Source organism: Fundulus heteroclitus, chromosome 8, assembly GCF_011125445.2.
Source record: "Fundulus heteroclitus isolate FHET01 chromosome 8, MU-UCD_Fhet_4.1, whole genome shotgun sequence".
NCBI classification, from domain to species: Eukaryota; Metazoa; Chordata; class Actinopteri; order Cyprinodontiformes; family Fundulidae; genus Fundulus; species Fundulus heteroclitus.
The window spans coordinates 14,363,652-14,652,009 of NC_046368.1; the positions used below are offsets into that span (position 1 = coordinate 14,363,652).

General features: G+C 38.2%; 5 protein-coding genes across 8 annotated transcripts in view; 3 read left to right on the top strand and 2 right to left on the bottom strand.

Moving 5' to 3' along the window:
- Positions 1–4,320, bottom strand: part of LOC118563924 (actin-related protein 2/3 complex subunit 3-A) — a 5,583-nt gene extending 1,263 nt beyond the window's left edge. The window contains exons 1-6 of the mRNA XM_036140158.1: positions 4,176–4,320; positions 3,715–3,814; positions 3,270–3,346; positions 835–903; positions 517–643; positions 259–353 (exon numbers count right to left, since the gene is read on the bottom strand). Of these exons, the coding sequence (XP_035996051.1) occupies positions 259–353; positions 517–643; positions 835–903; positions 3,270–3,346; positions 3,715–3,814; positions 4,176–4,181 (474 nt within the window). The 5' untranslated portion in view covers positions 4,182–4,320. The remainder of the gene's footprint in view (positions 1–258; positions 354–516; positions 644–834; positions 904–3,269; positions 3,347–3,714; positions 3,815–4,175) is intronic.
- A 265-nt stretch (positions 4,321–4,585) lies between these two features.
- gpn3 (GPN-loop GTPase 3) lies at positions 4,586–11,428 on the bottom strand. The gene is made up of 9 exons (XM_036140159.1): positions 11,247–11,428; positions 10,995–11,103; positions 7,467–7,634; positions 5,875–5,999; positions 5,568–5,683; positions 5,252–5,348; positions 5,049–5,177; positions 4,738–4,828; positions 4,586–4,700 (listed from the first exon to the last, which is right to left on the bottom strand). The coding sequence occupies exons 1-8, from the start codon at positions 11,292–11,294 to the stop codon at positions 4,763–4,765; spliced, it is 858 nt and encodes a 285-aa protein (XP_035996052.1). The 5' UTR covers positions 11,295–11,428; the 3' UTR covers positions 4,586–4,700; positions 4,738–4,762.
- A 1,261-nt stretch (positions 11,429–12,689) lies between these two features.
- rnf170 (ring finger protein 170) lies at positions 12,690–20,492 on the top strand. The gene is made up of 7 exons (XM_021312954.2): positions 12,690–12,896; positions 13,523–13,686; positions 14,189–14,264; positions 14,669–14,783; positions 14,952–15,025; positions 15,311–15,442; positions 19,268–20,492. The coding sequence occupies exons 2-7, from the start codon at positions 13,547–13,549 to the stop codon at positions 19,535–19,537; spliced, it is 807 nt and encodes a 268-aa protein (XP_021168629.1). The 5' UTR covers positions 12,690–12,896; positions 13,523–13,546; the 3' UTR covers positions 19,538–20,492.
- Positions 20,493–22,759: 2,267 nt separating this feature from the next.
- hook3 (hook microtubule-tethering protein 3) lies at positions 22,760–52,238 on the top strand. 4 transcript variants are annotated; one of them, XM_036140160.1, is made up of 26 exons: positions 22,760–22,929; positions 32,792–32,877; positions 32,994–33,066; positions 33,273–33,323; positions 33,420–33,552; positions 33,639–33,706; positions 33,819–33,884; positions 35,055–35,138; positions 35,681–35,743; positions 37,879–38,042; positions 38,133–38,273; positions 39,185–39,272; positions 39,419–39,532; positions 39,657–39,767; positions 39,881–39,965; positions 40,079–40,148; positions 42,623–42,763; positions 42,997–43,084; positions 43,349–43,383; positions 43,514–43,596; positions 43,957–44,057; positions 44,168–44,272; positions 44,377–44,448; positions 46,811–46,947; positions 47,102–47,110; positions 49,095–52,238. In XM_036140160.1, the coding sequence occupies exons 1-26, from the start codon at positions 22,873–22,875 to the stop codon at positions 49,108–49,110; spliced, it is 2,241 nt and encodes a 746-aa protein (XP_035996053.1). In that variant the 5' UTR covers positions 22,760–22,872; the 3' UTR covers positions 49,111–52,238. The 4 variants fall into 4 exon arrangements, with proteins under 4 accessions (XP_035996053.1, XP_035996054.1, XP_035996055.1 ...); XM_036140161.1 differs by lacking the exon at positions 47,102–47,110; XM_036140162.1 differs by lacking the exon at positions 35,681–35,743 and having other exon boundaries at positions 22,761–22,929.
- A 20,088-nt stretch (positions 52,239–72,326) lies between these two features.
- trabd2a (TraB domain containing 2A) lies at positions 72,327–148,388 on the top strand. Its single transcript, XM_012869457.3, has 7 exons — positions 72,327–73,083; positions 74,355–74,915; positions 113,964–114,110; positions 114,491–114,665; positions 139,145–139,235; positions 143,124–143,393; positions 146,991–148,388. The coding sequence occupies exons 1-7, from the start codon at positions 72,979–72,981 to the stop codon at positions 147,193–147,195; spliced, it is 1,554 nt and encodes a 517-aa protein (XP_012724911.1). The 5' UTR covers positions 72,327–72,978; the 3' UTR covers positions 147,196–148,388.
- The last annotated feature ends 139,970 nt before the right edge of the window (positions 148,389–288,358 follow it).

Genomic DNA, 288,358 nt, shown 5'->3' on the forward strand with positions numbered 1-288,358 from the left:
CATTTTGGGAAATCTTTCCTACCTGAACCCATCTCTGCAAACAACGTACTATACGACATGAATGACTAGCTCAGTATTGTGAAAAATCAGAAAAAATGTTGATGGGTCACAATAGGCACCAACACGTCTTTCTTAGGCATTTAAAGAATTAAAGTATTTTCACAACCACTGCAGCAAAACGATGGAGGCTCATTTTTAATAAGTTAACTTTTGATACCAGAAAGGAGACTTAAAATAAAGCCAAATTATAAGACTTACCTTGCTGGGTTTGTCTGTTTGCGGGTCAAACACACGATCACATAGCCTTAAACCAGTCTCCTGGCGAAGCTGCTGCAGGTACGACCTCATAGTCTCTGAGAAAGAAAAACAAATATGATTTACTTACAGTTTTTTGGCTGTGTTGCACAGGAACAGCTCAACAAATCAAGACGTATGTTGCTTTATTCTGCAGCAAGAATTGGGCCGGGCATTTTCTCTGCAACTTTTTTTTTCTCAACACAATCTTTTTTGTCTCACCGTCCTCTTGCTTGTTTGCGGGCTTGGCATACATAGCATTAAGAGGGAAGCCAGGTTCTCCAGGAATGGGAAAGTTTGTGATGCCCAGAGTGTACATCTCCTTCTCTCCTTGGCTCCTGGAGCTGCACTGCAAAGATTCACACAAAATCCCAAAACGGATCATTTTTAAAAGGTCAAACGTGTTTCAATCAGCCGCTTCTTCTTCAAAGCATGCAAAAAATAAATACAAAGGCTTGTCAGCTTTAACAGAAGCATTAACTGCTGCTATATATTTAAAAAACATGTACCAACTGTTCATGCCGCACAGTAAAAATTTACCTTCTGTAGCTTTTTCAGGCATTCAGAAATGTAGAGTGTAACATAGATCAGTGTCCTGTCAGCCTCGTTCTGAAAAACACATTTAGATCATTGAATTAACATTAAAAAACAATTATGTAGAGCTGCACAATATATGGGTTTGCTACTGCAGTGTGCACAATACCGCAGCTGCCAGGGAGTGCTTGGATGCAGGTTGAAATATTTCAGATGTCATCCACTTAAACTGCTTACCAATAATATATTTGGTCAGTTGGAAAGACTTTCAGTGTCTTTTATGCAAACAGCGGACATAATCTTTAGGCTGAGATGCTCCAGCTCAAGAAGAGTAATTTGAATTTGGTGGTTATGGAAAATAAGGAGTGAGGGAAATATCTGTAAATTGCATGCTGTATTAATGCCCCAATTTTTAACAATTACAATACATATTTTTTCTAATATCATGCAGACCTGCTACTTTCTATGCAGTATACATCCCTTTGATTTTTATTTATTTAGCCTGAAGATCACAGAAAAGGAACAACCCAGACCAAACAACAGAACACTGGTCACATCAAGGAGAGGACGGCAGCTCTAGCGGAGAACCATCAGACCTCTGAGATGACTGCTGGCGGTGTTAGTGAGCAGAAGGTTTATCATGTTAGAAAATGTGTAATTTTACAGAGCTTTTTAACTTTTTATGTGTCCTCAGATTGCATTATTAAAAATCAATCACCACTCTCTAAACGTTCTTCACTGAAATGACTGCAGGAATAAAACAGGATGTGAGAAAACTAAATTTAGACAGGCATACACTTTGAGTTGCATGACGGGCAAGTGCCTCTGAGTAGGGTTTTGACAGCGATGTTACTGTAGTGGAGTTAAATCCTAGGGCGGTACGATTTTGCCAAAAAACAAAATGGTGATATGTTTCACCCATTATTGCGATTTAATTTTGAATTTTCTCTGCATTAAGCACAAGCAACAAAACTGCCTTTAGAAAAAGATGTTTGTAAACAAGGACTATTTAAAACAAGAAATGTAACTTATTTATTAATCAGAATGTTTTCAAGAGAATAGCTTTGCGAGTTAGACATCAATCCTTGTTGAACAAAGTACAACCAGCAAACAAGTCTATGTATTAAACTGTTGGACGTGCACTTAATGCTATGTTGAGATTCCTGAGATTTTCTGGTAAAAACAGTATGATTATATAAACTCTAAAACAAATAATAAAATTAGATTATCTCACTGCTGCAACTCTCTTCCCTTCCATGTGGAGGCAAACCCACTGTAAACATTATACCGACACCTATAGAACATTTCTGATCTATTAATTGTTACATAACCAGAAGTTGCAGACCTCTGCTATTTGGAAATTTTGTCTTTTAAAATTGCGATTATATTGCAAATGGGATTAATTATACAACGCTACTAAACCCTTATAAATAAATTACGGATTGATGATATTTAGATTAGTAAGACTTGCAGAGCCATTACATTAATCACTAACATAAAGTAGGCTATTCCAGTGACAGCTGTTTGAAACCAACATGCTGGTGCACAACCTGTATGTCAAAGTAACCATGCTGGTCAGAAGTGGAGCAAAACCTATAATGTCTAAATGCTGGCAGATATATATTTTTAATCACGAGGGGGTTTTCCCAGCATGTTGAAATACATGCAGACTGCACTCGCCACAGATCGGCTTTTATTCCACAGTCGAGTGTTAGTTTGTCAAATCTCCAATATGCTGCACTCAGAAAATATTTCTCCCAATTTCCTCTTCCTCACTGGACAAACTAGCACATCACTGTTCACCTAATGAACCCAACTATGAGCTGGAGACACTACCATTACTGATTTCTTCCAGAGTGGCCATTGTGTTATTCACTGACCTCTTAGGTTACCATTCTGTATTTAACGTCTGTCTTTGGAATCTTTCAGTTTCTTTATTGGCCGTCTTATACTCCTTTTTTAAATTCTTGACTTCAGATATGGCAATGATTACAACTAATGTGGGAAACAAGCACAAACACAACTAAAAAGGCAAAGTTGCAAAAACTATATATGCCTTTAAAAATCCAGGGGGACTGAACGGTGTGTGTTGTTAAGAGGGTGAAAGGTATGAGACGAGGCAAGACGGGGCATGTGGAGAAGTTTGAATTACACAGCTGCTACACGAAACAGAGATTACAGAAGCATAGGCTTATTTATTTATATGCATCATTATTCAACTTTACTTGGTTACACAAATAAATTACACAATACATTTAAAGCTTTTTTGGGATATAGATATATTTTTGTCTTTTTTTCTTAAGTGCCTAAACGGACTGTGCGTAGCTGAAGGGGAACACCAAACGTTAATCAGCATTACAGTAAGAGGATCGAATGGTTTAAAAAAAGAAATGGAAAGAAAAATCACATTTTGAAATCCTTTTATTATCTTGATCTCTTACCTTGATTTCATAATTCTTAAAGAAAACATTGGCCTTGAAGTAGTAGATTGCTTCATCGATGATGTCAGAATCTCCACCTGAAATAATAATAAAAATAAATACATGTGTTTTGAGTGAAGGACATAGCATCCCATTTCTTATCATACACCTCTCAGTTGTTTTGGTGCTGATCACTATCGACTTTTTTAATCTGAGCCATTAGAAAATGAGTTAATGCACACAAGGATTTGTCAACTGTACAATTATGAGATGTAAAAATCAAAAATCAGAATGCAGAAGTTAGAGGAAAGGTGCCTCTTAGGTTTGCACTCGTCAGACCATATAAGGAAGTGAAGCGCAGTCAGGAATCAGGAACTCAATGCATGCAACAACAAGGCACATCTCTGCAGAAAGCCCAAGACTAAGCAGATAGGTTTAAAACAACTAAGGATGAAGGATCCCTTACCATCTCCTCTTGCTGGTCCTTTGAACTGTGTTTTGATGGGGAGCAGGGCCATGTTCCCCACCAGCCTGGTTTCAGGGACCATCAAGCTTGAGTGATAAGCCTGGGGGGAAAAAAACGAGAACTCCTGTCAACTGACTGTGTGTATCAGGTACATTTGGTTATTTACAGCCACCCCGAAGAAACGCGGACTTTATCCGGGGTAAAAAAGAAAACATGATTCAAAACTCGAGTTATATAAAGTGAAACAACATAGCTAAATTGGTGCACTTTCGCAAGTAAAACACCAGCAAATATGAACCAAATGCTAACGTAGCTAGCCTCCTGAGCTAGAGATTCGTCTCCAGAGCTAACGTTACCCGGAAGGTTGTCTTACCGTCTGGTTGCGCATTTCTAAAGATGTTTAACTCCTCTCCATCAGCTAAAAGCTCACACTTCTCATTTATCGCACAGAATATACTCACCGGCATGTTGAATGAAACATATAAGTCCAACTGCTCAGCTGTAAAAAATGTACAGGCACCCAGGAGCCGCTGCTTCCGCTTGTCCCACCCTTCAGCATTACAGGAAGTGGCCACGTGTCATGTGGCGTTGCAGCCACGTGGGGGCGCGCGCACGGCTCTTTCCTCCCCCGATATATATATATATATATATATATATATATATATATATATATATATATATATATATATATATATATATATATATATATATATATATATATATATAAATTAATAAATAAATAACAGGCGAGTTGTCCATTTTATCTAACGTTTTATTTAAAAAATATAGTTCAATAATAAATCTTTCAAATACCAAAGCTTTACACTTGTACAACACTCTAAAATAATACAACATCATCTGGAGTTTTTTATAAATTGTATAAGTTATATAAAAAGGAAAAAGAAATCTTTTATACAAGTCCAGTCAGTTTTTCAACAAATATTCATACAATTATATCCAACATGGCCTGCGTGCACAAAACACTTGTTTATCTTCAAACTCCACTTGTTTATCTTCAAACTCCACCACTCCACGGTCCTATTAATCCTCAGCTGCTGACTTTGTCTTGAAATATTTCATCATAATTTAGGTTGGACTGCTCTTCATCAACCTCCTGTCAATAGGGAAAACATAAAAGTATGAATTATGACACGCACGCACACACCCACACATTATATATATATATATATATATATATATATATATATATATATATATATATATATATATATATATATATATATATATATATATATATATATATATATATATATATATATATAATGACTGCTTTTTTGCTTTTTCATTTAAGTGCCCATGTTTTGTTATTTTACCTTAGGTTCCTTAACCTCCAGGTCTTCTCCATACTGTATGGAGAAGTCGATGTGCTGCAGGACTATATTAATTCCCTCCTCATCTGTGCGGTCAAAAGGCAGGAATCTTACCATGCTGTAGTCATCTATCTGGAGACAAAAACAGTTCCTTTTAGCATAAGCAGCAATAATCTCATTAAACACACAACTAAGACCAGACTTACCAAACCACAAATTGCTTTGGTTAGCTTCTTGAACTTTTTGCTTCTGAAAGTCCCAGAGTTATCTTCCATCATGGAGTACATGTCTGGGTCCAAGTACCTTGTAAACATATAAAGAATGGGATTTTAACACTTGTTTTGAAGAGAACGATAACCGAGGTCCATAACTATCAAGAAACAGAACAGGCAACGTACAGTTGAACTCTGACAGATGAAAAACATCCTCACTGAAGTTGACAAGTAGACCTTTGCTACAAGTATTTGATTGAAACGTAACATTCCCATATATGAGTTTGTGTTTTATTCATAAATAACTTACTTTTCAATTTCCTTCTTGGCTTTTGGCCCAAGCAGATCCATTTTGGTCATGATGTTTACTTGAGGAATTTCTAATGACACCATGGCACTCAGTGCAGCCATAACCCCGGAGATGAACTACAGTTCAAACAAGGGAAACATCCGTGTGAATCAGACAAAGCAGGTGAATTTGAATAGCACCTTGAATAATTCAAAGTGCTTCAGAGGAAAATAAAGTAACGTGTAAAAAAAATTGCATTTAAATAATTTAAAAACACATAGCTCCAACAGAAAAGAAGAGGAAAAAAAAACAACTGAGAGAAAGTTACCTTAAAAGATTCGACCATAAACTGGGAGTCTACTAAAAAGACCCCGCAAACCCGAAACTCCCACTGCTGGAGCTGCTCCACCAGCTGCCTCATCACAGGGAGGTGTGTGTAAAGTTCAATCTGACCTGTTAATGTGGGAAAACAGCCCAATCAGTCATGAAAACTAACACTTTCCCATTAACAAGATCTAAGGTGCACACACCCTTACTAAAACAGCAGATTCTTATCATATAAAACCAGTAAAACTTTAATGTGACCTATACCCTGTGCAATTCAACTGAAACATTAATTGATATAAAAGTAAATGTAAAAGATCTTAAAAAATTGAGCTGCACAAGTTTGAGCATTCTAAAGATAATACTTGGTGGAAGCACCTTTAGTTTCAGTCTTTGGTAGCGTGCCACATTTTGACTTGTTAAAACTTCCCAACTCTTACCTTGAAACCATTCTCCAAATCTCTTAGACTGTCAGGATATCTTTGTTCCACAGTCCGGTGACCACAAAGATTTGTCCATCAGATTTAGTACAGCAATATGACTAAATGTGTGGCACTAGCACTTTCTATTAACAGTTAGACAAGAAATGGTCAGAATGAAATGCTGCAAAGATCCTAAGGTTGGGAACTGAATCCCTGATGGCTGCGATTAGGACCAGCGACCTCCGAATATGGGGTGCCCTCTCAATCACTCCACCCCACAACTTTCATTTCCTTCTGGTGAAGCCTTTTTTGTTGATTTGGATGCATGCTTGGGCTCATTGTAATGAATAAAAAGAAACATTTCTCTTTACCTTCAGCATTCTGACATACAAAAGGCTTATCAATCACTGCTGACCGGTATAAGGAACTGTTCATAATTTCATTCATCTTAACAACAAAAAAAAAAAGCTACCACTGAGGAAAATAATCCCAGAGCACGATGCTGCAACCACCATGTTTTACGCTGCATACTTTTGCGCTAAGCATAGGTTTTAGGATTATGACCCAATAGTTCAAGCTTGATCTCAGCAGACCTTAACATATTCTCCAACAAGGTATGGGGAGATTTTAGCCACATCTGGATGTTTTCTTTAAAAGAAAAGGATTCCGTCTTGCAACCTTACTGCTGACATATGGAGGACAGAGGAGATTGCTGTCACTCCTGCAACACAAGAAGTACTTGTAAGAAATTCCAGCAGCTCCTTCATTGTTACTGTTGGTGTCTTGGAAGCTTCCCTGACCGGTTTCCATCTTGTCTGTCCATTTCCCACTATGATTGAAGGCAGGTGTCAACCCAAGAAAACTGAACATTTAAATGGAATCAAAAGCTGTTTAAACAACATACTACTTTAAAAGGTATGTACATGTGCTACGATTTCAGTAGACATTTTATTTTTTTATAGTTTTCTTCCTAACAGGTTTGTGTGTGTTTCAGTTTAATTGTACAGGGTATGTGACACGATAAAGGTGGGATATTTTCTAAATGGTTCATCACGGTGTCATAGCTTTCATTACATAAATCTAGCATGACAGTTAAAATTGGTTATTTGAACACACTCCAAACTGATAAAGTTCCGGGATTCATTAAACCCCGACTCCCCAGCAGAACATGTACCTGGACAATCGAACAATACGTAGTCATCTTCTACGTGGCCCAGGCTCTCCGCCAGCCAGTCGAAGTTGTTGGCAAAGTACTCCATGCAGAAGACCAGGCCTCCGTTTGGGCCAAACCTCAGAGAGTCATCCTCCATCACGTCATCCACCTGGATGAGTTCACGGATGTCTGAGAAAACACACACACAATACGGCTTACAGGTCCGTCCGTCCGTCCGTCCGTCCGCCCGCCCGTCCGTCCGTCTTACAGGTGTTACCGGCTTACAGGTGTTAAATGCATTAACAATTACCAGAGAGATCTATTTTTTTTTGATAGATAATACTTTGAGGACACCTTCTACAAATCAAAGCACTATTGTATTTACTAATCAAATTAACTGCCTCCAAAGTAGTTATTTAAACAGTCTATTTGAATGTTTTAGAGTTCTCATACATACTTCATTTAATCTTTTTAATACTTTCAGAAACTAGAATGTTTTACATTTTCAGTCTATTTTGTTATACTATGAGAAAAGGATCGCTTTAATCAGGTAACAACATCGAGTCAGTGAAAGTCGTGGGATATTGATCTGGTCAGTAGTACACGGGGTTGTTAGCTGTCCTGGTGTTCATGAAATTAACAACAGGCACAGTGAAGGACAATCAGAAGACGCTAAACCCATGAAGGGGTTTGCAGCTGGAGTCCACTGACATTTTTGTTCCCTGCTCATTTTTTTGACTGCTTTTCAGTAGTTTTGCGTGAAGCCATACCTGGACCCTACAGACGTTTCCCAGGCATGGCAGATCAATACGTGCTATTGACAGAAGGTTTACTGTGTCCCAGCAGTCTCATGAAGGAGACTCCAGGAGACAGGCAATTACTTTAGCAGAGCTGGACAGGGCCTTTTGAGGTCCTTTAAAATATGAGCAGTATCTGTTTTGTGCTAGAGCCCTACAAAGTGACGTCTGGTGGGCCACTAGCATGAATGTCTCTGACCAAACCATTAGGAACAGACTCCCTGAGGGGGGCCTCATGGTCCCATGTACTCTGGAAGGCCCTGTGCTCCGTGGAGCTGGACTGGCGTTTGCCAGAGAACACTGGAATCGGCAGGTTCTCCACTGGCGCCCTGTTCCTCTCCCGGGTGAGAGCAGATTCACTCTGAGTTCATGTGACAGGCATGAAGGGGTCTGGAGAAGCTGCGGCGCACGTTATGCTGCCTGCAGCGTTGTTCAGCAAGATTGATTTAGTGGTGGGTCAGTGTTGGTCTGGGGAGGCGTATCCATTGAGGAGCACAGACCTGTACAGGGTAAACAATGGCACCAGGGCTCACGATTCAATTCGATTCAACATCCATTCGACTTTGTAAAGTGCCTTGAGACGAAACGTGATGTGAAATGGCGCTATTTGAATAAGTTTCATAAACTTATGTGGCATCCTTTTGTTCCTAACACATTAGGATTCATCCAGCACGGGGCCAGTTCTACAGTTCTGCTGGGGTAAGAAGAAGCATTGCCCCCCCCCCCCCCCCACCCCCCAAACTAAGCCCTAACCCCTCAAACAGATCAGCTGGAAAAAATAACAGCTTTGTTATCTCTGCATGGGTCACTACGTCCGTGTATTCCGTTATTTACATGTGGTAACATGTTTTTCCGAGCCGTCTTTAAACGCACCATTAACAAAGTCTCAACTCCCCTAACACTGACGGGAGACGTGCCGCTGAGCAGCCCTTCAGGATGTTGAGCAAACCAGCCAGAGCCAGCCAAGGGCAGAAAACCTTAACGCCCCAAATAAAACATGTAAGTTGAGTAATGGTTTTGCATGCATGATGTAGATTTTAGCTAAAGGATGACTCTTTAATACATGTCAGTATATCACGTTAAGCTAGTTAACAAGATTCCTATTGTTACCTGTGTTGCATCCCTTGCTAGTTAGTTCATAGTGAGAATAAACAGACTCATGTTTAATTTCTGTATAGAACTTGCGCTCACTGTGGCTTTCCACATATTTAAAATAAATCCTTATTGCCACAATAGAAAGAGCAGAAGCCCGCAGCAGTAGACAATGATGCTGGGTGTTCACAGGTAGGGAGAGATTACTACTTGCTGAGTGAAAGATATCTGTCTTTAAGGAGAAACCAAGCAGTTATCAGGAGAGGGTTTTCACAGATATTTCAGAGTAACTCTCATTCACACTCTAAAATATTTTCAATCTGTATTGTAGTAGTTAGGACTGGGTAAAAGGCCACGTGTCAGGGCAGGGACCAGGCAGCAGCACTGGTTGTCAGGGAGAGCCTGCAGACAGTGACAGAGCAGGGGATGGATCTTTATTTGATTTATTTATATTTTCAGATTTTTATTTCATTATTTGCATTCTTAAAGGAAGCAGGAATACGTCATGCCACTCTTCTTTATCTTGATTAATCTGTTACATTTGACGAAAATGTGGATTTTAGTATTGCATCACTTTCAACGTTCATGCCAATAAATGATGTGGCTCATAACCCTGCTACCTTGTCACTCCCGTTTTATATCGTCTGATATCTAATAATTTTCTTACAGGGGTGGGTTTTTTTTACTGCTTGTCACCTCAAGCAGAATTCGGCAGCTAAAGCTTTAGATTTTGTTAATTTAAAGAGCTCAAGCTATTATGACGGTCCTGTGCTGAGGCTGTTGTTGATAATGTGGTTCCTTAGCCGTTAAGGAGAGGTACGATTCAAAGCATCCTAATCAACGTTTTTTTGTGACAATTCATGTTGCGAGATACTTCATAACAACAAAAAGACACGCAAGTACAGCATCTATTTGTCCTGTCAACCTTGTGATGCTTTCCTGTTTTTTTTTTCATCTCTCAAAGGTTCTGCCCTGCAGTGCTTAACACAGACTTTCACACTAGAGACCCATGTGAAAAACCCCAGTGACACACTCTAGTTCTGTAGGCTGATTTGACGATAAACAACGGTTTTAAACTTTTTTTTAATTTTTTTTTTACTTTCCACTCTGATCTCAGTTACTTTTAAAGAGCTCTTTGTGTTTCTGCATCAACCTTTTCCCCTCAGAGACCCTAAGAGCTATACCAGCAGGAGTGTTGGCTCCAGATGGGACACCCAAGTTGGCCAGGGGTAGATCTCTTGGATGTTGGACACAGCTTACTCTATTTTTACGCACAAATCACCAACTAAATAAATTTGCTGGAGCCTAACGTGATCACATAATAACATAATGATAACGCCTCTGCGTGCCACCTCATATACGTATGTGTGCCTAGATCCGGCCCTCACTGTAGTCAGGATGGATGAATTGCTGTTTTACTCTTTTATGAAATCAATCTTCAGTGGTAATATTGTAGATGTTATAGTGTACTAATACTTAATATACTGAAATACACGAGCTTTAATGGAGCTTATGTAAAAAAAAAAAAAAATCTCCTGTACCTTTCGCCTTTAAGTTTCAATACACATCAAAGAAAAATAAATGAATTATAGGCAGTGGTATTTCTCTAATTTAATTCTTATATTTCCACAGTCGGACATTCATCCAAAGTATAACTTGCCTGCCATCACGGGGTAACTAAAATACTCAGCAGCTGGGTCCAGGTTGACCACCTGAACTGAGCGGTTTAAGGACTCTGCATGTTGAACCATGGTGGAGCAGTAGGTACTCTGAGGGGGGAAAGAAAAGCACAGAAAATGCAGCAATAAATTTGACTTTGTGTGGAAGACAGGACAGCCTCATGCCGTTGCATCAACACGTTAGCCGTTAGCATAGCAAAGCGTCTGTCTCAGCACATCATCGTGTTAGTTACCTTGCCACTTCCAGCTGGACCCATAACTAACTGCGCATATCGAGGCATATTCTACCTCTGGTACAATGTGCCCGTCTTAGTAAAGTTCGCCCTGTCTGCTTATCCACGTTAGCTCGCTTACTACACCTTGGGTACAAACACGGTAACTACGTCTACCTCTTCGTTCGAGAACACCACGCTATAGGCACCGCTACTGCCATCTAGCGACAAGACTCGGAATTACAACTCTCACGACCTCTAATCCTAACAAGTAAAATTGTGCCGATATTTCCGAGGGTCAGTTTTATTTTTGTTAATGATTACGTGAATTTATTTTTTTAAATGGGTGATTTAAATGTTTCCCCTCTTTATTGTTTTCGAAACTGGAAGTATGAAAATTTAAAGAAGTACATGCCCGGTTTGAGTTGTACATATACGTAGTTTGAGATGTATTTGTTAAGTGTCTTGAATTGTATTTATTCATTTATTTTCCTTTTTGCCTATTCCGTGAGCAGCCCCGGACTGCAGACCGCAATGCATCACCTTTGGCCAGCTTTTTTATTTTATTTTTTATTTGAATGAGGGTTTTTTTCCCAGACAGACCAACTAATCCCACCAACTAAAAAAAAAAACTGATCGACAAAATTACGAGAAAATCACAATCAACACATGCATATTCACTGGTATGATCACTAACGCCACCTCACATATCTATATATGAACTTGAATATAAATAGAAACTACTAATAAAAACAAAAAAACTAAATCCATGAATTTGTAACTAATATATATATATATATATATATATATATATATATATATATACCCCTCCCCGATATGAAGAGACACATAAGTATAAATGTTGGATGGTGACACACCAACGGTGACTAAATGCACCAACAGCGGACTATTCCACTGTCCCTTCTGTACTTACAAGGCTGCAGAACCAATGATTGACAACCATATGAAAGACCATTCCTCAGTAAAATGAGTCTGTACATTTAGTTCAGGCCCATTATAAAAGCTTTTTATTTGTGGTTGCAACCTCCTTCGTTATTCAGTTTCAAATTTGTTCCAAGTGTTTTGTTCCAAGTTATGTAGCATCATCAATCTTTAAAAAGTAGATTTAGTACTTTTATTTACTTACGCTTACTCTTTGTTCAGACACATTGCTGAAAGCCTGTCCGATGAATATGCATGTGTTGATAGTGATTTTCTTGTCATTTTGTTGATCACTTTTTTTTGTTGTTGTTGGTGGAATTAGTTGGTCTGTCTAAAAAAAAAATCATCCAAATAAAAAATAAAAAAAGCTGGCCATAGGTGATGCGTTGCTGCTTGTGAATGTGCTGATGAATGGCATCCGCCACCAGATGGCGCCCGAAATGGAGTCAAGCGGGGATTCCGCTTCGCGATCTGAGTTGAAGCGTTAGCTCTCACTCCGGGACACTAGGTGGCGGCAGTGCGTCCTAGCAGAAAGAGGTGAACAAGGAGAAGGAGGAAGTAGAGACTGAGGAAGAAAACAAGCTGCTTTCATCGTGCAACACAGCAGCTGTTTGTGCAACGATGACTGATGTGATCTCACTCTCTAATATCAAATAAGCTTTTACCGGAGATAGTAAAATGTCTAGACGGGATGATCGGAGTTGACGGGTGAAGGTGAACTTCTTATGTGTAGGTACCCTGCACTGGTAAATTTAGCGTGTCATTTATATTGTAATGTTTTTAAGTTGTGCTGCTGCACTAAAACGGCGTAATTATTTGCCTCCTTTGCAGCTACTGTGTAGGAGCGGCCTTGGTTTGGTAAAAGTTCAGCTCCCTGATAAAACACACGCCCATTTTCTCCGTCCTTGGTGTTTAAACACCTCTTTTCAAAGCGAAACGTAATAGCGCTGGTGTGTTCACAGGTGTTAAACCGCCCCTCACTAACGAGCCGAGCTCATTTGGTTTTTAAATCTATTAAACCAGAATATCCTAACAGTGACGCAACCAAGCCCACCAAAATGCAACATAACGAATTAACTCTCGTTTTAGTTTTCAGACAGCTTGTTTATGCAGTGAAACGTTACCATTGTTTCTTTTTTGGGTGGCAATAAGATAATTTAATAAAAACATGTTTAGAATAAAACGCTAATGTTGCTTGTTTTTCCAATTTTTACTGTTCATTGTGAATATAGAGCTTGTCAGGTTTACAAAAAAAAAAACGTTCTGCTTATTACTAATGTTTTTTTTTCTAAATTAAAGGTCAAAGAAAGCTAAAGATGCTAACCTAACTTATGTCTTCTCTTTTTGTTTTTAAGAGTTGCAGGCTATGAGTGTGGATAATGGAGTCTGGTCAAGGTGGGGAATTGGACTACCTGATCCAAGATGAGGACACCATCATAGAGGGCGTTAGCAACCAGGTCTTGTTAGTTGTGGTCGTCAGTTTCACCTTCCTTGCTGGCATCCTCACTTTGCTCTGCAGGTAAACCACTAACTAGTTAAGAACAGATATTGAAGACTTTGTTTTTTGGAAAATTGTTTATTAACCTAAATGATTGATAAATCATTAAATCTCTGAAAATATAGCAATATATTCCTTCTTCTTGCCTATTCACATTTCAGAAAATTCTCTAAAACCCATAGAAAGATGCCTTGCAAACCAATTGTAAACGCAAAGATCACATGTGCAATCTCATCCCTGCAGTCATGAAAATCACCCAGACCTGATGGTCTTCCAACTGTGTTCTATTTGATCTATTCACAAAGCCCAAGCTCTCAACCTGTTGGTTCAATGCAGTACTAACCAGTTGCCACACTGAAAATCTCTCATGTTGACCCAATAACGATGTATTTATTAAAATTTTCTATAGTATTTGAAGTGACTTTTTAAACCATTTTCAAAAGAAATATTTAATCATCCTGTGATATGTGTTTTCAGAGTCTCTATTCTTGTGTTATCAAGCAACTTCTTTTGTCCTTTACAGACACGAAGAGCAAAATATTCATCCTGAGAACCAGGAACATGTCCGAGCGGTCCGACAACAGCTCCAAACTGAGCAGGTAAGAAGGGAAACCCAGCTCATTTACTTCTAACTGAATTCATCTGGCAACTACAAACTAAACAAATACCATAAACAGGAACAAAGACTTGAAAAATCTGTTTGATTGCTTTACAATGATTCCGACAGATCAGAAATCTTTAATCTGAATATTTTAAACAAGTGTATAGCATAGCTTTTTGTAATTATTCTTGATGATTTTGCCTGGAAGAAGGAGAAGACAAGGTTTTCAGGGTTGATCAACCATATTTAAATTTTATTTGAGTGAAAAACTAACAGTTTACAGGTATAGCCTTTTTGGACTACCATGGTTACTATTATTTTGATACTATATTTGTCTTAAGTACAAGTGAATAAATTATTGTTGAAATTTTACATTTGTAATTGTATTTTCCCCCCCTTTAGGATGAAAATCCACAGGCAGAGGCTAGGCAGCAGTATTACACAGACATGTCTTGTCCGGTGTGTTTGCAACAGGCTGCCCTGCCCGTGGAGACCAACTGTGGACATCTTTTCTGTGGTAATTATGTGCAGTGTTTTTTTTAAATACATTTATTTCTTACTTGCATAATTAGCACAGTCAGAAACAGAGTAAATATTGTCATGGATGTCGTTTTTTAACATTTATACAACATCAATGTTCTCATTAACGCTGTTTAAAAAACAATTCTGCTTTACGTTTGCATAGGCTCCTGCATTATAGCTTACTGGAGGTACGGCACCTGGCTGGGTGCCATCCACTGCCCAATCTGCAGACAAATGGTAATTATTACCATGTCATGTTATAATCCTGTCATTGTTATCATGTTCTAATTCCTAACAGTGGAATTAACAGTGATATATCTCTTATGACACCAAGCTTTGCCTCACAACCACTCTTTGTAATTATATAAATAAAAAAGATGATCATGTGTCAGAGTATTGAATCACCTGCTGAAAACCCCTGAACTACTAATTATAAGAGATCTGTTATACTCGATCAGCCATTTGTCTAATGCCAGTGATACCTATTTTATCTATCTACTTTTTTTTTTCTTTTTTTTCTAGGTAACACTGCTGTTCCCATTATTTCACGAGCACACTGCTCCTCAAAGGGTTCAGGATGGCGAGGCAGAACCTCAACTTATTTTACAAGACATCAATGATTACAACCGTAGATTTTCTGGCCAGCCAAGATCCGTGAGTTCTTCTTTTTTCTTCTAAGATCTTTGTTCTTTTTTTTTTTTTACTTGGGCTGAATTTGTCCTGAGCAAAACGAATGTTCTTGTCATTTAAATGTAAATATCCTTTCAGATGTTTAGTCTTATTTATGTCGTGATATGACAAGATTTTTATTTTTTATTTTATTTAAACCTATTTTGTCAGTACTAAAATAGGATTATATTATTTTTCCTCGAAATGTTTTCACACCATTTGTTTGAAACTACTACTGATCTGTGCATAGCTCTGCAGTTTAGAGTAGCGTACAGTGCTGGTCATATTTATTTGCACACATGTGTAACTCTAAAATAAATCCATTCTTTATTGGAGTAGCATAATCTGACACGGAAACATGAAAAAAAATCCAACCTTTAATTTGAGTTACATAATAATTTTATTTTTTTACAAAAAAAAAACGAAGTCATGTTAATAAATAATTAACAAAATCACAACAGGCACTATTAGTACCTCTAACAATATACAACTTTATTAACTTTATAGAGTTCACATCACTGGTAGATTTAGGATTAAAGTAATCTTTAATTTTTCAACATGTTTCTTCTGAATGGAAGAATTATCAACAATTTGTAGGTTTAGCAAGAGTCCAAACTTGATTCTGACTGAGAATCTGTAGAGGGAGCTAAAGATTAGGATGATAACAAGGAAACTTTACAACTTTAGAGACTTTAAACCCAAAGATAAATAGTCCAAAATCGTGTCAAAACATGCACAAAGCTTGTCAGCAATAATAAAATGCATGGTTACTGAAATTCTAGGGTTGTCGAGTAGAAGATGATTAATTTTCAAGCTGCCATTTTTAATTTAGTTTAAATAAAAATAAACACATTTTCCCCCCAAAACTGATACTATTTATGTATGATTATCTTCAAAGAGATGTTAGTTTCATTTCCTGGCAGTACCAAACAACTTGGTTGAGTTATAATTTAAAATCTCTTATCTTTCAGAGGTACACATAGTTTAGTGATTATTTGTACAAAAATTTTAGTTTAATTTATCCTTTACGTTTTGTGGTTGATCAGTGTTATGTAGTAGTTAATTGCTTTCTTTTTCTCTGGTATAAATATGACATGGAACAGAGGTGCACTTAGGCCTGTCACGATAATCAATAAATCAATTAATCGCACGATACATAAAAACTATCTGCGTCATTTAATTTATCGTCTATATCGTCTCTGCCTGTGTTTTTCTGTTTCTATTGATGACGCTGGATGAAAAGGCTTAACTCCGGTGCTATCCACTGACCCCTCCCCTTCCTAATTTTTTTTAGGAAGGGAAAAATGAGGAGGGAGGAGGAGTGGACTATCGCATCAGGTAGTCAGTCAAAGAATCCTTTGATGGCAAACTTGGCCAAAAAAATACATGTGTATTTGTGCAACAAGCACCAGTTCAGAGAGAATGTTTGGTACAGCTGGACACATTGCTACTCTTGCTCGGAATCTGTCTGACTAAAGTAGTTACAGATCTGCTTAAAGATTGTTGAGGCATCTAGTCTTATTTAAGAATCTGCTTTTGTTACTTTGCATTTTTTTTTATAAAATGGCAGTTTTGCCTATCTTTTTTAAAATCTAATGATATACAGACTTCATTATCTGTACTCTTTTGGTTGAATGTAGTTTTTATTTCCACCATGGTTTTATCTTGTGTTTAGTTTTTATTCAAGTGTATTTTTAGTTAACAGAGACTAAGAGTCCATTTGATTTTTATTTCTCGTTTTATTTTGTTAACCAGTTCCAGTGTAAAGTGTGTTTATCTTTGGCAGGAAATCGCAAACATTATTAAGTAATTTCCATTAAATCAGTGCAAAAAGGTCTTCAAACAATATTACCGTTTATCGCAATAAGTTTTGAGACAATTAATCATTCAGAAAAATTTGTTATCGTGACAGGCCTAGACTATGTTTAGCCACTGGCCAGTAGGCTGGAGAAAGACCCTTATTTCTTTATCCTTCATGCACAGCGAGCAGGTTGGTAGAGAGGATGAAAGAAAATCTCCAAAAGTCGAGCCATAATCTGCCGTTATCAAACAGCATCTACATGCCAGCCATGTGCTTGTTGTGTGCGGAAAAGCACCACATATCCACTGTTAAGTATTATAAAGGATCTGTGATGCTGTGGGCCAAATGACTTAGAAACCTTTTAGGAGTGCATAGCATTTCAAACTCCTTAAAATATTACATTTTAAATAAAACTCCACTAAGCAACTGCAAATGGGTAATAACGCTGATTTATTTATTTTTTTAACCATGATATCGATCTAAAACATACAGGCAAATCCACTCAAAGATATTTCACCAGATAGAAACTTTGCCTCTACCAGTGAACATCTCATTCTACTGACCTAAATCATGCTGGAAACCTGTGGGTTGAGATGAGGAGAAGACAATGTAAGGGGGGGACCAAAGACTCTGGACAATGTAGAGAGATTGTTTGAAAATGAATGGTCAAAGATCCCTCAGTCTTTATTAGGGCTGGGCAATAAATTGGTTTAATTAATTTGCAATTTATTTAAGGGACAAGCGTGTAAGCAATTTGGCTTTAGCAAAAACATCAAGTACTGCTTTTATAAATACATATTCTGGCAAAGTCTAATAACCTCACATAAAAAATGAAAGCATTCTCATAACTTAGAATTAGTAGTTTATAAAGACATAGGTGTCAGTGTACCCACTGGGAGGCGCCATGTTGCGTTGCTATTTCTTATTTCAGAAGCCGAAAGGAGACAAACTGTCAGCCTTACGGTGTTCCCTATCCATCTTCTATATGAAGACGTGCTGTCAGTGGAGGAGTATAAAACAAGTGAAGGAGGCTGTAGCTCATTCTTTTCTGTTGAAATGGACGACCATCCATACTCTTTGCCCAGCGTGAGGGAAGAGAAAGTAACCAAGAAAAAAGATTCTGTATTGATGTAGCTATTATTACAAGGTGGAGTGGAGATAACTCTGAGGGAGCATTGTTTTGTTCGTCTCTCTGTTCCTGACGTCAGAGAGAGAGACGTCTCATTGGGCTGATTGAGCTTCCATGAAGAGAATAGCATTAAATGCTGAATATATGTTTTGGAAAATACATTGCCAAAATATTGTAAAGAAGAGTTTTTGTTTTGTTTTTTTACCATAAAATGAGATGCTTTAATTCATTAATTTCTTTTAAGTTAGCTTGATGTTACACAAGTTAAGTGAAGTCTGTTCTTAGCTCTTGGTGTTATACCACTTGCAGCAAACATTTAGTTGTTTTACAAGCATGTTTCACAGCTTATATTTAGATGCACTTTGAATTCAGGTCAACTCCCAGATGAAATGCTTGAAATGAAAGCACGTTTTAAAAATAATTTAGTTTCTTTTTAAAGTTTAATTTCTGTTAGTAAAAAGTACAATATTTGTACTTGTATGTAGATATGTACCCAGAGCCGCCCGTGAAACTGGACACTGTCTCTCTCCTCCGTTCAGGACTTAAAAGCTTCTGCGTTACATTAACGCACAGTTTACTGAGTGTATATAGCTTCTGTGTATATATATATACACATTTTTTTTTTTTGTCTGCACCATCAACACCAAGTCAAATTTCTTGTAAGTGCAAACCTATTTGGCAATAAACTTGATTCTGACTTATATTAATGGTTGGGTTTGTTAAAATTATTTTAATGTGGGTTTACAAAACTAAGAGGAATCTATCTCGGGGCTGTTTTACTTCCCTCGAAGGAAGCCATGAAATGTGTCCAGCCCTGCATTTAGAGGAGACCTTTAAATAATTTTAGACCACTTCTCTGTTTTGTCTGTCTGCAACTCAGCTTATGGACAGGCTGCGCGACGTCCCCACCCTGCTCCGCCATGCCTTCAGGGAGATGTTTTCCGTGGGCGGACTCTTCTGGATGTTCCGGATTCGAATTCTTCTCTGTGTCATCGGTGCCCTCACCTACCTGGCCTCGCCGCTCGACATTCTCCCCGAAGCTCTTTTTGGACTTCTGGGCTTCATGGATGACTTCTTCGTGATCCTCCTCCTGTTTGTATACATCTCGATCATGTACAGAGAAGTGGTCACACAGCGACTGAACGGCTAGGCCCTGAAACGGACATAGGGTGCTTTGGGAAAAGAGAATTAAATTTATGAAGTGGAGGTGTAAAAAAAAAAAAACTGAATTTAAGGGTATAAGGAGTTTGTTAATGAGGTTGGGTTTTCTCAGAGGGCTTTAATTAAATGGATCATGAGTTTCTCACTGGAAAGAGGCGAGCAATGCATTTTGAATGTTGACTTTTGTTATCAAAATTCCCCGTTAAAATTCATAAGTTGAATGAGTTCAGGTAAGCAAGAGTTAAGAATGAATCAAAGTGTTTAAACAAAGTACTGCTTCCAGACCTGCCCATTTTTGACAGTGCCATTCTGTAATGTGAATAACTGCATAATATGACAACTGTGCAATATATAACGACCTCTTGAAAATCTTGTATTTATGGGTTTAAAGGTAACATTTCCATCTGGGGTTTCAGTGTAAAAGAACTATAAAAGAGTACCTGTTTGAGCTTGTTTGTCATTACGTTGACCTGTAACTATGCATATTTTATGATGACTTGAAAAGCAGAGCTTGCTAAACAGGTTTGGAACAAAATATCTGAATCATTTATTTATGCCACAGTTTAAATTGAGTGATCAAATCTTGCTTCCTGCATGCATCCCGAAAATGCTTACCTAACCATTTTTTTTTAATAAGCCATTTTGAAAATATAAATGGGTAATCCTGGATAATTTTGAATGTAAATCCTCTGGAAATGAATGTGAAGTCACTTTTGTTAAGTTTACAAAAAATATTCTATTGCAAAAAGGTTCTTTGAGCTAGAAAATCTGATCTTAAATTCTTCAATTTGTGTCCTTTTGTATTGTGCTGTATTTAATTGTTGAAACTGGCTTGTACAATGCAGATCTCTTTTTGAGTAGGTTTTGTAAGAGGGGGAAATAACACTGTCTTATATGGTTATTTTTGACAGAAAACAAAGATCTATAATTATGTCTTCATTCAATCCTGTTTGCTTTTTTTTTTTTTTTACCCTAGTCTTTCACTTTTTGCTTTCAAATCCATATTTTGGGCCAGGTTTTGCTTGCATCATCTATTTTAATCCACACAGCTAAAGTTTATTTTTCTTTAGTGCAAATACAGTACAAGCCACATTGTGAAGAGGTGCAAAATGTTTTAAAATTTTATTTTTAATACTATGATAATCTCAAGCAATTTTTCAAAAATATCAACTTTACATTTAGGTACATTTCAAGAAAGGATTGCTTTTAACCAAATCACAGTTGGCACAATTATTGGTAGCCCTGCTATCAATACTTTGCACAATCTACCTTTGCCATTGGGACATTAACTCCTATAACATGGCACAAAGTTTTTATAGCCCCACCTGTTTACATTTGTAATTGTAGGACAGAAAAGGCTTTTTTTCTCTCTTTTTTGCAGCATCTTTATATCTTTCCAGTTGGATGCCACCTTTTGCAGCTGTTCTCTTAACAGTGAGCTTTGAACATTTTTACTTGTTTTCCATCTCCAATGGTGGCAAAACGAATGTGTCATCGTCCTGCCTAATGGCCAGTGGCTAAGAGGAATCAAGGACAACTGTCTCTTCTCACATTTAGAACCCAGAAATATTTTTGGATTATGGACACTATGATCAACCTAAACAAATAAATTCAATGAAGGTGTTTCACATGCCAAAATGTGCCACACCTATTGACTTGCAGCTTATCTACCATGCCTCAAAGGCGCTTGAGCAACTTCCACCTCCTTTTCAGTAGTGAGCCCACAGCTAAGGTCTACAATTTCAAGCATGTGAATTGAAATTGAAAAAGTCTGATGCTGTTTTTTTTTTTATGCCAAATGCAAATTGTCTTTATTAAAACATATTAACTTATGTATTTTGATAGCCATCTAAACCTTTATCTTTTTGACTACACACCATTTCATATCTACAGTACCACTTTCTCAAAATTATGATTTTTCCTTTACAGGAAAGTCTTTAAATCCGTTTAAATGGTTTATACTTAGAAGAATCCAGTGTTCTGTCATGTAGGATGCTCGTTTTGGTGTGTCACTGCTCATCCTGACATTATGGTGATTGGATGTGAGCAGCACCGAACCAGCGGGCCTTTACCAATCTTGCCTCATGAGTGATCAGATGAAATGACTTAAATCAAACCATGGATTAGTTTAATGCTCACTACAATCAACACAAAAGTATATACCCATTAAAAAATTCCAAATATTACATTGCAACTACAATCAAAAATTGATGCATAACTGGGATTTTGAAATAAGATTAAAAAAATCTTAAAACATTGGTGTCTTTGTATTCAGCCTCATTTACTGTGTGACACAGTCAAATATGCTGATGATACCAAAGTTGTAGTTCTGATTTCTGATAATGAATTGGCCTAAAAAGAGGAGGTCCAACACTTGGCACTATGGTGTTGGACAAATAACGTGGACCATCTTCAACATCTTGAAGACAATAGAAGTAATTCTGGACTTCAGGAAATCCAAGTACACGGCACACATTCCCCTTGGTATAAGGTCAAGAGAGTCGAGAACTACAAGTTCCTGGCTCTCCCAACTGCTCCTCCCCTGCAGCACACACATCCTTACACTAGGCAGACAAAGCCCAACCAAGGCTTTAAACCTCCTCACTGCTACTCATTAACTTCTACAGGTTAGAGATATAGAGCCTAGTATAAAACAGCATTTTCTAGAGTCAGAAATGTACAATCAAATCTTGGCAATACTTTAAAAAAATATGTAAATATAGGCTCTCTATCCAAACTATTTTAATTTCAAATATCGCGGGATTTTGAATTGGAAAAAAAATATTACTTATAATAAAAGATAGTTCTGCAAAATACTGACTCAGGGGGGCTTGATACAAATGCGCTGCACAGTCGTCACATTTTTATTTTGAAAAGCGAAATAAACTGCAAAGTATACTTTTTATTCCACTTCACAAATATGCATGCCTTTGTCTTGTTCTAGTATAAAAAAAATCCTCGTAATATTACCGTTTGTGGTGGTAAAATGTGATGCTTTTCGGTCGAGTAGTAAAAAGAGCAGAGGAAATTACTGTATATGATCAAACCAATGCACACATTATTATTAGTAGTGATTTTTGTTTAAGAGTCTGGCATACATTTTATACACGCTCCTGTAATAGAGGCAGTAAAATAGACATTTCTGCAGAATCTCCCCGCCCACGCCGGCTCCGACAGGCGCCGGCTTGGGCAAAGCAGCGAACCCGATCGCTGGCCGACGAGACACCCAAAGAGCAACGCAGAGATCTCGGGAGTGTATGAAGCTGGCCGTTAAGTTCGGGCTCCCTTCGCCACGCAGAGTCAGCCAGCCTACGTGAACGAACCATGAGTACATCAGAGTGCTTGGATCGAATGGAGCTCTGTGAAAGTCTCTTGACATGGGTAAGTAATTAAATTACATGTTTGTTTGTTTTTTTTGTAGTGACAGACAGCTCTCCGGCGCCGGGGCGATGCTAGCTAGCTAGCTAGCATAGGAAAAAAAAAGCTAACGGTAGCTCCTGAAGCTAACAGAGGAAACGTTAGCTGGCCACAGGAAAATGACACTTTGGTTACGTATGCAGGCCAGCTGTTTGCTGTGTTTAGCCACCATCTGCAGTCGTGTGATACCAGTACGGACCCAGTGAGCTGTTATCTGACGTCAGCTCAACTTTCTGGTCCAAAACCCCAGCTGGGTGTCGAACAGAAGCGGCAGAAGAGTATAAACGTTATGAACGGGTGTAATCTAACGTTTCTTTGGTGAAGAACACCCACCACCCGGATCGTTAAACGTGTCTGCTTTCAGTCTGAATTCCTGTCATTGTTGTCCAGCGTAGCATGATGCTCACTGGTCCTTCCTCATTCCTTTTACTGACCCAGCTGTCACATTCACGTCCACTTCCCGAGCATAAATTTGTACCCCCTAAAAAAAAAAAAAAAGATCTAGCCCAACCTGGAAGCATAAATCTAAGCTACAGGGTTGAAAGGCTGTCAGACCCCAGAGTCACGTGGTTTGCCCAGTCGTTCGTGTTTACATTGTTGGAAAATAAGCTCCCTGCTTCCTCTGCTGTCAAAGATGTACTTTTTCTGATAAGAGATTTGTACGTTAGAAATTCGCTGTTTATTCTTCCGCGTTCGATTGATTAATCTGAAAAAAAAAAAAAAAAAAAACAACAACAAAGGAGCGTCGTTCCAAAAACATAGTAATTGCTGTGGTAACATGTTTCTGCATTACAGAATCGCTGTTTAATCAGTCAGATATCCCAATTACCCAGTTACCCCTGGTCATCCACGTTGGTTATCAGTTGGTAAAACACTGATATTGTAAAAAGTATGATTTATTTCCACCGTTCACTAAAACAAACACTAAACCAAATCTCAGTCTGTAAGCGCAACAAACAACAGCATCGACTTCTTTCCCCTGATTGTTTTTTTTCTTTTAAGAGATGGCCTCTATAGGATTAGGCTTCTCCTGGCTGATGCCTTTGTCTCAGAGTTCTGATTTCACAATTGTGTTTTTGACCGATTCCATAAAGGACAAATGGAAAAGAAAAAAAAAACGTGATTTTATAATTTCTTTGGTGGGGTTAGTGGTTTAGACTTCCACAAAAAAAGGACGAAACTGCAAGGTTATTCACATTTATGCTTTAAAATGTATCGCCCTAACCTTTTATCTGAGTTTTGATAAACTCTAAATGGCGCATTTAATAAATAGGAAAAAGAAAAGTCCTTAAACTTCACCGCTGGAACTGCTAACGATTTTATGGGCCGGATGAATGCGAACTGACTGACTCTGATCTCTTGATTGATTGACTGGTGCGTATGTTTTTGAAAACTATTAAACCTCTATAACACAGAACCTGCAGCCCTTTTTTTTTATTTACATATAAAACAAAATTAGCACGCGTAAGATTTAAGCTCAACCACCCAGAGCTGAAATAACACCATATACCGGCATTGACCAGCAAAAGGCTGATCGGTGCACCTGTTCTTCACATATAGAAATATGTGCACAGAAAAGGCTTTATCTAACTTAGAATCTTAAATGTTTTTGATTTATTTTGACAACGCAGATTATGGACTGTCAGCGATGTCTTGTTGTGAAAACCTGGCCTAAGGAGCATGTTGTCACACAAACTACCTGCATACCGTGCGCCAGTCGTGGCTAACAAAGACAGGCATGTGGCACTGATTGAACAGCTGGATGCATTCTTGCTGCGTTGAATCCGCATTCCTCGGCGCCGTCTTACGCGTCATGCTGTCTGCACACAAGCTGGGATAGCATCAGTTTCTGATAGGTCAGCTGGGAATTAAAAACAAAAGTCTGTGAATGAATTTGCCCAGAAAAGGGTAGGCTTCGAATCAGTTTAGAGACGACTTTAAAAACAAGATATGGGGCAACAAAATGCATACATGTGGAGTATGTTTAGATCCAACTTACACCACTTGACTCATGATGATAAAATGCGCATGAAGATGGCATTTGTTGGTCCCTGGTGTTAAACCTGTCATTTCAGATTCCCTCCAGCTCAGTCAGCAACAGCTATAAGTAAATGTGTTGTCCTGACCCCACCCCTCTGTTAAATCCTAAATCCCATTGCTTAATTTATCTGCAGCCATTTTTAAAAGCAAACTCCATGTCTGTCAGTTCTGGAGTTTGGGGCTTTTTATTAATTTTTTGTCTGCTCATTAGCAAGATTCTAAGATTGTCAGAATCTAACCTCAAGGGCACAAACCCTTGAGCAGATTTCCCTGTGTCAGCATTTATTGTAACAAAACACAAAAGTTTGTGAAAGGTACAGAATGCCAATGAAACTATAGAGTTGTTAATTTTTTCTGCAGTGATCCACACCGTGTCTGCGAGAGAGCGGTTGCTGTAAAACAGGTTTCCTATTTTAAAACCTAATGCTTATGAAACTGGTCTTTTAATCTGTCTTCAGCATCTTAAGATAGCTATTAGCATGATTAGCGCTGTAGCATTACTTGCTGTAAACACCAGCCTCTGTATCTAAAAAAAAAAAAAAATGCCGACCTCAACCTTAACGCTGAGATTCAATATAAAAAAATAAAAAAAAATGCTGAGATTCACTGAATTCTGTCAGCATTTCCCAAACCTTCCCATGACACACAGAGGGAACGCTTCGTCGGATGAAACCACAATTTTGACGTATAACGTTCAGACGTCATGCTAGATGCTCAGTCGCCAGTTGGTTCAAACATCCATAAAAGTCTTAACGTTTTTTGTTTTTTTTCCCCCCTCACCAAAGTGCCAAATGGTGACGGAGCGAGTTGTTCAGCGCCCCGCCAGAGTCTCGGTTTTCGCTTTCATATTGTGGATAGGGCTGGACGATATAGAAAGAAAGCATATCGATAAATTAAAAATCATATTGATCGATATCGATAATTATCAACAAATTCAAAACAAATATTTTAAGTGCAGCCCAGGGCATTTTATGCTGTTGTTTAGCGGCTTATTTTTAGATACAGAACACACACACACACTGAATTCAAACTCAACCCTTTATTCAACCATTTTTTTTTTTACCAAAACTGCAAGTTTTTTAAAAAAGAAAAAAAAAAAGAACGCGTGCTCTCTGAACCCTTTGACCTACCGACCCGGAGCTTGGCGACTGCGCATTCCTGGGTCTGTGTTTGTGATTGGTTTTGATGATGTAATGACTGTAATATTAAACTACATGGCTAGAATGCAAAAGAAAGGAAAACTGTTTTACTTTTTCATCAATATACGTCTATAGATCGATATATATTGTTATTGAATTATTATCCAGTCCTAATCGTGGATTTTAGTTTCTGACCTGCTGGTCAAACCTAAAAGCAATGCCCAATTCTGGTCACTAGTACTCTTTTCTTGTTGCTTCTCTAAAAAAAAGATCTTGGTTCTTAACAAAATTAGTAAAAGCCTAGAATTTAACGGGTGTACTTTTTTTCAACCACAATGGCCATGTTCCATAAGAACTTACATAGTTGTGAGAGGACTATTTGAAGCAGTCTGGCACTTTTATTATCTTATACATTATTTTAATTAATCACACAATCAAACTGCATGGTTAAACATCTCCCAGATGTTCAGGCAGTGTGTATTGCTGTGATTATGAGGAACGCCTCTGATTGCTGCCACAGTCAGTGCTTTAAGTGAGCCGGCACGGAGCAGTACGCAGTACCGGCTCTTCTAAAGTTTACCCCGCAACGTAACGGGGCTTTTATTATAGCGTACGCTGCGTACCGGGACTTCAGTTTACAGCTTGTAGCCTATTTGTTGATTTAAAAAAAAAAATAAAAAAAATCGCCTCATAAGGAACCCATTGCCTTGATGCCCAACACTTGCTGTAGATTCCAGTGGATGTAGGCGCTTCGCATGAGAGAGGAAAAGCGGAGGAAAATGATCACGGCTGTGATGTTTACTGGCTCCAATAAATTCAAAGAGGACCTGAGCTGGAGCAGAGCTGAACGAAAACCGAACAGTCCTTCACTGCACAAGAGAACGGAGGTCGGACTCCGCTGGCATTAGCACATCCAACAGGGAGCCTGCTGCTGGAAACACCTCGATAAGATCAGGGGCTGTGCTAGCCCTTTGGGGGCCCTGAGCACAAATGCTGTGTGGTCTCTCCCACCCCACGTGGAAATTAACAATAATGCAGGACTTGTCAGTGTGTTTCACTTTATTTCCAAAATAACTTGTGTCGAGCTAATAGCAGCTAGCGCGTTAGCTTATTTACACCGGGAGGATTTCTCCCAGGCGGGAACTTCAACAACGTTCTCTAACAACGCTTAGCCTGACGAGGAAAACTGCTGTTAAGAGTGACTCGCTGTTGAATTTGTACAGATATAACCGGCTGAACGTGGGATCGACTCTCTCATCTTTATTGCTTTTGCATTTATCATTTTTCATGTTTTTAATTTCTTCAAAGAAGTTTAGTTGCTTTAGTGAAAAACTGCACAAGAAATGAAGCTTTGCTACTTTTATGTCCACAACAGTAAAAAAGAGAAAAAAAAAATAGTTATTTTTGCAGGGTTTTTCCAACATTCCCATTGCCGACATTTTTTTCCGTTCATCAACTCATGACTTTATTAAAGTATCAGCTGGAGGTTTGGTACCTTTTCTTCACTACTCAGTTACATATTGGGCTCATGGGGGAGAGACTGGAGAGATCTCCATCTTTTTCTTGAGCAAATTATTTAATATTACATGTTTAAAACATTTTTCTTTTAAATATGTAGTTGTTGTATTATTATTATTATTATTATTATTATTATTATTTTATTTTATTATTATTATTATTATTATTATTTTATTATTATTATTATATTATTATTATTATTATATTATTATTATTATAACTATTCATTTTTAAAAGGTGGAGTAGCAGCACTAGTCATAGTTACTTGACCTGCAGCCTCTGCAGCCATTGTTTTAATTCTAGCTGGGCGTGGCTCTTTTCCCAGCTTGAACGTCTCATTTTCCCAGCTGTTTCCAAAGATTTATAGGTGTGGATTTCCTCTTTGACCTCAGTCAACCCTTTTTTCTGTCCCTTTTGCAGTGGTTCAATTTGAACGTCTGTAGTTTTTTTTTATTTTGTTGCCCTTTTGAATACTGCTATTGCTTTAGAGAAGCTTAACATTTTACTGAAGTGTTTGCTGTTCAGCGGCCCTTTGTAAATCCGCTGTATTTGGCACTGCTTTTTTTTTTTTCTGCTGGTATTAGCTGTGGAGGATAATTTCCATTGTGAATTAGGTAATGTAATTAAAGCTTCTTCTAACATTTCATATGTGCCCTTTTTACCCTGCAGTTCTGGCCAGTCCGCACAAAAGCTGTAATCTGAAACAAGTGTGGATGTGGCAAAACCTGAGCCTCTGGACGGCTCGCATTACATGATGGTTAGCTTCCAGCTTAACCGAATTGATTCGGCATCACTGTTTATGCTAGTTTCAGTGTAGCTTTATGTCTCCAAGAGGCAACTTAATGCACAGCTGACAGTAATGCAGAGGCATAAATAACAAGCAAAAATACACGTCTTAAACTCAGTAAACTTGTTTAAAGTTATTCAGTAATGTCAACCACTTGAGAGTCGATATGAATCACTTCTGACTAGAGCTGGACTATTAATCACATTTGCAATATAATCACAATTTTAATGGATCAGAAACGTCCTTTAGGTGTCTGTAATGTGTTTAAAGTGGGTTTGCCTCCACATGGAAGAGAGTTGCAGCAGTAAGATAATCTAATTTTATTATTTGTTTTAGAGTTTATATAATCATATGTTTTTGCCAGAAACTTTCAGGAATCTCACCATAGCATTAAGCACTGGTGAAACTGTTTGTTCGTTGGTTGCTCTTTATGTTCAACAAGGGTTGATGTCCAACTCAACAAGATATTCTCTTGAATTGTAATATTCTGATCAATAAATACATTTCTTGTTTTCAATAGTCTTTGTTTACAAACATTTCTATCTACAGGCCAATTTTTGTTGCATGTGGTTAAAGCAGAGAAAAGTCAGAATTAAATCCCAATTATGTTTGAAATATAACACAATTTAGATTTTTGGTAATATTGTACAGCCCTCCCACTTCTGACTGTAGAGAGAACGCTGTAAAGCGATGAGGCCCAATGCACAGATGCACCGTGGGTAAAGCCAGCCTCCTGCATCCCACGGATATTCCTCCCTCCTAAATCCTTTAACTGGTCATAGACAAGTTTTGTAATTTCAAACTGGAGTCACGCTCACAACCACTAGTTATAATCGTTGCTCCTTTAGTGCAACAATTCAAGCTTCAATGACTGGAAAGGGGGTGAATTTTGTGCGTCTTGGACCTGAGGTGGCTGCTAGTTTAGAGTCGACGGTGACGGCGTTTAGCCCTGCAACAGGAGATGTCCCTACGTTTTGCCGCTGGGTCTTTGTAAGATTGTATGTCAAACACTATCAGCTTATTTCTTTTGTTCAGCTTTTTTTTTTTTTTTCAACCCTTTTGTTTGCCTTCATGCTATCTGTGTGTTCAGTGCTGGTTCGTCCCGCATTTTTCTTTCCTTCCTCATCTTTCCTGCAGAAGGAAATGATGGGGACCAAATGTGGCGGCTGGGATCCATCGGCACATTTAGAACAATGGTTCTCCGTGGCGTGGGTTTGCTGCTGTGCTTCACTTCTCTGCCCTGAATGGGTATTGGATTCATGCGTATTGTTCAGGGATGCACCGTTTCATGCTATTTATCAGCTGTCCCCTCAATCAGTAATGTCTCTTGTTTCCTAATAGCTCCTCAAACAGGAAGTAGTACACACATTGAAGAAGATAACAATGCGCCAAAGGAATAGTTGGTGCCTTGATGGGAAACCAGGAATAATGTTTTCATCATATTTTACACTAGTTCATAGTACCTGGGCTTTACTAGTTATTACATTTTAACAGCAGTAAATAGTAGGGCTGGACTACATAGAAAAAAAAGTAGATTGATAAAATAGAAATCATATTGATCGATATCAACAAATAATTCAAAACATATATTTTAAGTGCAGCCCTGTTGCTGTTGCTTAACAACTTTTTTTAGATACAGAACACACGAATACTGAATTCAAACTTAATCCTTAATTCAACCAACTTTTTACCAAAACTACAAGTTTTTAAAAAAAGAACGCACGCTCTTTAAAAGTGATGGAGCTTAGTTCCTGGGTGTGTGGTGGGAGGATGTAGTGACTGAAATATTAACTTACATGATTGGCTAGAATGTAAAAGGAAGAAAAACTGTTATCAACCTTTTTTTTTTTTTCTATCATCAATGTGCATCTATTGAGCGATATATATTGTTAGTGAATTATTGTCAAGCCCTAGTGGATAATAATTTTCACTGTCAACTTGTCTGGGTATTAACACCGGTATGATACTTTAGCTCAGTCTGACCCTTTCTTTGGCATCTCATTTAATGGCTTTAACTCATAGGAAATGCATGATGGGATATTTTTGCCGTTTTGTTGCCAGTAATTGGCTCATGCCTATTTGGAGATTTGCTAAATTTCCTCATCAAGCACACTGATGTGGGACGGGTGGTGCTAGAAAATTTGAAGTTGCGTCAAACGCTAAAAAGGCACATTCACTGAGATAAAGGCTGAAGTTGAAAAATTAGAGTGAAATAAAAACACAAAAACAAGGGGCTGCCAGGGTGCATGATCTTCTGAGAGCCGCTCCAACCTCATCTTTCTCTCCTGCTGTTTGAATTCAAACATTCCTGCAACAAGTGTCCCTCCCGCTTTGGCACACGGTCTGCTGGCATCTAGACCAGAGAATATAATATCCGTTTGAGCTGCATACCTCCTGCCTGCACCGCACTAGTTAGAGAGCTCTGCAGCTATGGGGGAAAAATATCACATGGCAAGTGAGGAAGCGTGGAAATAAGAAAAGGATCTGAATATTATTGAGGTGATGAAACGGGAAGTAAGTGGCGAGGACAAGCAAAGTGGGCCTGGACAGTGAGTGTAGACACTCACTGGTTAAATAATCGTGTCCACTGGAAAATAAACATCGGGTTTAATTAGCTCTTTCTGCCACTAGAACACATCTCTGCTTTACATTTTCTGATGATTAATATTTTTCACCCGTTCCCCTGCCTCTGTTAGGAGCTTAAAACTCAGGGTCAGACCACAGATATCGTTCTGAAAATATATGAAAGCGATTCCCGGACAAATCTGCAGTAACACCGTCTGACCTGTAAACTCTCGGTTTGTTAAAGGCTACAAGCTCGCCGTGCGTTTGAAGTGTTTCTCTGCAGTATAATGAGCAGTCAAGTGTGTCATCCCGTGTAGATGGAAGATAAAAAAGGCTACCATAAACATGTACATACACAACAATTCCTCTATTACAGTATTTTCCGCACAATAGGGCAGACTCAATTATAAGGCACACTGTCAATGAATGGTCTGTTTTCAAACTTTTTTCATGTATAAAGCATGCCAGATTATAAGGCGCTTTAAAGAACCAAAACAGTGAAACTTAATTAAACACATTCACTATAACCCTCAGCATTGTTCAAAAACTAATGAGCATATTCACAATAACTCCAAAACTGTTGCAACACGTAAAGTACAGCACAATTTTAGCTCATTGCTCATCCACAAATCCCTCAAATTCTTCATCTTCAGTTTAACAGTTGGGCGATTATAGCAAGGCATGTTTATTTATAGAGCTCTTTTAAGTAGCAAGACGATTCAAAGTGCTGTACGTGAACAAAAAAAAAATATTAGACAAGAAAAACAAAGGAATAAGCTTAGTTAATCCTTGACTAGAGTTCTTTCATAGATTAACAAATGTGCTGAAATCTAATTTCTATTAATAAGAAATAAGATAAGTCTGTTATTGGGGATTTCTGATCCAAAGTAATTTCGTCCAACCTTTCCAAGGCTACAAATAGACTAACTTCTTTTGTTTTATTGTTTCACTGGAACGAGCCTCATCACTAAAGATTCAAAGCTTCATTTTTTTCTATTCATGCATTCTTCAAAGCTACAGCTTAAGGTCTCTGATCTGAGCTTTCTAAACCACAGCTAAAATGGGAGAATTGTTTCTATTCAAAATAAAGTTTCACTGGAATGAGCTTCATCACTGAAACTTCTAAGGTTAATTATTTATATTCATAAAGCTACAGCTTGAGGTGTCTGATCTGACCTTTCTGACACCACAGCTAAAACAGCAGCAGAGTAAGGGTAAAAAGCACAGTAGAGCCATGAAAATTTACACTCGATGGTCGCAATAAAGTCATTTTAACCATCGCGCGGAGGAAAACTTTATACATTGAGTATAATCGATACATCGGCCACCCCTACAGTGTATTACTCCGCGATGCGCCTGACTACGGTAGCCATAATGCTGCAAGTTGTGCGGCTTTGTAGTTTACCAAAGCCTTACTAAAACATTTTGACAGAGCGCTGTGTACCGCACAAAATCACTTCGAGGTCAGTAAGCACAACCCAAATGAATCCATATGTAAGGCGCTACGGGTTTATAAGGAGCGTTTTTTTTTTTTTGTTTGTTTTAGAAAATTAAAGGCATTAAAGTGCAGCTTATAGTCTGGAAAATACGGTAACCATTATTTTGTTGACTTTATTCTAAAAAAGAACCCATATTTCATTCACTTTTCAGTTTACGTATCGCAAAGATATGCCAATTTGACCACATTCCACTTTGTTAAACAGTAACTTTAGTTAATCTGTTACTATCTTACCCTAAACGTGTGTTTGCCTGTTTTTTTTTTTTTTTTTTAACACAGATCCAAACATTTGGAGTGGAAGCACCGTGCAAGACGGTGGAAGATATGACCAGTGGTGTCGTAATGGCTCAAGTCCTGCAGAAAATGTAAGCTTTTAAACTCTGACTTAATTGCGTTGTTTATTAGTGTTTGTTTATCTAGAGAAAAGTTTTCTTTTTTTTCTTTTTCTTTTTTTACACAATATTTTCTCTGACCCTTATAGAGATGCATCATATTTCAATGATGCTTGGAGTAGCAGAATCAAGCCAGAGGCCGGGGACAACTGGAGGTTAAAGGTAAGCATCATCCTTTTTCTCAACAATAAACTTGTGGAATTGTATATTAATGAAACTGATATTAAGTAATAAACATGTAAACATAAATTTGTACTGTTCATTACTTAACTGCTATGTGCTTAAAACTGCGTTAACTATAAACAGCTGCTACCGTGTCCTTAATTGTTTGATGAAGAAATTAACCCAAGATCTTGTTTTTTTTGCAGGTCAGCAATCTAAAGAAAATCCTGAAAGGGATACTGGACTATTACCAGGAAGTAAGATAACTTAAAACCTGTGATGGTTTTAGGGTAGATTATGTCAAGTTTAGGTGATCTTGTTTAAGTTAAAAGGAGATACTTTTTGTTTTCCAGGTCTTAGGTCAACAAATCAATGATTTCACACTACCCGATGTAAACTTGATAGGAGAACACTCTGACGCGGCAGAACTTGGGAGAATGTTACAACTCATACTGGGCTGTGCTGTCAACTGCGAGCAGAAACAAGGTGCCTATTACACCCAGTGATTACAAGGCTCTTATATTTGCTCCAGTAGGTCTGATTGATTTTTTTTCCTTTTTTGCATCATATAGAATACATCCAGACCATAATGGTGATGGAGGAATCCGTGCAGCATGTTGTCATGACCGCCATCCAGGAGGTAGAAATTAGTTCCATCCGAGTCCAATCGGATGTTTATATTGTTTTGACTCATCCCTTGTGCTTTGGGTTTTTAATTTCTTGGAAATCTTTTTTTTTTTTTTTTTCTGCAGCTGATGAGTAAAGAGACTGCAGTCGCCCCAGGAGGAAATGACTCGTATGTAGATCTAGACAGAGAGGTATATAAACTTTATGTATTTCTGTTGACCCCGTTTTCCCATTCATAATTGGTTCTGCCACTCTGACACATTTACATTCCTATATATTCAGGAGAATATATGCATAAAAAAAAAAGACGATGCATGTGTGAGAATATATAGTTAAAAACAGATATTTACTTATTGTTAATAAAAAGACACAACCATTTCTTCTCACAGTTTGACATTAAATACAACTAAGCTTTTCCTGTTGTAGGTCTGTTGGTATAAAAAAAATGAAAAAGTAATTCTATTTCGTAAAAGCCGGTAGAATGAGAGATCATTTCTATGGGACTGAGAGCAGCAGTATGCTTGTGTATTTGGGAGTCTCATTTGTTCTTTTCTCATTCAGCCTGTGATAAAACACGCCCGCAACATGATGCTTCCACCCCCATTCTGCACAGTTGGGATGCTGTTCACTTTTGTCCTCCAAGAATAACTGTAATCTGATCTTTTCTGAACTCTTTAAATGCAAACTTCAAAATTTCAAGCAATAAATAATAATATTAAAAAAATTATTCTGGCCATCAGCAAATATAAATACTCGTGGCTACCCTATCAGACCTAAACCAGAAAAGGTTTTGTCTGATTTAATGCCAGTGAGGGGGAAATATGTTTGTTGTCTCTTTCATACAGTGTATGTAAATATCTGCTATAGACTGCTGTCAGGGGACAACTTAAAAAGTCAAGATGTTTATTAAAATAAATTTTGAACTTCTGAACATTTTAAGTATGTTGGTGAAGATTCTCAGTCATCCAGGTCATGGTCATTCCAAAAAAAAAAAGTAAAAAACAAAGCCACTGGACTTGTTTTCCGTAGTTGAAGACGTTTCGCTTCCTCTCCAGGAATCTTTCTTAATTCAAAAAAGTCTGGAGTAATGTGCAGTACCAAGCTTTATACTGCTGCCCAACAAAGACCTTGTAATGGCTTAGAAGACATGCAAATTCAACCAAAATTGCCCATTACTAAGGGGTGGACCTGTTTGTTGTTCTGCATGACGAATCTGGGGACAAATATGGATTTTATGTTCCTGACAAAGCCTTTTGTTTTTTTTAAACAGCAGAATTTATAACCGATTGTTTGAAAGGAATTCCATAGCAAATAAACTTGTGATTTTAATTATTATTATTTATTTTTTTCCCTGTTCCCAGCTGAAGAAGACGATCGAGGAGCTGAGCGATGCTTTGTCAACCAAGGAAGAGATTGCCCAGAGGTGTCGTGAGCTTGACTTGCAGGTCAGTTTAATGAAATAATAATAATATTAATGATAATGCATTTATATAACTTACTGTAACAAGAACCTAATGACTGTATCAGACAGTAGCGCTGAAATACCCATGCAAAAACAGTAAAGTTTAACAGTTTTGAATTGTAATACAGATGAATTAATCATTGAACTGTAGGTTTTATGAAACATTCAACACTGGGAGATAGTTTCTTGTGTTTTTCTTATATACTTTCTAAATGATTTAATATCTACTGATTTAGTTATACTTCTTACTTTAATATTATTAGGTTGCACTTTAGAAATAAGCTCTCTTTTTCTGTATCAGTACTTTTAATCTAATGCCTTTTTTAAAGATTGTACATTGTTTTTGATGGGGTGCGCCCTCAAAGAAAATTCATGCAGATTTTTTTTTGTTCTGCCCAAATGTTTGTTTGATCAGCGAAACGTAAAAAAGCGGTTATAGATCTAAAGTTTTACTTGTTCTTCTGTGTCTCCAAGTAGTTTCCTATTTCTTTCCTGTCTGTTTCAACACTGTGCCTTGTTTTAAAGGCCCTCCATGCCCAAGAGGAGCGTGATAGACTGAGGTTAGACTTAAATGAGCTAGAAGAGAGGGTAAATCCAAACTTCATTTTCTCTCGTCTCTACCTTCCATCCACAATGAGTGCCGTGTCAAGTAGCCCTGCGTTGTTTTCAGCCTGCTTGCACCAGTTTTTCCTTCTCCAAACCGTGTGAGCATGTGCATACGTGTACACGTTTGTGCACAAACGTCTGTGCGCACAATTACACGTGGTGCTTTTGGAGCACACCAGCTAAAGCTGCAGTTTTGTCTGAGTGTGGTAGATGGTGTCCTGCACTGAAAATCCTGAGCCTATCTCACCTGTTTTATGCTTTCCAGTAGTTGCTGTAGATGGTAAGGGAAAGGGGTTAAAATTAAATAAAACTCACTGCTTCGAAAGACTGTTAAATGCACAATTCAAGTTATACATATCTTGTGGAGATCTTATTACCCCCTGTAAAAATAAAAGATTTACAGCAACACCTTGTTTTTTGCCTTAAAGTTGTCTGTCTTTTTTTTGTCTGGGGAAAAAAAAACATTCCCCTACTAAAGAGCTATGAATGATTTTAAATAAGTATGTAGGTAAATGGACAGAATTACAATGCTAATTTCAAATTGGACAAGAAATAAACCCATTAGAATAAACAACTGAATTAATTAGTTTGCCACCTACAATCCCTAGAAATCATAAACAGATTACAGGTGCATCTGAATATATAAAAATATCATGAAAAGATTTTTCTCTTTTTTTACTAATTTAAAACAAGAAGTGAAGATGCACTTCTGGTCTTTAAACCAGGTATGGAACTATTGGCGGTGTGAGCAAGTATCGTCGGAAAATGGAATAAGCATTTGTGTAAACGTTGTCAGCCTAGCTGGTAGATGTCTGCCCTGACTTTGTACTTGATAAAACAGGCCGGACCAGAAGATGACATGGCTCCCAAATCACCGGCAGTCATACTTCCCTCTGGACTCAAAGCCAATTTGGTTTAAGGCCTCTTGACTCTCAGTGACCTTGATTCAAATAAACATTAATTTGATCTAAAAGGATGACTTTGAACCACAGAATAACTATTCAGCTCCGTATCTCCTAACGCAGTTAAATGCTTCTTATGTTTAAGTACTGGATATGTCTGTGTGCGGTGAGTCTTCAAGCCCTGACTTTAGTTGCAAATAAAGCCTTTTGATGCTCTGCTTCATACTTCATAGACTGCAAGACTGCTATTGGTCCTGCTGCTTGTGTGCCTTTCTTTCAACCACTCCTTTTCCTTCCACTAAACTTTCTAGTAATATACTTGGATACAGCACCTAGGTTATCAGCAATGGCCTTTTGGTGCTTATCATCCTTGTGAAGGGTGTTGAGTATAGTCTGCACGACAATTGTCAGATCGCCATAGCCAACCATACCAAAAATATAACATTTCTGTATTAAAATGTTCTTTTATTAGTCAAATAGTTTTATTGAACATTTCTGAGAAGCTAAAATATTTAACATAGACACCATGCCAAATTATTATTGTATCCAGATACAGCAATTGAGTTTCAATACTTTTCAGAGTATCAATATTTTTGACAACCCTAATTAGCCACATTCACACCCTGACGGTGGTGAGCTACATCAGTAGCCACAGCTGCCCTGGGGTGGACGGACAGAAGCCAGGCTGCCATACATCTGCACCGCTGGGCCCTGCGGACTTGTTCCTTGCAAGTTCAAAGAACTCAGGGAGGAGAAATCATTAAAAAAAAAAAGTGCATGATAGGTAATATGATAGAACATCTCCTTTGGACATGCTATAATATTTCTTAAAAAACACACAGGTTCTTGCTTTTGTTGCAGTATTTGTTTCATTTGGCAGTTGGAAAAGGACCACAGCCAGCTTTTGCTTTGCTTCGTTTGGAGTTTGATTCCTTGGCTATCAAACTGACAAAGAAACATGAACCCATAAACAACCCTCCCGCTGTGTTGGAATTTGTTGATTTGCCTCATTGACGTGTGTTTGATGTGTACTTACTGGAGTGCAATTGTAAATGCAGTGAAATTAAAGCGTAACGGATACATTAAGTAACTCAAAACTTAAACTTTCTTTTTACTTCATTCTTCTGTTCACCTCTCTGGATTCCTTGCTGTTTCCTCCTTTGATCCCACGCCTCCTGTCCTTGGCCTGCTTCGTCAACACGTTCACCGTCCCAGGTAGCAGCTCTGCAAGAGGAGAAGAGCAGTCTGTTGGCAGAAAACCAGGTCCTCATGGAGAGACTCAACCAGTCGGACTCCATTGAAGACATAAACAGCCCCGCTGGACGAAGACATCTCCAGTTGCAGACACAGCTGGAACAGCTACAGGAGGAAACCTTCAGGTGGGCACTGGGAACACGCTCACTATAACCAGTTGAAGCGACTGAAGTTGATATCCTTTCTTCCAATGTGTTGGTTTTTATATCTGTTAGGCTGGAGGCGGCAAAAGACGACTACCGGATCCGCTGCGAGGAGCTTGAGAAAGAGCTCCTGGATGTAAAGTCCCAGAATGAAGAACTCACAGCTCTGGCAGATGAAGCCCAGTCTCTCAAGGATGAGATGGATGTCCTCAGGTAGGACTGGGAACCACTCATATGTTAGCATACTGAAGTTACCTCAGTGAAACAAACATGTCTTGTAGAAAATAAAGAGAATTTCACCTAAAGGAAAAGTGCATTTGTCAGAAATGACATTGCAATCTTTTTTACTTAAATAGATAAAGGTATCCCCCACCCCTTACTCTCATCCCACTAAATACAATTTAGGACAACAAACCGCCCTCATGTCACCTAATCATTGAATCTGATTTCACCTGTCTGTAATTGAATCTAGCCAACACTGTGCATCGCCCTGAAAACGCCGTCCTCACAATGACACACTGGGGTAGCAGCATCATGTTGGGGGAGTGCTGTTACTTTAAAGAGACACACTGCAAAAACAGACCTAAAAATAAGTAAAATGTTCTTAAAATTTGTGTTTTTGACCTAGATTTGAGTAGTTAAATAAGATGATCTGCCAATGGAATGAGTATTTTGACCCCTAAAATAAGATAATTTGACATCCTGCACTTGAAGTAAGATGATGGAGATGAGTTGTTCCTATTTTAAGTGCAAAAATCTTATTCCATTGGCAGATCATCTTATTTACCTGCTCAAATCAAGGACAGATACACTCATTTTAAGAAAATATTACTTATTTTTAGTTCTGTTTTTGCAGTGCAAGGGATGTGGGCCAGAGCTGACTCAGTGATTTCCGAAGAAAGATCATTTGTAAAATGTCAAAATGAATTGAAAACCACTTCCATCTCATGTGCACTGCTTTGCGTTGGTCTGTCCCATGAAACCCCAGTAAAATCCGGTAATGTTTGTGGTTCTAAAGAGGCAAAATGTCCAACATGTGGCAAAATGTGGAAAAAAGTTCAAGGAGTATAAAGACTTTGAGGCACTGTACCCACACAGCTTAGGACTTCCGGTTTTCTTCTCAGACACTCATCTGACAAGGTGTCCAAACTGGAGGGCACGGTGGAACACTACAAGAAGAAACTGGAAGACATGGGGCTGCTCAGGAGACAGGTACGTCTTTTATGATGGGCTCTTCTTGACCATTTGCCAACTTGCAACTGCATCGCTCAGATTTCTTTTGTCACCCCTTTGTCGGCCTAAAACATGACCTGCGAGAGAGAGATTACAAATTTAGCTAATATTGCTCTGTGTTCCAGATTAAGCTTCTGGAGGAGAAGCACACCGTGTTAATGCAGACCAATGTCAGCCTGGAGGAAGAGCTTCGAAAGGCCAATGCTACCAAGGGCCAGCTGGAGACCTACAAGAGACAGGTACTTTATCAGCAGAGGTGTCGTTGAGGCGGTGCGGTCAAACGCTCTTGCATTTGCAGTCACATTGGCGTTAGTACATGCTTTGAGAGGGAACAGTTTTTTTTTGTTTTTTTTCTCCGCTCAGGTTGTTGAACTTCAGAACAGGCTCTCAGAAGAGTCTAAAAAGGCCGACAAGATGGAGTTTGAGTACAAACGAGTCAAAGAGAAAGTGGACTCTCTACAGAAAGAAAAAGACGTATGTCATTTCTATTAGATCTAGTGGAAAATGAATGCCCTCCAAAATCTAATTTCTACTTGATGCAATAATGTGTCCCCTCTTGGCACGTCTTTAACTCTGCCCCTTAACAGCGCATGAGAACAGAGAGAGATTCGCTGAAGGAAACTATCGAGGAACTCCACTGCGTCCAGGCCCAAGAGGGACAGCTTACATCAAGTAAAGAAAAACCTTAGGAACAAAATATGATCCCCAAATTAGATATTTTCTAAGAAAACACAATTATTCTAGGATTGGATTTCATGGTTAACTGCTATTGTCCGTTTGGCCAGGTTTGTTCCCACTAGGGGGCAGCGAAGGCTCAGATTCGCTGGCTGCTGAGATCACCACTCCAGAAATTCGGTAAGTAAATTTGACTTTTTGATTCCACATTTTATTGTTTGTTTTTTTTTGTGCAGCGGTCCCGGGTCACTCTGTATTGGATTATCTCTAGAAGATTGGATTAAAGGTTTACTTCAGCTGCTACTCCTGTGGGATGTTTTCTGTCGGGAGTCGAGTGTTGTCTGATCCAACTAGTTTTGGGCCTGCAGATATCAAATATTTTAGCAGCTGAGCTCTCTATCTAATAATCCCGGGATCAATGGAATAATCGGATATATGTCATGCCCCTAGATAATCGAAGCCTTTTTGACTGCTATTTCAAAAATCTTCCCTTGACAGCAGTGCAGTTTGAAAGCAGCTGAGCTCACCTATCCTAATATGGAAATCCACAAACTTACTATTGCTTTATAAAAACCAGTTGGCATTTTTAAAACAGCCTGAAAATTTGTGATTTAAAGTTATTCAGAGCCATAGGGCAGTTCAGTCTGTGGGTCCTCATTTGACATTTGTTTCACATCTGTGCTCCAGTTTGTCCATGATGAATCAGGATGCTGCGATGCCTGTTGCTCCACTAATAGAAAGCTATTATTTGTTAGTAAAGCCATTTCAAGAGATAGAAATCCAGCAGCGTTTACGCTTGGCTAATTTGTTCACTGCAGAGCATGTTTGCTTGTTGGATACAGTCCTTAATTTGAGTCATTCTAGTTGTTTTCCTCCAATTTTACTCTCTTTATCATCAGTCTTTCTCCATCACAACCGGTGTAAACAGAAACATGTGTGATCCCATTAACTGTTTACTGTGAAGCACATGATCGCATCTCTGAAGAGCACATGGAATACATGGCTTTTGAGTCCAAGATTTAGTCTCAAGCATTTTTGCGCAGGTCATTTGACGAATCCTTTCAGTCCTGACTTGAATCCTGAATTTAGTTCTTTTTACCCTGTTTTAAATTTGCCACCTGCCCCCTTTAAGTTTTCTGCTTGTCCCCGATGATGCATACAGAACCCTATTAGCCAACTATTGGGGCCAATATATCTTTGAGTAACATTACCAGTTTATACATGACATTTATTATAGAAATTTAAAAACTATTAAATTGAATCATTAAAATTTTAGTCCTTTAAAAGGGTTTAATAGGCCAATACTTCCTATAGAAGGTCTTAAATTACCTTTAGTTGGGTCTTGAATTTGTGCATTAGTTTATGCCTTGCTTTATTTTCATTGGTTATTCTATTTGCTGCTCTTCTGTCTGAGAAGTTATGCCTTATTAGACTCCTGGACCAAATGTCCGAAGCGCCTCAGCTATTCTGACTCGTCAGAGCGGTTCTGGCTGCAAAAACAAGACTTAATTATTTGTCAGGCTTAGTTAATCATAATGTTATGATTGCTTAACAGCATCATCCACAGTACTGTTAGTGTTTCACTTTATTCTCAGCTGCTTCTCAACAGGCTTTTTCTTCTGTTACGGTTGTTCGTTTTGGTTTAATGAGATATTTCTCTTTATAGCCTTGTGTAACACCTGCATACAAGTTGCATCAGCTTGATAACAGCTTTCCAAGGGAGGCACTTACTATGCCTGGATTTGTTTTCCTTAGTTTTTAGAGCACTTATGAACCTAAAACAATTAGCCATTGTGCAGAAAATCCTGAAATTATAATCTTTTGAAAAGCGGCTTTTGCGAGAAAAGAGCTTAACCCAAATTCAGGCGACTCTAGCAATTAGACAAAGCCTAATGAAAAGAGAATTCCCTGAGGTAAAATGTCCCGTCTTGGAAGCTTTTGAAATGGAAGAAAGATGCTTCAGTACAGATGTTTCTAGTACCTGGATTGAGCTGTTTAGTTTGTTGAGAATTAATTCAAATGTCTGAATCCTAGGTGTCATACATGTGTTGTTGTTTTTTTATATCAGAGTTAAAAACTTTGTTTTAACAAAGCATTATATAAGAGATGCACTGATCAGAAATGTGTGGTCCATTTCAAATCAGTTTTTTATAAAGCTTTGACTTGCAAATACCAATTTTACTTGATTCAGGTTTTTCTTTAAAGATCTATGAAATGGGAAGTTTTAAGAACAGCTTTCTAAATGTTTTTCAGTATCCTTGCCACGGACTGTCATGAATATTTTAGGAGCAGAGGTGAAGTCATGCTGTTTGGATGAAAGGGCATTTATGTTTTACATTCTTAAGCGTCTTATGTTAGCGGTTTTCACTGTAAACAACAGTTTCCTTGTTTATTCTCTGGTGAATAAAACCCCATCATCCAATACATCACATCAGAGTTAGAGACTAAAAGCTTAAGAAGATTAAGCAGAATAACTTTGCTTTAATACATTCTTCCTTCCCGTTATCTGCTCCAAGTCTCATCCTCACACTGCATGGATAATACATCAACAGGCCCTCATATGTTGTAGAAAATAACTAGCCTGAGTTAGCATTGGATTTTTAATGATAATTCTGGTTCAGACCTAACTGGTCCTTGACGGCGTCTTTCCACAGAGAACATCTGATCCGTCTTCAACATGAAAACAAAATGCTGAAACTGGCCCAGGAGGGATCTGACAATGAGAAGATCGCTCTGCTCCAGAGTCTGCTAGAAGATGCCAACAGAAGGAAAAGTGAACTGGAGACAGAGAACAGGTCGGCACAGAACACGACTAGAACTGACCAGAAAGGATCATTTGTTTCCCGAGGTTTTTAAGTTTGTTTAAATTCCCACTGAGTAATGTAAAAAATGAGTTCTGTTAGTCCAGTGAATAAGGCCAGTGTGTTAATTGGCTTGTGTTGATGCTTTGTGTACTTAGTTCTCAGTTTTCTCCTTTCAGTGTTTAAAACGGCGTTGCCAAATGGGTTTTACATTTGTCCTTATTTAGACTGATCAATCAGCGATTGATGGAGGAGCAGAGCCAGGTAGAAGAGCTCCAAAAGACTGTCCAGGAACAGGGTTCAAAAGCAGATGATGTGAGTCAGCAGAATGTTCTCATGTTCATTTAGATTTTTGAAAATGTATTTAATTGGGATCTTGGTGTTGGATGCCAAATTAAGGTGATCTTTTCAAAATTATTAAACAAGTAATGATACATCCAACCTAAAGCTTGACAGATAATTATATTAGGAAATACCATATATGGTATTACACTCGTTGGATGTTAGCCTAAATGTATGTATTTATTTATTTAATTTTGTTTATGTTGTAAAACGTTTTTTCATCTGTTTCCATTTCAGTCATCAGTTCTGAAGAAGAAATATGATGAACACGTGTAAGTTACATTTTAGTAAAACTGAGTCATGTATAACTCAGTTTGTTTCTAAGGACTTTTGCAATGTACCCTGTCTGACTTAATTTGGCCAAAATCTCACTTTTTATTAATCCTTTTGTTGTCGCTTTAGGGAGAAATTACAAGAACTGAACAATGAGTTGCTGAAGAAGAACGCCCTCATCGATGAAATGGAGCCAAAATACAACGCCAGCTGTGAGTTTTGACTTGGTGCTGAATGTCTGAAGCTTTGTTTTCACTTTCATTTCCCTGCCAAGGCAAAAACTGTGGAGGAGAAATGGCTTCACTGCCGTTTGTCAGCAGAAATACAAAAAAAAACAAAAACCCACAAAGCTGAATCTTTGGAAAACTGTAGCATTTGCAGAAACAAAAACTTTTGATCTGCTTACCAGATTGGGATCTTTTTCATTCACAAAAACCCAAATTACAACACCGGCCTTGGTGGTTGATGTGGTTTCCAGCTGCTCATTCTGACATCTTTATGCACTTATGTAGAGTTGTATTATTTTATATAGGGTATAAGTGGGAAACTTGAAGGTATTGTTTTCATATTAGCCCAACGGGTGGACGATCTTGAAGAGGCGCTGAAGAAAAAGGACGAAGAGATGAAACAGATGGAGGAGAGATACAAGAAATATCTGGAAAAAGCAAAGAGCGTGAGTGAAGATTCAGTTTAAAAAAAAATCCTTGTAACTCTACATTCACACACAGCAGGTGTCGGTGGTTATAAGCAACCTGACACGGGATCCGAATCCTTTCTTTGCAGGTTATTCGGACGCTGGACCCGAAGCAGAACCAGGGATCCGGTCCAGAGGTTCAGGCTCTCAAAAACCAGCTGCAGGAGAAGGAGAGAATGCTGCACTCCCTGGAGGTAAATGAGCTTTTAGTTTAGGGTTAAAGTTGTGTATTCATTCAATTATTGAGACCTGGATCATGAATTTTTTATTTACTTATTTTTTTGCTTCCTTCAAACAGAAAGAAATGGACAAGACAAAAGTCCAGCGAGATCACGAGGAGAAACTGATTGTTTCAGCCTGGTACAACATGGTAAGAATTGCCTGTACACCCTCCCAAAAAAACATAATTTTTTTGTTTTTTAACAGCTCAAGCAGCTGTCCAGAGCAAATCCATTTAAATTTTACAAACCAAACTGAAGGGAATCATTCTTTATATGTGGTGTTATTGTGACACGGTCCTTAATTTTATTGTTTCAATTTTTAATAATAATAATAATAAAAAAAATACTTGTAAAATAACAGTAGGGGGCAGCAGAACTGTTCTTTAGAAACCAGAGAAACAGGTGAGTGAGAGAAGTAGGGACTTTGCTGCAATGGTTTGAGAGCATATGCCTCTTACGGCAGCAATCCTATCTGTACTTCAGGTGTTGCTTTAATAATACGTTGTTAATTAACCCCGTTATTGCGTTTGTACCAAATATCCTTTTCTTGTTTGTTGATTAGTTTTCAATCCTATCTGTACTTCAGGTGTTGCTTTAATAATACGTTGTTAATTAACCCCGTTATTGTGTTTGTACCAAATATCCTTTTCTTGTTTGTTGATTAGTTTTCACTCCTAAGCATAGCACGGTGCCTTTCCCCACCATGTCATGTTACTACCATGAACTTTGATGTATTTTATTGGGATTTTACACAGCAAAAAGGGAACTAGAATTGAGTAACATTTTCTTGAAATGAGTGTGCTTTCCCTTGATTTGAGCTGGTAAATAGGATGATCTGCCTAAGATATTTGCACTTAAAATGGGAATAATTAATCTCTATCATGTTATTTCAAGTGCACTGTATCTAATTATCTAATTTTAAGGGTAGAAATACTCATTCCATCGGCAGATCATCTTTTTTACCTACCTAAATCAAGGACAAATACACTCATTTCAAGAAAATTGTACGTACTTTTAGTTCCCTTTTTGCAGTGTATACACCTGTGCCTATTCTACTTTGTCAAATACCTCAAGCTCAGACCGCTTGATTGAGGAGTATTCTGCAAACATCAATTTTTAAGTCTCGTCACAGATTCCTAATTGACGTGAAGCCAACAGTAAGATCGCTCCACCCACACAGAAGCGTACTCACGACAATAAATATGTTTTAATGGCGTTAATGATGAAGCTCACTAGGTCTCTATTACGGCAGAAATGACGGACAATTTTCTTTCAAATGAGTTCAAAGTAAACACGAACAAAACATCATTAAAGTCCATGTTTAAATAGCCAACTTAAAATCTATATTAGTAACTTAAGACAGTTACTGCAGACTGCAGTAGATGCTTTCGTGCTGCAAGAATTTACAATAAAATTCTATATTGGAAGTGCAAGTATTACTTTACACCACCTATTAAATGCTTTGTAAATCAGAGTCCTGCTAACTGATCATAGCTGACAAAGACCCAGCTTCTGCAACCTGAAGTTGAAACATACATATATCCAAAACACATAAAACAGCCAAACTAGCGTCAAGCATCAGCCAATAATTTTACCATCAAGCATACAATGTAAATCTGAACAAAAATGTAGCTGCCTTCGTACAGACGGACCTGCGGTAATTCCTGTTGATCGCTGTTGTGTTCAGCTGCTCATGAGGTCAGCTGCATAGGCCTTTATTCCTTTCACAGAACCTAAAAGGAGTATAGAAAAATGTAAAAGAAGGATAAACACCCTCTTAGCGTTCGGGATAACGGAAGCCTGAATTTTACTTTCCCAACTGACAACGTTGAAGAATTTTCACCAATGATTTTTTTTTTTAACGAAACCCTTCTGACCGCAGTGCATTCGTAATTTAAAATCCCAGATGAAGGGTCTGCAGCTCCCACAGGTAAGGGGCATTTCACCTTGAGACAAATTACGATCGCTGGTTGGTCAGTTGGTGACGAGGCCTCCAAGGTGGATTAACAGGCGACGTCACATCAATTGGGTTACCGGCAGAACGTTGACTGGACCATTATAAGTAGTTATGATTCGTTGATAGAAAGTATTCCACTGTCGTTCTGACTGTATGTTTAGTGTCCTTGACTCACGTTTTTCAGCTTTGAACAGATTTTCTTCCACGATTGCCTTGAATGTCCCTTCACCTCTAAGTGGCTGACCTGTCTGTTCCCACAGCACGAGGCTGCCCACCATGTTTTTTAAACTATTCAAAGCATTTTCTTAAACATCTTTGCCGTGTCCCATATATGGAAACTCTAAATGTGACTTTTTTCAATGGCGTTAATTTCAACAGCGGTTTTCTTATTGCCACATAAAATCCCAACAAAATACATGGAAAGTTTTATTTGTTACATTATAAAATGTGTACAACCTAGAGGTGAACGAATGTTTTTGCATAGCACAGTGTGCTCTCCCTGCTTGAAAGCATCACTAAGTCCATTAACCTTCCTCCTCCTTCTGTTTTTCCAGGGCATGACTATGCAGAAGAAGGCGGCTGAAGAGCGACTTGCCAACTCCGGCTCTGGCCAGTCCTTCCTGGCTCGACAGAGACAAGCCACCAGCACACGGCGCTCCTACCCGGGCCATATCCAGCCAGCTACCGCAAGGTAGATGGCCCCAGGGCACTAAAACGTAGCTCCTTTTGAAAATCTGAACTTGCTTTTACCTGGCAAGCCAGTTTTGAGGCACAACATTTTTTCCTTTATTACTAATGGATTCTGCCTTTTGATTTTCTGTTTTTTTTTTTTTCTTCTCAATCAGATCCATGAGGTAAAGATTCAGGGCAAGGAGCCCCCAAATCTTGCACCGTTTTTTTTTTTTTTTTTCTTTTTTTCTTCTTCCTGCCAAATCTTATTTTAACCTTGACTTCCATCCAGTGATGCAAGACTAATACCGTATTCGAACCCCAGCATATTTCTTTTGATATTTACCAAATCACTCCCAGCGCCCTTCCATCTGACCTCTTGCTGAACTTGTTCTGTGCGACAAACTTTGCCACTCAGCTAATCCAGACCCAAACGCTCAGAAGACTTGCGTCTTTTTAAAAAGTTACTGTCATTTTTGACAAGAAGAACAGTTCTACTTTTTCATGCAGTATTTACGCACATCTCTACCTGTGACATTCGCTTTTGACAGGAGAATGACTGTCCTGCGTAATGTTTGAATTCTAACGGCGTAGCTTTCAGGAACTGGAAGCCAGGTCTAATGTTTGAATTGTATTTAATCTACCTTTTTTGAATTAGTCTTAAATATTTTTTTTTTTGCATTGATTCATAGGAAGATGCATTTCATCAGTTTGATATTTTTTTCCTTGTAAATGTCTGAATAACGTAAATGAGTGATTTTTAGAATAACTAAATTAGAGTTGGGAAAAGTAAAGCAATAATTGTGAAAAGGAAAAACTTCAACGGGTCTTGAAGTCGTTTCAGAAGGTGCAATCTATAACTAGCTACAGTGCTGGTCAGAGGTTTTATCATCAACAGGAATATTCGTTTTTGGTTTTTAATAATGCATTTAAATGTTGTTTTTTCTGTGGAATCATAAAGTAAACGGCTTAAGGGGTTTATTTTTAAACAAGTACATTTGTTGAATATGAATTAATCCTATTCATATTGGGTCAAAATTATTCATAAAGGCTCAAATATTTACATACACCCCTGCTAATACGTGGTTGCACATCAAATCCCTAATTTGGATCATTGTCCTGCTGGAACACCCAGTTGTGTTCAAGTTTAAACCATTTAGCTGCTGTTTCTGGATTTAGGAGGTAGTCGGGTTTTTTTTTCTTATTCTATCAGCTCCAAGGAAGGCACCAGTACCACTGCGAACAAAGCAGCCCCTTAGCATAGCACTACCACCACTACGCACAAGTTGGGAAGAATTCATGCGCAAAGCTATGAAGACTGTACTAAGTCACCTCTTGTTATTATTTTCTAAAAGCTCAAACTTTGTCTTTTGTGGCCATTAAATATCTTTCCAGAAGGTATTTGGCTTGTCAATGTGGGCAGATGTAAACTTCAGCCAAGTCTGAAGGTGTCATTGTAGGAGATGACACCTTTTAAGGACAATTATACATTTATTTGGGATACTATTGCTGAAAATTACAATTACAATAACAACAAAATTTCAAACTTTCAGCCATTTCAGCTGCTAAAGATATAAATCACGTGTGCCGTGACCGCTAAGCTGTCTTTTGCAGTTGCAATATAAAACACACTGATGGATATTATTGTAATTCCTTGTCTCTCACCATCCCAGTGACAACTCCATTTAAACTTCTGACCTGCACTGTAGATTGTTAAATGCGTGTTTATAATTTAGGTTCGTTTTAGTAAACGGCAGGAAAGCTTTACCAGCATGTTCTGGGCTCTGTTGGACGGCGTTTGTGTGCCGTAGTGTTTGACTGTCTCTCTCGGTAACTAACCATTTCGCAGGCCTTTCCTCCAAGACGCAGATCCACGAACTTTTAGCCACCATGTGACCGAAGACAAAAAGCTTAGCGGTATTCAGAGTTGCACATGGAAGCTGGCCTACTTTACCACTTTAGAAAATTAGATGCCGCCTCAGCAGGAGGAGTTACACACACATTTTGGCATCAGTCTGCTTATTAAGCCCGGTTTCACTCTCAGTTTAACGCATGCATTTCATGAAAGATCTATTAACTTGGGTTTTCATTTTGTCTGACACATTGCTTCTTTTTATGCTAACCAGCTCTCCCGTTTGACCACAACATCTCTCTCTCCTCCTCCCACAGCAATATCACTGCATGACTGGTACGCCAGTGAGCTGCTCCTAGCCTTGTGCGGCGTGGCCTTGTCCCCCCCCCGTGGCCCGTTTTCACCCTGGGCCAGGCTGGGCTGAGGCACCCGATGCATGAACCTGCCTGCATACTGTTTGCATGACCTCTGTTGTACTGTCAAGCCTGCAAAATAACCGGCCCCTCTGTCAGCCGCAGCAGCATGAGCACTAACAACTCTACTGCACTGTCATGCATCATAACCTCCAGGCAAGACTGGCGAGGGATTCGGGATTCCGAAAAGAAAAATTCTCCTTGCTCCTGTTGATTCGCCTTTCCACCTTTTTATAGTGATGCTCTGACATTACTGTCTCCATCTTCCCTCCTTCATACCTTCCAATCCCGCTGTCGCCCCTAATGGACACGCCCACTCATGCTTTCACATTAAACAAGTCGGTCACGATGCAGCGTGTGTTACAAACATCCCTGAAGGGATCCGAGTACAGAAGTGTTTCCTGCCGATCAAGCTGTCAGTCCACCAAGCCCTCTCTGCAGTATTTGGGAAGATCTCGTCTTTGGCTGGCTCCGTCAAGATGCCTCAATGACATATTTCCATAGATAGTTTCAGTTTACATGACTTGGAGGCGTAATGTATCATTTAAGAGGTATAGCCTGCAAACCGGTCTGACTTAGGAATGCGTCGTTTCCCCTTTAAACTGTTACATTAGATGTTAGACCTCTTATTTGTTGAATTGGATCCAAAAGGTTTTTAAAATTGTATTTAAATCCAAGTGTTGATCGCAGCAGTTTTTGGACAAAACAAAAAGATACGGGGCGTTACTCTGTTGCCTTGTTTTTATGAGCTGAGGATGGTAAACTATGTGTATTGTATTAATAGTCTTGTTACAGATGTGCTTTTATTTGCGTTAAAAGCCCTCATTAAGCCTACTCTCTTTCGAGCCCTTCTATATTAGGAAAGTTTTAAGCTTAAATTATTTTTCCAGTGTAGACCACATTTTTTTATAGAAGATTGTAATTATCATTTGCCTTTTGGCAACACCAAAAAGCTTCTGTTCCCTTTTTTTTATGAAATCATTCAGAATTGCGGATTACAGTATTAGATTAAAAGGTGTGCGTTTGCTTTGGCAGGCCAATGTGCAGTCCATTTGCTTTAGGCCGACACGTCTAATCAGTGAAAGGATGTAGAAAAGGGAAAAATAGGTTGCATTATTAAAACTTCCTTTAAGGAAAACTCAAAACCAATGAGAGTAGAAGTCAGTTTTTTCAGTATTATCACAGAGCTAGAAGAGTTACAGTATCAACATAGGTTGGCATTATTTGATCGTGGATTAAGATGCAGTCTGTCCACTTTTTTAGGTAAAATCTGATGCTTCTGTCAGTTGTATAGTTTTTCCCAGTTTAGTTAGGCTTTACTTAAATTTTATCTTCCAGAGTTTATTTGGAAATCTATGGACAAGAACTTGTCCAGAATCTGAGACTGTTGCGTTTTTTTTTCTTCCGAAGTTCTGAAACCTAAAAGTGAGAGATGGTTGAATCCTCCAATTGAGTGCCTTTTGTTTATATTATCAAAAAGCTTTTATATTTGAATTGAAAAAGTCATGAAATTTTAATATTTAAGGCACTAAAACTCGGTTTGGCTATAACTTTGACACAATAACTTAACTGTAAGGTTGTCTTAATGAGAGCTTTTCTCCCCAACTGTTTCTGTTTTACTCATATTTCTTCTGTTGTGTAATCTTAGTTTAATCCATACCATTGCATTTGATCCTATTTGCTTATTTATTTATTCTTCTTTTTTTGGCTTGTACAGCAGTGTTAACATTTTTAGTAGTATTATATAACCATTTATATTGTTACAATAGATGTAATTAAGATCAAAATACTGTTAAATAACTTATGCAACAAAAGGAGAAGGTTTCTAGTATTAAAGCATTTGTCTCCATATATAATCTAGGAGTGAAAGTTACGGTTTCTGTACCAACAGTGTTTACAGGGGGGAAAAAAAAGTTCCTTTTTAAAAAGAAAAAAAAACACTGTGCAAATAAATTTGCATTTGTATTTGAGTATGATGGTTTTTCTCTTGAACAAAAACATTTTAATTCACTCATCGGTATGATTTGCAGCAGGACTTTAGACATTTATTGAAGATGCACGTGAGATTACTCTGATGTGATGATAGCAGGGCAAATGGTAATCTAATAAAACTGTTTTCCCAAAACTGGGTGTTGACATAACATTTACAGACATAGATGACTCTCGAGATTCCAAATTTTTTTTTTTTTTTTTTTCAATGTGAAATATTTTTGTAAATTGTGCGACGTTAAACGTTTTGTACTGCAATCAATGCGACCCGGACCTCTCCTGACCGTCCGTCCTCAGAACCTGGTTTGTATATAATGGAACCCATCCGCATTGTGGTTGAAATTTCTTTCAGGGATTTGGGCAAACCTGTAATCTTATGAATACTTGTCTGAAGAGGGAGAGAAAAAAAAAAAGCAGGCTGTCTTGTTTCCTCCGTTCATCCTCATCAAACCACCCACTGTAATTTTGTCTTTGCATATCGCCAATCCAGGTGGTGCCAGTTTGTTTTCCTTTTCAATGCAAGTTTCTTGGCAATAAAGAAGGAAAAAATAAAAACATGTCTTGCCGCCGAAACTGTTACTTTAAATCTCACTTCAATGTTTAAGCACATATATTTTATATAACCATGCAGGAACCCCTTGAAAGCTGTCATGTCTGTATATTTTTACACGCCTAAGTTAAAATAAAAGCCTAGTATTCCCGAGAGTTTTTAACTTGGCTGGTAATATTACTGAGGCTCTGTCAAAATGTACAGTATTAGGAAGATGGAAACGAGCAACAAGAGGCCTTGTCTGGTTATTGTCCAACGAATTGCAAAGTAGCAACTAATGTCCTATTTGCCAATATTTTATATGGCTTGTATAGAAAGACAAATTGTATATAACATTTGTGGTGGTGTCATAGGGCCGTGTGAATATTTACAATTGACCAAATAAAATAACATGTCTAGTTAGGTGAATTTCATCTCATTTCGTCCAACAATGGACCCTGATGATGAAAAGTTTCTTCCGACATGAAACCTAGAAACCACGTTTGTAAATAAAGCTTGTATAAAACATGCTGTGTTGTCCCGGTCTTTATGATTGTTCTGAGTTTTTCCAAAAAAAAAAAAAAAAAGTGACCCAAACCCTTGAATTTAGCATCTTTTGGCGGTTCAATATTTTTATTTTCAATTTTTTAAGACACACAACCATGAGGTCCGTTAAACTAACGAGCTGTGTTCTTATACTGTGAGGAAGCTGGAGTGACCACCTGGAAGGAACCCACACATGCACAGGGAGAACATGCAAGCTCCATGCAGGAAGACCCCAGGCTGGGATTTGAACCCAGGGCGTTCTTGTAGCAACAGTGCTACCATCTGTGCAGTTACGTAGAATTTAATTTAACCCACTATAACCAAAATGTGTAAGTGCACCCATCTGCAGATTGGTTAGAGTGGAACTGGTCCAAGACTACCTTCTGTGGAAAGGGTGCAAAAGCTTACCTACGGCTTTAGATCTAAGTGACATTTTTCAAGGAAGACACCAGCGTACTTTCAATTGAAATGGAGACTACACAAAGTTAATGCAATAAAAGGTGTTAATGGCAGCTAAATATAGAAACACTATGTTAGGACCATTGTCCACAGAAAGATGGAATAAGCAACTGCACAATAGTAGCAATGGCATTTTTCCTGTAAATAAAGGTAAACACAGCCTCGCTGAGTCAGGTTGTATTTCATATGACAACTAAAATGCTCCACACATTTGATAGCAGCACTACCTACGTCAATAACCCCTTTTGGGCAATGGACACAGCTAAACAGAAGCAGACGGACAAGTTCTTGTCAAAAGTAGGAAGGGATTACAGTTCAGAGTAGCAATGAGCTCCATCAGTGACCCCCTTCAGGAACGGGACACAGCAAAACAAGGTAGTGGTCAAGGAGTGCTTTCATTGGAATAGAGACAACTGTAGATGCATCTGGTCAGGAGTACTTTTTTTATTTAAAGAAAACAAAAACATGTTAAGCAATAATTCATGCATAACCTTGGAACTAAAAACCCACAGTCATTGTGCTCTGTTGGGAACACATGGCAACAATTTTGATTCTTTAATTTTACATGGAGCTTGTTTTGTTTTTGTTTATTGCTTGATTTTTTTGTAGCTTTTATATGTAAGAAGAACATTTTTTATTTCTATTTTGAGAAAAGCACAATGTTCATCAAAATACAAATATCGGCAGTACTACTTGCTAAATGGACCTCAGGTCTGATTAGCGCATGAAAGGATTGTATTTACAATAAACACCCATTAGATAAAAAAAAAAATTTAAATACATCTTGGGTTTTGTTAAAAAAAAAACAAAAACAATAGATTGAGGCAGATGGTGTTAAAACTCATTACTTACATTTCCCAGTTCAGAATTATATGCGGGCTGTACAGAGTTATGTTTGCCCTACTTTGCTACCCTTACATTCCATTTCTAATCTTACAAATAACTCAGCTGTCTGTTATGTTCTACTCTGTAAGCAATGGAAAATACCTGTTTAGTTCAGACTTTCAGTATCTGCTCCTCTTCTCTGCTGACACAAACTGGGCTCAGCCTGGGAAACGAAGCCCGGATGCCCCTGGAGGCTGCGGACACCGGAACTTCCCTGTATCGGTGTCTTATTCTCCATTCCTTAGAGCTCCCGTCTCTGTCTCACTCTAACCTCAGCCTCTGGGTGCTTCCTGACACAAGTCCCAGCAGAGGTCCAGAGTCAATAGAAATACACTTCTCTGGTTACCCCCTAACTTTCTGTCCTTGACAGTGAAAAGAGGAGAACTGATGGTTACACTTCAATGTGGTAATATCAAATTCCGTTTCAGGATCAAATAAATACTTTTATTTCTGGTTAGGGCCCAAAAAACACTGAAGTAGAGGTGATCCTGTTTTCTGGAACTATAATTTGTTTTCAATAATATTGTTAATATTGCTATCATACAGTACTGAACAAAAGTCCAAAGTTATACCTCATTGTTTCCAAAGAGACACACATTCGTTGTATCTTTTAAAGTACTCCAGGTTAAGTCGTATTTTAAGAGATGTTTACTGTTTTTGCCACCAATTTTAAGTCCAGGTTTGTTTTTTTTCTCGCTCAAAATTGTTTGTGGGGTAGCCACTCGACGTGCGACTCATTCTAGTATAAAAAGCCTCAAGAGATTAACCAATGCGTCAAAACATAACAGGAAACCAATTTTAAATTGGATCTTTTCAACATTAGTTAACTTTAGCCCATCACAAAGACAACTTCTTCCAATTTCTGTCACTGAGCCTACAACAAAAACATAACACATAAGACATAACACAGACTGACATGGTAGTATTTTAGCGGCAAAAGTTTATTTCCCAAGAATTTATTAGCTAAACACTTGCGCATGTAGCACTGTAAAAAGGTTTTTGCTTCCTTATGGATCTCTTTTGTTAATTTTTTCTGTCTTACTTAAATGTTTTAGATTGTCAAAAAAATATAAATAAGTACAACATGCTGCATTTATTAGTTATTTTATTAGGGCGAAAAGTTATCCAAACCAAACAGACCTTATGTGAAAAAGTAATCTCCACTTCTGAAAAATATGAATTGACTGTGTTTAACTGAATTTTTTTTTTTTTTGGAAATATGAGTTCAGTTCCATTAGCTACACACAGGCTGGATTACTGACAGACCTGTAGGATCAGGACATAACCTAAATAGAACCTGTCACACAACATGAAGTAGGCTAAAAGATCTCAGAAAGCAATACCGCGTCGCCTGATCTAAAGACATTTTCAAACAGGAAAAACTAAACTCTTGACATTGAAACGCACAGAGGGGATTACAAACAATTTTAAAGCTTTGGGTTCCAATGAATTGCAGTGAGAGCCATTAACTACAAATTGACAAAACACCAAAGACTAGTAAACCTTCCCAGGGGAGACTGGCCAACCAAAATCCCTCTGCATTAACAACTCAACCCTGGGATGACAAAAGAGCCCAGGAAAGCATCTACAGCAGTGCAGGCATCACTTGGCTCCGTTAGGTTCAGAGTTCCAGAATTCATGAATTTTCTGTTTGTTTCTGATAGGAAATGAAACAGACATTTCATTTCATAAAACAAAGGAGGCTCAATTTTGAAAAGCAAAGGTATTCATTTTCATTTTATTTCAAAAAGAAATTCAAATAGTGCTGAAAATGTATATTCTAAATGATCAGTGGAAAACTTCTTTATTGGCAATATAGTAATTAAACCCTTCTAATAATTGTTGACCAACTTTTTCAATATTTCCACTGGTATTTTGTCCTTTTGTCTTTGGTGATAAGCTGTTTGTATTTGAGGCTGGAAGACCTCCTTGCCATCACCCTAATCTTTAGCTCCCTCCACAGATTCCTTTTTTAGAATAAAGGAGGGACTCTGATTGGGCCAATTCAAAATATTCACATCTTTTCCACCCAAACAGAACATGATGGTATAATTAGTAGATTGAGTTCCATTAAACTCCTTAAATCTACCAGTGGTGTGAATAATTTTGGGATTCGCCGTATCTTCCACAAAGGAAACCCTATTATAGAACGAGCTCCAATTGGATTCCTCTAGACAGAATTACATAGAAAGTTCCAGAAATTTGTTTGAATTCTCTTTGTCAGGTGGGCGTTTGCTTTAATCTTTTTACTACATGATAATTTCAGCTCTTACCTTAAAAATGAAAAACAATGTGAGCATTCTGAAGTCTTTTTTTAAAAGAAGAAACATTGCTCTTAATATTATTATACATAGAACATTGTCTTGAATACACAAATAAAAGAAAATAAAACTCATCGATCCCAGATGTGTTCTGCTTTTTTCTTCTATTTTGTCTTACTTTTTCCTCAGGATTGAAGTAATCATGGAAACTTTCCACTGAGAGGAACATCAGACCAGACCAGTGCCAGAGTTGTCATTTCTCTAATGAAAGAGCCTTTTATTTCTTTACTGCTAAGTGTTTGGCGGACAATTTGGACTTTATGACACTTTCAATTTACATTTCAAGTAAAGGTGGAGGGTTTCTGATGTCGGGTAGCATAAAGCCCTTATTGATGTGCTCACTCAAACAAACGGATGAGCTGGTGTTTTGATAGAGGCCTCAACCTGACCTACGACTCCAACGTGTTCCCGAACACTGAAAACATTAACGGACACCTTCGGACTCGCATGGTGTTCCCCGTGAGCAGGAGGCACAACCTCTCTGATTTTACATGATTCTTTCTGGCATGAATTCAAGTCCGAATTACACTTGGAAAACAGATATTCGGGGACACAATTAGAGATTTTTTTTAAAAATGTGGCTGTAGAGTGGATCTAGATTACGTGGACCCCAGCTGAGCAAGTAGAGAAAGGTAGGGCAGATAGAGAGCTTCTGTGTTTAAGAGTTTAATATAAAACACAAGTTGGGATTTCCTAAAGTAGAAAGCTTTTATTTTCCGTACAGAGTTATTTGGCTTCTTGTTGGACTTTGCACGTCTCTGGTTTCATGTTAACATGTTAAGCTCCAAAAAATGTCCCTCCCAACCCTCTCAGGTTTTAGCAGTTTTGCTTGGTAGATCAAATATTTCACTGAGTCTTCTGTGTAAAGCCTCTCCACTGGATTGAAGACACAATTTTTTGTCGCCTGAAAACAGAATGTTGCTCAAGCTACAACCAGCAAGTAATTTAAGAATAACAGTGAGTTTGCAACGGCACAGGATTCCCAACCCAACTGAAAACCTAACATAGACAGGGATTTGCTTTCCAAACAGACTTAGAAGCTGCACTCATGTGAAAAAAGTAGGACACCCTGTGACAGCTTGTGTGCCGTTTTTAACATATATGGATATATAATGATATGTATGAGCAGTTTCAATAATTTCTAAGAAATTGGGTGGGGGCGGTCAATGCTGATATATATTTAAGCAGATATAACTGAACATCAAGGCTCTCTCTCTTCCTCATTTGACCTTTTCCTGCATCGTGAGTAGTACTATTTCTCCGGCTTGTTTAGATTAAATATGTTAAAGTGTAGTTTCTGCCTCAAGAGTAATTTCTTGCTAAAGAAGTAATTAATAAAAGAAGACCACTTCTCCAGGGTAAAGGACTGGAAGGACAGAGGGTTGGTAATCTTTAAATTTTTTTGCTTTTATTTCGGAACGCTGACTTCTCCTACTGTTACGCTGTTTACTCAGGTTAACTCGAATCCCAGCTCCCGTTTTTTGATTTCCGAGGCAAATGGAAAGCAATATTAGTCTACAAGTTTCTGCTGTGCCAGGATGGAACACAGCAGAAAAAAGAGCCAGGAGTGATTGACGACTGGAGGAGCAACAACTACTGGAGGAAGCTTTTGGTGAATGAAAAGAGGTGAGCTCAGTGGGCTAAATCCTCTTGAGGTGCCTTGATATATGGACAAGCCCATCAACATATATCTGAAATCGCAGGGCGCATGCTCAATGTGCTCTCAATAGACAGCTGTGGGACACAAATACTACAGCCTCAAGCTTGGATTGTCCAATCAAAATACTGGAATTGCCCACGTCACGTTTACGGTTTGTCGGATAATGTGCAACCATCAAGTGTTGGTTGTCCTTGCTGACTTAGTGAAGTATCGATGTGAATCATTACTGTTCAATAAATGAACAATATAAGCGAGCCTTTATTTGTAATTCTATGTATAAAAATGTAATTACATTTAGCTGTTATAAAATGCCATTTTTAGTGGATTTATGCTAACGTAAGTTTAATTTATAAATTATCAATAAAAATAGATGCTGCTATTAGTTGAGTTTTTGTGCTCCATTTAACTTATTATGCCAGAGATGCCACTGGGAACAGCTAAATTAAATGATTACCTGACATGGTATTTTTTATTATCCTAGTTTTTGATTATGTTCAATGTGTTTTTTGTGTTAATATCATTGAACATAATCAAAAACTAGGATAATAAAAAATACCATAACAGGGAATCCATTTTTTCATCTCCTTCTACATTTTACCAGTGAGTTTTTCTTCATGAGGCAGAGACTGAAAAGTTTAACAGTTTTACTATTTTTTTTGTAAATAATGAGGAATGCCATCAAAGACTGTTTTTTGTCATAGATCTCTTGGGGTTAACATAAAGAGATGTTCTATGATTCTTAGAACACGAAAAAAAAAAAAAGTTTCAAAATGTTGCTGTTTTATGAATCTACCAGACAACTAGGCGTACCATAATGCTTTGCGTCATAGGTAAACAGTCAAATATCTTGGACCAGCAAAACGCTGCAAGGCACTTTCAACATAGGCTGATCATATTTCTCGCAGCGCAATGCCTTCTCTGTATTTTATAATGTTGCTTAGACAAAACATGGCATGATTTTTTTTTTTTTACATGTACAGTCACACGTGCCAATTTGTTTTGTCTCCGTTTTTGGTATGCAGGACGTTTCGACACTGAAGGCTGCTGTATTTAAGGAGAAAATATGAAACTGCTCCGCTCTTTCATTGCCGTTTCTTCATTCCATCTCGTGTGTTAAGATTCAGGTTTCCTATTAGGTGCAGATGGTTGTAAGAAACATGACACTGGGATAATAAAAGTGCAGAAAATTTGATTTATCGCTCTATTTCCAAAAGTATATATATATATATATATATATATATATATATATATATATATATATATATATATATTTTTTTTTTTTTTTTTTTTTTTACTTTATCTGTTTTCAAGTGATTTCACTCTATTCTTTCATTTTTTTTTAAACTGTTATTATTATTAGGGAATTACACAACGGAGAATTAGAACAAATAGCGCTTCAGCAAAAATCCCTCTGCCCTTGCCTCCTCACACAAGAACGGGGAATAGGAGAACCGAAAACGGCTGGACCGGAGGGATGAACGTCTAAGTGGTCTCCTCTGTGTTTTAGCCACAGTGAGTCACACCGGGCAGCGTGACCACTAAATCAAAGAGCTGTTTGAACAGCTGCATTCCTTCACACCCCTTCATCCTTTCCCCTCTCTCTTGCTGCTCAGTAAAAACTAACTGTGGCTATGCCGGTGACCCCTCCACCCTTCTTGTCCCAGCCTCTGTCCTTGTGGGTCAAGCTTAATGTAACTAAAAAAAAAAAAGAAATAGAAATGTAAACGTGAGTAAAGTCATTCTTTGTCTGTGGTCAGGTGAGTAGAAAGATGAAACTGAGGAATTTGAATGAAGCTTCACAGCAGCAACTGTTGCTGATTAATGGAACCGTGACGGTCTGACTGAGTCATCATGTAGCTTCTATTTTTTTATTTTATTTTTTTCAATTTTTCATCCACCTCTAGAGTCTTACATTGCTTGGCCATTAGTTTCCAGTGGCAGGCATGGAAACTCCAGATGCATGGACAGCATTTGCAGTGAAGACCGCATGTTGTTTACTGAAGTGATTATATTTTTCCATAAAGCACATATCTGTATATTTATATATCTAAATATTATGTACGCACTCTTAGTTTTTTGCCTTGTTGTCCAGGTGTATGTTTTAAAACAAGCCACATCATCTCTATTGTTTCTGGGGGGAAAAAAGGATTGGAAAAATGGGAATTTTCCCAACCGTCTTTACAGACAATTTTAATGAGGCTAATATGTTTAGTTTGGGACTTTCCTCATCTGGGTTTGGTTTTCTGGATAGTTACCTGTCATTTCAGAATAGTCATTTGCAAATCATGAGCCCAATCTGAATGTTTATCAAAATCTGTTTCTTTTTAAACCCAGTATTTAAAAAAAAAAGCTAGTTAAAAACAACAAAGAAAATAAAACTGCATGCATTTCATCAGCATTAGTAACTCACCAGTGGCTCTTGACTCTCCACTCTCTGCTTTTCTTTGCAGTGAAGTTTCAGCAGGACAGCTTTTTTTGTTTCTAAATATAAATTTGACAACATGCAGTTTTCAACAAACTCAAATCCTATTCCGGTTTGTTCTTACGCGGAGCCATCTGCTGAAATGTTTGTTGAGACTTGAACTAGCATGTTTACTCTATGTTCTGATATGACTGATTGATGATTTGGTTCTTAAATATTTCAGTGCGGTTACAGTTAATAGTACACAGTAAAACATTTAAAGCTTTGTAAATGTTGCTTTTTTTTGCTTTGGACATGATAAAAATGTATGATTAGTGCTTCAAATGCTTTCTACTGAGCTGCTTAGGGAAATACGAGGACAGCTGGTCACGTGACGGTGAGACAGTGAGTGAACATCTTTGTAAATGAGGAGAAACCCTTAAATCGTAAAGAGAAACCCAGGATGGTTAGATCTACAAAACAATATACATGGCCTTTAATTCAGCTTTGTATACCATGCATGCAATAATAGGTTGTGATTTTATTTATTTATTTATTTTTCTGGCAGTCCAAGTTGCCCACTGACAGTGTAGTAGGCATAAAATCACAGAGAGCAAAACAGTGTTGCTAATAAAACAAAAATACTTTGACTGGGATTTATTCCATCCCAAGTATCAGGTTAGAACATCCCTGGATTTTTTTTAGTTTCAAGACTTTCGAGCTGTGGATACATTGCTGGAAATTAAATTACAAAAAGAGTGCAAAATGAGCCCAAATTAATAAATTGAAGTACAATATTTACATATAATGTGATTCAAAAGCCACAACATTGACACATATACACAAACAACGAGTGTGGCATTTAAGAGAGATTTTTTTTTTCTGTTTGGCCCACAAGTGAACCTGAAGCTTAAACTGTTACGTTTGGCCGATACCGACAGATTGATTGCCGAAAGAAATGAAGCTCGACTGTCCCTCCATTAAAAAGTCATCTTGTAACTCCTTTTTTTAGCGTGGGACTAATTATTCTTGTACAATCGACGTACAACAGACCAAAAAAAAGTGGCAGGGGAGTGCGATTTTCCTTACAAAGAAATATAAGTTTGAAAGCGGTGGAAATGCGCTGAATCATTTAAAGCTGAGCCAGGAAAAGTTCTGCAAATCTCTGCGTTTTGACGTTCCTCTAGTCTGACAGTGTCCTTGTTGAATACCTGCTGCTGCAGTCCCCAGAGAAGTTGGTGGAGTTCACATGTAACTTTTCATCAAGTCGTTATTGAAGAAAGATCTTAATACCTGAGGGAAAACGCTGGCAGTAGTGTCCACTGCAGCACTAACGCCAAACAGATGAAGTCCTGCATTTTACTCTAGCTGCACAAATTCAATTACATTATTACACTGGAGCTGTGCAGTCATCCAACAATAACGAGTAAAATAAAAGTAATTCAGTTTTGGGAATACATGCAGCAGGAAAGATGGTAATCAAAGGTACTGAAACAGCTGAAATAGTTTCCGACTATTTGCTTTGTTTTTTACCTTGTGAAAGGAAAACTTCGATAGTTTCCAAGAAGGTTCAGTCATTTAGCAGCAGCAGGCGGTATTTTAAGCACATCTTCACTGAAAAGCAGTTATGTGAACACAAGCATGCTAAGCATCTTGGACTCTGTTGATAATTGAGGGTGGTGCAGGGATCATGATTCGCTGGAAGCTAATTATCTTTTTTCATTGTAAACTTTTGACCTCATTTAATTCACATTTCTGGGTGAGTTACATAATTTCCCCACTTGCATTGTAGGCTACGGTACAGACAAAACATTATGATTGCAACCAGACGAAGAGAAAAAAAAGCTACAAGTTGAAATTTAGTCTTTGAAGTAATGGGCTGGAATCAGAAGAAATGAGTAACCATAAAGATGTGATGGATGGCTGTCAACAATTTCAGCTGCAATGGGATGTCCCCGTTCCGCAGTGGTCAGGAGGACCTATCAAACCAAACATTGTCCTGCAGTGTTCATAACCTACCAGGCAGGCCCAAAGAAAGGAAAATGGGGTGTAACCCAGCTTTGGCAAACGGAGGCTGGTGGAATGCAAACACTTTGCAGACTTTTCTTTTGCATCGTCAGGGTTTTTTTTTTTTAAGCTCGGCTCAACAAAACAGGAAGTTGTTTTAAAAAAAATGTAAAAAAAAAAAAAATACTTTTGCTCAAACTGCTCAAAAAAGTTCAGGCTTTTAATAATTTCTTCAAAAGAAATAAAAAGGGGGAGGGGGGGGGGCATACTTTTGCTGTACCATTTATGGGAATTGTTACCAAACTTCCTACCATGCAGGGGTATTTATGGCCCACAGACGTTTTTCATATTTTGTCTCATTTAAACCACACATTTCAATGTATTTGGTAGGGATTTCTTGGTATAGACCAGAGGTCTGCAACCTTTGCAATTCAAAGAGCCATTTTTGCCTTCAAAGCAGCTAAATAAAAACTTGTTTGGACCCGCAATTATTTCATGATCTTTTGGAGAACAACAACTAATAAATAAATTGATTAAAGGAAATTTATTGGAATTTTTAAAGAATCGCTATTTTATTTTAATTTTTTAAAAATAAAAAAACATAAAACATTTGCAAAAACAGGGTGGAAACTTCTTATTCAATGGATGTTGATATTTGTGGAAAAGGATGTAAACTAAGCTCATATTCCTATAAGCTCATATTCCTAAACTACTGACGACCTAATGACAAAAAAAAAAAAAAAAAAAGATCTAGAACATTATTCTGGATTCCGTTATTAGAATCTATTGCAAATATTCCATAAAAAATGATAAAACCTGCAGTTAGTATTTTAACTATATTTGAAAACATTAGTTGGTTTTTTACCTTTTTAGCCAAAGTTACTTGGAGCCATTGCAAAAAGTCCAAAGAACCACTTGCAGCTCCAAACAGAAAGTAATGCCTAACTGTGATGTGGAAGAAAAATAATATTTTTTTTATTGTTTGTTTTTACAAACAAAAATCTAGAAAGTCTGGCACACATTTTTATTGATATGAATATAACTATAATTACATCTCCAAGTGTTTTGACTTGCTTTTGCACATCCAGCGACCAAACGATCAGCCTATTCTTCATTGTAAAATTGCTCAAGCTCAGCTAGGTTAGACGGAGAGCAACTGTGAACAATAATTTTCATATCTTGTCAGATATCTTGACAGATTCTGAATTGGATTTAGATCTGGTCTTTGACTTGGCTATTCTAACTCATTAATATAGTTTGGTTTAAACCATTCCACTGCAGCTCTGGCTGTAGGTTTAGGGTTGCTACCCTGCTAGAACACTAACCTAAGTGTAAACACATTCCTCCAGGATTGGCCTGTGATCAGCTCCATCCATCCTGACCAGCTTCTCTGTCCCTGATGAAGAAAAGCATCCAGGCACCATGACGCTGTCACCCCACTGTTTTGCTGTAGTGATACTGTTTTCAAAGGAATGTGTCGCTTTGGTTTCATCTTACTGGAGTCCTGTCTTCCGCATTTGCCGCATCCTCTCCGTTGCTTGTGGGAAAAAAAAGTTAAATAGGACTTCTTTTGGGTTTCTTTCAACAATAGCTTTCTTCTTGCCTCTCTTCCATTAAGGCAGTATTTGTAAAATGATAATGGTTACCCTGTTGACTGGTTCTTTGACCATATTGTTTTATAGCTTAACCCTCATTAAACTTCTTCATAACTAACCCTAACAAGTTTGCTGTGCTGCTTGGTGTTTATGATGCTGTTTTTAACACATGTTCTTAACATCTGAGGCCTTCACTGAAGTACTAATCTCTTAGATAACAGGACTTCAGTGATCTGTTACAGATGGCGTGGCGTCAGATTTCACAGCAGCCCTGAAGAAGTCCAATCTCTGCACACCTCGCAGTATCACGCAGTATCCTCAGATAAATCATTAATATCATTAAAATTTTAAGTTACAAAAGGAAATTATAATTTTTGTTTTTAACTCGTAACTTGGGAAAATATTTTCCAAGTGTCAGACAAGAATGGGAGGAAGGTAGTGGCGAGCTAATTGAGTCTTAAACTTGGGATCGGCGCTTTGGATCATGGAATGTGCGCCTGCCCACAGAGCCGCCAGGACATTCTGGATTCCAGTAAATGTTTTTCACCCTGAACACCATTTGTGCTTTGATGCTGTGACTAATGCCTCTGTCACACAACCGTTTCCATCATAACTACTCGAAGAGGCACGCATTTTTCCGGTCTGTGTGCCACTTCCCATTTATGTCATGTTTGTTTTTGAAATGTGAAACTGTGGCTGTTTACAAGAACCAGATAATTCAACGTGTCGTGCATATCGGCAACAACAATCATGCGGTTTGTCTCCCTGCTAAAACCAGAAAGTCGGTGCACAAATCATGTTGTAGCTGACCTCTCTGGGCGGTTTCTTGCTTATGTTGGAAAGGCACAGATTACAGAAGGTGACAGTTACAGTAAGCAACATGAAAACACCAAAATTATCTTTTCACACAAAGAAAATCTCCATGGCGGTCTCAAAATTATGTCAACCACCAGAAATAAAGTCAACCACCCAAAATGTGTTGAATGTTTAAATCATATCGACATTTTATAGCTACCAGAAGGCGTCCAACTCCCAGTTGCATTTAAAAATATTTAGGGAAGTCTCTGTTTCCTGAAATTGCATAGATTAAGATTTGTTGATAGAGCGCATTCCAAACAAGGAAGTTCTGTGGGGTTTATGTGGCCAGAATTATATTTAAGTCACAGTTTTGGTAGTAAGAGCTTCCTTCAGGCAGGAAGCCACTTGATAAAGCCTCTGTGTCATAGAATAAAGCTTATTTGTCATTGCTTTTGTGCATTCCTACTAAATTTGTCTAGTACATATAACCTAGCCCTTAGGGAGCTGTGGGCATTTTTTTGGCAGCACAGAGGGAGCTCTATGGGGCTAAGGGTCTTGCTCAGGGACCCATAGTTGCAGTCTGTGGGGTCTGGAACAGGTACTTGCAACCTTCTCAGTTGAACTCAATGCAATACAATTCTGTTCCAATTATATCCATTCATTTAAGTGACATTCAAAACATGCTGTATCAGATAATTGCAGTGATAGTTTATCATTTCCAAACGAAAGTTGGAATCAGATATTTACATACACAACTATAAATTACCATTTTTACTCACTTTTCTGACAGTATGAGGGTACACCTTTCTTGTGCACGTAGGTTCATTAGGATCAGAAAAACTTGAATTTCTATTTTCTAAATGCTAAAATAGCCCTCTCAAAGAATTTGGGAAAGCCCACACAGTGATGTCATGGCTGTGTAAGCTACTGATAGGTTAACTCACTGTTAAATAGAAGCACACCTATGGCCTCCATTCAGGAGTGTATTGTTGGTCAAGCAAGTATAGAGGTTTTAAACTAAGTTTAAATGTTTAAACTAAGACAGGTGCAACAGTATATGTATTCTTCTCTAAAATCTTTGGTGCAGCCCTTTTGGTTCAGCGTGTAAGTCCAGTGTTTCTCTTTAAACATGGCAACTTTCAGTGTTGTTTTTAACCTGAACACATCCACAATGTGCAAAACTAAAGTGTGCAACTGTATGTTCTACCGCGCCGCTTTAGAAAATGGAACCAAAACAGCCCAGTGCTCCCAGCTGTCAGTAAATACTGCTCTCTGGGAAACATGAAGGTTTCTTATTCAGCTGCTGTGAAGGTGGACAAAGAAAGGTAGACTGAACCAAAGCCTTTTGTCAATGCTTTACACCAGTAAAGGTTTTATTACTTAACTACTTATCAGAGTGGATAAAATTGGGTTAAGAACTGTCTAACGCATGATGAAAAAACTGGAAGGATAGGAGGAAACCATAGTCTTCACTGAAGAAATTTGGTCGTAACAAAAATCCCGAATGATCGAGATGTGTCACCACTTAAACATTTGGCAAAATCAAATCAAAGAAAAACAACAGCAGAACTCGGGGGGGGGGGGTGCTTAATAGTGAAAGGAAGAGCATTTTCACGCGCAGAAGGGAACTCAAAGGATTGGCACTGAACAGCTGTGTAGCCATAAGAAAACCACTAATCAGTGAGGCTAACCAGAACAAAAATGCTACAGTTTGCTTGGGAGCATAAAGATTGGACTCTGGAGGACTGGAAAATAGGTCATGTGATCTGATGAGTCCATATTTACCCTGTTCTAGAGTGATGGGCGCATCAGGGTAAGGAGAGAGGCAAGTGAAGTGATGCACCCATCATTCCTACTGCACAAGCCTATGGAGGCAGTGCTATAATCTGGGGTTGCTGTGGTTGGTCAGGTCCAGGTTCAGCAACAGTATGTGCTCAAAAATTAGGGCAGCTGAATACTTGGATATACTGAATGACCAGGTTATTTCTTCCTTAAGGGCACAGGTATATTCCAAGATGAAAATCCCCCAGGCTCAAATTGTGAAAGAGTGGTTCAGGGAGCACGGGACATCATTTTCACACATGGATTAGCCACCACAGTAATTTGAGAATTTTTGGGATGTGCTGAAGAAGACTTTGCACAGTGGTCAGTGGTCAGTGGAAATAAATGTTGTGACTTTGCAGAAGCTTATCAAAACGATGCCACAGCTAATGTGTGCCGTAATCAAAGCTAAAGGCGGTCCAACAAAATATTACAGTGTGACCTTTTTTTGGGGAGGGGTGGCTTTTTTTTTTTTTTTGGCCAGGAAGTATTGATACCTATTGTCAGAATATAAAATATTTGTTCTCTGACAAATAAAGTATAAAAAAATATGTTTACATCATTGTTTCTCAACTGAACTGTTGTTTTTGTATACTGTTGCATGCTTAATATTTATCCATTATAAGAACTGTGAGAATCGTCTCAGATTTGTGTAAGGATACATAACAAAACTCTACTTTGCACCTTGCAGTATTGTGTGACTGTTATGACGCCACTACTTCCATCAAGGCCCACGGCCAAAGTAACCATCCAGACAGTGAAATTGCTGGAAGCACTTGCAGTACATTTAGCCATATTTGACATGCAAATGTGGGCTGCCAATACCTCTGTCTTTTCCCCAAGCACACTTCATATGCTTCTCATTACTTCTCTTCAGTCCTCTTGAGTTATCGTCTGGCTTATTTTGACATCAAACAATATCCTCTGTCACGCTATACAGTTGACCTTTCAGAATGCGTACAGCAGAAATCGATGGACGGCTGACCAGGACTTCCTCAAATTCACCATAACTCCTCAATCAGCAACTGTTGTCATTTTTGTCAGACTGTCTGCAAGCTGGTTTCCAAGCCAGAGAGTTTACAGGCACCACCAACTCATTCCTTACCACTGTTTCGACAAGCTACAGCTAGAGGCTGTAAAAACATCAATATTCCGTCTCGAACTTCATAAAGCAGACAAGAAATATGAAGGTAGGAGATATATACTCATTAGATGGGCCTGACATTGTATGCCGTCAAATTTTCCTTTAATACACAGTGCTGGTCATATTTAATGACAATCCTGACAAAGATAGGTGTAGAAAAGCTCAAAATATGTCAATCTTTTATTTTGGGAATTTGCCTTGAACCCCTGGTGGACTTCATGCAGCCAAAGTGGTGAATGTACCCCACTCAATAGCTATTTATGCACACACCACACATGGAGGGTTGCCTTAGAAGCACTTTACACCTATCTTGCAGTCAGAGTTTTGTCCGACTTTGCGCAATTTAGATAATTTGCATACTAAATACCAATATATATATATATATATATATATATAGCTCTATATATATATAGCTCTATATATATATATATATATATATATATATATATATATCTCTATATATATATATAGCTCTATATATATATATATATATATATATATATATATATGTCGTATGGGTCCACCCTGTGACCATAAATAACCAGACAACTGAGCTAGTTCATGCAGCCATCTCCCGCAGCACTGCATCTTCCCACATGATCTTTCTCAAGCCCAGCAGAATGTTTCAAGCACACTCTACTCATCTTGGAAGTCTATTTTATACTGCCTACAACAGGGAATCAGAGTTCTGTGATGGACTGGCGACCTGTACAGGGTGTACCCTGCCTCTTGTGCAATGGCCGCTGGACCCCACATGATCCTAAACCAAAAACGTAAAGCATGAATTTTCCAATTGCATTTATTTTAAGTGTATTGCTAAATGTGGTAACAATACATTTAAAAGGGGCAACAGTGTTACATTTTTCTCCCCAGGTGAGTAAATGTACCTAAACATGAAATATTCCACCTTGATTGTAGATAAATGTATTTTAACATCTTTACCGGTGGTGCCAAACACTGTATGTTTCAACAAGCATTTTCTATAGAATGCTACAAAATTTAAGCGTAAGTTTGGACACTGTCACTTTTTCACAAAAGAGAAAACAATCCTTCCCTTTTTTTGTCACAGCAATATTTTCAGGGACAAAGACAAAAAGACGGGAGTAGGAGTTACCTGACAGGATCAAACGCATCCACCACCCAGTGTTTATAAGATGAATCGTATGTGGTCATTTCCATATAACGAAATCCTTTTGAAGGTTTCTCTAAAGAGACAGAATCAGATGTTTGCTCGGGAAGACTCGGAGGACCCTCGTTCTGTTTGAAGTCTGCAAACAGGACACTTTAAAGTGGAAATGCACAGATGTACAGTAGACGCAGTATTGACTTTGGAAACATCAGGGTCTCTTACAGGTTTCAAAGAGAGCACATTTATAAAAAAAATAAATTGCACTAAAATGCAAAGGCTTGATTTAAAAGAAACTATATATTTTTGTTATTTTATATGAATTGAATAACTGAATTTAATTTAATCTTTGAATATTCCTAGAAGATAAACACAATGTAGAATGATGGTTCACCGATTTTAAGCACGCCTAAATCAGATCACTAACAAATATACATATACAGTCATCCTTTGCAAAATTCAAGTCATTCTTCTTTTATTATTCATCAGTATTTAGATTATTTCATGGTTTAAGTTATAAAGACAGCTCATTGTGTTAAAGCGCAGCAATGACATAGTTCTTCATAGATGCTCTTCCGTGAGGCATTATTAGCCACAGGCCAGATCCCGAGTGAAAAGTTAAGCATGAGGTTTTGCTTCCCTGTAGTCCAGAACCATAAATGATATTCATGAATAAAACATCACTTAACAGGTCTTTCATCTGGCCGTTCTGTCTGTGACTCTAAACAGAACAAGGGGAGGACGACAGGGCAGCCTGACAGAGGAGATGAAGACCAGGTGTGCGTCTGTAGCAGCGGATGCACAGATGGTCATCTTTTAATCCTGCACAGCATAGGGGGGGGGAAAAAAAGACCATCATCAACACACTCATATATGTTTGTAGTTCTATTTTTCGTGTGATCTTCCAACAGCTTGGATGAATTAGCTTGACATGCAGTAGTTCTGAAAACTACAGACGCCGCTGTTTTTTTGTATTTCCTAATGCATTTTCTCCCCCATTTTCTTCTACATTTTGCAGATTTACCAGCCGAAATGTTTGTCTGCTATGATAGCGCCCACAGGACACTTATTGGCACCTGGTAAAAAAAAGAAAAAGAAAAAAAAAAGCCTTAAATAAATGTCTCATTTATCTCTGTAGCATCTGTTGGCATTCTCCAACAGAGAGCTGGGGACTTATCTCTTATCTCCCCTTCCATCTTGCTCACTGTGTTGATGAGATTAACTTGTCCAGCCATGTTTGTCACAGTTTCACTTTTTTATTTCTCAGCCTCTACACAAAGGCAACATGAGATGAGAAGCTACTTTCTTGACTGAGGATCAAGACACATCTGCTTTACTAATGTGTTCTCTTGTGTTTCTCATTTTGAAGGGTAGCTAGCAGAAATAGGCCTATACAATTGATTCAGTTAACCCTATCTAACAGGTTGCCAATTATGTAATTCAGCGTCAATTATTTTAGTTAAAAAAAACAATGTTGAACTTTTCTTCTCTCGCTAAATAAATAAACACAAGTTAAATGTTTCAACTTTTTTTTTTTTTACTCTGAACCTATGTTGCTGCACAATAAGTAAATACATAAATAAATTAATGGCTGCTCCATGTCTTTGCAAGGGCAGCTTATAGGTGTGGTGAAGACTGTGATGCAGAGAGTAAAGGCGTGGTTTTTTAATCATCAGAAATAATTATACTTGTACTCATCTTCCACAAACTTAGCAGAGGTGCCCAGACTTCCCTGTCACAGACACTCATCTGGGAGATGCCTAAGTTGTTCCCGAGCCAACTGAGAGGCTCCTCCTGGTGGGACATGCCTGAAACCCCTCCTGAGGGAGGCGTCCAGGGAGCATTCGGAACAAAAGCCCGAGCCACCTCAGCTGACTTCTCTCCATGTGGAGAAGGAGCGGCTCTTCTCTGAGCCCCTCCCGAATGACCGAGCTCCTCACCCTATATCTAAGGGAGTGAAGAGAATCCAGAATCTCGTTATTGCGGTCATGATCCAAATTTCATGACCATAGCTGAAGGTAGGCATGTAGACTGGGGGGGTGGGGCATCCTGTCTCCATCCAGGACCGTGACACAGTCCTTGAAACTGCATGCAGATATGATACTCCAGTAAACAATTCATTTATTTCAGGGGATCAACACAGTGCCTTGCAATTAATTTATCCCTTTAGCAACATATTTTATATTTTTCTTTTTTTGTGACACTGGTGGCATTTATTTGACAGTAGGCTGACAGGAAATGGGCTTGCAAGAAGAGAGGAATGGGGAATGCACAGGGGCCGGGATTGGACTGAGGCTCCCATACAGGGGTCGCCACCACTGTGCCACTGAAAAATGTATTTTAATATTTTTATGTAGGCCAACACAAAGTGACACACAATTTAGTTTTCCATTTTCAAGAGGCAGGAAACATTACTGTATGATTCAATAATTTGATCCCAGGGAAATATAAGTCATGGACTACAAGTGTCCGGACCCTGATCAACTTATTAAAATAAAGTACAAACTTAATATGAAGTGCTTCATTTAAAATCATCTCTTAGGCTGCTTGGAGGCGACTAATTGTAGCATCGATGATTTGGTAAAATACAACTTTTTTGCTCACCACTTTTTTTTAAGTTCTATTTTTTATATTTTATTTCAACATGCAGTCATGTTAGGTAATGGACTCTATATAGGCTGGAAAATAAAAAATAAAAAACTGGTTACATGACGTCAACGCTCAGAGCATTTGGACACAGTATTGAATATCTAGCAGCAACGGGCGTGGCCAGTAGGTGGCGCTCTACTTGGTTTATCAAGGGAAGAATGGTGTGCATAACTAACTTCATGTAACCTAACCAACTGTGTTCCTGAACTGGATTCTGAATGTTGTAAATACTTTAATTGGGGATCAATTCAACTGAAAATAAACCAAAATATAATAAGAGTTTTTCCTCTCGTGTCTTGAAAATAGCCTACCAACATAGTAGAATCAATTAATGGCCCGTTAAAAGTCAGACATTTCCAGGGCCAGCATTAAATTGGTCGTGGTGACTGTCTTCACGCTATCAACTCGCTTTGTGTTCACGCATACGTATGACATCACTGCCCCCATTGTGATCCAAGGCTTTCTTTTCGCATAAGAAGCAAACCAGTCATCTGGTTCAAATCTCATTGCATGAAATCCAAATTCTCAGTCATTACTTGCTTTCAAAACACATTTATTTTTGTTTTAATTGTTTGATTATATATATATATATATATATATATATATATATATATATATATATATATATATATATATATATATATATATATATATATATATATATGTGTGTATGTATGTGTGTGTGTGTGTGTGTGTGTGTGTGTTTAAAGATGAGAGCGCACACTTAATTAACTGGAGTGCAGCCACCAGTGATGATGATGATAAAACTGTTTTTTGATAAATAAATAAAAAGAAAAGGGAAATCCAACTCCTCCCAGAAAGCGTAAATCCTCATGAAAAGGTGTTACACTGCGTCTGTCCTCAAACACCCAGAAGAAAAGGTTGTTATTGCAGGTTTTCTCATGTTAATGCTTGCAGTTTGTAAGTAATCCACGGGCTCGCCTCTGGCACCCATTGGTCTGGTGCCCTCCTGTGGGGTCACAACAAGAGATCAGCCTAACTGGGAATAACTTGGTGTTAATTAAATCAGGGGGAATTGTAAATAAAAATATGTACACAATGTCGTTGTGGTTCGTAACCACGCCATTAAAAAAAAACTTGGTGTGTTAGCATGGATTACGCGAAGAAGGCGATGTTTAATCAGATTATTGCTTCTGTGAGTGTGCGTGCGTGTGAGACAGGGTGGAATGGGGGTCGCGATGGTGGGATTATGCGGGTAAACCAAGGGGGTGGTGGAGCTGCGTGCTCTCACACTGACACAGACGCACAAACGTTGAGGAGCGAGCATGCAGCGCAAACTGCAGAGAAGTTTGGTTTAAGAACTTTTACTGCTTACTTTGGTCTTGAATCAGAACAAGTGAAACGCAGACTTTTTTGTTTTGTTTTACTTTTGCGTTGTTGTTTTTGGCTTTGGGACGCTGACTCAGCTCGGACCTGTTGGCTTAAACTGACTTGCAAACTTCTGGTCCCATATTCTTTTTTTTTTTTTTTTTTTTTTTTTTTTTTTTTTTTTTTTAAAGAGAACACTTGCAGAGGTGGAGAAGTTTGGAAATCTGCGGTGAAAGGATGATCTGACCCTGCGTAAAGCATCGGGGGACATCTCTCTCCCCTCACCCATTAAAAAAAACAAAAAAAAAACAAAACACGTGAATCGGCGGCAGCAGCTTCCAGGAGGCTTTGGGGGAACATGACTGAGCTCGGCGGTTTTGTTGGATACTTGTCAGCCCATTTTACGTGACCGCATGGTGCCGGGGCTGCGGGCGTAAGGACCGCTCTCCATGCATGCTGGAGAAACAAACAGGGCTGTTGTTGCAAACACGTTGGAGCTGTCGCGCACAAGTTTGGTGAGCGGTGCACAATGCGGGGCACTTGGGGCGCATTCATCCAGTGCTGTCTCATCCTGCTGGTCGGTGCAGACCAGTGGAGGCTGAAGGACATGTCCAGCTGTGAATTAAATAGGAAGGTAAGAGTTTTTGGAAACATGAATCAGTGGGCTTGCCTTAGTTAAAACGAGTCATTTAATGTGTCTTAAAGGTCCGTCTAAACTTCTTTGTGGTTAATTATCCTTTATCTTTTGTTTCAAATCTTTTCATTGTTTGAACATAATTGTTTCATTTATGCATTGCATGGTGAAATATAACACCTCAGTTGCCTTAGAATGACTTAGAAAGACTGCTAAACTACTAGTAGAGTGCCTTACCAAATTATCCACAACTGAACTGTTTCACAGTTTATAACGTTACATATATCAGTGTGATTTTAGTGGGATTTGACGTGATTATCCAGCACAAAATAGTTCACAACTATAAAGTGGAGAAGCATTTTTATTTGTGGGATCAAAAGCTAAAAAGTGTGACACACATATGTATTTAGCCTTCTTTACTCTCATGCCCGTAAATAAAATCTAGCACTCTTTGTACTTGGAAGTGAGTATTTCTGAATACTGAAAATGTGTAAGAGGCTGCAAAGGACTTGAGACAGGGGTGGAGGTTCATCTTGTAGCGTGAGAATGACCCTAAACATTCAACCAGTGTAAATTATCTTGTTTAATATGAACTCCATTAAGAAATGAATGGAATGCATTATTCTTTTTTTATTAGCCATAAGTAAACAGATACAAGAAAAGCATTTTAATGAATGAGTCTTTGCTCTGGTTTTAATATTTTACAAATTGCACACACTCTTTATTGATCACCTATTAGTCACTTTTACAGTACGTCTGCTTTTACACGTTTTCCTTGACCTTTGTGAGAGATTTGTTCAGTGGCAACAGGAAGGCAGAATATTCAGGTTAACAGCCCTTTAGTCTGACAATCACCCACATGTGTATTGTTTCTTTGACACCTGGGTTCTAAGTGGCCTGTTAAAAAGTCATTATCAGTCTGTTAGCAGTCCAACAGGCAGACAAAGAAGTTCTTGGTGTCAGACAAGTCTGGTGTTGGTTGTAAAGTAATTGTAAATTCAACCCTTGCCTCCGTTATAGTGCCTTTATGTGTTACTAACTTGCCTTTGAGTACCCCGTAAATTAATTGAGCAATGTGAAATGGCACCAAGTATAATAATGAGGAGCTAATAAATCCAGTTAAATATCGATCGATCGATAGATAGGTAGACAGATAGATAGATATGGGGGTTCACTGCCACACTTTGTGTTTATTCCTGTATAAAATTAAATAAACGATTTGTCACATTGTGCTCAAAGAGTATTTTCACAGCTCTTTTTTTTCTCCTCAGCAAACCGACCTAAACTCCTTCCTGTGGACTATCAAACGGGATCCCCCATCATATTTTTATGGTACAATACATGTTCCCTACACCCGTGTTTGGGACTTCATCCCTGAAAATTCCAAACAAGCCTTCCAGGAGAGCAACATCATTTACTTTGAGCTGGACCTGACTGACCCTTACACCATCTCAGCCCTGACCAGCTGTCAGCTGCTCCCCCAAGGAGAAAACCTGCAGAACGTCCTCCCAAGAGACATTTACAGGAGACTTAAAAGACACCTCGAGTATGTTAAACTCATGATGCCATCTTGGATGACCCCCGATCAGAGAGGGAAGGGACTCTATGCTGACTACCTCTTTAATGCCATAGCTGGGAATTGGGAAAGGAAGCGTCCCGTGTGGGTGATGCTGATGGTGAACTCATTAACCGAGGCAGACATCAAGACGCGAGGGGTGCCGGTGCTGGACCTGTACTTGGCCCAGGAGGCGGAGAGGATGAGGAAGAGAACGGGCGCAGTGGAGAAGGTGGAGGAACAATGCCATCCACTCAATGGTCTCAATTTCTCTCAGGTAAGTTTGAAACGTTACAAAAAATCAAAAAATATATTTTTTCTATTTTTTATTATGTGGTGTTCTACATGGCTTAGTAGGTAATGTTTGTAATGCCTGATGTTGCAAGCCTATTGTTTACAGTTTCATTGGACAGTGTGCGCACCCCACATCTATGATTTCTCTTTACACAATAACTTTAGATATGAAACATCTATGTATGGGTAGCTTAAAATGCACTCTCATGCTTTCAAGTGGGTTGGAAGGTTTAAATGTAACCTACCTTAGAGATTGTGTTGTAAATTAATACTATTTATTAATTATTGTCATTGCAACAAACTGTGCATTCCAATGGAATTTGTCCTCTGCATTTAACTCATCGCTTAGGGAGCAGTGTGCAGGTACTTTGTGGCACCTGAGAGCATTCTGGGGCTAAGGGTCTTACTCAGCAACCCTGAGTGGCAGTCTGTGGGAGTCGGACCAGGAACCTTGCAGCCTCTGTAGGACACAAGCAAACTGTCCTCTAACCACTACGCCACCACTTCCCTGCCTCAGAAACACTGCTTATCGGAGAAAAATCTCCTTGGTTATTGAATGAATATGCCCAGATGAGGTTAATAATTTATGATGGAAAGAACTGACTCATTGATTTACCTATCTATTCAAGGCCTGAATGATCTTGTTCTCTTGGGTAGTCATATATTGTCATATATATGAGAGGTTTGTGGCAGATTTCAGATCATTTTTTTAAGCTTTTAATAACACACCAATACCTCTTTTAAAAAAATTCTAGACTTCCCCCCATGGTTGGTCAATAATTAGTTGTTTTTGGACCATAGGCGGCAGCATAGGTGTTGGGTAAAACTCTGTTTAAAAGAGTTTTACCTTTTTAAACAAAGGCAAAACAATTAAGTCCAGGACAGTCAAATACGTCTTTAGCATCTTATATTCGCGATTTAAAGAGTTGACCCCGTTAACATTGTTTTGCGTGTATATACCCCTGAGATTTAAACTCTTATCCCATCTCTGAGATTTTCAAAAAGCTACCAGACTATCCAAATCCAGGATGTTCCATAAAATATAGAGGTTGAAAGCTCAAAAGAATTCAGTTTGGCAGCTTTGCTTTTAGCACTGCCCTTGTATGATATTTCAGCCTAAATTAACCACAGACATCTTTCTTTTGGCTTGTCGTGACAAGTCATCCATCTCCATCTCACTGTATCTTCTGTCTTGTACAACTGTCTTTTCATTCTCACTGACACTGAACATGTTTCTTCACCTCTTTTCCACGCTCAGTGTTGCTCTGGACTGTTGATCCTGAGTACTTAAAATCCTCCACCTTCTTTATCTCTGCTCCCTGTAACCTCCTGGCTCGACTTGGATCCCTCTCATCCACACACGTGTATTCTGTCTTGTTACGACTAATCTCCATTTCTCTCCTATGAAAGCCAAACCTGGAAATGTTCCTCCACCTGTTCACCACAGATCAAAATGTCATCTGCAAACATAATAGTCCAGGGAAATTCTTGTGTAAACTCAACCTGTCCATCAGCACAGCAAACAAGTAGGGGCTCAGAGCCAATCCATGATGCAATCCCACTTTGTGCTACTGTCACACCTACACATGCCCTGCACCACTCTAACGTACTTCTCTGCTACTCCAGACTTGGCACCTTCATGCTTTCTCTAGATTTCACAACTTCATTGTGCGACCCATCAACTTTATTCTTCCATAGTTGCCAAAAATCTGCACATCTCTCTTGTTGGAAAATTGAAAATTGGTATCAACACATGTCTCTATTTCTCAGACATCTTCTTGCTCTCTTATTAAACATTCTAGTCAAAAGCTCCATTGCTGTCTCAGCTATAAGTATTCATACCTCCACAGATATATCATCAGGACCAACCCCCTTTCCAGTCTTCATCATTTGGAAAGCCTCTTTTTACTGCATCCTTACTAATTCTTGTTGCTTCCTGATCCACAGTGGTCACTTCTTCTGTCCTTGGTCTCCTTTTTCTCATTCATCAACTCTGAAAAGTACTTCTGCCATTGTCGTTTCACATTTGTTGCACCTGTCAGTAACATTTCCATCTCAATCCTAACCTGCTGAACATCCATTGTTCTGTCTCTCTGCATCACCAATCTGTATAAATCCTTGTCTCCCTTCTTACTGTCCAACCTAGCACACAGGTCACTGTCTGCTCTTTGTTTGGCCATAGCTACCTTCACCTTCCGTCTATGCTGCAATCCTCCTGTTAATCTCTACCATCCTAACAGTGTTACATTTCTATTTAGCTGATCTTTTTCTCCAAACAAACTCTTGTACTTCCTCATTCCACCACCAGGTCTCAATATCAGTTTTTTTCTTCCAGAAGACATACCAAGTGCTCTCTTCTGGTAGAATTAACTATAGTTGTTCAGTCACCTGGAAGCACCTCCTGGCCACCCAGAACCTGTCTCAACTCCTCACAACTTAAATCCCAAAGCCACACAACTTTTATCCTTTTTTCAGAGAAGCATAATCAGCGCGATTGAGTTCTCATAAGGCGACAGGTACCCGGTTCAAACCCTGCAGACTGCCACCATGTGTCCCCAGATTGCTCACTGGGTGCTGCAAAAAGCTGCCCACTGCTTCTGAAGGGATGGATTAAATACAGACTACAAACATCGTCGAAACGTACAATTCCAATGACAACTAACTCTCTCTCTCTCTCTCTCTCTCTCTCTCTCTCTCTCTCTCTCTCTCTCTCTCTCTCTCTCTCTCTCTTACTCTCTCCCCCCTCTCTCTCTCTCATATATATGTATGTGTGTTGTACAAGATAGAAGGTACAGTGAACAGCCAAAAGAAAGAGAGGTCTGAGGTTAATTTAGGCTGAGATATCATACAAGGGCAAGGCTAAAGCTGCCAAACTGTATTCTTCTGAGCTTTCTATATATATATATATATATATATATATATATATATATATATATATATATATATACACACACACACTCACACACACACACACCCACACACACACACACACACACACACACACACACACACACACACACATACATGCATACATACACACACACCTACTCACACATACACATGTATGCATCAGAGGCCTGACATCTTTTTTTCCAAAGATTACTAAAGTGGAGGAAAGTCTGCTGTTAATAATCAGCTGTGCAAACACTCACCAACGTGCTCCCCTATGTTCTTTATTATTTAGGAAAAATTGATCTTAATAACTCTAGTCAGATTCACAAAAAGCAGCCTTGTTCCTCAGATGGCTGCACTTAAGTCCCCTTGACTACCTGCCTGTCTGTTACTCTGTGCCCCTTTGTGACCTTTTCAGGCTTTATAAACATATTTCAGGGGTAGCCATCACTATGAAATCCTTTTGCATATTACCTGGGAGTTTCTGCAGTGATGGTTGGGGGGGGAACCATGTAGCACAACACCGACAAGCTAAAAAGTTTGTTATTTTAAAGTTGCTCTTTCAGTGCAACAGTGCTGTTATTGGTGTATTTGTGAGGAAGAAAGTCAATGATTAAGAAGCACTGTATCTATGGTATAATCATTCCGAGGTAAAATCACTGATTCAGTTTGTCAATCATTTGCAGAAGATTGGATAGAATTTTTCCACTGGGAAAAAGTTTTTGAACCAAATAAATAGAAAGATGGTAGAGGAAGGCTGGCTAGAGGAAAGACCTTTTGGTTTACATTTTTACTCCGAATTTTATCTGAAACTCAGCAAGATAGAAACATTCCCATATCAACCTCATCCAACTATCTTTTCAGATTAGTAATTCCCAAGAAATGGCATCTTTTTAAAAAAATACAAATATTTTTCCTATCAATTTTCTCTAGGGGTATGTGTATTTTTTGGCTTTGACACATAACGGTGGTGGATGTCAGGTGAATAGCTTAGGTTAATGGAGTTTTCCTAGCATCATCACTGCTTTGCGTGAATAATACATACAAAGCCCCACAGCCTTAACAATGAATTTCAGTACCACATAACAAGCCCTTGTCCTGCCATTGCATAAAAACAGGGCACAGCTTGAAACTTCACACTTTTCATACTCAGTTTCTATCTTATTACCAGTAGCTCAACAAATGCCTTAACCCCACTGCCTCAATATTTCAGAAAACCTCCACCTCCCAGTTTGATGTTATTGTCATAGGTGTAATTTCCATTAAAAGCCTTTTTTGTTTAGCTCAACTGTAAAATGTCTGAGCAGAGTGTGATGAGTAACACACATGCTTGGTGAAACAACACTTTCCCATCATCATTCTTGACTGAAAAATATGTTTTATCAAGCTGGATTAGATCTTTGATCCTTGATACTGATTTCCACATCGGAAAGTTGTGGTAATTCCTCTGGAATCATTCTGAAATAATGGTCTGTTGAAGTTTTGGACAAGTTGGCCCTGCGGTCATGTTTCATTTTTATATTTTCATCCGTAGCAACGAATTAAAGTGAGATTACATGGCATATATCACAGTTTTTGTAGTTGTCCTGAGGCTTATGGCTAAAAGCAGGGATTTTCATTTCATTGTCATGTCCGAAATATTCAATAAAACACGACGTACAAAAGTGACTAAAAGGCAGCCAAGAGTATAGTTTTTGTATCAACATAACATTTGGTCTATATTTGTACAGGATTCCACAAGATGGCTACGTTCACACTGAAGCAAAATGCTACCCCAATCCAATCTTTTTGCCCATATCCACCCATATCGGTCTTTTTCACGGCAGTGTGAACGTACCACACCGATCTTTTCACCCCCCAAAAAAGTCAGATTTCAGCAACAAACCGAAATTGAGCATCAAATTCTGCAGTGTGAACATAGCCAAAGAGGCAGGACTGATTCTGGAAGAATCAACATCTTTTTGAAGTTGTTATCAACACAGATTTTTTTTTTTTTTACTGCTCATTGTCTTTAGATGAGTATTTCAAATTTGTTTGAGATTTTAATGGTCATCATCCTTTTTACCTAAAGTGAAAACGCCCTGAAATATTTTGGTAAGGAGGTGAATTTCTAATGACGTATTTAGCTGCATAACTTGGTTGTTGGCTTAAAAGTGATCACCTGTTTCCTTACAAGTATTCTTTCAATTTAAGAGTTTGCTTGTCAATACAAATTAAGCCCATTTAGCTCATTATTACCAAAGCACAGAGATTTTTTACTTTCTTTAGTTAGTTCTCTAATCTGGCTAAGCATGACTGCTCTTATTCTTGGATGGTGCCCCCCATCTTTTGAAGAGCGGGCTCAGCCTTGCCCATTACACTAAGTGAGCTTTTCCAGGACTACAATGGCCGCATGAAGGCCCGCTTTCTCTGTCACTGTTGTTGGAAACCCACGGGACATTCCACACCTCAGTGGTGCAGACCCGCTAATGAAAGTGTTGTTTCTTTCCTCCCATCACTGGGTGTAATGGTGCATGGAAATGTGATGAATGCGGGTCTCAGTGTAAGTTTTGTGAGAGCAGAGAAGGAATGTTTGAAGCCCATTTAAGTCATTCATTACTGGGAGAACAAGGAGAGTTGAGATACAGGCTGAGATCAGTAGACTCCCCCTCCATTAAAGGTATCATGACGATGCCTGTGTTTGACAACCTGTGTTTCCTTTTTGACTTAAACTGACAAACTACAGGGCTTTAGCTCTGCATGCTCAAAATACGCAAGCTCTAAGGAAACACAATGAAAACCCACAGTTTAAGTATACAATAACGAAGAAATTCAAAGTATCTGTTTTTGATGAAACAGCTACAGGTACATCTACAAAAAGTAGAATATTAAATTTATTTGATGCTCATTTCAGACAGTGCAAGTCATATTAGTAGATTCATTATACACGAAGTGAAATATTTCAAACCTTTATTCGTTGTAATTGTGATGATTATGGCTTACCGGCAATGGAAACCCAAAATTCTGTCTCTCAGAAAATTAGAAATCAAAAAATAATTTTAAAACTAAGTATTTTCAGCTTGTAAATGGCATTTGATGGGCATATTATTGCCTATATGGTCATCCGGAAGTTTGCTTACTTGACAGACATTCGAAAGACAATCATTGACGCATGAGGTAATTGGTGAAGAAGCTGGCTGTTCACAGAGATCTGTATCCAGGCATATTCATAGAAAGTTGAGTGGAAGGAAAAAGTGTTGTAGGAAAAGGTGCTTGAGCAACAGGGATCATCGCAGCCTTAAGTGTATTGTCAAACAAAATCCATTCAAGAATTTGGGGAGCTTCACAATAACTTTACTGAAGTTGAAGTTAGAGCAACAAGATCCACTTCTATGCACAAACACATCCCACACATGAGCTACAAATGTTGCATTCCTTGTTTCAAGCCACTCCTGAACCAGAGAGAACATCAGAAGCATCTTACATGTGTTAAGGAGAAAAGAGACAGATTGTTTGCTCTGTGGTTAAGTCCTCTTTTCAGAAGGTAGTATGCATTTCATGTAGAAATCAAGGCCCCAGAGTCTGGTGGAAGTCTAGAGAGGCACCGAAGTCCAGTGTGAGGTCCAGTTGCTTGAAGTGTAGCGTGAAGTTTCCACAGTCAGGGATGTTTTAGAGTGCCATGTTTTCTGCTGGTGTTGGTTCACTGTGCTGACTGCGGACTTCAGGCACAGCCAATTACATCACTTCATGCTCCCTTCTCCTGACAAGCTTCATGGAGATACTGATTTCATTTTCCAGCAGGACTTGGCCCCTGCCCACACCCCCAAAGGTACTAAAACCTGGGTAAATAACCGTGGTGTTACCATGCTTGATTGGCCAGCAAACTGCCCCGACAAGAACCCCATAGATAATCTGTGCGTTATTGTCCAGAGGAAAATGAGACGTGAGATTATCAAAGCAACCTGGGCTTCCATTACACCTCAGCAGTACCACAGGCTGGTCCCCTCCATGCCATGCTGCATTGATGCAGTAATTCCAAAGGAGAACTTAACCAAGTATTGTGTGCAGAGAATAAACACACCTTTGCGAAGCTTGACATTGGCTAATTCTATTGTTGCTGATTGGTATTAGCAATGAAGGCCAATAACAGGATGTATCTGGGATGTATTTGTGTCCAACCGGATGCATTAAACATATTAAAGGACCTTGTTCTCAAGTAGAGATTGCAGCATGATGGGAGTCACTGGTAAAATTACATAAAGTGTTTATTCTATTCATTTAGATCAAGTTTTATATGTAGAGCAAAGATGCTGGATTTCAACTCGGGGCTTGGGGACATCAAGCAAACTAGCTGCTAGCTAAAAGGAAACAATAGGAAATTTTACATGCAACCAGTTATGTTGGAGATTACTTTTAACGCTGATGCAAAAAGTATAAGGACAAAGTACTGGCAAAGTGTTGCACTCAGAACTAATAGATATAAACCTCCCAAACTAGCTAGCATTGGTACAATCACTAGATTATTGGCTGACTTTAATCCTAAACGTTGTTCACCATTCAAAAATCACAACTAAGGGATGGAAGCTAGTTGCATAATCCAGTTTAAAATGTTTTATTATTAGGGTACACTATTTAGGATAGTAGCCTTTCAAAATATAAAATGTACCGTGATGGTTTTCTAACTTTGTGTGTATGGACACAAGCAGGCTCTTTTCCACTGTTACGTATTTACACAATGTGATTCAGAAGATTTTTCCATCCTCTTCTTGATAAAAAAAAAAACATACCATTCCTGAAAATCCCATCCAACTTCAAATATTCTTTTTGTGTCTGTATTCATGATTGAATGGGTAATTGGGTTTGTTCAGGTATGAATATGACGGCAGCAATACACTGTAATAAACAGACAAATCAGGGATTGCCATCAAAACCATTAATTCAGCAAGATTCAGAGCAGAATGGCCTGCAGTGATAACATATGCACAATATGCTTTAGAGGCCATACAGCCAAAGATATGACTCAAGTGGCGATACATCTTAAACTTTGCTTAAATTTATTGTTCTCATTAGGGTATTCTTCAGGCAAAAGCTCAGTTCACTTCCATGTGATTGCTCTGGCTTAAAAGATACACATTCTTTATTGGAAAAAATTATGAATCATGTGGACATTGAAATATGTAATGCCAAGAAAACGTCATCATGTGAGATATTAGCAGGAAATGTGTATTTTTCAATTGTACAGAAAACAGATGTTTAGTGGATTATTGCAGTAATTTATTTTAAAATAGTATCAATACACCAAGATTTTGCTCATGATCCATCATCCTGTTGTATTACTATATTCACTTGTCTTCCCTTTGTTTATAAAATAATCTATTTTGCATCACGCTGCTTATGATTAAAGGGAATAAACTTTCCATGTGTAATTCCAGCATGGAGCGTGTTCGTTTAGTGTGTACTGGCTCATGTAATTGCTGTTTAATATTGTTTGCGTGTGTGTGAATGTTTCCATGCACATGTGCTTTTCTGTGCTTGCATCTAAGAGTTCATGCCAGGGTATGAATGAAGGGTTTCTGTGGGTATATGTGCCTTTTAATGTGCACATACAGCTCTATCATTGAATTTCCAACATGTCCTTACAACTGCCTGACTTTGGTCTCATGCCACACCAAAGTGCTTGATTTCCTCTCCACTGTTGACCAAACAGTGGCGTATTCTGTGTCTGGCATTTCCTTAGACACTATCTGTCCATCTGTCTGGATACATGACACCGGAGAAAAAGATGTGGAGATCCTCTTACTTTCACTTTTTTCCCTTTTCTCCTGTCTAAAAATCTTCTCAAACGGGAATAAATTCACTCCACATGTAGTTAAATTCTATTTTGTTGATGTATAAGGGACTAAATGTGTGCCTGCTGCTTTTATAACTCAGAGCTAGCGTTTTTTTTTTTTAATTTCACTTTGTTATTCTCTGTCATAGGTTCAACAACATGTCAGAGACATTCCTCAAAGGTTTTGGTCCAGCATCACACAGTTGCTGCAGATTTGTCAGCTTCACATCCATGATGCAATTCTGCTGTACGCCTCTGATGATGCACATTAATATTCATGTAGACTATGACTTTTTTTTTTTAAACTTAGGTCCTCAAGGCAGTCCTCTGCATGTTTTAAAGGTTTCCTTGCGTTACACCTGATTTCAACCGATGGCTGATTGTAGGTCAGTAAAAGCCTATTAATCATCTTCATCAGGTGTGTTAAAGCAGGGAAAATGATTGGAAAATGACCAATTTGCTGTAATTTCCCCAAAGTGTGCCAAGAAAACGTCCCACAACATTACACTACTGTCAGTTTGAACTATTGGTCCAAGGTTGAATGGATCTATGCTTCCATGTAGTTTATGCCAAATTCTGACCCTACCTTCCCCATGTTGCAGCTTAAATCAAGGCTAGCAGCAAATTTTTGTCTGCCGACACAAATTGTAGCCTTAGAATGTTACATAGTGTGGTCTTTGGCTTCTTACACCTCTCTGGTTCAAGGTTCAACTTCATGCACCGTTTGCGATTCATGGCAATTCAGCTCTTCCACTATAACAAACCATCTATTATCATCCAAACCTAACAAAATGATCCTGATCTCCATCTAAAACTTAAAAAAAAAAAACATGCTCCCATACAATGCAGTATAAGCTGAGATTGTGAAAGCAAGAACATAGTCCATGAGAATTCAAATAAATCAAGCTCCAATTTTGGATGATAAAGCACTCTCAGCAATCTCCAACATGTTTATAAGCAAAGTACGTCTGTTTATTAGTCTTCTGTTTATTCAAACATTTAGTCTCCGATTCTGTTCAGAATGCCTGGTTTATTTAGCCACAAAACCCTCTTCTTTCCCACTGTCCATCTTACCAAGGTAGGATAATGTCACAAATTAGATTTTCCACTGCTGTGGAGGACACAGTTTGCATTCTTTTGTTTTTCCAACATATTTGATTGAAGGAGGAATTTAATACCACAGGATGGTGCCAACTGTGGGCCAAGAAAAAGGTCTTTGATGCCTAAAAGTACACATAGTAAAAGTTTCCCTTGGAGAAGAGTGTGACTTGTAGAGACTGCCCCAGGCTTTTCCTGGTTGTGTAATACAAGCTCCTGTAGCTCAACAAGGGATTGAATAGCTTGTCTTTCTGACTTAACACCAGGTCATGAAAATGTGTGCAAGCTCATAGTGGCCACATTGTGCTCAAACTAATGTTTCGTAGATGAGTCACCTACTGATCATTTAGACTTTGGAAAACCAAAAATTGCAAAAGGAAACATACAATAATGTGTACAGTGAAAAATAACTGTCACAAACTGGCTTTGACTTATTTTGGAAGGAGAAAAAAAAAGGTATTGTTATATAATGTTCCTAACGAAATGTTTCTAAGCACGATCTGAACCTGAATCAAGATGTGCATAAAAATAGAAAAAAAGCACCAATTTTAAACCTATATTTTATTTATTAAAAATACTGACAAAAATGTTAGGCTTTCTGGAAACTATAGCTCTACAAGTTTGTATTGTTGGCATGTCTGTTTAGTCTTAGACTTAGTCAAAGAGAATAATTTAATTATATCAATCTAATACTGTCATGATTTAGGTTTTTGTTTTATGCCGAACTTTTCTGCACTTAAAGTTTCAGCTCTGTCATATCTGTTTTGTGTTGTTGCTAGGGCAGTCTGAGCTCAGACTGCCGTAACCTAGAATGGGTCATGTGACCTAGAGCGGCAACCTGAAAATTTAATATATCCCAAATCAAGCCAGTACTTGGTTCAAAACTTACACTGTGTTGCTTTAATAACCTTTATTTCTCCTTTGGTTGGTCACAACTTTTCTTTCATAATTTTCCACAAATACAGGATGTCAGTTTTATGTCCTAGGAACAAAATGGTTTGTTGACTTATAAGGGTGCTTATACACCCCCACAATTAGAGTAACCAGATGACATCTATTAGGTGATGGAAATAATTTTCGTCTTTCGTTCTTAAAGCTGAAATTCTCCACAATCACTTTGTATATGACAGTCAAGAGTGGCAGTCAAGAGAGCAGGTCTCTCATATGTCAGTCACTGTGCACTGTTCGTATGCATGTATGTATGTTTTTACAAATTAAACAGCCTGATGAAGAGCAACAGAAGACACAGTAACCGTTTTCTGCCCAGATTCAATTTAAAATTTCCTTGCGTTTGATGCACCTATAGAACATTGGCTACCAATAAACCCTTACTTAACAAACTAGTTGATATAATGTATTTTAGTATTAGCATTCGCTCACTCTATATGCCCATATGACAGAGTTTCTGGTTTATGAGTTTTTTTCTAGAAGGAAAAATGCATCGACATTAAAACAACTCAAATTAAACTAACCCTGAACAGATGAAATAGCAGATATCCTTGCAACTGCTTATTTTAGCAGCCAGTTTCCATCCACTGATCCAGCATCTGATTAGGAAACTTGCTGTGGATAAACAGCTCATGGAAAAACACTGAAAACACATTTTGCTGTCTCTCAGTGTTCAATCATCATTTTTTAAGTAAGAAAAGCTCAGTATCTACAGTGTTCTTGACTTGTATTATACTTTTAAAAATCAAAGCCATCCTGACCTTTTTAGAAAATAAAGCTGAGACATGTACATCCCTTTGCATAAAGACATTCCTTCCTTCTTTGTAATTTGCTTTTTAGGAGTCAGGCTTTCTTCTAACCTCTTAAATGTTCTTGAACAAAGTATGTATTCTTTAAATTTTGGTTGCTGTAAAAAAGAGACTATGATCAAAAAATTACATTTTTGTTACTAGGAGCCAATGCAACATTTTTCATTGTATTTTGAATCCATAAAAAACATTGATAAAACACATTGACAAATATATTTTAGCACCAACAAAGTGGTTCCCAAACAGCCTTTGCAAGGCTTAGCGTGAATTAGAAAATCAACTGTAGCATAATTTATATCGCAGGTCCTGTGTTAGATGCATTTGGCACCTTTTTGTATGTCTTTTTGTAAGTTTTAAGTAGAGGTGCAAAATGGATCATATTGCTGTATCAATGTGTGCATTTACAATATCACAATTTTAAATGACGGCTTTGACCCAACAGTTTGGGGCTTTTCTTTTTCATTTGCCATGTATGCAAATTGTGGATGCCAGTAATGTTTATGGTCTTTATCAGCCGTCGGTGCCATTGCTTTGTCTTTATTCGTAGTGGTTGAGGTTCCAACGCTCGCAAGGGGTGGAAGGGACATTGTGAAAAAGGAAAAGAAAGAAGAATCTATCGCAAAAACTATTGCGATTGCACTATTACTATCCTGATGTAGTGCAGTCCTAGCATTTATTGCTGAAACCCTTATGCCTCTTAGTTTGTTCCCACTTGACCACTTTCTTTTTTATGCAAAACCTCTAGTCTAAGTGCAGAAAAGTATTGAGGCAAGTCCCAAAGAACTTTGAAATACCCTCAAAAAATCTTTAAGAATATTAAATGTGATGCTTTCTTTTTGAAAAAAGTAGAAATTGATTAAGGCTTGCAAACCTTTTACACAGCACTAGGCATTGCACATGTAGTTATGTCGTCATTTAGCCATTTAAGTAAAACATATTTGGAATGGCTTTTTAACCAAAATTTGTGGAGGAGGAGAGGTTTATTGGATACAATGTTAACATTAGAAGACAAGTTGGTCTTTGAATGGGACATGAACTGGAGTATCAAAATTCCCCTAGACACCTCCATCCAGCCATTCATCCATTGTCTTCCACTTATCCGAGATCAGGTCGCGGAGACATCAGGTCCAGGAGGGAATCCCCAGAAATATTCTCCATCTTATTATGGGGACCCTAAAGGATTTCCTGGCCAGATGGGATATATAGTCCCTCTAGCGAGTTCTGGGTCTCCCCTGGGGACTCTTCCTAGTGGAACATGCCTGGTAAACCCCCAATAGGAGGGGTCCAGCTGGCATCCTGATCAGATGCCCAAACCACCTTAACCTGCTCCTTTTGATGTGGAGAAGCAGTGTCTCTACTTTGAGGTCCCCTCGGATAACGGAGCTCCTCACCCTATCACTAAGTCTGAGTCCGGTTATTCTTCTGAAGCTCACTTCAGTCCAAGACACCTTTTTCCTGAAAAACAAAAAACAAATAAAGAAAATTGTGGCACATTTCACCAAAAGCCTTCTTTGGGGAGACAGTACACAAAAATCATCAGTCTTTTGAAAGAAACAGACTGTTAGTGTGAGTACTCCACCTGTAGCCAATCCTATATTAACACAACTCCATCCCTAAATACCAGAGTACCACAAAGTACAGTGTAAGCCTTACACTGAAAGGCTTCTCTCATTGGCCACAGCTGAAGCCACAATCAAGTCAGAGAGTGAATCCAACAGCCAAATATCACACAAGAAAAGACTGGAGAATCATCTAAGGGAAATAAGTTCACAAAATTACCCTGGTAAGAAATAAAAAGAGTAAGTTTGAGAAAAATCTTGCAATATAAACAGCTACACACACAGGGTTGAAATGCAAAACAAAATAAAACGACACAAACATATTGACCTTTAAAGGTGTGTTCACCCCAAAAGCCATACCTGTGATGGATGCAAAGCAACAGTCGCTGAAATATAAAATTCTGAACGTTTGTGTCTTATCATACCCTGCGATAGACTGGCAACCTGTCCAGGGAGTACCCCACCTTTCGCCTATTGATAGCTGGAGATAGGCACCAGCACCCATCGAGACCCTAATAGGGATAAGCGTGTTGGAGAATGGATGGATGGATGTCTTATCACATTGCGACAAACAATCAGGAACTAGATGTAGCTGTGATGTAGGGTGAAGGACTGCAGCAGAGACAAAGCTTTTTTCATTCAACATGGAAGGCAAGCTGATAGTGGCGGTCTGTGGTCAGCCTGAGTTGTATGACTCAACCAATTATTACTACTGAGACAAGTCCAGAATGGACCAAGAGTGAGTTAGGAGACTGGAGTGGCAGGACAAACTTTAAAGTGAAAGCGTCTCTAGATAGCGTCATTCTGCTACTGTATTTCTGGCTTGTCGCCTGCTGTGTGAATTGCTGGCGATATGTCAGGTACGTGAAATCAAATGTGGCGACTTAGCGAAAATGCTTTAGGTGTGAACGCACCATTACAGAGCTTTTCTGGACTGCCTAATCCTGCTCAGATAAGTGGCTACTTTAACTCCCCATGATAATATGTCCCTAATTCTCCTAACTATGAACGCTGCTTTGTTCACGGTTGGTAAGATACTGCCTACCAAAAACAACCAGATATAACCCTATGTCAAAGTGACCAATCAGTGTAACTCCCTATTATATATGCACTTAAATTTAGCTGTTCTAGGATAAACTGCCATATCCCCAAAAAACTATTAATGGAGGGAAAAGAAACAATTAGATGCTGTGTTAAGATGTTATTGCAGTCTGATGACCTGTAATAATCTCTGTCCCTCCTCCCAGATACCTACAAAACTACTCACTTTGCATGGTCAATGAGAACCCTATTGCACAAAGTAACTGTGCTATCTGCATTACAATGTGTCCTGTCCGTTGTTGCAATACATCCTGCTGCTACATATACTTGCACTATTCATATGGTTATACGCATATCTTTTCTATACCTATAAAATTTACTTTTTTTTGGTTTGCCACTACATTTATGACAGATTTCACAATACCTTTATTAGTTTCTGTTTCGTCTATGTACTCTTTGCATCATCATGTGCTCTGTTTATCGTTGCAATGCATCCTACTGCTACATTCCTCACAAATGACAAATACTGTGTAGAGTTGGCTCATAAGAATGGAGGAGTCCGATGACACTACAAGCAGCCATAGCAAAGCAACTCTTTGCCTTAGTGTGAACGCAAAATTGGATGGCAAAGTGTTTGGGACCTGGTTTCAATAATTGGACGCAGTCTAAATCATGTTGTAAACACAAAATTTTGTCTCTGTGTGGACATGGCCTTAGATACATCCCTTCCCCATCACACCTGAATTACATGAATGGCTCATTAACTTCTTCTGTAGAGCTGAGTGACTGCTGGTGAGAAAATTCAGCTATTTAATTCGGTTATGTTGGAGCAGATATACACCTAAAAGTTGCAGGATAGTACCTGGCACCCCTGCGCTAATGCTTTCTGTACACTTGTGCAAGTTGTGGCAGATCTGAACACGATCCAGCACTTGTAGAAACTTGCCAAACCTGGCTGGACTTGAGCCAAGCAATCCAGTGCCAAACTTGTCCACAAGCTTTAGCCCAGAGCATTAATCGTTGCTGCCTCCTTGTAATGTGTTGAATGGTGTTCTGCAGTCAAATATGAATCTGGGATGAACTTTTATTAATTATTTGTTTCTTTTTTCAACAATGGGTTCTATTTGTAGTCCATCTGAAATGTACCACACATTTTTAATACATATCCTCAATTAGCTATAAAACTTTTCATTAAAATGTTGTCAATATAGTAGCTTCTCAGCTGACAAGGTGAAGCTAAAGTAGATTTCACAGTGAAAGTCGGTTGATGCTAATAAAAATTTTAAGCAAATTCATTTAATAAGCCAATAAAAAGGTGAGTTATGGTTGAGAACCAACATGACCATAAATCCACTTGTGTCTCTCTGGGTCCAGTCTGCATTTTTGTGGCTTCAATGGAATTTCGCAGGTGGGCACCACACAGGAGGGTCTGTCAGAGTCTGCAGATGTTTTGACCAGAATCAGAGTCAGACAGGCAAATGTCATGATGCTCTTACTTGCAACATAAATCTGATGAATAGGTCCCCTGTACATCAGCAGGAAGTTTCATTCTACACTGCCAAGTGGTTCTAGCTTACCTCTGAGACAGGAATTACACTTTAGTGTTTAAGGCTCCAATTTGACTATTTTTGCTTTAAATAACAGGAAATTGTGCATGGCCATAATTAAATGTTGGTCATTTACTTCATTTTTAAACAGATGAATTAATCTGTTTTTGTTTTTGCTGGTACGGATATTTAAACATCAAGGCAGCTGGTGGCTGGTATATTAGGCTAGTGCTGATTCAATTTTTGCATTTTTTTCCATACTTAAATGTTTCAGATTCACAATTACTTATATCAGACATAAATGCTTAAAGTTTTTGCCCAACGTATCATGACTGATCTAAAGAATTGCAATAAAATATGAGGAAAAACCATCAGTTTGGAAAGGGTTACAAAGCCATTTCTAAGGCTTTTGGACTCCAGCAAACCCAGTGAGATATAGTAACATCTAACTGAGAAAATGTTGAAAAGTGGTAAACCCTACCAGGAGTGATTAAACTACAATGATTATACTACAATAACTGCAAGAGCATATAGACAGCTCATTTAGGAGGGTACTGAAGAATCAACAAGTGCATCTAAAATACTGCAGGCCTCTCTTGTATCTTGTGTTCATGATTTAATAATAAAAAAAAGAAACTGGGTTGAAATACCATCAATGGCATAGTGTCTAGTCAAACAGTGTTGATGGTTTGGAGTTGCTTTCCTGACTCAGGACCCGGACAACTTTCTGTAATTGATTGAAATATATACTTTGATCTGTGGCAGAAAATATTAAAGTATAATATCCAGCTATCAGTTTGTTAATTTTAGAATTATGCCGTTCAGTATGGCAGCATGTTGGAGTAGCTCTGTTAATTTCTTAACCAAGACAAAACCAGGAACAAGTCTCCCTGGTGTCATTTTGTGTTATTTACAGATCCTGAAAGAGTGAAATCTAAGCTTTCCAATAATGTCAAACTTGTGAATAAAAAAAGATTGGAGGAGATATGACCATTTGAATGATAGCACTATGCAAAAAAGATCAGTGAGAAACCAGGCCTCAACGTTTCTTTAGAATCCCATGGGAAGCAGGCTGGGCATTAACAAAAGCTTTTACTGACTTCGTGATGTAAACTGTTTTATTATGTAAAGATAATTTATAGCAATGCATTACAATGTGTGTGTTGCATATGTGCAGTGAAAAACATATTTCAACGGTCCAAAAAATTACAACACCAAATTACCGGTAACACACAAACAAACCTGGCCCTGCTCTAGCATGATTAACTGTCTATATATTTAAGAAAAACACTAATGAAAAAAATTACAAATTACATTATAAAAATACTGTTATGCGTTCTGTTTTAAGGGGGATTTTTGGAACAGCCCCCCTTCCTGTCAGCCATGATAAAACCTAATTTACTAGCTAAACTAGGTGATCTCGTTGCATTCTAACCATCTTAGCTAAAACATAACCCCAACACTTGTTTAAACAATATAGGTTTGAGTTAAATAACAAAAAATATGAGAAATGACATGTTCCAACCATCCCTTGTTGCAACTGCTCTCCTGTAAATCATATTAATCGGACCTAAATAGATTCATTTTTATTTAATGTAGAATTAACCAGTTGGTTAAATCCAATATTAGCTTATGTTATGAGGCACAAACTTCAGAATTCCAAGTGTACAGATAGAAAATATTGACTTTCATCATATTATGTGGTAAGAATGATGAAGCAAAAGTCCATTTTTTATACTATGTTACTGTGCAATGAACAAATCAGCAGACACGAAAATTTAGCCAGATAAGGTGCGCGTTTAAACAAGTTTTCTTTTTTAGGGTAAACTGGTGAGAGCCAGGAAAGCACTGGTGGCCTGGAAGGAACCCCTGAAAAATTAATATTCTAACACTGGCCTCCTGGCAGCAGCGGGTTTATAAAGGACAGGAAACAGGTGGGCATTATGAGCTTGATTGCAGCTGAGCAGAGATGTAGGCTCACAGGTGCGACGGATGAGTCTGATTACAACAGAGCTTGGTGCAGACTTGCACCTATCATGACCCTGCATACAGCCAGAGCCTTCCTAACACAAAAATGTCTCTAAAAAATAATATTTGTTTCTTATCAAATAGGCTATTTAACAGCGCTAGTTATATTAAGTGGTGCAAATGTAATGCTAATGAGTATACAATATTTGTTTTTATTCCATATTTTAAAGCATAGACAGCATTTGTTGATGCTCTTTTGCAACAGACAGTGGATAAAAATAAATTGTAAAAAGGTGAATTGTAAAGTTTTGGAGTTTTAAATCATCATCAATTAAGAGATGATTGTTATATGTTGTTATCACAGAATCACTAGGTCTGCCCATCCCTAGAAAAGTGTATAACTTCCCTATCCATCTACGCATAACAATTTTAGAATCGCCAAGAAAAAAAGAAAAAGAAAAAGAAACAAAAAATAGTGAGGGAAACAATTATGTAGATTAAGGTGGACGTTAGTTGAAATTGCTTTGATATTATAGGGGGCAAGCTTTGACATTTGACACTTCATAGACCAATTCCAGCTTAAGATACCAATTCTGATGGTATCAAAAAAACAACATACAGTCAAGCCAACAAACTACCATAGTTTGACTATCTAGAAGCAATACTGAATCAGTTTTGTTTGATTAAACAGAAAAAAAGAAGCAAATCATTTTCGTAGAGACCTCTCTATTTAGATCTCCTTGTTTTAGACTCCGTTTTATTTTGATGTGAATTTATACACCTTGCAGATTTTTATGGTAATCAGTGGTTTGCGTTTCGAAGCTCTCATACCAGTCAATTTGATATTTTGTTGTTATTCAGGACACATACTGTTTATGTCTGTGCTAGTCTGTTCTAATACTGAAACTTGACAAAACTAAGAAAGTATGTGTTTCTACTCCAATTTAAACTTGAAATCAGCAATTATATTATCAGTTAGTCTATTTATTTGTTTCTCTCAGTGGAAAAAGAATGTACCTTCATTGTCATCCTCTAGGAGTTAGAAGTAGAAAGTTTTTTGATAATATTTCTTTTAGTAAATGGCTCCCTGTGATTAATACCTCTTGCTTTTTGGATGTCTGCCAGATACTGCTCTAAACACAACAGGAAATGTGATGGTCTGCTGAGAGTGATGTTATATAAACCTATGGTCTGTGTGTGACCATGTTTCTACATTATAGCATATTTTTCTGTTGGACATCAGATCACTGTTTCAAAGATTTTTATTTGTGAAGTTTTACCATCATGAAAATAATCTAATTAATGTAATGCATTTTTGGTGCAAACTACCTCGAACTGTTTACACTCGTATTAATATGAATGAGTGCGGCTCTGTGTGTGTTTGCTTCACTAGAGGGACTTTTAGTTCTTAGTCAGGGCCAGTGGTTTGAGCGGATTGCAGAAATTCATAAACGGTGCTGTGGGTTTTAGTTTTCTGTTGCATCTTTCGGATCTATGCAGAGTCAGAAGTTGGAGATGTATTTTTGGAATTGGTTTTTGTTGTTTATCTGTTTTTAAGTGCTGAGAAAATTTGCCTGAATGAAATTGTGCCCGTCATTCTCTGTTGTAGGCGTAATTTTGGCTTGGCTTTTGTAGTCGTTTTCTCACAGAATAGGGAAGTAACCAGTGTTTTAAAATCAGCATGAGGTTTTAATTTCTGAAATATAAAACCAGTCTTCAACATGAGTTGAAGCATCAACTAAATGGGGCTGTAAACAGTCTAATTATAATTTTCTCAGTCCACAAACTCTTGAACTTAATATTTATGATGGTCAACCACACAATACTTACCTGGCTTTTCCCTTAGTTGCTTGTCTGATTCTTTTAAAATGTCTATGCATGGGGCGTGCTCAGATGACACAGGTGTATTGACCAAAACCCATATACGGAGGCCTTAGCTGGCTGACCCGGGTTTGATTTCCGCCTGAGGTCCTTTACCACATGTCGTGGTATACAAGTGTATACATTTGTAGTTAGATTGTTCCAGGAGCAGTATATTTCTTGGGAGTTTACTTCACTTATTGTTTGCCTAACTATTATGAAAGTCTCAATCAAGATATTTTTTTTTCTAAATTGTTTAAGATTAGGGGTTTTTCATTTACAAGTATGTGTGACATGACAATACGCCTTTGTAGAGTATTTTTCAGGATTTTCTTTAAAGGGGACATGCACTTTTTAGCCCTTAGATATATTTTGTTGTGTATTTAGAGTATCTATGAGTGCTGAAAAGATGAAATTAGTCTTTTCAAGGGCTGCATAGATATCTGTATTATCTGTTTGGATCATAGTTTAAATCTGTTCAGTTTTCTGTATTCCTTATTGTGCGTTTCACAAAATAATCAAAAATAATCTCATTACTTCTTGCTTGTTTTCGTTGTTATATTCAGATAAGTAGTGCTACCCGAACAGAGTGATTTTATTGTGATCGGAGGCAGTACTGCTCCAAGTTTTTTGCCAAACACCCCAACAAAACTTTAGAAGAGCAAAACGTAGAAGAAGAACATTGCATTTTTAGGATTATTTATTTTCCTTTTTTATTTCATTTTTTGATTAACCGCTAGGATTAATTTGACAACACTGTCTAATGTATACAGATAATCATTAAAGGGTAATTGTCATAAGAGGGTAGTGCACTAATTTTAAATTCCTGTAGCTTGGATGTTCATTTACATGTTCATTTAATAACACGTAAGAGTTTATTGATAAGATGCCCCTAAAGTTTGACTTTCTGCACCAATACATATAGGCAACCAGAAGCCCAGAACAGGGGTAATAGGAGGGGCTTGAGGAGTTTCAATAACGGCAAATTTGAACTCAAGCATTGTAGTTCTAGTTTATATAGAATAATAGATCATGATTTAAATGTTAAAAAGGAACGATTTAAAACATGATATGTTCCCTTTAATTCACTACACAGTCAAGAAGGCATATGGATATCCCAAGTGTTTGTTGATACATATTTAATACATACCATGGATCTTATTGGAATCGCTTTTCTGCCGGTCAGCCGAGGGAGGTGTTGAGAATGACATAGGATGCTGGTGTATTAATTAGGACGCAATGTGGAGCAGCTGAGGCAGAAAACAAGTAGGGAGAACTCGGTGTGGGATATTAATTAACACAAAGGAGCTGATTAATTCAGGGAGAAGGACAAATATCCCACTTAACCCAGTCACTCCAACAGATTCTTTTTCATAATCATAGTCACAACAGAACAGCTTTACTGTGCAGCTACGACACAACGCTAACTAAATTAAGATAGCTAATGTTTTCTTCTGAGAACATGCCACTTAAAGCTTTATCATTTGTTGCAAAATATATCTCACTCAACACACAGAGCTGCAGCCTTTTTATAGACTCATGTCTTGCTTCTGCTGGTGTGTTTTCATGCCGGGCCGCTTGCTGGGGTACTAGGCTAATGTCAGCATGTAAACTCTTTGTTTGATATGAGTTGTTGGAAATTTGGCTTGTAACACTTTTCATTGAGACTCCAGTTCATTGTGTATAGCCATAATTTGCACAAAAATTATCTGGAACTTCTCTGAACTTTATTTATCTAGGCTCTTTTTTGTGTGTTTTTCAATTGTGGTGTCGGAGAGCTGGACCATTTATGGAGAGTTTATGTAGATTACGCTACTGACTCAGAGCAGGTCCTCCATCTGCATGAGTGCTCCTGCAATCAGGAAACCCAGATCTCGGCCAACAGTTACAGTGGGGTCCAGAGTCCTTCTATCAGGAGCTCTTCCTACATCTGGCTGTCTAAAGAAATAGTATGTGACAATTCCATAGTGGTTAAACTCTGAAGCTGAATTAATACTGGTTAAACTAGACGTTCACAAATCAAATCCTGTGAGATATGTCTTGTTTTAAGAGTGTTCACACATTTAGCAGTATGTCTGCTCTATTTAAACTTACAATCTGTAAATGATCTACAAGCCTGGGCAGTTGTCAGTGCTTTAAACATGATATCAAAATGTAAACGGTGAAATATTTTTTACATTTATCTTTTAAAATTCTTGTAAAAAAGTCTTTGATGAAAATATTACACTATGTCTGTGTGTCACTGAAGACTTCTAAATATTGTCACTAAGGTTGGCAAACTTTGTCAATATATTTAAATGAAAATAAAAATGTTTTAGAAACAATATAAATATAAAATATATTTCATTATGTGTAGCTGGGTTATAGGAGTGCCGATAATTCACTATCAATGTATATCGTGATATAACTTTATTCAATAAAGATGATATGACAATTCCAATATTTCAATATACATTACAGTCTATGATTACAGCATCAGTCCAGTCACTGACTGATGTTCTGGATTCTCTGTAATTGTATGTGTTTTATTTTTTTAAAGCAAATATTTGTAATATGTTGTATTGGAAAAGTTTTATAAACATGGCAAAATAATTGTCATATGTTTGGACAGGCATCTCTGTGGGCAATCTTTGCTGTCTTTCTGAGACTTTTATTTTTTTTATATTGATATTGTAATTATATTGTATTGACCGCCAAGTTTCGGCTATATCGTCCAGCCCTGCTGGGTTTAAAGATTGTGTTTACTAATAAAAATACAGAACTCCCGCCGTGTAATTCAACTGCATAAATTGTGCTGGACTGCTGGACTTTGAACCATTAAGAAATATTTTTCATTCTCTGACCATGAAGCTCCTAAAGATGGAGAGAAGTTCAGCATCGATCCAAAAAGTCTTACTTCCCTAGTAGGGCCATTTTTGGGTAGGATTTTTTTTTTTTTTTTTTTTGCTTTTGCATGATGTGTGGAGCTCTTCCCAGACATCCAGCTTTCTCGACACAGCACAGTTGACATTTACAGATTTATTATACATTTAATAGAAAAAGCTTTAAAAAATTAAGATGTTAAACCATGTTTTTGGTAGATGGGCTGTTCTCAGTATTTTATAAAGGGCCGATCTACTGATATTTTCACAAATAGTTATGTCCATGCAAAGCATGTCCTAACTAGTAAAGATTGTATAAAGACCGTACACAGGCATCAGTGTTAAGCAATTATTTTTAACTGAATGGGATTTATGAATGTGCATTTTATGGTGAAAGCATAAAAGATATTTACACAGATCCACATATGGCCAGTATATGTTTGATTTAAGGTTCACTCCACTATTTTCATTATCAGTTTTATTATCAGTTTTTCCTGTGGCTTGCTGCACTGGTAGGATCTGTCTGTTGTGTCCAAGCAAATGGATGGGATGCAGAGCTCTCTTGCTGTTATGTCATTCACATGTACTGTATTTTTCGGACTATAAGGTGTACTTAAAACCCAAATTTTTTTAAAAAAATTGATAATGCCCCTCATAATTCCTTATAATAAGCCTTATATATGATTGCTTACTGTTAGCTTATCGTGCATACTGACCTATTTTATGTGGTACAATGTGCTACAAAATCTGTTAAAATGTGTAAGTATGACATTGGTCAGTAGTTAAGCTGCTCCGCACAGTGGATATTTGGAGCATTACGGTACACACTACCTGATCAAACCCCTGAGCAGTCTACAACACTGCCTGACTTTAATGTCTAAACTAGAAGTTAATTCATGTAAAGGCCCCCACATACTCAGGCGTACTTCACTCGGCGGAGGTCCACACGTACTTGAGGTGTACTAAAGGAGGAATCTGCGCGTACTCCGCACATACAAGTACGTGCAGAGCTCAATTTTTACGACTGCATATGCGGTGTCACACTATAAACTTCTCGGCGGCAAGAAGTCGTAACATCGAACTGCTTTATATGTGACACCAACCATGATACACTGAGCTGCCCCAAGCAGGCGGTTGAAAGGACGTGTGACATCACAGTCCCTCTCTGTTCTCACTGACAGATGTTCGGTGGGAGTCTGGTGGAAAAGAAATGGCTCTAGGTGCTCAGCTGGCTAATCACACATTTTACCATCCGTTCCACCGCTTCGTTCCACTGGCAGAAAGTGTGGGAATCGTAGGAATTTGCCACAAGAAATGTAGGCAACAGTACGCTCGACTATGAAGGGTAAAACGTCCACAGAGAGTCAGCACGGAGTCCGCTCAGCTCACAGTGTGTGCACAGTACACCTGAGTAAGTGGGATCCTTTAGGCAGCCCGCACCTGCAGTATGCGCTAGCAACAATAAACCCAGTAGGTTAATTCAATTTAACAGTTAATTTTATTCTGGCCTTATGTTAGAAACATGGCAGTGTAGTTCAACTACTCTGTCCTCCAGACAGACAAGGACACACATAGACACGTTAATTCACAGTGTGCCTTAGAATCCAATCACCTTATGGTCTGAAAAATACAGTCTGTATAAGCCCAAGAATAAAAAAGGAAAATGCTAAATAATTGATAGAGACGTTAAGTTATATTGTAGGGAAAATTGTTGTGAATGTCTGTGGTTTCCTACTTTAACAAACATTTGTGTTTGGTTTGGTCAAAGTGAGATTGCGAAGACAGTGTAAATTAGTTTGTTGTAATAGACCACCACACATTATATCTTAGTGGTAGAAATCTGCAAATACCGTTGCATTGGTTGGGATGTGTGCACAGCTTACTCAGGGTGTCGTGAAGCTGGAAGGTGTGAAGGGTTCAGAAGTTGGCATTTCAGTCACCACAATCCCCACTATGCACACACAAAAACACCGCCTCAAACCATTGGGCTATTTGGCTTGAGACTGATTCCCTTTGACAGCCTAAATATTTGGCTGCGTACGAGCACCAAGGTAAATGCACCCCGCAAGAATGTTTTTATAGAGCGTAGGGAGAAGACCGAGAAAAGGGAGTGAGAGAGGTAGGCTTAGGATAGACACAAGGTGAGAGAAATGGAGAACACAGTAATAAAGAGTTGAAGAAGGTAGATTTTACACTTACACATAAATGTGGTTTAAATGGTTCCTGATATTACAGACGTCTGTCTTAAGGGGTTTGACATTAAAATAATTTATTATGAAGAAGTGATAGGATGAAACAATGGGAGGCATTTGAGTTTAAAGGAGGATAGCATATTTTTAATACCCTACTTTTCACATTTAAATTATTCAATTGTGGTCTATAAATAAAGGGGAATTGCAATGGTTTGATCTGAATTCCTCGTTATTGTTGCCCAACACTCTTTTGCCCTTGTTCTGAAGTTTGTCTGAAAGCAGCTGGTTTTACTGTGGCCTCTTTAAAAGAAAATTAGGTACTTCAAACCCTGCCCCCCTCCAGGTCACAGAGCGTTTCTCTCCATCCCGTTTTCTCTCCATCCTGTTCCGCCATTTTTGTAGTATGCCACGGGACGTGTAATGAATTGCCCAGGTTAATACACCAAACCGAACATTTTCACTTGTGCGCTGTAGCTTCGACATGCTTCAGCTTGGACTGTAAAATCACGGCAAAAAAATAAAATAAAATAAAAATGGCAGATTTGAGAAATTGGTAAGCCTTATTATAAAGTGTTTATTTACAAATCAGTCTTTAAACAAATCTGTAAATCTGTAGCCAATATTAAGAGCCTGATTAGCAAATCGTTTTTCTGACCTGCTTAAAAAGTAATTAGAATGTGGTGAGATATTTGCACATTTGGTTTCCAGTCACAAACATTTTTTTAAATATTATTTAGACTACAAGATTACGGAAAACAATGCAGACTGTCTACCATCCATCCATCCATCCATCCATCCATCCATCCATCCATCCATCCATCCATCCATCCATCCATCCATCTATCCATCCATCCATCCATCCATCCATCCATCCTCCCCAGCTCATTGTGAGGGATCCAACAGAAACCAGAACAGATACACACTCTCTTCAGTGTGTTTTTGGTTTGCTCCGTGGTTTCCTCCCAGTAAGATTTACCCAGTAAACCCCCAACGGATGGTACCCAGTGGGCCTCCAGATCAGATGCCCATATGACTACAACTCCTTTTTTGAAGTCTGAGCCCAGTTACCCTTTAGATAAAGATAATTTCAATGATAGTCCACACGAGATTCCACACATTCAGGTTCTTGGGAATCCAGAACTCAGATGACCTCTCCCAGATGGACAAAATCTCTGCTGTCAAAAAGAAGGCTCAGCAGCATCTTCCCTTCCTGAGAGTCTGCGGGAAAAAAACCTGGAAAAGAATCTGCTGCTGGCCTTTTACCGCTCTTCCATTGAGAGTCTGGTGTCTGCATGGTACAGGAGGTGCACCGAGGCAGAAAGAGTCAGGCTCAAAAACAGAATATTTCTGAGAGCCATCGCCACCCTTAACTCCCACATGCAACAACCCCATCCATCAACATAATGCAGTATGATGTGCAATATAAACTCAGTGACACTGATGCTGCAGTCTGTATCGTGTTTTACCCATGTACTAGATTTTTGCCACTGCTACTGTCTGTTTTCGCCAGTAAAACATACCTTTATATACCTTTATTTTTAAATATATTTTCAGTATTTTTAATATTTTGTAATTTTCCTGTAAAAAAAAAACCCTTTCGCAGTATTTTGTATATACTTTATTTCTGCACTGATAAGGAAAAGCTCTCCAATTTTGTCATGCACCCTATAATGACAGTAAAGGGTATTCTATTTTATTCTATTCTATAATTCATACCTTATTTCTGTACTTTATGGTGAACCAGCAAGACAAGAACAACACTTTTTGTTTGAGCTTTTTTTAAACATAAAAAAGAGCAGTAACCACATTACATCAGGTGAGGCCTCAATCTGTCTCCGGCTCAGTTATAGTACATATAGAACAAGACACCAAGACATTCTGCTTGAGGCTGGGACTGTACTCCAACCTGGATTGAGTGTTCCATTATTTTCCCACTTTCGAGCCATGACATCAGATTTAAAGAGCTGACCCGAATCCCAGCTGCTTTACACTTGGCTAGGAATCGCTCCACTGCACACTGAAGATCATGACTTCAAGTTGTCAACAGAATCACACAATCTGCACAAAAGAAAAAAAATTGATCTGGGTTCCCAAACCAGGCATCCTGCTTTCCAGGACCACATTTTGAGAACCTGTTTGTGCACACTACACACAGCATCAGTGACAAGGGTCAGCAATGGAGACAGGTTGGGACTTTGCGTCAAGATGTGCACCTCATTCGTTTTTGCTGAGCAACGGTGAATGTTAACTAACCTAGTAAGGGTACATACTAGCCAGTGGAGTAGTGAAGAAGCTCATTTATGTTTAAAGAATAGGCTCAACAGAATGACTGCATCCCTAGAAATCTTTCCCCATATTGTTAAGTTACTGCTTTATTCAAAAATGTAAGAAATTCATTCCTTCCTTGAAAATTCTACACATGTACTGGAGTAATCACAGCCTCTGCCGTGACACTCAAAATTCACCCCAGGGGAATCCTATATGCCAGGATCATCCTTCAGATGTTCCTGCAACTTGACAGTAGAAATTGTCTGGGCACACACTTGTTTGTATAAGATTTTACAGTTGAGAAGTGCATATCAGGAGGAGAAAGCAAACAAGTCAAAGTACATAGTATTTTCTTTGACTGGGCTGCGTTGAAAGTCTTTATTAAATTCTGTCTTCTTATATCGCCCTACCTCATATGTCACAACATATATGCCAAGATCATCACCAATTAAATTCATAAACAGATCTATATTTTATCAACCCAATAAAATGCAAAGATTCAAATTCAGTTGCATGCATTTCCATTCAATCCTAGTAATAACACTAAGCATTCAAGGTTGGTTCTTCAATTTGTCAAAGAAAAACAAAAACAACTGCAATTCAAATTATTCAAAAAGGATAGAAACTTGGAATCACGAGGATTCTTTCTAGTTCAGGCAAGAGCCCAATGGTAACTAAGTGTTCCCTTACGGAGATAGGAGAACCATCTGGAGGATTAACCAGTGTTGATGCACTTGAGTTGTGCAGAAAAAAAAGTCCTCAAAAATTGTTAGACCAAATTTTCTGGTCAAATTGATCTGAAATAGAGCTTCATCTACCTGAACTCCAAATGTCATGTCAGAGAAAAACAGGCATTCCTCATCGCCTTGGCTAACACTATTCGTACATGCATGGTTGGGATGTTTTTCCTTGGCAGAAACTGGCCAATTATTCTGCATAGAGGATAATATGACAGCAGCCAAGTATGGAGAAATTTTTGAAGAAAACCAACTCCTGCATGGTCTGGTCCTTACATTAAGACAACTATTATGTTGTCTTAACTTTAGTGTTTTTAGAATTTGTATTTCATCCTCTTACATTTCTGCATGTACACTATGATGCATCTCTAGTGTTTTCTTTAATGTTTTCTCACTAATAAGTACTTCTTTTATCAGTATGTTTACTTATGTTTATTATGATCATTTCACCATTTGTGTCTCTAGTGGCTCAATGTCTGTCTTCGTAAGCAATTTGTGTTACAGTTGACTGTATAAAAAGTGTTCCTTAAATGAAGTTGATTTGATTGATTGGTTCATCTTCAATGAACCAAATTAAACAACCCATATAACAAAGGAGTGGCTTCAAAAATAGTCTGTGAATAGCCCAGTGTTACCCAGCTACAGTCGTGGTTTTTAGCATTTCTGTCCACCCAACCGGACTCAGCTTAAGAGGATCTGTAGAGATGCATTGTAAAAATAATTACGAAAATCATATCTCCAAATATTGTAGCGGTATACTCAGACAGACTTAAGGTGGAAAATATTTATTTTTCTTTTTCCAATGTCAGTGTACACTTTGGAGTTTCCTGACACTTAATTCATGTTATTTTTGAAAACTGTCACAATAATAACAACAATCATCCCTAAAACAATGAAAACTAGCTCCAGAGCTATTTTAGAGTGGAAATTATTCTGTTTTAAAGCATTTTCTTCCTACTTACACCAAAGTTTCTTTAACATTTTCTGAAAAGAAACTTTTTGTGTGCACACTAACTTCAGCTGTGTGCTTGCTGGAGTAAGTGGCTCCTGTCAACATTCATAGATTGAGATGTTGATGATCAAAAGGAATTAGACATATCAATTATGTCTAGGGATAGATTTTCCTTTCAAAAATGGGGGGGATTTGGACCATTATTACTTTCAAAGCTACAGGCCCGGGGAGTTTTCCCTATGTGGCTTGGCTGTTTCTGTTTTTCACTCTCCTTTTTTCTCTCCTGCGGAGGAAATCATGGCCCCATATTTCCTTTCTTTTGCACCGTATTGGAGAATATTAATAAACCTATCTTCAAAGGTCCACTTTGAGCTCTGTGAAGGCTGCCATAATCCATGATGATGAAACATTTAAACGCACACTCACACATACATGCACATACGTACACACCAGCTTGCCAACACCCAGAGAAAAATATCTAATCTTGTACAGGTGTGTGCACACTTGCATGCACGGAAACGCAGAAAGGCAATGAGGAGGTCATTAGTGACCCGAGGAATGTAGAGGTCAAATCTTAAAAGACCTGGCTGATAGAGGGGATGTATAGGATCAAAGGAGAGAGGGAGAGGAAGATGGATGGAAGGAGATGCATGGGATAAATAGGATCAAAAGGGAGAAGAACGGAGGAATGGGAGAAAGATGAGTTTGTGAATGAGATTGGAGGTGTAGTGCAGGCGGAGGAATTATAAAGAGAAAGTGCTATGGAAAGGTATAAAGAAAGAGAAGGGTGTGGGTGGAGGTATGGAGTGTAGAAACAATGCAGATAACTCAATTTGACAGGTGTGTATTTGTATTTAAATGGTTGCTTTTTAGCCTGGAAGTGAAAGCTTGCACAGTGATGAGAGATTTATACATGTGGCGTGTGTGCTTGTCTGTGTGTCTGCGGATGCCTGCTAAATAAGACTGAGTGCGTTCTGGAAGCCACAAAACCCACAAGCTATTGGAATCATTTCTTTTAAAATGTGAAAAAAAAGAAAAAAACTTGGGCTTTGATATTTGCAATAGGAAACAGTTTTTACCACATTTCATCACACAAATCAGTGAAAAATACTAAGGCATGAGGACATTTCCTATCTTGTTATGTCATAAAGTTTGTTGCCAAACTGCCAAATGAATAAATTACATTTTCTTATACCTCTGGCACATTTGCTAGCAAGGATCATGCCACAAAGATATGAGCATTAAAACTTACTGAAGAAAAGAGTCAAGGGATGGATGAACAGGAAGGGAGGATTGGGTCGCCTGAGGAGACTTGCTTGAAGCCTTGGGAGGAGGAGACTCAGCATGGAGGTGCAGTCTTCTGGAAAAGGCTTTCCTGGGCCCTCTTAGGAGCCACCTCCTCATCTTTCTCCTTTACCCCAGGACAAAGGAGAGGAAATAGGGATGAGGGGGATGGGATGAAGAAGGATGAGGATGATGGGATAAAGAATGATGAGGGATGAGGGTGATGGAATGAAGAGGAGGAAGAAGGATGAGGTGAGAGGAGTTTGAAAGTAAGGGATGGATGGGTCGAAAGAATGTGGCAGACTGTGAAGGGTGGGTGAACTGAGTGAAAGTGCATTGCTGGGTAATTATATGTGTGGTTGAGGCATGGCATTAATCCCGAACCTGAGTTAGCATATTAACTTTATTTGATTAGAAAGGACCGCACCACAAAGATATGAGATTAGAGGTCTATTGAAGGAAGGGGTCGGATTTCTAGGAGTTTGGCTGCTGAGCTTCTCATGAAGTATGAATAGAAACAGCCAAAACAAACTTTTTTTTAATGTTTTTGCCACCCTGAAAACAACAACATTACAATTACTTGGTCTCTTGGAGTACTATACAAAATGGGGGCACATCAAGTTCAATGAACACAAAAACGTGCATGGTTTGTTCAACGCTTTGACCCAAGTAAAATGTATTTAAATATGCCAACGTACATGACAAAAAAAAACAAAAAACAAGAGAGACCAAGATTTCACAACAGCTCTCCTAAAACTCTGTCCATTTAAGCCTTGTCTACACGGAGACGAACACAGTAAACTTTCATAAACGACTGAGGGAATATGTGCGTTCATACGAAGGGATGCAGCACTACTGAAAAGGCTGTAGTAGGCATGCTGGGCCCATTGGTGGGGCTGTGACGCTCCCAAAGAAAAATGCAAAAAAAAAAAAAAAAAAAAACACCAGACAAGCTCAGGTAACTCGTAAAGTAAACACAGCACCGGGGATCAAACACAGTGGACAATCTGTGTAGAGCAGGCTTTTTAGAAAGGAAGAGTCCAAGGTTGCTATTAACAGCCATAACAAAGCCGCAACACCGGACGGCGCCATCTTTGTTGCTGTTTGTGTGAGTGAGCTACAGAGAGAGGCGAAGCTATGGTGTCACTGTTTAAAAAAAGTTGCAGCTCGCATTTACGCAAGGAAAAATTAAACCGGCGTTTTGAAATGTTTCTGCTCTGGGACGCGGAGTCAAAACTGATCGTTAACGGCCTCTCAAAACGCTGCATCCATGTGGACACAGCCTAAATGACAAAATACCTTTGCAGACGCATCTAATCATGCTACGTGGGAACAGGGCCTTACATTTCTTGCAATAATAGTCTGATCCCTAATTTCATACTGGCAAGTTCAAGGTGATACGATCATAAAAACAAGGCTCTGAGTGCATCACCTTTTCACAAGACTCTAGTAGGTGAAAGATGTACAGAAGCACCCTGTGGCGTATTCACATTAACTACAATGTTAACATCAGAAGTGACTCCTTTTCCTTTTTTTTAACTCTTTTTTGTTTAATCGATACTTTTCCCCCCTGCTGGTTTTGGTAGAAATCACTGGACTTCTCTTTGTCTTAAACAACTTCATGTGTGCGCAAGACAGAAAGAAGAGTTGTTTTTCTGTGATATGATCACAAGCACAGAGGGAAAGAGAGTAATGATTGGAAGTCTTCATTTGTACTTGGGAGAAAGCCAAGGCTCATTGAATCGGCTACAGCAGTGTGTGTGTGTGTGTGTGTGTGTGTGTGTGTGTGTGTGTGTGTGTGTGTGTGTGTGTGTGTGTGTGTGTGTGTGTGTGTGTGTGTGTGTGTGTGCGCCTGCTTTGAAACACTTGTTACAACACATGGTTTTCGACTCATAAGCAGACACACTATCAGTCATAAGACAAAGAAAAACTCCCTCACAGAAAGATGTGCCGCATACAGGCACACACATGCTCCTGTTTAGAATTTAGAATGTCATTAAAACTGAACTGGAAATTAAGTTACTGCAGCACTCTAAAGCCAGTGTCAGCACTTACAATTAGAAGAACCTGAACTAGCCAAAGGCTATCAATATGTTTACATGTTTACAGCACACTCAGAGTGTGATAAGAACTCTTGTGGAGTTTATATTCTCTGTTCATTTGTCTACAGAGTAAATGTGTTGCTGAGATTATTTACCCTAAATATTATTTTAGATTTTTTTCCTTTTTTTACCTTGTCATTTAAGCTCTTATCATACTGTTTGTATGGTATCTATCATACTGTGCATGCTAGGATCTCTAAAACAATGTTTTACTTAAATGTGAATATAATTAAGTGTTTTATTTATGAAAAAACAACCACTGAAAGCTTTCACTGAAAGTATGCAGGTTGGTTAAGATGAATAGTAATCCTGTATATTATATGTGTATTTGGAATTAGGAATGCAAGTTATCAGTTAACGAGTTAATCTAAAGTTGATTGACCAGTTCATTGACGATTGACAATCAATTACTTGATAAGCAGCCATTTTATCAAAAACCTGAGTGTTCTGTTGTATCAAGAGGTTATTTCCTAAACATGAGGCAATTTTTTTTACAATATGCTAAATTTTATAAAAGGTGCATCATTATTAGGGCTGGGTATCATCTAGGATGAGCCGATTCGATACGATTCTCGATACACAGCTCACGATACGATACGATTCTCGATACATAGCTCAGCTTGATTTGATTCCAATATCGATATTTATTACTTTGAATTAATGCTCAGAGGTGCATTATTATTAACTTGACTCACAACAGATGGGTTTCGTTCCACAGAGCTCCACACATCCATCTGGGATTGCTCCATTGGACGTGTAGTTCAGAAGGAGGGCCCTTATAAAAAAATCCTTGCATATGATTGGACAAACCACTTGTACGTCATCTTTACTGACATGCTACTTCAGCCACTCACATCGAAACTAACCCGACGCTGACGTTAGGGAAGATCAAGCTTTTGCCAAACCCAGTCGGAAGAAGGGAGAAAACATAATTTCTACTAACAAAGCCTTCAAAGCCATTCTCTCGTGCTCTTTTAAAGGATTATTATTATGTAGATTGGACAACACTGATGAAATAGCAGCATCAATGTTACCTCTTGCTTCCTCGCTTCATTGTTGTCCGAATCCAAACTGTTGCTTCTCTGATACGTCACATCTACGGAAATCCCGCTCGGCGATCCTGATTGACTCGTCCATTTTATGCGGTATTGAAATCCCTCCCGATGGCAGCGATTCCAGATGGATGTGTGGAGCTTGGCAGAACAACATGCATCTAGCCAGAATCAGGTTACATCATTATATTTTAACAATTTATTGGGCCACCTGCATTTAATACTGACTGAATAAATAACAAATTATGGGTTTCTCACAAATTATTAAACTTAGATATACTTATAAAATGTAACAAAAACAGCAGCCTATTAGATTATTTAATAAAAAAAACTAAGATGAATAAAAGAAAATATGGGAAACACATAATCTTCACAAAAGCCCTCACCATCACCCATGATTTTGGCATCATGTCTATTTTTTACCATAATACACATTTTTAGCATAATGCCGTCCATTTTTACGTCATCACATTCTTGCCTCCCAAGCACATTGGTGAGTTTTAGTTGACAAGTCGACACCGCTGTGTCATGCAGCATGGTTGAATAGTGCTATTTATTAGATAGCTTAAGGAGCTTGTTGAGTGTTTATAATCAGGGTCTATTCAGCATCTATTTGTCAATTCAGGGACATCTGAGCTCCTTGGCTTTGATTCCCCATTGGAAAACTAAAAAATCTCAACCCATCATTCTTATTCCCGAAGCCATTGCATGAAAGAGTGTCACAGCCATTTATACATCCCGTTTGCATAATAATTTTCACTTTTTAAAAACAAAAGAACAGCAAACAAAGACAGCATTGTGGTTCTGGATGCCTAGGTACCCCCAATCCAGTGTGGTTGTTATATCACTCTTTCAACCATACATACATGGTAGAAAGGAAATGCTGTAGTTTTACTTAAAGTATTTGCTTAGGCCACAGTTTAAACTACCTGAAGATACTGTATGTGGTCTATGCCGTTTGCCGAATTTCCAAATTTCACGAAGGAAAAGTCCACCCCCCCCCCCCAAAAAAAAGCCCCCAAACTTAATTTATATCTTCAAAATTTTCTAAAAGAGGCTGTTTTCCATTCAATCTTCACGCGAATTTTAAGTGAACTTTTAAAATATCGCAAAAAAGAAAGTGCGCATCAGACATGTTTCCAATTTACTGGTTTTTAAATTATTAACCAGGAGACGGACAGTGTAATGTCATCATACGTCGACATTGGCTGTAATAAACAGGAAGTAGATATTGTTAACGAGCATGGAAAACAGATCAGTAATGTACCAAGTTTTTTTTTTTTTACGGATGAGACTTAGAAATACAGCAACAGGTACGTCGGCCCACACGTACCTGTTGCTGCTTCCAGATCTGTTTTCGAGCAATATGGATATATCTGAGAAGACACTGGCAGCAGAAACAGCTGATCAGTCATGTGAGGTCAACGTTCGCTACATCAGCACTGATTCGACAAATGTGTTTCCATCTCCTCTTTGGTGAATTTACTGTTTTTTGAAAAAGTAAAAAAAAAAACACCTCCAGGAAGCGTAAAAATGGTTTCAAGAAATTTTGTGAGTTAATTTGAATTTTGCAGTTTCCATCAACCCCTTCTAATCTAGCTGACTACTGATTTCACACAGTCACACACTCTACAGCTTCAATTCAAATTATCAGGCAGAATTACCAATGATTTGGCGCTCAGTAACAATCACAGTTACATATGTGTCCATTTTGGAAAACTATCCACCCCTGGGTCAACATCTGTTTGTGAAGGTTATTTACCCTGGTCAAATAGCATAAGCAAGACATAGGTTGTCTTAATTAAAGTATTCCCATGTTGTTAAATCTATCCTTTAACCATAGGATAAAACCATATAATATCAAGTTTATAATGAAAAGTAACAGTTCATAATACGACATACGTTGTAAACCATTTTTCCTACTTCAGCAAAAAAACATGCAGGCAGCGGTGATTACTTAATTTGACAAACTTTGTGATGAAAATACCCACAGCCATTTATGTTGTAAATCTCATAAAAATGCAGCCACAGAAAATCAGATCAAAGCCATGGCAGACAATGATCAAAGTCTTTCCAGGGAGACTAAAAGGTGACGTAAAAGACTGTCAGCATTGCTTTTTTTAATCCTTCGTGTCCTAGAAAAAAAAGAAGTATGATTAGAAAATCACATTATTGAGATGTTATTGCACATATGTTTTAACTTTCAGTCTTCCTGTTCATTATTGTCCTTTGATTACCTGTCATTGGAAATGATCTGAACAGAAGGTCTGCAATTGTTTATTTTGGATGATGGAAAATGTTTCCATTGCCCAGTCAGCCTGTGAGCTTTTGTTACTACAAAACAAGTTTCTTCCTCATCAGTGCATGGTGTTTACTGCGCAGGCATTCAACTGTATTTGGGGCTTTTGCTGCCAAATCTTTGTGATTTTAACCAAAATTGTTGCTATTGCCCTTTGCAATCTGTGATCCCAGTAAAACATTTTTCTAACTTTAAGTAATGCAGGTCTCTCTTCAGTATTTTTGGTAAATCCAACTCTAAGCTAACACACTACAGAGCGTGAGCTTTCAACTGAGCCGCTGAACACTCCAAATCTCCACATGTGGGAATCTAACTGTGATGATGTTTGCTCTAGACATGCACACCCACCCCACTCCATTTCAACAAGAGGGGCCATTTCCATGACAAAGGACAATTATTGACTTTCATTGGCTCCGCTTGCTTTGATATCAGCTAGGGGTGTGTCTGTGTGTCTCTCTGTGTGTGCAAGAGGGGCGGCGGGTTAAGAGGACAACAGCAAAGGAGAAGAAACAGCGGGACCTGATGAAAGGAGCCGAGTGGGAAAATGCACCCACTGACCCTAAGTGCAATAACAGAATTGGAATATCACAGAGAAAACACAAAACCAAATTGAATAAATTGTTTAATTTCCTTTATTTACATGTTCTTCTGTAGTTTTTAAAATTGTTTTCATTCCTTTTGTTGTTTAGTTTCTAATACACAGACATTTGACTGATCCTCACCGCCACCTCGTTGGACCCTCACCCTCCTCCTCCTCCTCCTCCTCCTCCTCCTCTCCTCGCTGCCATAATTTAAGGGGCTGAAAGGCATAGTGAGCAGAGAAAGAGAAGGGTAGAGAGTGGAGAAAAAGGGGAGACCCTGCAGATGAGGGCCTTCCTATACGGACGGACGTGGCACAGATGTGAGGGTGTTTTTTGTGAAATGAGCTGGGGAGGGGCGGTGATAGGCTAATTTGTGTGTAAAAAAAAAAAGGGGGTACTTTTCATATGCAGAGCACCACTTTGATGCGTGGCTGATGAAAGCTGGAAAGAGCGCAGAAGAGAGGGTGACGGAGGGGTTCTTTGTCCCGTGACAAGAAGGCATCTGCTCTCCGCTGCGCCGCTCTCCTCGGCAACACCGAAGGTCCCACAATGGGACGGCCCAATGAGAAAGTGTTGTCAGAGCACCTTAGAATATAGAATATATTGAACATTGAAAAAAAAAAAAGGTTTCTTTGGTCTGCCTGATTAGCATCCTTGCTTCTGTATCAAGACAAAATGTTTTTGACATAAAATCTCACACAACACACATGCTAAGGAAACCATATTAAACACACATATTACATCCTCAACGCTTTTAGTCACCCCTGGATAAGATGTGTAAAATGTGTTCATATAAACGCTTTTCAGTCTCTGGAAGGAAAACTGCCCCAAGTATAATATATCCTCCAACATAACTAACAGTGGGCATTATGAGCAAATATTTATTCCTTGTTTTATTTTAAATGCTTCTGAAATGTTTATTTACTAAATATTCCATCTTAGCTTCATCTGACAGAGGCACATGGTTCCAGTTCAGGTCCCTGCAAAGTTGAGGAAACTTCACACATTTACTTTTGTGATGGTAGGACTGAAAAAGCTTTTTGGTCATATGTCTCCCATGCAACCTTTTAATATGGTTAAAAGGTTGCAGAGGTTAAACAGAGGTTTTAATGAAGGCTTGGTGACCACAAGACAATGCTTTGCTGCAGCCTTTAATCGTAAGTCTTCAAGATATGTGGTGACAAGAGACACTTTCCAACCTTCTTTGTCACAGTTGAAGTCATTTCAATTATTTTTGAAGATAAACACACATCTCACTTAGGCCAAATGCATGCTATCCTGTCTCATATTTTTAAGTGGCTAAGAGAAATCCACCTCAACATATATGTGTAATTATATTTGGTCAGAAAATTATTTCTGATGCAGACTGTCTAAAATACTTTGCCATGCTTTGCCACCTGTGAGATTTGACCATCTTTACACTTGTGCAAAAACAGTTTCACACTAAAGGAAACTTTGAAATAAGTGTGCACAAATATGCTTGCTACACCCATGATCACAAACCACTTTCGACTTTCTGATTTGTATTCACCCGTTTTCAGAATGTATTTCAGATTAGTTTGAGCACAACGTACCATTCAGAGGTCTACAGCCTGACAGGTGGCAATGTCGCTCTGGCCTTTCAAATGAGAAGAAGTTATTTCTTACCAGAATGTTTTTTTTTTCTTATGGGTGCTGGGAAATGTTTAATAATCTTATTGAGGATCAGCATTTAAAGTATTGTGCAAAAAAATAAAATCTGTGCCCCTAACAAGTTGCAAATGGTTGTTTTTTTAGTTGCTAAAAGGCAATGCAAGTTTGCTTTTATCGCACATTTCAGTAACAACACAATTCAAACTGCTTTAAATAAACGGAACATAAGGAAAGAGACAATTTTAACGTTTTAATTTAACATTAACATTCAAAGGCAACTTTAAACAAATAGGGTTTTAACTTTGATTTAAAGGACATCTGGGTTTGAGAACTTTTACATTATTCTCGGAGTTTGTTCTTGATAAGTAGAGCATAAGAACTAAATGCTGTTTCTCCATGTCTGGTCCTGGTTTTGGTTCTGGGGATGTAGTAGACTTGTGCCAGTGGGTTGATACACTGACACCAAATCTAGTATTTAGGTGCTAAGCCATTCAGTGATTTATAGACTAAGAGTAGTATTTTAAAGTCCCTTCTCTGAGATACAGGGAGCCAGTGTGCTCTACTTTCTCAGTCTTAGTGAGGATGTGGGCAGCAGCGTTCCTCAGGGGGTATAAAGCTAATTTTGTAATTGTTTTTTGATGCCTTTGAAGGTCCAGGTCTGAGTCCATCACTACATCCTGTAGTCTGATCAGTGGTTTCTAGCTGAAGCAACTGAAACTGCTTGATCACTCCTCTACCGATCCAAATATTATTACTTCAGTTTTGTTTTTATTCAGTTGAAGAAAGTTTTGGCACATCTATGTATTGATTTCTTCTAAGCATTTACTCAGCGCTTAAATGGGTTCATAGTCACCTGGTGATACGGTGAACAAAATGTATCAACAAGCATAAAAAGAAAGACCTGAAATTACTGTACTTAACTCAGATGCTACTGAAATAAAGTAAATGAAAGTATTTCAGTTTTAGGTTGCAAAGTTAAACAACATCTACTTAAAGTTTTAAATACATTCAAGATTACCTGAGGATGTTTGGTGGTAAAACGAAGGTTATTGTCCACATCAGTATGTTCTACTATTTTACTCAGATTGCAGATAAATACAGCTGTTACTGACAATTCAGGCCTAGCTCAGTAATTTTTTAATTATCCGGACTTGTGTGTTGAGACAGTAAACTAGTTGAACTAGTTACATTCTAAATGTTTCTCACAGTATATCTATTCTGGTGTGGATGCTTTCTTGCAGTAGTTTTCTATTCTGAAACCAGACTATTTCTTTGCCAAGTGGAAATTTGAATTTTGAAAAGCTTTATGTAAAAGAGAAAATGTCTGGCTTTTCAAAGTTTAAATTATATTACTTCAGATGTCCCTGAGGCCAAGCCAGTGGAATTCTGTACTCCCACGACTGAATGTCTAAGCCAAGTCACAACATTTTTTTTTTTGCTTGCCTGTGTTGAAATTATACATCACATTTTTAAATGAAGGAAGACTTTCGCTCTAAACCAGAGTGAAAGAAATAACAAATCTTTGATTGCCTTGTTTTAGGTGATCTTTGCCCTGAACCAGACATTATTGCAACAGGAGTCTTTGAGAGCAGGAAGCCTTCAGGTCCCATACACAACTGAGGACCTAATCAGACACTACAACTGTGGCGATCTTAATTCCATCATCTTCAATCATGACACCTCACAGGTCTGTTGTCTGAATATCTTATTTTATTTTATCACCAATATTCCCCTACTTAATAAATGTAAATGACGCCTTCACTTGTCACTTGTATTTGTCTCACTGACATGGGCTTATATCCTTTTACTTTCACCGCTAACCTTGCACTCACGTTCTTCACCCTGCCATCTCTTCCACTGCATCCCCCTCAACATTTTCTTAAAGTCTCTAAACTCATGCTTGAGTCCATCTTTTGATTTTGAATGTGCTTAGATATTTAAAATGCAATTTAGGTTAATCGTCGGTTCTTGAAGAAATATTTAAAACATTGAAATCAACTTACAAAAAATATCTAGGCATATTTTAATCCTCATGAAATGACTGAACCTTTTCTTTCTTAATTGAAGGTGCCGAATTTCAACAATGTGACCCTGCCGCCCAGCGAGCAGGTGACTGCCCAGGAAATTGACGCCTACTTCCGACAGGAGCTCATTTACAAGAGAAATGAGAGGATGGGCAAGAGGGTCAAAGCCCTGTTAGAGGAGCACCCTGACAAGAGCTTCTTCTTTGCCTTCGGGGCAGGTAGGTCATTATTGATTAATATGAAAAAGATTATGGAATCAAAATGTCATCACGTTTTTATTTAGGCAATGGAGTGCATAAATTCTATATCTGCAATTATATTTTATTACATATCATTAGGTTTGGACAAAGTCCTAAAATGAGGCCAGTTCAAGCGTAGAAGATAAACAGTACTTGATCTATTGCACTTTTAATGCTTCTTCAAGAAATAAGAGTTAAGTCTGGATTTTGTTAATGATGTTTGATGAACTGATCAGCAATAAATAAACAATTTTACTTGATATCGGATCGATCAAAAATCACCTCTAGCAAACGGTCATCTGCCTCGACCGACTGGGGATATAGCTTCAACTTCTTGACGCCACCCACTGGGCCGGAGTGGTACTGCAGGTTTTCATCACAACGCCCCATACACCACTGGGTTGTTTTACATAAATGGCCCCTAGCAGATGGAAACATGAAAACCCAAAAGCCCTAGGCTTTTGTTTACTGGGGTAATACCACGTCTGAGCTTCAAATCCTCGGGCCTTCAATGGAAAAGGGGCTAATTTGACCTCATTCCAATTTCTCAAAATAAACTAAGCTTTGTAAACATACATATTCACTCTGAACTGTGATATTTTATTGGTTTCAGTTTTTTTTTATTTGTTCTTTTTTCACTATATTTCGTTGTTAATTAATTTTCTTCATTCTTTTATTTTTGTCTGGTAGTTAAATATTATTAGTCTAGTTAAAGAGTTGGCTGATAGAAGTATTTTATCTTAATTTTTTGATCAATTTGGTTAAACAATCTTCTTCCATATACCATACCTCACCAGACATGTATTCATAAAACAAGTGACAGAGAGGCTGTTTGGCTTCTAATTCTGGATATTGAAGTGGAGCTCCACTTGGTAATTTTGGTTAAAATTTCTAACTTCAATAATAATTGCCACTTGTTATTAGTTATTCATAGCGAAACATAACATATTGTTGCAATGAATCATGAAGTAGGAAACATTTAAAGTGGATTTTCATGCCTGTCCCATTGGAAGCCATCAGATTCCTCCAGATTATTTTGGTTTTATTGGAAAACAAATCTTTTTTTCCACCTTTTATTGTTTTAAAGCCCCTTTAACACTTGGCTTGAGAAGTGACTTAGAAAAATTATGTTGTAACCCTTTTAAGTATATAGCCATTATGCTTATAAAAAAAGATTGTCATGATAAAAAAAGTACACCAGGCCTCATCTCAGTATGCTTTAATAGTCCTGTGACCTAAAAATTCGCTTCGTGTGTTGACAAATTAAACACGTGCAACGTATGACGTCTTAATGTCAGCTATTGTAAATCAGTAATAATGCCTGACCCTCTGCCTTGCAGTAAAGTGATCGAAGACCAACTGTTATTAATTAAACAAACCAATCTAATAGTAACTTTAAGAGTCTCATATCAGAACATTTACTCATGTCAGTCAACTCTGCGGTCACATTTGAGCTTTGGCAGGTTTAGCGTCCACTTCAGTGAACACCAACGGTCACACTGCATTCCCAGCTACATTACAGTCTTAACCCTCTTGGAATTTTTTTTAATGATTTTTTCCCCCCACTGGATCTTGGACCTTTTGTTATTGTTCTGCTGGGACATGCTGATAGCCATTAGCCGCTTCCTAGTTTTAACCCATGCTGTGCATGTGCAGTACGTACTTCCGTTAAAATTGTAAATAATCATGAAAGACTTTATTTACTAACAAATGGAGCAAAAACAAAGCATAAAAAACCAAAATAACAACTAATACGTCAGCAGGATGTGATAATCTTTCATAAGAAACGTTATATGCAACAAGAGTGAACTACTGATGAATAAATATGTAAAAAAGTCAAATAACGTGGGTATGCACCTATAAGGGCTGACGTCAGCATTAGTTAGGGCTTTAGTTTAGATTTAGGATTAACCTTTGTCTTCATATTGGATCCTCTGAATTAGAACCTGTGACATTTTTAGAGATCTACCACTAGACATTTCCAAGATGTATCCCCCAAAATCTCTTAAAGGTGAACTGAAAACTGTTTTGAAACTAACATCACTTAAAAATCTAACCATTCATGTTTAGTAATGCTTCATACTTTCTTTTTATTAAAGTTGTATGATACCATTAATGTGTTTGGACTGCAAAGAAGTTGGCTACATAGACTTCCAGTAATGATCTAGTGAAATGGAAAACAATTGATACCCAGAATATTTAATCAGTTCAAAGACCAAAAATGGTGTATTTTAATTTTTTTTTATTTCATACAATTTGCAAACACTTTTTTTAATATAAAAACCTAATGTGGGATATTCCCCCAATTTAATTAAGGTTCCGATAATCTTTTTTCCCACTGAAAATATTTCATTTCCCACTGAAATAGTTTTTCACAAAATATTTCTGTGGGAAATTTTTCAACTGCATTAAAAGAGGACTTTATTTAAACACTTTGTACACATCTATATCAGAGATACCTTTAAATGTGGTGTGTTTGCAAAGGGCAACTTCCGTGAACTGCACAAGATAAAAATAGTGGTTTGTGCAGTATCTGCTATGTTAGGAGAGGTATCAGGTTATAGTGGCAAATAACAAATTGAAATTTCCCTACAATGATATCATCCCAGTTATTATCTTCCGAAGTTTTCCCTAATCATTTCCAAGAAAAAAAAAATCAATGGGGTTTTAGGAGAAGGAGAGACCTTCACAGTCTGCTGGTTTCTGAACTGGCAGGAAACAGCTGAAGAAAAGCAGGCACACACACACACACACACACACACACACACACACACACACACACACACACACACACACACACACACACACACACACACACACGTACTAACAAGGAGTACATTTCACTGCATGTCCCTGAGGAGGTGCCTTTACAAGGGTTTGGTCTCTGAAGGTGTGTGTGTGTGTGTGCGTGTGTGTGCGTGTGTGTGTGTGTGTGTGTAAGCTGCTGAGTGAAACTGATACGGCCAATCAGCCCAGAAGCACTAGTCGTAGACATACAGGGGGCAGGTTAGGTCGACATGTACAAGGAATGGGATGGGGCACATTAGGGGACTCTCAAACACACACTCTCACAGACTCTCAAACACAAACTCACACACACACGCACACACATACACAAACACACACACACACTGGGAACAGGCATACATATACATACACACGGGAACCCCAGCCAGAAGTCATTCCCAAAACCAACCTGGGTAAAATGTGTCCTTAATTATATCTAGAAGGGTCAAAGGACACACACATTCACACACAAACACACAAAATACAATGGAGTCCATTATGTCAGCATACTCACTTTGCTGTTGCCATCAGCTGTGGGACTTATCGGTGACCATCTCATGTCCATTTGAATTAGTACAAAAGGATGTCTCAACAGATTAAAGGTTTAGCCATTTTCTACACTGCATTGACTGAATGGTCGGCATATCATGCTGCAGTAACCAGACTCTGCGAACAAGTGGGACTTATCACCCTCAAATTGTACTCAATCAAGCTTTAGCTAATCCGTAATTAGCTGAAATGTACTCAGTCTGGAGTCCACATTAGATTCTGTGGAATTTGGTGTTGTGTTGTTTAAAGGAGCGGCAGCATGTGGAGCATATTTCTCTTCCCAAGTAATGATCCACTCTGTGTGCAGAAGCTGCCAAAGCATCTTGACTGATGCTATGTGGAAAATAACTGTGGGCTTTCATTTTTGCCTTTAGTAAGCTTTATTGCCACAACAACTTAACAAAACAGTTTATAAATGATAATTTACCTCCTGACAAAGCGTCTGTGTTAATACTGATCAGACTTTGCCAAAGAAAACTAAATATGTAAATAGGTCTGGGTATCCTGCTTATCTGTGTTTATGGAAACTGATCCCAATGCCTGAAGTGTTTATGCTATAATAATTTCTGTTTTTCTTTTAGATATTTTTGTTCAATCCCATTACCCCCCCCCCCCCCCCCCCCCCCCCAAAAAAAAAAAAAGGCATGGTACACTCTAGACAGGTCACCAGTCTATCATAGGGCAAATAACCATGCACATACAAGGACAAATTAGAGAGATCAATAGTCATGTTTTTGGACTATGGGAGGATGCCAGAGTATGCATGCATGCACATGGAGAACATGCACACTCAATGCAGAAAGACCCCAGGCCTAGGTTCAATCCCAGGACCTTTTTGCTGCAAGGCAACAGCGCTATCAGCTGTGCCACGCTGCAGCCCATATTTGTTCATTCAAGACAATATATAAGACATTTCTAACATAACATGGGGCCAAATTCCTGGTGAGTAGAAAATGAAGAAAACAACCATTGGTGGAATAAGTCGAGGATGGTTGTCACAGTTACACAATATCTTATAAAAATGTGATTCGCTACATATATGTGTAACTTCAACATTAAATATGGATAGAACTATTCTAACAAATTAATTGATTGTTAATTTGCATCAGTTAACTCTGCAGGACAATCAAGTACAAACAGATGAAGATATTAACTAACTTACAATAGTTCATCCATGCATACTGTCGCGATGTTGTGTGCTGCACCCTGTCACTGTGGAATTTTAGTGTGTTCACATATTGGTGAAGTAAATTTTTTTTATCCAGGAAATGTGGACGCATTCATGTTTTGCCTGAATCCGCTTAGCACCATGGTTCTCCTGAAAACGCTGCTCCCAAAATCACAAATTTAAATGTTTGCGGCAACGTAATTGCCAGTGTGGCTGACATGCTGTAACATTTACTATGCACTGAAATATTCGACTCATTTCACAGACAATTAGGGTTTGCCTTTGGATCTTCTACTATTTAGCTTGGTAGGAGCCTTCTATAGTGAATACTTCTCGGTCGGTGAACTGTTTAGTGCTTTGGGTAGACTGCAGCAGATGGATGTCTTGGACTTTGACCTGGCTCTAGGCAGAGGATGACATGAAATTTCCCAGAGCCCATTGACTTCTGGTGTGTTGGTAACTGCAGAGGAGAGTGGGAAGATATTTACCTAAAATGTGGAGCATAAAGCCACATAGGCATGCCTATAATGAAAAAAATGAAAAGCATGATAGGAGTAGAAAAAAATATGGGATCGATATTAGTGTTTAAACCTTAAAAAATAATGCTTGTCATAAGAAAAGAAAAGAATCCAAATGAGGTTTTTATAACAGCATTTGGTAATTTAAATGAATAATTTAAAACTGCTCTAATATTATTTGTATCCCTGGTTAAGATTTGTAAAAACTTCTAGAATAAATAATTATTTTATCATAGAACCATAACCTCTGAAAAACATCTCCATGTTATCTAATAAGTAGCAGTAGAGATTTGTTTCTAATCTCCATAACATCCTTTTCATTGTGTGGTAGATTTAGGTCCTTTTCCAGTTTGTTTGTCACAGTTTCAGGTTATTTTAAACTTATTTAACTTTATTTTAAACTTATTTAATTACCATAGTAGATCATTACCAAGATCAACACATATCTTCCTTACTTGGATGGGATGTTGTCTTGTTGTTCCTAATTTGAAGAATGGCTTGTAGAAACACGCATCGATGTCATATTGTATTTGCGCCTTAATTGAAACAGGGAATTATGAATCACTAACTCATAACTTAGATAACATAATTTTTTTACTTGCATAATATTTAATAAAAACAATAATTTGTTGTTTTAGCACCTTACAAACTTGCATTTTGTGTTTTTGATAACAGTGGACATTAGTAATTTATTTTAAAGCTGTCTTGATGTCCCACTGTATCTTGGTGTAGTTAACTGTATTTCAGATATATTTTAGCCTATGTTGTATTTTATTTTTAGCATTTTGAGTTGAGAGAAGCACAAAGGAGAAGTACATTTTTCAATTGCTTTGGTTCTGCCATGTCAACAGTTATAAATGTTTCCCTTTCTTTAAAATGCAGGAATATGAGTAACCATCTGTATGAATGTACAATGGCCAACCTGCACGGAAACTCCCTGAACAACTATTTACAACACTTGAAATGGCAGCTTTATACATGTATATATGTATATACATATACATATACACACACACACAAACACACACACACACACACACATATATATATATATATATATATATATATATATATATATATATATATATATATATATATATATTAGGGCTGGGCAAGTTAACGCATTAATTTCGCATTAATTCATCAGACTATTAACGGCGATATTTATTTTATCGCGCACTAACGCATGTTGCTCACATGCTTTCAGTCAGTGTCAGTCAGCACGCGCGCTGACTGCAGCGCGCTGTGTCACGGCAGCACTCTGCTGCTCCCCCTCCCCTCTCGTGCATGGCTCAGCGGCGCCAGCCAATCAGCACGCAGGCTTAGTCTGGCCCGCCCACTCAGCTCTCACACAAACTCAACACACAAACAGCTGAGCGAGACCGCAGCGGCGAAAAAAACATGAACAGGTGAAGTAGCACCGTTTGGCTTTATTTTAATACCGTAAATGAAATCAAGCTGTATGTTTTGTAAAAAGCTGGTTAATTTCAGTGGAAACACAACAATTTTTTCTAAGCACGTGAAAAAACATGAGCAAGAAAGCATCGAGCCACAGAAACGGAGAGAGGAGACGAAACTTCTGTCATTGCCCCGACAGACCCACAGACGTCTCTGACTGAGGCGTTTCAGTCCTCCAGGGAACATCCAGGTAGATCAGTGGTCATCTTCAGCAGCAGTTCATGTTAACTTTCAAAGTAGATATTATCTAACATATGTTACTGGAGCCCACACAGAAAATGTAATTAAGACCTTGAAAGAACCCAGTACATATATTAAAAAGTGTTATTTAAGATAAGATAACATTAGCTAATCCTTTTTTTAATCCCACGACGGGGAAATTTATAGGATTAAAGCAACAGGCAGGTGCACACAACACAGACAAAATTACATAAGGATTGAAATATATCAGAGGTGGATTAGCAAAAAAAACACTGAACATAACATTATTGTTGTTATTATTATTATTATTATTTAATTTTAATAATAAAATAAAAACCACAAAACCCAAAAGGTCAACAGTTTCATGATACATCAAGCTTAGGGACTGGCTAATATACAGCAGGTCAAAAAAGGCCATATTTTGGCTGCAGTGCTTGCTGTTCTCTTTTGAAGAAAAGATCAACTAGTGCACTAAATTCAATAGATGGGTTGAAAATATCCAGTATAAAATAAGATAAGTGCTACAAATGTTACAACACTTTTGTTCATATGGCTGCAGAACATTAAAATAAAAGTGCTCTTTACACTACTTTTGAATTCATTCGTGGAGTTTGCGCATACAATGCGATTAATCATGATTAATCAGGCAAATTATGCGATTAATCGCGATTAAAGATTTTAATCGTTGCCCAGCCTTAATATATATATATATATATATATATATATATATATATATATATATATATATATATATATATATATATCTTAAAATAAATGGACATCTTCAAGTTTATTTGTGATTGTTCAAATCTTCACAGATTCATATTTCAATTATTTAATATAATCAAAGTCTCTCTGTGGCTCTGGTCTAAAGTGAATCTGATTTCTCTGTCTGAGGATATTGTGCAGTAGTTTAAATATTAGTCGTGACAAGCTGGTACAGAGTCAACTTAATCCCTTCAGTGCACATATTTAAAAAAAGAAACAAACCGTGCAACATCAACCTCTATGTGCACTGAATGCAAGACTCTGTTTTAATGTAATAAATGGACATTCTTATTTAAATTTCCACTCATAACCTGAATATGCTTCATTCTTGGCCCAAATCCCTCCTGTGTGTTTTATTTCTGAATACCACATTTCTGTAGCTGTTTCGCTCTGTCGCTCTCATGTTTTTTCTTCTCCATATGGTGTGAAACTCCAAAAGAACGGGCTGCTTTTCCGCAGCACCTCACCCTCATAAACAGCCAGTTTACAACTGTTTGGGGTAGCTGCTGACACGAGTACACACATGTCATCCAGCACCATTAAAATGCCGACCAGACCCACCACACACACATACACACTGGGTGGGGAAGCAGCGACAGGCAGGGGCTGGAACGTCTGCCAAACCTGGATTTAGTCCCAGATTTAAGTTTGAATGACACCTTTATGTTGAAACTTTTTAAATAAAAAGATTTATTTAACTTTTATTAGTGCAGAAAAGAAGATTTTTGCTACTGGAGTACAAATCCTTTTGCTGTTCCTGTATTTTATCCCCTTTTTTACACATTTTCACCAAAACAACGTTATCAAGCTTCACTACATTCAAACTAACCTGATAGAAACCTCACAACAACAGTACCTTGCAAAAGTATTCACACTTGTTGAACATTTTCATATTCTATCCTGTTACAGCAACAAACTCAGAGATATTATGTTTATGTTATGGTCCAACGAACAGCATATTTCTGCAAAGTGGAAGACAAATAATACTCCAATCTTATTGTAAAATAAAAACCTAAAAGCTGAGCACAACTATTCAGCCTCTTTGTTTCTGATACCCCAAATAAGATCCAGTATAACCAAATGCCCCCAAAAGTCACCGAATTAATAACCAAAGTACTGCAGTGAGTAATTGAAAGTCAGTATGAATACAGCTGTTGTGCAAAGGCCACTGAGGCTCATTAGAAAACATACCAAACAAACAGCATTATGAAGCACAAAGAACACACAGCTTTGTCAGGGATAAAGCTCTGGAGAGGTTCGGATCAGATTATTGGTCATCAAATAAAATCCCAAGCTTTGAACATCTCTCGATCACTGTTCAGTCAATCACAGGTTAGTAGAAAGATAAATGCATAACTGCAGATATACCAAGACATGGCCATTTACCTTAACTGACCATCTGAGCAGTCAAAGTATGATGCGTAAGACCAGCCAAGAAGCCCATGGTAACTCTGGAGGAGTTGTAAATATCCACAGCTCAGGTAGAATAATCTACAGCTAGAGCTGCAATTGAATTGTTTAGGTGAAAGCATTTGCAGTCATGGTCCAGACCTAAACTCAATTGATACTTTGAGGCAAGACTTGATATTTTCCCGAACTCTCTAAATGAGTTTGATGCATTTTGCAAAGTGGAATGAGAAAAACATTCAGTCCCTAGATGAAGGCTGGGAAGACATAACCCAATAAATGTACAGCTCTGATTGTGCCAAAAGTTTGATCTGACTCAGGGTGGCTGGATACAGTTCCCGGTTTTCTAGTTGTACAATTGTTCTTCTTATGATCTACTTTGAGTTGATGTATCACATACAATTTCAACAAAAGTTCTTGGAATCTTTACCTGTAACTTAAGAAAATGTAAAAAAAAAAGTACAAGGGGTGTACATTGTTTTTCAAGACATTCTGTGTATTTATTACTGCTAGTCTTTAAATTTATTAACCAGCCAACTGTTGGACTCTTAACAGTTAGAGGATGACCCTTTCGAAGATATATAACACAGGAGCAATATAATGAGTTCAGTGCAGCAAACAACCGCCACTGTTTTTCTTTTGGATTCCTTAATCTTAGATTTAGTCATATTTACAATCCAAAACAGAGCTCTGATAAAGCTGAAAAACAGAAAGATAAGGAACAAGGAGCATCTGTAATCTGTCACCAGCATACCCCTTCCCCCTTAAAGAGGGATAAAAGGAAGATAAACCTGTCAGCCACTTTGGATAACTAACTGCCTGTAAAGCTGCTAAGTGAAAAGCGCCTAAATATATACATTTCTCTGCTCTCATATGGTCTGAGGCCCCAATGTCTGTTCTCAAAAGGCATATTTCATACAGCCCACACTTCTTCTCTCAGTTGTCACAACATCTTGCTGTGATTTATTGAAAGAGTTGAACTCCTCACCCCTGACCCCATTCAAACCCAGCAGTATTTCCTCATCCACCTGGAACATGCTCTTTGTATGCCTGCCCAGAGGCCAAACTTTCATTTGGACCAGAAATACCACACTCCTATATGAAAGGGGAAAGGAGAAAGAAAATTATATATTTAGCAAAAGAGCAGCCGTCCGTCTATTGATGATTTGAAATGGGAAATGTTATGAAGGCATGTCCTCTTTCATTTTGAGGATGAAACATAAAGTCGACTGATGCACTACCCAGAGGGGAAGAAGATATGAAGAAACAGAAGATACAACTTGTATGATTGGTAGTTTTCTTATCCTGTTTCTTTCCCCTCTACTCTGTTGACTGCAAACAATTATGGATGTTTACAAGAAAAAAAAATCTATTTATCCCAACAAACAACTGTGTTAACTGGAAATTAAATGTTAACACATAGTGGCCAACTGCCCAGTTCCCTTTTTCAGTGTACTCAGACCGAAAAAATTATGTAATCTTTCTCCTTCTTAGCAAAGTATATTAACTGAAAAATTTTATCCCATCCAACACTGGAACAATAGCTCTGTTTGTTGGAAGTGCCTCCGGTCCAGTTTGTTTTGGTTTATTTATATGATACCATTTCACAACAAATGCAATATCAAAATCCAATTCATTGCCAACTATATACAATTTTATTAGGTCTTAATTCACTTTTGGTGAATCCCATTCATTTAAATACAATAAAATCATGTAGTCACATCCAGATATAATCATGTACAGTCAAATTCAACCCAGGTCATAATACAATGCAGTAAAACTCAGTTGATAATTTATTGTCAATTGATAAAAACAGGACGCACAGCTAATTGGATAGAATTGTTGGCTTTTTTCCTGAGCGTGTTTTTGGCGACAGCGGAGAGAAACAACTCTCTTTTAATAAGAGGAAATCAACCAGGCTCAGTATGAGCTCCCATCTTCCACAACCAACTGAGGAAATAGACACAAGTAAAATAAAGAAGCACTGAGCAAGTGGTACATTGTAAAAAAAAAAAAAGAGCCCACAAACATAATGGCAGTAATTGCTCTTTCAATTGTTTTGCTCAGAAAATCAACACAATTAAATGCAAAAGCATTGGGCCAGAAGTGCTTTATATGGAAATAAAAACAGAGAGTACATAAGCTAATGGCAGCAGTAGCTCCTTTAATTACTTCATTTAGAAAAGATACATAGCTAAACTTCAGAGTATTGTGCCAGGAGCACTTTGTATGAGAAGAAGCACTAAGAGTACACATATGTAAAGGTATTAATAGCTCTGGTAATGTCCCCTTCCAGGAAGGAGACATCCTAACACAAAATGACTGGGAAAAGTACACCTTCAACTGTATGGAAAGATTGTTGTGATACCTTAAACAGTCATCCAAATTCTGCTAAAACTGAGCATGTTTATTTAACAACTCTTGAAGATAGAGTCTGAATTTATTAAATGTCCAGATAAACACAGAAAAACTGTCTGGTATTAACTCTGGCTTTGATTTTCAGTAATCTCAGATTACTGTTGTGAGGTTTGTAATTTATGTGCGTCACCAGTTCATAGAGTCTGTAGGAAATGAGACATTTTATTACTATGACAATCATCTGTACTCAGAAGTCAAAATTCACTAAAATTACCTCTGAAGTCCATATGTGTAAATGTAGAGGTTTTACAACATAGATGTCATGAGTGAAAAACATAATAGCGAAAGATAGTTGATGGAACATCAGTGTTTTGTACTTAGGCTGGTTACCGAGCACAACAATCAGAAAATCCAACTGGTTTTCCGATTTCTGTTAGAAAGTGGAGAAGTTGGGTGTCAAGATTAATGAAAAAAAGCCATTAACACCATGAAACTAAATGTTTTTAAAGATTTTTTAGGTACGTGCTTCGGCTGTAAGAACTGACCGCTTTTCACCATAGTCTTGGTATATTTGCACCAAAGAATAAGGCCTAGAAAAACACAGTTTAATGGATTTGTTTTATGCATTTTTACTTTGTGGCACTAGTGGGCTTTATTTGACAGTAGGCTGACAGGAAATGAGATTGAGAGAGTGGAGGAAGACATAGGTGGCAAAGATCCAAGGGCCGGACCCATGACTTCCGTGTTGCGGAGCGAGGCCTCTGAACATGGGTTTTGTGCTGTGACACCACTGCACCCTTGTTGGATTTGTTTATAGGGCAAATAAAGAGAAGCGATGAGGAATGTAACTGCAAGAACACATGGTCAGCTGATAAAGGTAGATGCCTAACAGCTAAATCTCCTGGTTGATGAAGAAAATCATTGACAACACTCTAAACAGGGCTAGAATGGCCATCAAAAACAGACCTTGTGGGAATCTACAAGACTCTTTTGTAAGGATCTGCTTTTACTTATGACTTAGACCGAAAACACAGATGATAACCAGGCCTTCTGGGATGACAACAAGATTGCTTGCAGATTAATCAAACTAAACAGGCACAAAATTGCTCTCTAAGCCACATGTTTTAGATGGAAGTGCGGTGTGGAATGCTTTTTAAAAAGCGAGAGGGCATCCGACTCCCATTGCTATCCTTTTTGCTGGATGGAGGCAGTTGACAGGCTGAGGAGGGACTCGCAGCAGGATCCAAGGCTTTCAGAGATTTGTGTGTTATTTTAGCGGAAGCCATTCTTGAGGCCACAGTATTAAACTGCAGGAACACGTTCTGACACACATTGTAAACAAAAGGAAAAAATGTGGGTTATCATTGTGAAAAATGATAGCTCTGGTTGTGTTGTTTTGCTATGGGGTCCCATTTGACAAATTTATATTTTGGCGCATAACCTTTTAAACATAGCTGTGCTAGACTGCATTGTATCAGCAGTACGTCACTAGCTCATAACAAATATTCAAGCTATTTTATTTGGGCTTAAAATATGTGAGATTTGCCAGTAGACACAAGCAAAGATAAGAAACAACATTCGAAAAGCCAAAAATAATGACATACACCAAAAATGTGTTAGGCTGCATTTCTGCCCTGTTAATCATCCTGGAAGCAACCACCATCACTCCATGTGTACAGATGGTTTATCACCTATTGAGTATGTAGTTTGTTTGTAGAGCATAACATTTTCAGAACAACACCTGCTAGCTAACAACATAACAACCAAGACTGCTTTTCTTTGGCAAGAATACATTGAATAATATGAATTTAATCAAACTTTAGAGTGAGTTACAAACCTTATTACTAATGGAATCATTACATAAAGGCATTAGTCATCTGACCTGGTTTAGTTTGTATTTTAAAACATGAAAGATATCATATGATTGAGTTTATTCTCCATAAGCATTTTCCAATGTTTTTATAGCACTCAGTAAAGATATGCAAGACAGCCCAAGGCATCGAACTGTAAATTATTGTAAAAAAAAATTCCTTATAGATTTCTTCTGTTTAACCTTTTCAAAGAGTTTAGATAGCATTTTAACTTTATAAAATCATACTTTGAGAATTGTGTTTGGTATCTACTCAGGTTAGCTTTGTCTCTGTAAAATTTTTGATAGGTTTCTGCACAACTCTGTAAGCATAATTCCCTTAAACACGCTTGTAGGATGACAGCTGCAATATAATACTGAGAGCTCTGCTTTAATGTAAAAGCAACTAAAGCAACCAATATCTTGAAAAAGAACAAACTGTTACTTTCACTTTGCCACATCTGAATAAATTAATATAGAAAGTTGCATACTTATATCACATCTTTATGATGTTTTTTGTAATCTCTTTTGTCACAAGGATATTGACGTTATATGTCACAACCAGTAGTGCTATCACATGAAAAACAAGCACTGTGGAGTAGATTTGCTTTGAACTTACACTGCATTGGTAGTACCTTTTACAACAACAAAAATTAGAGCAATGTTAAATTAATAGAAATGTAGCATGATCAGATGCCCCTAGTAAGTATTTTTGGTTTAAAATTAGAGCTTTAATGGAATAAAAGAAAAATTCAAATAGTGTGTTCTTTAACTCCCATAGTACTAAATATGGCTGTCCCAGTCACCAGTTGTCATTGTTACCTGGTTTACATTAGTATTGTGATTATATACTACTTATCTAATGCACCATGGACGTTCTGGATGCTTCAGTATCTGCAGAACAGCTTTATAAAGCAGTTCCAAGAAGCAGAGGGGAGATGCAACTGTGATCTGTGCTCAATTTTTTTTTACTTTATTCGGCAAACTTTAAGAGCTTTAGGAGTGTAACTTTTCTTCAGCCATGACGAGAATGTCAACAACGATTTTTAAGTACAGTACCGCAGACATTTGATCGCCGCAAAATTATTTTAATAGGCCATAGGATATCTGTGCCAAGCAGGTCTCCTCCGCTTTCACTGCCACGGAAGGAGAAAAGCAGCCTGCTCCGCTAGCACACACAGACACACACAAGACAGTCATGGTGGTTTGATCAGCCGTTACCCTCTGAGACAAAAACTTCAATGCGAGTAAAACGAGACAGCCTTGCTAAATACGTTGTCTTTTCTTTTTTTCCTTTATACTTTAATATTGTTGTGCAAATAGTAAAAATCCACCAATTTAGGTCCACCAACTTAGGTTTACTTGAAAAGTCAGTCTTACGGAAATGTGTGTTTTCTGTCCACAAGGAAAATCAAAAGGCTCCTTTTGATCAAAACACTTTATAATTAACTTACAATGCCGAAAACATTCAGCTAAGATTTTCACATTTGATATCTGGTATATGCAGATATTCCCCACATGCTTAGTAAATGCTTTATATCGGCTTTTCTGCCATGATAAACAGATCCAGTGTCCATCAAATCACAGATGGTCTGGCCTACTAAATGCTGCAGCAATGGGTGTTTCCCACTGTAGCTCCCCGGCGAGAACAGCCTGGCAGCGGGTCCCTGCTGTTCCCGACAAGTCCGAGCAGAATTAAAATTAGCTCATAGCCCTAATGAACTGTCTGCATAGATGACGTTTTGAGGTGTACTTTCTCGCCAAAAGTCATCTTAAAATTATTTTCTGTGATAAATTAAGCGTGAAAATTGGTTTGCAAACCAGACATCTCCTTATTGTTCTCCCCTTGTGGCGGACTGTGCCTTGCAGCACACACCTCCCAAAGCCAGGCTTGTTGAAAAGTCCTACCCCCACAGCAGGGTCTTTATCCTGTAAAGGTAAAGCCAGGGGACAGTGAAATCCCTGAAGGGAAAATGTTACAGGCTTTACAGGTTTAATAGAAAAGTGCCAATAGTTTCTAAACATATGACTTCACAAATACAGCTATAGTCTTAAATAAAACTCACATTTTCCATCAGTGGAACTTTTAATGCAGATAAAGTTTACTGAAGTTGTAGGGTAACATTAGCATGCCTACTCTAATTTGATATGACTTGTTGATCATTTCGTTTCTAACTTATTTTAGTACAGTATAAATAAATGATGAACATACAAAACGTACATAAATTGTTGTTCTCCTGCTTCACAAACTTGATTGTTTTAATATTTAATATCTGTATTTGAGCTATGTAACTCTCCCTGACATGTATATCTGTCTGGCTAATGCGTAGAATAGTCAGGAAGCCCCTACTGTCACTACAGTTTCGCTCTCACGGTAAATGTCATTGTAATGAAAATGTGAATTATCAGGTAAATTATGGGTTTGTTAATTTAACAAAATTATGTCTGGCTTAGAGTTTTGCATGCTGCATGTGCAAAAATGGGCTGGGATTTCTTTCAGGTTAACATCCCATAAAAAAGTACCCTAAATGACAAAGAAAACTCACTAATGGGATGTGGCTGAGACAATATCAGACAAATGTCAGACTTATATTGGTCTGTGGCCCTACCCATTAAATTTCTCCCACTTCATACTATTAAGAAATACTCATGTTCCAGAGGATGGAAGCAGTTAGGTAATTCCTAACATTCTGCACGGAAACCATTTGTAATATGCTGTTGCATTTGCCTTAATTGTAATAACTGTCCCTTAGTGAAGCGGCCCAAACACATCCACTTTGTCAGATCAGCTTACATTTACAGAATTGTCAAATTATTCATGCAGTGGCCATGACTCAGCTGCTGTGTGCAGTCCCAATATTTTTTGTTGCAACAAACAAGAGCAAAAGTGAGGACTTCACTGACACAGAGAGCACAGAGACTACTGCAGGCTGACAGATTTAATCCCTAACATGGCTCCAAAGTGCTTTGTGCCACCACAAATTTTCAGTGAGGGCTAATTTAAAAAAAAACAACCTCACACCACAGACATCTTATGTTTCTCGTTTATTCTAAACACAATTTTAAAGAACTTTCTCCAGTACACTTTCTTTGCCATCTCATTAAAAGGGCTTTAAACGGTTGAAATGGTACTGCATACATTTACCAGTTTATAAACTACCATTCTAATGTTTTCAGCATGATCTTAAGGAACCTTTTGATAATACTTGATCAAATTTAGAAACTTGATGCTACCTGACACTGGTAACCCACTCATGCCTATGCTGCATTGTGTGTAGTTTAGTTTAATGCTAAATATACCACCTTGTCAATGTTTTTCAGTAACATGCCTGTACTGAATCCGTATTGTACTCATAAAAGATTAATTTTAAGAATACATTGGCCTCAAACATTTGTTTACACAGCTTTGATATTAAAATGAGAGACTTTATTGTTGCAGACAAGATTGCACAAAAATAATTTTATGAAGGAGATGCTCATGTCATACCCCATGTTTTTGGCAATTGTATTTGCTGTAGCATAGGTTTAGATAAATATATATTTTAGTTCATATTATTCTAAACCACATGTTAACCATACCTACCTCTTTATGCTGTCTTTTGGATAGCTTACAGACACATGTTAAATTATCTGAACTGTTCAAATTTTTTTTAAATAAAAGGCAAGGTGCTCTTATCCTCTGCTATCAAAGTTTGGCATCTGACATCTTGACATTCCTTTGTTTATTTTGGTTTTCCCCATTTTCTCCACTTGTGTTATTTTTTTGGTCCTAAGTTCAGAAATCTGTGCTCGTCTCATCCTGTCTGTGCTTAAGGATTTATCTATTTTCTGCTGTATGCTTTTTGAACACATTTGCCGGTGTTCTTGGTGCTTTTCAGATTGTCCATCTGCTTTCTGTTCAGCAAGAGAAAGATCCGTATCAATATAACAAAAAAATAGGCTATTGAATGTGGCCAGTGTCTGAGTTTCTGAGTCAAACTCTGCTTCAGAGAAATATACTGAAAGAAAGTTTAAAAGAGTTTTGCTAGCTGTTGGTATAAATATTATCATTCTTTACAACAAAGAATCCTTATTTTGTTGAACTGGTGCACACATTGTATGTGTTTTCTTTCCCTCATCAGGCCAGCTTATCTTTTAAACTCTTGCAGCCATGTCAAAGCCTTATTTTATTGGGCTTACTCTTATCTGGCATCTTACTTTCCAAACAATGTCCCGTTTCATGTTGGTGTTTGAAAAATATGAAGAGTTTTGCTTAAGCCTAGGCAGTGGTTTTGTTGAGCTTCTATATCCTTACACATATAAATAATTTTTTTTTTGAACTCTGAGGACACATATTTCATTTCATTTCCTTTATTTAACCAGATGAAAACCCCATTGAGATCTAGATCTCATTTGCAAGGGGGACCTGAGCAGAAAGTCTGCAGCACCTATCAAAAGAGTTACACAAGTCAAACAAATTTTAGAAGACAATTACATTAAAACAATCACCATAGACTGTGAAAAAGAAAAAAAAAAAACAAGAGCATTGACTCTGATTAATAGATTCATGTTTCTTATTTTTTTTTTTAAATGTTTTGAAATAATTTCAAAGAAATAAGATCCACTATCTTGAGTTCAGACTAGAGATGATTCCATGCTGTAGGAGCTGTGACGCTGACTGCATGTTTCCTCTTTTTCGGTTTGAAGGCGCGGAACAAGCAAAAGGAAAATGTCGTTAGAGCGAAGAAAATAGCCAGTATTAGATCTTTGTAGGAGAGCATTTAAGTATGACAGAGCCTGACAAAGCAGTTTTATAAATCAAGGTCATCAAATGAATGTATCTCCGTACAGTCAGTGGAGGCCAACCGGCTTTGGTGGAGAGCTCACAGTGGTGCGTGAGACGTCTGCAGCCTGTTAAGAACCCTCAAGGCACAGTCATAAACCATATTCAATAACTGAAGACATTTGCTCAAAGTATTCATATACATAACCTCTCCATAATATATTAAGATCAAAATGACAACATGTATTTGGAAGTTACACCATTGTAAATGGCTTGAAGGCAAAAGCATTCGCCTTCCAAAAGATTTGTTCATATCCCGTTTAGTTGTAAATACCATTGGTGCCTATAATAGCAAACATATATTACCATTTTTTGCACTCTGTACATTGCACGCTTTCTACAAAATGCAAGATGAAACAGTGCTGAGTACTCTTATACAGGAATTGAACTGCAGCCTTTTTTCTTTATACATACAAAATCTTCACGTTTTTTGCCTCCATTCTCAATCTGTTTTGATCCTTGGTCATGATAAACATTGGGCTATACATCTGCGTGCATCACCTGCTGAGAATGAATCACCGCCATCTCCTCATGTCTCTGAGTGCACCTAAACAAGTCATGCCCATGAATCTAAAAGTTTAATCACCTACACTCCGTTCAGTATAAGGTAATTAAATAGGTTTTTATTTTTTTATGGTAAAACAATAAATACTATAAACCGGCGTTTAAACATTCCCCTCCTCTTCGTCCTCATTGTGAATTAGGAAACCATGGCTTCTCTTTGTCAGAATGAATGGTACATTACGCATTGTAACTCCAATCCAAATGTGCCCAATGTGCATTCCAATCTTTATTTGCAAAGGGCCTGATAATGTCCTACTATTTATCAGAGAATATATTGTTTGTGACATTTGATTGGTGACATCCTTTTGATGCAGCCAGTGCAGTGGTGAAATACCAAGAGCATAGCCCCCATGCCAACAAGTGCAACACAAACACTTAACCAAGAGTACCGCTAGCTAGATATGTTTGTTATGAAGTAGGAGACAATGATTTGGCAGAAAAAGGAGTGGATCAGTACCTAACAGGAAAACATGGTGAATGAACAGCTTTAACTGAAAGAACTTACTAACGGAGCTAAGAAAAGGTAGGTAAAAAGATAAGGCTCTAACTGAACTACTTTGTTAATTATGAACAGAAGTTAAGGACAGGAACCAAATCTAATAGACTGATAAATGAACAATACTAAAGTGAGAAAACACATAAACAAAATTGCAAAATCCCCAGGAACCTAACACTTAGTAATCAAGTTCCTGGGGATCCTGACAGTATCTGGAATTCCAAGGACACTTATTCTTATCCTGTGACACTTCACACACAGATGGCTGTTGGTCATGAGACAATTTATTGCAAAACTGGCCATATGTTAGCACGCCATCTTTTGGATAAGAACTCTTTAGCCAAAGCGGACAAGGGTTGTCCGAATAGTGTAGTCAGTAAGAAGAAAGGTAGGAAATGGAACCTGTATGCTTCCGCTTGCAGCTAATTTAGTATAGGAATCTCACAATGTTTCTTACTGGTCTAAGGAGCTATAAGAAATCCCACAATCATTTGCGTGATATGACGTATCAGCAGATCCCACCTCAAGGAAATTAACAAAAATATCCAGAGAGAAGAGAGCGTGCACTTTGTAGTTCGTTTTTGGAAGGCTATAGGCCCAAATTTGACTACAATGAATTTGCCAACTTCTTTACTGAGAAAGTCCAAAGGATCAGTCTGTGCATCCATATCAAGTTCAAGTCTAGTTATTTCCAACTAGAACTGTCCCAATTCAACAAGTCTTTAAACTCAACACAGTCTCCTTTGGGGTAGTTTTCTTTTCAAAAAAAAAATAAAAAATAACCCTCCAAATTGATCAAAGATCAGGATTATATGTATTAGGAACCTTGTGCCCATTCAAGTGCAAATAACTTTATGAATAAATCACACATAATAGAAGTGTCATATTATCAAAGTCTGTATTTCTAGAATGAGCTGGCGTTGGTTGATTAATACTTGAAAGGCTGTTTTATTTTTGTGCCAGTGAATAACCAGTAATTTTCCTCTTATTTGTCTTTGTCATGACTGTCACTTTTATGGATGGCTGTGAACCTCCTTGTCAGTTGAACACCCTGGGGTTTACCTTGGCTGTTAAAAGCCAGTGTTGGAGTTTTTCCAGTAACAGAATCTGGGTAGTTACATCATGTCAGAAATATTGGAACATAAAATTCAGTCCTTTTTTTTCAGCTTTGACAATAGTTTACACAAGCTTAATTGTTCTCTTTATGTTTTAGTGTATGGTGACACCTTACAACTATCCTCCTCAAAAAAAGGCTTCATTCTGTGCGCAGAGGTGATGAGTACAGGCTGCTGAAGCCGACTGACTAGCAGGACGCTATGTGTACATAAACGGCAAGAAAAGTCTGTATGGGGTGGAAAGGCCTCAGTGCTGACTATAGCGTTTGTTTTTCCAGCATGCTGTAATGTTATGAGAACTGCTGCTTTGGCCTTGGTTTCAAGCTGTAGTGTAAATAGTGAAGACTAGGGAAAAGGAATACTATTTTAAGGCTTTCCATATGTTCTAATAAGCCGATCGTGTGATTAAGAAGATCCCATGTTTTCCTCAAAAGAAGAACCTCTGTGGTTCTCATCTTGTGTAGCTCTATGTACAGTTATGAGGAATAATACAATAATTCAGTTTCTGCCTTAATCGGCAAGTTTGTGCACACAAAGGACAAATTAAGCCATTTTAATTCTAAATGCTAAAATCAAGTTGAAGAAAAAAACTGTTTTGTGAACGTATATATTTATTTGATGTAATGCACTGAAAGTGTTTTACATTCATTATGCATTGTATAATGTGAGATTAGACAATGTTTTAAATTTTAAATAAATATGTAAAGAAAGAAAGCTAGTTTCCGGCTATCTCAGACATGGATAACCCTTGGTTTGTATCGAACATGAATATCTGCTTCTGCCATAGTTATATTCTTAGGAGTGCACTTGTGAAATAGCACCTCCAAATACATCCCCATCGGGATTCCTCAAGTCACTATGCTTAGACTCCTTCTCTTTAATCAAATAAAGCTAATGCTTTGTTGGGGAGAGGGGTACTTTGGATTACTCTTAAACATATAATTCCTGCAATGCAATATTGGATAATTATAAGCCAGTGGATGAATTAAAACAATTCCTAGGAATATGAGTCTTACTTCAATGTGTTTTCTAAAAAAAGAAATCAATAAACCAATATATTTTTTATGTTTGTTTGTTCTATGTCTTATAAGTCTTAATGGCATTCCTCTGTAGTATTTGAGTTGAAACCAAAAATTACCTTGTCAGAGCATGTGAAATCATGCTTTCTAAAATCAATCATAATATGGGACCTTGAATATTTTCTGTTTTTATTAATCATACTCACACTAATCTTTAACACAGCTTTGCAACGTCTTGAGTTTACCTAATTTCATTCCAGTGCTAAATCACTCTGCTTGTAAGTATCCAGTCCACACTTTTCAAGTTTTCTTTTCTAAAATAACAGTTTCCTCCAAAATATATTTGACTTAAGTGATTACTTGTGAATTCAAATGGAGGCACTTGGCAGCGGGGTTAAATGCTTTCTCAAACCAGAATGTGTTGCACTAAAACATATTTATAGCTTTTCCTTTCTCTGGCCTGTTTTAAAAGCTGTTTCTTCAGAGGAAATTGGAGCAAACATTATTGAAATTAAGCTTTTACCAGCAACACATGACCTAATCTGTGCCTCTCTTACTAAGTGGTTCATTTCGTGTTTCTAGTTATAGGGAGTCCACTGTGAATGAAAGCTTTCAGGTCTGTCTCATGTCTTTATCTCCACCATCTCCCCTTTCGTGGTGCAACTTAAAAGGCGTACAGTGAACATATTGTGCATTGGTGCAAATATCCCTGGCCAATTTCATTGATTTAAGATGTATGAAATAAACCTAAGTAAATAATCGGTGGAAATACATGTCAGATGTTAGTCCAGATTACTCCAGATGTGGACGCCTAAAACTGTGTGCTGGGCTCTAAATTAGCGGGCTGCAGGTCTGTTTCTAGTGAGAGGCTGTAAATAAATATCAAGTGCAAGTTATGTCGTGAGCCCACAGCAGGGCCAGAGTAACACGTTTTTTGCCTTAAGGTGGAAAATTTCTGTAGCTAATGCATTAAGCTTAAGATAAAAAAAGAGACGATTTCACATTAGATAATGTTCAAGGGCAGAAAATTGATTCTATGAGAAAATGAGTCTAAAAATGGCTCTGTAATGAAAACATATGTGAAACCAGCAGGACACAATTGTAGTTGGTCCCAAATTACGAGTAAGATGCCCCAGAAAAGAAAAGAAATCTGTGTCTGAAAGCAATCTCGTTTGAAGATAAATGTACATTTTCAAAGTATTTAGGAGATTACCCTTGTCAACCCCGAAAACCTCTTCAGTTCTTTATGTCAGAGAAAACTGTTTAGTTATGAATGATGCAGGGGAACAGAATAACTCATATTTTTAATTCACTGTCAAATTCTATATTCATCAAACCAGGCATACAATTAGGCAAAAAAAAAAATAAAGTAGTTTTTGTGAATCCCCCCAAAAATATTTGAATATTATTGCTGATGAACTCTCTCTGTGATGTATATCTATTATAAGTGAGCCTCCTGTATCTTGCTAACTTTAACGCTAGATCAAATCTAATACATTTTTATTCATAAAGTGCTTTACACACTTTACAAAGTGCTGTGCAGGTCAAGTAAACAAAATAGATAAAAACATGGTGAAAGCAATAAAATCCAGCATCTACAGTAAGAACAATTAAAACATTAGCCATCCATGAAAAAAAAAACAAGCCTGATACCCCTGCTCGACTGAAATCAAAACATATTTAAATAGATGAGTTGATTTAAATTGTTCACAAAAAAAAACAAATGTACTTGCTCTTTTTGGATTGACAATTTACATTTATTCATTTTCATCCAAACAATAAATGTTTCAGTATAAGAATAAACAAAACACTTATTTTAGCTCCTGTGATACACACTTGCCCACCAAAAGCACGTTGGCCTTCACAGTCTCAAAGTTTTTCACGTACCTCTTGAGCATTTGCATATTTTTGTATATTTACATGGCATGTTATTGTGTGTATTCTAATGTGTCTCTTTCAAGTTTTGAAGTCCACCCACCTCTCCGTTGCCTCACATTGTATCGAGCAGCCCCCTTTATCCCACCTCAGTCCCCTGATGTAGACTTGAATAAATCTTGAGCTTGAATAAGACTTGAGTCGTTTCTAAACGTAGGCAAGCTGAAAAGCCGTGCCTCTGTCTCTTTGATTTGTTCTGATCTCCATCTTTGTTCAAAGGTTTTGGATATTTAACTCAATACTTTGGTTGAAAATTGTTCCGACTTAAAATAAAAAAATCTCTCCCCTCTTTCACCAGCTTTTTATTGTCCCATAAAAGCCCCTGGGACACCTGGTAACAATCTAAATGTAACAAGATTGACATAAAGACACATTCTGAGCTATTTTAATTCAGGCCTTGTGAAAGCTTACACTTGACGAGATCAATAAACTCTTAATAAAGTAAGAGATAAAAGTGGTCAAAGTGGCAAAGATGTGTTTAACAAAGGCTGAAAATGTATTTCTCTAAAAAAAAAAAAAAGCTACTAAAGTGTGATTTATGGAGCCATATTCTTGCTTACTGTAGAGACTAATTCCTACTGCTGTATATTCTAACACTGCGTATGTGAAAGCATTTTGTCCAAGTCATTGTGACAGCGACATGGCATCCACAGTGCATCCAGGCCAGCCCATTTCTATCGGTGGCTCTTTGCCAGATTAAAGTGCAGGGGCTCATTGTTTACACAGCTCTGTGGTGCCACGGCTGAGCAGGCCCAAACAATAGGCCACGGCTCCCTTTTGTCAGAACAAGAGGAAGAATGGAGACCTCTTGACATGGCAACCTGAAGCCTCAATGGCCCCACTTCACCTAGCTGAGAGGGTCACACTGAGAAAGAGAGAACAGGCGAGTAGAAGGGATGTTAAGGATAAGTACGGAGGTGAATGGAGAGATCAAAATGGTTGGAGAAGAAAGGAAGAATCATACAAGGGGGATGGATGGAAAACAATCAGAAATGGAGGTGGAGTAAAGATGGGAACATTTCTCTGAACGGCAACCAGTGGTTCTCTAAAATTGCACTCCGTTAAATATAACTATAACCTTCTATTTATTTGGAAATAGCAAGTTTGTTTGTTCTTCCGAATCTGAAGCAGTCAAAACTGGAACTTTGTTAGTTTTAAAATGCAAGAACACAAAGTTACTTTATTTTGAGTTTACTGTTTCTATAGTGCATATTTAATGTTAACTATTGCTGCATGACTATAACCGCTGCTCTACTTGGGGTCCTTCCTGTGTCCTTCTGTATTAGATTTTTGCAGAGCCTTCCAGACTTAATTGCTTTATTCCTGCATTCCTGTACTGCAATGTGCAGCCATTGATATCAAATGTCCTGCTTCCATTAGCAGTAATACATCATCATTAGCTTCAGAATAGGGGAGTCATCGGTTTTCATTTCCTTGATTGCAGGTCACTTTCTTGGCAACAACACAGTTATCGATGTGCTTCGTCGTCAGGGATATGAGGTGGAGCACACCCCTGCTGGACAGCCCATAAAGAGGTAATTTCACTGTTAAAAAAAGAACACAACCACAGACTTCAATGTATGTCATGGAGATTTTACATGATAGACCACAGAAAGTAGTGTGTAAGTGTGAAGTGGAAGGAAAGTGGGATATGAAGTCTAGCCACAGATTTTCCATTGGATTCAGGACATTCTGATAAATGAGAATCAAATCTGATCTAAACAACTTTATTGTAGCTCCGGCTTTATGTTTAGAGTCATTGTCCAGCTCGGAGATAAACCTTCACCCTAGTTTCCAGTCTGTTGCATCCTCTAACAGTTCTTCTACCTGGATTGGCCTGTATTGTGCACCAATTTTTTTCTCAGCAACTCTTATCAACCCCCAACATTTAAAATGAGAACAGAAGTCAAATTGTCCTGATGCATCTCAATAGTCCAGGTAAAAAATTACAAAAAGTAATTGGAAAGGGCTTCTGGACAGGTTCTTCTTGTCCAAGAGACTCCTTCACTCTGTGGCCTTGTAGGTAACTTCAACCATTATAATCCTTATAAGAAGTCAAATTCCTTGTTTGTGTGCAAAAAAAAAGGTGATTCTAATTCTGATCGTATTGGTATTTCTCATAGGCTACAACCTTTTTGCGAAAAACAAGAAATCTGTAATTGTAATATGAACAAATATGGACAAATTAAGTATGTATGAATATTTTCCAACCTATTTTAAATTCTAGAAAGATTGTAGTTTGGGGGACCTGTTTCTTTGCCATTTTGTTTTACATGTCCAGGATGCTACAAAACCCTTTTCTTCTAAGCTGGCTTTTAGTTTTTTTTAATATATATATATATATTTCATTTTGACTAAAAAGTTGTTTCTATTTAGTTGGCTGCAGTTTGTAACTTTACCACCACATTTCACGACAATATCTAATATATATTGGGATACAGTTTTCTTACACCCACAGTCCTCTCAAAATCATCAGACTCACAAACGCTGGCACAAGTTGTCCCCTAATGTGACTCTATAATCTTGTTGATGTATTGTTTACATTTCACAGTTTCAGCAGAATTAATTCTCATTGATGGCTCTCATTCTTCAGGGGATTTTGCATGTCTCGGACTGCTCCTGTGTTTTAGATTGCACAGCTGATAGGTCGGACAAATTCCCCAATGGCCCACCAATGAAGCCGTGTTGAAAAGGCCAACCTAAGTACGGTTCGTACCACCTGCTGCGAAGCATGTAGCGCAGCCAGTCGAGCATGGAGCACTGCGGGTGGCTATCTCGCTTTCAATCTGCGTTCTTGTTCCTGTGTGTGCGCAAATGAATGAGTAGATCTACTTTCACACACTATAGACGGTGTTTGATATGGGATTATGAGCCTGAAATGAAACAGCGTCTGACCAACTCATACCTGAGGTATCACTGGGTTAACAGAAGTCCTGAAAATTATCCCCCTTCTGTTCTCTTATATATAAAAGCATGAAAACAAAATGAAGTAAAAGAATTCGCGTTAAACAACAATGTAAATTAACATTTGGCTGCATCACATCTAATTTTGTAAATTAAGTGTTAAGGATTAAGGAGAGTAGTTTAAGAGAAATGTTTTCTACACCTTCTTCTTTTATAGTTTTAGCTCTTTTTCTGTGTTTTTTTTTTTTACGGCACCAGTGGCACGTTTTCCATACAGTAGGCTGACAGAAAAGGGGATTTGAGAGAGGGGGTAAGACATGTGGCTAGGGACCTCAGGTTGGAATCAAACCAGAGTCAGCCACATCGAGCACTAAGGTCTCCGTATATGGGTCGTGCTCACTAACCCTGCGCCATCAGAGCTTGCCCAATGTATGTGTCATTTGAGACACTTCCTGTTCATAACGCACTAGGCTGTCTGTAGATAACAGTGGACCACTTTTAGCCTCGTTTACAGTGAGAACAGCCTTTTGTGATGCGTAAGTGCTGAATGTGGTTCTGCTTAAGTAAATTAGCTCTTCCTGAAAAAGTCAACACCTGGATGGCAGAACAGACTGCTCCTAAACATGTGGATGTCTTTCAGTAATAAAAATGCATCCACAGATGTGCTAGCTATCATTGCTTGTGTTCCAATGTTCCGTCAGGTCAGAAATGCGTACAGCAATGACACAATGGAGCACAAAACAGGTAACAGACTTCTAATTTGTATTTGTACATACACATGATTTACTTAGTATATATTACTTTAACTGGGGCACCACTAGGCCATAATTTGCACAGATGTTCCTGCACTCCTGCCACCCGGTTACAGCGTCTCGTTTATACTTTCTCGTTTAAGTGTTATTGACTCGATTGTTTCGGGGGCATCTTTTCAAAGCCGGCATCTTGGGTTCTGTCTAGTGTGTTAGACCCTGGCTTCTATAAATACAATAATTTTAAAAAGTTAGAATATTATTAAAAGGTCCATGTATTTCACGTATTTTGAAAAGTGCAATTAATACCTAGTTAAAGGTTTTTGTTTTCAAAAGATACTTTTAAGCTGATGAATGAACCTCATCGGGACACTAAGGCGACGTTCACACTGCAGGGAAACGCAACCCAAATCCGATCTTCTTGCCCATATGCAACCCATATCCGTCTTTTTTCATGGCAATGTGAACGGCCCAATTCTGATCTTTTCACCCCCCCAAAAAAATCCCATTTGTGCCACTTCCATATGTGGTACTACGTATCAGATATTTTTCAAAGCGTCGGCAGTCTGAACAGTGATGTTGTATTTTATCTGTCTTTTACGTCACTCTCCTGGCTCCAAGTACAAATCCACAGAGTAGTAGCAGTTAGCGCTTCATAAAAGACCGTTGTTAATTGCTGCGCTGCTTTTTTCTTACCTTACTTTGTCTTGACATGATATAGTCTTGAGTCTCATTGGTTGTCGTTGCTCAACAGCTTTCTAATAATAGCAAGGAGAGATGTCGGCCAGTATCCACTTTTTTTTCCCCCCTCTGAAACTTTATTATTTATTATACTATTGAACACTTCTAGAAACAATTACATTCACCAATACTTCCGTAAACAGTGCACTGCTGTATGACGTCTCCTTCTGTTATCACTCTGCGGTCTTGAACCGTTCAGACAGAAATATGATGGCAGTCACATTTAGTAGTAGTATCAGCAGCCACCTAAAAAAAATCCGATTTCAGCAAAAATTGGAATTGAGTATCAAGACCTGCAGTGTGAACGTAGCCATATTGTCATTTACTGAATATGGCTCCATTTGATTCAGTGCTTGTTTCATGGGTAAATGTTTTGTTTTAGAAATAACAAATGTTAAGTGTAAAGTAAGTCAATGCTCGTTGAATTCTGGATCCTTGGAGTTCGTTGCAAGATAAGGTAGACCACAACTCATTAGAAAAAGGCCAGCATCATAGTAAACAATGCAGTGTTTTTAGATCTGAAAATGATGTTGTTTCTTTGTCAGTTTTTCAGTTTGATACAATTAGTTTTTCTCAGAGTTTGGATGTGTTTTCCAAATGTTGGATGTGTTTTCTATCAAACGTTATGTTTTCTATTAGACCATCCGGAGCATACTGTTCGAATACTGCAGGAATTCTTCTAATCTCCAGTCTTCTGTAGCCTCTCCCTCTTTCCCTTCAGCTTTATTTTGTCACGGCTGACTGAGTTCTAAGAAAAGAACAGCTACCTTCCAGGATGGGTGTGTCATCTTTTTTAGTGATCCACGAGTTCCTAGGAGGAAGGAGAATATGCCACTGAAATGTTATTAAGTGTCTGCAGTCTCTAACTGTATATATGTGAGAATGTGTAACTTAAATGTTTTGGAACTTTTTAATTTAAATCGTCAACTTATGCTCATGTTAGATTGTCACATGGAACTGCTTCATATGACATTCAAACCGTATTTATTAGTTCCATTCTTCAATCTATGATGTGTTTGTGTCATCCAGGAAATCCTCATCAAAACCCGCTTCCCCAGCACTGGAGGATCTCCATGAGGATTTTGCTCTCCTGGAACCTTTCCTCCATGAGCTCCCCCTCAAGGAGGAGGATCAGGGGTTTACCCTGGAGGAGGATCCGTTACCCCACATGCTCCATCCTGCGGACAGCCTGGATCTCCTAGAGAAAGCAGAAAGGAAAATGCTAAAGAAAAAGAGGCGGAAGCAAAAGAAACAACGCAATCGGCATTTTAATGACCTCTGGGTGCGCATAGAAGAGAGGTAAGGAGACAAAAAGACCAAAAGGCAAGATGAAAACTTCATTTTGTACAGATCTTCAAAAGGTTTGGATGTATTTAACCGTGTGCAAACTAATTAGCGTGTGCAAAGCTGATCTTCATACTAGGTTCAAAGCAATTTGCTTGTATAAAATTAACAGCGGGGGCAAACTTTTTTTGCATGTGTGCCTTCATGAAAATGCAGATCATATCCTGCAGACCAAAGGGCACAAATTTACGGGAGGAGGATATGCAAACGTACATACTTAGCACCCAGAAACAGATTCAGCTAACCTGAAACTGATTGCTGGAGCAATTTTTGCATCTGTATTTTGCACATTTGAAAGTCTGATGGAAACTCACAGGCACAAATGTTTGGTCGTTGTGGCCAGAAATGAGGCCTTGGTGCAGTGACAGACAATGGAGAGAGACTCTGTGTGGACATATTTGGACTGTCAGTGTTACGACCTGGCTAAAAGGCCATAACAAAAACAGAGACACACCATGTATAAGAATTTTAAAATAGCGATTTATTTAAACAGAGGTTAAAACCAAAACTGTAGATATGAAGTAAGGAAGTCAGTAAAATCAGTGGCGTATGGTGTGCACTAGTGGAAAATGTATGTGGAAGAGTTGCAATGTGCTTACAAAGCAAAAGGCAGCAGCATGCCTGTGGAGGAGAGTGGAGAGAGATTAGTTGGCACCGAGGGTTTAAAAAAAGCTGAGGCCAAGGGCCTTGCCAGGTCCACGGGTGTCCTACATCAATAATTACTTTTGCAAGAAAGGTACATGTCAGATCCTGACCACAAGGGGTCGTAAGAAAATAATAATAAAGAACAATAGTAGAATAAGTGGGGAAAAACACGTCTGCGGTGGACAGATTAAGGCAACGGGAAGCAAACAGTTTTCATGCACTCCAACCAACATGAAAAATACCATCACTGAACTTAAATTATTTGACATGCTTATAAACAAAGAAAACTAAATATTAATCGCTATGAACAATCACCAAACTGTAAAATCCTGGGACAAAATTTTTTGTCCTGCCAGATTGAAGTAACTGGAACTGCTCCGGAGGAAGAAGGGGTGGGTGTGGGTGGGGGTGACGACGCATTCGCCACTTGTTCTTCTACTCTGCAATGCTAACAGCAGCGCGACAAGCTACCATAGAATGGTGAAATCTGGCACAGTAACTTTTGATGGAGGATGTCTGGGTTTATGGTTTTGAAAGCCCAGTCGAGGTCCACAAACAGGATCCTGGCGTATGTTTCTGGGTGGATGAGGTGGTGCAGGATGAAGTGTAGTTTTATCTAGGATTTTTTATCATTACTTGTAGCGTCTTTCAGTCTTTGAAAATCTGCCGACTATTTTAAAATCCTACGTGTGAACCAGCCTTAACGAATTTTGTCCTTTTGCAGATTAGAAAAAACTTCCACAGGAACTTTACGCCTGCTCACCTCATGATTGTTTAATCATTTTATTCTAGAAAAATTATTTTATTCAACATAATAATTAGAATCCCCAAATTGAATGAGATTCATTCACATAGAGGCTGAATGTAAACTATTGTAAATTAAGAAAGATAAATGCAATTCTGTATTAGCTCAGATAATAGCTCGTGGGGAACTCAAACTGCCACCATATCAAATAACCATCTTTTTCATTTAGTTACAGAACACAAACATTAGATCCACGCTTCTCCGTAGCTAGTATCAGTGTCTTGACTGTAAAAATAGCAACTTGACAATTAAATCCGACCTTAGCTCTAGGCAGGGGCTAACCGGAGAACAAAACAAGCTCACCTTCTTGACAAAAAGGAGCTACCTGCCATGTGAAAGGACTTCTGTATGCTTTGTGACAGCAGGATTTGGCTTTCATGTTAGTTGTCAAAAAGGGTAGGACTCTGTTCTTCCAAGTCCAACAGTCCACCCCCCCCCCACCCCCCGAGGGTCTCTGTTTTCAGTCATTTTTCATGAGGTCAACCAACACAGTCCACAATAAAACGTGCTTATGGGCAATTCTGAGTTTCCAGTTTCATCTGACCTACACAAAGCTGAGCTGTGTGAGTTAAAAAGGAAAACCTAATGAGGAAACAAACACAGTCTGGAAAAGTCTTATAAAACGCTCTTTACATTATGCCTGTAGAAAAGCTTTTTCCTCTCTCCAAGTGAGACCCTGAATTGTAAATGGAAAGGGAAACAGATTGTTTGCTTACACCTTCTACAAAGTGCGCTCCTTGTACATGTTTGTGTATTTAAATGTCTAAAAAGGAGACATGGTCAGAGTAGACAAGGCGGTCCACTTAAGAGCGATAACTTCCGGATGTAGTTGTTGCGTGACCATGTAGTGAAATGCCAAACCTGGTTGCTTTAGTCTACATAAATGTCCTTCCTAAAACCAGGTTCTGCTGGAAAACGACCTTTTTCACTAGTGTGCGATAATCTTTCATTTGAAAAGTGTAATTATTCTTTGAAATTACAGTTTGTGAGTCTTGAAGCCCATCATTAATCCCTGGATAAGCTTCGAGCCCTAGAGAACAGCTGTGACTGCCTAATCAGTGTGGGCTAGTGTCTTGATCATCACTAATCATTAACACATTAATAAAGTTTAGGTTTTTCAGGAGTTAATTTATAACGACATTGTTTCCATAGTTTGAACTTAAAATACAACTAATCAAGGGCGGCTATGTTCACTGTTCAGTTATTTTCAACTCCAGTTGGGGATCAAGACAGAAATGTTTGACATGCAATGCATTATGTTTGTTAAATGAATAGACATGAGTTAAGTTTTTTTTTGTTTTTTGTTTTTTGTTGTCTCAGGGACATATGTGTTTTGTATCAGAGCATTATTTACTGGCTTCAACCCAGGTACAACTACATAAACATCCTGTCAGCATCAAAATTATGTTTGTTCAATTTGTGGAAAAAATAAGGTTGTATGTTCACATTTTTAAGTAGAATATGGGGGTATGTTTTACAAAGCACACCGTGACTGTACCCTGAAACGGTTTTATTAGACATCAGGATAATGTTTCCACATATTTTGATATTGTGTTATGCATGTCTTATATTATGCAATAGTATAAGTGCACCATTCTTCTGTGGAGTTATGTGCACAATATGTGCCAGAATTCAAGAAATGTCTGGAACTAACAATGTTTTACCTAGATTTTAAAATAGAGGCTTGTGGAATGATACCAAAAGCATTTGACCCAGGTCATACAGTTTAATAGACAAGTCTACAAGTTACTAAATAAATATACTGTATGTAAACATCTGAATTTAAAGAAAGTAATTGATCTAAAACAGGAACAGTTTAATCTAATTTCTTTCACAGTGTAAAGACTTTTTAAAATGGTTTTATTCAGTGCACATAAATGTCTGGTTGCAACTGAATATCCAAATCAAACAAAGGCAGTATCAACAGAGATAAATTAAGATCTGTTAACTAATTGATTAATCTTCTGAAAGCCTTTTGGTCACACTGAAATATATTTTGTTATTCTTTTCCAGAAATGTACTTCTTGTAGAGCAGTTGTTGTGCAACAGTCTTTACTAAATCATAGGCATGATTTATGTTTTCTTCTTGTTACTTCCTGCAGTTCTATGGTGCAGTCCCCGCCTCCCCCTTTGGTTCGCATCATCAATGGTTACATCACAGTGGAGCCACCAAACAGAGTCTACAGCCAGCACAACTATCATCATTTACAGTCTTCATCCCCCATCTCCTCCGTTCCATACATTTTACTTTTCTTGCTCTTCACACTTATAGCTTTGATTTTTCAGGTAGGGCCTGCAGTCCTTTAGCAGGGCATTGTTAATTAATTTAGCAAAAAAAAATGAATAAATAAAGCATTTCATTGTTGAATCTCATATTAATATAGGTTTGACTAGGTTCTGGAGGGTGGGCTTCAGAAAGCAGGTTGAAATGTGTTAAATGAGGATTACATGTAGCTGTCAGGCTGGACCAACCATACATTGTTGGAACTGAAAATGTTAACTGATGTCAATGAATTAATGCTCTGATGAAAATATCTTACGTGTTTTCTTGGAACATACCAATTTATTTTATTTTTATTTTACTTTACAATTATAAGACTTTGCACAAAGGATGCAAAAGAAGAGGCAAGGGAAAGAAAAAAAAACATTTTGTATTTTGTACTTTTCACAGGCATAAATGCCAGATGTTTGCTACTCAACAGATCTGTTCGCTGCCTGTAACATTTATACCATTCAAAGCATTCTGGGATGTCAAATATCATTTATAAACACAACTGGAACCATTGTTCTTTAATGCGTTTGTGTGAATCAGCATTTTTCATGTGGGTTTGCTTGTGTGAGAGTTTGTCAGCTTCTATATCCTTCATGTTTTGCAACCAGAAGTGTTCTTCTTAACTTAATTTATTGTACCATTTACAAAGGATTGCTTTAATGTTGCAAAAGTATTTTGCTTTGGGAAATTGTACATAGTGTTTTTAAATATTATAGATGAATTTTAGGGTTATACAAATGATAATTATCAAAAGCATTTTCTTTTATATTAATTAATAAATATGTGTGCAGTATATTTCTGAAAGAACGTCAGGAACTAACCACCACAGCCCATGTCATGTTTCACACTGAAATTAAAGTTGTGATATGGACATATGATTGTATTGTATCTAATCTATCAGTGTTATTACCCGTTTGGATGTATGTGTTTGCTGAAAGAGTTCAAAATCATACTTTTTGTTTTCATTAGTTTTAAATTATTTAACTACATTAGCTTTCCTGTACAGCATATGGAACATTTTCTATGATTTTTTTTATAAATATTTTTGTAACTACAGTATCCAAGTGTGTTTTTATGTTTTCAAGATAATAATTATAATATTGTGGTTATAATAAAGCTGTCTACAAATGTAGAACATGTACAGGGTAGTATCTTAGGCCAGTCCTATGTCATCTTTGGAATGAAATAATTGTAATAGTATCAACAATAAAATATTTATTTAGACACATTTTGTTTCTTGGTTTATTGCCATTGTGTGACTATAATTAAACTTGGAGAAAGTCAACACTATTGTTATATTATATATGTAGAATAAAATAGACTTGTAGTGACATGATCCCTAAATTGTGTGTGGTGTAGGGCCTGAACTCAGGCAGGATTATATTTGATGATGGTTATTTAATGATCTAAAAACATACTTAAAAACACAACGGGGGGGATTATCCTTTACAAATACGCCCAGACGAGTCACCTCTTATGGCCGTATCTGTAGAGGATAAAACCACAGCAAAACACTATCACCTTTTGGAGGAACATTTCTAGGGAAGAAGTAAGTAACTCATAACTTTATAATGCTAAATAAGAGAAAGTTTTGATCCACTGGGTGTTCTCTCCGCCATGATCTCCAACGCTGGCGGTGGTATTTTAGGGCAGGGAGGGGCTAAACCCTGTGTGGCAGCTGTTCACATACACGTACATGCAAGTGCGGCAGGGGCGGCCATGTAAACAAGAGACTGGAGAACAACACAGAGAGATGCGGTGTGACGTCACACCTATTTTTTTTTGTTCTATCCAAAATGATAAAATTTTGCTTTTTGCTCCTTTAACAAGATGATCCAAAGGTGACAGGGAGAAAACTAAGTAAAGGGGATTGCTGGAGTAGAAACATGGAACAGCTGTGAGGGAACAAAAATCAGAACATCTGAGGAAATCGATCATGTGTGGAGAATAAACACAGATGGGTAAACTCAGGGATTCAGGAAAAACTAAAGCAGTAACAAAATACAAGTAAAAACAGAGATAGTAAAAATCCCAACAAATAAAAAGAACAATTGAAGCTACAGAGCCAAGCATGTACAAAAGTCCCAACAGATCATAATATTTCTTTCATCTCCAAAGGATGTCTCAGAATATCCCCATAGGTCCATAAAGCATAACAATTCAAAACCAGGAAAGGGGAGGATACTCAAAGCATCTCTGGAGAGTATCCTGGAGGTTCCCACATTCCATGTGACATCTCTACCTATGAGTTAATGCATCCATCCCAAAAATACTTGGGACTCGAAGATTGACCTGGGCTTTTAAGAGACAACCGGTCCTATACATTTCTTCATTGCAGCTGCAACCCACACAGTTCTAAATTAGAGTAATTCTACCAGTTAGGGGTGATTTTTTTTGTTTTATGTCTGTAGTTCTTAATACTGCCATATTTTCATGTTCAGTTAATATATATTATATATGCTATCTTACTTATTGGATTGCTTTTCAGCACAGGTCAAACAACATTTCTTTTTGTGTTTTTCATTCATTTATGCAGCAAACTTTGGTGTTTACGTTTTGGGTTTCTTTATTTTCTAGCACTGTCAGACATCTCATGGTGTCTTACAATGAACACTGTTAGAAAACAATGTTATTTTTTATTTAAGAATTCTGACACAAGGGTCTAAATAACTACTTTTAATGTTCTTATCAACTTTATAAAGTCATAAAATGTCTATGTTAGCGTTCAACCACATCAACATGAAAGTGCCATGATGAACATACAAAACAGTAGGCTTGTAAACACTGCTGCCATAGTTTTTCTACTGATGGTTCATTCCATGTTAATGTGTTTTTCACATGTTTTCTACTAGAGGCTGCTATTAGAAGCTGATTAAGGTGCACACGTGGTGTGCCACAAACTGAACAGCTGCTTTGTGGGCAAATAAGGACACAAACAGGAAACTAGAGCAACAAGGAATCCTTTAGATGTACAGGAAATGAAAGTTAATTGGTTTGTTCTGTCAACAGGAAAAGATAGCTAATTGACTATTTAGCCTTTGCTTTCGTTTGAGGTGGGGCAGCGTTTTGGACATGCTTGTGTACGTGTGCAGGATAGTAAGATGGTATAAGAGATAGACCTTGTAAAGGATGATTATTTCTTGAATTATGAATGAAAATGTTGCTGCTTTCATAATAGAGTTAAATATCGCCATGAGCTGCTCAAAAAGTATTTGTATGGCATTTTTTAAATGAAAACAAAAACAATTCCCGAACCAAATAGCAGCTGGACCATCACAGACCGATCATATCTGACACTAATGGAAACTTGATGGATTTTCACTTTCTAAATGACCTCTTCTGATTGCTGACATTTTGATTTATCAAGTATAGCTTTTCAATTTCCTTTTGCATCTTAAACAAACTGGACTCCAGACATTTGCCATAGAAATTACATGGCAAATGTAAAACACTGGCCCCTTTCATCATGTGATTGTGAAGGGTAAAAAGCACACTTTAGTTGTATTGCTGAAGTCACGTCGGTGAGTCAGTCTTACAGCTCAAAAACATCAAACCTGCATCACGTTTAAGACAGCATGCAATTCTAAATGACGGTTTTGATCTGCTCCATGTAACTCAAAACTTTTTAAAAACAACAAACCATGTAAGTAACTCAGTCATTCCATAAAAGAGCAAACAAACAAAGGTGCAGGTCACTCCCCTAATTGCCTCCCATTGAGTGCTCTTGCTGACAGATGTTATAGCTCATTTACTGTTTGAAACACAGCTTGAAGAACAGCGGGAATGTCAGGAGTCAACCGCAAAAGTTACCTGCAGTCGAGAAAAGAAAAAAAAAAATCGCTTTAAAACCTTAACCAAGCTCTTTCCTGTATACAAATAGATTAGTCATCATCAGCTGACCACTGCACCTACTGATTATGCATAAATCTATTTCTGTAACAAAATAAAATCAGAAAGTTGGGTTCCACAAAAGCAAACCACACTGGACTGAAGGTTGGGTGGCCAAGTGAACTTGGCGAAATTAAAAGCAGATGTCCTTGCAGACTCCTGTTTCCTGTAAAACAGCCAAGTATAGACAAAAAAAAGACATGCCATCAACCCTGGTCATAAAAATGACCAATAATACTGTAGATCTTTGCTGCACAAGATTAAGTAATTTTCCTGTTAAAAAAGCTGGTGTTACAATTTAACTGGTGTTCCTCTGGTCCTCTAAAGTTGAGCAGAAATACATATACACTGTGTTTATTTAAAAAAAAAAAAGTGTCCTGTCCAGAATTTTTATATATTTATATATAAACTTTATAAGAACTTGCTTTGGGATTTATTTAAATGTAATGGGCGTGGAGACTAAAGGGAAAAAGAGGAAAAAGATAGGGAGAGAGGTGGGGTAACAACTTAAAAGGGAGAGGAGAACATTTTCTTTGTTGTTCTGCTTTACTGCATCCACTAGTTAGTGAGCTAGTTTAGAGCTCAGTTCATTGTTTTAAATGAAACCAATGTCAAATGTTGTCTGAATTCTCAACAGAGTTAATCTAAAAATTACTTTTTGTCACAACGCAACAAAAGAATAAAAAAAAAAATTTAACAGACAAAACCTAACATTTAAATACCCGAACAAACTGGCATTTGTTGAGTGGTATGAAAAATAACCACTAAGCTCCAAGAAGGGATATGGTAAGTTCTGGGAGGTTGGTTTTATGGTTTTGAAAAACAACCTCTAAGAACATCGAAAGTACATAGTAAGTTTTGGTAATATAGCCTGTATCAGCCTATCTCAGAAAAGCTCCAGGAAATGACCTAGTAAGTTCCAGAAAGATTGTTGTAAGCTTTAGAAGGTAACCCTAAAGCTGGTAAATTCCAGAAAGTAACCTCTAAATGTCAAGTATAAGGTGTATTATACAGTGCATTGAAATTATCTCTGGTTCTGTATATAAAAATGCCCTTACAATTATAGGTGATCCAAACGTGTATCATATCTTAAAGTCTGAGTATATAGTCTAAGGACAGGTCAAACATCTGAGATTACTAGTGGATTACTCTAGAGTAGCCATTTTTAAACTTTGTATTTTCTTTTCAGATTATATATAGAGATGCCCCAAGAATCATAATCGGACCGCTTTCAGCCTAAACAGCACAGAGTGTTGGCTGGTTGTTGGAAAGTGGAAAAAAGAAAATAAGATGATCGTCTAATCAGTAAACCTGCCACACGTTAGCATCAAGGGGAGCTGATAACTGCACTCCTTGGTGGAAAAGTTAAAAAAAAAAGTTGAACACGGCCTCTCTCGGCTTCCGTAGAAACTCATATTTTTACAATATCTTAAAAGGGTATATTCAAGCTGCAAGAAAGGACGAGAGCAATATTCAGAGCAAATCACGAGCAGGGTAAACGCTGTACAGAAAAGTTGCTGTGTTTTCTTCATTTATACTTTCAACTGGATTATTTCAAGACATATGCCAGATTTTGAAATAATTGTTAATGGCTACATTCTGTAGGAAATAACAACGAACAATGTGGCTTTAAAATAAGATGCTAAGGATTGCTTTAAATACCAGATTAATTAATCATTTTACCTTTCTTATAAATAAATCTCCGTTTTACACCACACTCTCACACATGTTGTCTCTACTCCCAGTTTAAATAATTAAAGGCTGCTCATTGCATGAAGGCTAATAAAATATTTTGGAATGCCTATATTGCATTTCTGAAACAGAAATTCAATTTAACACACAATCGATATCAACAGGGCAAAGCTTTACAATATCTAGAGATCAAAAATCAGCCACAAAATTCTAATTAGTGCAACTAGCATTTTGACTTTTGTACCATTAATATAAATAAAACCATAATAAAGAGTGTATACTTGTAAGCTAGCTTCACTAGGCAATCTCCCCATAATTTCTTACATGTTCACAGAATATAATGAAGTTTAGAGATAGTGAACAATATTAACAACAACCTGCTTAGTCCATCAGCTGCTGTTACTGACTATGTTTCTTTATTCATTCCTATCAGTGCTTGTATAATGATACACTACAGGACTATTGGGTGAACAGAATGCATGTTATAGCTGTCTGGTTAAAAACATGAATATAAACATTATAATGAGATTGTATACCGTCTGATCATAACAGAAGGTCACAACTGGGGAAAAGACTTGTTAACTTACAAAACCCTGTGTTTTAGTTTAAAGCAGTTCTGTTTAGAGTAGGCCCAAAGGAAAGGCACGGTAAGAATCTTTGAAATCAGGATTTATTACACTGAGAATCTAATCTAATATTTAGCTGCCCACTTTTTCTGAGAAAAAAGACATTACTTATCCAACAGAAATGCCATTCATGCACGGTCAAAAAGTATATTCTTCCGTTCTTTTGCGCTTTCAGAACAAACCCATTTTTTGTCTCTTAAGGCCTCTCAAGGTCGGTCTGCCTTTGATTGTCAGTTTATAAACAAATGAGCCGTTTCTGTGCTGGCACGGCACCACGGCTGTCACTCCGTTTCAGCTTGGGTCAATAGATCCCATTCACAAGGATGATTTTTTTTTCTCAGAAGAGAAGAAAGCCCACACTGCAGGCTCAAACTCAAAGTCGGCAAAAGCACAATCATACACTATTATAGATACAACGTTGGTCCAAGAAACACAAGCATACACTCTCACATGTCATACCACAAGTGTGCCTCCAGGTTTTTAACACATGCTAACCCAATCCACCAATTTCCCATTAATAATTTCAATGTTTTATTTCCAGTTTTACATGTATGTACGTACTCCTTTTCAGATTTAAACAGCTGTCCTTACACTGGTTCTTAAAGCTAACTTCATGATAGTCTGCACAGAGGAGAAAAAGGTTGTAGCTAAAAAAAAAGGATTGTTGGAAAAACACTGTGTACTGATTGCCAATCATCTCAGCCAAGTCAAGTGACATAGTTTTAGTGACATTGCAACCTCCTTGTAAAACAACACATCTTGCTTTGAACTGCACTTTCAGACATCTCCATGAAACATCTTCAAGCCTGGCAGCAATCACAAGTCAAACTGTATGCAATGCTGCCCCCTACCTGCAGAGTGAGGAATTGTCGTTCAGTCAAGTCAGTCTCTCCCAGTCCAGGAAATACTTTTAAAGGCACTAAAATCCTCAGCTCAGTTTCCAAAGTAAAATTTGTCCAGGAAAACTAAACTGGATCTGTTGTACTGATCCATTGAACAGGAAGCTCCAGGTTTAGTTTTTGTTACTTGATGCTGGTTGTTCATAACTTTGTGTAGATCCCCAGTGCCACATACGCAGCATAGTGCTGAATTTTAAGAAGCAAACCTCTGTATAGATGATGTGAGCTGTAAAAAGCGTACCTGAAGTAGATACAGAAAATTCTCTCTGATTGGCCGACCCAGAAGATGGACAACGGTGAACTGGTTACCTAAGAGATGAGGTAAGATCCGTTCCTCTCCTGCTCATCCCAACCAGCCACACCTTTACATTTGAAGATACTATGTAAAAATCTTTACATTTTTATGTGAGGTGAACTTTGTTGGTGTGGACCGCCTTTGATGTTGGTCATAGTATAACTTACGTGAGTTATTGCCATTAGTTTTATTGTTTTATGTTGAATAGGTAAGTTTGATATTTCAGAAAGTTTTATTTTGTTTTCCAAGCTTTCATTTGGTTTGTTGTTTTGGTCCACTGCTATACCTAGATAATTTTCAGTGGTACAGTCCAAAGGCAACTAACATCTTGTAAATAATTTGTTATGACAATTGTACAACTGTTTTTTGCGGCTGTTTGAGATCAGGAGAGGATGGATCACTTTCATGTTGTGGCCTGGCCATCCCTAGCCAGTCAAAACAAAGCCTTTTCCAAAAAACAAAATCAGTTTGATCTTATCAGACAAAAGCATTGTTCCATATTTATTGTGTCACCTTCATTGTTTCTTGCAATTTTAAAGGAGATTTTTATGTCTGCCTCTCAACCCTTGCTCTCCTTTTATCAGTCTTCTATGAAGTTTGGATTCCTGGAGCGTGCAGTTTAACGTTTTTCCATCCAGAGATTTTCGCACCCCTGCTGTGGATTTCTGCAGCTCCTCTAGAGTTACAATGGGCCTTTCAGATTCATTTTTGAATATCGGTCCCCTTGCCTGGTCACTCAATCTTGATGGAGGGTCATGTGTTGATGTTTTTTTTATTTGGTGAAACTGGTCTATGAACAGTGGTGAGGGAAATGGTGAAAACAGTGGCTATTACTTTAGAACCAAATCCTACTTTAAACTTTTTATGCTTTATCTCGCTTGTCTACCGCATTACTTGGTCTGGTGTTCATTAATGTTCTCTATTAAACCTCTTCAGCTGTGAGTGCTTTCCCACATAACTGAGAGATCAAAGGGTTGCTGGGCTAGTTTTTGCAGGCTAGTCGTTTCTTCGTCTATTTTTTGTTCTCTTTATTTTTTACAGGCCACCATTTAGAAATATTCAGGTTTGTAACTTCAGACATGATTTTTGCGTGTAGACTTATCAGCCACCATTAAAATCTTCCTCGTGTCTAATTTGTTAGGTCAGTTAGTGATTGAGTTCATTATGTTGCCAGTTAAAGTAGGACTTATTTTAAATACTAAAACCTATAATTTTTTAACTTTTTTTCAATGAATACCTTGTGAAAACATCCCATGTCACCGTGGTTGGCAAGTGAGGTCCCTGACAGAGGCATAGAGCAGCTGTACTAACACCAACATTAGGTTACACACAAGTGTACTTTATTTACGCATTAGGTGCCTTCTAAAGGTGGTTGTTTGCTCTGGATTTTCCTTAGTAGGATTAGTGTAATGGGGTCAGGAATAAATTGCACACCGCACTTTTGTGATTTTACATTGTAAAACTATATTGAGAAACCTCTTCCTTCTACTTCATAATTATTTGCCACTTTGTGTTGGTCACACAAAATATAAAAAAACAATTACAGCTAAGTATGTGGTTTCAACATGCAAAATACAGAAAGGTTCAAGGGATAAAATTACTTTTGCAAGTCATTGTGTCTGCCTATGGAGGGGTTCCATATTTGCATACTGTAATGATTCTACATTGTGTTAGATCTTAACACACTTTCAACAATCAATGCAGCATCTTGACAATCGATTGGCCAAACTCGAATTATAGCTCACAAATGGATGCTATACTCTGCAGAATTATAAATAGAACAATTTGAAAAAATCTAATGTACGACTTTAGGAATGTTACCCCTTCTATATTTTAAGGTCTGACACATTTTCAGTCACTTGAACTCTTTGAAAAAAATAATAAGTTCTAATAAAGAGGCACATAAGAGTTAGTCTTGTATCTGTCTTATTTGTTCTCTCTTATTAGCTGGTTTTGTCCCTGCTATCATGGGATGCAGTTTCTTGGCTTTCCCCACAAACACCCATGAAAAGGTATATGCCCCTCTCGATCCTAATACCTGTCATCCTCCCATGGATGGCGAAGCGGTATTATAAAATGATCACTATTAAAATGCCATTAGAGGAAGCAAGGAATGATGTTGTCCCTGGCAGGAGTTTATTAGAAAGTTAAAAGTAAGCTCCCACATGTGGAACACCTCATTAACCCTGCGGTTATTTACACCCATGTGGTAGCGAGGCAAGGACGAAGATTACGGCCTCGCTCATCTTAATAGCACCTGAGCTAATAAGAGTTCATCTCCGTTTCATACCTGAGCTTTTAATGTCATTTATGCCACCTCTAATGACCCGTTGATTTCTGCAGAGAAGCTGTTTTTGCTTCAGCTCCAAATGAGAAACCAAGAAGCTCTGCTGGGATTCTGCAGACATAGATTATGTAGATTTTAGTCTTCATTTGGTTCATAGTAATTTGCAAAATTAATGAAAGTAATTAACTTTGGAATGGAACACCCAGAAAATAAATTATATGTACTTATGTTGTACTTTTTCTTACATTACACACTGGTATATGGAGAAAGGTAATTGCTATTTAAAACATTGTTTGGTGATTAAGAAGGATACACAATATAGTTCTGACAGTGTTGTGCCTGTTATTACTTTTTCTAAAGTATTTAGAAATTTTGAGTTACCCTATCTAATTAGACATGTATTGATGGTGTTAATAAAAACAGATATGTAAAGTAAATATATCCAGCCATGTTTTTTATATATTTTTTTAATTTTATGAATACATTTGGTGATGGGTGCCCCTTTTTCGGCTTGATCACCTGCCCCCAAAAAGGTCTGTGCTCGTGCCTGTACTGTGATATCCATGTTTGAAAAAGTAAGATGTTTTCTATTAAGTAGTGTAATTTTATAGTGTTATTTGTTATTTTCTTTTAGTTTTTTTATCTTGACTGAGTATTTCAATAATGATGTTGCTTTTATGCGTTGTTAATAATAACCTTGAGATTATTTTCATATCATTATTATTATTATTATTATTATTATAATTATAATAATAATAATAATAATAATAATTATTATTATTATTATTGTTGTTGTTGTTGTTGTTGTCATCATCATCCTCTCCGTTCAGTAAAATATTTATAAAGAGGGAGGAAGTTTTTATTTAATTCCTCTGGCAACGCTTAGGTCAAATTATCATAATGCACACAGCATTTCATTAGTGATAATTATTCTTTGATGGGATGCATTAAACAAAGCGATTGTCTGGGTAATTTTTTTAGAAAGCTTACCCTTCATAGTCCTTTACCTAAATATAACTTTGGTCATAAAACTCTCTTCAACCCCTTGCAATGTCACACAAATTGTGAAATAAGAAGCACCAGATGGATGAAAATACTATCGGCCATACTAAAATCTAGTATTTAACCCCTTTTCTTTTCCTTTCTTAGAACTAAAAAGACAAATGACCCTGCCACCCTTCAATCCCCCCCAACACATGTGTTAAGTCTCTCCTTGTTCTCCGTCACTTCACCTCAGGTTCTTTCTGAGCAAGAAGAGATAACCTTATTGAATATAAAGGACCTGGGAGTGACAGCTCAGCCAGCCAGGAGCAATTTTCAGTAAGAGGCCGTAAAGAAGGTGCACAACGCCCAGAGGGTGTTAAACAGTCCCTTAAAACACCAAACTAGCAGCGTTGCTCCCTTGTAAAGTCTTACAGGGTAATTTGTTTAAGGGATTTAAGGGGAATCTTTCAGTTGATTGTTCTGTAAAACCCACCGTTGCTTACTGTCAAACTCTCATTGCCAAATTTATGCCAAAATCCGTCTTATAAAGAAATGCTCTGTGTTTACTTCCCCATCAGACTTCACATCTTAGATGACAGCAATTCAAATGAAGCATGCGCTGACTCTTTCTCACTTTTTGGCATTTGAAAGTAACACGCTCTACATAAAAATGAAAGCTTACAGGAGCATTCTTTTCATCTTATCATCTTGCTGCAAATTAGATAAACCTCAGCTCCTGTTTTTTTTCCGTCTGAAGTATTTTTTTCAGCTCCCAAAAGGTGTCGATAACGACATAATACAGTGCATTTTCCTGATATGCGTTGTGAGATGAAAACCGATGTCTTTGAAGTGACATGGTCTTATCTAATGCATTGAAATTAATCTGATCTCTTTCATTATAAAGCGTCTCTTTTTAAATAAATGTCACCATAGTCGACTTAAATCATAAGAAAACCGTGCTGCTGCTTTGGACATTCGGGCCAACAGAGAGAGCCCAACAGCCATCGCTTTCTTAGACAGTATAAATTGGGTGCTTATCGTCTCACACCTTTGCAGTTTCTGTCATTATGTACTCAGGCTTTTTAGGTACCAAATAGAGCCTTCTACCATGGGGCGATTTGTAGCTGACCATCCTCGTATTCAATTCGTATTCTCTTTGGAGATGTTTTATACCCACTTTGTCACCCAGTAATCTTAAGTAATTTTCCATGCTTCTCTACCTGCAGGTGATGTGATTTTGTGACTCCAATAAATATCTATATATCAGATGGTTGCTTAGATTTATTTTAATTGGATCATGGTCCAAATGTTATATTTTAACTATATGTCAACTCGCCCTAATGGGAATCACAAAAGTTGTAAATGGCAACAAAATTATTCATAAAATTATCAATGGAGAAAGCAATTATAATTTAAAAGAAACTGAGGTCTTTAAAAAAAATAAATAATCAAAACTGATGAAACGCTGTGTTTCTGTGAAAGGAATCTGGTTATGGAACAATCTGAAAAAGAAACCATAGAATCACAATCAATATTCACATTTAAAAGGACAATCACAGCTGCTATGCTGATTGAATATGTCAGTTATACCTGACTGTAAATAATCATAACAAGTTTTATGTTTTAAGAATATACAGTTATAAACCTAAAGTAAAATGTGTATTTCAGTTATGAAGGACAGTTATTTGATTTCATTATCTTTTGTTTTTGTCATGTATATTTTGATGCTTACTGTGTTGTTGCTGTTGATGCTTTTCTAATTCAAGTTCTTTGTAAATCTATAGCTTTAAATAAATGGGGCAAATAACATAATATTCTTCTTCTTTCTGCTCCATTTCATTCAGGACTTTAGGGTGTTTGTTTATATGTTTAATTGTTTTGTTTGGACACAGTCAATGAAAAAAAAAAAAAAAAAAAAAAAATATATATATATATATATATATATATATATATATATATATATATATATATATATATACATATATATATATATATATATATATATATATATATATATATTAAAATAAAAATCAAATAAATAAAAATCCAGAATGAAATCAATTGAATGGGTTCTATAGTTTTGAGACTATTCATCCCCATAGTACATGAACACACTAAATTTACGAATAAATTAATTCTCTCCACATTTTTGGTGAAGTGGCTATGTTAAATTACACGTGTGTTGGCTTTACATATGAATAAGAAATAGTGTGGTGTGGAATTAGTGTGGCGAGAAAACTAAAAGTAGACACACCTTTAGAGCTTGAGTGGTGTGAGAGACAGTGTTCTCAGAACGGTTTCTGAACAGTTATATTACAGCAGTACGGTTAAACCATCACGGGTAAAACACAGACTGTTGTGCAGACAAGTGAAAGTTGCACAAACCCTGCATGGCTCCCTAATGCGAGGTATTCTGGTGACGGTCGGTTGCAGAAATGGGACGGCTGACGCCTGAGAGTGTCAGAGTGACAATGCTAGTCAGAATTGGAGGAGAAATTACAATGTCTAACCTGAACGCTGCAAAAAGTTTAGTGTTACAAATTACAGTTATTTTAAGAGGTCATTCACCACTGTTATAATTTTACAGGCAAACATCTGTTCACCACTAAGTGCTTTTAAACCACTGGGTACAACGCCGGTCTGTTGAGTCTCTAAGGTATTGCTCTCACACAACAATTTTCCTAACATCCTCCTCCTCCTCACTGGAAGTCACCATATAAATGTTTACTTTATGAACTCAAATTCCACCTGGACACTCTGCTATCACTTCTTTCTTCTTTGGTAGCCATTGCATTACAAGGTGATACTCAAAATCTTCAGACCAAATGTAAAGTTACCACTTCCTCTTGGATGCGTTATTTTTTTTCATTGGTTATGACTATATTGAGCTATACGCCTGAACATGGCTGTAAGGGAGAAGTTATACATATGATGATATATGTCGTGCAATGATCCTGCTGTAGTTTAGTAATTTATGTTCCTCGTGTCTTTGCTCGGGTTAAATTTCAAACACTCTGTAATAGATTGCAATTAAATCTTAATTAGTAATTGACAATTTTCCTTAAGTGTTTGTAAGCACAACCGAGTAACCCTTGCCAATACTTCCTATCTCTAATGATATTGAATTTAATACCGTGCTGGACGTGAATGCAAGAGTAAATGAGAAAGTCAGAAAACCTACCCGGACTTTACAATTTATTTACAGCGTGAAAGCTCTTTATTTAAGAAGTATTGTAAACTGACTGATAGGATTGTCATATAGTCAACGCGAGGCCATGCTGTGGTGACTGATGGATGATCTTATCTGTTCGTGGGTTCCCAAATCAAATTTGGTTCGGGGCCCCATTCAACCTTGGCCTGGCTCTGAATGTTATCTGGCCCTTTTTAATGTTTAAGAGAATAAGGAGGGGAAAAAAACAAAACAAAATAATCGCAATAGTATTGTCGAAACACAGTGAAAAGATTGATGTTTGGGAGAAATTTTCATTTCAATGTATTTGTGATTGACAGGCTGTAAAATAACTCCAGAGGAAGACTGCAAATGGAGAAATGAAGAGAGATAACCTTTAGTGACCTGGGATGGTTGGTATCTAGAGCAGCAGAAATAGAAAAAAAAAAACATGTTACTCGAATATGTTATGTTTCTCTCATTTGCACATGAATTGCCTTTTCTTTGCTCTGTTTAAAATAAGCTATGAGGTTCATTCCTGGTATGTATGGCTACATTATCATTTGCAGAAGCCTGAAAAGGTTTAAGTTCAGATAAAATTTAAGTCACCATGCATCAAACTCTCATGCCTGAAGCCAAATGTTGAATTCATTTCATAAAGGGAGAATTCTGACCTGGTAACCTCAAAATGATGGGTATACTCTATGGGAATTTGAAACATAGGGGAGTGTGAGAAAATCTCTTAACTTTATTTCTGAACTGACGGTATCATAAAAAGTACATCATTCCAAAATGATTTATTTAAAAAGAGAGAAAATAAGATATTTCTCATATTTTAATAATTTTCCGCTCATCCATATAAAGATTAAGTTTGAAACAAGATCGATCCTTTATTTAGAGCCTCCATGGCAAGTGACATGAATAAGCTAAACGCTGCTGCTCCAGGCATTTCTGGTATTCTGGATTGAGGTTTGGATAACTGACACTGACAAGGAAAAGCTCGGGCTGATGAACCTCACCGACTCCCCTCGGCCCCGCTGATCAGAACCGCTGCGGAGGGATGAAGAACACTGACAGAGGACATTTGGAAGTGCATGTCAGAGCTGACAGCACCTGTGAATCAGCTAAGGCTACCTCTGCTCAGAATTCATTATTGCGTTACAAACTGTCGGAGACTCCAATGATTTATGACAGCGTAAATTATACCAAGAAGCCAAAAGGGAAAAGAAAAATATCTTAATATGAAGAAAGGCTTGGCTAGTAGTTTACTTGTGGTGAGACTGGAACGCTAGATGGCAGTTTCACAGTGTTTTTTTTTTTTTTCTGGTGGAAACCCTGGACCTGAAATGACTTTCACAGCTGTCACTGTAATTGCTGTTGTTTGTCGATGCTGATTGCAATAATATTGCCATTTTCTAAATTATCACTCAGCTTTGATTGACATAACCCACAATTGATTTTAGGTTCTCTATCTGGGGTATAAACCTTGCCTCAGTTAGTGAGTGTGCATGATGAAAGCACCGAGTAATCACGCAGATGTATAATTTGAACTTCAAAAACTGTTTTTAAAAAGTTTAAGGTCAGTTTACCATAATCCAATAACAAAAATACCTCGCTAGTCTCATCTTGTACTATTGGCAGTGTAAATAAAATATTATTTTGGCATATTTCCTGTTTTACTGTTGCTTTCTCTCTGAAAGGCTACAAGAGAATTCATAAGTACCCTAAAAGTATTGCAGGCATTGATCATAGAAAATCCTCAATGTCCAATCTTAAAAGGGCTGGTGAGGACATTTTAATTCTGTTAAACTTATTAATGTTTACCTGCGTATATCTATAGTTTCCTTTGATAAAAAGGTCATAGGTGAGTAAAATTGTTTCCCTGCCCAGTGGTTATTGTGCTGAATTGTCAATGTGAATTTCTCAGTAAATTCTTATTGTCATGATTCCTGGACTTAGATTTGGTTTTGAGTTTATTCATGTGTTTCTGTATCTGTACCCTAAGTTTTGTTATAAGCTTCTGTATTTTTCTTTTCTTATTTTACCATTATATACACTTGAGTGTAGTTATTTTCGGATGATTGTCTCTTTAGTTGTTACAGCTATTTTCATGATCACTGTGGAGTTTATTTCTCCAGTTAAAGGGTCCAAGTAACCCCTCATTCACACAGGCTACGTCATCCATGCATACTCCGTTTCGCCACAAACAAAAGCCATTCTAGTCAATGGGGTATTTCCCACTGGATCCATGGTGTTATTGCATGACAGAGAAACCTCCTCTATCAGCGTGTAAAGTGGATCTGGTATGAGTTCAAAATAAAGGGGGGAGGAGTACCAGGCTTTCTGGAAGCATGCCCAGATCCTACATGCATCCAGTTTGAATGACCACACACCATATTTTTGCAATAAAAGGACAGAGTGTACAAGGAACATAGTGAGTGTGAAGCTGGCCTAGTCTCCTCTTGTGGCTCAGCACCCTCCTCTCCCTCAGCTGTTCCCTATCCAGTAATAAGACACACCTGTATTGATTCCAGCAGTCACTCCTTTCAGGATTTAAAGGGGAAGTCCGGTCAACAAGGAAAAATCAGGGTATCATTAGCTATAACTAAAAGTAATACGTTTGTGGTTATTTAATGAACTTATCTTTAATCAATAAGAAAATAAAAACATAAATTGTCGTCTGAATCACTGTGTATGGGGGCTGACATTACTGCCCATATTTGGGCAGTAAGGGGCGTTTGACATCACATCCTGGGGCGTGGAAAAGCGGAAGCAGCGACAGCATTTCTCTCCGCTTTCTATGCAAAGTCAATAGGAGCCGTTCTACACAGCTGCGATCATCAACAATTTTTTCGGATTTCCAGAAGACTTCACCACTGACATTCCCAAGAGCTATTGCTGAAGCAACAATGCCCACGTGCATGGCCATCGGATGTTCCAACACAACTGGTAAAAGTAGAAAAAACATTGCTTATTTCAACTTCCCGATTCATGAGCCACCGGGCTCATTGCTGGATTGCCAACTTGAACAGAGCGGATTTGCCATCTAACTTCTGGCCAGAGAGAAAACACGTCATATGCAGCAACCATTTTGAAGAAGAATGTTTTGAACATGACATGAGAGCGAGGATTTTCGGTAAGTTATTTTTTATTTTAGAATTTTTAGTTAGAATTTGCGGGGATGGTCACCGAGCAGAGGGGCGGAGGGATACCACATGTGATGTGGTATCCCTCCGCCCCAGCATGTGCTGGAACGCTCTTATATTTTAATATTTATACAATAATGACCACCTGCCCTATTTACTAGAGGGCAAATGTATAACTTAAGTCACTTCAGCGATCTCTCCTCCGCTGTGTGTGTGCGCGCGCTCCGCTGCAGCGCCGGCAAAGCCGTCCTGCGGTGGAGCGCCGCACACACACACACACACACACACGCGTGTATACATATATATTGTAGGACCCGACTGAGTTTGCACTGGAAATAAGTACGCTGGATTCCGTCAAAAGTCCGGTTTCTGTCAAGAAACTCTTCTAAAAAAATCCATATCGCTATCAGATGATGATAGCTCCACAGAACTCTCATCACTGTCACTAAGTACTTCATCACTCTCTGCTTCGTACAGAACACCAGTCGTCGCCATGTTGGAAAATAGTGCACCGTGACAAACAAAGCTTTGAAACTTGCTCAACTGCGGGTCCGCCGAGTGACGTCAAAAAATGGGAGGTGACAGTACTATTCTTGACCAAGATGGATTCCTCCACATAAACATGATTAAATGAAAATTATTCATAATTTAAAAAACCTATATTTTTTTTGCACAGTATGTAGTAGTTTTATATTTAAAGTACTTTCAGCAGTTTGAATTCTGATTTTGACCGGACTTCTCCTTTAAGGCAGCGCATACTCTGGAAGAACCAATATATATTTTTCTCTTTTTCTCAGGACTGCAAATGTCAAGGCGTTGTTGAATGCCTGTTGTGGGATTTCTTGTTGCATGTTCCAGACACATATCCCAGGAAGATCCTTTTTCTTGTGTGATATCCAAAAGCCGTTGTGTGACTGTTCAGAAATGTGACGTGGAAGTAGTTACCACACTGATGATTACTGCAGTGGAAGGGACCTATCAGGACTTCCCAGTATGTTCTGAGGTCTTGTAAACCATGAAATGCCCTGATCAGAAAGAACTTTCAGATCAAAAACAAAAGTACAAATTTATATATTTTTTTAACAGCTGATACTGGTCTGGTCCTGTCTTGTTGTTGTCGTCTGACTCTTCAGTTTGCGCCCATATGCTTGAGTGACATTTCCGGCTGTGTGTCTAAACTGGCAGGGTTGTCACTTTGACAGTTATCATAAATTAATCTGATTGGATGAAAAATGACACAAAAATCACTGGCTGGTTGTGGGCACCCAGAGGATACATTTTTAGTATTCAGCATGAAGTCACATGGAAGCAAAAAGGTTAAAGGGTCATTTATCCAGTTTCCCTTGCCACTCAAACTGTATATGACCCCAAATAAACTCAAAATGGAATAAGAATGCCAAAAAATATAAATCTATCTTAATGAGAGAACAGATAATTTTTATTTTGCGAATAATGTTTACTGTCCATAGTTTTTCCTGCTGTTTTGATGGGGGTGGTGCTCTGGCGCACCCCTATTGACAAGCCACCATTATAACCTATTGATTTATTTTAATGTACTGTACTTCTATAACACTTTAACTAGTCCGATGACCCCAAAGCACTTTACACTACAATCAGTCATTGACCCATTCCCACACACATTCACACCCTGACGGTGGTGAGCTGTTAGTAGCCACAGCTAATCCTGTGCCACTGTCGCCCTACCACAGGGTTAATGGAAAATGAATTGCCAGGTTAGTATCTTGGAAAATATGAATCACACCTCTGCTTTATTTTTTGATTATCTACACTGAGGTATTGTCTTGGTTATCCTACAGACCCTTTAGAGAAACACTCAAAAGCAAAAGTTTCAACTGAGCCAAATCCTGTAAATTAATAACCCTTTGAGAACAGGGTAATTTTTAAAAGGCTTTTGTTCTAAAATGTTTGATGATAAAACCACATAAGAAGCAAAAGCCTGGGAGAGACAGCAGTGCCTAAACAAAATAAGCATCTATTTTGCTCTTTTCCCTCTCAGCTCTCATGTGGAACCATTTCATTTGAATCAAAATTGCTTTCAGTTCCAGATAATACAAGTTTAAGCCTCTCACTGAGTATCCCTTTATGTTTCCAGCCAACAGTTATACATTTTCATTCGAGTCAGTTTAGAATCAGTGCAGGTAGTAAATGAAAAAAAAAAACAAAAACACACACACACACACAAACCCCGCCCCACCCCCACCCTGCCCCACCCCCCCACCCCAAAAAAAACAAAAAAAAAAACATTTATACTAATTAAATACTATGACGAAGTGTAGTTATGGTGGAAATTCTAATGTGGATGACAATGATTTCTGTCCTCTTGTTGTCATCTCGGCCAAACAGCTTCTGGAAATCTGGATGTTTGATTGCAGATAGCAGTTTTATTTTGTTCTTTAATATGTTCACAATTACTTGAATCTTATCTCATGTACATATTTTAAAGTATTTCAGAGTGCTGTTCATGTTGTTTTCTTTCTTTTCTAATTCTGGACAGATCAAAAGTGGATCTTCTTAACTCATTGTCATTGTAATTTAAATGTTTTAGTTATGCTAACGAACAACCAATAATGATCATTACATTTTGGCGTGTTTATGTTACAAAGGTGTGATGTACAATTTTTATAGTAACTCTCTGATTTCTTTTCTGCCATTTTCTCTTGCCATGATAAGCACATACGTCCTTGTTCTTGCATATAGAAAATTGTTTATTTTAAACAAATAGTAGAACAAAGATTACATGTGTAGTGGAATATTTATTGGCAAAATGTGAATGTGAAAATATATCAGTACCCCTGCTGTCAATACTCTCCAATGTACAAGGTTGGAATTTACAGAGCGAGGGATTTTCTTTCAGAGCCCTCTGTTATGTTCTCTTCTTCTCAGCTGATCCTACAGGTTTTTCTATAGCTTTCATGTCTGGGGACTGAGATGACTGAAAGTTGATTTTGACCCATCTCAATTGAGTGGCCCAATGTTTTATCATTACCTTGTTGAAAGACACACTAAATACAAATTTTCATCTGACAGGCAAACACTACCTGATTTTTATTTAAAATGTTCTGATACCATTCTTTCCTTTCTAGGATCCTTAGAAAAAAATAAACAAAAACCAAAAACAAAAGAACCAACCAGCATCATGGCTCCTCCATAGTACATATTGCTACATATTGCTCCTTTTTTGACACCCTATCCACCTTGGGTGTTGACTGACAAAAGGTTTACTTTTAGACACATCAGATGATATCATATGGTTTAACGGGAGGGGCTCGTGATGTTTTCTAAATACCCACCAACATTTGTATTGGTTATACTCACCAACATTTGTATTGGTTGGACAGAAAATTACCTTTTTGTGTCACAAACTTTAACTTACTTTGTTATGTATCTTGTGTTTGCTGATTAGTTTTGGTTTTGTCATAGATAATGTTCAATATTGAGCAATTCATTCAGTTAATTGGACTCACCTGCTTCCATGCCATTGATTACTTAGCATTTTAAGATAGTCTGTTTTATTTACGCCTCTCTTGATCATGCATACAAATGGTTTCTGGTTCTCTTGAGTTTTTCTCGTCCATGTCACAGTCTTTTGTTGAGTTTTAGGTATTTATTATCAAACACATTGTAGCCTCTACTCTGCGTCATTGCTTTGGTTACCAACGATAAATCATATCTAGCACTGCACTCAAGCACAACTTGTTAGCACGTTGATATAATCTAATGGTTATTTTGGAGCAGAGCGAGCCTGAGAATGGGGGCCCAACTCCAGTTAAGTCCACCAACCCCTGCAACACACACAAATTGACAATCAGCTGGCAAACAAAAGATTAAAGTGACATGGCAATAACATCAGTCATTTTTGAAAATCTGATGAAAAACTAAAAACAAAGTGCCCTTTTTTAATATATTTTTCATTTCCACAGCATTCCTACACAGCTAGTGAGTACATCTGATATTCCAAAGGTAACAGACACAAAAGGTATAAAATCATCCACCGACATTATACAGTTATAAACTCTTTATTTAGGTTTTTCATACGATTATTTGACCAATTTTACTTTATTGGTGTATTGTGCCAAAAAAGCAGTGCATTCAATGGGTTGATCTTTAAAGCAAATAGAAAGTGAACATGACGGGAAAATAAACATGGACCTGTATCTTCATTGCTCATTTACTATTATGTGTTAAACGCTGGTCTTGTGAAGGCGTGGCCCAGTTTATTGTTACTTTCATAAACTTATTTTCTTTTTACCAACATTTACATTGTGCATGTAAACAATGACCATTACATCTTTTCCAGCTCAGAACAGCAAACATTTACTTTACACTGTGATTATGTTAAATTAACTTTCAAACTATGATTTTCTTTTGGTATAACTGGTGCTTATGGCAACATGTACTGTGTTAAATCAAGTTCTCCTTGTGGTACTCAGGCCAGCAGGGTGTAGAGAGTCCGCTTGTACCTCTAGCTTGCTATTACCAAAGGATGGACACACACTCTGTTACGCAGTTCTCTAACAGTGAGCTTTGGAGATCCAATTTTAGCTCTTTTATCATCCTGTCCACTGTGTGGGGTGGGAAGACAAATATGGGTCCTTATTCGGGCTAGTGACCAGCGGCTAAAAGAAATGTGTCTTTGTGCCATATATCTATAGCCCAAGGAACCATGACATCAGGAATTACAAAATAGAATACAAATAATACTGAGAAGAAAAATTTGAAAGGTAAATAATAAATAGCTTTACTTGGATTTAAAATGAAATAAAGGTTTCCCAAATAACTGTACCATTAGTAATTTTAGAAAAAAAGGCAAACAACTCTTATTTCTAAGCATTACCCCCCACCACCACCACTGAACATGCCAGTTGTAAGATTGCACTCTTAATTTTTTTTTTCAATAACTTACATTTTACGTTGTTTTTTTTTTTATAACTCTCTACTAGTTAATGTGTCCAGCACTGTTAATCAATAATTTTCAGTTTGAATGAGATATTTAACAAGAGGAAGATGAAATGCTTCTGTGCTCTGACCTGTTGGTGGCAGTGTTGGAGCTTTCAGCTCAGGCAAGGAGCTGTGCTGTGTTGAACTCTTACCACACACGTGTCCACTCTGATAAATGATATGGACAAAATTGTGGTGCCCAAGGCTGAATGGGGGGCTTTAAGCTGAATTGATTCAGGGGTGCGGAAACCTTTTTATTTCATGGTGGTGAATCCACAACTCACAAGATCAATTTGTCACTCTAATGCACAATAAAGCAGGGAATAAAGAAGAACATCTAATGCAACTAAGTGCACTGTTTACTTGATGTGTTGCTGATCAAATCCCCAAGTCATTGATTCAATTTTGAGTATCAATCATTTGCAGTAATAGGAATTATTATTGAATCAAATGAACTTCTACAATATCTTTGCTCATTTGTGTCTGTGTGAGACAGGCTTAACGACACTAATAAAACAGATCAACTTATACTGGTATGGAGGTTGTACCTTTAGGTGAAAGCCTGAACGGCAGGGGAAATTTTGTGGTACTGCTAGGATATGTTGATAGTAGTAATCTGTATTTCAGTTTGGAAACACAACATTCAGAATTAGCCTTGCATGTGGAATATAGAAGAATAGACTAGAAATATCCTTTGTTGTCTCACAGTGGGGAAATTGAAGGGCACCTGCAGAAGTCGAAGGCAAATTGAAGCGTGCAATTTAACACAAAAGTAAAACGTGCAAAACAAAAAATAGGAATTTAGGGCAAATTCACAACATATAATAATAATGACAATAATACGAATAATAATACTAATAATAATAATAATAATAGCAGACTCAGATTAAAGAAATGGGCAACTAAGTATGAGTGATTAAAAAAATGCAACAGAATTGTATTTATGCATAAAAACAACAGACTATTTACAAGAATTAAATACCAGAGAGAGAAAAAACAACAGAGACATTAAGCTCACTCCTTCAGCTTATTGGGAGCCACCATGGTTGTAAAGTCTAACACCTGCTGGGAGGAAGGATCTGTGATAACACTCCATTGTGTATTTAGGATCCAGCAGGCTGTCACTGTAGTAGCTCTTCAGTTCTGCAACAGTTTCATGTATGGGGTGGGAGACACTGTCCAACAGAGATCTTGCTTTTTCCTGAGTTCTTCTGTCTCCCACCATGTCCATGGGTCCACGGTGCATTCTGGACCCTGCCCCGGCCGAGGCCCGACAGACCGGAACAAAACAGACAATTGGATTTGTTCCCTAATTTGGTGGTGAACAACAGAGAGCGGTATCGTCGACAGCGACGTTACGAGTAGTTACAGAGAAAGTGGAACCCACCTCATTAATTGACATAACGTAATTGCTCTGTCAGGTGGATGTGATCAGGATATGAAAACTATAACTATGGTAAATTACTTAGGGTCCACTTAATTCCCAGTGTTTCCAGGTTGCACTAATACTCTGGCAGAGGGAGGAGCCAAATAAAGTCTAACGATGTAGTTTATACAAATAGCTCCTTTTAGGATCCCACAGTGGAAACCCACTCATTCATTTAAAACTGCCCACATAGTTAAAAAGGTTACAGTAAATTATCTTCAAGCCAGGTCACACTCGAAGCTATATTATCAGTAAAGTTCTAAAGGGCATATATCATGCAAAATCTACTTTTTTAGCCCTTCAATGCATTTTTTGTGCACTGGGAGACTCTAGAAAAGTTGAAAATTTGACTGTCCAGGTTCTGCATTGATATTTTTTTATTCCTTTGGGGTCATGTTTTTTTTTTAGTACTAAATGGCTGAACTGCCATGGATTATTTTGTTTTTGAGGAATCAATATCAAAGCATTTCAGCTCTAATTTATTTGGACTTCATCTCAATGATTTAAACATAAAAAGGAATAACTGAAAGTTTAAAACAATAGCTCTAAAATGTATAAATGGGATTCTGTTAAATCGTTATGAGTAAAACCACAAAAAAGTCAGTGTGTCACAGAAGAGCTAATTTACAAATATTTATGTAATTCAGGGATTATAATTATCCTTCAGGCACCTTGGTAGGATGTGGTGTTCTAAAAATTATCATCCGTGAAATATTATGGCAATAGCATCTTGTAAGCATGATGATGATCCAATATAAAAGTCATGTGGTGCAAAAGTAAAAACTATTAAAGTTTGAGTAACACGTAATTTGAGACAGTTGCTTTGTCTGAAAATGCTTGCCAGACTTCATTCACACATGATTTTCCAGGACGATATCAATTTTCTCACATCCTTGTTTGAGTCTTTGCCATTCAGGGACTTGTGAAGTATGTGTTCTTCACATGCTTAAAACGGTTGCTCTCCTTGTACACTGAAAGCTTATGCTGGGCCACTTGGGTGGTCTAAAATGTTCAGTGTGAGCTTGTGTGATTGACTCTCATGTCTGTGTCAGATTGGTGACCTGCCCAGGGTTTGAACCCCCTCTCCAGGCCTCCAGTTCTTGGAGTCTTGAATGGGTCAAAGCAATTCTGAATAAAAAGCATGTGCAATTTCACCTGAAATGATTCGTTCCATTCATTTTTGTGCAGTACAATCTATGTATCCATTTCCTTTACCTTTCCAGCAATTGTAGGGTCACAGGGTTGCATGACTCTAACAGGCAAGAGATTCCGAACAAGAGAGTTTTTGTTCGTGGGCTGTACCATCTATATGAATATAGAGTTAAGATATATTTTTCAATATTTTGTTCTAAAAATAAGGTATGCTTTTGTTCAAGGTGATTAATGCCTGCAACTTTGGATAACCATCCTGTATGCATACTAAAGATTTGTCTAGCAGGCCCAGCATGGTGTTGTGGAGCAAGGCCATCACAATGACCATGACACACCCAAGTGTAATAACCAAGGACTGAGTAAACACCACCATCTTAGAGTGTAGAGCATACTGACCCTGCCTCCTGCTTGGACCCAGGGAAATATTATTAGTTTTGGTCAATGTCATGAACAGAATATTTCTCAGCTGTGAAGGATGGTATTTTTCCTGCTTCAGCATGAGAGAATGAAAGAGACTGTTCACGTTAATATCACAACCAAGTAAAACCTTAAAAGATACAGCTGGGCATCCAGGAATTTATGTGGGCATTTCACCCTTAAAAAAACGTTAAAATAATAAATATTTTACTGTTAAATTGCTTTATCCCTAAATTTTATCCATTAACTAAATGCAGCATTGTCTATTTATGCATCTGAAATACATCTAAGATGGACACAAACTATAGATTACTAGGCAAAGTTGACAACCCAGTAATTTTTTTTTTGCTTCTCTGTCTTCTATGGTACAAATGAAAACATGTAGACATACATTTATTTGTATAAACTTAAGCATTATTACGCAGCTTCCATCAATCAACATGATTCTTGCCACAGTGTAATCCTGTTGGTCGTGCAGCTGTTGAAAATGTAACGTCAGCACACTAAATTGTAAGCAGCAGATAAAACAGCTATAAAACTATTCCTTGAAGTCAAAATTTCTACATTCTTCTGACCGTGCTGTTTGGATATTTAATATTTCCTTTCATTTTACTTTGATATTTTAAAATGTATAATTTTGTCATGTTTTGAGAGGCTTGAGCAGGACCAAAGTGTAGACAAGAACTCAAGAAGCCACATGATTAAATGAAGGATTTAATGGATGATAAAAAAAATAAAATAAAATCACAGGTAAAGAGTGCAGACAAGCATGGCAGGCATTACACAGGTGAGAGTAATCAGGTGGAAAATGAGGAACAGGTGAAATGACTGAAGGCAGAAGAACCAAGGGGAGGGGAATAATGATCAGGATCAGCGAAGAGGGAAACAAAACAGACAATACAATATATACAACGGGTTAGAGCTAGGACCTAAATTGCCTAAAACTAGAGAACATCAACAGCAGAGAAAAAGGAGACACAAAATAAACTGTTGTCAGAAAGAATAATAATTGATTAATGGGTTACTAATTAAATAAAATGAAACTGTGATTTGATCAGGTTCCAGCACTTTATTTGAGAAACAGACTAATAACAATAATACACAAAACTCAAACATTGATTGTCACACACACAGAATATGCGGGCATGTCCTTGTGAAACAGGGGAAAGTGCAGAGAGACAGAGACCGGGGCTCCATCCGAATACCTCTATTAAGTAAGGACTCTTTAGCCAAAGCGGAAGTGCGTCAGCAGTCGCCATGATAAGTGCTGTCCGAATAGTGCAGTCAGTAAGTCGCTGCTAATTTAGCGTGTAAACCTCGCAATGTCCCTTACCGGCACTAAGGACCCTTATCCTGAACTGACCCAACCTTTCCCTTTCCTCCCAAACGCAGGTGTGGGTTTAATGCTCAGGGTGGATTAGAGGTGATAGGTTTGGCTTAAAGGAGAAGAGCCCTTTGCACTAGGATTTCCTTATCCAATAGAAACTCAAAAACTGAAGCACCTCAACATTATCACAAAAACACTTTTTTTTTCTTCAGAAAACAGGAAAAAGCAAGCCATATTCACTTAATGATCTACAGTATTTCTTATAAAACTAATTAGAAAAGAGAGGAAATAAACAAAAGCAGCAGCATATTGTTTATTGTCCTGAAGCTGTTTGCAGAACTAATAGAGCAGCTTGTACTTCCACCAAGTCTAAACCAGTGAGTAAACACAGAATGAATGCTAATTTCTTGGAGAGTGACCACCTACTAATCAGAAATTATTTCATCATCATATTCATTGTCGAACACAGATGAAAAGGCTTTACTTTACATTTACAGTGGCTCTGCTTTATTGCATAATTTCTTTTTTTTTTTTTTTTTTCTCCCAAGCTGTGTTTCTGTGCTTCATGTGTAGTAGAGGAGCCCAAAGGCAAGGCTTAAACGTCAGCACAACAGGAAATCAGACTTCAAAGCATGCTAGCTCAGGCTTTTTCTCTTCAATTGCATGCCTGGATCCAAGTACTCAACATTATAAAATGAGCTGTCAGAAAAAAATCAGCCCAATGTACAAGCTTAGGATTGCACCTGCTGAGTGTAAACATAGATACACACATATTTTGCCTATTCTCTGTCATACCTATAGGGGCCATTTTTTTTTTATCATCAAACTGTTACCGCTACAATTTTAAATAACCACTCAAAAACATATTGCCTGTCTGACCAAACTGTTTATAATAACCATTTGCATGTTAATCTAATTAATTAGGTAACCATCCATCTACATTATGTAATCTTTAAAGATTTGCAACTCCACCTTCCAACTACATATATATATATATATATATATATATATATATATATATATATATATATATATATATATATATATATATATATATATATATATATATATATATATATATACAGTTGTAACCACATAATTTATAGTGGTTAGGTCTAATGCACCATTTGCTGGATTATCAAAGCCTTTTATATCAACTACAACTGCTGCTTTTTAATGCTGAAGGCTAACTTAAAGGTGCATAGTTCAGGTTTTGAAGTTAAATATTATAAATATTATGTATTTTCTTTCCCATACATGCCCTTACAATTGTCTGACATGTCACAGCGGCAGATGCTATTCCTCTTCTGTCATGTACGTGCAAAACACTGGTGTCGTTTCAACTTGTCACCAGAGGAGGAGCTACATAGATAGATAGATAGATAGATAGATAGATAGATAGATAGATAGATAGATAGATAGATAGATAGATAGATAGATAGATAGATAGATGTTTTGCACCAGTTAGCAGATATGAACATTGTTGTGCAATCTGCCGGCAGTACCGCAGAACTATCAGACAGCAAGATCTATGAAAATCCCGTTCTGGAAAAATCTCTACCACTGCTCTCCTGTTGAAACAGTGTCCTGCTTTAAATGCAATAACTTGTCAATTTTCTCAAAGCTTTTAGCTAGATTCTTGTATGTCACCTGCTTTTTACAATAGTGTCTTGTTGTCTTTATCTTTCTATGAGCTGCATTTGTTGTCTTCAATCATTACATTTTGTTTTTGTTCTTAAATTCTTTTTTACACATTGTGCAAATGATTGCCACTTGAAATGTACTGACTTGACGGGACAAAAAAGTTACGATCAGAACTTTGTTTCATGTCTGGCTTTCACCAGTTTGAATTACTCGAGGCAAAAACTTCACTAATGAAAAGCAATATCCATCATCAAATTTTCCCATGTAGCAGCTGACAGATTGTCTTACATGAGTATGAGGCCTTGTCACGACTTTATTTTTCTCCCCATTTCAACCATGAATCTTTAATCAGATTGAGAGCTGAGCTGTTTGCCGGCCATGTAATTAAGCTAATATGTCTGTCTTGAAGAAAGATTTTCACATTCATTGAACTGTGGCGCAATGTATTATCATCCTGATATATGACTTCATCATCCACAAGCTTACTTTTGATTGATGAAATGACAAAGGTGTCCAAGTGTTCAATGTACAGCTGTGCATTTATTGTAGAAATAATGAGCCCCATCTTTTCTGTTCCCACCTGATGGTGCAACTGCACATCATCCATCACTGTAGAAAATAGGCATGTTTTCTTGGATGTCAGCTTTGTGTGTTTTTCTAGACTTCCTCTAAATAAAACGTGTCTAATCTCCTTGCTAAACTCATATCTATGGATCAGCGCTGTATATAACTTTATTGTTCAAACATTAATGGTACCTTGTGTTTAAATTTTGTTTATACAGTATAAAGACCATTTCAACTGTCTAAATTCTCAAAGTCTGTCCCTGAGCAGAGACTGGAAGTCCTCTATCGTTTCTAATTTATATTCATAAGATGAAAAGATTTTGTGAACACTCACACAATTGCATGTTTTTGTCCATTTTTTTGTCTTTTTTGCATCAGTGTTTAAAAAGTTGTAAAAAACTCTGAACTGCATCTGACTCGTCTAATTAATATTCTCCCAACTCCTTGTGGCACACAGCAAACTCAGCTAAACTCCAAGCTCCTGTGCTTTCATAGCCTTAAAGTGTGTTTTACATCGCTGGTTTATATGAAAATATTTCTGTTCTGTGCTTTTTAATTTTATTCTTAAACATATAACGCCCAAACACACATCCTTTAACAGATGCCAGTGGGAAGTGACACAAGTTAACTTTACCCAACAACTTTACCCACATCTACTTCTCTGTTTTTCATACCCTATGTTAATTGATATTTTTGATCCCTTATTTATCTAAATGGTCTTAATAAATTACTCTAAAATAAAAGTTTCAATGTTTGCTAACCTTTGCTTGGTGTTTACGCCATTGTGAGCAATTTGACAATTTCATTAAGAAATCAGCGTTGTCCTGAGCCCTGGCAAAGCTGTTAGCTGGCCTGTGTACAAGGCATACTCCAATCTGTTGCCCATTGAGTGCTTGGGCAGGCTATATTTTTTATTATTTTTGAAATTCTTTCTGAAATACCTTACATTTTCACATAAATGTCCAAAGGTTGCATACTTACCATGATAATGCAAATGTTTTCGTGTTAAAATGTCCCACTTCAGCAATGATATTGTCCTCCTGATTCCTTACAGAAATGGTTTCTCTTTCTCCTTGTGACCCACAGATTAGTTTACCATCTTTTCTTTTCCACCCTTCTCTCTCCAAGGGAGCTATTCAATCTCAACTTGTATGCACATGTTTCTACAAGTGTGTTTACATAGTCTCTTGTGTGTGGTTTAGACCCTTTCTCTCAACAAGCTGCACTTGAAAATCAGTAGTTGGTGTTGAGATGTGATTTCTCACAACAGAAAAGAGCTTTTGTACCATGGAAGTCAAGAGAACAATAAAAAGTAGGTCCCTATCTTTGAGGTAAGTGCTTGTTTAGGTTAGAGTTTGTTTTATAGGACTAAAGAAATGTCACCAAATGAAGCCAAAGGCATAATTAAAACACTAAAAAGAAGAGTGCAGTGTGTTTGCACAGACCAGTTTGATAAAACCATTACATATTCCTTTGTAAATTACACTGCACTGCTGTATCAAGCTGATAAATCCTTACAGCAGTAGCAAAGCAACTTCACTTGTCTCTTCACAAGCTCAGGACCGCTTTTAAGCTCTCACAACATGTAAGATTCAGCTCAGTAGTTCTGGCTCCATCTGGGTTTTTGTAAAAAAATAAAACCTTGATGATGTATAGAGAAGTCTTGGCAACCCAAAAAAGTAAAGTAGAGCAAAGTTTATCACTGGAGAGGCACATTGCCTTCATATTGGCAGGCTTTTTTTTAAATATAGATTTAATTCTCTATGGAAATGTCAGTAGGTTATGCAGTGATCATGGACACCTCAGCTTGTATCTTCAATCTATTTTAACTGATTTTTTTCTCCAGATGGCTTTGAAGTTGCTTTTCAGACATTAAGGTTAGCCAAATTAAATATCTTTTTCAACACAGGTATTACTCTAGAAACATCTACATATCAATGTTTTATGACCTTAAATGTGCTCAAAGATTTGTCTTAATGCTCTTTCAATTTCAGTCAAAGACAAAACACTCAAGTGGTATATGCGATAAACAAATGTATGTGTTTTCCCAATACAACTTGTAAAATCAATTTACGAAAAGAAGCCAAACAGAATGGATTTAAAAAAAAAATTTAATATGTAAAAACAAAGTAATTTCGAAACGTTAAAAAACTGCAACAACTATAACAAACAAATAAACAATCAAGCAAACACACACACACACACACACACACACACACACACACACACACACAAACCCATTGAGATGTTTTTGAGTTTGGTTGAAAACACTGGTAGGTTGTTCCTAATTAAATAACATTTTGGAGCCGGTTGCTCAAGATCAAGGCCTAGACCTGAATATTATTGGAACGAGGCCTGTATCTTGAGAGAAAATAATCCTTGTGGAGTTGTAGGGTATCATATATAATGCATTAACCATGCCTATTTCTAAGATAAGCATGGTTAATAATTATTAGCAGAATTTTTATTTTACCCATGATTTCACAGGGTTTAGAAAAAGTCAGTACTGGTGTAATTTGATCTCTCCTGTAGATACCGGTCAAAATTCTGACTGAAGCATTTTTAATTAGCTACTAAAACATCAAAAAAAAAAAAAATCCTGGGCCAGAACCAGCTGCCTGCCAGTCAGTGATTCACCTGCTGAAACAACAACGGTCTGTGCCAAGACTTTTTCATCACACAAGTGCTGGGACTGCAAGTTTGCAGGACTCTAGTCAGTTCTGCGGGTGAGACAAACGCTCAATTTGGGGCCCATATTATGTAGGTCCTCCATCTTTCTTTACTGATAGAACCAGGTGTTTAAAGCTGATGGGTCCAGGTGGTTCCACGACTTGGAACTCAGAGTAGACTCAAAATTAGGCACTTTTATTGGTCAATTGTTAAAAAAAATAATAATTTCTGTTTTTAATGGATTTTGGCTTAGACTGATGGGTTCATAACATTAACTACATTTAACATTGCTTAATATTGCAACATGTCATCTTGGAGGACACAGTTTCTTACCAGTTTACAGGAATTTACCAGTTAAAACCTTTTTCTTTCAATGCACTACATTTGCTTGGATGCCCTTGCCAGCAATTGGCGTTGCATTGCAGCCAGCCCTTATTCTAAAACTACAACTCACATGCAGTCACAGCTAAGATGTCTCTGAATAAAAGGAGCGTTTTGTTGTGTGTTGCCTTGACATACATCTCTCTGCATGACACTGCCCACCTTTTTGTGTCCTCTGTGGGAAACAAAAAAGCCACAAGTACTGTTGATGACAATTCGATTCACACTGCAAGGGGAGTATAATCACACCATCTTCTCAAATTCACACTTATTTTCTTTTTATCTGTCTTTTTTGGTCTCAAACATAGATGCACAGAAATGATGCATCTATTTGTTTCTCTCTATAGTTGGGTTAGTGTTGGTATTTGATAGCTTAGTTGTTGGAGACAAAAAAAAAAAACGTATAACTGAAGAACTGACAACGTGAGAGAGCCACTAAACATCTTTTGGGGTGAAAAGGAAAACGTGGAGGTTCGTGTATAACATGAAGTATAAAAAGCAAAGCTATATAAGTAAAAAAAAAAAAATCTACTCTGGGATCTTTGCTGACAGAGAACAAGAATGGACAAATGACCCTGGACTTCAGCCAGACACAGACTGCTAATGGATTAATGTGTCTTTATCGAGTGCACTTTGATTACTTTACAGGACGAGTAAAAACAATGTACTAAAGACCGACTTTATCTTTACTCTAACAAACTGCCAAACTAAAATCATTATGATCCTGTCTTCTGTTGGTTGTATTTTATTTGGGCAGTTTAAACCTTAAGACTACACTTTCCTACTACGGCAACATCATCAGCCACATTCCATTTTATTTGATCAATGTATTGTTAAATCACAATGCCTTGTTATTATGAATGTTAATAATTGCATATTTCCAAGCCACACATTAAAATCTATGAGCCGCACAATTCCTTAGTAATTTCAAACTCAATAATAGGGTGAACACCCTGTTATTTAATAGCTTGTAGTACCAACTTTAACAACAGTCGCTAGAAGTAGCTGTTTCCAGTAATAAGTAAAAAACTGGAGAAGTTTTGTTTTACACGTCTGCAAGATTTGCTTTAGTTAAGTACGCTTTATTAAGTGCTGCCACCTTTTAATCAGGTTGAGGCCTGACCTCAAAGCCTCAACTGTGAGACAGATCTGCTCACATTTGACTACAAAATGCTTTGATATACAAAAGCCCACTCTGGACCTGCAAGGTGCCCAGCTCTTCAGCGTGATCGAAGACCAACTGGTATTAATTAAATAAACCGATATACAGCAACGCTAAGAGCCCCATATCAGAACATCACGTTTATGAACATCCGTTCATAAACGGAAACAGGGACACAGCATCAAGGTAAGAACCAATCAATCAGTCGATCTATTTATAATGTTGTTTGTACCTAAGACTGTAGAGGCTAAGAAGATTCAATTCAATTCAATTCAATTTTATTTATATAGCGCCAAATCATGAAACATGTCATCTCAAGGCACTTTACAAAATCAAGTTCAATCATATTATACAGATTGGGTCAGATTATACAGATTATACAGATCAACGCTATTACTATTATCACGGTATTAATAAGGACATTTACTCATGACAATCAACTCTGTAGTCACATCTGAGCGATTGGCAGCTCCCACTTCAGTGAACACCAACGTTCATACTGTATTCCCAGCGCTGTTCCAGTTTTTTCCCTCTTGTAATAATGTTCTTGCATTTTCTTTATTGTTTCCACACTTTGCTGGGAGATGCTCATAGCCGTTAGCCGCTTCCTTGTTTATCCCCTGCTGCACATGCGCAATGTCGTACTTCTGTTGTTATTATAAATATACACGAAGGGCTTTGTTTAATAACAAACCATACAAAAACAAATCATAAAACAGCAAAATATTAACTAATATGCAAGCAGGAAGTGATAATATTTCATAAAAACGTTATATGCAACCAGAGTGAGCTACTAATGTATACATTTCAAAAAAAAAAGTCCAATAACGTGGCTATGTACCTTTAATGGTAAACATAATATTAACTTTAAAACCCCAAACCAGATATAAAAATTTGCATGTTGGAAAAAATGAACTGAACATTTTTTGTTATTAAACATGCATGACAATGATTATTTGGTTTGGAGAAAAAAAAAGCAGTTTGAGGTCCAAAGGGTGTAAGGATTGATATATTACATTTAATTGAAAAAAAAAGGTTAGTTTTTACCCTTCCCCAGAATAAATGGAATAGACACTTGATGACTTATTTTACACAAAACATTTTTTATCCAGTGTGTACAACCTGTTCTAACCTTTATCTATTACATTTTTCAACCCTTTCCTTCATCTGTCTGTTTTCTTTATTCCATGTTGCTATTTCATTCATCTGACTAACAATAGGTTTGCAGCCTTGGTTTTTATGTGTGCTACGGATATATGATACATGCTCATACTCCGCTGCCTCCTCTGGATACTCAGTACTTTATATAAAGATGAAGGAATTTATATCAGTGTGCTCTGTATTAAGATTATTGTAGTTCAGATCAACAACATGCAGAGAGATTAAGAGAAAGAAATCCAACAACTTCTGATAAACCCAATGCAGCACAAGAGCAAACACAAAAAGCAAACGTTTGTTTTTAAATCTGTTTTAAAAATGTACCAAAAATAAGAACAATATTTTAAGACAGCAGCAAGGAATCCATTCATAAATAATTATTGCACCAATTAGGACTTTAAATTGAATTTATTTTACATGACTGATTATGATAGTTGAAAAGCTTCAAAACACTTTGGGTCAAAAAAGAATGCAGCAAGCAGTGCCTATGACACCTGTTATACCATCCAGTTATTTTTTTCATGTATCATCCCAACATTGTAGAATGTTCAGCTATAATAATAATAATAATAATTATTATTATTATTATTATAATAAAGGTCAATCCAAAAAAGTTAAAAAACAAAACAACTGGTGTGAAGGAAGTCATCTACGTTTAAAGAGAAAAAACAATCTTAAACAGAGGAGGAGGACTTAGGTCCCAAATCTCAAAGACTTACAACACAGTTATAGGGTTGATTCCTTCCAATTATTACCTGAATTCTCACCTCCATACGGGTGATCAAAACATCTCTCTGGTAAGCCAGGCCAATAACGACCCTAACAACTCTCCATTGCAGAGGTGTGGACCAGTTTCAGTTTAATTTGCAGGCCAATAATGACCTTAACGACTTCCCATTACTAAGGGGATTTGCATGTCATCTAAGCTATTACAAGGCCTTTGTTGGGCAGTATTATAAAGCTTGCAACTCCACACTACTACATTTTGAATTGAGAAAGCTTTCTGAATAGGAAGTGAAACATCTTCAAACTTGGAAAAAAAGTCCAACTGTTTTGTTTTTTAACTTTTTCGGAATCACCATGACCTGGATGACTGAGAATCTTCACCAGAATAAAGGTCAAAAATAAAGAAACTCTTGAAGATCCAGGTTTTCTTCTACCCAAGTACCTGTCTTGTTCCTCCCTACCCTTTCTACTGCACTTTACCCATTTACATTTTGGCACAACCTAACTAGCGGTATTCCTTTTGAGCTATTTTGTTACGGTCAGCATTAACTGCTTAATTGTATCCTCATCTGTAAGTTGCTTTTGATAAAGGGTCTACGAAATGCATAAACATATATCTATCATCTTGCACGATTGCAGGGAGGCTGGTGCCTATCTCCATCATTAGGCAGGGTACACCCTGTACCATTCACTAATCCATCAGTGAGATACACAAGGCAAACAAACATACACTCATACATAAAGGTAAATTAGAGAAGTCAGTTGACCTTAGCCAGAGTACCCAATAATAACCCACACATGCACAGAGAGAACATACAAACTCCATGTACTCCATGCCAGGATCCGAACACAGAACCTACTTACTACAAGGCAACAGCGTTAACAACTGCACCACTGTGTAGCCATAAACATATTCGTAAAGGCCAGAAAATCAAAGCGGAAAAAATACTTAGCAAACTTAAGTTAGGGAGTTTGTTGCAGTCACACACAGATGTCTTGCAAAAATCAATGGATACCCATGGAGAAAACAGTCACAATGGTATACAGGGTTTTTCATATGCAGCAGTACGTCACTGAATAATCTGGTTCATGCCTTTTTTTACATATCACAGACGTCTCAGAGAAGATTTGTGTCAATAATTGGTATTTGTATTATTGAATACCCCTTCAAAGAAACACATCTGTTTTTTATTTTTTTTCAGACACCAATCTTAAAGTTGCACTCTTTCTACTCATAGCCCGGTCTTTAAACGATCATTTTATTTTGTTTTATGGAAATAACTAACATACTTTACATCTTTAATCTTTTAGAATGTACACACTGTTCAACAGCATTTCTTGGATTGTTGTGGCACACAAAAAAACTAGTTTGTGTCATTTAAAGATGACCCTGCTTGAAATGTTTTATTGTCTATAATTTGTATATATGAAGTTAACTAATCACTTGAATGTTTAAATTAAATTCTATTTACACTGGCCTGACCTGGCAATTAATTTTTGAAGGTATAGTTCCCAAGCAGAGCTATTTGATGAAGAGTCACTTTTCATTAAAGTTGGAATCTCTGTCTTTGAAATGTAACAATACTTGAAAAAAAATCCCCCCAAGGACAGGACATCTGAAAAAGAAAAACATGTACTCTCAAAATGTGGTTGTCATGATGTATGCAAGATCCTTTTTTTTTTTTTTTTTTTTTTTTTTTTTGTATGCAAGATCCTTGTGCATGCAACAACTATGGAGATCAGTGAAAGGTTAAATGGTTTATTGACAAACGTGTATAAATGAATATTTCTCCTGGGATCATGGGTGGATTCCAGGGCATCACTGAGGAGGAGAGATAAGTGGCTACTTAAGCAATGGGTAGCTGAAAGTTGATGATAAATGTGGAGGCGTGGAGGAAATTTTACAGTTGTCATGGAGGTGAAGGCTCCAAAGAGGAGGCGAGCATACAGGGTATACTCATACGCACAGGGGCTGAGGTTGACAGGTTTTGGTGTGTGGTTCAGCTTGATAGTGATTCGTATATTTTTTTCCACGGGAAGACAGAGGAGTGTTCAAGGGAGCAAGGGCAGGCGAGTGATGATGGTGGACAGTGGTGAAAGTGTCCAGAGCAGATCCAGAGGAATGGTGAGGAGATTTGCGGTGGGGGTCCTGAGGTGAGGTCTCCGATGAACTTTGGAAACAAGGTGGCAGAGGACTGGAGTCCCAGATGGAATGCATTAATGGCTTCCTGGAAGGAGGACAACAAGCAGGTGAGCAAAGGACATAGGAAACAAATATGTCATTAAGTCATGATGAGGCCTGATGACCATTTAACAAACAAGAACAAACTTGGATCCACTCATCTATAAGCTCCTTCTGATTGGACCTAAACGAGCTCTAGCCATGAAGGGTTAAATTTCCTGCTTTTGCTTTCCTTGTCTGAATACATGTTAGAAGACTTGGGGAAAAACATTCAGAATAACCCAAACTACTCTGAGACTTTGGATGAAATGAGACTTTGAATAAAACCTGCAACTGGTTGACATCTTTGCAATGTTGGGAGGTCAGTGAAATCTGCTAACATCAACAAACTAAAGTTTAATACTATGATAGACTGGGGGGGGGGGGGGGTTCTGACTGGTAACTGACTGCATAAGAAGAGTGTATATGTTCTAGCACTAAGACTGAAGCTCTACTATCTCAAGGGAGCTTGATTGTACAAGTGTGTGCAGGTGGAGGTCTGCTCAGACTCTGGAGGCAGAAGTGGGTGATAAAACTAATTTTTATTGACTCTGTTGTTCTTACCATGCATTTAAATGCAATATGTACTAATTACACTGTCAACCACACTCTTTAGATTTTTATCAGCGGGACCTGTTAGCGGTGTCAATTTTATGTCATCATCCACACGGAGAGAAGTTCAACTGGGATCATTGCTTTGGTCCATCTTTTACAATGTTTCATAACAAGTCAAGAAGCGTCACAAAAATCCATAGTAAGGAAAGCATTTATTGAAACCAGCTGTAAATGTTCCCCAAAATAGACATCTCAAATCCTCATTTATGCCATCTTTCCTCATCGGGTAACAGATTCCTCTTTATTTGCACAGGGACAAAGAAATGCTGGGATAATTTTCCTTTCTAATATTTACACCGATACAGTATAATGATGTAAAGAAGAATGGCCGTACACTGGAATTTCTTAACTAATTGTACAGACACATGGTTCTGATGTCATTAGTGAGATTTCTGCTCAGTCTTCAGGCTTTGTACCTCAAGACAAAACATTCACAAACTGGCTCTGTGGAAATTTACTATCATAAAAACCCCTGAATTGCATATTTACCGTGCCTTATTGTTTGCACTCATGTGAATTCATTCAACTCAGCATGTTGACTGCTTGTGTAGCGACTGAAATGGCAAAGGAGTGAGCCTTACCATTTATTCAGTAAATACTAAGTCGACCACTTTTGCACTGAAGTGAATACTGTGGCCAATCATTTATTCTGCTAATTGAAAGAGTCGGAAAGGAATCTCAGCACAATCAGAGTGAATGTATTTCTCTAATCCCACTCAAGGACACCAGAAAATAAGCGACACCAACATTTCAGATGAAAACAAATGACACAAAAGAATAAAAACCAGACCACCAAAATTTAGACTGTCCATGTGCAGCAGCTCGCTCTCCTGCACCATCACATACTCTATACATACTACTGAAGCGTTGTTATTCATAATTTTGATACACTTCAAATTTTGTCATGGTTTAGGTATTTGTTTGTTTTGATTTGGACTTTTCTGGACTTTGCTTAATCAGCCAGCACCTCTGAGTCATCATCCAAGCAGCTGCTCTAGATCAGCTCCACCTATTGCCACTAATTAGTCAACTTGGCTCACCTGTTCACCTGTCTACATATACCTGCCTCAGCTAATTCATCCCTGGTGGAATGTCTCATCTTTTGTGATGTGCCCTTCCTCTACCAGTTCCTGGTCGCTCTGCCCATTCTGGTGGTTCCCCGGTCCACGTCACCTGTTCTGGTCAGTCACTACCTGCATCTTCTGGTCCCCTGCTCATCCCTGCCTGCCTGCCTGCACCATCAGCCATTAAATCATCTGTCAAGTCTGGTGCCTCAGCTGCAACTACTCGTCCTCACAATAAACTTTTTAAAAACGTAACTCTGTGTCCGGCTGAATATTGGGTTCACCAGCATTAATTATTACAAATGTATCTTCTTTGGAAAACTCAGGTGAAAGTTTTACTTTTTTTAAACAAAAAAGTACCCACTGTATTAAAAGAAGTCAAAATGTGTATTCTTACTGTCGCCACTATCCCACCGTGTGGATTAGTGCAGTCAGGTTGGCACGAGCGGTGGAACAAACAAGGTTGGTACCAATGAACAAAAATTGAGAGGTCAAGCAGTTTTAATGTCCTCAGTTTCCATGTCCTTTTATTTTCCATTCAAAAAAAGTCCAAAAAAAGGCAAGTGCATTCAAAAAAAGTGCAAGTGCAGTCCGTATATGCATGTAGGTTAAGGAGTTTAGTGTTTTACCTAGTAGCAGCAGGTGGCATTCAGGAAACTTCAACAATACAGCTCATGACTGAATGAACAAGATGGCTTTTTAAAGGGGCCACGCCCAACTAGGTAAAAACCACTTAAAACAACTAGGGGTGTACAAACATTAGTTACTTTAAAACTAATGTAAAATTCCTCCAATAAAAACCCACCAATAATTATGTAGAAATAAACCCACTGATTAAATAGACAAAATCCTAAATTAAACACAATTGCAATAAATAATTCTCCAGCAATTCTAAAATCAATAAACCACTCCCCCCTGCCTTCTTTGTTCTTGGTCTGGCCCAGAAGGTTTCAAATAGGTGTCTGGTCTCTGGGGAATCTTTTTGCCAGACACCTGGACACAAGAAGAAGAAGGTTAGAAATAAAAATACATTACACCACTCTAAAACCCTTTAAAACATACCACATACACTACACACTGACACTTAAAAGATATCACCAAAATTACATTCATCATTCTTATTTCTACAGGCTGGAGCCTGGGGATGTGCAAATTAGTAAAACTTTAAAGTGCAGTGTGCCATCCAAAGTGCTATGTGCATGTTCAAGCGTTTCAGGTAAGAGCTCTCTTTTTACTTCACAGTAACGAACCGGGTCTTCGTTACACTTACATAGGAAAAGGTTAGGACACTCTAACCCGATTATCTGACTTATTCCTTACCAAAAGTTGCATTTGTTATACATTATTTTTCAACAAGTATTTTCGTCTGATTTGAATTATTAAAGCAAAATGTTATGTTTGTTTATTATAAGATTGATCAATAAAGCCACAGCTCTCATAACTGTGCATCCCATTATAATCCCCCTGATTACACACTGTTTTGAGCATGGCTCATGACAAACTCCCAGTGCTACGAAAGGTTGTTCAACAATATTCAGAGTGCATGGAAATGAAAACTACTCATTGGCTTTAAAATTGGCTGCTTGACCACATCATTCGAGTTTATTTGTATGTTTTAGAAGGTCAAGGTATTAAATTGGAACTTATGTGGGGTTTTGATCAAATGAAATCTAATGTAAGAATGAATTACTGAGCCTTGACACCCCAACTAATCTAAAATGACAGCCTCGACTCTCAATTTGTCACCCGTCTGTGCTCATCTGGACAGGCACACACAAAACAGCTCTATAAACCCCCCGGTAAATGGTTGACACCATAACATTTTCTAGCTGCAGACTTAGTATTTCACTTGTGTTTTACAAACAAGCTGGTATAAACTCAAAATGTTCCATCTTTATGCATTTCAGACAAGGTATGCTTTAAGTTTGTAAACATAAGCCTTCTTAATCTCTCCAACCTATCTAAATCTGAAATGAATACTCGTTGCTGCTCTGCTGTGCAGGCTGAGGTTTATAAACAGCTACAATTTGTTTCCCAGAATATTTAACTTTTTCTTCTAATTTTGTGTGGTGCATCCTTCAGCCAAAAGTAATTACAGGTAGATTTAATTTTTATGCTGCACTCAAGACCCCATTAAATAAAAAAGGTTTTTGAAATGGACATCTGATTAAAAAATACACATAAAAGAAGAAAACTGGAACCTTATCTCCAAATATCCATTGACAACCTACTTTATTGAGACCACTGGCAGGGATGTGTCAAAAGCCTTAAGTAAATTAATATTTCATTTCAGCACCATTTCACACTGAAAAAAAACATTTTAAATATTTTTATTCAGTGGAGAAAAGGTCTCATGTTAATATTTAATTTTTTCACAAAATCACTGATGGCACAATTAGTGTCAACCCTAAACAATTCCTCTAAAATAAGTATGGTTGAAGCATTTTTGTGAAACTATTTTTTATTTTCTGTGCGGATCAGAGTGTCAAGGAATCTTTAATGGCTCATCCGTGACTACTTTTCTTTGACATGGGTGCCCATTTCTCTTAACCACTTCCAAAAATAGTAAACATGAGCGAACTTGCCATTCAAGGAAGGTAAAAGGTGCTGACGCTCATGAGTAAGGACATTGCTGCAAGAAACTAGCTACTCTCCAAAGTATACACCTATTTGACGGCCTTTAACGTGTCCTCTTTTAACCAGACATGCTAATGAATGGAGGGTGTGGCAAATTCAGATAATTTTCATTTGAACAGGCTCTCACAGCATTCATGTCATTATATTGAAATATTTTTTTTTTTTTTTTTTTTTTGCCACAGCAATATTTAGTACCAAGCTAATTGTTTCACATGAGTGGGTTTTAGTTTCTCATGTTCACTTTGACATGGTGTAGTTAATAAGAAACAGTTCACAACTTGGCTGACATGAAGAAAACACACTTTGGTCTACTTTTTTTGCTTTGGTTTTGGAGCTCATTCACCACTTTTGGGCTCATATTCACAAGGCTGTGTGCAGGCTTGTGTACAATTACTGCTGAATAAATTATAAATCAGTTAAGCTCCTCTCCCTGCTGTCTTGATATCCTACCTACAATCTTCTTTAAAAAAGTCCAGCTTTCATTGCATCTGACCTGATCTGTTGGGCGTGCTCTCCGTTATGTCACTCCAAAGCGCTGCTGTTCTGATGATAGCATTTTAGGACAGGGAGCGGCTAATCACTGAGTGGCAGCTGTTCACATGCACGTACACACACCCGCCCGGCTAGGTAGACAAGAGACTGGAGAACAACACAGAGAGATGGCGTGTGATGTCATACCACGGTACATCTGATATATTACCTTTAGTGTTACACATTACTATTTTTTAGTTGTTTCTATCTGATATTGTGAAATTTCGCTTAATGTTCTTTTAAAGCCCGAGTAGCAATAGAAATATGTTTGCCCAATAAAAAAAATGGATATCTCTCCAGTCTCCCCTTCAAAAGTCTTATATTTAATTGAGAAGTGAAAAAAGCTACAGATCATACTTTAACAAAGTTCCGAGTTGATCAATGGAAAACAAAAGGCTGGCAACGGTAATGTTGAAAAACATTTTCAAAAATATATATATATTTTTATTATTATTATGTTTTTACTGTTGTAGACAAAAAAAGTAGTAGAGCATCGTTTCACGTGCAGTTTTTCACCAAAGCAACAGTAAACATCTTGGAACAAATGAAAAACATGAAAAATTATAAATGCAAAAGTAACAAAGACATGAAAATTTATCCCACGTTCAGCTTGTTACATCTGCCCTAATTCAAAACAGTGTACTCTAAACAGCAGAGTTGAAAGAGTAAGCAGAGTTAATCTAAATTAATTTGCAGAATTTCTGCAGACTTTGAGGATATTTGGTTTTAATCAGCTCATACTAATTTATCTTCTTCAGGAAAACAAAACTTGTCATGATCACATTGTTCAGTTTCATCTGGAATGTCAAACATTTACGATCTTTGTTTTCATCAAACATGTGAAAACAGGACAAAAAATAAGTTGTAGGCTTAAAGCACTTCATAGGATAGTCATAGTTTTGTACACTGCCTATTGTTGCACTTTATTCATTGTACTTTATTTGTTTTCTCATTTTAATCCCACTTACAATCTACTGTCTTCGTTAATTTTCCTCCTTGATAGATAAAACACAGTTATCTTGTGTCTAAATATTTGCCCCATTTGTGATACAAAATTAGTATGAATTTCTTTCAAGATTTTAATTTCTCCACTTCTTTGACACCACTGTTTTCAAAACATTAATATTGGGAAGTTATTTTGTAAATAAACAAAATAGAGGAAATAAACAAATCCTATTATTGTTCATTTCCATGTGGGGGGCATTTCTGCTCAGGGCGCCCTGCATGGCCGCCCCTGATCTCACCGAGGCGTTTGCAGCAGCAGGTTTCCTGTTGGATGTGCTTAGCTGAGTCCGACCTCCATTCTCTTGTGCAGTGAAGGACTGTTCAGAGTTATCATTCAACTCTGCTCCGGTTCAGGTCCTCTTTAAGCCTTCTTGGAGCCAGGTAAACATCACTGCCGTGATCATTGGAGAAGCAGCGTTTAGTTCCTATGCTGCATAAATCTGGAACAAAATTCCAGAAAACTGCAAATCAGTTAAAAACACCAAGACTGAAAACTCACCTGTTTAGAGACGCTTTCGATGCATAATAACAGGACCATTTACCAACATATTTGATGTGTATTGATGTTTTCACCTGATACAATTTAATGTTTGTTACTGGTCTCACAACCAGGGACTGTTTCGACGTGTTTAAGGTGTTTTTATGTTTTCATGATATAAAGCACTTTGCTACCACCTTGCTGCTGAAATATTTTATACAAACAAATTTAACTTGACTCGACTATCATCTCCTCCTTGAAGAGAGAATAAGGAAATCATTACCAACAAATATCGCTCATCACCACCTGCCAATTTCTGCCTTTGTGGGTTTCCTCACGTTTTCCCCCTTAGAACTTCACCATCTCTAACAGCAAGCCAGCCATCTCATACATCATTTCCATCATATCGCAACCATATTCTGCTTCTCTTAAAAACAACTTACCTCTCCTCCTCTGTCTTGGATTTCTCATGTGAACCCAGAAGAAGCCTTTATTCTGCCATATGTGTCAATAAACATTTTAAGCTTCTCCATGGTGTCTGTAATTGTTGCCTACACCAGGGTCTCAAACCTTACTAATATGGCACCGGCAGCTCTCTTACCAAGGCCCTTCTGACATAAATGCTCTGTATAGATGGACCAAGTTCAATTATTTTGGAGGCTGCTGTGCCAAAAAGATTCCCAGTACAATTTTCTTTTACAATTGAAGCCTTTGACAAATCAAAGCCTTGATGTGGTCCTGCCTCTCACTTGTGGGTGTTTTTAAACAAATCAGATGAGGTGATTTAATTTACTGCAGGAGGCTTCCAGTAAAGGTGTAGAAAAAAAACCTCAACACTGATTGAAGGAGACGGCAGTCACCGAGCTTAATTCCAAATGGCACCAGAAAAAGACAGAACAATTGTGTCTCGTGTATTTGTATTATTTCAAATAAACGTTTCTGTAATTCTGACATTGTGACTGCTTAGACATTGCATTCAACTCTTTAGGCAGATTGGCTGCCTCATAATAAAGAAAAGAAGGTAAAGCAAGTAAATATCTACTAAATACAAGGTTAAAGCTAAGAAGAAAACAAGGTCTGTTCAGCTGTGAAATAGATTTCAAATTGCACCTAATTACTGCACAATGAGCCTGACACATCCAATATGAGGCCCATTCAGTCGCACTGAATTAATTAAAAATTGAATCACCAAATCACCATGATATTTGTGTATTAATAAAAGGGTTAACAACTTTTGGTTGTGACCGTTTCAGAACTCATCTAATTTGAGCTAATATTCAAGCATTTTCATTTGATAATTTACTTACATATACATCTCTCTCTCTCTCTCTCTCTCTCTCTCTCTCTTTCTATATATATATATATATATATATATATATATATATATATATATATATATATATATATATATATATGTATATGTATATATATGTGTGTGTGTGTATGTGTGTACTTGCTATGATCTTTATACAATGTAAAAGTGAGAAAATAAATGACAACAATTGACACAGAAGTAAAACTCTAAGAACAAATGTTCTCTTTTGGCAGTAATTTGCTGTTACAGGCAGTTGACTCTGTATCCAACTGTCATTTAAAACAGGAGAAATAGCACTACAGTCACTGCACATAGATTAATTGGGGTCATAGGGAGGAGTTTGCATGAAGCTGGGTGAAGGTATTATACAATTGCCCATCATATGGAAGGTTCCCATTGTCCATGACAGACCTCAACAACCGGCCAATGGATACAGTTCAAAGCATCTGGAATATCTGTGGTCTCCATGTGAACAAATGTATTTGATTCATTCCGACACTAACTAACCAACAAAATCTGGTTTATAGTTCACCAAATTTAAAGGTAGCCAAATCAGTTCAATCTTAATGGACGAGATCATGGTGAGCATGTCCACCATTGTGGTGTTGATCACAGTATGCGGCACAAAATAATAGAACAGAAAATACTATTATAATATAAAACAATATATGTGATGTATTGCATTTATCACACTATGTATGATGTCTCAGTGTTTTCACTTTTAAATAAAAGGAGACCTAACCTTTTATAACATACCATAAGTAATTATTTTAATTAATTTTCACAGCTGTGTATGCTTTGATTTGGAACAACAACAAGAGTGCAGTCATATTGGGTTAATAGAGATTTCAGGGGGCACGTCCAGCTTGTACAATCCTCTGGGACAGACTTTGAGCCTGCTGAAGAGATACTTTCCCTCACTAGGTTCAGAAAAAAACACAACAATCTTTCTGCAAGAGTGAGAGAAAAACAGTTATAAAGAGCATTATTCTTTCTACCTCACCCCAGCTCTTTGTGTCAGAAAATGGACTGATTAATGGATGTGAAATAGCAAGGTGCTAGCTAAAGGACCAGGGACTGGCTGATTATTGGAAACAAACAAGCCTGTTTGTGTGTGAGCAGCAGGATGAAATCTGTAATGGTTTTGGCTAAGAAAGGATCTTGGGGTCACAAGGGAACTTGAACCTTTTTGCCAGTAATAGAAGCCAGATCAACAACCTTGATGTGATGCAACACAATATGGCAGTCCTGAAGTAGAGCTGTAATGCAGTTGTTGCAACACAGTATTACAAGCCACCTGCTCACAGCCAAAAACAGGCATGTAGTGAATATGTAGTTTGGTACCAACATACCACAGACAGACAAGTTAGACATGTCAATGGCTTTGTAACTTTGAACTGACACTTCGTTAACTTGCTCCTCTCTATAGGGGTGTAGTGTAATGAAATTTGCTAATGCTAAAAATCACCAATCCAAACATCCAGCAAATCGAGAAAAGCATCCACCAATCACTGCCACAGAAACTAAGCACAATCCAACGCCCAAGCTATTATGTATGTTTGTTACAATGTCAGAAAAGGGGTATAGGTTAATTTTTCTGCTTCTGCTAGCATTAATAAAATGTGCTCTGTACAAAGATGCTTCTCCTATATATGTTCAACAAAATCTGTAGGAGGTAGCAGGCAAAGAATAGTAAAAATTATTCAAATTGTTATGCATGTTTTACCTCTGTTGTTTTAGGGTCAATTTATATTCCAAGTGGAGAATGCTATGCATTTCTCACTGGCTGAATAGTTCCAATTTTTGAATTGCTCAAAATGGACAGTGTCGATGCCAACTTCCTGAAAAAAAGGAGCTTTGATTGAGATTACAAACTCCTCTCTTCATCAACGCGTAGAGGTTAAAAGCAGAAGTCCATGCCTCCTTTAATTAAATATTTTGACACAGGGTGGTAGATTTAATCAGCGAATTTGGATACAAGCTATTTTTATTCTTCATATTATATGTCAGTAACTTAGGCAAAACATCACAAAAAAAAAAAAAACTGGTATCAATTACCAGTATTTTTCTGTGTTAGAGATGACGTATAGAAATTGCTAAATCTCTCTGAGAATGGCAACTGTTTAGGGACTAAACCATTATCTATTCACAGGTGAGTTCACTAAATTCCACTATCAATCCTTATAAACATACATTTACAAATGTATACATTTCACTATTTAGTATCAATAATTAAAACTATTATGTTTTAAACTTAAGCCATTGCTGTCGGTGTTTTGGTTGAACCAGAACACAGACAAGAGCTTGGGAGGTGCATAAGGATGAGAAAAAGATTTATTAGCTGAAAATGAATTTACAAGCAGGATACAGAGGGCATACAGGGAAGAGAGAAGCAGGGACCAGGAACACGGCACGAATGAAGACAATGGATCTGACAGAGTGAACTTAACTTAAAGGGAAAGTAACGGAGGAAAGCAATGGGTGGGTAATGAAGTACAGGTGAATTGAGGGATTTTTTCTTGTTAATTTTGCTTATATACCACCAATTTACAACATGTATCATCTCAAGGCACTTCACAAAGTCAAATTTAATCAAATCATCCAGACAGATTGGTCAAAATGTTTCAGGAAACCCAAAATATTGCATCAAGTCTTGACAAGCAGCATTCACTCCTTGCGAAAGAGCGTAGAGCCACAGAGGACAGTCGTCTGCATTGTCGATGGCTTTGCAGCAATCCTGAGCGTGCATGAAGTGACAATGGAGAGGAAAACTCTCCTTTAATAGGGAAGAAAACTTAACCTCACCCTAGCCAGATGGATTTCGCTCTGCCTTGCTCCACTCACATCCATCTGGGACAGATCCAAAGGAATGGCATTTCAGAAGGCTGGGCCTTATCAAAAATCCTTGCATAGGATTGGATAAGCCACTTGTCTGTCATCTTTATCAACGTGCTATTTCAACCACTCACACCGAAGCCAACCCGTGACGCTGATGAGAGCGATGCAGGAAAAAACAAAACTTTTTTTTTTTAAATGTGTTTGCGGCTCTAGTGGCACGTGTTTTATTGACAGTGAGCTGACAGGAAGAGGGGGGAAGACAGGCGGCAAAGCACCGCGAGTTGGAGTCGATCCCGGGCTGACCGCGTCGAGGACTAAAGGCCTCCTGACATGGTTTGCGCTAACCGCTCCGCCAACTTGCCAAATATGGTCGGGAGAAGGGCGAAAACATCGTTTCCACCAACAAAAGCCTTCAGAGCCATTCTCTGATGTTCTTTTAATGAAACAATATTAGGTAGATTGGACAACATGGAAGAAATAGCAGCATCAATGTTAACGCTTGCTTCCTCGATGCGAGCCGCCATTGTTGTCTGAATAAAAACAGCATAGCTCTCAACTTTCACGCATTGACCATGTGAGACACGCATTTCACTGACTTCACACGCTCAAACGCAACACATGGCATTTCACACGCAAACATGGCATTTCTCACGCATAAAAATCACAAAGCCCATCTGGGCTGTGGACCACAAATCTCCGCCTCCTGCTGAGCTGTTTCGGCGTCTTTCACAAATTGTGGCCATCAGTAATTCCTGCTGCAGTTCGTGTTAACAGAGCAGCAGGAAGAGTGATCAGAGTTATGAATAATTTTAGTCTTAACCAGTGGTGAAAGTGAGCCGGTGTTATGCTCAAAAGTGCATGCCTGCCGAGATATGCATCCCTTGTCGCGGGAGCGCGCCTCGCTCTGTACAAATGAATATCGACGGAAAACGAATTAAAATACGACCAATGGAGCGACTTGTTCTTATATTAATTATATAAAAACGTTTAAATGTACTTTTAGTGTGAAAAAAACTGTGTGTATTTGGCAGATTTGTTTACAAAAGTACGGGTGTTATGAACAACATTAAATCCAAAGTTTTTATCCGAGGTACAGCTGATTTATTTGTTGTGGTCTCTTGTCATTCACACACAACAATAAACCGTGAGAGCCGACGTGAGTTTTGAAACTGCAAAGCTTTGTCCTAAACGGAAGATCAGACTGCTTCTACAGTAAACAGCACAGCGTTCATAGACCCGTGGGATGCATTCATGAGCGTCAGAAAGCTATGGTGCATTCAGGAGCATGGGGCATTTCAAACTTACAAGGAAAGAGGCATAAAACGGAATAAAACTTAACTCATACAATAATCTATTTATCCGGAAACAGTGTGGGCTTTCTTACAATACTGAATGCTCTATAATTGTATTTCTGTTATGTTTTGATTCTGCACATCTGCTAGCTTTTTATTCTGAAAAATCTATAATATTACAGCAGCAAATTATCAAAGTTTTTCAAAGCCTGTTTAAAAGCTCCAAATGGGGCTTCAGATCAGAGCTGTCATTGTTTTACAGGGCAGAATTTGCATTTGCTGACCCTTGTCCTTCAATTACAGATGGATATACAGGAATACAGTCATACAAGTGTCAACTCCTCTGAGATAGCAGGGGATGCGTTTTTTGGCAATGGGGCTGCCAAAAAACGCATCCCCCTATGTTTTTAATCTAAAAGTTGTCCCACACACCTGAAATTCACACTAGTAGTTCAGAACACATGTGTAAACACATAGAAAATGTTACATCAACTACAAGTGTATATTTCTATGAAACAGCAGGGGATGCGTTTTTTGGCAAAGGGCTGGTTATAAACTGTAACAGTCTAGAAGTGCATTGAGCTGAAAACAGGGAGACATCAGCAGCTGGATCGTGCATAAAGACGCAGCGGGAACCTCTGTGTGCTTTAGTGTTGCTGCTAAGGGGAAAATGTGGACCATAAAGACTTGATGAAACTCAGCCTGATTCACCAATCAGGTTATAGATCTACAATGATAAACAAACCCATAGATTAATGTGTAACAGTGTAATAATTCGTTGAATAACTTAAAACTACTTAATTTTATTCAGTATTATTTGAACAATTGTGTGTTTTTTATGTTTTAATCCATTAACTGAACAATAAGGTATTAATACGTCTCTTTCTCTTTTTAACAAAAGTAATACATGTCTAAATGAGATGGAGTTGAGACTCCACCGGCTCTTCCAGGGTCCAGTTAGCCCCACCCCAAACAAGCCCCGCCCCCAAAATTAGCATAATCTCACTCTTAACTTTTGATAAAAGTTGAGAGGTCTGAAAACAGTCTCACGTCACGGTCGCTTCTCCACTACGTCACATCTATGAAACTCCAGCCCTGCGTCCTGATTGGCTGAACAATAAAATTGGTTGAAGAAATCACTCTCTATGGAAGATGTCCCAGATGGATGTGAGTGAAGCTAGGCGGAACGATATCAATCTGGCTAGGGTCAGGTTAATGAAAACCTCCAGCAGCACCAGACTCAGTGTGAACAGCCAACTGTCTTGACCGACTGGGGGTTAGAGAAGACAGAGCAAAGACAAAAAAAGCACAGAAGCACACATCAATCCGGGAATCCTGTCTATGTTATAGGGAATTGACAGACGATCTGCCCCCCCTGGAGTAAATATCTATCCAGACGAAAAAAAAAAAAAAAAACAGAGAACATAAAGTTACTTATTGAAATAACAACAAACAATGCAAATTGGAGAACAGGAGAACTCAGCAGACTGAGAAAAATAAATCTTGATATCATCTAGTAGCCTAAGCCTAGCAGCAAACCAATAGGAATAGCTCAGGGTAACCTAAGCCCCTCAAACTATAAGCTTTGTCAAAAAGGGAAGTTTTAAGCCTAGTCTTAAAAGTCGACAGGGTGTCTGCCTCACGGACCAATCAAGGGAAGCAATCAGGCTGAAGGGAAAGTAGGGCTAATGAGCTGGCAGGTGCAGGGAATTAACAGAACCTAGCAGGGGACACGGTAATGGGCCAAGCATAGAAGATCACAACTAAGAGGAACAGATAAAACAGAACTACTGAAACAAAGGACCAGAAGCAAAAAAGATCTTCCAAAACACTAAGAAAATACAACACAGGCAAATATAAGTTAGGATCCAACAGAATACTAAAATAATAAGAACATAAGATAACAAGGAACTAAACAAAACTAATACTAAGAAAGGACAAATCTAACAAATACCATGATCACTAATAAACATAAATTCAAAACAGAAGCAGGTGATAGGTGATAGCGTGAAGGATCTAAGGGTGAAGAATACAAAGACTAATGTAACCACAGATTGCAGGATTCCCAGGGAGCTACCATAAGTTATCACACCCCTGGGGACCTCACAAAGGACACAGAAAAGACAGGTTAGTAATCAGACATTGATAAGCAATTTCTTCAAACACACACACACACACACACACACACACACACACACACACACACACACACACACACACACCTTTAACCCTAGGATTTACATAAACGTGGGCCAAAATGTACTAAACAGTAGAGCTTATATGTCCTAAGTAACCACTCTTTTCTCCTGACAGGCAACATGCACACTTCTTAATCAGGAGCATCTGAGCAGAACCTGGAACAAAAGGATACATCTTAATTATTAAAATGCTCAGTCAATATTCAATAAATAATTGAATAAAGTGCATCAGGTGAAAAATGTTACTGATGTGCAAATCTGTTGTTAAAGTACTTTTAATAAAGTGCAAAGTTGCTCCTAAAATGCAATACAAGTTTTCACAGTAATATCACTTCTTTATTACACTTTATATAGACCAAATCAGTGCAGTTCATTTAAAACCTTTTCCAGCTGTTTTCACACAGTATGGAGAGGCAGTACTGCTCAAATGTGACAAAACCAACCATGGTGTAACAAAAGATTTCAGGAAGTTAAGTTATGGTTTCCTGAACAGAAAATATTCAGGAAACCATGGTCAGAGCATGCCTGAAATGGTTTTAAGAGGAAGGGATATTCTTTTACTAGCAGGATATTTTTGAGGTGTTATTCCTAAGGAATATGTCGGTTTACCTTTCTTTTATCCTTTCTTTACTCCAACTGGTTGAAAGATGAATCAGTCATCCAAATATAACTATTGGGTTCTGCGATATATGCAACATCACAGTGAATTATAAGGGACAAACTTAATTTTTGTTAAAATATCTTATTTCATTAGGAAAATGATTGGAGGTCCAAGGGAATGATCATAATAAGCCAAAAACAATTGTATTTTAGTAAAATGAATAACCATAATGGTTTAATATGAATAAATTGTCTACTCACGTTGCACAAAATGAGGCCAAATGTCACATTTTGCCCCAAGACAAATCTTTAGAAGCTAAATTTGCAGAGTTGCTCTTCAGATATTACTCTAATGATTCCCAGCTGAACTGAGCTTGTGTCTTATGACTCGTAGGTGGTTATCATGGGAAATAATTAGGTGTTTTATTTTTTTCAGGCTTTTCAAGGGGAATTTACTCTGTTCCCATAACACATTTTTTATTCTGACTTACCTTTGGTAAAGCCAAGCCTTAAAGTTGTTTTTTGAGACCAAGCCTATATACACAACCCTTAGAGTTGTGAAGATATACACTATTCTAGTGAGGGAAGTAGTTTTGGACAGGAGATTTAAAAAAATAGACCTCTTAAAGAGGCATCAATTGTCATGAAAAGTAAAGTCATTTAAATAGGCTTATTTGTGGCAAGAACAAAGCGTGGGAAAAAATACTGTTTTAATACAAGTATATCCTCTCACTAATACGGCGCCTGGTGAATAGGGTGTCAATATAAAAGAAACAAACCATCCATCCTCATCACAAGAGCATTTGCCTTTGATGAGGTCAAAACCTGGACTAAAATCCATTTAAACATTTCCAAAGGAGTAAGGTTAAGTCATAATTGGTCAAGTGGCTGTCTGTGTTTTTAATCTAACCTAAACCTTAACCCATTTACAACGTGTTCATGAGCATTTCACTTAAATAATGGTAATCGTGTCGTATATATATATATATATATATATATATATATATATATATATATATATATATGTGTGTGTGTGTGTGTGTGTGTGTGTGTGCGCGCGCGTGTGTGTGTGTGTGTGTGTTTCTTATTGCCGATAGCTGGGGCATTTCCTTCCATGTACAACATTCGATCTTCATAAGAAACAGGGAATTTGTCATTGCTATTAAGCCGTGTCTGTTGGGTATCTGAAATTTAATGAATTAAGAAAGACATACTCCAAAAGATGTCACTTGTAAGAAAGACTGCAATGTGTATCAGTCAGGCTGACATAGTGGTAACGTGATGGAAATCAAGTGCTCAGTTTTTTTTACGTTCTCTGATATGCTGTGTGGCCTGAAACCTCGATAAATCCTCTTTGCTGTAAATTCTATCGCAGCTCTGCAGAAGCATTAGAAAAATCAAAGACACGTTGTGATGTATTGTCTCCCTGTGTGTACTTACAAGACCCCCTGTGAACATTAAAGATGAAGTTTTAGTCTGAACATCCATAAGAAAGAGTTATGCATCCACTACAAAAAAATCAATAACTTATGCTCTGGATAAAATTGAATGTATCACTGGGAGGTGTTGTAAGTCTTTTAGGCTGCACTCTGCAGTGATTAACGGAGGCAGTTCAGCTGCAAGAGGCCTATTGGTGAGAAGTGCTCTCACAAATGCCACACATGCACGTGTCTTCAGGATCAATGCAAAAATAAAAAAAAATAAAAACTGGTGCGTGCATCTCCTTAAACAATACTGCAGGTAAAGTTGTTCTCTGAATATTGTTCATGTTATTCAGACACCAAATGTTTTCCGATGACGCACCAGCTACCTTCCGGAGGGGGGGTGGACTCCCTTCGGTGCTCCCAGTTTTAAACACACTTGAGAACAACATGCAACAACACAACATCTGAGCGGGCGTAGGGAGGATCGGGGTTGTTTCCACACCCCCGTTTGCCTCTGCTCTCCCCAAAAAGGGGTGGGGAGGAGGGGTGGCTAAGGTAAGTTGGGGGAGGGAGTGGGTTTATTAGGTATTTAGGGGGTGAGGGGGGGTTCTGGTTTGCTGGCCAGTCTGTCGCAGGGCAACACAAAGACAAACAGGACAAACAACCATTCACGCGCACACTTACACCTAAGGGCAATTTAGAGAAGCTAATTAACCTACCATCAAAGTAACAATTTACTATGACGAGGATGGGAAGTGATGCTTGATTTTTTTTCTAACAAAAAAAAAATTAAAAAAGTGAGCACTGCACTCAGTCCTGGCTCTTTTGATTCCCCCTAAATGAAATATAGTGCAACCAACTGTCCTCAAAAGATAAAGACCATGCGTGTGTAATTTAAACACAGGTTAAATGAAGTTGAAGGTCTCACTGAGTGCTCTTCATCCATCATCTGAAACAAGAAAGAATTTGGCACAACTGCATACCTGCCAGCTATGATGGGCATAAGTACACAACTAAACTCTGTGACTAAGCAAAATGAGCAATAATTGGAGGAGCAGCCAAGGGCGCAATTGTAACTCTGGCGGAGCTGCAGAGATCCAGAACTAACGGAAATGTTGACAGGATAGCAATCGGTCATGCACTCCACAAATCTGACCCTTATTGAGAAGTAGCAGGCTGAGAGCAATTGTTACAATTATTGCATTTTTGGTCATAGCAGCCCACCATGGCTAGTTAAGCAATATGCAGAGATATACAAAATACTAGATGCACATTGTGTTGTTGCATAAATTCAAATAATGCACTGTGGCCAACATGGAAGATTTTAACCATGTTTAAAAAAATATGTTTTCACAACACGACCTGAGATGGCCAAAGTGTCTCAGTTACCATCCTTTAATGAATGTGGTTGTTAAAGAAACACTGATATAGATGAATAAATTAGACAATTAGGTCGACAGTAATGCAAAAGTAATCAAAAGAATCTGTTGTGGTGCTTTAAAGTATGGAAAACATTAGGAGAATGTGAAAAAGTTACTACCCACCTCTGACAATGATTTTCCAACCATTTTAACAAAGCAGAGTTTCTCTTTTAACTACATCATAATATTAAAAACAATAACTTCATGGCAAGTTAAAAAAAATTCCTAGTCGGAAACAAAGTCTACTCATATCAATGTTTGAAAACAAAGGCAAATAAATGAATACATTTGACTGCTCTGCTCCCGCTGCTGCAGTCGCACTTATGGGCGCAAAACAGATAATGGTAAATGGACTGAATTTATACAGAGCTTTTCCAGTCATTAGGCCCAGTTCTACCAGCTTTTATTGGGCGCACAACACCCGCTTGTGATTGTTTCAGGAGCGTTTTTTTTTTTTTTACAGGACCAGCCCGGGTTCCTCTGGCCCTCCTGAACAGTAGGGTCAAACCAAGGAGACTCGAGAGGAGTATTGACGTTTTTTCAGTGACTGGCCAAGGGCTGTCGAGAAATTATATGTTTTTTCTCCGAAGAAGTCCAGAAAACCTGAAGAGTGATTACATGAATATTGAGGACTACTACAAACAGAGTGTGTCAAACCAAAATAGTTTTTTGTTATTTTCAAATCATGAACCACGCCTGAAGGAAAAAAAGAAAAAGGACACTTCCGCTTCATTCTATACCTAGATGCTCTGTATCAGATCTGTGGATTAATCGAGGCTTTCTCACATTTTACACTGAAAGCTGTTAACTTTTGTCTCTGAAGTGTCCATCCAGACACCTCATGCGGTACAAGGCAGTGGTTGTCTGCCTTCCAGACACCCGTGGGGAGCAGCAGGATGCTTTTGCAAAGGTGGACGCTGACAGGAGCTCACACCCGGCCAAAACCTGAGACTCTCTCCGCTGACAAGAACAGCTTGCAGCCTGGGAGTCATTGCGAAATCAAACCAATAAAATTATATCACTGCGGTTAAAAATCTTCCAAGCTTAAATGTGTTCTCCTCACTCCCGCCATGGATGAGGCAAAAGATCTCATAATGCTGTAAACTTTAATTCAGTGATTGAAAACAGCCGGAGTGAACAGCGGTCGGCTACTGCATCGGTGGCTGCCATGGGGTGCTCGGACCTGGGCAACCCCCTGAAACCTCACTCCGCTGGGAGGCCTGAAGCTTGTGGGCTAAACGGCTCTTCTCCGCCTCGCCGCTTATGTCTCCATCTCTCACTTTCTCTAAACCACAATTTCAAGACAGACAGCAGGGAGGCTCTGCCTATTTGTTTTATGGGTGTGTGATCCAGATATTTATCCCAATGGATTGCTGTTTAAAAATATCCAAGACAATTTTGCATATACGATTATTGAACATTTTTTTGTATTTTTTTCTTTTATTTATGTTTTATCCATAATGATTTTCATCGTTTACCATTACTCACAGCTTTCTTTAAAGTATCAATATCGCAAACAGGCGTTGGCCGGTCAAGCCATCCCCAGGAGGTGCCTCCTTCTTCCAGGCATTTCTAGGCCAGTTGAATCACAAACTGCGTGAAGACAAACCGAGCGGGTAAGATGAGCGAGCTAAAATGATTAAAACCGCTCAAAGTGCTTTACACAATAGCCGTATTTATCCAATTGCACTCACTAACACACACACATTAATTCACCGATAGGCAGATTCTGGGATATCGGGGCACCGATATGCCACTGTCGCTCCATCCGTTAAAAGGCTGCGTCCACTTGTACACATCTGAGCCTTTTGTCTCTGAGCTTCTCTGTGGTTTATCATCCAATCCATAGGTGGAAACAAAGTGACGTCTTCAGGTCAGATCAACTCAAAAGGCTTAATTTGGTAACCTCGGTCAACCTTGACGGGAGGGGCGAGCCGAAGAGGGTTAAGAGATTTCAAGAAAGAAATAAAACAAAAGGGTCACGTTTTGTGTCTCACATACAGTTCTGGTAGATAAAATGTATTTATAAGTAATTTCTTCATACATTAATTCAATTAAACAATACATTAACTATGATGAATAAATAAATGTGATTACATTTAAAATACTCTTTTGATGCCCACAAATGTGTGAAACCCCCTTAGTTGTAATTCCTGCAAAAGGTGGCACTAAAAAGTACTCACTCAGGATTGAACTATGCCTGCTAAAATTTTCAGCTATTTTGTCCTATTTGTTGTTTGCTTCACAATTTAAACCCAGATTAATAAAACACAATACGTCTCCCAAGTTGTAGGCATGTTCTGTAAATGGGATGGGGCAACTCTCAAACAACCCATTTTATTTCCAAGTTGTGAGGCAATAAAAGATGAAAAATGCCAAAGAGGTTGAATACTTTTTCAAGGCCTCATACATTCCAAACTGATTTTAGTTATTGAGCATTGCAGTCAAATTTAGTTTATAATTGGTTGAAATGTTTTCTATTTTTCTGGATGAGCCTGTGTGTCTGCTTCACACTAAGGTTTGTAATAAAACTTTATTAAGATGCGCCATTAGCTGACACATCAGTTAACTCGGGTCATGAAAGTACCTTGCTGGTTTTTGCTCTTGTAGCACCCTGCAGAACATGCCTTACAAACAGGCAGGGAGAATTATAGATGTTTAATAAAGGTACCTTTCTTTCTGGACTTTCAAGGAGAGCCATTAAAGCTGACTTTGTCACATCCTGACAAGTTTAAAAACTGCTTTGCCCTCCAGTGTGGGAAAGATATCCGCGGCTTTGCCGGAAATTAGATTGCAATGCTGCCAACTGCCGACTTCTTTATTTGTGTTCACCGTAGCCTTCGGTGCTGCGGGTTAGTGCCAGCAACAGTAAACAGAGGAGTTGTTGGGAAGCATTTCTGTTAATGATGTAGCCATTTACCTAAAAGCCTTTTTGACATGAGCTCTTTGGTATGTTTAGCGAGAAAAAATAAATAAATATGTATGACTGCTTAGCTTCTTGGCAATTTACAACGAATCTGAAGGAGAGCTCAGAACAAAATCACTTGTGTGTCTGTGTTTGTGTGTTGGTATACATCTTTTTTTTCTTCTTTTTAGACTTTTATTACTGTCTGTCACATGCCTTGAGGGTGAATCTATTACTGTTTTTACCCAAGGACAGATTCAACATCAGGTAGTTCAGACCCACAGATAACAATAACTCTCTTGGACAACACTGTTTTTATAGTTAGTAAAAGCAACAGTGGCGAAGCACATTTCAAGGCAACAAAGTAAAGCAAACATTAGTGTTTGATACGGTCACACAGAGGTTGAGAAAAATGGGCCTAAACTGTACTCTGATATACAGAAATGTACCAAGTATGGATTTCCCGCTCCAGTCCTAAATATTGGCTAAAGACTTTTTTAAATAATAAGTATGGAAATCCCTGACAAAATTTAAATACTAATCTCTGTTAGATGTTTGATTTAAATCACAGCCTATTTTCATGTGCACAGCTCACAAAGCTGTACAGTATGCTTTGCACATTCCCAGTGTTCAATAGAGCAGATTTCAATGTAAGAGGTGTGAATAGACCCCATTTCAGCCAAGATGTTTATTGACAATTGTGAAATTGCTTAGATGTGTTTCAACCATAAAAAAACATAAAGCCATTTTGTTACTGTTAATCTTACAAATGTGGAATTACCCTCACCCTGTAAGCCTTTTTCACCGTTTACAAAGTCTTTCACAGTGGAAGAATGTATGCTCCTGTTTTCTGTCTTTCTGGTTAACGTGATCTGCCCTGGACATCTTTACTTTGATGTAAGGCTGAAAAAAATTTGAATTTAATTTTATGGCGTTCTAAGTGTATTATGAAGCAGAAGAACAACATTCATAGGTTTTGTCCTCACAAGATTAACTGAAACTGCATTAACATATGTATTATCAATGAGTCAAAACACAGAGTATATGTGCTAATGTTAGCTTGGTTTTTAGACAGGAGTTTATTCAAGGCTGTAGATTTATGTGTTGGGTCAGATATATCTTTGAAAACTAATTTTATGCATGCGAGATTGATTATATTCAAGCGTCATTCTTGAAAATACCTCTTATTATGTAACTTGGATTGGTACCTGAGACAAAAAAAAGTCTATTTGGACATACCTAGTGCAAGTATTTTTGAGTTTTGAGATGTAGTTGTAGGACCAAAATGCAGAAAAGAACCAGAAAGCCACATGATGGAGTGTGGAATGAATAATTTAATGAATGAAAAGTAAACATACAATGAACTGGAATAAAGCAGAGTCAAAAACTGGTGAGGACAGAACAGAGGGTTGCATAACGGAGGATCTGACAACTTGGGAGAGGAACTGGTGGCTTAAATAGAGGGGGAGAACATATAGGAAAGCAGGAGGGCAGGATGCTTGTCTGTGTTTTATGCTTTAGGTCCCTTGGGAATTATCACTGATAAGTAATAACCATTAATTTCTCTGATGAATAAAACATGTGTATAGTAAAATATTTTGAATATATTATGTGCATAATTTTTCTAAGAAAACTGCAATCTAATTTGCCAGGCTGTGTGAGGTTTTTCTGTCACTTTAGTGAAATGGCATGGGCTTAACGGACAGACAGTCAAAGTGCTTGTGGAACATGGACAACCTATGCAAATCTTCGAGATTTTATTCAGAAATAAAAGTTTTTGAACAATTTTTGGTTTTATTATGGTTTGTTTAATATGTGTAATCTTTTGCTAAAAAGGTAAATCTAGTCTAATCAGATATAGGCTATGTGGAGTTCTTAATGAAACCGCTCTCCCTGTTAATTAGAGACGTGAATTAATTTAGTCAGCTCAAAGACACCCACAAATTAACACATGCTGGAAAACAGATAACGTCTCCATGACGTCACATTCCTTCTCCGGACAATACTGAGGAGAGCATGTGGTTTTGAATCAGGACTCTGAATCTGCAGGACGTTGCCTGGGGTTGTTTGTTGTAAGAGTCCAGAGCTGTTCTCTGCTGTATTGGAATAAACGGTGAAGCTAAATTCTGAAGTTGAGTCATCCTTAGAGGGTGTTTATAGTGGTAAGCCGCTTGCCTAGGAGAGGTTAAAAGAACGGGGGGAGCAACCAAGTTGTTACAGTGTTACTGAAGGCACACATATAAAATACTTACAGTTTTAATCAATTCCTTTTTTTGACACTACTTCTCTGGCCGTTGAAAACACCCGTTCACAGGACACTGAAGATGCTGGTGTGCACAAAAGCGCAAGTGCAAGTTTATGTAAATTGGGGTACAATAGTTTTTGCCCCTCCCAGTACACCAGTGGATTTTCCATTCTGCTAATATTGCGTTTTCTTGCCTCCATTGCTCTTGTGTCCAAACAATGCCACAGTTTGCTTCCTAAGGCGTAAATAACAGCGGAACATGTTAGCAAGTGTTCTGAAAGAAATAACTGATCTCAAAATTACACATAATAGATTAACTCCGGTGATAACAGGAATGGTGGAAGTCTGGAAGACTTTCTCTGAGCTCTGTCTAGAATGCAGAATGGTGGCAAACCAGTGGCGGCTGGTGCTAAAAAAACTGAGGGGGGCGCACACAAACAAACAAATGAAAAACAAACAAAACAAATCTTAAAAAATAGCACTATTTGAACATGAATTTTGCCCTCCTTTCCTTCTGCCCAGCAAATTTCTCAATTATATTCTTGTTAAAGTCAGTCATCTCTGTGACTAGTCTTTTCTCCATTGACAACATGGCCAATGCATTCAGCCTGTCCTGAGTCATTGAGTTTCTCAGAAAAGTCTTGATTCTTTTCAGAGTTGAAAAGCACCTTTCAACTTCTGCTGTGGTCATGGGTGTGGTGAGGAGGATCTTCAAGAGCGTGACAGTTTCTGAAAAGACTTCTTCTAGATTGTTTTCCTGATTTTAATAACATTTGCTGCCATTTTTAAGGCTGTGTTATAAAATGTGTTACAGCATTTTTGTGGGACAAGATTATACAAAATTCAGTAACCAAATGTTTTATTCCCCATTACCCATAAACTTCAGTACAACTTAAATAATAAAATATCTTGCTGACAAACATTATATCAACATACCTACACAGCATAGACACAACTAAAGGTATTTCTAACTACAAAGCACATCTTCCTAATATATTAAATAACATTACTATAAACCAGTGTAACAGTGATTTTCCACAACAACTCACCTCTGCAGCAATCCTTTCATGGTCTTCTACACTGAGTATCCAACGCTTCTTCACTGGCTGACTACTAGCTGCACTGCTTTATCCAACCATGGAGTGCAGAGATCACTTGCCTGCTGCTGAATTTGTAAATTAAGACGATCCGGTCCAAGCTCCTTTATCCTGTTTTTTTTCTTCAAGTGAACGCTTTGTAAAAGCATTTTTTTGTAAAGACAAAACAGAAGTTTCTCTCATTTTGAAACTACTCCACTTTGCAAACGTAAACGTGAATCAACCTAACGAACTGCAGCTGCGCTAATGAGTCGAATCGGGGATTGTCCAATCACACAATGTTTTTTTAAAAAATTAGCCAGTACTGACACTCTACCAGTAATGACACAACAGAATGGGTGTGTCCGGGACGCAGAGCGCTGCGCCCTGTGGAAAACCCTAGATAACCAATTAAAAGTCAGCCTCAGATCACGTGCTTGCCCAAGTTGCTGCGCCTACATTCACTCCCATTAGACCGGCGCCCTGCACATAAGAAAGGAAGTGTGCACAATGTGAGCAATTAAATATAATTATGTATTTACTATTTTAATAAATTCTAACATGTCTAATGGACACACAGTATGAATAAATAAATTTCTAAGTACTTTGCAGTTCAGAAATCATTTATTATCTAAACGATTTAAAGGGGGCGGCGCCCGAGCGCCCCCTACTGGCCAGCCGCCACTGTGGCAAACTCTGTTCGCAATCTCCTAATTGCTTTGGTAGCTTTAGTCTGGCTGAAAAAAACCTATGACTTTGAATCTACAGTCGAAAAGGGTAGCTAGGGACAGGATGCTCATGGACTGCAAAATATGAAGTTTTTCTCATAGTTGCATGATGAGGTGGTCTCCAACTTCTAATGTTGATGCTGGTGCTGGCTTTGCAATCTCCTCCTGAAGGCTTTGCTCGAAAATTTTCACGAGGTGAACCACTTTGGAGGCAGAAACAATTTCCAGGGTAAAATGTTTCCTCTCGAAAATGTTTCCGCCTTCAAAGAGCCTTCAAAACTTGAACTAACAGTAAAACTCCAACAAACACTCACATTTTAACTGAATACTGAGGCGCTTAAATGGCTGTCAAAACTCACAGGCAAGCTGAATCGCTCCCCGAACCACTCCCGTAGTATGGCTGGGTAGCAAGGCTTCGGCCGTCACCATTTCCAGCTCCTCCTCTATTACTCGAAACACGCTTTGAATATCAAAAGTAAAACATGTCAGAAATAAAACATTATGAGTCATTATCATACACAAATCTGTAGAAAAACACACAGTACTAGTTCATTGTTCTGCCCAAGAATACTTCAAAATTTGCAAAGGGAAGCTGAAATCAAACTCTGTAGCATTCCCAAGGTGTTCTAGTACAACTTCTCAACGGTTACAACCTTGAAAACCCATGACTGAATACCTGCCGACTATCCAGCTGTTACAACATAATCAAGTGGCCAAGAAAATCCCTACATATTGTCTGCATTAGCACCACTGGTGGGCCAGAATTCCAACAAAACCCATTTGCAAAAGTTGATGTCAGGGTGTTGGGGAGGTTCCTTTGCTGCTATATAGACATGCTTACTGCACTGGTGGAAATGATACTTGGTCTTGCAACCCGAGCCATAAATATTGAAAGTAAAACATATCTGGTAAAATTGAAATCCATTGTAGTTCAGAAATTGAACAATTCTTCATAAGTCGCTTCTTGCAAACACATACATTACAGATGAAAAGGGGAATATTTACAGATTTTGCTCAACAAGGACCCAGCCTCGTCTTGACATGACTACTAAGCCCTGATAATGTAATGTTTAGACATAAATTAACCTTAGGTCAGAGTAAATTCTGGTTTTAAAAAAATGGACACACAAATCTGAACTCTCACACACAGAATCTAAAAATGTGAGTTTGAGGTTCACAACAGCTAAGGATTTGCAAATATTTAACGATGCAGGAAGAATGTTTGGCATATTTTAGACATTGACTCTGAATCTATGTCGGCAATGCTAAACTCAAATCAAACACATGTTTTGCAATGTAAATTTTCTGCTGCTTGAATCGGCTTTGAAGTTTGAGCGGATAAAAAGATGTACATATTTCATGTTTTCTCCTAAATAAATTCCTCATATCTACTCTGAACTCAGCTGAGCCAAATCCAACATTTAAATTACTTGAGAAGATTTCCTCAGCAACTCTGCTCTTTAAATGGTCAAAGATCCCAGGCTCATTTAATACTCTGTGGAATAAAGCAGCACATATCAGCAGGATACCATCTTAGCTTTTGTTAATAACGATGCAGACCGCAATGTCAAGATGGAGCACTCCACAGGCGGCAGGATGGCTCAGTGGTTACCTCACAGCAAGATCCTCTTATGCTTCTAACCAGTGATTATTTGAAATTTGCATGTTTCTTTTCTGTTTGTCACATTTCGCTACCGAAATGTATTCGAGACCATTATTGGGAAAACTCATATGTCTGTAGAACAATGGTGGGTTAAAAATATTCATACCTTGTAAAATACTTTGTGCAGCCATCTTCAATAATGTGCTCCAATGACACTCATTTGCCATGTTCAGAGTACCTTTTGACACACATTGACAATAACCTTTAAGCAGGTATTAAATATACTATTCATTAAGCCCACATTTATGTAATAAAAATGCTTTTTGTATTGGTTTGATCTAATATTGTCATATTTTTGTTATCTGTAAATGGAAAATCATCATATCTAACAGAAATAAATAATAATAAATAATTCAAATAACTATTGTATGTGATCACATTTGACAACCAAAAGAAATTGAACAGCTCCAAAAATACACTACTGAAAATAAGCAGTGTATATTAAAAGACTTTTTAATCAAAGTGTAATATCAACTCAATTAAACTTCTGGTATATTGATCTGGTCAGTTAAGCAGTAGAAGGAGTTTTTAATCAGTGTCAGCTCTTTTGGTATTAATTAAATAACAAAAGGTGAACTAATGGAGCCACTACAAGTAAACTCCAAAAACAGGAATGGTTATGCAGCTGGAGTCCGCGGCAAACGTTCTTTTCCTTTTAATTTGTTTGAGGACTGTTTGTCCCCTATCAGCTGCTGTAATCGAAAATGGTGAGGCAACATGGCGTCTTCCATTGGGTGCACCGCCACCTAATTATTTAAAAACTACCTATTCTAACCTATGAGAATGCTTTCATTTTTGATGCGATTGTTATTAGACTGTGGCAGAATATGTATTAATGAAAGCAATACTTTATATTTGCTAATGAAAATCCAAATTAATCACACATATTTCCTTTAAGATGAATTTGTTCAACATCTTTTCAAGAGAACTGGTGCAATATCTTGGGGTAATATAGAGTATAAATAGAATTAATTCAAAAGGGCAATAAAGAGTTCTACTTTAAAAAAAAAAGACAAACAAAGGAATAAATAAAGCTTGCCGCTGAGCTTCTATTTGACAGTGATTGTGAGCCAGTGGGACATCTGATGTGTTGTGACATACGCCTATCATGTCAGCAGTGACATGACTGCTGTGAATGAACACTGTGATGCCAATCATTCTGAAATGATGTCTGACAGTCTGACAATCCAAAGACTATTTCTGACTGAAAAAAGGTCAGGACAATCAGGAGAATGAACAAATCTTTAACCCCCAACAAACAACAGTTTCAGAGAAAAGCGTAGAGTATTTTTATCTGGCAGCTCAGTGGACTGTACAAAACAGCAAAAGCTTTCCTAACATCAGCTTCGGCTGAACTGTGAGGTTTTGTGCGACACAGGTAACCAATAAGTTTGAATTAGTTCTCTCAAATGACAGAAACAGAGGAGAGCTCAAGAAAAACCCATTCTGCTACACAGACGGAAATAAAGACTTATTACAGGTGCATTTCCATGTGGAAAATGACTTCTCTGCATGCCTGTCTGTTCCCATAAAACTGCAAAATGAAAACAGTGAGACACAGATTCACAGAAACCTAATTGTGATAAGATATCACCATTACTAATGAAAAGATGGAATTCAATTTGTGGATTTCTTCGCAAATGTTTTTTTGTCTTTATGCAGATGACATTGCAAATGATTCATGCAATTTCGGGCTTGCTGTCAATTGGAAAAACTAATAAGATCATACACACACACACAAAAAAATAAAATCATAAAACTATAAAAAAAAACAAAAAAAAAAAACAAATCCCACTCAGCCTCAACAATGCTTTTCAAAATAGATAAGCAACTTTAAAACAGACTGGTCTGACTCTAATACCATTACTAAATGATGAAGTATGATGAATGTGTGACCTCAACAGAGAAAAGAAAACTCTACTTTCCCAAAATATTCTGCCATGAAGGAAATGTGGAGTTTCATGGATGTTAATAAACAAAGGTTTCTACTCACCCAATTACATCAGTCGCTCTGTCGATAACACTTTTCACTCCAGAAATGTGAAACTACGGGATCTTGACTCTAAGGACTCACAGTTCATGTCATGGCAACATTGCATAGATCTCACAGTGAGTCAGTAGCAAGACCATAAAATCAAACAGTGTTTTACATTAGTTTTTATTATCTATGTATCTTATGTCTGCAAAACAGCATCTGCTCATCCATCCATTTTCTGACCCCCTGCTGGGGTCATGAGGGGTGCTGGTGCCCATCTCCAGCTGTCAATGGGCGAGAGGCGGGGTACAACCTGGAAAGGTCGCCATTCTATCGCAGAACATCTGCTCATATAAAGTTAATAAATCAAATCAATGCCCACTCTCCCTGGACATTCCTCTTAAGGGGTTTACCCGCAACCCACTGTTTCCATTCACCAGCACAGTTTGTCACCCAACCACTGCATGATTCCCTTACATGAAACATACATCTGATGTTACAGGTTTTGAGGAAAAAAAAAAAAGTAACAAGGCTCATCAGAACTGGGGTCATGGTGGCGCAGTTGTTGGCACTGTTGCAAAGAGGTCTTGTTTTTGAACCCTCCTTTTTACTTGGAGGTTTAAAATTGCATAGGGTTTCTCAGCGTACACTGGTTTCCTCCAACTATCTAAACACATGCATGTTAAATTAACTGGTCACTATTGTGTGTCTGTCAGTGTGTGTGTGTGTGTGTGTGTGGTAGGGGTGGGTGGAGGGGGTAGGGGGCATGGTTACTATAGCTGTGTCTCAATTCGCAGGCTGCGTCCTTCGAAGGACCCAGCCTACACAGCCTTAGGAGGACCCAGCCATCGGAGGATGCTCCGGAGGATCCTCAAACGTTGGTAAATGGGACGGTCTAGCCTTTGGAGCACTTCCTGGTTGCGATACGACGTCCCCAAGCCCGAGGAAAACAGCGCCAGACGACATAAAAAATGGATATGGAAATTTTTATTTAATCTTTTTTAAATTACTTGTTATTGGAGGAGGAGAGTCGGTTTAGACAGCTTCGGCGGCAGCAAAACCGGCGACAAATTTTTCTCAGGCTGGGAGAACGCAGTGAAGAGGTAACATTTACCTGCTATTATTTTCACCCAGGGGCCTGCTAATGATCATAATATACCAGTTATTAAACAAACGCTTGTCAGCAGATTGACGAATATGTTTAAATATAAAATTTTATATTTATTTGGAAGACTTGATATAAGCTTATGTTTGTAACTTTAGTAATTTGAATTGAATAGTTAAATGTGTACAAACCCTGTAAATAACTGACTTAAATCACTACTTCCACTATCACTAAAAAAGCGCGCAAAGCACCTCGGGAAATCTTTTGGCAGGCGAGGCCACTAAGGATGGTAGCGGTGCATCTTCAGAATTCGGGGGAAAAGAAGGACGCATTTGAAGGCTGCATTTTAAGCATCCTCAGAATTTTTGCCAAATGGGACATCCTCCGCACATCGTTGTGATGTCACTGGCCTTAAAATGCGTCCTTCGAAGGACGCAGCCTGCGAATTGAGACACAGCTTATTTCTTTTTTCATCTCCATGTGGCCCTGTGTTAGAATGGGTGTACCCCACGTCTTCATCAATGTCGGCCTCCAACAACCCTGCGCAGATTTTGCAGTTCTAGGAAATGGATGAATGATTGGGCATCAAGTGTTTAGCGTTCAGTGTTGAGAATCGCAGATAAACTGAACTTGCCATGGTCTGTAATATCCGTCAGAAAACATCTCTCCTAAGTTCTTTCACCTCCCTTGACAAATCACGGCCCAGACCTTATAACTCACATTTCAGTTGAAAACTTTGCCATGACTACTTTCTTCTTGGTCGCCTGTCGTGTTTTGCCTTGATACCCATGTTTAGTGTGTCCATTTGACACATCCTCTTGTTTAGACAATATTTTCCTCTGTTCTTAGCTAAGATGTGTAATTCACTTTTCTATTACACATAACTGAGTCTCAGACATAGAAATAAAGAATATTATCTTAAGCTACAAGCTTAAAAACAACAGAAAAAGAAAAGCTTTAAAAATGATGAAAAATGCCCTTTAAAACATTATTATGCTAAAAATAAACTTAGGTGACGAATGACCTTATGAACAAGTTAAACAGAGCATGGTGATACATAATTTTTATCCACCTTGACCTTTCCATTTCTCCTCGTCTTGCATTAGATAACCCTCCTGCTGTGGTATGGAGCATAGTCTCACCGGCTTTGACAAATGTCGGAAGTGATGTCATATAAATTAAAGCTGCTCTTATCAATAATATAAATCTTTCAGTGCAAACCGGTGCATTTTTAATATCACCTGAATGGTGTTTTACGGGATCTAATTCCGCCTGACTAAGTTTCTTACTGCAGCACATCACAGATACTCAGATCAAATTTAAAACTTTCTTTATTTTCAGCTTGAATCAGATTTAACCAGGCTAACTCCCTTCTGGACCATGGCATATAATTATACTCAATTACTGAGCTCTTATGTGTAACAGGATATTTATTCGGCTGATTGTTGGAAACCTTTGGCTTTTGTTATGTCTTTGACCTACCTTGTACATACATTTACAGATCCTACCAGTATGCCTTCACTCAAAATAAATTGTTCTGCTGGAGACTTATTGAACTGAATCTTTGCTGTAGTTCGCTAACACAGAGTTTTAAAGCTTTCTTTTGTCATCCTTACATGAATGCTCACTGTGTAGTTGATAGCTAAACTTGAAACCTTATCCAGCTTTTGGTTGTCACAGTCTAATCTGTTTATTTATTGCTGTGACTGTGAATTTGATCAAATTTAGCCTTACTTTAATGGAACGTTCTCGTGTTTGTTTGCTCATCACTTTTAAAGTGTGGCAGATATAAATAGGTCTTTGGAACAGATCTTATTTAGATGAAGAAGAAAGGGCTGAATTAATAATGTAAATTTCCTAGACATGATGGCGGAGTGATATGGACTCACAATCGTGTGTCAATAATTTGTGGTATTTATTGTGTTTAGGATAATAAACGTGGATGAAAGGTATTTTAAAAGTCACTTTCACAGTCTCACAAAACAACTCTGTCAAATAAAACGTACTCAAACGGGTTAAAAAGTTACATCCATCGTGGTAATCAGTAAAGTGTTCAACAATATTCTGAAACTAAACATTTTTTTAATTTCATGGAACCAGTTGTGAAAAAATATTTCAAACAGTAAAAACAGCAGTCCCAAGCCTGTTGTAAATTTCTAAAATTTGGAAGCATAATTACACTTATTGTTAATCATGATTAATTAAATATTTTCTTTTCCTCACAGTGCAGACGAATGACATACTAATTATCTGTCCCTAGACACATTGATCATTCTTAAGAAATAAAGCATGCATGCAAGCATGACATGACTTGTTGTAAGTTGGCACAATATAAATAAAATGAACTGAATTTAATTGGAGTTTAAGAAAAGGCTTGTTACATCTAGATTACAGGAATTGTTGGGCATAAATGAGAGTTAAATATATTTTTTTTTAAACAATAATTTCTACACAGGGGTTTCAAACCCTCACCTCCATAGCAGAATAACGTTGATTTTAATGTGGCTGTTAATGGCTTGTCTGAGTATTGCAGGATTCACTAATCTAAGATTTCCATGCACAACTATCTCTTACATTTACAGAGAAGGGTAAAAAAAAAAAAAAAAAAAAAAAAAAAAAAAAAAAAAAACAATATTCAGTGAATGGCAGTATTTGGGAATAAAATGCATTGTTGATGACAAAGGAGAATGGGCAGATTGATTTTGGATGATAAAAAATAAATATTTTTCACTTTTGAGAACTTGGTCACAGTGGAGAATTGATAAAACGCTGTTTTTGTGTCTGCATGTGTGCATGCCAAAACTTAATTTTGGGGTTCCACTGCGACAAATAATGCAGCACTAACATCACATGCACGACCATTGCTATTGGCTTGATCATGAAGTGGAGGAAGAATGAATGCTATCAGAGAGGTACTGATTTTCACATTCGTCTCGTGATTGCCTGTTTACACATTTTTGTCTATCTCAAAGTTAAAAGGGACAAACCCACTGCTACAAAAACAGCATCACCAATTGTTTATTTCCGATTGACCTTACCCTCTCTGCAACCACCCAGTATTTCCTGTTTTCGTCATCAGAGGCTTTTTGCTTGCTTGCTTTTACAAGCCCAATTGCGCAAAGAAGAAAGAGAACTTAGAGGTCAGCTGTTTTACACCAACTCTTGCACCCAATGCAGAGGCACAATGACGTCAAACGCTGCCAATGGTTTGAAGGATTCTGACTGGCTGATGCGTTTTAAATGTGCGGTACACTGCCCTATATATGTTTGGCAACTTTAAAGACTGCTCAGTGGTGTGTTATTTATTTGAGGTTCAAATGTAAACAGATTTCCTCAGTCCCAATGTGGCTGATCTTTAATCAGTACCAGCAGTAATGCAAACAAAAGTTACACAAAACCTTCCAGTCAGTTTTTATTTACACCATGTGGTAATATCAAAAGGCCGATAGTGTTACTCTAACTCCGTCACAGGTAATATTCAAAGTAAATAACAGGACATTGAAAAGGAGTTTTTGGTAATTTAGTGCCAAACTGAATTTTTATGACTTTTGGAGCACAATCTTTTGTCTTAATTTCTGAAGATCAAATCAAAACTAAAAGTAGGGTTTTAAACATTGCACTCGCAACATTTCTATCGGTTGCTGGTTCTCCATATGTTTGCCTTCAGCTTCTGACAAAAGCAGTTCATTCCTCTGCTGCAGCTGAGAGTTAGCGCAGAGATCGGTTTTATGTGTCAGAATCAGAGCTTACACCACTCAAAACAGCAAAACTGGTTGTCAACAAGCACAATAACCATTTCACCAGTGGAACAGCTATTGTGGAAAAAAAAAAAGTATATTTTTGTTGCATTCAGACTTGGTCCTACTATTTCCCTCCCCTAAAATCTATTTTTTATTGTGCGTCCTAAAAAAGAAACCTTCTCTAATGCTTTACCTTTTCTTCAAATGTAGCACAAATGAAATTATTTATAGATACGTTAGATACACTGTTGCCAGGCTTTGCTTGCATAGATTGAAGTCTTGCTCCAAAACAAAAATACCACAGGGAAACAGGAACACAGACTTCATCGTTCCGTTACCAGAGCCTACCTGCTTTAAAGCATCTTGGCCTTCGGTACTTCAAGGGTCCTCCTTCCAACATCACTATTTTAAGTTTGATGTTCAAAATATAGAAAAAAGGAACAGTTTCCCTCACTGAGCCCAGGATGTTTGCTCCCGTACATTTCCATGCATTGAAAGACGAAGAACAAAGTTGCATTTGCATAAAACCCAGAAAAAAACTTTATTCTGTAAAATGAAAAACCAACAATAAAAATGTATAAAAATTGAAGCAGAGTAGAAATATAAATATCACACACAGAAAGGGCAACAGCTTTGATGAGGCAAACTTTTTAAACGATGTGGGAGGATAAACAACAAAGACAAATGTTCCCTGGTATCCATGAGAGAAGAGAAAAAAAAATGGTGAAAAAGTGGCTTGAATCTTGCTGAGTGTTTGAGAAGTGAAGAAAAGGAGGATGCAGAGTGACAATAAATATGCTATTGCTTGTGTCGCTTTATCTTGCTGTGCCATCTTTTCTCTGTTGTGTTGGTGTGAGCAGAGGCATGTGAAGAGGTTGCCTGTGGTGTGCAGTTAAAGGGTGGTCAGGGGACATTTGTGTCACCGTTTTCCCAAAACCAAAATGTGCCCAGAGACAAGCTGTGGCATTACTTCAACATACAATAGCGTGAGACATTTAGAGATGTGCTTGTTTGTCAAATGTATGTGTTTTTGAATGCCTGTTCATCCCTGTGACCCATGATACAGCAGTAGTAAAATTATAGCTAAACATAACAAATAAAATAAACCCTCCATGTGGCAGAAAAGAGAGTAGAAGGCTCCTGTCTGTCTTGAGTCACCTTGACAGATGGTAATCCACCAATCCAGATAGCATCCAGAGATTTATAAAAATCAATCTGTTCTTTTTCACACTGAAGTAGCAGATCAGTACACTGACATGCTTCACAGGTTATACCTATTAGCAGAATATTTTCTCATTGTATGATTCTTGCAAAAATAAGGAATCATAAGTTGAGACTCAAAAAAAAGAGAGACTTGATTAAAACAAAGGTCTTCTGAGAAGCTTATAAATCCATAGCTCCTCGCAAAAGGAATTTTAGGTGGAAACCAACTTATTTATAATACTATATTATTATTATCATTGTTATTTTAATACTGTATTAATAACAATAAATATTATAATATATATATCAATATAATATTAAATAATAATGTGTGTTAATAGGAAGTCACTGACATTTTAGCTCTCAAAAGGCAGTAGAAGAATAAACGTTAGGCCCTGTTTGTAAAAATAGCAAAATTTTGTGTTTCAACTGTTTCGTGTACACCACTACAGTTCAGGCAAATACTTTGCACATGCACCGTTTATCTAAGGGGTATCGGCTTTTTAAACACAGCATATTTTATGCATCTTTCTACTAGTATCATGTGCATGAAGATCGTCAAACATTGTCCTGCAAATGTTTTGAAAGGAAAGGAAACACAATCCTGTTTTCAGTGGATCATTGTAAACAGGGTCTAAGTAAAGTTTTAACTAGTTTTGTGATTAAAATTGCAAGTCAACAATTAGGGTTCTAAAAGGATAACACACTCTTAAAAAAGTGATGCACTAAATATCTAAAAAACAAACAAACAAAAAAAAAAACAGAAGTGTAGGCAAAGTTGTTGGATTGCTACACAGCAGTCCTCCAAAAGACGTAAATGCAATACAGCTGGATTTAGAAAAAGTTCATCCAATTTGATCTTCATAACAATCATTAGATGCAAATGCCAAGTTGTTGGAACGGATGCATGCAAGGACAACTGATTTCCTGTCTTACCATTGCAATCTTTAACACAGAGTTTGATTAAGATTAAATGGGACTTAAACTGAAACAGTATTCTTCATTGCTGTAAAAGCTACTAAAATGTAACTTTTTCAGCAACAAACATTGTGGGCGGGGCTGAAGCGAAACAAACTGTAAATATGGGAAAAACATCACTGTTGAGTACGATGGAGGATCTATGATGGAGCGGCCATCATTTTCTTTGAAAGCCCCAGAGAACATTGTTAGAGTTCATAGCATCACTGACTCTTCCAAGCATCAGGATACTCTGAATAGCAATTTGGTGAACTCTACAAAAAACTGAAAACGGGCGACCATCGGGTCTTTCCACAGAATTATCATCAAAAACATGTAGTCAAATCCAGAGAGAAATGTCTCACCAAGCACAGAATCAGCCTTCTTTAATGGCCGTCACAGTCACCAGGCATAAATTGTATAGAAACCATGTGACATGAGTGGAAGACTGCACAGAAAGGAGCATCATTGCTCGCTCTCTAAATATGCCCCGACCATGAAAAAACATTACAGGTGAAAATTAAGTGCTGTCCTCTTGGTAAAAACGGGGTTGTACAAAGTATGAAAAATAAAAGTGACAATGGCAGAAAAGAAAAGAATCAATTACGACCATGAAAATTTCCCCCCATTAAATAAATATTCACAAATTGAGTTAAACACAGTAGTTTTCGATTATCAGTGACAGATTACATGGCTGTGATAAAAGATGTTAAAAAATATTTAAGGTGATTTATACATCTTTACCAACGGCGCCAATAGGCTGCTTTTGTCAAGGTTAATTGGAAATTTCTATTTTGCTGCATTACATGGATTTGGATTTGGACATACCTTTCTGTCATGGATCAGTTTAATACACACGCTCCAATACACAGAGATTACACACACTATTATGTGTAAAAAAATGTCTGGATTTCTCAGAGCTTCAGTGTTGAAAGAGACACCATACAAGGTTGTCTCACTGTTTGCTATATTCATTGAACCACTGATGGCCTCAATGACTCAAGGTAAAATAATGTTCATGTTATTCAAACAGCTATTAGACTCAATAAAATTTGTCAGTATCTCTTTACAATAAGGCTCCCCTTTTGATGGCTAGCAGTTTATAGATATGCTATTAATTAATTTGTGAACACTTTATAACTTATTCATAAATCTTAATTATGTATTTAATTAATGGTATGGACGAGATAAAACTGATTGGTTTGTGCTTACAAGGTAGTAACATATTCTGAAATGTTTAATATAAGCAACTGATGAAATATATAGTTGAACAAATTAGGTTCATTAGTTGGCAACGTACTGGTCAGTTTTGTCTCTTGCTAGCAATTAATTAATGCATAATAAACACTTATGAATGAGTTATAAAGTGTTAACAGATTAATTAATTAATAACACATATATAAACTATTTATCAGCCCTCTATAAGGGGAGCCTTCTTGTAAAGTGGTACCTAAATAGGTTTTCAGCAGTTTCAGACTATCAACAGGAACAAATCAAAGCTCTTCCTTTCTCCTCTAACATCCATCTTTCTCCAACCATGCTAGGTGCAATGGAATTTGACGCAGCAAATAATTGTAATATAGCTATGAAGGATTTATTGAGGCCAGGCTATAATGGGGAAACAATTCTGAGATGCATGTTGTTGACTACCAACTAGCTGCTTTTATCATTCAACAGACATCAGGCAGAAGTTCAAACTAAATTGAAAGAAACTACAGAAAACCTGTAGAAAAAAATGGTATCTGTGTTTTATTTTGTTTATATAATGTTATATGTTACACATATTGTTCAGAAAAATAAAATAATTAATTAGTAGTACATTTGTGATCAATTGTATTTTTTTCATAATGGCACCTTTAAACAACCCATAACTGTTTGTTTTTGAATCAGCACAGAAAATGAGGCAGAAAAGAGGGATGCTTACTTTTGAACCTGCTGTGTAGATGTGGTATATGTATTTTCCCAGTTTACTGCGCATCATTTTTTTCAGTCAGCAGGGAATGGGGCGGCTGCAGGAATGTTCCTCTGTTCCTCAGAGGACACTGCAGATGTTAGAGTGAACCTCCACATAATTTCTTGCCATATATATATATATATATATATATATATATATATATATATATATATATATATATATATATATATATATACACTCGCCGGCCACTTTATTAGGCACCCCATGCTAGTAACGGGTTGGACCCCCTTTTGCCTTCAGAACTGCCTCTATTCTTCGTGGCATAGATTCAACAAGGTGCTGGAAGCATTCCTCAGGGAGTTTGGTCCATATTGACATGATGGCATCACACAGTTGCCGCAGATTTGTCGGCTGCACATCCATGATGCGAATCTCCCGTTCCACCACATCCCAAAGATGCTCTATTGGATTGAGATCTGGTGACTGTGGAGGCCATTTGAGTACAGCGAACTCATTGTCATGTTCAAGAAACCAGTCTGAGATGATTCCAGCTTTATGACATGGCGCATTATCCCACTGAAAGTAGCCATCATGGGTTGGGTACATTGTGGTGATAAAGGGATGGACATGGTCAGCAACAATACTCAGGTAGGCTGTGGCGTTGCAACGATGCTCAATTGGTACCAAGGGGCCCAAAGAGTGCCAAGAAAATATTCCCCACACCATGACACCACCACCACCAGCCTGAACCGTTGATACAAGGCAGGATGGATCCATGCTTTCATGTTGTAGACGCCAAATTCTGACCCTGCCATCCGACTGTCGCAGCAGAAATCGAGACTCATCAGACCAGGCAACGTTTTTCCAATCTTCTATTGTCCAATTTCGATGAGCTTGTGCAAATTGTAGCTTCAGTTTCCTGTTCTTAGCTGAAAGGAGTGGCACCCGATGTGGTCTTCTGCTGCTGTAGCCCATCTGCCTCAAAGTTCGACGTACTGTGCGTTCAGAGATGCTCTTCTGCCCACCTTGGTTGTAACGGGTGGTTATTTGAGTCACTGTTGCCCTTCTATCAGCTCGAACCAGTCTGGCCATTCTCCTCTGACCTCTGGCATCAACAAGGCATTTCCGCCCACAGAACTGCCGCTCACTGGATGTTTTTTCTTTTTCGGACCATTCTCTGTAAACCCTAGAGATGGTTGTGCGTGAAAATCCCAGTAGATTAGCAGTTTCTGAAATACTCAGACCAGCCCTTCTGGCACCAACAATCATCCCACGTTCAAAGGCACTTAAATCACCTTTCTTCCCCATACTGATGCTCGGTTTGAACTGCAGGAGATTCTCTTGACCATGTCTACATGCCTAAATGGACTGAGTTGCCGCCATGTGATTGGCTGCTTAGAAATTAAGTGTTAACGAGCAGTTGGACAGGTGTACCTAATAAAGTGACTGGTGATTATATATATATATATATATATATATATATATATATATATATATATATATATATATATATATATATATATATATATATATCTCATATGTATATATATATGCTTCTACTTTATGACATGATATGCCTTTTTTGGCTCTTGAGGGCCGGATAAATTGACTTGAAGGGCCGGATTCAGCCTGCTGGCCTTAAATTTGACATATTTGTCTTAAGGGTTCTTAGCGCCAGTAAGGGGTGTCGTGGGGTTCCTAGACAAAACTAGCCACAGGAGGGAGCATACAGGCTTGTTTTCCTACCTCATTCCTTACTGACTGCACTATTCAGACAGCACTTATCTTGGCGACCGCTGATGCATGTCCACTTTGGCCAAAGAATTCTTAATCTATAAGGGTATTCAGATTGAGCCATAGTCTGTGCTGTGGAGCTGGAAATGCGAGTAGTTCGAACTAATCTCTGGACCGGCTTTTTACTTTCTGAACATGGATTCCCACCTCTGTTAAAAACGAAAGTCCAATAATATTTACCTCTATCAGTTAAGAACAAAGGTGAACTGCATAAAAGCTTTAATTAACTAGTAATTAATCTGTTCACACATTCAAAGCAAACTCTATTTAATTCCATCAGCAAAATTTCTACAAAATTTCTTTGAAACTTGTTTAACCTTAAAATTTAAAAAGTTGCATACAGTAAAACTTTCAGTGCATATCATCCTAATTGAGTGTCGAAAGTTAATTATTTATTACTAAGTAAGATGTTATTTTTGCCAGTTACTCAGATATAACCAACAAAAGCACACACATGCACATAATTATTCATACATGCAGCCTGCAATGACTCCCACCCACATGCAAGTACTGCTGTTCACCCACCACTGTTGAAAATATAAAATACAGCAAGAAAAATAAGCTTGGGCTGATGGTAAAAAATTGAGTTGTGACACAACCATGTTGACACAAACTAACGGAGGTGTAAAAAAAAAAACATGATGGGTAAAACAAACTTTAACAACAAACTCTGATGCATTCAAAAAAATTCTGCATAATTACTTTGTCTGCATGATTTATGAGACAAGCCTTAATGATAATACCTCATGCAAACTATTTAACCCCAAACTTTAGGGCATACAGCTCTTTTTCGTGAGAAACAAAAGGCAAACAATGTGATTTCCACAAGCGCAATAACGGCAGTGTGCATACAAAAGTAGCTGAATTAACATAAAAATGCCAAATACCAAACGCACAGCAAAAACTTCACGGGTTTTTTTTCTGTTGCTGTAAAGTAAAATGTAAACTCTTCTAAAAAAAAAAAAAAAGAACATGCCTCTTTTTTCATGTGTGCATTTGTAATGCTGGTTGTATATTAGTTCCGGCCTCCATTAAAAATACACTATCCTATATTTTGGTCCACTACTTTAATTAAATTGTGTTTTGTGAGATCTGGCTAAACTGAGATGTCATCATTTGCAGCAGCCAGTGTTTGATATTTTATTATATATAAGGATGATTATCATAACGATGTCACCTCATTTGAGATCTTTGTATTAAACACAAAGATGAAAAATATATTAAGTGACACATGCCAGTTAACCAATTGCATTAATCAATTTCTGAGTAGTTAATACTTTGCTAATGTAAAAAATGTTTAGGAATGGATACCAGAGAGTCTGTTCAAATCACGCTCCCTGAGTGTCGGAAAGGTGATTCGAATTGACTTTCCTCAGGTTGAGGTGGGGCTGTCATCCTGAACTTGGAACCTTGGATCTGTTCTCTTCAGTCAGAGAAGTTTAGTTGTCTGGTCCACTGTGGGAGAAGGCTTAAACAGCTATGTTCCTAGTCCCTAATCCTATTTGTGGTGTTCTTGGACCAGATCTCAAGATGTCGTCTTGGAAAGCAGGGGTGTCTGGTTTGAAAACATCAGGGCTTCATCTTTGCTTTAACATTTAGCACCTTTAAGGGCAATATTACCAAACATAAAGGGGGTCATTTTTGGGTTTTGTTATTTAGGGTCAGCTGTTGAGCCTTTAAGAGTACGAATGGAAGAAGAAAAAAAAATGACACGTCAGCCAACTCACGCCTACGCCGCCCCGGGCATATTTAATACAAACAAGCAAACAAACAAACAAACAATCGAATGGTATTTATGCCCAATTATTATAAAGCTCAGAACCACCCGATAAAATTAATCACACAGAGTCCAAATCCTGTCTCTCAAAAACAGTGTTCCACCAAACAAATACAAAAAATAAGGCATCCAAAAAAATAACTCTTGTAGTTCTGTGTATTCGGTCAGTGTCCCGCACAAAACAAAGAAAAGTTAAAAAATCTAAACCATTGGGGCACATTATAAAATCCGCTGCAGCAGTCAAATGTCCCATAGTGGACAATTATGTAGATTCCTATACATAAACAAGACATCCTTGTTTTAATTTTTGATGATCACAATGATCTTAATCATTTATCCTAAATTAAAAAAAAAAATTGTGTCAAACCATCAGGACAACGTTACAGCTTTATAGAAATGTATTCATTCTGTGAGTTCTTAGGCCATGCTTGGCCTAAACCAGCTATCAAGTCCTCAGCCCTCGAAGGCTGAGGGCATGGAAAAAAGGTGGATTGCTCCATCCAAGGACAATCCCTTTTGGAGGGGACATCTGGGCATGCCCAAAATCTGCTGGCGAGACTAAATTTACCTTTTGCCCTGGAAATGCTTTCAGTTACTCAGAATGAGTTCCTGGTGAGAGGGATATTTGTTTCTCTCTTGTAGCTTTTACCCCCGTGACCTGAACTCTGATAAGCCTTAGTGTTAAGATTTAACCATATACTATTATTTCCCTGGAAAAGTGGTCTTCTTTATCGTATACTTCTTTAGTAATAAAATTACTCTTGAATAAGAAACTATACTTTAACATATTTAATCTAACAAGCCAGAGGAATGACTCAGCCTCCATACTGGACTCTCATACATAAAAAGATGCAGGAGGGTATCTACATGTCCAGTCTGCCCCAAGATAACTGTCCATTTCTTTATGCATGTCACATCTGTGACGTCCTCGCCCTCCGTGAGTAATCGGTTGTTTCCCCGTTAACTGCTTTCTGCAGCTCCAGCATCTGTCATCCCATCATTTTTAACATTAGTCAACACATTGGATGGATGGGTGGATGGATGGATGCATAGATGGATGTTGTGAAATAACACTGGAAAGGTAACACTAAAATTAGCAACTCTTCCAGTCCGTATGTTTGTATGAACATTTTTAATGGCCGTGTGGGTTGACTCCCTGTATGGAGAAGGACGTGATTGTTCACAACTACTGGCTTACTGTCCTGGCAGAGTTTAATAGTCCCTGAGACGGGTATTCTCCCTCTCTGTGTGTGGGTGGGAGTATGTTTGTGCCGGTAATTATAAGGGAGATGAGTCCACATGTGTGTGTTTCTGGGCATGACCATCTGTGTGGGAGCTGCTTCTCAGCATCACCTGGGTTTGTCTCAAGGGATTAATGAGTTGTGTTTATCTGCCTGCATTTACGATATACAGAAACCTTAGTTTTACCTAATCAGGCCGCAGGTGTGTTTTCTCTTCAGGCAAGCTGAATGCTGAGAAGGCCTCATCCCGATGCCACAGAAATGCAGAGTTTGCACAGCTTTCTCACATTATCTGTTTTGCTAAAAAAAAAAAAAGCCCTAATGTTATCAGCACGTGCAAATTACCTCTTTACTCAAAGCCCCTTTAAAAGCAGCTTTATTTGGCTAAAATCAAAGCATAAGAACAAAATAACCATCCAATGTGAAACATTACATGCTCTTGTTGTCGGCTATGCACTTATTGAAATTCAATCAATTTTGACTATGCAATTGATCCTGAATGGGACAATATTTTTGATTATTTGATTTACATGAATATTTTATTCAGGATATGGGGTACTAGTCCTCTCACATTGGTCTTCAATTAGGCTTGTCTTGAATGGGACCCTTAAATGTGGACCTTTAAATTGCTGTTTAATGTAAATATGTCGGTGTTTAAACATTTATCCTGTGTGTTTAATTCCCCACAGTCTGGCAAGTTGTCCAGAATTTGCCCCACAGCCAATTATGAACTGCTACTGACTGGCATTGTGACATGTTACATGTTGGTGGACCCTTCGAGTTTGTCCTGGAGCTGGAGTCGCTCAGGAAAGACATGCTTGGTCACTACATGACGTGTTGTGGCATATGTGCATCTGCAGAATTCCACACCAAGCAGGAAGGGGAGGAACAGGGACATACTTAGCTGCACATAAAGGAGAGAGAGGCAGCAAGGAGGGGAGAAGAGATGCACATGAGACAGAGAACAGCCACTACAAAGAGAACACTAAAGAGGTGGGAAAATCAGTGACATTCTATCCAGCAGGCTCAACAAAAAAAACTACAGAGACACATAGATTGTTTTCTTTCTTTGTAAAAGCCTGTAAATATTGACTTTTAAAATAATTGCACTATATTTTTCTGTTTTCATCTGTTTTGCATTTTTATTTTGTCTTTGTCTCATGTTTAGAAACTATTCTAACATCTTTTGCTATTCTTAATCTTGTCAATTCTTTTGTTTTCTAACAATACTGCATTAATTCTATATTAAAGCATTATTAGCAATAGTTTCAAAAGGCATAACCAGGGAAAGGGATTGCTAATCAGCCCAGCTGGAAATATGTATACACAGCTTCAGTTTTGAATTTCATATGAAATAATGTTTAAACCATTTGTCATGGTTCAACAGAAATTTAAGATTTAGCTTTAAGTCATGTAAGTAATTCACATTTCATATGATGTATGCTTTATAGATTCATAATTCAACATTATTTTTGGTAGTAACTAAAAGTAACAAAAATATTTTTTTAGAAGCCACTTTAGAGTAAAGAGAGTTGGCTTTTTTATCAATGATCCGAGCCTTAAAGGAGCAATTAGGAAAATGTAATTATTTTAGACAGAACTAAAAAGATAGTGATGTAAAGAGCTGAAGGTAATATTTCACATGGGCTATGGTATGACGTCACACCGCATCTCTCTGTGTTGTTTTCGAGTCTTTTGTTTACATAGCTGGGCCGGCCGTGCATGCATGTTTGTGCATGTGAACAGCTGCCACTCAGGGCTCAGCCCCTCCCTGCCCTAAAATGCCGCGGTCAGAGCAGTGCAGCATTGGAGCAACATGGCGGAGATCACCCCCAGCAGGTCAGAATGTCTTCTTGTTAACAGCATTACAAAGTTATGAGTTACTTAAAACTTCACTAGATTAATCCAGGAATCATTTCTATGTTATATGTTAATTAGGGTGACCAAACGTCCGTATTTCCCGGGACATGTCCGTATTTCACGTCCTGTCCCGGGCGTCCCGGGTTTTTTTTAGAAAGTGAGGAAATGTCCTGTTTTTTAAATTACCTTCATTGGACCATTAAATTGACAGGCACTAGGGCACTGCGCACGGCGCTGCGTGTGACGTAATCCCTGAGCCGCGTCAGTGCCACTGAGCTATATAATACACTGGAGTGCTAATCACCGTCTGTTTGAACGAGTCGCTTTGAAGCCACCAGCCGCCATATTGGTACTCCCTATTTCCCCCCAGTAACTATGGAATATGTGCGCTACAGCATCGAATAACGAGGATTTTCTCATGTTAAGGGGGGGCTTAAGACTTTTAAAACGTCAAATGCCATATACTTTTATGTTATGTTCTAAAAATATCAAGTACTGAGAAAGTCATGTGCTGAAATATTTTGCATTTTATTCATTTATATGTTTAACATTTATAACTTTATAAATAACAATATACAAAAACATATATTTATATATTTATATATGTGTATATATATATATATATATATATATATATATATATACATACTTATATATACACATATATATATATATATATATATATATATATATATATATATATTTAATATGAATAACGTAAAATATTTCAGTACCTAATTTGCTAGTAGTTGATAGTGTTAGTACATCCACTGACTGTAGAATTACATGTGAAACATTTTCACTCAGCCAGAAAACTGCTTGTTATTGCAAGCAAATCCTATGGGATTCTGTGAGAGTAGGGAGAAGCAAGATGGTGGCCAGTGACTTCAGTTTTTAGGCAAAATCAGCACTCCAGTGTATTATATAGCTCAGTGGTCAGTGCGGGCAGCCCTGTTCTTAATCAGAAGATAGATAGCGTGGCTGTCAGTACGCTAACAACATGCCAAAGCTCAAATGTATGTTTACCGACGATTTACAAAAGAGTTTCCACGCTTTCAGACCGGGTCGAGACAAATGGGAGGCCTTTATTGTGCTATTAATTCATTACAGGAATTGTTAAGCATTTTTTAATAAATACATTTTGAATAAAATTATCATTTGTTATTGGAGTTATTGCTGTTGACTTTTACTGAAAAGCATTTTTAATAAACCAACTGTAAATATCATGCTATTGTAGGATTACGTAGGCCTATGTTATGTGAGTGCATGCCACATACATCTCTATGCATGGGAACAGAGATTCCCAAGCCCCCCCTTCTAAAAGGTGTCCTGCTTTTCCCAAATGAAATTATGGTCACCCTATGTTAATAGCGGATGATCTGCAAAAACACGAGAATCCATCTTTTCCTGCTTCCGTCTCGATTTTGTGGGTCTGAACCAAAACCGTTTTTTTTTTTGTTTTTTTTTGTTATGTGTCTTCTGGTAACTTGAGCATGATTACACATTGAACAGAAAAAGCTTGCTGCATTTTTTTTTTTTTTTTGAAAATTGGGTGTGCGTCAACCCAGTTGCGACACATAAGGGTGTGCGTGGCTAAAAAAGTTTGGGAACAATGCTTATCTGTATCTTTCATCCTGCTGTTACTTATTGGATGATAACAATGTCCGGTTATATATTTTTCACCCATAGGTAGATTTGGACACCTGTAAAACCGTTCTGACAGTTTGTGCTAGAAATATCTGTAATGGTATCCAAAAGAAGCAATGTGAGCAACAATGCAAATGTTGAAAACAGAAAACAAAGGCCTCAAAAGAAAGAAACTTACCACCAAAAAGTGTAAGAGAGATCCTAATGAACAATGTTGAAGCCATCAGCACACATTCTTCTTCCAGCTATGAGGTTCTCTGGTGATACAATAGTCTGGCCAAAGAAGGGGATTAAAGTCACTAATATTACAAAAATAGTCACGCCCCATCTAGCACCCTGAGACTATACGCTAAATTGAAGGAGAGACGGACAAATTACAATCCAGGGCAAAACAACAAAAATCCTGAAATAAAAATGGAAGATGGGTCTTGATTGATGAAGACCAAGAAGAGTTAAGACCAGATGGACCATACTGTAAGGATACACTGCCTGGCTGAAAAAAAGGTCACACACTAATATTTCGTTGGACCACTGTTAGCTTTAATTACAGCATGCATTAGTGTTTTTTTTAAGGCTACAGAGCTGTTCAGTCCCAATCCCTTCACATTGTGCGTGTGGAAATACTCTTACTTTCACTGTTAAACATAGTCTAGAGTTCTACTGTTGTTTTTTTTTTTCGATTTGATTTCACCAAACGTTTAAGTGATCGCTGATCATTCAGGATTTTTTTTTCCTCAAAGACGATGGTTCCCCACTATCCTTCCAGTTTTTACTAATGTGTCAGACAGTTCTTAACCCTAGCTTCTGTAATCTCCTTAGATGCTTTCTCTGCTTGATGCATGCCAATGATTTGACCGTTCTGAAACACACTGACATCTTTTCCATGACTACGGGATGTGTCATTTGACATGGTTGTTTAAGAAATAAGAAGCAACTCATTGCACCAGTTGGGGTTACATAACTTGTTGTCAGCTGAAACATAGTTGCCCATAATTATCCAATGGGAGGCTTGTACCTATATTTGCTTAGTTAAATTCAGGTGGCAATTTTTTTTTTTTTTTTGGCCAGGCAGTATACAGCTCAACATTTAATCTGACATCACCAGATCGTTGTCATTTTGCCATATCAGCCTCTGCTGCATACAGTAGAAAAGGCTGGACTGCAGGAGTAAGAAGGATGCAATATAGCAATAGGGGGCCAAGGAGTACAATTTTGATCCCAACCCAAATTGAAGGCAGTGCAAATATAATCCTGAGAAAGTCCAGTAGATTATGGCAGTCGAATGCTATAAACAAGTGGCTGAAAAAGTGTACAGGGATATACATACTATGCATGGGTCAGAAACGCAAAAGTCAAAGACGGAAATGCGGTACAAAGGTGGGGAGAATACCACTGTCCACAGTACTTTAATAAACTGTACAAACAGAAGTCTGAAGGGGTAACACATGTGCTCCCTACTCATATTGAGTCAGTCTAGGGGTGAATTTGTCCAATAAAACGAAGGTGGTGGGGCTGAGAGTTTAGTTAAATTAAAAAGCCCAAGTCTCTTATAGTATTTGTGTGAGACCAAAAGCTTAAGGCAGAGCAAATATTATTTACCAGGGAGTACTAGGGAGAAATGACAAGTATGGAATATGAAAAATTCAGTGTGGTGTTATAAAGCTGAGGACACTTTGTGGTGGAAGAGTTATTCAAATCCTTTCCTTTATTTATTTAATGGAATCAGAAAACAACAACCTCTTTTCAAAGAAAGGTCACATAAACAGAGTGATGGCCTTCAGCATAGCATTTAGATTATTCATTTCAAAATTTTCTTACCCTGACTACATTTCAAGTCTTGGTGTAGAGTTGATTACAAAGATCTTTGTTTTTTCTTCCTCCTTTGGCCATTATTTCACATCCATGTTTGGTCAAAGAAGGAAATATATATTAACCAAATATGTTAATGTCAGAGAGGAAAATGCTGAGCTGCCTACTTTTGCTATTAATTCCTACTATTCTTCATTAATCTCCAAAAAATCTTGTTTAAAATCCTGTTTAAAGGAACAATAAGTAATAATGACACCTAGTGGCTCCAAGCGGTACAACAGCCTGCCTCTGACAACAATCTAATTTGCCATTTCTAAACAGTTAATTGCTGTTGTGAAACCCCTCTGAATTTTTACTTATACAGGATAGGTATATGATGTTGTATTCCGTTCTAGAACTGGTCCACTTCTCTTACTGGCTTGCATGTTAACAGGCTGCCGCTGTTTCGCCAAGTTAAAATACCAAGTACTGCTCTCTGTGTTGTGAACCCTGGGAACTCTCATATGTTTGGCTCAGGAAACAGGTAGTAAACCCGGGCTACATTCTGAACCGAAGCCGTCCCGGACCGTGCCTCTAGGTTTGAAAGGAGAAAAACTTGACTAAGACATTGTTGATGGAGAGGACCGAATGTTTATAGATGATGAAACTTCTATCCTGGGTGACAAATGAGAATGATTCTGAATTGACAGACATTTGGTGTGAACCGACAGACAATCTCCTCTGCATGCTGAACAGTGTGGGTATAAATCAGGTATAAATCAAGCCACATATGTTTTACAAAAAACGGTAAGCCGCACCATCCTTCACGTGGTCAATCTCTGTATGTTTTTCCATGTTCACTTTTATGTAATAAAGAAAAATTAGGAAGATAGGACTTATTCAAATAGAACATTTTGTTAAATAGTCAGGCTGCACTCCTTCAAGTGCAAGTGGGTTGTATTTGTGTCACAGGAAATCACTTAAATTTTACTACCCTGAGCACTGAATTTAAACTGAGATAGTGGTCAAAAAGTGGCACTAGCAAATGCATTTTACATGAAAGTTCAATCTGTATCTCTTACCACACTTCCATAAAGGCCAGAATTCCTGGGTGCTACTTATAATTTTGCCAGCACCAGATTATCTCACCTGAGCTGTAGACGTTTGCCCCTCCTAGATGCTTTTCTAAATAACGCTCCTCTTCTTCCACATGTTTGCTGTGCCCCTTACATGCTTAGAAAACCATGTTTCATTTCCCTGCCACTTTGCAAATATGCACAATTTTGTGGTGGTCTATCACAAAAAAATGCTATAAAAACTAATCGGGTTTGTGGTTGTAAGGTGACAAAATGTGAAAAGGTTCTAGGTATTGAATATTTTCTCATTGGCATTGTATTTACATAAATCATCTTTGTCAGTGTAAAGATTAACTCTATAGATTTTATAAATCTAAAAATGATGGCTGCAGTTTTATTGTTCAGCATCAAACTGTTGGTAGCACAGTGTAAGCTTATGATGTCCTCCATTTTCAGAGAATTGAAAGATTACTGGGGACAGGTCACAGCAGTGGTAGAAATCTTAATAACCATGCATTAGGAGGTACAGTTCCTGGCATGCTGTAGTGAATGAGAAAACTCTAGTTGTGACAGCAGTGTCACATCCAATAAAAGCCTAAAGCATTAAGAAATGATTCTCAGTCTCATGTGAGTTGCAGTCCCCTGCAGTCTGAAGACCAATGTTCAGCTGGGTTTCCCTTTTTTTGAAGCATTTCTACATAGTCAGGGGGCTGCCAGACACAGGGCAGGCTTACCACATTTCACACCAGTAGAATACAGAAAAATGGAGAGAAACTTATTAGCTATTTTTTTTCATATTATCTGATGTAACATCAAGATCACTCCAGGATCCCAAGAGCTCCAGCTATAAGATGAATGTCATGTGTTTTTGTTCAGGCAACTTAAAAACATGCAAAATAACCAGAAAAAAAGGCCAATATAGAAAAGCATTTGTTGTGGCACCCAAAATGTTATTACAGTAGGAGTGGGTAAAGTGGGGAATTTTTGTCAGGATGCTGTCTGTTAATGTTGTTAATACAAGGGTCTTAGGCCCCCAAAAGCTGAAAGAGAGGCGTTCATTTGGCAAGCGTTTTCCTGTCTGCACATCAGCCTACAGTTTATTTATATTTCCACATTACTCTTCTTTGCTGCACGTGACTTTTCTGAAAGAGAAATGATCTTGCCAAATATCAGCAGAGCTAAACATCCCAAACAGCTATGCAGGAAGATTTGTTCAATTTAAAATGATTTTCTGTCTCCCATCCTTCAACAGCCTTCAGTTCTGGGTTGCATGTTCAATGTCCTTATCTTTCATCTCTGTGGCTGTAGGGCTAACAGTGGTTTGTGAGGGGAATCTCAACAGACAGTGGCACACTGAGTAAACCAAACTGCTTGTGAACGCACACCATAACCCACTAAATTATCACTGCATAAGCGCTGATATTAAATTAATGCTAATTAGGTGAAGAGAAAATTGTCACTATATTCCACAGCAGAGTGGACTGGTACCTCTAGGTTGTACTCTTGTTGTTAGTCTGATTTGCGCTGCTGCCTTTCCGTTGCTTATCCATCCATCTATTTTCTACCATGTCTATCCCCTGTGTGGTCGCGAGTGGTGCTGGTGCCTGTCTCCAGCTGTCAATGGGCGACAGGCGGGGTACACCCTGGACAGGTCGCCAGTCTGTCGCAGGGCATTCCTTTGCTTAGATACAGTAAATTAGTGCTAACCACTCAAGCTTTAGACTTCAGACTGTAGGGGAATTCCACTGATTATATCATGAATTAGTCAGGGAGCGTGAAAGGAAAACAACAACATAATTAGGGAAGACCACCAGCATGTTATGTATGCTGTAAGGGATTAGTTTCAGCTGTATACCAGAGGAACACAGTGTGGCAGAGTTTAGGAGCTCTGAGCATTAAAAGAGAAAATCTCTTCATGTTTATATCATGATGCCCAGGGGTTTGATTTATTAGGCTACATTCGCACTGCAGGTATTAATGCTCAATCCTGATTTATTTGCTGAGATCTGATTTATTTAGGGTTGACCGTTCATATTACTATTAAATGCATACTGCTGTCTCAACGGTTAAAGACCACAAAGCAAATGTGAATGTAAATGTTTCTGCAAGTTTCTTTAAAAAAAAAAAACTTTAAATTATAATTTTTTTTATTTAAAAAGCGGATACCTCTTGAACATGTGAGGCATTTGTTTATATGATGCAAGATATATAGGATTTAGAGTGAAATGTATTTTGAGACTTTTGAAAATGGAATTTTCTGCATTACTGTTAAATCTACACTTTCAAACATGAGAACCACTAACTGATTGTAAAGGCAGCTATTTAGTTTCTGTATTCTTTATCTATATTATTCCACTTCCAAGAATCTGTAATGTTTCTACAGCTGGCTCAAGAAGAAACACTCCAATCCGCCTGTTGTCAAATGTTTCATTCCTTCTCATTCCTATTCTATGGTGTCTTGCAAAAGTATTCACCCCCCCCCCCCCCCCCCCCCCCATTTAAATCATGAACAGTTGAAAATACCAGGCAGTTTTCACCCAAAGCCTTCAGGGGTCTGCTATGAAGCTTAAGAGGAAAACAGATTTCAATTTTACATCACAGTGAGTCCAAAATTATGTGAAATTTAGTTTTCTTATACAGTATATTCTTTTACATCACAAAGGTAGTGGCTCCCTAAAGCCGGGCGTACACTGTACGAGTTTTTCAGTCGTGGTACTTATATACATCTCAAACTGTGCGACGGAACCGCGGGGTTTAAAAAGTTCACCGCTCACGATCTGTGCGGCGCGACGCTCGGACGAGACCGGACTGCTCACACTGTACGTCGTGTCCCCTCTGGGACCGCTCACTGTGGGGACAGAGGCAGGCGAGCGACGGTAGGTGACAGGGACCCAGAGCAGGGGTTCGAGCCCAGCTCTGGCGAAGCCCGCAGGAGGCACCGGGCGTCGGGGGAACGGAGGGGAGAGAGAGGAGAGACGAGACGCACCGGCGGCCGCCCCCCCTGCGAGCGGAGGAGTGCCGAAACAGGTGGCCAGCGCGTTGCCGCCCTCCCCAACACCCCGGCGAGCGGGCCGGGCGGAGGTCGCTTCAGGGACGCCCGCTTCCCTCCCTCCGCTGGCGGGGACGGAGAGGAGGGAACTCGTACAGTGTACGCCCGGCTTAAAGCCGGGCGTACACTGTACGAGTTTTCCCCTTTTCGGGCCGATTCTTCAGTCGTGCGAGCATTTTTTGAATCGGGCCGAATTTCAGCTTGATCGTAGAGGGGGGGAGGAGGGGGGACTGGCTTCTCACGACTACCTCCTGATCAGGAATCGGACGATCGGTGAAAATCAAACATGTTTGAAATTCAGTCGGCTGTCGTGAGGTTTTCGTGAGCGCATCCTGCTGTTCAAGCAGAGCTATGAGGGGGCGCCCTCCCCTCCTCTCCGTCCCCGCCAGCGGAGGGAGGGAAGCGGGCGTCCCTGAAGCAACCTCCGGCCGGTGTTGGGGAGGGCGAGCCGTCAGGTCCGCGCAACGCGCTGGCCGCCTGTTTCGGCACACCTCCGCGGTCCGCGCAACGCGCTGGCCGCCTGTTTCGGCACTCCTCCGCGGTCCGCCTGTTTCGGCACTCCTCCGCGGTCCGCGCAACGCGGGGGGGGGGTGTGGGCCAGGCGACCTGCCGTGCAGCGCGGCCGCCGATGCGTCTCGTCTCTCCTCTCTCTCCCCTCTGTTCCCCCGACGCCCGGTGCCTCCTGCGGGCCTCGCCAGAGCTGGGCTCGAACCCCTGCTCTGGGTCCCTGTCACCTACCGTCGCTCGCCTGCCTCTGCCACCACAGCGAGCGGTCCCAGAGGGGACACGACATACAGTGTGAGCAGTCCGGTCTCGTCCGAGCGTCGCGCCGCACAGATCGTGAGCGGTGAACTTTTTAAACCCCGCGGTTCCGTCGCACAGTTTGAGATGTATATAAGTACCACGACTGAAAAACTCGTACAGTGTACGCCCGGCTTAAATCTGTGTACTTTGGAGAGCCAGTGTAAGTATGATGGCATAGTGGAATGCTACATAACCCAAACTACATCAGCAACTTTCATTTCTCTACCTTTTCACAGAGATCATAATTTTACACCACTCACTTTTCAGGCATTGTCAATTAGCTGTGCTGATAAGGAATGTCCTCTTCTTCTTTCTTTGATTAACTGTCTTTACCCAAAGATTTAGTGGCAGGTTACACTTATCCACTGCCATCTCCACCTGTGTAGTTCCCACCACAATCAAGCTCCAGCTATCATTCATGATTAGAGCGGTCCGAGGTGATACTAAGGCCTGGCCTACAGCATTAAGACACACTCAGTAATCCCTCATGTCAGCCTGTAATGCACTGAGAGCACCAGGAGTGATGGATGGTCATTGTTGCCCACCCTCATTTGGTTTCAAGATCTTCTTCATCCTGCTACACTCCTTCTTTTGGCTGAGCCCTTTCACATTATTCCACATGGCTCCATTTGTCTCCAGGTTTTTTCCTGTTTGCTGCTGCCTCCTCCCGCGGGCTTGACTTTATTCCCATGGCAGTAACAACTGGACCAGTCTTAGCACTGCACACACAGGGGACAAAAAGCTATGACTACACAGACAGGGTGTTGACAGCTACTGTCTGAACACAAACACTTACTTAAAAGTAAAGCATTGAGGTACAAAATATTTTTCACAAGACTAAACAGTTATATACTTGGCTTGTTTGCCTTTATTTTACAATTCAAACAATCGACATACATTAAGGAATTTATGATCAAATTTTTTCCTATTATACCAAAATGTTCATTCCTCTTTATATGTCTGGTTCAGTTCAGTTTGGTCTATGATTTATCTTCACTAAGCATGTTTTTCTTTCAGAAAAGAGCTTTCTAATTAAGCACTCATTTTGTCAGGCTTACTCCATCCATCACCATTGTTTTTTTTAATTATTTTTGCTAAGGGGATAATGAGCAATATATAGGTGCAATATGTGCTTGATCATTGCAGGTATTTAAATACTGTGTAATCAGACACATCAGCCTGGTTAAGTGAATGTCTGAAAAGACCTTAGTGCGTGTTTGCATGATTTTTAAATAAAGGCTTGACTGTGTTCTGAACAGTTCTACCAAAACAAGTTAACTTCCTACATTATTCCCCAAGAGTACAACCTTCATATACTGAATTATCCAGATTCAATTCAATTCAATTTTCCTTATATAGAGCCAATTCACAACACATGTTATCTCAAGGCACTTTACAAAGTCAAATTCAATCAAATTATACAGACAGATTGGTCAAAATGTTTCCTATCTAAGGAAACCCAGCAGATTGCATTAAGTCTTGACAAGCAGCATTCACTCCTCCTGAAAGAGTTTAGAGCCATTGTGGAAAGTTGTCTGCATTGTCCATGGCTTTACAGCAATCCCTCATACTGAGCATGCATGAAGCGACAGTGGAGAGGATAACTCCCCTTTAACAGGAAGGGAAAAACCTCCAGCAGAACCAAGCTCAGTGTGAACAGCCATCTGCCTCGACCGACAAAAAAAGCACACAAAAAGCACAGAAGCACACATTGATCTAGGAATCCTTTCTATATTAGAGGGTGATGGCACATGATCTGCATCTCTGTATGATGTCAGAGCTAACAGAACACCAGACCAGGTGTACGTACTATGAAGAGAAAAAAGACAGAAAACAAAAGGTTAAAAGTTGAAATAACAACAAACAATGCAAAATTGGGGAACAGTAGGAAAACTCAGCATAGTGGGAAAAATAGACCTTGATGTCCTCCAACAGCCTAAACCTATACCAGCATATTAATAGAGACAGCTCAGAAAAACCTAACTACTCTAATTATAAGCTTTGTCAAAAAGGAAAGTTTTATGCCTATTGTTAAAAGTAGACAGAGTGTCTGCCTTATGGACCAAAACTGGGAGAGGAGCCTGATAACTACAGGATCTGCCTCCCATTCTACTTTTAGAGACTCTAAGCACCAGCAGACCTGTAGTCTGAGAGTGCTCTGTTCAGAGTATGTGAGGTAATCAGATCTCTGATATATGATGCCGCTTGATTATAAAGGGCTTTATACGTGAGAAGGAGAGTCTTGAATTTTATTCTTGATTTAATAGGAACCAAATGAAGGGATGCTGAAATATGACAAATATGATCCCTCTTGTTCATTTTCATCAGAATTCTTGCTGCAGTATTTTGGATCAGTTGAAGGCTTTAAACTGCAATTTGTGGACTTCCTGATAGTGTCATGATTCAGGTTTTTGTTTGTTTTGTTTTGGACTGTCACCTCTCAGCCACCAGCCACTATCCAATCAGCTCAGTCACCAGTCAATTAGTCCAGATCAACTCCACCTGCTGCTAGTAATTACTGTCAACTCTGGTCACCTGTTCACCTGCCTACATATACCTGCCTCAGTCATCCACTCCCTGCAAGAATGTCTCATCTCGTCTAGTGTAATGTGCCCTGCTGCTACCAGTTATTTTGTGCTCAGCCAGCTGGACTCTTCTGATAAAAGTTGCCTGTATCTGCATGCTGCACACGTCTGCCTGTTTCCCTGTGGTTCCACACTGCAAAAATAGAACTAAAAATAAGTAAAATTTTCTTGAAATGAGTGTATTTGTCCTTGATTTGAGCAGGTAAATCAGATTATTTGCCAATGGAATGAGATTTTTGCACTTAAAATAGGAAAAAATAATCTCCATCTTATTTCAAGTGCAGTATATCTCTTATTTTAGGGGTAGAAACACTCGTTCCATTGGCAAATAATCTCATTTACCTGCTCAAATCAAGGACAAATAGACTCATTTCAAGAAAATTTTACTTATTTTTAGTTCTATTTTTGCAGTGCAGCCACTTGCTCTGCCTGTTCTGATGGTTCCCTGGTCCACACCACCTGTTCTGGTCTGTCACTACCTGGTCTGTCACTACCTAATGCAGGGTGAAGGTGCCTGCCTGCACCTTCACCCATTATTCATTTGTTAAATCTGGTTCTGCTTGCCTGCCTCAACTACCACTACTCATCCCCTTCAATAAACCTTTTAAATCGTAACTGTGTTTGGTTGAATATCGGGTTCATCAGCGTCATTCATTACCGATCGTAAAGAATTACAGTAGTCCAGCCTTGAAGTAACAAATGCATGGGCTAGTTTTTCAGCGTCACTCCTGGACAGAAAATTTCTAATTTTTGCATTACTCCCTAGGTGAAAAAAGGAAACCCTGGAAACCTGTTTAATATTTTTGACCAAGTCATATGACATGCCTTGGTCAAAAATAACACCAAGTTTTTGTTTACTTTATTACCAGAGGCCAATTTAATGCCATCCAGATTAGGTGATTGATTAAGAGATTTATTTATTGAGTACTCTGGTCCAAAACTGACCAACGTCTGTCTTCTCAGAATTTAAAAGCAGAAAATGTAAGATCATCCAAATTTAATCTCCAAATCCTCCACATTTATTGTCAGTGTTGCACAGATTTGTCAGAAATTGTAAAATAAAACAACCCAGCACAATGAAGAGGACCCACTCTCCAAAGAGTTCATCAGGCTAGGGGATAAAATCCCAACTGCAGCAAAGAGTGGCATGGTCTCCATAACAACCATTTGACTCTATTCAATTGCCAACTGTATGTCAGCCATCCAGTCAAATGCGTGTGGATTTTGCTGAACTCTACATGGACTTTTAACTGAAAAAATAATGTGAATAATTCTAAGATTTATTTAGTTTTTGATAAAAAATGTCCCATGAGGGTACATCAAAAAGCAAAGGATCATAATGTGTAAAAGCACAGTGTGCCCACTAATAAGTGCGCTGGAGGACCTGTGATGATGTGGCAACAACTGATCCTGCAATTGTATATCCCCACCTGAGCTGTCGGTGCTCTTCAGCTCCTGAGTAAGGTCAGAGGTTTTGCCTCCATTCTCTGATTAATCCTGCACTTATATGGTGGTTTAGGTGGGTGGCCATGTCTTTGAAGGTTTGAAGTTGGGTCATATTGTTTCCATTTTTAGATGATGGATTAAACAGTACCTCATGAAATCTTCAAAGCTTTCAATATTGTTTTATAACCTAACTCCTATTTTTAACTTCTACACAACTTTATTGCTGTTCTGTCTGTTGGAGCTGTCTGTTTTCATGACACTGGTTCTAATTATTGTTTTCTTGGAAGCCATACATCCTTTCCCTCCCTATTTAAAAATAACTTTAAACACAACAATGTTGACAAAAGGCCCTTACAGCAAAGGAAGAAATGGAAGGTAAAAAGTAGTCCTTGCACTGAAAGGTATTTAACATTGACAAAATTATGCAGACATATTGAGTAAAGAAAATATAAAAAAAACAAAAATTGTTTCTAAAACACCTAAAAGACAAAAAATGTATATTTTCAATCATTGTTAAAAGCCAAAGAAATAGGAGAAAAGAAATAGAATAGAGTTTTAAGGCAAGTTGGAAAAAAAAAAAAAAAGCATGACTTGCTGAATTACTTGAATCCTCTAGCCTCATTGTTCAAATCACTGAGCCGGATTACCAATGCCCTTAAAGTCTTTTCTTAATAAAAAATATTTTACTTTTGCTTGCTGCCTTAGGTATAAGAAAACATACAATATCATACATTTGTTTCACCAGTTTCAACTCTAAGTCAACCTTTATCCCAAGTTTTAAAATGTCCTCTCAAGAGGCAACAATGAGTGCATGAATGCTGAGAAGCCACAGGGTTCAAACAATATTACCTTAGTCTTGTTTTTAAAACTTAAGAAATGTGAGATCAACCTTTCCTTTTTTCCCCTCCTGTCCATATTTGAAGCATTTTTGTGGGTGCGTATACCTGCCAGTCATCTATATAACAATAAAGAAATATGTTATATTTATGCATTATTGAACCTAAAGGGAGTAACTAAAGAGTGAAAAATAGTTGGCAACAAATTAAGCCATGTGGTACCCAGCATGTGCGCCCAGCAGCTGACATAACATTTCTAATACATACAGAAAAACTTCCCTAAGCCAGGTAAGACCTAAACCAACTTATGGCACAAACCCTTTCTGTCAACACAGTGCTCCAGACAAGATAATGAGTTTATAGCCACCTGTGTCAAAACCTCTGGTCATACTGTAGGAGAAAGAAACACACAGTCTTTGTGTTGGTCTATCACATCAAATCCCCCCAAAATACAGTTTAGTTATAACAGGGTAAGATGTAAAAATAGTAATAGGGTAAATATACTTTCCCAAGTCACTGTATATTAAAGGTGGTAAATTCAGGTCTTGCTATGGATCTGGGTTAGGCACTCTGAGTCACTAAAGTGATCTGGTTCATTTTAGACAGTACTCAAAGTAATAGCCAAATCAACTGAATCAGCTGAGTGTTTCAGATGAGTCTGTGGTCTTTCCACTAGTTCCTAAATTACCTTGTGCTGAAGCAGCAGGGATCAACACTCAAAGTATTGGGACTAATGAAAACCTCGGACTCATGAATCCTAGTTTAGTATAGAGACTTGAATTATCAAGCTGGATGATTCAGCTTTACAGTATATCAATGTTCTTAATTTAGTTCTGGAAAACTTGCAAGTCAGGATGTATTTATTCTTATTATCACTTTAGGTACTCTATCGGAATAATTTCTAATGTAATACTTTACCAAAAGTTGTTTTCTACTTTTATTTTCTACCAGAAAGCAGCACTTTCAATTAAATCTATAGCCGTTTCAGAGATAAAGACCCATTGACACGGATAAAGAGAGTTTATGAGTAGAGGTTTAAAGTTTGAAAAAAGAAGAATGAATGTTTCACTCTGAAATGTCAAGACTAAAATCTGACAAAAGACCAAGAGCCTTTCATAAAGATTTTTATATCTTATTTTATGATCTATTCAGATTAAAATCCCACAGGGCAAAGACTTCTACATAAATGTACAGTTCTGTCTACTCCTTCCACGGCAGCGCTGCTCTGTTTCCAGTATGTGACTCAAAGAGCTACTTAAACAGATTACATTTGGAATATTATTTCTCCCGCAAGCTGCACTGATCAGATTGGTCATGGATCAGAGGGCAGACGGGTTTAAGCAGAAATAGATATTGCAAAGCTCCTGTCTTCCCAGTGTTATTGCAAACCATTAAAACATTTTGCACTCTTCCCTCTTTAATACCATTTCCTTCCCCCTGAGAGGAATCTAGTTTTGCTTAATGGAATTCCAATAACGGGCCTGATGCTGCCTTAATGAAAAGCAAATTGAAGGGAAACAAATGAGGAAGCAGTGGGTCTCTCTTTACATTAGAATGTATCCCTATTTTTAAAGGTTATGCTTTAGTTCAGGTTTTAGAAAACCTAAACACATGAAATACAATAACTTTGTTTTAATGTGGGTATATATATATATATATATATATATATATATATATATATATATATATATAAACTGAGAAAAATACTATCTTTATGGAGCTTTAAACACATCTTGATAATATTTTTTTTTTCACTCAAACCTGAACTAAAGTTATCCGACAGCATAGGTATGAAACCTTAGAACTGTAACTTGTGTGATGGAGTATCTTTTAATTGGAACTAAAAGAAGGTCTTGCCACAGTTAACCTGCCCTCACGATCAGTTGTAAAGTAAATCACTATACAAATTAATCTCATGCAGGACAGGCCCCTGAGTGAAGACATCCACTGAATATTGTAACAACCAAAAATCATTTGAAAACAGTAAAATATCTTGCTTAGGATACTGGCTTTTTGATCCCTGTAGCTGCATTGGCTTCTGGCTCAGGAATGTGCTGGCTTGCCTTGATTTAAACATCCGAGTCAATGAGACGGCTGAATTAAGACTGTTTTCAATCTAAGAGGTGGGTGAAATGGTCCGAGGGAGACGTGCCATGAGCAAGTGGTAAAGCTGTGGATGCACTTGAAGAAATTAAAAAGATTAGTTGGAGGCCTTAGCAATTACAGAAATGATGTCTGGAAAGTCAGCAGAGCTAGCCTCGTTGGATGGCTGTTGCATCTTAAGAGCTGAGTGAGATGTTATACATCATGAAAATACAATAATTTAGAGCTGTTTATTCCTGTTCGTCATATTTAATCAGTTAAAAGCAGGAAAACATCCAGCGGTGCCCATGCGAAGCAATTTGCCGTTCACTTTTATGTGCAACATAATCTTATATTTAAAACACTTTGAATTTAAACCATTTATCCCTAAGTCATTTATTAGTATAGATTCAATTCCTATACTGAGTGAGCAAACAGGAAGGTACATTCGGGATTGATAACCAGTACGTTGCCAAAATGGAAACTCAATACCATGCATGCACACAAAAGTTGCGAGGTTAACTAACATTCATGTTCGTGGACCCGGGTACATTTTCAAAGCCTTTGAGAAAAACACACAGCACTGGTATTCTGTTGCAACATGTTTTTTTTTTTTCACTTTGATGTTGAAATGATCTATTGTAACCTGACTTTATTTGTAAAGGGACTGAAGGCATGTTGCCAAAGTAACTGCATTACAATCAGTTATTTGGCATTTAAGTAACCAGCGGCAAATTTATATCAAGGGAGCAACCGTTGTAACACTTTTACAACAGCAGTGTCAGATAACGGTTGAGAAGAGAAAGGAGTGGTGAAATACTGAGCATGTAGAGTGCTATTATTGTTTTGAAAAGTTTACTCTCAGAGACCATGGTATACCATAAAACGTATGTTCTGTTTCACTCTAAACAAATTTGATAAGGTCAAAATTGTATAATATACTCCTTACATTATATAAGCAAGGGCTTCATAGACCTTTTTCCATTTTTTTTCCACATGTCTTTTGTTGTCATTTTAGGGATAACGAAAAGAGAAGCTGGTATCCTTTATGCTCCAGGGCAGTTTTTCTAAAAAAAGGACATCTCAATATGCAATCCTAATTTTGTGATTGACTTTATTAAATCAAGACTGCCTCTGGCACGAGCACACAGGGTGTTCAGCCTACTTATCAGATTTGCTTTTAAAACAGAAAACCAGCATATGTTTACACAAATTATACCAATGAATTCCTTGATTTTAAGTAATTCTTTGCTTATGCTGTGTTTTTTTAATTGGTTTTCTAGGATGGTTTTTGAATTATTTTTGTTGTTGTACTATTTATTTCAGCTCAGTCTTAAATGTTCAAGCTTAAATCTTCAGATGGAGACTATAAAAGAAACTAGAGATTATGATGATGGCAAGGAGGCCTTTACAACCTCAAGGCTTAAAGGAGTGTTTACACCAAACATAATTGTGGCGGCCTGAGCAGCTGATTTACATGTAATGGGCTCAGCTCACGGGGAGCGACGTAGCTCATGAAACTTATGCAATCACAGACTGCTTTGAAAATATCTAAAGCCCTCCAATTTCAAAACCAACAACATTTCTGGGAAACAAGCGATCCAATGGCACGATTTGAAATGCTGCCTTCGCTGTCATGTCGTACCCTGTGTGCACCATAGCAATACCAACAAATTAACTGTTCTTCTATCTTAAAGAATTAGAGTTTTTGTTTGAGTAATCATTATTACAACTTAGTTTTTATTTTATCATATCTTGGTTTTTGTTTGTTTATTATTTACCACAAAAACACTTTCTAACCTCTTTAGTTGGTAGGTATCCATCTCGTCTGTTGTAGATTTAAGATGTTGTATGAAAAGCAATAGTGTTGAAACATGCCAAGGAGATTAACTGCCGTGATCATGAGCGCATAGGGATTTTTGTCCAGTTGGAACTTTTGCTCAACTTGAAAGAACTCCATCAGGAATCCCGCTGAAGCTCTCAATTTGCCGCTCTAGTTACGACACTGTCTTTCTGTTTTGCTGTTATCTTTTTAATTACCTTGCCCTGCATGGTCTTTCTTTGTGTCTTTAATCTGTATTTACTTTTGTCACTGTGCTTGTCAAGACTATCTTCTACGTTTGGGTTTGTTTTTTCCATGAATTAAATGCTGAAATAATCCTGACCACTGTGCCCAGCAAAATAGGACTCAGGTGCTTACATGAAGTCTATAATATTGTTCAGTGTTCTTCATAATAGATCCGATTTGAACTTAAATGACAATGTCCCAAAACAATTCATCAATACACCCTATTTTTTTAGCCAGTTGCCTAAGACTGAAAAGAAGGGGGGGGGGGCTTTTACCGTACTTCCAATTCCAATCACTTTACAGTTCTTTCATATTAGAGAAAACTGTCCATAAAAAGAGGCCCCTGTTACCCCCAACGTCTTGTCAGATTAAACCAATTGAGATATGTTTTAGGCTTAAAACTATTTAATTTTTCTCCAGAGGTATTTTAAATATATAAACTGGCAGTGGGACATATATACGAAACAAACAATAGCAAACACACACTCACAATGCCTTCAGAAAGTATTCATACATGTGAATTTATTAATGTTTTGTTTCTTTATAACCCTAAATTTCAATATACTTTTATCTAACACATAACACAAATTAAAAGCAGAATTGAGAAGTAAAATAATACAAGGATTTTGACATATATATAAAAAAAAGGAAATTATTTCAACAAAGAATCATTAATACCAAGGAACAAAAATTCAGGAGATTTGCCGAGAAGTTCAAAGCAAGGTTAGGTTTAGAAAAATATCCCAAGATATCCATCATCTGAAAATGGAAAGAGTATGTCACAACTGCAAACCTATCAAGATATGGCTGTCCCACTAAACTGACAGTCCGGAAAAGGTGAGCATTAATCAGAGAAGCAGCCCAAAGGCTTCCCACAGTAACTCTAGAAATCCACAGGTTAGGATGGGAGAATCTGTTGACAGGGAAAGTATGAGTTGTGAACTATACAAGCCGAGATTTTATGATGGAGTGGCAAAAAACGATTTTTAAAAGAAATCACGTTCACAGTTTGCCTCGACCCATTCAAGGGGCACAGCAAACATCTGACTCTGGTTTGATGAGCCTAAAATGTAGCAGAAAAATCTCACATGTAGCATAAAAAATAAGACAGCACATCAGCCCATGGTGACACATGGTGGTGGCAGCATCATGCTGTGTTAGACTCACCGAGTCACAAATGTGACCTAAATTCACCTGAGAATCATTATCGAGACTTGAACGCTGCCGGTAAAAGCTACTCTCCATGATCCAATCGGACTGATCTGGAGCTATTCCAACAAGTCCAAAGGCTATGAAAATGTTTCTTATCATTGCAAATAATAACAAGAGCAAATATGAGATGTGCAACGTGCAACAGACAATGTTCTGTTTGTAGCTCCACAGGCTACATGTATTTTATACTGTACTGTAAGGGGCATTGTTTACGGATTGTGACTAACAATACACAATGCACCACCAGTAGTTATTATCGTGTAGCATATTGGCTGATGGACGAAGGATCTATGGAATAGTTCACTTTTATACTAGGAATGCTGAGTTTGTTTGAGTGTTCCTGAAGTAGTCCCCACAGAGTGGTGCAGGAGGCGAGAGTATAGTCCAAAGAGATACTTTTTGAATCAACTGCATACTTATTTTTTGTCAGAGAAGGCTGCCTATGCGATTTTTGGACTTTAAAACATGCCAAAAAATGGCCCAGAACATCACACTATTAAAAATAATTTTACCACCACACATAGTGTATCTCGTTGAACTTTCATTTTAGTCAAGGTTGACAATTTATCTCTTGTCAAAATGTAAACAAGCTGACATCATTCAAGAGTAATTTTTATAAAAGAAACAGTATATATATATATATATATATATATATATATATATATATATATATATATATATATATATATACAGACCTTTAAAAAAACATAACATTCCCCTTGAAGCCTCCCCTGTAAGATGGTAAAAGCTGCATTTTCAAATCCCTTTCAGTAACTCAGTAGGAGGGCTGTTGCTTCGCAGATGCATCTGATTATCACGACTAGTGAAAGGTCAATCTACAGGTTGACTTTCAGTCCATCATATATGGCCATTAATAAGATTAAAAGCCTTCCTACATTAACACCATCTGCATTTACAGTCTTTAAAGCGTTCATCTAAATGCACTGCAGGGTTTTTTTTTTTCCCCAAGCACTGGTCCTCGCTCTTTCTTTCATGCAAGTACTGATTGTAAAAATGCCAGGCATAAATTTAAAGCAAAAGTGGCTAAATGTAAACTAAAAGAAAGAACTGAAAGAAGTTGAGACAAGTTCATTAAATCAACCAAAGTGCATTTAGTTTGAATTTAATATTTTATATTTTGATGCTACTAACATGGTCAACAGCCAAAACACATTGTATAAACATGGACACAATTTAAATTAACATTTATTTTCTACATATTTTTATGGTCACATTTCCCAAATTTTCCAGACAATGATTTCCAGAGATCTCAATCCTTTTTTAGCCGATTCTTTAATATGGCATACAAAAGTTTACTGGACATTTATAGAAGGTGTTACCACAGTCGTTAAATGGGAAATATTCAAAATTGGATGGATGGATGGATGGATGGATGGATGGATGGATGGATGGATGGATGGATGGATGGATGGATGGATGGAGTAAAAGCTGGACTGATGGAATTTTTGAACAATGTGATCTGGAAATTCAAATATTCTTTGAAAGTAAGCATGTACAATGGAAGAACAGAAATATGATTCATTGTTCCATGGTGGGGAAATTCAAGCGGACCACCAACAAAGTGAATCAAGCAAATCCATATAAAGGTTAAAAAATATGTAAAAACAAGAAGATGAAAACAAGATATTGTACACTAAGGGCACATTTACAACATATGAAACTCTACAGTTATTTAAAATAACATACTCAGATTAAAGAAATGAGCAACTGAGTAGGGGGATTTAAAAAACTTACAAACCTTGCATGTATATTTATGCATAGTAGACAGCAATAGACTATTTACAAGAAAGAAAAAAAGTCTGTGTAAAAACAGCAAGGATGTAAACACTTTGTCTTTGTTGGGAAGAGTGATAGTTGTCAAATCTAACCGCTGCTGGGAGGTAGAATCTGCAATAAGACTTACTTGTGCATTTACAGTAGGACAAAGCAGTCTGACGCAGCAGTAGCGCTCCAGCTCTAAAACAGCTTAATGCATGGGGTGAGAGACGTTGTCTGACAATGATGTTATTTTTGCCAGACTCCTTCTGTTTCCTATACCCTGTACTGGGTCGCGGGGGGGGATCCTAGTACACCGCTGCCATTCCTGACTAGATTATCTAACCGTTTCTTCTCAGCTGCAGTTAAGCCGCTGCTCAAACAAGCTACATTATAGAAGATGGATGACGCAAGCACAAAGACACGAAAAAAAGGTCTACTCCCGAAGACCTCGGCCTGCTTAGCACGTAGAGTCTTCTCTGACCCATTTTCTTTTCTCACACAAACCGACACTTTACAAAAACATAACACTCACAGACAGATGTTTCTGGCAGTTGAGAAAATATGACAGGCTAGTTTGACACTGCAAAAACATGGCTATCAACGCAGCTCTGAAACTCTCGCTAAGGTAGCATGGTAGGAATACTTACCATTCAGAAATTGTTGCTGCATCTGGTTGTGCAGGAGGCTTCACTTCCTCGACTTCTTGGTCTGACTCAGGGTCAATGAAGTACTCTTGTAGCATAGTGCACCCTGCTGATCCTTTGGACCTCTTGTCGCCCTGACCCCGCTTGTTGGCTTTCTAGTGCTTGTGTGCACTGCTTGGTTCAGGATTGCTCCTGGGAATTCTGTGTCTCCTCTGCCCAGGCTGGGGACCCATTGGTTGTAGGCTGGCCAGGCCTGTCTCTGCCTGCTGCACCTGGTTAAGTCTGTCTCTGACTGCAGTGTCTGGTCACCTGCCGGTCCCTGCCAACATTATTTGGTCATCTGCCCATTGCTATCATGTGCTGATCAACCTTCTCAGTCGTCTCCTGTTGTCATCAGCCGTTCCTGCCTGCCTGTCTCGTTGGCCGCCATTACCTGTTTTAAAAATAATTTTTTTTAAACGCTACATTGTGTCAGCTTGAATATTTGGTTTCTCCACTATAATCATTACAGCATAATGGGTCACCTTTAAATCCTGGGGCTTTTTGGGTGGAAAAGGGGCTAAAGATGATGAAGGTTGTAGCAGATGAGACTGGGCTGTTGGAGCAGTGAGAGTCTGCTCAAACCTGTTAAGATCATTCATCCACCCTAAATCTTCTAAAGCCTGGGATTTTGGTTCGGGACCTGAGGGCTCTTCCAAACAGCACTGATATTGTTCTGCTGGAACTGGTCCTCCATCGTCTTCCTGTGGATTCCCACCCATCCCTGATCTTCATTCTGAATTCCCTGTTTTGTCCTCCTTGAGGAGAGCTTTTATTTCAGGACTGATCCAGGGCTTGTTAATGGAGAACAATAGAAGCTAATGTAGTCCACGATGCAGAGCTCTCCCCATACAGTGTAGCTGAAACAGTTCAGAGTGTTTTCTGTCTCCTCACATCATCCCTTCAATGTGCTTCTCACAGCTGGCTCTGTTTACAAGGGGCTTAAACACAGGCTCAATACACTTAATTTTTAAACAAATATTTTTGGTTGGGATGAATAACAGTATTTTTTTAATATATACTACCATGCTTAACAGCTGCATCATGGTTTTGTGCTTTCCTTTGATTGTTTCACTGTTTATCTCAGAGAGAAATGAATTCCATCAGATATTACAGAAGTTCACCACGGAGGCTGAACGCAGCAAACTTTAAATCTTAATTTCCTGTGCTCAGAAAGCGATATTGTGCTCTTTCCAAAAATCAATTTCAAACCAACAAACAATACATTAGCATGCTGAAGCCGCAGAAGGGCTTGATGCTGCGAGTCATCGTTGAAACACGGGCAGAGTGTGTGGAACCTCAAGTCATCCTCAAAGTTCATGGTATTTAGATTTTTGCCTCCATCAAAACACAGCCTGGTTCACACACACTTCACAAAATCTATGAAATCAGCTGGAAAAAATGGTACTGTTCCACATCCTCAATCGCTCTGTGCCAGCTTGTACTTTAGGCAAAGCAATTGCAGCTGATGGCATGTAATGTTATCATTTAGGTTTTAGGTATTTTGTTAAACAAAACCTGAAATATAAGGCCATTAAATAATCACCATCAACTGTATCCTTATTTTAAGCATAAAGTAAATCTTAAAATTTTCCCTTTTTTATATAATTGTTTTATGCAAAAAGGCATTTTTGTTGTACACCTGTTAGCAGTAATACAGTCACTGGGCTATCCAGTGCTCAGAGACATCCATTAAACATCAAACCTGCTCCTCCTGTTGATTTTAGTGCAGGCATGACCTCACTTGTTAGTTCACTCTGCGGTGGCCATTTGCAATTGTTTACAGTCTGAATTGGCAACCATGCTGTGCCCTGCCTATGGTGGACACAGAGGGGGGATGTTTTCTCATGCAGAATTTGGCAAAATAAAAACACACCTGCAGGTCTAAAGTCTAATTTTCCAAAAATATTTGATCTGTTAAACGTGGTACCGTGGCATCATAACCGAGAAAATAAATCAGTGGGATAGAGTTAACAGCATCAACAACCTGGCTTTTTTGTTGGATGGAGCCTGGTAGGTGGCTACTTTCTCTCACTCCTGCTGAGAGGAAATGACTGAAGCAAGTTGACTGGCTACACTTAACAGAACACCAGAGGGTGCTTTTCAATTGCCCAAATCTCCTTCAACGCTACCTCATGGTCTAAAAGAATCCTGATGGTTTTTAAAAGTTAGGACCTTGCTGTAAAAAAATGAAATAAACAGAAAGGCCTGAAATATCTGAAATCTTCAAAGGAGTGTTGCTTACTGCTGGATATGTTTAACAATGAGTTTGTAAGGCATCATTGTTGGGAATTGTATAGACATGACAGCCATTCAACATCTATATGATGAGTTGCTCTGACTTTTTATCAGTCTATTTGCCCTTTTTTGACAGGATTCAGACTGACTCAAAAGAGAGTCTCCTCAGCTACTCTAAGAGAAATCAACATGTTCCCTCAGGTAGAAGGGAATTTAATATTTCCAGTGAAGTCTAGATTTGCCGGGTCTTTCCACCCTGTTAGATGGTTTGAGAGAACTTCTGTAGGTGGGGACTAACACTCTGTTCAGATGCCGAACCCATCACACCGGTGTTTTTATAGTAAATGAGCAGCAGCTTTACTCTGAGCTTCTCCTAAATGTTGAGACTTCTCATTAAGGAATGAGCATTGTGGCACTATACCACAACTCCTTGGTTGTATCCGCCACACAGCAGATCATCTTGTTGGAATATTTTCTTGCTGAAAAAATCTTGTTACATCTTTTCTTTGAGTCTTTCTATCAAGGGCTTTTCAGGTGCCCGTGATGTTGTCTACATAGTTGAATACAGTTGTTCAACTGCAATTGGTTGTTATTGTTGCTGCCATAGGGGATTATGGGGCACTTTCTTATTTCAAAAGTAGGAGTTGGCAATTGGCAGTTCTGAGGACAACCACTTGCAGTGCCTTAAAAATGTACCCTTTCAATGTTTTCTACATTTGTCACACTAACTACTACCGCATACCTCAAGGTACTTTACTGGGATTTTATGTGATAGACCAACAAAAAGTGGGACATAATGAAGTCAATGTAATATGACACTTGATCTTCAGTATCTTTCCCAAAAAAATGCTACTTTCTAAAAAGCATTGTGTGCATATGTGGAGACTCCTTATATTATGATAAATGTAATTAAAATCCAGTATATCTACCTTCAGAAGTCACCTGATTTAATAAGTACAGTACAACTGTGCATAATTATATCCCAATGTAAACCAGCTGTCCTGAAAAGGCCTAGGAGGTTTGATAGAGAACAATAGTGAACAAACATCACCAGGAAGACCAAGGAGTAAAGTTGAACTCTTCTTGACCCCTTCCATTTCAGCTCTTAATAATGCCAAGATTGTGTTAATATCCCAATGATGTCAACTGATGCATATCTTGTAGGGGGACACATTGGCACATATTGGGAATTCGTTGCCACCATCTAGTGATTGGAGTTATAAACAAATGTGCATACTAAATAGTTGTATTTGTATCTATAGTATGTGGTGTATTCAAATTAACAATTTTTACATAATTTAGCATCTGATTGACATAAAAAAATTATATAGCTCAGTAAAGGATTAAAACAATATTCATATTTTCTAACAAGTCATAAAGCACTGTACAATCCATCATGGAAATAGTACGGCTGTCAGGTCTAAGCACCTAGAACATCATACAAACAGGGAAAGAAAGACACAAAAACAATTAGTTTGGTTTCATTTTCGAGGAGAGTAGGAAGAGACCGCACAGTTACAATCTCCAACCCACTCTCCCAGTCTCAGCGTTCTCCTCGATTTTATTAATTTTGGGGCGTTTCCCTAGTTACATGACTGAGGCTGTACTGAGGGGTGGGGAAACATATAGTTACAGCCTCAGTTGTCAACAAAGATACACAGCTGAGCAATCATGTCCACTCAGCACATAATCTTGTAGCTGAGTCTTCTTGTTTCAGGAAGCGAAGAAACAGAGTGTCTTCTGTTTCTTTGCACAGACATGATTAAGCTATCATGTGAGTAATATGATTATATCAGAAGCTTACATTACTACATCATAACAAGATAAATAGGTTAATGAAGTATAAACATTAATCCCAACAATAGCACAATGGCAAACCTACCAAAATGAGTCTGTTCACCTAAACTTTGAGGTTTGGTAAATAGAGCACTAATCAGAGAATGAACCAAAAACTGTATGGTATCTGCATTGGAGCTCAGGGTGAATCTGTTACCAAGATAACTTAGTCATGTAGTCCACAAATCTAGTTAATGTGGAGTGTCAAGATGAAAGCTAATTCTGTAACATGTCTCATTTGTACTTTGCCTCAAGTTATTACAGTGACAGAGCAAAGGTGTGTGAAAGAAGTTACTTTGGTTAGGAGAAATCAAAATTGAAATTTTGACCTATGTCCAAAATACCATGTTTAAAACTAACACCATGTCCATCACCTCTTGTTGTGAAGGACTAGAGACTTTCACATGACCAGGTAGACTTTTTGCTGACTGTCTATGCTTCTGTGCGTGCAACCCTCGTGGCTACACCTGTGGAGTTACCTGGGGGTGCGAGTCCAAGGGCGCATGCGCATGAGCCAGTGGACTGAGAGACGGAGAGGCGGAAGGATACCTTGCGTGCTGTGGAGTTATCGTGCCTTTCGGATGCTGTTGTGCGTTCATAAACCGTAAGTTTAGCATTTCTTGTTTTGCGTTAAGCTGTTAATGCGAGTTTGTGGAATAGCGGCATGAATATCCACGTATGTTGCCGAAGATTGCGTTTATAGCGTGTAACGCGCTTACCGCGAGCACCGCGAGCGCCGCAATTAAGTAAACAACGGAGTTGTTAACCCTTTCCTGCCATGTAAACAGAGACTTTAACCCTTTCCTGCCATGTAAAACGGAGATGAAGCTTGTAATTGGATAATATGTTTACTTTACGGCGTAGAATATATTTGTAGTAGTGTCTATTTAGCCATTGCCCATGTGTGTTTTTATATGATTAGCCATATTTTGCTGTTAATGTTGCAGTCACAATGCATATGTATCTAAGAGGCACTGTTATATTCTGTTTACTTATAGAAACCACAATTTCATAACTTCAATAAAACTCTGGACCGGTTCATCATGTCTGCATTTTAATCAGATGCTCCACGGTGGCTCCTGCATAATTAATACTAGGATCAACGAAACATATGGTGCCGAAAGCCGGGAGGAGAAGTTGCCGTGGAATTAATTCATGATGTACACCGATCAACCCAGCCATCCAGCAGATGTTAGGCCAAGGCGTGAGAGAAGGCCACCAGTGTGGCTCAACGACTATGATGTTGAGTATCCAAATTATTTACGGTCCCCTCGAGTAGCTGGAGTCCCAGACAGAGGCGCGGAGAGGGCTGCCGAGACGGACCCTCTTGCTCTCTACTTACCCACACAGCAGTCTGATTATGCCGGTGCGACCAGCCCAAGCCGGCCTGGACTATTTAGACCACTGTACCAGAGCACTCCAGTTTACCCTGCTTCTGCAGCTCCAGAGGCTACATCTGCCATTTTGGATGTACTAAGACAACTTCAAGAGGATAATCAGAAGCTACATCGAACGGTCATTCAGATGCAGCAACAAATAAACACCAGAGCATCAGAACCCGAAACATTGCCGCCTCCTCCTCCTCCACCTACGGTGGATAATTCCACTCACCTTCAACTATACGACACATTGCCTCCTCCTCCTCCCCCGCCTGCTGAGGACCACTCTGCCCCCCCTCAACCATTCATAAGAGATATAAGCTTAAAATGGCCGCCACCACCTTTACAGCTGCAGTACGCTGGTGCACAAGATGGCGCCCTTAAAGAGGAGCAATACTTCCCCCCTCTGCCACCACATCCAGTTGTTGGGCCTGAGCAACGCACACACCCCTCAAGAAACTACAGTAATGCGGTGGATGGGCTTACAGAGTGCATGCAGAGGATGGGAGAGCTACCACAGCGCCGAAGACCTGTCACACCAGAGTACTATGAGCCAAACCCAGGTTCTGAATGGGATTCAGTCAGTAATGCGCCATCAGATAGAGGACGGCCTATGCCTTCAGTTCAAGCCCAGCACCCCAGACACCACCAGCAAGAGCGTGTATACCGTGGACCGAAGCCGAAGATCCCCCATTTCACGAAACCTGACCCCAGAGAGTTTAATAGGCTCAAGACAGCGCTGGATAACCTATTGCCGGATGATGCAACAGAGCGATTTAAATATCAAATATTAGTGGATCATTTGAGATTTGAAGAAGCTCTGCTAATTGCAGATTCTTATACCAGCTCCAAGAGGCCATATTCAGACACTATGGCATCCCTAACTGACCATTATGGACAGCCTCACCAATTAGCCCTGCGACATATCGCTGAAATGATGGATGCTGCCAATATCCGCGCTAACAACACTGGGGCGTTTAAGAGGTTTGCACTTCGTGTCCGGGCTTTACATGGGATGCTTGACCAATTAGGTGAGAGTGGGCAGATTGAGATGCAATGTGGGTCTCACATGACGAGATTGCTGCTGAAGCTGCCACAAGACCTGAGAGCGCAGTTCAAGCGTTACTTGTACCCTAAAAACATCCGCATCCCCACCCTGCACCATTTCGCTGAGTGGTTAGATTTTGAGCTGAAAATGCAGGAGACTGTGTTCGAGACGATCAGTGTGATTGGGGCTGCTGACGACTCCAAGAAGGAGAAGCGTAGGGAACCAAAGTCCACCCGTACCACCAGCGTTTTTCATGGATCTGAACAGCAAGTCAGCACAGCTGTGAGTGAGAAACCCCCGACACTCAGCAACAAGCAAAGTGATAGACAGGCCTATTGCTCTTACTGTTCGAATGATCAACATTATCTGAGTCAATGCTCCAATTTCAGCCAGCTAACCACTGAACAGAAGAAGAGCTGGATAACGGCAAACAGGAAGTGCTGGCGATGTGGGCGTGCTCATCAGGCCTCTCAGTGTCGCCTCAAGACCACCTGCAAGAAGTGTAAAGGGAGGCATCTGGAAATCTTGCATGACGTCAATGTCAGGGTACCCTCTGATGAGAGCAGCAACACAGTCACTAAGCCAAGTGATGTGTTCTACCTCGATAGACGATCAGGTGGCAGTCCAGTGATGCTGAAGGTGAGCAAAGTCATCCTGCGCAATGGAAGGGAAAGCATGGAGGCATACGCCATATTGGACGATGGCTCTGAGCGCACGATTCTACTGGCTACAGCTGCACAAACACTGAAGCTTCGCGGCAAACCAGAAGGCCTAGCTCTGAGAACCGTGCGCCAGGAGGTGAAAGTAATACAGGGCCATTCTGTATCATTCACCATATCCCCTGTAGGCCAGCCAAACAAAGTATTTCGGATAAGTGGAGCCTTCACGGCAGAGCCATTAGGCCTAGCAGACCATACTTACCCTGTGAAGGCGCTGCAGCAGAAGTACAAACACCTCCGAGGGCTGCCTCTCAGAGACCTCAACAGTGTCCACCCAGTCATCCTGATTGGTTCAGACTACCCCGAGCTAATCACACCCATTGAGCCTGTGCGACTTGGTCCCTCAGGTGGACCAGCTGCAGTGAAGACCAAGCTCGGATGGACACTGCAAGGGCCAACCAGGTTAGTTCAGCAGCAGCTACAGTCAAGCCAGTGTTTCCACGTGTCCACTGTTTCACCCTCCACTGAGCTGTTCCAGAATGTTGAAAGGCTTTGGCAATTAGACGTTCTACCATACAGGAGCGAGAAGCTTGTAACTCGGTCACGTCAGGATAAGGAAGCCATGGCCATGCTGGAGCAGAAAACTGTGCGCGTAGATGTGGAAGGGACACAGCGCTATGCCACACCGCTGCTGAGAGTTAACAATATGCCCAAGCTGCAAGCTCATAAGGAGGTAGTTCTTTCCCTACTGCGCAACATTGAGCGTCGCTTGGCAAAGGACCCAGAACGGGCAACTGCATACCGCGAGGAAATAGAGAAGCTGGAACGAGCAGGGTACATCGTGAAAGTCAAGGAAGAAGAGCTGAGCAGTGATGGTGAGTCATGGTTCATCCCTCACCATATGGTATCTCACAATGGGAAGAACCGCATTGTATTTAATTGCTCCTTTGTGCATAATGGAGCTAATTTGAATAACCTGCTTCTCCCTGGCCCAACCTTGACTTCTAGCCTGCTTGGTGTTCTCCTGAGATTTCGTGAGCATTCCATCGCTATCAGTAGCGATATAAAAGGAATGTTCCATCAGGTGAGGTTACTGCCCCAAGACAAAGCATTGCTCCGTTTCCTGTGGAGGGACTTACAGAAAGACACCCCCATTAGCATCTACGAATGGCAGGTTCTTCCATTTGGAACAACATGTAGCCCGTGCTGCGCCACATTCGCACTGTTGAAACATGTTAGCGACCACAGCCAGCCTGAGGAAGATGTCCGTTTAGCTGTTGAAAAATGTTTCTACGTTGACAACTGTCTCCGAAGCGTGCAAACTGTGGACGAAGCAAAGTCACTGGTGGACAAACTGCAGTCCCTCCTATCAGAGGGAGGATTTCAGCTGCGTCAGTGGGCAAGTAACACTCCTGAGACCATCAATCACCTTCCCAAGGACCTAAGATCAGAAAGCAACGAGTTGTGGTTGAATGCCACTGAGACTGATCCTCAGGAGTTAACTTTGGGATTACGATGGTTCTGCCAATCTGACACCCTCGGCTACAAATGTCGTCTATTGAACCAGGAAGTACCAACAATGAGACACATCTATCGGGTTTTAGCTAGCCTTTACGACCCGCTGGGATTCATTGTCCCCTTCACCACAAGAGCCAAAGTCTTGGTCCAGTCCCTGTGGAGCAAAACAAGGGACTGGGATGACCCAGCTCTGCCCAAAGACGCCATGCTGATGTGGACAGAGTGGCAGGATGAGTTACAGCGACTACCTCAGATTACCTTGACTCGTTGCTACGTAAGTCCTCAGATGGACATAGAGGCTTGCACCAGAACAGTTCACATATTCTGCGATGCCTCCGAGCGTGCCTATGGTGCTGCTGCTTACCTACGCACTGAGGGTCAAGATGGACATGTCGAGGTGTCATTCCTCACCGCACGTTCTAGAGTGGCTCCTAAGAAGCAGCAGTCCATGCCACGTTTGGAGCTTTGTGCAGCGCTGACAGGAGCCCAAGTAGCCACTCTTCTACGAAGGGAGCTCACCTTGCCTCTACATGATATTAACCTCTGGTCAGACTCCACAACAGTCCTGACTTGGATCCAGTCAGAGTCTTGCAGGTTTAAAGTTTTCGTTGGTACACGAGTGGCTGAGATTCAAGAACTGACTAGTGAATGTTCTTGGCGCTATGTCGACTCCAGTAATAACCCTGCAGATGACATCACTCGTGGCAAGACTTTAACGGAAATAGCGGAGGATGGCAGATGGAAGGATGGACCGTCATTCCTGGCACAGTCACCTGAGTCTTGGCCCACAAAGCCTTCATTGTCTGTAACAGACGACGAAACAGAGACACGAAGAATGATGTTCTGTAGCCTGGTCACCACCACTGCGCCTCCAGCCCTCCCTGACTTAGACCAGTTCTCCTCATTCCGAGATCTAGTCCATGCAGTTACACTTTCTCGACACGGGGCGGCCGTAGGTCCAAGCAGTCCAACAGCAGAAGACTATAAGAAAATAGAAAGGGAAATTCTCCAACGATCGCAGCAGGACAGCTTTGGAGAAGAGTACGCCCTCCTATCTGCTGGTAAACCCTTGACATCTACCAGTAGGTTGCTCACACTTGCTCCAGAGTTGGAACAGGCTACTGGACTAATAAGAGTTGGAGGCCGTCTTCGCCGCAGTCAAAACCTGGAACCAGACATAGTCCATCCAGTGGTGTTAGATCCAGCACATAAGTTCACAAAACTTATAGTGCATGATGTGGATGAAGACCTAAGGCACCCGGGTACAGAGCGCCTATTTGCCGAACTTAGGAGGCGTTTCTGGATATTACACGGCCGAGAGGCGGTTAAACGGCATCAGCAGTTTTGTCCAGAATGCAAGCGGTGGAGAGCTCAGCCCAAAGTACCCCTCATGTCAGACCTCCCTGAAGTCAGACTTCGCCTGTTTAAGCCTCCTTTTTACTCTACAGGAGTCGACTGCTTCGGGCCGTTCATAATCAAAGTTGGACGGCGCTCCGAGAAAAGGTGGGGGATACTCTTCAAGTGCTTGACAACGAAGGCAGTTCACATTGATGTTCTGACAAGCCTGGACGCTGACGCATTTCTGATGGCCTTACGTCGATTCATCGCCAGAAGAGGGAAGCCTTCAGAAATTTTATCAGATCAGGGCACAAATTTCAAGGGCGGAGATCGAGAGCTCCGCAAAGCCTTCCAAGCATTGCATCCCGATCTGAAAGATCAGTTATCACAGCACCAGATCAGCTTCAAGTTCAACCCCCCTAGTGCACCTCACTTTGGTGGCATTTGGGAGAGAGAAATAAGGTCAGTTAAAGCTGCTCTGTACGCCACTGTACAACCACACGCCATACCAGAAGAGGTATTGCGTACCGTCTTAATCGAAGTGGAGGGAATCCTAAATTCAAAGCCACTTGGATATGTGTCTAGTGATGTGGCTGACGCAGACCCTGTAACCCCAAACTTGTTACTGATGGGGCGGCTGGATCCGTCCCTGCCTCAAGCCGTTTACGAGGAATCAGAGCTCCTAAGTAGGAAAAGATGGAAGCACTCACAAATCCTCGCTGATCAGTTCTGGAAATACTTCATTCGCCACTACCTTCCAACACTCCAGACCCGGGCTAAGTGGAACAAAGATACGCCAGCTCATCAGCCTGGAGACATTGTCATGGTGATAGACCCCCTGCTGCCCAGAGCCCTCTGGCCGGTGGGCCGGATCACCAAAGTACTTCCCGGAACCGATGGTCGCATCCGGACAGTGGAAGTCAACGTCCAGGACAGGTGCTACATAAGGCCGGTGGCCCGACTCATCCCATTGCCCGCCGTCCCAGACATGGAATCCCGCCCCGTTCTGTCACGTCCTTCAGAGGACAAACTGGATCAGTGACCAGTTTGGGGGCGGCTGTTGTGAAGGACTAGAGACTTTCACATGACCAGGTAGACTTTTTGCTGACTGTCTATGCTTCTGTGCGTGCAACCCTCGTGGCTACACCTGTGGAGTTAACTGGGGGTGCGAGTCCAAGGGCGCATGCGCATGAGCCAGTGGACTGAGAGACGGAGAGGCGGAAGAATACCTTGCGTGCTGTGGAGTTATCGTGCCTTTCGGATGCTGTTGTGCGTTCATAAACCGTAAGTTTAGCATTTCTTGTTTTGCGTTAAGCTGTTAATGCGAGTTTGTGGAATAGCGGCATGAATATCCACGTATGTTGCCGAAGATTGCGTTTATAGCGTGTAACGCGCTTACCGCGAGCACCGCGAGCGCCGCAATTAAGTAAACAACGGAGTTGTTAACCCTTTCCTGCCATGTAAACAGAGACTTTAACCCTTTCCTGCCATGTAAAACGGAGATGAAGCTTGTAATTGGATAATATGTTTACTTTACGGCGTAGAATATATTTGTAGTAGTGTCTATTTAGCCATTGCCCATGTGTGTTTTTATATGATTAGCCATATTTTGCTGTTAATGTTGCAGTCACAATGCATATGTATCTAAGAGGCACTGTTATATTCTGTTTACTTATAGAAACCACAATTTCATAACTTCAATAAAACTCTGGACCGGTTCATCATGTCTGCATTTTAATCAGATGCTCCACGGTGGCTCCTGCATAATTAATACTAGGATCAACGAAACACCTCTGTATTAGTTTCAGCACAGGAGAGGAAGGCAAGGCAAGGCAAGTTTATTTATATAGCACTTTTCGGTAGCAAGATGATTCAAAGTGCTGTACATTACCAGAAAAACATTACAGGGGAAAATATTACTTAAGAAAATAAAACATTACATCAACAAAGGATTAAGCTAAGTAAATCCTTGACTAGAATTATTTGTTTTCACTGTTACAAGCTTTATTGCTAACATTCAAAGCTTAATTGTTCCTATTCATGTATTAACAAACATTCAGAAAGCATATAATCACATTACTTAACTGTTTCCATTCTCAACAAGAAGTAAACCCCCCTTGTCCCTTCTTCTGTGTTTTAACCCCCATGTTGTGAACTCCTGAAACCCCCTGTCCCCCCCCACCCCCCTTGATGTCCGACAATAAAGGAGAAAGACAAAGGTAGATCAACTGCAGATGAGCCAAGACTGTGATAGAACAGGTCGTTTCTGGCTCATCAGCCCTCTTTCTGCGGGAAGAGTCTAAACTTGTGTATGTGTTGGTTTTCCTTCCAGGATAATAAGGGTTTTATTTATCATAACTGTGTGTGTGTGTGTGTGTGTGTGTGTGTGTGTCCCAGTAGTCCCTGTAACTATAGTTATTGATAGTGATGGAACGTTATCAGACAGTTCAGTAGAGCTATGTTCCAGGTCACAGATGTCATAGAAAGTGGGGGCAGTGTGGGGAAGTGTCTTGTTTACATAATGTCCAGAAAATATTGCGATAGCCAGCCTTCTAAGGCCGACCCATTGGGGCTGGCTGACTCTTAGTATTTTCTTCCTGCCTTAAAGGTTCTCTGGTGCTTCTCAATGGCAAGTCCAAACAGCTAAATTTGTGGTCATTTCGCCGAAGCCGAGCTTCCAACTTCCATCCCGTGATCTATTCCATCCCGCCAGCGAGTTCAGGAACCGTAACTGGCCTGAGATTCTGTGCAAGTATCGCATCCAGTTTGCGGTTCTAGTCACACATCATGTGAATGTTGAATGCATGACATATCCCCTCACATAGTTCAGGCAGCCTTGACATGGGCTGAAGTGGTTGCCAATTTTATACGCATTTTCAACATGCTCGACTGGCAAAATGGACAGAGACACGATCCGCCTCCCAGGAGTCCACCGTGCAAATGACCCACCGGGGCATGAGGGCTCTGTTTTGCCCAGTCTTCTCATTCAGAAAAATGTCACAATTGCATTTAGAGACCAGCTGACCAGATCCATAATTCACAATTCGGAAGACATGCAAGAAGAAGCTCCAAAAACATTGATAGAAAGCAGGGCAGAAGGAGAGAAGGGAGAAGGAGAGGTGAAAAGGAGAGAGAGGAGAAAGGATCTAGCACGGGCTGTGAGGTGAACACAGGGGATTATGGGATGCCATCAACATGATCTGGACACGGTTTATGCTGTAGAAGTCCAGAAAGGGCCACTTTTGTTCCACTTCTATCAGTTAAACAATTTAGAAAAATTAAATGAAAAGTTGATAGACTTACAAACGGTTTGATACACTCATGCAACTGCACAGTAATTTACATCGTGTGTAAAGGGGCTGCTATCTGTGTTTTTGATTTGAACATGAATCTTATCAGACGCTTTGGACTATTTGCACGCTTTAAGCATTCTGAGCCAGTATCTCATCAAAATGTCATTATGGTACCATAATGACATTTTGGTGAGACACTGATATTTGGTGAGTCTTGATTTTTATTAACTTGGTGTTGGCAGCACAATGCTGTGGGAAAGCATTTCTTTTGCAGGAACAGGGCAGTTTGTCAAAGATGATGGAACATTTTAGTTCAAAGGTTCTGAATAATTTTGATAGGTACTGCATGAATCATGTTTTTTAGAAGCTGCATGGGAGACTTCCTGAATGGTAGTTTCCTAAATAAAAATTGTACATAAGAATTTTTGTTTAAGGCATTAACACGATTAAGGCGTTTATTCACAGCTGGAGTCTTTAACAGGCAGATTATAGGGATGTCTTTGGTATTTTGTATTTACATTAAACTGTCGTATCATTTTACATACATGAGGAATTATTTGTTTCTTGTCACAATTAACTTTTTTGGTAAGCCCTGAGAAGTTTATGACAGTCATTTGATTCCAGCTTAAAAAGTAGCCCACCATGATGAGCATATCTGTTTCATGTTGGAACCAGTCCAGTTGTTGATGTCTGCCAGGCTTGCAGATAATTCTTTTATGTTGTGCTGGTGGGTTGGCATAATGTTCAATCATAAACCCCCATCTGCCTGTTTCACTCTTGACAAGGCCCACGGTGGTCTTTTGCATCATTTTTGACTGTGATCTACAGCTACGGCGGCTGTGTAACATTCTCCTACTTAACATGTGAGTTCTATAGCTGGAATCAGTAATGCATAACATTTTGCTTTACAAACTCCTTCACAGCTCATTAAGAACAAACAAAAACAAAGTTTTACTACAACACAGATAGGACAGATGGGAGAATGAAAAACTGACAAAAGATGAAGTGGGAGTAGATAAAAAGGAAATATATAGTAATTAGAGTGTTTAGCTTTAGAAGAATAGTAAAAGAAGCACAACAAGGATGCAGCTTGGCATAAGCTTTGCATGCAGATTGGTCCTGCAGCTCTAGGTTGTCAATAGAAGTAGGCTCATCCTGACAAGTGGTTATTTATGTCATGCTCTAGAATGTATTTACCTTTAGTGCAGCAAAAAAAGTTGTTTTATGTTTTTGTGTATCTTAAGCAAAATCAAAACCTGATATTTTACAATAAGTTGTAGTTTCCCTAAACAAACACGCATAAAGCCACTATTAGTTCAACACATCTCTGATATATTTATGCATGTTTGGAAATGGTTCAAACCTGTCTTACATTTAAAAGACCACAGCCTGTAGCTAGACCTCAGCCATATATTGCCAGTGATCGTCCTGGATAATTCTTAATGATTAGTGTATGTCTTAAAGGAGGAAACTACAGCCATAATTAAAAGTACCCCAGAAAAGTTAGTTGATCGTGAAAGCAATGTAGAGATGGAATGAAAAATTTATATTCAAGGAAAAACAACTAATTATCCAAATTAGGCTGTTTTTATACCACATGACTCAGAGCTCCTGCAACCTGTCTGAAAAGGCACACAAGAAAAATGAATAAAGGTCTAAACTTCAGCTTTCAGGAAGCATCAGGTAAGGATGATCTCTCTGTGACCCAAGCCACCCGTGCTTGATTGGTCACCGTTAATTTTACTCCTGCTTCTAAAATCCGATTCAACCAGAATAAGTTTTTTGTAACTTTTAAAACAAAAACTCTACTGTCTTAGGCTACGTTCACACTGCAGGTCTTAATGCTCAATTCCGATTTTTTTGTGAAATCTGATTTTTTTGTGTGTCTGTTCACATTTCCAAATATATGCGACTTGTATGTGATCTCCTTTGTGAACTGAATGCGTTCAACCTAAGTGTCCTGCATGCCCACTCGAGGACGCGACGACGTCACACGTAGCAAGCGTCCTCAGTGTTTGCGGAAATAAACATGGATTATATTGCTGGCGCGCATTTTGCGGTCATTAATTTATTTTCTAACCGGAGCTTTCCCTCCATTGACTGCTCTTCTCATTGTAGTCCGCTATGGATGTCGTCTTTCTTCCCCCTTCTGCATAGCAGGACGCAGAATAGTGCCGTTTGTCGAGTATCGTGACGTACAGGTCGGATAAATGCGAACCGGCGGTACAGACACAGGTCGCATTTGAAAAGATCAGATACGTATCGGATTCAGGACCACATATCCAAGCGGCCTGGGTCGCATTTGAAAAAATCTGATCTGTGTTGTTCAGACTGTCATAAAAAGATCAGATACAGGTCGCATATGGGCAAAAAAATCGGAATTGGGTCACTTCAGGCTGCAGTGTGAACGTAACCTACATTCTCTTTAGTTACCCTTAAATGTTGAAAATAGACAAAATATTAATTAGATCCCATCACTCCAATTCTGGTCGACATGTAGAAAGAAGAAGAAGAAGTAGTGCTGCCGTTTTCATAGAGAAAGCCTAATTTAGAAACACTTGTCAGCAAAAGAACCAGTTTAAGGCTTGGTCAAAGTCCGCTTCAAGCAGCAACAGTTCTGTGACTCCCATTAACTACCTTTGTGTCGTCTTCAGATCAGAACCAACATTACGAGCGGAGGTTCTCTGGATTCTCCACACAGTAACTGAACTCCACTCCAAACCACGTGTCCCAGGCTCATGTTAAATAAAACTCTGAATCGAACTACCAAAATCAAACAGTAGTTCTGTTTGATCTGTTCCTCCTCAGTTTAGTTTTTTTTCCTTAGATCTGGCCATTCTCATGTATTCCTGTTAGATTCAGCTCTCTGTCTGCTCTTGTCAGTTCCCTGCTCTCCTTTCGCCCTGTTGTCTGTGTTCCGGTCCAACCACAACCTTGACAAAAGGTTAAATAAAAATAAATCCTTAACATTGCTAAAACATTGCTAAACTAAGCATTGTCCCAAACAGGAGCATATTCAGAAGCTCTTGTAAGGGGTGGCTAAATCAATAATCTTTTACTGTCACCGCATGTTACTGTGGTGATTCTTTTTTTTAAAGCAGACATCGACTCAGGATACACACAAACAATATATACAAAAAAAGTACTCACCGTCTTGGCTTTTTGCCGAGTTAGTCACATTTTAACTATTTTAAAAAGTTTATTAATCACTTTTTTATTTTTCTGTATCTGCATCTGTGTCAAATTATATATTAAAAAAAGTGAAATGAGAAAAGACAAAATATTGGCATCTGCATATGTATCCACCCCTTTGCTATGCAGCCCCTAGAATGTTCTGGTGCAACCCATTACCTTCAACCACAGATTGACTTCTTTTCACTAAGTATCACATGATCTGTCAGTTTAAAAACACCTTCTCTGAAATGCCCCAGAGCCTACAAAATCGCTAAAGAAGTGGTATCAAACGACAAAGACCAAGGAGCTCTCCAAACAAGGGACAAAGTTGCTGAGAAGTATAAGTCAGGATGAGTTATATATCCAAATATTTGATATTACCCCTCAATAAGATCAAATCCATCATACCAGTGGCTCCACAAGATGTGGCTAGCTCATGGAGACTTGTTCTTGTAACCACCTTAAAAGATAGCTCTACAAAGTACGGACTTTTGTGGGGGTTATGTATACTGACGTTTTCTGTTACTTTGTCCTGTTTGTTGTATGCATCACAGTAAAAAAAAAATCTTCAAAGTTGTAGACATGGTCTGTTAATGAAATGGTGCAAATTCTCAAATAATCTCTTTTGAGGCCAAAGAGGGAGAATACTTTTGGAAGGCACTGTAAATATTTAAAAGCACTGGGTGCTATTGCAAAGGATTTTTTAAATAATCTTCACTTTTGATGAGATATAAAAAAAAAACAAAAAAAAAAAAAACATACATTTTTCATTCAGAAATATTGCTTTGCGTGTTAACAAGAGGTGGAGACACTATCTATTGGTCTCATCACAGACTAACCTAGTTCTCTGGTTACTTCTTTTAAATTCCAAGTAATCCATTGTTGACCTGTACTTAGATGTTACAGTTGTCATATTCATTGCTCTACATGTAGAAGTATTGAGCTGATAAATTACTTTAAGATGTTTTGTAACATGCCCTGCGTATGTAAACTGTACAGTTTACTTTATTCCACTAGAAAAGTATTGCTCATCAAAGGGGCTGATCATTTTAGTCAATGTGTATCTACCGACTGACCAACCAGTAAATATTGTTAGGTTTATCGTGTGTTCTGTTTAGTGTTGAATTGCTGAAGACCAGAATTATACGAGAACAAATTCCCAGTGGGCCCAACTTTGTTGAGGTTTGCTACAAATTAGCTTTCCACACAGGTAACACAACTAAGCTTTAAAAAGTACAACTGGCTTATAATCAATGTTTGGACTTAGAACATATTGATTCTTTAGCAAATGAGCCTTCCTTGGTATTATTAGTCACACCTGCATCTTTAAAATATCTACAGTTTTAAAGATGTACAAGGAAGGAAACCCATCACCGTCCAGCTTTACAATCACCTGCTGACATTTTATTGAAAGGGTGGAGAGGAAATGCATTAGTATTGCTTTTCAAGCTCATGTGCCAAGTCAAGGGTAACAAGAGGACTTTTTATGCCTTTTTTAAGTCTTCACTCTGCCTTCATTCTTAGTTTTGGACATTCCTTTCTTTGGATTAAAGCATGTACATTCCCACTAATAATCAGTGTGTGCTATGTATCACTTGTGTAATAAATGTAGTTAAAACCTTCTGGGTATTTTTTTTCATCAATAGAATACAATGTGTTTGTGGTAATCTTCAAATACTACCGTTTTATAAATAGTTTACCTTTGTCTTTTAAATAAGTCTTTGAGCATTTGTCCATATGTTTAGTTTCAAGGACAAGCCTTTAAATGTGTCTGCTTGATACTAATATTGTCTCAAAATGCATTGGTGTTTATGTCATGCTGTGACAGAGCTTACTTAAAAAAAAGCATAAAGTAGATTGGCTCTAATAATGTAATTTGGATACAACATGCTGATCAAGAGAGGACCACATTTTGCTCTTAGGTTAATGTCCATAGCTCTTGAAATATAAAAAGAGAGCAGCAGTCTGTTATTAAACAGGGAAAATAAACCAATGCTCACATGGCTACCTCAATGTGGCTTGAACTTCTCATCCCAAGCCTAAATCCTATCCATATCCACACTGAGGCTACATCCACACAAAGCCGGAAAAGGAATATTGCCTGAAACACAACCACAATTTTGAATTCTGTCATTGATGTTGATTATGTTAGGGCATGCGTGATAAGGGAGAGGCAAGATCTACATTGGCTTGCATGTGCAAGCACGGCAGTTTGTAGCCGATCATACAGATAGGGATATCAAGACGGAGCCGGGGCGGCTTCAGACCTTTCCACTCTGGGAGCTGGTTTCAAATGCAGTTGGTTTTGCGCCCTCTTCGTCTGGATGGGACCCCCTATCTCACCAAGAAGTTAGTCGAATACAGCCAAACCCAGCTTTGTCTGGATGGGGCCTTAGCTGGTAGCACTCCAAGTACATGTTTTGCACTGTATTGCCTATGTAAATATTTTCCTGCCACTGTTGTTAATGTAATACATTTAATCTCATGAAGCAGTATAATTATCTTAGAAAAAAAAGCCCAGGCCCCTTAAACATAGTGTTCGAGCTCCCCAATGAGCCCAGCTGGGGATAGGTGCACACACCTCCAAATTGTGCATTTGCTGGTTACTGAGGCCAAGGAAAGTTGTTAGTTTGTCAGGCTTTAGTTTAAATACAAACTGAACTTATGTGATGGTGAAAGGAGAAGTAGGAAGAAGAGCATGTTGAGGAGGAAGATGGGAAAGTGAAGGAAGAATATTGAAATGTTGCGGACAGGGTTTATAACAATTTTATTACAACAACAGTCTGACTCATTCCTCATCAACCTAAGGGTTCATAACCTTGGTGTGATTGCCTCGAGGGTGTTTCATGTGTATGAATGTTTTATTGCACTATTTGAGATATTTGGACAGGGATCTGCCAGCTTATAACTATCATTATTGCTGGCAGAGCACGGTGCTCCAATATGGAGCAACCAGGGCACTCTCAATCCAGTGTGGAAGGGAGCTATGATAGCAGTATGAAAACACTAGTAACATTAGTAATTAAAACCTTTATAATTTGAATATTGGATATGTATTTACAGGCTAAAACAATTACAAAACATTCTCTTTTTCCAATAACAAAATGTTGTCCTATGTGTAAAGCTCATACCGCTTTAAGCCCCTCACTCAAAAAGCATAAACTAAATACAAGGTCAGTTCAGGATGATTATCTTCCAAGGAAGTACATCTTAAAAAAAGACAAGATTTAGTAAAAGTTAATTTTTTAAATCGCTTACATTTAAGATGTCCCCTTAAGACGTGCAATATGTCCCTTTTTGATTTGCTGTATTGCCTTGTCCCACTCCACTGTGATCCAATAATAAATCAAGTTGATTCAGCAGCACTGTTGTACAAATTGATCCTCATCCTCTAACACAAATTTACAAAGAAGAAGCCTCTCTCCCATTTTTCTCTGAGAAGTACATGCCCTAAGGCACTATGGTTCCCAAACATTAGGACAGAAAAGGGGTTTGTTTGTTTGTGTGTTTGTTTTAATGCAGATGTAGAAGACAAGAAGTGACGGTGAAGGATTCCTGGCGAAGAGCTGAGATGAGAAAGGAATGGTCTGGAAATGCAAAGCATGGCTGGATAGATAAATGAGAAGTGGAAAGAACTGCTGTGGTATGGCATAATAACCGGCTGAGAGAGTTGCTGTGTCAAACACAATGATTGACGGCAAATGAAGGAACACTGCATAAAGCTGAGCAAGCAGGTTTGTATATCGGAGGAGCGGTGCACCTTACGTACGGACCAAAGTGTGCCTAGAAAAGGCTTGAGTCATTCGGAAACAAACAGCTGATTCAAAATACTATGTGTCATTCACCTGTGAAATGGTGGACTGATCAGTGTGAAACCACACGCAAAGACTGGTTTAAATAAAGTAGATAGGGGAGGGGTATCTGGAAAAGAGCCACAGAGCCCCGTCTAAAACCCTAAACATTCATAATAAAACAGGGCAAAAAGAGCAAAAAGAAACTGTTCTACATGTTTTTAAACTATTTACTTATAGGTAGTCCACGTGCAGAACAAAGATGATTTTTGTCTCTCCTGATGAACGCATAGCTGGGCTTGGACAGCTCTTGCTGTCCACGCTAGGAGTGAACATCTGGTGTCATTTGTAGTCCATCTGTGGGTTCCATTTATAACCACTTGCTGGTAGATGCTCCTGTCTTCAGTTTGACAGTTTGGTTTTCATCTTTTTTTTTTTTTTTTGCTCAGAGTTCTGTTTGTCTTTATTATTGTTTATGTTTGGCAAAGTAATTTCAATACTTAAACTTTTAGGTGCATAGTTATTTATCTAGTCACATATCTGTTCATTCCTGAAAATGTTTTACTTGTATAAACTGTAGCTTATCTATTTATTTCTTTAAACATTTTTTTGTATTTATCATATTTATCTTTATTCAATACACATATTTTGCAGGGAATACAATCTTTAATGTATAAATGTATTAATTTACTAGTATGTCATCTAAAACATAATCAGAAACTTTAAATACACCAGTCAAGAATGTAAAAAAGTGTTTCCATTTTTACCAATTATTTCACATGGAGGAAAATGTTTTAAAAATCCTGTATCTGCCATAATTTAACAAAAACTGTCAATAAAAGTGAGCCACCAGAAGCCGTAAAAAATGAAAAATAAACAAAAAATTGAATTTAAAAAAGCATAGCTCACACAACCTATTGAGACCCCCCCCCCCCAAAAAAAGGCAGAATTTGTCTACTTGTTACATAGCCTTTATTACCTGAGTTTCATACTTTCATATTCTCAGGTTTTAAGGATGTGACGGTTAACATATCTGCTTTAAGCCAAGTCACTTAATTCAGTTTACATTTCTTTTCTTTTCTTTTTTTTTTTAAACTTGGACTTAAAAAAACAAATAAAACATGAAATTTAAAAATCCTAAAATGAAACACCAGGAACACTGACTCATGTTAACAGTCGTTTTTGTAACCTCACCTACCAAGCCCTTTAGCATTTAACTTGTTGGGATTGTCAGAAATAATGTCTTTTGAAGCCCTAATCTATCACACCAGATATGACCAAAATTAGTAAGCTTGATCACACCTCACATCAATTTTAAAGGCAGTAGCACCCCAAAACTCACAAGCACTGATCAGCAAACTTCTTCACCTCCAGGGGCGTGTGCCTATGAACTTTAAATAACCTTTAAACTGTCATTTGATTTGAGGTCATTGCCTTTGGCCTGGTTTCCTCTAATTGGCTCATTTTCTCCTTTCCTGATAGTGACATTTTAGGCCCTCACATGTCTGTCACTTGCCACCTCTGCTGACTCTAAGATATCTTTTCCAACTGCAGGCCCCACAGAGAAAAGTCATTTGGAGTTTTTTACAAAGAAATGTCATTGTTACGGTTTGTTTCGGAGTTAATCTAGCTAATCTATACTCTGGAGTGATTCTTTTTTTCTTAGATTTGTGCCAAGCCAAAAATTGTGTTAATGACAGCATAAATAAGTCAGAACCACTAATATTTAGATCAAAAGGATCTCATATCAGCAGACAAGTAATAAGCATATTTTAGTGCAGAAAATCCTCCCACATTTAGAAGAATAACATAGCTCAAAGGTAAAAAAAGATTCCAATAAATTCTGCATCGATGCTTGCATATGATTTATGTTGTTCAGAAAATGATATTTAAGCAGAATTTGTTTTCTAACTAAACAACGTCCAGATAAGTTTCTGGTCTGTAATAATATAACAAAAGACTTTGTTACTTTTTGGTCATCTTTGTAAACTAAAAACCAACTGCTCTATGTAGGACTGTGTATCACGTTTCTGCAGCCATGTGGCATGTTTCGCTGTCTAATTGCGTCTCTGGCAGGTAGCAACAAAAAGACCCTTTGTGCCAAGAGGAGGCGTTTAGCTTGAAACATCTCCAACCAAGAGTAGAAAGGCTGCACATATGGTCACATGAAGCATGGGCATAGCAGATGACTGAAACCCCCTCTTATTTTAGTGTAGTTCTATCAGTTGGCTCTTATTGTGCCAACTTTGAGTGCACCTTTGTAAGAGGTCCAGCTGGAGAGCAGGCCAAATCTGCTTCTCTGGGTTAGAGTGCTCTACCTCAGGAAAAAGTGGAAATATGGATGAAGCGAAAATTCTTTCAAACTTCAAATCCAGCACTTCATACAGCGTTATGCAGTTTTTTTTTTGTTGTTTGTTTTTTATATATAATTGTTTTTAAATCTCTTTAGTGCTTTTTCTCAATATGAATTTAATAAAAATAAAGTTTTACCAACCCTTACACAGTTTCATACGGAGACCCCTTCCATGGAGGAAAAAAAACTATTGCGAGATCTCACGTTTTCCTACGTCATATATATATATATATATATATATATATATATATATATATATATATATATATATATATATATATATATATATATATACATATATATATATATATATATATATATATATATATGTTGAATAATATATTCTTTGGTGAATATATTATTCGCCAATGTCTAAAGGTCTGATGCCTTCACGGAGTAGATGCAAGTTTGGAGAGACTAAGTCACAAAAACTTGGACGTGTAGACCTGTATCTCTCTGTCTTAGAAAATAACATTATAATATAAACGATATCTTTTAATCTTACTTGTGAAAAGTTAGCCCTCGAGCCCTGATGTCAATAGTCCGTCAATTTAAACCAAAATACGCCGCCCAGTGCTGAGGTGTCATTAGTGTGTTCAGCTTGAATCAGCAGGTTAGGGTAGCAGGTCGACCGCCCCAAGATGGCGGCCGTAATTCCTACGCCGCGACAGTCAGTGCGGGGTCTACTCTTATATTATGTCTATGGTTTTATCCTTTTTACTTTGCACCTCCGCTGTTGTGTGTCTGTTTTACGTCCGGTTCACCGACGTAGGAAAACTTTTTCTTTTAATCTTTTAAAATGTCTCTCACTAATGTCAAGTCCATGTCTGCAGCCATGTACGGATTTAATGTCTTTATATGTCAGGCCAGTACTAAAATAGAAATCAATAAACTTCTCCCATGGATGACGTGTTTGCGCCTCCATTGTTTTGTGTCTGTTTACAACATCTTTTTCTATTTAATGGCGGTTGGCAAACAACTATGTGGTGACTAACCAGTAACGAGTGTGGATCAGGTCATTTGTTTTACTTCCGGTTCGCTGATGTAGGAAAACCTTTTGCGAGATCTCGCAATAGTTATTGCAAGATTGCTCTCGCAAAAACTTTGCGAGATCTCGCAATAGTTTTTTTTCCCTCCATGTCCCTTTAGGGGCTCCGTAGTTTCACATATTGGTGCAACTGCAAGCTTTTATTTTATCTACTTTACCAACTTTTTGATTTATTTTCTTTCCACATACCAATTGTATGTGGAAAGAAAATAAATCAGTGCTTAATTGTGAATATGAAGTTGTTTATATTTAACCAGTAATAATATGATTAAAAAAAAAAGTAACAGTGGAAGAGTTGCCAAAGGAAATGTCCAGCTTTAGTTCACACGGGATCCACTGTTTGTCGGGTCCACGAATCCTGCAGGCAGAGAGGAGTCAGAAGCCAGGCAAAGGTCAATAACATTAAAGCAGAATCCATAAAAATAACCAGGCAAAGTCAAGGAAGGGGGGTCAGGTGGCAGACACAGGGTCATGATTTATTTGACATGAATTGACAAAGATTTCATTTAATTTGCATGAAGCTTCAGATAATCTGGCACCTGTGCTGTGGCTGGAAGGAGCTCAAATTCTGGAGAGCACAGGTGGAGATAATTTGACAGGCACATGTAAGCATGACTAAGTGATTGAGTAGTCATGGGTAAGGAGTGCAGTGAGATAAGGAAAACCATTTAAACAGATATTAAATATTAATTAAAAAGACTTTTCCCATTTACATTTGTAAAAAATAAAATAAGAAAATTAAAAACGATGTTACTCTTTCCTTACTTCACAGTTAGCTAATTTGTTCTTGTCTATCACATCCAAAAACCAATTGTGATATGACAAAATGTAAAAAAAATAAAATAAAAAATAAAATAAAGGTAAAGGCACCTGGATACTTGTCATTGCAGGCAATAAAGGGATACAATGACATTTAGTTAAGCTAATGTGTCTTTTATGGAAATTAGTGCAGCGGTAAAATAATTCCAATAAATTATGCAGTTTTGGCACCGTCTGAATGATGCTGAGTGGCATCAAAATAAACATTATAAACCCTGTCAGTCACTTTTCTGTGTCACACTGCTCCCAAAGTACTTTTTGATAAGTTTTGATTAGACAAAGATTGTTCCGCTTTTGTAACTTTGTGACAAGTGTTAATTTTCACAGCTGCAGACCAGTGTTAGAACTCCCATGGGAAATTCTTCCTCAGTTACTATTTTTTTCGTTTTTATTATTTTTTTGTACATTTAGTCTAAAATGCTCTCTTTGTGCTGAAATCAGCAGAGACCTTGTCAAAATTAATGACACTTCCTTTAATTAATTCAAATGAACACTCAAAATAGAACAAAAATAATTACAGATAACAACTGGTCTACGTTTTGAGCCGGCTTCACTTGTAGCTGGAAGGTCTTTTGTCTCAGCGGGTTGTGACAGACACGTTTATAAAAAACACATACTTTTCTTTTATTTCACATCAAACTAAGTTTGAAATTACATGAGGTATAATTGTCCACTAATCAAAACACATCGCGGTAATGGAAGACGGGCAATTATCATGTACCTAAGGGTTTATATTTAGAAGCAAGAGCTGCCCTGAATACATTTAAATGAATATTTTAGATTAGGCAATGAAAATGTAGTGTCACATTTTAGGTTAGCAAAATCTAAACTTTAGCAGAGATATTGATGTTAGTACATTTATATGAAAATATTGATTCCATCTGACTACAACACTTGTGTTTTTTTATATTCTAAATGAAATGCAAGCCAAATATAATGAAACCCAAAACCTTTACTGATTCAGTCATTTTAAACAATTCTGCGGCTTGCCCCATTTTTTAGTTTCACAGAGATTTATTATGTTGAATGTTGAATTTGTTATTAGATTATCTGATCAAAATCATACAACTATTCTATACAATTATATTTAATATTTAGCTTTGGGTTTTACACATAAACGTCTGGCTCCAATTGGATGCAGTTGACGATGCTATTTTAAGCTGATTTTTGAAATACTTAAAATGCTGAATAATATACTAAAATTGACTACAACATTAAATTTACTAAATACAAAGTACTAAAAAAAAGTATTTAGTATTTTGAAGCAATGGCTCATCTGTGTATGAGAAGTCTGCTCAGTCAGCAGTAATGAGACTGGGTGAAAGGAATCAGTCACAAAAGTGGATTTTAAAAGCGGGCACTCTGAGCAGAAGCAGTGATTGTGGGTCCCTGAGCAGGTCAAACAGAAGAGAGGAGCAGAGTTGCATCTAGATAGAGGGACTCAAATCAAAGGACAAATCTCCTTTTCTGGCATCTGTTGAGTCTGTTAGGGCAATTTGTACAAGTCTTGGTATTTTTGGCAAGAAAATGAGACAAGCCATGATTAAAAGTGCGATTGGATTTTCAAATCAGTGCTAAACACCACTCAGTCAGTTTCAAATGTCAGAAGCACTATGAGCTGGCTGGATACACAAACCTGCTCTATATGTGTATTACCTTTCCATGCCATGGATTTATATTTGAAAACGTGAGTCTGACGGTCTGAGAGGAGAAGTGGGACACAGTTGAAATAAAACCAATGTTTCTAATAAACTAACTCATTTGACTGAAACTGAGGAGCCTGCGATTTTCCATTTCAATATGTGCTGAAAGGCCCATTAGAACAGTTTTAAAGTGTACTGGTGGGCTACTAATTTATAAGTAATACAATGAAATGAAGATATGTAATATACTCTTATCGTGTTGATTCTTTCACATAAACTGGTGAAATGTTGTTTGAATTACTTCAACTGCCGGTTTGCTTCCAGAGCCAGCCTGAGGCATAAGCAAACTAGGGTGCTAAGGTTCCCTTGGCCGGTTATAGGGGGCCCAGACGCACTTCAATTCTCATACCATATGAATCTCAGAATGTAGTTTTAATTTTATTATTTGCTGCCAAATATAAAATAATATTAAAAAAAAAGTATTAAAATAAAATTTAGGAAAAAATTACAAGTTAGCATAATCTTCATTGTTCAATAGCTGTCATAACCTTTAGAAATAAATGCAACAGCTGCATTTTATTTAGAATCAAGAGACTTTATTGTAATTATGTAACCATAATAACAATAGTTTGTTTTTTTGTTTGACATATCTACGTGCAAGTAGTCCTTAGCATCCGTTAAAATGCGAATGCTCAAGTCTAAAAAAGTATCAGTTTACAGAACGTTATGAAAATACTGTGCATCTACCAGATAAACAATCTCTGAGAAGTAGCAAAAATTAAAACGTGTATGTCCATTGAAACTGTTAAAAATTATGAGATTACAGATGCTGGAGCTACAGAAAGTTCAAGTTTGTTACAATGTTCAAGTTAGAAAACTATGCAGTTTGTAAAGACTCCCCAAGATGCCGAAAAGTGTAAAAATAGTTATTAGCATTCGATTTAGATGTTCAAGTCTAAAAAATAGATAGCAGTCACTTTACAGAACGCTATAAAATACTGTGCAATTGCATGAATCTACCAAAGCAAGAATCGAGAATCTTTACTGTCCTTTTGTAACCATGATGAGATTTTGGTGAGACACCAGCTCAGAATTTAGTTATAATTGTTGCTTGAATCATCAACGCTGTAATCATACACAGGTCTCAACAATTAATTAACAATTATTTAATTCTTATGAACTTAAACGTTCCACAAAGAGTCCCTAAAGAGTCAGCGAAATAACCCAGTTTCATTAATTGAGTTGCCTTGTTGCCCTTCTAAAGCACTTTATCCAAAGTGATATTTATTTATGAAATAATATAAATTGACGGACGTGTTTGTCATACAATCAGTTTAAGGGATTAATTTTTGCCTCTGTTGTTTTATGTTTTATTTCAAAATGTTGAAAGGGCAAGATTTTTGATCAAGGAATATTTTGTCGCAAAAATAAAACCCGTTATCTCCAATATGACCACTGGACGTAGGAAAGTGTTGGAAATTATACAAATGATACAATGATGTAACCAGTTAGTGACATCTAATAGAATAGAAAAAACAATAATTTCTAGTTGGACAAGGGTAAAACGATTGAACAGCATTTTCTGTGAAGAGCGTAGAAGAGCTCCATTTTCTCCTACTCTCATGGGATCAAAGACAACCTGCTGAAGATTCTTCTTCAGTCTTCTCTCTCTGTGGCGTTAAAGACCTCTGAGCACTATTCCTTTCATGCTCGCTTGTCTGCCATCGCCACTTTCCTCTGGTGCTTTTATTTTCATTTTATGTCCTCTCTCTCCCGCATGAATTCACCGGATTGCGCAGCTGATATCCTCCCAACAGCCCTGTTATCGGGACGCTTTTCAATAGAGCAGCTGAAAATAGAAAGAAATGGTTGGCAGGTTGCCTCGCTGTTGTCACCTTCGGGTTACAGATAAAAATTCCCGCATCAGCCCATGGGACCATCACCATGAAAGTGCCAGAGTTTAGGTACTTTATTTCTAACTTCACTTAAAACACTGAGGGGAAACAGAGCTGTACCATTTGTCACGTCGTCATACAAACAAAACAATTCATTTTCATTATTTAGCGAGACAGTTCAGAGCTCACAATTTATCTTACTTTTTAAGAAAAAGTATTAAATTAGAGATCAGGAGGTACCTAAAATGTATGAAGAAAAAAACATTTGAGATACAGATTTAAAAAGAAGTTTGCTGTGCACTAAATTTCCTACACCATTCTCCTCTGCTCTGCACCTTTTTGTGTCATTTCAGTTGCTCTCAGAGCTAAAGGACATTTAGATTCTGCACAGATCCACTGTAAATTCACACTTCAAAAATTAATGACATTTTCAGATCATGTTTGCACTCATTATGTTCTTCAGATGGGAGAAGCAATGCAGAGAAAGCGCGCTGCGTCTTGAATATTAAGCTCAGTGTTGAAACAGCTCTGAAATCCTGCTCCACGGATCAATTTTATCTACAGCGTTTAATACATGTTAGCAGGAAAATCGAAAAAAATCATTTTAAAGCATAGGAACATAATTATTTATGTACTATCACACCCTGTCTGACCTTCTGCAGTCTGACCATAACATTTTAAAAAAAATCTGTAAATGCAGAGATTTTCTTTTATTTCAGTTTGTTTCATACATTTCAGAGTACGCAATATTTAAAACTCAATTACAGAACTACATGAGAATTCAAAGGCCTTTAGAATTCTGTAAAAATCCTAATACCCATGGACAAAGAAATGTTTTAAACGTTTAAATGTTTAGATATTTGTTTTCTTTACAGCAAAGTTTTGTACTCTGTGTTTATACAGTACAGTGTTATTTGCCTTACTAGTTTATGGTTTTCATTATAATGCACTGCATAGCTGTTGGGTTCATAATAGGCCACAATTGTATTAGTTTAAAAATATATTTTGACTTTACTTTGTATAAGGGCAGTAAACTTTAAGTTTACACACGTTGACATCTAGGATTGGCTATGTACTACAGTATTGTAACTTATAGTTTGAAAAAAAGTACTTCTATTGTTTGTTTTTATAGTATATTAACAGGTAAGGAAAATTAAATAGATTAGTTTCCTAATATATATCAACATTTTAGAACTACCCAATATTTTCCTTCACATAAGCCCTTTGTGAATCCTACCAATAAATGTGTTACATATTTTAAAACATCTAAAAGCTGTTTTGCACCCTGTCTAAAGACGCGGTCAGGGTTCTGTATGTTTTCAATGTGTCTTTGCTTTAACACATCTGACTCAATCGTTTAAATGTAATTACAGTCATATTCAGTAAATTAGAATGCATTCCAGTGAAGCTTCTTCATCATATTAAAATTTCATTTTGGAAATAACATTTTAAGCAGGTATTAAACATACTTTTCACTAAGCCTGCGTTTCTGTATTAAAAGTGTTTTTATAGGCCCGATGTAATATTCTTATCTACTAAGAAATTGAATGCTGTGTTTTCATTTGCTGAAAGCAGAAAATCTTCTTAATTCACAGAAACAAAGACTTGAAAACATCAGTCTGTATCATTAATTAATATGTGTGTTTCACTTCATGAATTGAGTTACCAAAATGCAGGAGCTTTTCAATAATATCCCTACTTATTGAATATGAATATATATACTGACCCTGTCACGAAGTTCTGCAGGAGTCTGCTACCCATATGTTGTGGAATAAAAAAATAAAAAAAACTGGTGGGTTAAACTTTTCTTTACTAATCATTTCTTAATGGTGCAGTGAAGGCGCCTGCATCATGAAATCTCTCAAATTACAACAGGTACTTATATTTCCTAAAACATCCATGGCAGCCTGACTTAGCTGGAGAGCAGATTGCATATGCTTCAGCCTCAGATGAGAAGAAAGGTAATGCTGCAGCATGATCGTCTTTTCAAAGTGTCTCTTCATCCGCCACTAAAATGCGAGGCAAACTTTTAAGCCAAGCTGCTTACAGCTACTCCAGGCTTCTTACCAAGGTGAGAGTTCTTCATATCGTTGTAAAATCTTGAAAAAAAAAACAATCTAAATGCAGACCAGAAATTCACTTTTCACTTCAAAACGAAAATATGTGCAACTTGTTGGCTGAGATTAACTGAGCTTTGTCTCTTAACCCTGTGGGTGTAACATTGCCTTATTGCTATAATTAGCTCGATGTGTAGCAGGTCCAAAAAACAAGCACAGAAAGAGAAACTTAAGATGAACTGACATGATTTTATATCATGGAGAATTTAGAGTTAGAAACATGATGAAATGAGCTTAATGGAACAGAGTAGACAAAGCAAAAAATATTTTTTAGCAAATATTATTAAAAACTATAATAGCAACTATTTTAGGACATTACAGTCAGGCCTTTAATTATTTGTGAATTTTAAAGCGAATTCATTCCCTTTCTCTGCCAGTAACCTCAGACGGGTGCAGCTGTATAAGCTTGACAGCTTATTGGAAAATTAACACATACAGAAAATAAAGTACAGTTCCCCAAATAGCAATCTCCGCAATGCTGCCTTGATGCCGTGCTACTTACTTTATTCTTGCCTTAGGGGCAACGATGGCTGCTTCCAGTCTGCTTCTCGAGAGGATCGACTTTTTTCAGATACAGACGCTGAGGACTGAGGATAAGGAACTCAGTCTATCTTCCCTTCGAATCAGTAAACAAACTCTTTATGTTCTCTACTGACAAATTAGAAAAATCCACATGGCTACTGACTTTTTAAGTTTTTTTTTTCTCAGACGCTTTGGAAGATTTGGCTGAGAATAAATATCTTTCATGGTCTTCCTTTTGCTGACATAGTGTAGATATCATGGACCTGTGATGTTGCAGGTTTTTAGGTCTTATTGCACACTGAAACATGTTTATTCGATGCAGCCGACTTTGTTCTGTTTATCTGCAAAATAGACACCTCCTTCCTACTACATGGCAGCTTTTTCCTTTTCCTCTTTCATCTCCACCACATCCTCCTCCTCCTCCTCCTTTCTCCTGAGGTATCCTTGATGATCTTCACAGCCCCTCCTCTTGCATATCTTCTGGAGTCTTCCCTGCTGTCTAACATAGTAAATTATTGGTAAATTTTGTCAGCAAATTGGCATGGGAATCAGAATTTGAGTTCACTTAAAGATCCAGAACACATAATTCATCAGAATTAATACAGGAGATAACTCTGCAGTGGCATGAGCCCCTCTAAATTATTTTCCTTGTCGCTCGTGCATGAAAGAGAACACACATTCACTCCCGCAGAGTTAAAAAAAGAGGTTTCCATCAAAGTTATGAGATCTTTTTTTGCAAAATGTCAGAGAGCTATAGATATAGACCTCATATATCAATGTTTACTCTGCAGGTAAAAATCATCCAAAGTTTAATATATGCTTTATTCTGCTTTATTACCTCTGAAGATGAGTCTTTCATAAAAGCAATCAGCAGCAAATGTCTATGCTGTGTGGAAGTTGCAGAACCTAATGTAGTTTTGCACTAAATCATACTTTGTCTGGCTATTGGCGGACAAATGCATTGCAGATGTACCATTCAGATATATCAATCATCATGTTACCGACATCGTCAACAATTTATTCTACATGCAACTTTTAATATTAACATCTTTTGTATTGATTTTAGATATTTTTTATTAATTTCTTAAAAGCACGTTTACACTTTTAGTCAGAAATCATTCCTACAATTGTCGCTGACTATTTGGGAAAGCCCAGAAGTTGATCTCATGGGTTTGTAGAACTCTGACGGATTAACTCACAACATTTGAGTTGACTTGAGGCATTGTTTCCTATAGGAACAATCCAAGCAAAAGTGGAAATATACCATACCATACCATACCAGCTTTATTTATAAAGCACTCTAAAACAACCACAGTTGATACAAAGTGCTGTACAATCCAAAAACACAGCAAAATAAAAATAATTATAATTAAAAGTAGTTTAAAAACAAAGACATACACTTTAAACTAGATCTCGCTGGTGTTGAAAGCCAAGTTAAATAGATGGGTTTTAAGACGAGCTTTAAAAGTGGACAGAGAAGGGGCCTCTCTGACCTGCAAAGGTAAGTCATTCCATAATTTGGGGCCCTTAACTGAGAAAGCCCTGTCCCCTCTGAGCTTCCTTTTTGTTCTCGGTACCTCCAAGAGCAGCTGATTTGCTGACCTGAGAGACCGATGGGGTATGTGGAGTTGAAGAAGCTCAGTGAGGTAAGCTGGGGCAAGATTATGCAATGATTTAAAAACAAACATAAGAATTTTAAAATGAATCCTAAAATATACAGGCAGCCAGTGAAGTGAGGCCAGGACAGGGGTCACATGGTCCCTTTTTCGGGTACCTGTCAACAAACGTGCAGCAGCATTTTGTACTAGCTGCAGACGTGAGAGCAGCGCCTGACTGACTCCCAGATAAAGTGCATTACAGTAGTCCAATCGAGTTGAAATAAAAGCATGGATCACTGTTTCAAAATGCTGCCTGGAAAGAAAAGATTTCACTGACGCCAATCGCCTTAAATGATAAAAGCTGGACTTAACCACGGCTCTAATTTGGCTGTCCAATTTAAAATCACTATCCACCTTAAAACCAAGATCTGTAATAACAGGTTTAAAATATTCCTCCAAAGGTCCCAGTTCAACAGAGGAGGACTCACAGGAGCCACTGGGTCCAAACACCATCACCTCTGTTTTGTTTTCATTAAAGTTTAAAAAGTTCAAGGCCAACCAAGCTTTAATATCTCCTAGACAAGCCAGGAGATGTTTGATTGACCGTACATCCTGCTGCTTTATGGGCAAATAAATCTGACAATCATCAGCGTAAAAATGAAAAGAGATCCCATGTTTCCTAAGGATAGAACCCAGAGGCAGTATATAAAGAGAGAAAAGCAGTGGGCCAAGAATTGAGCCCTGTGGGACACCGTAAGACATTGAGGCAACAGATGATTTAGAGCCATTAATATTCACCGAAAAAGTTCTCTCCTCCAGGTAAGACCTGAACCATTTAAGAACAGTGCCATCAATACCAACAATGTGGTGTAATCGCGATAATAAAATGTTGTGGTCTACCGTATCAAAGGCAGCAGTTAGATCAAGTAACATCAGAACAACATGGTGACCAGAATCACATGCAAGAAGAACGTCATTAAAAACTCTAATCAAAGCAGATTCTGTACTATGGAGAGTTTTAAAACCTGACTGAAATACCTCCATGATGCCATTGTCATCTAAAAACTGTGTCAGCTGACAATACACAATTTTTTCTAAGACCTTAGAAAGAAAAGGCAGCTTCGAAATATATCAAGAAGAACATTGTTGACTACTACAAGACTGATTCAATCAATTTCCTAATGCCTGAAAGGGCCACATTCATCTTCAAATGATTTTATTTACCAGTTTAAACTCCACTGAAATGTCCAGGCATCATGCATTTCAGGAAGAAGGTGGGTTCTGTGCCATAGAGATTAACTGCTTTTGAATTAAAATCTGCAAAATGACCCAGAGCCAAAGCAAAGACTTTGTAAAGAGGTTGATTGAAGCTAGTAAAGTAATGTTATCATTAGGGCTGGACAATTAATCGCACTTACAATATAGTCACACATTTTAAAGACACAATTTTCAAATCGCAGAGGTCTGCAACTTTTGGGTATGTAGCAATTAATAGATAAGACACTTTAGGTGTCGGTAATATGTTTAAAGTGGGTTTTCCTCCACATGGAAGGGAAGAGAGTTGCAGCAGTGAGATAAATTTATTTTAGAGTTTATATAAACATACTGTTTTCTCACTATACCGTTTAGTATCGGTCAGACTGTTTAATACATAGACCTGTTTGTTGGTTCCACTTTGCTCTATATGCTCAACAAGGATTCATGTCCAAATCAACAAGCTATTCTCTTGAATAATTATATTAAAGTATTCTGATTTACATTTTTTTGTTTTAAATAGTCCTTGTTTACCAACATCTTTAGCTACAGTCCATTATTGTTGCTTGTGGTTAATGCAGAGAAAAGTCAAAATTAATTCGCAATTGTGGTTGAAATATATCATAATTTTACTTTTTGGCAAAATTGTACAGCCCTAGTTATTATCCACTGTAAACCAAGAACCAACATGGGCTGAAAGGCCAGTTTGAAGAGGCCAATATTCTAAAAGCTATACAACCGGATACTTAGTAAATATATGTAAAGCACTGAATTAGAAGAGAACAAGAAATACTAATACTATAACATATGGTTTACTAAAGATAAAAACATTGCCAAGAGCTGACCTCTATGTTTGTATGGACTTTTGCTCACTTTACTGAAACACTGAACTTAGGGGGATGGCTATGCCTCCAATTCTCCAGTATACTCTACACAACTCTGTCCATCAAAACATTCCAAAGAGCACAAGGAGTCTCATCATGATTCAGGTGACCAAGTGCTCAACTCCAACCAAGCAATAGCCTCTCATGACCCCGGAGAGTGACGGGTGAGTCGTTGATTTGCATGTGCCTATGAGGATGGGCCTCCATGTCCTTAAAAACAGCAGCCCTCCAACTGCAGGTTGGTCAAGTGTGAGCCACCAGAACTGCCAAAGATAGGCGTCAAATTATTTTCTGAAAAACTGAGCGAAGGTCCGATTGGCTCCAATTTAAGCCTGTTTGCTGCTGCCATGACCCGGATAAATGAGAATTTGCACAGGCACATAGGTGGCGTCTTGTTTCAGGAAGCTTATGAACTGCTCGTCTTACCATTTTGTAGTGGTAGATTGATACACATTAGGATTCAGTAAATTATGTAACTCATCCTATTCTGTTTCAACAAAAAAACAAAAACTAAGATAATATGAGCTTCTCAATGCTAGAGAGAGCACCGCAAGTCAAGTAAAACCTGGTTTTATTTTTTTACACCTTGGTTACTGTGTTTGGCAACCAGTTCGTTATCAAAAATTAGTTACTGGGTGGGATTTGGTCAAGTATCATCCTTCTATGTGTTTCTATCTTCCATTCAAATTCTTAGGCTGCATCCCACTTCTAATATCATCTCAAACCACTTTAAAATGATTACATTTTTACTGTGTTATAATTGCAACGATTCTGACAACATAATTGAACTGTATTGGAATTACCTGGACTGACTCGATCTGAGTTTGGACCCATCTGAATTCTGTCTAATTGGATTCAAATTGGGCTTGTTTGTCTCTTAAAGACCACAGTAAATTGCTTTAGATGAATGCAAAATTAAGAGGCACTACCTCAGAGCTGCGATGGCATTCTCTTGACACCTGCCAGCATCTTTAGTGTTGCAGGTATAGAGCCACTTATCTAGAAATACTTGGATTTAACATTTTTATTGTCTGGACCTGCAGCCTGAAATGTTTTCTGAACCGCCCCAAAGTTATTTACAGAATCTGTTTTGCCAGTAAAACAAATATGGTGATTGGAATTTAGAAGGTTAGTATAAATATTGTATTGATGGTGCTTCAGAAAAAATAATCATTTATTAGGAAAAGTCATGTTAGGGTTAATTTTGTGGGACTCATAAGTATCTGTTCAAAATGTTGTATTAAGTAGGGGAAGTTAGTTTTGTAATATATCATATATGTACCTTTCAAAAGTAGAATGGCGGTCTATAACGTCACTGTTTTCAGATTTACTGAATACTACCAAGATGTGCAAAAAGTTGTACATTGTGGTAATATTTAGAGAAGGAGAGGACAGCAAAGGTGAAAAGCTGTTAGAACCATATGAGGTAAAAAACATTTCTCGGCAAAACTTATAAAATAAAAGGATTAAAACACATTAATTCAGTCATACGCTACAAGGAAACAGTCAAGCATTACAAATTCTGTTTTTTACTGAGCAGTAGTTTTACAAGCTCTATTTACAACTTACCAAAGAAATGTTTAATTTTTTACATATTTCAGATTTTTGGATCTCTGTACAGCCAGGAGGAATCAGTCTCCCAAATTCCTGATTTAATTTAATTTCATTTTATTTTTTACTAGTTTCCCAAGCAGTCAGGAAAATGGCGGCTGGTAAAAAACTGTTTTATTGTAACACCAAAAGGCAGATTTTCAGTCCCCTATGAAAGTATATAAAAAAGAAAAACGATGGCCTATTCACATAGTTTATTATACTGAATATTTCTAAAGATCAAGCTATTCACCCTCATTGCCGACACTTAAAGGTGCCCTGACATCACTGTATAAACCAATTCATGTAGTTGAATTTGGTGCATAAATTCTCCAAAGAATTTCATTTGAAAAAAAAAAAACATCCTTTTCTTGTTTTGTCAGGCCAAATGTCCCTCCTCAGTAAAAGGGTTGGTTGCAGTAATGATATGCAGCTCTACCAAGTTACATTCACTCTGAGTGGTTACAACCATATTTGGAAAACCAATCAAGTGAAAAACCACACTTGCAACTTTCTGTCCACCGACACGGAGGTCGTCTTGCGTCACTGTTTTTAACGCGGTAAGACAAACAACTTTATGGCAGCCCAGTGTAAGGCCATTGACATCAATAATAGTATTACCAAATCGGCTTGTTATAAGCTATTTCTGTTTGTTGTTTTCTCATTCTCTTGTCAATTTTGTGAGTCACAGGGTGCAGCATATTGAGTTTTTTCTTTACTGAGAAGTCTCTTATTTGGACAACAAATAAGCAATTAGTTCAAGAGCTATACCTAGACCAGCTCCTCCTGCGCTTTAGAAAGCGAGCCGGTGCGTCCCATAGACATTATATAGGTAGACGCTCAATGGACTGCCGCTGCCAATTGGAGCTGATGTTTCAGTGTGGCCGCCATCTTAGGTGGGTCTCTCACGCCAGTCAAGTGCATTTATTTTCACTGAGGAAGCGTTTTGTCCAACTAAAATAAATTATAATTGCCTGAATTTTTGCCCGAATTTCACACGGATTGATTTGTTACAAATGGCAGAAATGTCACACATGAAAAAACATGTTTTAATGCTGAAATATGTTGTTTAAACAACGTATTTCAGACAGAGAGCGATGTGGCATAATAATGTATAAAAAGGACTAGAGCTTAAGACCCTTGAAAAACAACTGTTTTGCACAGCTTCATGCATGTAATGGCTCTCTGTAACTCCAGGGTACCTAATTTGGATTCAGCCTTAGTTTATGAAATACAGCAATAACAAATTAATAAACATAAAACAACGGTCCGTCTGTTAGGTTTCTGCATTGTTCTCACCAAGTAAAAACCCATCTTCAGAACTAATCTCAGCCCAAAATGTTGATCTGCACCGTGTGATCTAGTTTCAGTAGTCATCACCAGTTATTGCAACCGTAAGCTGCAGAAAATACAGGCAAAGTTGCTACCTCTGCGTTTATTCCTGTTGGTTCCTATGCTAGCCTAAAGCAGGAGAGGCCCATCCAAAATGGCGGCGCTGCAGGATGCGCTCCAGCACGTAATGAGGCGTCTACATATATAATGTCTATTGTGCGTCCACATATACACATCTCTACCTCTTGTCCCCCTCCCTCTCCTAAATAAACAAGAGCTAAAAAAGACTCACCCACGAAGCATTGCGCTGAGTTCACTGTTCACGGGTCTATCTGTCCACATACACAAATCTCTTTCTCTCCGTCTCTCTAGCTGCTGTGTGAGTGACAGCGCGCTGTAGCTCTGGGGCAGGGGTCACCAACATGGTGCCCGCAGGCACCAAATACCCCTCGAGGACCACATGTGGTGCCCACGAGTCTGTCACTACCTGCAACTCCTGTTCATTATTGGTTCTGCCATTCACCCCACCTGCATCCTTTGGTCTTCTGCCCATTACTGCCTGCCTCGAGTGCCATTATCCACATTCTACAATAAACGTTTAAAAACCAAGCTGTGTCCGGCTGAATATCAGGTTCTCCAGCGGCATTCATAACAGTAAGGAAAAACAAGGTAACTTTATTTATATAGCACATTTCAGTACAAGGACAACACAAAGTGCTTTACATGATTAAAACATAGGAAAATAAAATCTGAATAAAATCAAGTTGGAATAAAATGTAGAAAAATTTAAACAACAAACATGGGAAAATGGAAACTAAAAGCAAATATTAATGATTGTAATAACAGTTGGACTCCAAACTTAACTAATAATGTTTCAGTTAACAGTTTAACAAAGCTTTTTCAAAGGCAATCCTAAACAAATGTGTTTTTATAACTCAGGATTTCCTCACTTTTACAGTTTTCTGGAAGTTTGTTCCAGATAAGTGGAGCATAGGAACTAAATGCTGCTTCTCTGTGTTAGGTTCTGGTTCTGGTTCTGGTTCTGCAGAGCAGGCTGGGGCCAGAAGACCTGAGTGGTCTGGATGGTTGATACACTGATAACAAGTCTGTGATGTATTTAGGTGCTAAGCCATTCAGAGATTTATAGACTAACAGAAGGATTTTAAAGTCTATTCTCTAAGATACAGGGAGCCAGTGTAAGGACTTTAGAACTGGGGTGATGTTCTCTTCTTCTCCATATCCAGTCATTTGGCATTCTTTCTATAACAGCGTTATAGAGAGGACTCATATAAATGCCCGAGTGTTAACCTGAACATTAAACTGGACTGGAGTCACAACATTGATGCTTTCTAAAGGAAAGGTCAGAGCAGACTCTATCGGCAAAGGAGACTGAAATCTTTTGTAGAGTAGGGTTACTCATGGAGACCATTTTTGACTTTGGTGGCATCAACCATCTTCTGTGGGGTAGTTCAGATGAGCTCGTCAGGAAGGCCAGCTCTGTCTTAGGATGCCTCCTCAACCGAGTGCAGGTTGTGGGAGACAGAAAGACTCCAGCAAAAATAACATCACTATTGGACAATGTCTCCAATCCCATGCGCTTGAAGCTGTTGCAGAGCTGGAGAGCTCCATCAGTGACGGGCTGCTGCATCCTAGACACACAAAGGAGCTCCACTGGAGGTCCTTTCTAACAGCAGTTAAACTTTAAAACCATCACTGTTGCCGACAAACTCTGTGATTGTTTGCATCCCTGTGGTTTTTAAAGATTTTTTAAAATTCTTATAAATGATCTATGGTATTTTTCATGCATAAATAAACATCAACATTTTGCACATTTATTAAAATCACCCTCCTCTGTTGCCCACTTCTTTCCTTTGTTGAGTAAGCTATTTTTTTTATAACTGTACAGCATTTTATCTTATGTTGCAAATTTGCTCTATACTGATGGTACACCTGAGTTTTCCCACTGTGTGAGAAAAAGAAAGGATCTTTGTATCCTATTCTGTAGCTTAATTTAATCTAGCTCTTTTCTCCCAAACAAGACACTTTTGATGTCATCTCTTGCTTAGCAGTGGCTCAACAACAGTTCCATCCCCCCTTATGAATGCATTTTTTCTCAGCTCTAGAAGCACTGACTGGAGCAGCAATCCAAACCTTGTGAATGCACTTTTTGCCCCTCAATCTTCAAGTCAATCTTCCATCATCATGTGTGGACTTAACACAAGGAAACAGCTAGTTTCTTTAGCAGTAACCTTTTCTTTCTTGCAGAGTTTGTCAGTGACTGTCTTCTAGACAACTACCAAGTATGCAATCTCATCATAACATGACCATAAAATATCATGTCAGTGTTATTTGACATTGTTATAGAGAATGTTGTAATCATCTTCTCTGTTCCTTATTAGTGTCTACCCTTTGTCATCTT

Coding starts and splice junctions, on each gene's coding strand:
- rnf170 (XM_021312954.2), top strand. CDS start 13,547: ATGGAGTCTGGTCAAGGTGGGGAATTGGACTACCTGATCCAAGATGAG. Junction 14,265..14,668: donor AACAGCTCCAAACTGAGCAG/GTAAGAAGGGAA, acceptor CCCCCCCTTTAG/GATGAAAATCCACAGGCAGA. Junction 15,026..15,310: donor GCCCAATCTGCAGACAAATG/GTAATTATTACC, acceptor TTTTTTTTCTAG/GTAACACTGCTGTTCCCATT.
- gpn3 (XM_036140159.1), bottom strand. CDS start 11,294: ATGCCTCGATATGCGCAGTTAGTTATGGGTCCAGCTGGAAGTGGCAAG. Junction 7,635..10,994: donor TAGTTACCCCGTGATGGCAG/GCAAGTTATACT, acceptor GTGTTTTCTCAG/ACATCCGTGAACTCATCCAG. Junction 4,829..5,048: donor TGGAGGTTAAGGAACCTAAG/GTAAAATAACAA, acceptor CCCTATTGACAG/GAGGTTGATGAAGAGCAGTC.
- hook3 (XM_036140160.1), top strand. CDS start 22,873: ATGAGTACATCAGAGTGCTTGGATCGAATGGAGCTCTGTGAAAGTCTC. Junction 22,930..32,791: donor GTGAAAGTCTCTTGACATGG/GTAAGTAATTAA, acceptor TTTTTAACACAG/ATCCAAACATTTGGAGTGGA. Junction 33,553..33,638: donor CAACTGCGAGCAGAAACAAG/GTGCCTATTACA, acceptor TGCATCATATAG/AATACATCCAGACCATAATG.
- trabd2a (XM_012869457.3), top strand. CDS start 72,979: ATGCGGGGCACTTGGGGCGCATTCATCCAGTGCTGTCTCATCCTGCTG. Junction 73,084..74,354: donor GCTGTGAATTAAATAGGAAG/GTAAGAGTTTTT, acceptor TTTTCTCCTCAG/CAAACCGACCTAAACTCCTT. Junction 74,916..113,963: donor ATGGTCTCAATTTCTCTCAG/GTAAGTTTGAAA, acceptor GCCTTGTTTTAG/GTGATCTTTGCCCTGAACCA.